This window comes from Neopsephotus bourkii, unplaced genomic scaffold (genome assembly GCF_033783945.1).
Source record: "Neopsephotus bourkii isolate Nb327-2 ecotype Australia unplaced genomic scaffold, CSIRO-AGI_Nbou_v1 NB_689, whole genome shotgun sequence".
NCBI classification, from domain to species: domain Eukaryota; kingdom Metazoa; phylum Chordata; class Aves; order Psittaciformes; family Psittacidae; genus Neopsephotus; species Neopsephotus bourkii.
Window position 1 is genome coordinate 98,809 of NW_026901188.1, and position 202,659 is coordinate 301,467.

The window sequence follows — 202,659 nt, forward strand, 5'->3', positions numbered from 1 at the left end:
GATGCTGGAGGTGGGAGGTGGTGCCCGGACCCACAGCCGGGGATGCTGGAGGTGGGAGGTGGTACCCGGACCCACAGCCGGGGATGCTGGAGGTGGGAGGTGATACCCGGACCCGCAGCCGGGGATGCTGGAGGTGGGAGGTGGTGCCCGGACCCACAGCCGGGGATGCTGGAGGTGGGAGGTGGTACCCGGACCCGCAGCCGGGGATGCTGGAGGTGGGAGGTGGTACCCGGACCCACAGCCGGGGATGCTGGAGGTGGTACCCGAACCTGCAGCCGGTGCTCGCCCTTCCCTGGGTCACCCCCAAACACCCAGCACGGTGTCAGGCTGCACACTGCGGGGCTGCAGTACCCACAGGAGGGGGATTTGGGTCCCTGGGGCTCCCCAAACCCTCCCCTCCTCGTGTGGAGCCGCCGTGGAGGGGAGAAGGGGTTTGGCTCTGCCCTGTGGCCGTAGGGATGGGGGGCAAAGCCCCTTGGCATGAGGGGCTGGCGCTGCTTGCACCCAGGGGCTGGGCTGGGGGGGGAAAGGGCAGAGCCCAAAGCAGGTACATGAGCAGGGGAGAGCAAATGCTGTTTCCAAGCTAATTTCTGTGAAATTATGAGGTAGGAAGCTGTTTTCAGGAAGTTTTGTCTGGTTTGGGGTTGTTTTTTTATTTTTAAATAAAATCATTGTCTTGGCCGGGATTTCCTTCCTCTCCATCACCCTCGGCCCCTGTCCCCTCGCTGCGGTGGGTGGGTGGGGGGCTGTGCAGGCTGGGAGCACGCTTTCGGATGCAGGAGAGGGATTCTCCATCAGGGACTGTAGCGATAGGACAAGGGGTGATGGGTTCAGACTGAAACGGGCAGCTCAGGTTGGGTGTAAGGCAGAAGCTCTTCCCTGTGAGGGTGCTGAGGCGCTGGCACAGGGTGCCCAGGGAAGCTGTGGCTGCCCCATCCCTGGCAGTGCTCAAGGCCAGGCTGGACACAGGGGCTTGGAGCAAGCTGCTCCAGTGGAAGGGGTTGGGGTTGGAGCTTTAAGGTCCTTTGCGCCCAAACCCGGCTGTGGGTCTAGGGTACGATCCTGTGCCCCTCGCAGTCCCCGCTGCTGTTCACAGGCAGCACCCAGGAGGGCTCAGGGCATCCTCCAGGAGCGCGGAGCTTGCGTGGGGTCAGTGGGGGGGGGGTCCAAGGCTCCCTTTGCACGGGTGGGATGGGGCAGGGGCGGGGGGGGGCACGGGGGGGGACCGGGGCTCGCTGAGGGCCCCCTTTGCGGTGCCGTGGGGAGGAGGCGGCAGCGCCGCGCTGGTGGTGCCCGGCGCACGCCCGGGCTTGCAGCAGGCTCCGAGCCTCCGCCCCACGCCTCGGCCCCACCCAGGCAGCTGCGTGCGCCCCACACATTGCATGGGGGGCTCGGGGTGCCCCGGGGGGGGGGAGCCGTGAGCTGCCCCGCTTGCTGCCGTGCGTGGATGGGAGGTACCTGCCCCGTCTGCTGGAGCGCCTGTTCCTGCCATAGACGTGCCTGGCACCACGCAGCGCCTGGGGGCTCCTTCTGCTCCTCAGCTGGGTGTCCCTGGGATGTGACCATTGCGTCCTTGCTGTCCTCCACCGTCACTGGGAGAGCTGAGCCCCGGTCTCCCCCAGCTGCATCCCCAGGGCTCTGAGCATCAGCCGAGCCGTGGGGTGAGGATGGAGGGGGTGGCTCAGCAACCTGTTTGCCATCAAACACTGCGCTTTGAGGGATTTTGTTCCAGATTTGGTACTTGTGGCTGCAGGGAGGGGACAGCCTCGGGGGGCAGCAGATTCTCCTCCCCACACTGCTGGTTTCTGCAGCACTTTGTTGTGGGTCGGGAGCTGCCCGACCTGTGGCCTGCGCCCTGATCCCTAAAGCCGCCTTTCCTTAGGCACAGCTTTTCCAGCAGCTTTCCAGCGGGAAAGCCACCGGCATCAGGGCAGGCACCAGGATCTGCTGCTGGTGATGCTGGGAGGGACTGGTGCCCCCAGCACCATCCCCACTGGGGACACTGGTCCAGCCCCACTGGGGTCTGGTCGGGGCAGCCCAGGGTTTTGGTTCTGTGGCAGTGGTTGAGCTGTGGGGACCATGGGGAGCCCCAGGGGACAGTGGGGTGCGGGCAGGTCCCCAGCGCTGGGTGAGGTGGTGGCCGGTGGCTCACCCCATCCCAAAGGGGATGCTGTGGTGACACTGGGGCTTGTTGAGGATGGTGGAGGCAAACACCAGCCGCAAGCAGCCTTGCTATGGGGCTGCCCTGGCGGTGGGGTGGCTGGAGGGGAGCACAGGAGCTTCCCCACACCTCCAGGCTGAGAACGGGCTGTGACAGCAGTGGCCAGGTCCTGGCATCCTCCTGCCCTGTGCTGGGCTTTGCCGGGGTCACCTCTCCACAGCACTGGGTGCAGTGTGGAGCCTGGCTGGAAGCAATGGCCCCCAAACTGGTTTGGCCCGTTCCAAACGCTCCCTCTCTGCTTATCTGGCTTCAAAGGGCTCCTACTGCATCCCACGCACACAAACATCTCCCTGTGATCCCCCCGGGGAGCCCCCTGCATCCCAAAATCTGCCCCCCCCCCAGCTTTGCCTCCCCTCCATCTCCTTTGGGCAGCCCCAAACCCCTCCTGTTGTACCCATGGGTACCCCATAGCTCGAGGGGGTGAGGTGGGAAGGACACGTCCCACGGCCACGGCAGTGGGTTCTAACGGTGACTGTTTGGAACGTTACAAAGCCGGATGCGATGTGGCTCCAGGGATGGGGCCGTGGGACCCCGGGGCACCCCGCAGCCCCCCGGCCGTGCCGGGGCTCACAGTGGAGCCGCAGCAGCCCCAGGAGCTCACACTTGGCTGCGAGGGGAGCGGGTTTGGAGGCTCATGCAAAACACCCGCATGTGAAGAGCAGACTGGTTGGGTAGGTCCCGGGGCGGGCCCGCGCTCAGCCCCACGCCCGCTGCCCCGGCCCCACTGCAGACGGCATCGCCCACCCTGCACCGGCACCCGCGGTAGCACCCAGGGGTGCCGCTGCCGCCCGGGACGATGCTGCAGGGCAACGGCGCTCCGGGGCCACCCAGCAAGGTACGTGCGGGCCGGTGCCCAGCGCGGCTCCCTCGGACACCGGTGCCCCCAGTTCCCCGGATGGGCAGGGCCGGGACCCCCGCTCCGCTCCGCTCTGCCCGGAGGCTTTGCCCCTGCTCTCCTCCTGCCTCCGTTTCCCCCGCGCCCGTCCGCGGCGGCGCCTCCCTGCCCGAAGCGGCACCGGGGACCCGGGTGTGGGACGGGTGGCACCGGCGTGCGGGTGCCCGGGGATGAGGCGCACCCAGGGCCCGGGGTGGCCCCGGGGATGTGGCTCTGTCACCTGCAAAGGGAGGGGTAGGGGAGCCTCCAGGCTTGGGGACCAGTGACCGCTTTAGGGATCCCCAGCCCGAGGTAATTTCACCCTGTGTCACCCCCACTGTGGGTGGGTCCCCTCGGGAACCCCCGCTTTTTCCTTCAAATGTGAGACTTTCTGTGCCGATTTGCTACTTCTGAAGCATCCCAGCGCATTCCTGCTCCCATCCGATGCTTTGCTCTATTACCAAACCGCTTTACAAGGCGAGCGCTGCCTCAGCCCCCTCATAACCCCCATTCCCAGCAGCAGCAGCAGGGCAGTGTCACACCGGTGGGATGGGGGCTCGGAAGGGAGGCGGATCCTGGGGGAATGGGGCTGCCAGCGGGCTCAGGGCCACCCCGGCCCCGCTTTGTCCCCGGGGCTGGAGGGGCTCCGGGCCGCCCCCGAGCCCCCCGGGGCTGGCAGGGGCTGGGCGGGCAGGCAGCGGCTTGCAGGGAGCGATCCGCCCTCCCCGCCTGCTCCCGGGGGGATCCCGTGATTCAGCCGGAGCGTTGGGAGCGTCCCGCTGAGCTCTGCCAAGCGCGGGCACCCGCCGACGCTCCCGTGGGGAGGGAAAAGGGGGGGGGGCCTTGGGGTGATCCCTGTACCCACAACGGGTCCGGTGGGACCCATCAGTGGTGGTGTCACCCCACTGGCCCCTGGGCACCACGCGATGGTGGCACCGGGGTCTGCGGGGTTTGGGGAGGGAAGCAAAGCGGGGTCCATCACCCCGAAACAAAGCCGGGTCGGGCACAGGGGCTCGGAGCAAGCGGCTCCAGTGGAAGCGGTCCCTGCCCGTGCCGTTGGAGCTGGAGGTGCTTTCAGGTCCCTCCAACCCCAACGTGACTCTGATTGCAAACCGCGCACCGCAGCTCCCGCCTCCCCACCCCGGCACCCGCCGCTGCTCCTGCTGACGGCGGCACATTCCTTAGGGCCAGCCGCCCTCCTCACCCTCCCAGCGGAGCTCAGCACCGCCCCGCCGCTGTCACTGCCCCGCCGCAAGCCGGGCCCGGAACGCTGGGGCCGGGCGGGTTCGGGCGCTGACGCCAGGAGCTGAGCCGCGGCCGCGGTGCCACGCTCGGCTTCAAAGAGGCAGCGCCAGCTCCTGAGCCCGGGCTCTGCGCTGGGGCCAACAGCAGGGGCAGAGCCCCAGGGCCGCGCATGGCAGAGAACGGGCGCAGCTCGGTTCAGGAGTGAGCGGCTCAAGAGGGGCTCAGCGGCTGTCGGGGGCGATGGGCGCTGGTGCCGTGGGGGTCCCGGGAGCTGCTCACGGCACTGGGGGGGGTTCGAGGTGTCCCTGGAGGCCGAGGCGGGTGGGGTGAGGTTAATGAGTACCTGTGGTGGCAGCGGCTGAGTCACCGCGTTCGGTTCCGCCGGCGCTGAGCCGCCCCTTCTCGCTTCTGCAGTCATTGGTAGCGCGGTGCTTTAATTCCCGGCTGATTTGAAAAGCAAAGCAGGGAGGGCCCGGCCCGTAATTACCGCCAATGAGCCCCTGCTCGGCCCTATGGAGGGCCAGCCCCCCCCGCCCCGCCGAAGGGGTTTGCTGGTGGGGGGCAGCCCCGGGACTGGGGTCAGTGGGGGCTCTCCTAGGGGGTGGCTCGGGACCTGGGGCTCTCTGGGGAGGCTGCCTGGGGCTCGCTGGTGGGGCCAGGGGGGGCCCAGGGCTCTCCTGGGAGGTTACCTGGAGCCCTGGGTTCATTGGAAGGATGTTGTGGCTCTCTAGGGGTCAACAGGGAGATTACCTGGGATCCCGGGGCAGGGGGGAGCCATGTGCGGTCTGGGGATTGCCAGAGGGGCAATCTGGGGGCCTGGGGTTCTCTGTAGTGTCCCCGTGTAGCTCTGGGGCTCTCCTGTGAGCTCTTCTAGGGGCCTTGAGCTCACAGGAGGCACAAAGGGGGTCTCTGAGGGGTCACTGGTGGGGCTCTTTGGGGTCTGGTGGGTCTGGCTCTCACCGCTGCAGCATAACCCCCCCAGACCCCCCGAGGGCAGCCTGCTCCCTCGAGCCCGTGTCCCCGAGAGGTCACCGCGGGTGCTGGCACCGGTGTCACCGGTGTCACCGGTGCTGGTGTCACTGGCGCTGATGTCACCGGTGTCACTGGTGCTGATGTCACCGGTGTCACCGGTGCTGGCGGCGCTGGGGCCGGGTGCGTTCCCTCCCTCCCGGGCGGGGCGGCGCGGGGCAGGGCGGGCCGGGCTGAGGGAGCCGCCGCCGCTCACCTGCACAGGGCGGCCGCTCGCCTCGGCCTCCGCACCCCCGCCGCCGCCGCCGCCATGCAGGAGACCAACGCGTTCCTGCTCTCGGCCCTGCAGCCCGAGGCCGGGGTGTGCTCGCTGGCGCTGCCGTCGGACCGGCAGCTGGACGGCAGGAGCCGGGAGACGGCCGAGGCCCAGCGGCTGCGCAGCGCCCGCGTGCAGGAGCAGGTCCGCATCCGCATGATGCTGAGGGGCCCCGCGCCCGACCACGGCGACGGCACCAGAGGTGGGAGAACCCCCCCGTGTCCCGTCCCCCCCATCCGGGCACACGCGTCCGGTCGCGCGTCGGGAGCCCATCGGCCAACCCCGGCCTTGGGTTCACACCTCGGAGCGGGGTTTTGGGGGTGCCCCCACCCGGATGAGCCCCCACCGCACCCCCGGCACTGGGGAAGGGGCTGCACGGCCCCACTGCGGGCCCCACTCAGGGGTCGTGCCCCAGCTTCCCCCCTGCCCCGGGGAGGGTTTGCACTGGGGGGGTCCCGCGCCCCGCTTGGGTCGGGGGGGGGGGGGGTTCTGCTTGTCCCGGCAGCTCCCTGCCCGTCCCCGCCAGCCTTTGAGCTGCGCCTCTGGCCGGGCTCCAAGCTCCTCCATTAACGTCTGCTCCCGGCCTCCGCCCTGCGCTGGGCCCGCACCGGTGCTGGGGTTCACCGGGCCCCGGTCCGCGGTGCTGGGGGCCTCGGTGGTGGGGGGAGACGTGAGACCCCTCTCGGCACCCCCAGGGCTGCCCCGTGGCGGCTGTGAGTCACGGTCCCATCCCTGCCGGCGCTGGCAATGGCCCCGTGCCCGCCAGCGGCCCTGCGGCGGTGGTGAAGGGTGCGGTGGGGCTGGTCCCGGCTGGGATCCCGTCCCCGTGGTGGGATCCCGTCCCATGGTGTGACCCCATCCCCATGGTGTGACCCCATCCCCATGGTGTGACCCCATCCCACAGTGGGATCCCGTCCCCAGGGTGGCGGAGCCGGGACTGGCTTTGAGGGTGCCTGGGTTGTTGATCCGGCTACGGCTGAGCCGCCATGTCCCCGCCAAGGTGGCAATTACTCCCTTTGCCGTTGGGGCAGGATGAAAGGCAGGAGGCTGGCACTGCCCCTGGTCAGCAGGCAGGCAAAGGCAGTGTCCTCCTGCTCCCTTATCCCCTATGGCTCCCGACGCAGGTCCCTCTGGGATGAGTTGTGGGATCTCTGGTCCCCAGGACCAACCCTGTGGCTGATCCCCCCCATCTCCATCCCATAGGCAGTCAGTATGGCACAGCCCTGCGCTCCTCCTTCAGCTCCCGCTCGCAGAGCAATGGTGTGGACCCCAAAGCCTCGGTATGTACCGGGGGGTTCATCCCCTCACGCTGCCCATCCCTGCGGCAGCTGGGAACGCCAGAGAGGCCCAGCCTGGCTGTGGTTTTGGCTGTGCCAGGGGAGACTCTGGGCTCCGTGCTCCCCTCTCCCGGTGGTGGGGATGGAGGGGCAGGCTCAGGGCTCCCTTAACCCCCTGCTCGCCGCCGCAGCTCTATCAGCCGCTGACCAAGAAGGACTTCGGCACGCTGAAGGGCAGCGCCTGGTCCTCGCGCTCGGCCGTGGACCTCACCCCGCACAAGCGGATGGCGACCGTCAGCAACGGGGGCCTGGCCAAGGGCCGCGGCTACGGCTACGCCATGTCCCAGGCGGGCACCGGCTCCCCGCGGCCCAGCTCCTTCCACGAGCGCAGCTACCGCGCACGGCAGAACCTGGACACGCTGTCCCTGCGCTCGCTGCGCCTGGCCGAGGGGCCGCTGCCGCCCCACGCCGTGGCTGACGACCGCTACAGCGTCCTCTCGGAGCAGCTGGACTCCGTGGGCCACCGCCCGCTGTACCGGGGCCAGGGCAGCGGCGGCTTCAGCCGCTCCTACACCTTCGAGCGGCAGCTGAGCGGCGGCTCCACCGCCAAGGCGGCCTCGGAGTGGCTGGAGGGCAGCGAGGTGCCGCAGAGCCGCACCATCCGCGCCCCCGCCATGCGCACGCTGCAGCGCTTCCAGAGCAACAACCGCTCCCGGCTCAGCACCGGCTCCTTCGGCAGCATCCCCGCGGGCCCGCAGCCGGGGGGCGGCTCCTACCTGGGGCTGGTGGAGCACAGCTCCCGCGCCCCCTCCGTGCGCAGCCTGGCCGAGTCCAGCCACCACCTGCAGGATCAGCGCGGGATGGAGATGTACAACGGGCACGGCACCCTGCTCAGCCACCAGTCGGGGGGGTGAGTGACAGCGGGGGTGCCCTCCTTGTCCCCACCGAGGCTGGGCGAGGGCAAACCCTTCTGTCTATTGCCTGGTGCTGCCTTGCCGCGAGGGATGCGGGAGAAGGGGTGAGATGGAGGTAAATGCCCCATCCCTGGCAGTGCTGGAGGCCAGGTTGGACACAGGGGCTTGGAGCAAGCTGCTCCAGTGGAAGCGGTTGGAGCTGGAGGAGCCTTAAGGTCCCTTCCAACCCAAAGCATTCTGTGATTCTATGGTGGGAATAAGTTGACCCCATAGTGATGGAGCATGGCACGGGCTGTCCCCAAGCATGTCCTTTGTGTGGGTTTAGCTTCTCTCAGACACATGCTGAGACACCAAGGTAGGAAGATGCTCACTAAGCTGGGTCTGGAGTCTCATGCCCAAGAGCGTGGTGGATTGATGGGTCTCCTCCGAGGTGCAGGTGTGGAGGACCCTTGTGGTTTGCTCTGCTGGGCTCTCCTCACCTGCCCATGGTTCCAGGTTTGATGACATCGACCTGCCCTCGGCAGTGAAGTACCTGATAGCCACGGACCCCAACCTGCAGGTGCTGGGCGCTGCCTACCTCCAGCACAAGTGCTACAGCGACAGCAACGCCAAGAAGCAGGTGAGCACCGGGGGGCAGGACAAGGGGGTGCCCCGGCCCCTTTGCATGGTGCAGGACCCAAGGGAGCCCCATCCCCTGCTGTCCCCTGCAGGCCCGCAGCCTCCAGGCCATGCCCAAGCTGGTGAAGCTGTTCAACAGCCCCAACCAGGAGGTGCAGCGCCACGCCACGGGCGCCATGCGCAACCTCATCTACGACAACGCCGAGAACAAGCTGGCGCTGGTGGAGGAGAACGGCATCTACGAGCTGATGCGGACGCTGCGGGAGCCCGACGATGAGCTGCGCAAGAACGTCACAGGTTGGGGAGCACGGCAGGGGCTCCTCCGGGGGGTGGCACCCATCCCATAGGGATGCTGGGGGTGACAGCTTCGTGCCATCGTTACCCACCCTGTCCCGTGGTGGCTCCTGCCTGGGGGTGTTGATGTGAGCCCCCCGCGGTGGATGCGCTCCCGTCATGAGGATCCCTCTCTGCGCAGGGATCCTCTGGAACCTCTCCTCCAGTGACAACCTGAAGGACCGCCTGGCCCGGGACACACTGGAGCAGCTCACGGACCTGGTGCTGGTCCCGCTCTCGGGGCTGGGGGGCTCGGGTGTCATCCAGCAGAACCCCTCGGAGGCCGAGATCTTCTACAACTCCACCGGCTTCCTCAGGTACCTGCTGGGGCGGCTCCGGTCCTCGCACCGTGGGGACAGGTTTGGGTGGAGCAGGAGGCACCACGCATGCTGGGCACGTAGGGAGCAAGGCCTCCAGGGCCCCTTCCTGGGTCCCCATCCCTTGCAGCACTCGTGCATCAAGGCAAAGCCTGCTCAGCCCCATGGGACAGGTATCAGCTGCCCTCCCCACGGTGGTCCTAGGGGCACAAAGGGGTGGCCATGGGGGACCCCCTTCTTGCTGTGATGAGCCCATGTTCCCCATGCAGGAACCTCAGCTCTGCCAGCCAGCAGACCCGGCAGAAGATGCGTGAGTGCCATGGGCTGGTGGATTCCATGATCCATTACGTGAACAGCTCCCTGGAAGTGGGCAAGTCAGAGGACAAGGTGAGCCCCAGGAGCTGGGCGCTGGGAGGCTTTGGGTGCCTTCAGATGTGGTGCTGCTCCCCGTCTCCTTGCAGCCTGGCCATCACGGTGCAAAGGCCCATCTTGATGGGATGGTGGGAAAACCAGCCCGGCTCCATCTGGGCTTACTGGGCAGCGCTGGTGTCATTGGTGTGACTCTGATGGAGCCCCACGGGGATGTGCCATTAGAGATGCCCCGTCAGGTGGCACAAGGACTCACACCCCCGTGTCCCATCTCCCCCACCCAGAGCGTGGAGAACGCGGTCTGCGTCCTGCGCAACCTCTCCTACCGCCTGTACGACGAGATGCCCCCGTCCTCGCTGCAGCGCCTGGAGGGCCACCGGCGGAACACCAGCAGCACGGTGACGGGGGAGCTGGTGGGCTGCTTCAGCCCCCAGAGCAAGAAGGCGCGAGAGGTCAGCGCCGGGGGGGTGGTGGGACCGTGTCCCGGGGCTGGGGTGGCAGCGGGATGCGGGCGGCAGCGCGGTGATGCTGGGTGGAGGTGGATGCGGCCGCAGCGCGGCGATGCTGGGTGGAGGTGGATGTGGCCGCAGCGCGGTGATGCTGGGCAGGGGTGGATGCGGGGCGGAGGTGGACGCGGGGCGGAGGTGGATGCGGGCGGAGGTGGACGCCGGCCTCGGTCCAGGGCTGGGACACGCAGATGAGCTCAGCGCCGGTGATTCAGGAGCGTGGTGTGAATCAGGGCGCTGAGCCCCTGCTCCGCCGTGCCACGGGTGTGACAGAGCCAGCACGGGCTGCCCAATGCCTGAGGCTGGGCACGGGGGGAGAGGGGAGAGCAGCAGCAGCGAGGGGTGCATCCCGGCGGCTCCAACAGCACCCTCCCCGCAGCACTACCTGAATGCGGACATCGTCACCTTCACGGAGGTCTCCAAGGACCCCAAGGGCATGGAGTGGCTCTGGAACCCGCAGATCGTGGGCATCTACAACCGGCTGCTGCAGCGCTGCGAGCTCAACAAGCACACCACGGAGGCGGCCTCGGGCGCGCTGCAGAACATCACCGCTGGGGACCGCAGGGTGAGGGCGCGGGGGGAACGGCCCCGGGGGATGCCACGCCTGGCCTGAGTGTCCCCGTCACCGCACCAGTCACAGGGCTGGGGTGCACCTTCATGTGGGCTGGTACCGGTCTTTCCTGGGTGGGGAACGTGTCCATCGCACCACTCACCACCCAGGCATGGTAACCCGACCTGGCCCTGTTGAGCAAGAGGAGGAGGAGGAGGAGGAGGGGGCAATGGGAGTCCCGCTGGGTCCCGTTGGCGTCTCTGAGCAGTGTGTGCCCCGCAGTGGGCGGGCGTGCTGAGCCGCCTGGCCCTGGAGCAGGAGCGCATCCTGAACCCGGTCCTGGACCGCGTCCGCACCGCCGACCACCACCAGCTGCGCTCCCTGACCGGGCTCATCCGCAACCTGTCCCGCCACGCCCGCAACAAGGACGAGATGTGTGAGTGTGGGGAGGAGCCCGGCGCCCGCCCTTCGCCCTCTTCCTCCTCGCTCTGTCCTCCAGTTACCTCCAGCCCCGTCCCAGCACCCTCCTGCCCGCTGCATCCCTGCTCTCATGCGTGTGGAGGCCGCTCCATCCCCAGCACCAAACACCCTCCATACCCTGTGCTCTGCCTCCAACCCCTCCATCCCGTCGGCTTTGTCCTCATCCCCCAGCTCCAATCCCGGCTGCCCAGGGAGAGGCTTGAAGCATCCCTGGTGCTGGTCCCTCCGTCCCCTCCCTGCACCCCGAGGCTGCCGCGTGTCCCCGGTGCAGCCGCCGGCCCTGACGCACTGCCCTTGCCGCAGCCACCAAGGTGGTCAGCCACTTGATCGAGAAGCTGCCGGGCAGCGTCGGGGACAAGGCTCCTCCGGCCGATGTCATCGTGAACATCATCGCCGTGCTCAACAACCTGGTGGTGGAGAGCCCCATGGCCGCCCGCGACATCGTCTACTTCGATGGCCTCAGGAAGCTCTTCTACATCAAGAAGAGAAGGGACAGGTGGGGGCTCCTCTCTGCTCTGCTCAGGCCCTGCTCTGCCCCTGCTCCCCTGGTCCCTTCCCAAGGCTTGGTGTTGGGATGCCCCAGAGCAGCTCAGAGTGGCCTCATGGCCTCCTTCAACCCCTTGGCCGCATCCTCTGGACCCCCCCCATGGGCTGGGATGCAGCCACCTTCTCACATCTGGGTGCTCCTCACCACTCACTGCTTGCCTCCCTGTACTCTGCTGGGCTCCAGCCTTTATTCTTCTGCCCCTTCTCACCAGTGTTGAGTCTTCATCCCCTAGGGCCCTCCTGGGGTGGGATCCTTGGGGTGATGGGCACTACCCTGTGTGCACTGGTACCCAAAGCTCATTGCACCCTGTCCCTGGCCAGCTCGGACAACGAGAAGTCCTCCCGAGCAGCAGCCAGCCTCCTGGGCAACATGTGGCAATACAACAAGCTCCACCGGGACTTCAAGATGGTGCGTACCAGCCCCGGTGTCCCATCCCACTGGTGGGATCCTGAGGGAGTCAAGGCCGTGGGCTTCACCCTGAAAAGCCACAACCCAAAGACTTGGAACAGTCTCACAGTGCCCAAAGGGGCTGTGGGAAACCTGGAGAGGGGCTTGGGACAAGGGCCTGTAGGGACAGGGCAAGGGGAATGGCTTGAACCTGCCCGAGGGGAGACTGAGCTGAGCTCTTAGGCAGAAGCTCTTCCCTGTGAGGGTGCTGAGGCGCTGGCACAGGGTGCCCAGAGAAGCTGTGGCTGCCCCATCCCTGGCAGTGCTCAAGGCCAGGTTGGACACAGGGGCTTGGAGCAAGCTGCTCCAGTGGAAGGGGTCCCTGCTCGTGCAGGGGTTGAAGCTGGATGGGCTTTAAGGTCCCTTCCACCCCAAAGTGCTCTGGGGTTCTGTAATACGTGAAATGCTTTCAGGTGCACAACGGGCCCCAGCTCCGTGTTTCCCCCTCCTGAAGGGGGGGCTGTCCCCAGAGCATCCTCCCCGTGGTGGTACCTGCCCTGATGGGGTTGATGCCGTGGCACAGCAGCTCCGTGCACATGCTCCCGGCCCCATCGAGGTGCGGGCAGGGTGCCCTGGGCAGGGGGTGACCGTGTCCGTGTGTCCTTGCAGAAGGGGTACCGGAAGGAGGACTTCCTCGGCCTGTGAGGACACCGGGACCGCGCTGCCCTCGGCTGCCTCCTCGGCTGCTCCCCACCGGACCCCGCTCCATAGCGTAGACCCCACCGCATCCCCCGTGCCCGCACCGGGTCCCTTCCCCGCATGGGGACGTTCGTCCTCGCTCCTGCCCAGCCCTAACCCCAGCCCCTGCTTTGGGCCCTGCTGCGGGGCCCCGCTGGGAGCACAGTTAGCGAGGGGCTGCCCCATGGCTCCCAGGGCTGCTCAGACCTGGGGTCCCTACAGGCTCCGGGGGGGGGCTGGCTGCACAGCAGAGCTTGGCTCATGGCTCAGTGGGAGCTGGAGGCTTTGGGGAGCTCCTGCAGGGAGGTGGGGAGGGGGCTTTCAGGACCTTCCATTCCCAAGTCACCGTGCTGCAGGGGCTGCTGTGGGGCGCGCTATGGGGTGCGCTATGGGGTGCACAGGCTCTGCCCTGGCTGGGGGGGGACGGGGCTTTGCGTGGCTCAAAGGATGCTCAGGGAGGCCTGAGCCGGCTTCCCAGGTGTTGGGGGGTGCATTGGTGGCTGTAAGGAGCTGGGAAGCTCTGTTGGTGTGATGGGGTGCCAAGTCCCCCCTTTGCAGGGATGGGCTGGGGAGTGACTGAGGCTGCCCATGCCCTCTGCCAGGAGCCCCATAGGGACTGGCTGCTCCTCGGTGGCTGCTCTGGGCTGGGCCTGGCCCGTGCTGCATGAGCAGGATTTGGGTAGGGCCAGGTCGTGTTTGCTGGGTGGCATCTCCCTGCGGGGTGGGGAGATGCTCTGGGTGCCCTGGGTGCTCTCTGGGTGTGCTGGGTGCTCTCTGGGTGCCCTGGGTGTGCTGGGTGCCCTGTGGGTGCTGTGGGTGCCTGGCATAGGCAGGGGGGTGCCAGGTCAAAGCTCTCCCTGTCAGGGGTGTGGGTGCCTGTGGGGTGGCTTCGCTCTGTCTGTGGGTGTGGGGCTGGGGGGACCCTGCTGTGCTTGGGGTGCTGTGGCCCCCCTTTGGGACACCAGGTAGAGAGGGGAGGCTGGGGGGAGCGGGTGGCACAGCCGGCGTTGGTGTCACCCATCTGTGCGTGGCACCCACATGGCCCAGGCCGGGTGTCTCAGTGCCTTTGTCCTCCCCATTCTCATGTACAAACACCCTGAGCCCTGCGTGTCCCCAAATAAAGCCTTGAACGCTGCCCATTGCTGTGCCCCCCCCCCCGATGTAAGCCCCACTGCCCATGGGGTGCTGCTGTGGGTTGGTACAATGGGGACAGGACGTGGCTCAGGAATGGGACCAGCACCACCGGCCATGGTGGGGCCAGACCCACTGCTGGCACCCGCATCCCTCAGGTGGATGGGACCCACTCTGTGCAGCAGCGTTTTATTGCCATGGGTTTTTCCATGGGAGAGAGGGTGCCACGGCCACCCTCATCAGACCGTTCCCTTGGGACTGGAGCATGTTTCCTCTCAGAGCATCCCCATCCCAGTGCTGGTCCAGCAGGCAGAACCCCCCCCCGCTGCACACGGTGAAGGAGGGGGCCCCAGCTCCCAAAGGCGCCCAGGCACCACGGGCTGCGGAGCCCCTTGGTGATGGTTTCCCACCGTGGACAAGGATCCTTTGCCTGCTGTGACCGTGGCTGCGGTGCCTGGCAGAGCCCGGGCTGCCCCCGCCGCGCTGGGTCCGTGCAGCTCAGATGTCCTCCTCCGTCACCAGGCAGTAGAAATCCGTGCGGGCGCCGTAGTTGCGGGAGCCCAGGTCCGAGACGTCGATCTCTGCTCTCTGCCCATCCCGGAGCTGCGCCTGCCCCGTGCCAGCGGCAGGCACCGGCGCGGCCAGGCGGGGAGGGGGGGGGCTCCTGAGCACGCACTCCCGGAGGCCTGGAGATGGGGGGAGAGGGGTTCGGGTGGGGAGGGGGCTGAGCCTCTCGGGAGGGTGAAGCAAAGCCCAAAGGGGACCTGCAGCGCACGTCTGCCCCCCCCCGGGCGATCCAGGGGACAAGGGCTGTACCCAGGTCCCCATCCGGGTGCAGGTCTTCGCCGCTGTCCAGGTAGCTGCTGTGCAGGATCAGCATGGGGTCCTTGTCCTCCTGCAGCTGGGTCTGCGGGTCCCCCACGGGCCCCTGGAAGGAGACCCTGCGGGGCAGGGCCAGGCACAGCTCCTTCCAGAAGTCGGACGAGGGGGTCTGTGTGGGGCAGGGGGAGATGAGCAGCGCTGGGAGCGCCACGAGCCCAGCCCAGCCCCATGCAGGGCTCTGTGGGGCTCAGCTCGCTCTTCGCAGCACCGGGAGCTGAGCCAAGGCCAGGGCTGTGCTGGTGGAGAAACCGGCCCGACCGGCTGGAACGCTCCCAGCCTGGCCCTGGAATGGCCGGAGCAGCCAGAGGGCAGCTTCACCCCGAGAGCCGAGGCTTTACCCTGGTGCCTTGGCTGGGGCAGACCCCGGGGGGCTCCTGCGCTGGGCGTGGGGACCCAGCAGCAGCTCGGGGCTGGTTTGGTTGGGTTTTCGCTCTCTAACAGCGAGTGCCCCAACCTGCCCTTGAGGAGCAGCAAAGCGCAGGGAGCAGCCCCGGAGCGCTGCGGGGAGGCTGACACAAGCCGGGCTGCTGGGATGGATGGCAGCGGGGGGGCTGCTGGGACCGGTCCTGCTCGGCTCTCACCATGGAGCCCGCTCGCCACAGCAGCAGGGTGACGGCACCGCGGTGCTGCTTGAGCAGGGTGATGGCGGGGTGCTGGATCTCCCGGTACTGGCTCTCGAAGATGATGAAGATGGGTTTCTTGGAAAGCTCCAGCAGCCTCCAGAGCCCTTCCCTGGGAGACAACGCTGTGCCAGAGCCCAGCGCCCGCCGGCTCCTCTGCCCCGGGCGCAGGCAGGACCCGCTCCTACCTGAAGCTGCTGTTGCACCAGTCCTGCTCCAGGTACGCGGCGGAGAGCACCACGATGAGGCGCCGGCACCGGCTCACGTTCATGATGAGGTCGGCCGATGGCTCTGCGGGGACAGGGGGGTCAGGGCCCGGGGTGCTGCCGGGGGCCTGGCCCGGCCCCGCATGGGGCTGCTCCCACCTGCATTGGGCAGGATGGTTTGCTCGTCCAGGAAGAGCTTGTATCCGTAGCGGGTCTCCAGCTGCGGCTTCACGATGAAGTGGACGAACTTGCGGTCATCGGGGGCGGTGGCGTGGGACACGTAGGCATCGTAGAGCTTCCCGTCTGCGGGGGGCACGGAGGCAGGGCATGAGGCTGGGGGGGTCCCCAAGGGGCACCATCCCGGTGCCCTGCCCGGGGGCTCACCGTTGATCTCCAGCTCTCCATAGCGGTTCCGGTACCAGAGGAGCACGTTCAGGCGGCAGTGCACGTAGAGCCCAGCGGCCAGCATGAGGAGCACCAGGACCAGGAGGGCTGCCAGCACCGCGGGTACGTGCCCTGCCACCTCTGCGAGCACAGGAAGGGCACGGTGAGCTGAGGACTGGGGCCGGATGTAGGGGTTTGGGGTAGGGCACCCCCAAGTGCTGCCCTGCAGAGGTAGCAGTGCCCCACCACCCACCTCGATGGTCCCCATGGGGCTGCTGCTCCTGCCCGTGGCAAGTGGGACCTCCGTGGAGGTGTCCTTTTGTCCCATCGTGTCCCTACCTGCTCTCCGCAGGGTGAAGGTGGCCGTGGCATTGCTGACCCAGCAGGCAAACACCCCGAAGTCGCCGTCATGTGTGAGGTTGAGCTGCAGGACGCTGCTGAGGAGCTGCTCCGAGGCATTCGGGGCAAACCTGTGGGGAGATGGGGCCGTAGTGGGTTGGGCTGTGCGGTGACCACCCCGACAGACACAGACACACAGACACACACACAGACACAGACACAGACCCACATACACACAGACACAGACACAGACCCACATACACACAGACACAGACACAGACCCCCAAGGGGTGCTGCTTACCAGGCCGTGTCCTGGCTGCTGCCGTTGCCCAGCCACTGCCCGTCCTTGCTCCAGGCGGGGCTGTGCTGGCAGCGCCCGGTACCCGCCCAGCGCACGGTGCAGTTCAGCGCCACGCGGGCGCCCAGCGCCAGCTCCAGCGTCTCGTTGGTGGCGGGGACCAGGACCTCGGGGGGGAGGCTGCAGGGGTCTGGGGGCACACGGGGGGAGCGGTGCTAACAAAGCCAGGGCAGGGAGCGGGACCCCATGGAGGCTCCCGTCCTGCACCCACCTGCCATGGTGAGCCTGGGCGCCGCGCCGGGAGCTGCCGCATCACCGGCACCTGGAGGGCCCCGCGCCGCCGGCTCTTCCGGGGTCAGAGTCCATCCGGCACCGGGGCCCTGAACGGGTCAGACACGGCCCCGTGAGCGCCGGTGCCTGCGGCCGGGCAGCACAGGGAGAGCCCCGGGGGTCCCCATGGGTGCGGGTCGGGGGCAGCGGGAGCCGGAGCCGGAGCCGTGTCCCGGCCGTGGCTCCTCGGTCACGGTGCCAGCTCCCTGCAGCCCCACAGCCAGGCAGGGGGTTAATGACCAACCAGGACCTTAAAGCGTGGCTTCGGCTCAAGGCAGAGGCCAGGGAGGGGACAGGAGCCACAGCTGTGGTTCAGCCATGGGGCGAGGTGTCCCCATGGGTGTGTTTGGGGGCTCAGTGGGACCCTGTTCATGGCACCAGTGCCCTGCCTTGGCTGCAGTGCTGCTTCAGCCTGTGTGCCCATTGAAACTGCTAACTGAGCAGTGCGGTGCTTTGATTTAATTAAGGCTTATGGGGGACCTCAGAGCAGCTCCAGTGCCTAAAGGGGCTGCAGGAAACCTGGAGAGGGGCTTGGGACAAGGGCCTGTAGGGACAGGCCAAGGGGAATGGCTTGAACCTGCCCGAGGGGAGACTGAGCTGAGCTCTTAGGCAGAAGCTCTTCCCTGTGAGGGTGCTGAGGCGCTGGCACAGGGTGCCCAGAGAAGCTGTGGCTGCCCCATCCCTGGCAGTGCTCAAGGCCAGGTTGGACACAGGGGCTTGGAGCAAGCTGCTCCAGTGGAAGGGGTCCCTGCCCTGGCAGGGGTTGGAGCTGGGTGAGATTTAAGCTCCCTTCAACCCAAACCGTTCTGGGTCTCTAATTTACAGGATCAGGCTCCCCACCCTGTGAGCTCCTGGTGTTGAGCTCAGCGGGTGCAGCTCTCTCCTCGCATCAGGAGGCTCAGCGGGTGCTGCCCTGCGGCCATGCCTGGGGCCGGGCACAGCAACACAAGGTGCAGGCAGGAGCACGAGGACGATGCCCAGGGACCGGGGGAACCGGCCCCCCGCTGGTATCACTCACTCAGCGGCAGCATCGCTGCAGGAGCCCGCGGGAGGGGGCCCAGGGAGGACACGGGTAAATCACAGCAGTGCGATGGGGCACGGCAGCAATGGGGGAAGCAGGGCCCGGCAGTGGGGCCGGGCTCCTCCATCCCTGGACACCTGCAGGAGCACCGGGAGCAGGCACTGGGTGCGCTCTGGGATCGAGGACGTGATGGTGCTGGGGGGCTCTGCAGGACTGTGAACACGTCCCAAGGAGCAGGAGGAGCAGGGACCAACACCCCCCGGCTCTCCTGCCCCACAGCCTCCTCCAGCCCTGTTCCAAACTGGTTCAGGCAGCAGTGGGGCTGGGGAGGCCCTGGGGGAGCTGAATGCTGCTGGCGTGGCCGGGGAAGGGGGTCTGCAGCAGTGCTGTGAACCACGGCTCATTGCTTCCCTCTGGCACAGCAGCGCTGGTGCCAGGCGTGGGGTGAAGCTGGGTCAAGGTCCAAGAGGGACGGTTATAACGTGTTCAGCTTGAGCTGAAGCGGTTCATTCCTGCAGTTCAGCTGGGTTGCACCAGGGATGGAAGAACAGGGGCCAGAGAGGAGCCGGCCCACCCAGTCTTTCCATGGGGAAGGGGGTGGGAGATGCTCCACCAGGGAGCCCAGGGCCTTTCCCTGCCTGGTGGGGATGATCCAGCTCTGCTTGGTGCTGCCTGGCTGGGGCACTTGTAGTCCCAGACTGGTTTGTGTTGGAAGGGACCTTAGAGCTCATCCAGTTCCTTTAGGCACTGGAACACTGACGGGCAGAAGGAAGCCCCAACAAGACGCAGCCTGGCCAGAGAGCTCAAGGACGCCCTGAACACCCATCTGGGGCAAGAAACGTCAATGGGTCCCCAAGGGTGGCCGGTGTCAGGGCTGCGACCGGAGGGAGGAGCGGAGGTTAACGGGCAGCAGCAGGCTCCCAAGGGCTGGGGGCAGCCGGCTCTGCTCCAAGCACAGCAGAGGTCGGCAATGGCTGGGCTGCAGCGTGTCCTCAAAGCACGGCCAAGGGAACACGAGGCAAGGAGCAAGCGGGAGAGGCAAGGGAGCAGCAGGGCTGGTGGGGAGAGGGCAAAGCCCCGCTCTGGGGACGTGGACACGGAAGGGGAAGCAGAGGAGAGGCTCCATTTACCTTCAGTGATCCCGTGCGGGGCCGCAGCTCCTGCCCGCGCTGCCCCCGTGCCGCTCCCTGCTGGCTCCTTTCTCGTTCCTCTCCTTTGGGATCGCTTTATGTGCTCCCCGTGCCAGCCCCTGCCCCGTGCCCCGCGCTGGCCCCAATGGCAGGGCTGCGGCGGGGCTCGGTCCCTCCTCCCCTGCTCCACCTCCGGCTCACCTGAACCTGCGGTGATCGCGGCCCGGCTCGGCTGCAGGGGAGGCGGAAAGAGGGAGCAGGGAGGGGGAAGGAGCGCACCCGGGATCCCGCAGTGCTCCCAGCGAGCTCAGGGGGGTGCTGGGGCAAGAGGGAGCCCGCAGCCGGCACCGCCAGCACCGGTAACACCGGATCTGCAGCCGCGGGTTGTAGCGGAGTGTGCGGGGGTGAAGGCGTCTGACACGGGGAGAGCCGGGGGCAGAGCCGGTGTCTGGGGCTCTGGATTCTGAGCACTGCAAGCTCGGTGCTCTCTGGCTTCATGAGGGTGAGTTACTGATGGAGGGAGGGGGAAAGGCGGGGCCCATGGGGATACTGAGGGCTTCTGCTTCCTTCCTTCTCCTTGGTGGTGTTAAAAGCCTCTTGGACAGGTGAAAGCAGGGCTGGGGCTGCTCTGATCGTGGGGAACTGGAGCCAGCCAAGAGGCCGTGATCACTGGTGATGATAACCGAGATGGGAGCAGCCCTGAGGAGAAGGACTTGGGCTGTTGGGTGAGGAGCAGCTCCCCATGACCTGGCTTCAGTGAGCGCTTGAGCGCAGAGCCCCCCCTGTGCTGCCTGCACCCCCAGAGCGTGAGCGGCAGCTACGGGAGGGGATCCTGCCCCTCTGCTGCGGGAAGGGGCGACCTGAGAGCAGCTCCAGTGCCTAAAGGGGCTGCAGGGAACCTGGAGAGGGGCTTGGGACAAGGGCCTGTAGGGACAGGCCAAGGGGAATGGCTTGAACCTGCCCGAGGGGAGACTGAGCTGAGCTCTTAGGCAGAAGCTCTTCCCTGTGAGGGTGCTGAGGCGCTGGCACAGGGTGCCCAGAGAAGCTGTGGCTGCCCCATCCCTGGCAGTGCTCAAGGCCAGGTTGGACACAGGGGCTTGGAGCAAGCTGCTCCAGTGGAAGGGGTCCCTGCCCTGGCAGGGGTTGGAGCTGGAGGAGCTTTAAGCTCCCTTCCAGCACAGAGCAGGCTGGGGATCTGGGATTCTGTGTTGGGAGCCTTTGCACGCCCCAGACACAGACTGCACGGGCTGCACGGGCTTTGTGCATAGCAACGGCACAACAGCAGCCTCCGCTGGTGAAGGAAACACCAACGTGCCCCACAGCCGTGCCCCCACAGCCGTGCCCCACAGCCGTGCCCCACGGCCGTGCCGCCCCCGTCTCTGGGCCCAGAACAGGGGCTCTTCTCCCCCCGGGAGGCCCCAGATGCAGCGGGAGGAGGCGGCGGGGATGGTTTGGGCTCCCAGCAGCTTCCTCAGCTCCCCCGGAGGCTGCGGTGCGGGAGCAGCCGCGGGAGGGGCCCCTGCGGCCTTCCCCCGCCCTAACGCGGGCCACAGCGGTTCTGCCTCCGCTGTGCACAGGGAAGGGAATGAACGCTCCGGAGCAGCGGTGATTCCGGGAAGGAGGAGCTGGAGCCCGCTCCCACCCGTGCCCTGACTGCCCGGGTCCCATCGCCCATGGCCACTTCCGCCCACCCCGCGCCGCCGCCAATGCGATGGTTGCACGGCAACAGCCCGCCGGAAGCGCGCCCGCGCGGTGCACGCTGGGAGTTGTAGTCCCGCCTCCTCTGAGCGCCCTCTGTGGCTGCAGCCGCGGCACTACCGCTCCCAGCGTGCCCCGCGCCAAGCCAACATGGCGGCGATCTGAGGGGTGTAACGGGGACCGTGGGGCTGGATAACGGCGGTGGTGGGGGCAGTGCGGCTCCGGGGTCCCCCCCATCACCGGGGGGAGGCTTCCGTGCTGGGGTGGAGGCGAGTCTGGATGGGGCCCGCTGCCCTGGTGAAGTGAACGTGTCTATATGCGGGTACAGAGGTGCGGGTTACAGGTAGGTCTGCGGGCCCGTTCACTTGGCAAAACGCCCCCGGTGCCCAGGCCTTGCTGGGGCTTGTGTGGGACATGGGTGCTGTTGGCCTTGTCTGGGGGCAGGGTACTGGGAGCATCCCGTTGGAGCGCTGGTGCTGTGGGAATGGCCCCTTCGTCCGTGCCCCCAGCCAGGAGCCGCCTGCGTGGCCAGGGCCGCTCGGGTGTCCGCAGGTCAGGCTGCAGGAGCGGTGTAAGCGGGTCTGTGGGATCATCACAAGGAGCAAGCCCAAGCCCTGCGGAGGAGAGGGTTTGGCAGCAGAGTGGGAGCTGGTGGGGCCGTGCTTGTCCATGAGAGCTCCTCGTGTGGGTGAGTTACAGTCGAGGAGTGGGGGTGGTTTTGGTGGCAGGACTGAAATGAGGGCTGGGAGCGGGGCTGGGGTCAGTTCCCTGTCACATCCCAAGCAGGTTTCCATGCCCTTGGGAGTGAAGGTTTGAGGCCAAGCTAACGCCGGTGCCTTTCTCTGCAGTTCTCAGGCACGTCACTGCTGGGAGAGCCACGAGGAGAGTCCCAGCTCTGCACCTGAACCCTGCATTGAACCCTCCTGAGCTGAGGCTGTGTCCTGCAGCCCCTGTCCTGCCACCTCCTGCATTGCTGCAGCACAGGATGCTCCCTCTGAGCTCCCTGGGTGAGAATCACAGCGTGAGCTCACTAACAGCCAGGTCCTGATGCATGTGACAGCTTGAAGCTAATGACATGGAAGCTCTTTAGAGCTGCCAGGTGACTGTGTTCCAGGGCCACTGATACGAAGCCAGGGTTTGCTTCCAAGTCCCACAGATGAGAATACTGCTGCAGGATGAGGAGCTGCGTAGTGATGACCCTGAGTCACAATCCCTGCTCCTCTCTTGGGGCTGCTGAGGACTCTTAATTACAGGACAAGGCAAATCAGCCCTAATGGAGTGCTTGTTCCTGACCTCTGGTGCTGATGTTTGCTTGTCTGTGTCTTCCTGAGCTCGCAGGTGGATGTCACTGCTGTTACGTGTGCACACGCACACAGAGCCACACTGTGGCACCCACGTTTCATTCAGTTTATCCCAGTATTCCCCTCTGGCACAGCAGGCACCTCTTGGCGTTTTATAGAGGAGGGGATGGAGGGGTGGAGCTCGGGGTTAAAAACCAATTACGGTTTCCAGTTCTGGTTAAGAAAGAAGACTAAAGCTTTGAGAGGCTTCAGTGGATTTGTCCTCCAGTTTACAAGGACCGTAAGGCACCTGGAAATGGAGCTGGGGTTACCCAGCCCGTGCTGCTGCTTCCCCTTAAACTGGAATTAGGGACATTTAAGAGGAAAGCTTTTCCCCCAGACGCTTGCAAACCCAGTGTAGTGAGGCTGTGCAGGCCTGACCTGAGGGGAGGGCAATCTTATGTGCATCAAAGGGCTGTTCCTGGGCTCACAACGAGTGAAGTCACATATCTGAGGGCACGTTATCGTTCCTGGGCAGCTCTTTTATCATTCCTGGGCAGCAGTAAGCAGAGACTTTGTTCCTTAAGCACAGGTGCCTGGAGTCAGGAAGTGAGTTGCTGAAGGCAGAGCTGGCAGAGAGCAAGGCTGGAGGCTGGGAATGCACATGGGTGAGACAGGCTGCAGTGCTGCTGTGCCACGGGTCCAGCCTGGCTCTAACCCCTGCTCCCTGCTGCAGACAGCAGTGCTGTTGGGCTCAGGCTGGCAGGTCGTGGTTTGGAGCAGGAGAGCCCTCAAAAGCCCTGCCTGTGCAGCTCGGTGTTTCTGTCACCCCACACATTCAACAAGCGGTTTCCCACTGTGCATGGCCACAGCACCAACTTCTCTTAAGCCTCTGCCCAGGCAGCACCCACACTATGGGGTCACCCACAGCTATGGGTAGCCCTGGGAAGCTTCAGCTCCAGCATCTTTGATTGTCCCCATGAAGACAGAAGCAGTTTTGGGGGTGGTTTCTGTGGGTGGCAGAGGGGGGTGGGATGGGCCCAGTGTGAGCACAGCCGAAGCCCTGGCTGCTGTCTCCACATGGGTGTTAGCTTTATTTCCTGCTTTGGTCGTGGTCGTGGAGCCAGGAGCAGCTGTGGGGTGCTTGGGGCAGGCGCAGGGGCTCGGCTGAGCCCGGAGCAGAGCTCAGTCAGGGGAACAGCTCTGGTTTTCCAGCATCCAGGAAACCAGGGGTTGGAGCTGCAGCCTCGTGGCGGCCCTGCCGAGAGGAGCATGGTGCTGGCTGTGGTGAAGGAGGAAGGACTCGAGTGTCTCGGGGGTGCAAGAGCCAGAGGGCACCGGAGGCAGAGAAAACAGGGTCCAAAGTGCAAAAGAAGAGCTGGAGAGGGAGCGTGGAGCCAGGTAAATGCCCTTCCTGTGCCGCACGTTGGGGCAGTGTCGATGAGGAAGCCCAACAGCACTCGCTGGCAGCTGCCAGATGCTGCCCCGTGGATGGTCCCAGCTTCCTGGCTCTGCCACGAGTGCCTTCCTCCTTGTGGAGGCAGAAATCATCCTGCTCCTGCCAAGTCCCCATCACATTGTCCCTTCCCAGCTCAGGTCCACCGGGACGCACGGCCCATTGTGCTGCTGCGGTGGCTCCTCCGCACCCACGGCGCTGCCTGGCCAGGAGGGGGCTCCGTCCGCGTTTCTCCTCAGGGAGCAGAGGCTACACCTCGGTGGAGTACTCCATCATGCTGGGGGGAAAGGAGGGAGTTGTTGTGGACTGGGAAGCAATGGGGGTTGTGGGAACAGGCTGTTTGCCCAGAATAAATGGAGAAGGAGTGACCCGCCTGCTTGTGGGAAATGCCTGCAGCAAGGGGAACCAGGGACTGAAGGCTGAACAGTGGGAGCCTGGTGCTCCCTGAGCACTCAGCTCTGCTTGTGCCTGCCCTTGGTGGTGGTAGCAGGGACCTGGTGACCATGAGCAGGGGGGGACAGCAGCACCAGGGCGGCCCAGCCTGTGGCTCTCGGCTGCATCAGTTCTGTTTCCAACTGAAGGGCTTCACGTGGGGTTTTTAAAGTTTAAATGGAAAATTTGGGCAAAATTCTGTCTTGTTTTAACTTCGAGCTTCCCTTTTTCTGAAGGAAAAGCCCAAATGAAGCAGCCCCTTCCTCTGGTGAGCATTAAATGGTGAGCACTTATCATAGGACTCATTTCATGGCTTTTTCCGTGCTGGCTATCAGCCATGAGCTCATAGAATCATAGTATCAACCAGGTTGGAAAAGACCTTTAAGATCATCTGGTCCAACCCTTACCCCAGCATCTCTGTTACTGACTGATAATTTTAGCAACTGTTCACATCCATTGCTGGAAAGTTATTTTATGGCAGTGGTTACTAAAAACGGTGGCAGCAGAGTCACATTTCACTGGCCTTGAGTGCCTAAAACCAGGCAACTGAGCTGGTGAGTGGAGCCACGGGCACGGAGATGGATTCTCACCTGTGAGTAATGCACCTCATCTTAAAAAGAGCCTGTTCTGTAGCTGAGGCTGGGCTGGGAGCTGGGGAGAAGCCACCCTGATGGTGATGGAGCTGCCCCACCGTGCCCCTGAGGTGAGTGACCCCCTGCTGTGGGGCTCTGGAGCTGACCTCCTGCTGGAGGCTGGGCCCTGTGTGCACCGTGGGCATCACCCACCTGAGCTCCTTGCGGAGGTCGCTGTGTTTCCTGCCCAGGAACGTGTTCTTGACGGAGAGGGGGACGTCGGGGATGTACCAGGCTGCAATGAGCTTCACGCACAGAGCCACGTGCTGCGCAGAGCAAGGGGCACTGAGGAGCTCCATGGGCCCAGCCCCATGCTGCGCAGAGCAAGGGGCACTGAGGAGCTCCATGGGCCCAGCCCCATGCTGCACAGAGCAAGGGGCACTGAGGAGCTCCATGGGCCCAGCCCCATGCTGCACAGAGCAAGGGGCACTGAGGAGCTCCATGGGCCCAGCCCCATGCTGCACAGAGCAAGGGGCACTGAGGAGCTCCCCGGGCCCAGCCCCATGCTGCACAGAGCAAGGGGCACTGAGGAGCTCCATGGGCCCAGCCCCATGCTGCACAGAGCAAGGAGCACTGAGGAGCTCCATGGGCCCAGCCCCATGCTGCACAGAGCAAGGGGCACTGAGGAGCTCCCCATCCCCATCCCCATCCCCTGTCACCATCCTCCCATTCACCCCAGCCTCCCCCCCGGGTGCTCACCTCAAAGAGGATGAGGAAGGCGAGCCGGGCCGCGAAGATGTGCCAGAACTGCACCGTGTAGCTGTAGTCATCGGCGTGCCGGTAGTCCCGGTACCTGCAGCACAGCCCCGTGGGTGCCCTGCACCCTGCCTCGGTTCCCCCATGGCAGCCCTGTTCCCGGCTCCAGGCTGGGTGCCCCGGTGAGGGGCTCGGGAATGGCGCTGGGCTGCAGTTACCTGCACTCTGTGATGTTGGTGCTGACAAAGCCTGGTGGCATCGGGGGCAGCTTCGAGTAGAGCTCGAAGTCCTGGACGCGGAAGGTGGACAGGCTGTGGTTGATGTAACCGGTGGAGCAGCTGTGGGGGGACACGGGGGCTGTGGTGAGCCCCAACCCACAGCCTCTGGGTCTTCTCCAGCACCCAGGGCTCTCTGAGTGCTGCAGAGCCTGTCTGGCTGCAGCTCTCCTCTCTGTGGGCTCCCTGCTGTGGGGGTTCTCGGGTGGCTGGTAGTGTGGTTGAGCACAGGTTGTAGCCTCCCGCTCTGGGGGAGCCAGCACCCATCTGGGGCTCCCCCTCCCCTCCTTGGCTGCCCGTTTTCACGAAGCCCGGGGAAATCAATGGCTCTGAGGCTTCTGTCCAGTGTGGTGGCCTTGGCCAGTGAGTAAAGGCTTGGAGGACAGAGGAGAGGGTAGGAGAGGGCACATGCAGGCACCCAGTCCTTACGTGGTGCTCTTCCCAGTTCACCCACCAGAGGGATGCTGTGAGCAAGGGGCTGGTTGGGATGCTGAGGAAGGTGCCATCAGGGAAACCCTCCCCTGCTCCCTTTCCCCCCATCCTGGTGTGGGGAAAGGCTCAAGTGCCTCCTACCCCTGTGTTGGTGGCACTGAGGGAGGCAGGGATGCTGCAGGCAGGGATGCAGCAGGCAGGGATGCAGCAGGCAGGGATGCTGCAGGCAGGGATGCAGCAGGCAGGGCCGCAGCAGGCAGGGCTGCAGCAGGCAGGGCTGCAGCAGGCAGGGCCGCAGCAGGCAGGGATGCAGCAGGCAGGGATGCAGCAGGCAGGGATGCAGCAGGCAGGGCCGCAGCAGGCAGGGTTGCTGCAGGCAGGGTTGCTGCAGGCAGGGATGCAGCAGGCAGGGCCGCAGCAGGCAGGGACGCTGCAGGCAGGGCTGCAGCAGGCAGGGCTGCAGCAGGCAGGGCCGCAGCAGGCAGGGCTGCAGCAGGCAGGGATGCTGCAGGCAGGGCTGATGGACAGCACTCACTCCATGCCAGTGCTGTTCTCGGTCACGCAGGGGCTGTAGGTGTACTTGTAGACCAGCACGGGGATGAAGTCGGAGGTGATGGCGATCACCAGCCCGTTCCCGATGACAGCCAGGATGCCGATGGCCTCCAGGACCAGCAGCCAGATTCCTGCGGGAGAGGAGCGCTCAGCGAGGCCCTGGGAGAGCTCAGCCCCTGTTCAAGGTCTGCAGGGGGAGGGCAAGGGGAGATGGGTTCAGACTGAAACAGGGGAGGTTCAGGTTGGGGATAAGGCAGAAGCTCTTCCTGTGAGGGTGCTGAGGCGCTGGCACAGGGTGCCCAGGGAAGCTGTGGCTGCCCCATCCCTGGCAGTGCTCAAGGCCAGGTTGGACACAGGGGCTTGGAGCAAGCTGCTCCAGTGGAAGGGGTTGGGATTGGAGCTGGAGGAGCTTTAAGGTCCCTTGCACCCAACCCAGGCTGGGATTGTGTGGTTCTGAGTGGTGCCAGTCCCTGGCCAAGGGATGCTCCGGGGCCTCATGCTGGGGAAAAGGCTTTGCCCTGGCACCATTGGCACCAGCAGTGGTGCAGGAAGGAGGGGGCTCCTTGTGCCCTGCCTCACCGATGTCGTTGGCCTTCCTGGGCACCATGCGCCGGTGCAGCCGCATCATCTTGATGGCGTCCAGGTGGATCTCGAGGAGGTTGTTGCAGAAGGCCAGCAGCGGGGCGAGGGGGAAGGCGGCGACGAAGATGGTGGTGAAGCTGTACTGGATCACTGTGAGGGGCAATGGGTGCTGGTGGGCAGCCACCACACCAGAGACATCCCATAGGGTTTGTCCTGCCTGGCGGCTTGGGCCAGAGGGGCTTTGCAGGGGTGAAATGGGGATATAGACCTGTGCTGCGGACCCCACCTCCCGCAGGGCTGTTGGAGAGGGGGATCTGGGGGGGTCCCACAGAGCACAGCTTGAGCTTGGGCTCACAGCCACTCCCCTGGCACTGCAGGAGAGCAGGGTCCAAGGCCAGGCCATTGCCTGCTCTCTTGTGGGGATGATCTTGGTGAGCCAATGGATGGAGCTCATCTCGGAGCTCTCCCTTGTCTATGCTGGGGCTCCTCATCACCAGGCTCTCTCAGGCAAGGGGGGGATGTGGCTCTGCACCCACACCCCTCCTCCTGGAGCCCCTGCTCCACGTACCCATCTCCAGGAACTCATCAAACAGGCTGAAGATGTTGACCTCGTTGAGCTCGTAGTTGCTCAGCCACTGCCTCTTGCAGGGGTCCTCGGCCTCCTCTTCCTCCCCTAACATCAGCCTCCTCCTCTTGGGGCGCCGCAGCCGCTTCCTGCGTAGCCGGTGCCGTATCCAGCTGCAAGGGGGAGAGCTCTGTGCTGCCTGCAGCACGGCGGGGCTGCAGGGGCAGGAGGCAGCGTTACTGCAGGGGGGAGCACAGGGAGCAGTGCATGGGCTCACGGGTTCAGGTACTCCATCACGTTGCTGATGGTCTGCTTGAGCAGCATGATGATGGCCATCTGGATGAAGAGGTCGGTGATGCAGCCGCTGGGGTGGCACTGAGAAGGGGAGAGGAGAGGAGAGGAGGGAGAGGGAGAGGGAGGAGGGAGAGGGGAGAGGGGAAGAGGGAGAGGAGAGGGAGAGGAGAGGAGAGGAGAGGAGAGGAGAGGAGAGGAGAGGAGAGGAGAGGAGAGGAGAGGAGAGGAGAGGAGAGGGGCTGTGTCTGCGGGCTCCGGCCAGGGCAGGAGCCGAGCTCCCCATAGCCTCGCAGGGCAGTGGGGCAGGAGCTGTGCTGAGGCTCAGAGCATCACCTCCTCCAGCCTCCACTTGCCAGCGATGCGCACGTAGTTCCCTGGGTGCCCGTTGATCCTGGGCAAGGAAGGAACAGCAACGTCTGTTGATGGGGACATCATCCCTGGGCCCCGATGGAGACATGAGGGGCTGCCCGCACCCCCATGCCCGCTCTGGCCCTTCTGAGGTCCGCCATGGGGTCCTCTGCAGCGCCGGCCGCACTCACCGCCCCAGGAAGAAGGCGATGTAGATGAGCGAGGAGAAGTTGGTGAAGAACTGGAAGGTGAAGATCTTCACGGTGAAGGTGCTCTCCCGCTGGGAGAAGCTCCGGGGTTTCTCTGCGTTAGGGAGCAAAGCGAAGGGACTTGGTCACAGCGTGGGGGGACCTTGTCCTGGCTGCCCCATGGGTGCCACAAAGCTCTTTGAGCCCCGTGTGGAGCCTTCCCTGCCCTTCAGCCGAGCCCTGTGGGGGAGCTGAGCCCGGCTCCATCGGGCCATGACTGGGGGAGAAGGGGCCCTCAGCTTGGAGGGCACCGCATGGAGCGCTCCTGCAGCAGCGGTGGCTTCTGCTCCTGCTGGCTCTTGGCCCCATGTGGCCATGGGTTAGGGTTAGGGTTAGGGTTAGCACAATGTGGCCATGGGTTAGGGTTAGGGTTAGGGTTAGCACAATGTGGCCATGGGTTAGGGTTAGGGTTAGGGTTAGCACAATGTGGCCATGGGTTAGGGTTAGGGTTAGGGTTAGCAGAATGTGGCCATGGGTTAGGGTTAGGGTTAGGGTTAGCACAATGTGGGCATGGGTTAGGATTAGGATTAGGGTTAGCACAGTGTGGGTATGGGTTAGGGTTAGGGTTAGGGTTGACACAATGTGGCCATGGGTTAGGGTTAGGGTTAGGGTTAGGGTTAGGGTGAGCACAATGTGGCCATGGGTTAGAGTTAGGGTTAGGGTTAGCACAATGTGGCCATGGGTTAGGATTAGGGTTAGGGTTTGGGTTGACACGATGTGGCCATGGGTTAGGGTTAGGATTAGGGTTAGTACAATGTGGCCATGGGTTAGGGTTAGGGTTAGGGTTAGCGCAACGTGGCCATGGGTTAGGGTTAGGGTTAGGGTTAGCACAATGTGGCCATCGGTTAGGGTTAGGATCAGCACAATGTGGCCATGCGTTAAGGTTAGGGTTAGTGTTAGCATGATGTGGCCATAGGACAGTCCCCTGCAGCACATGGGCTGCTGGCCCCAGATGGGTGCCCAGGGGATGCTTTGGGATGGAGGAAGAGAAGCGCACAGGACCCTGGCTGCATGCGGGGCCCGAGGGATGCTGTGGAGCCTTACCCAGGTCACAGAGGAAGAGCGCCACGTGCCTGTTGACCTGCGGGACACGGGAGTGTTGATGGTGGAAGAGCGGGGAGCAGCGCCCTGCCCGCGTCCCGCTCCGCACCTTGCTCATGATGACGATGGTGACGTAGTGCAGCACGGCCCCCGTCACCACGGCCACCGTGTTGGCCTGCTCGCGCAGGAACTCGGAGCTGCTCTGCGTGAACAGCGCCGTTGCCACCACCCGGTAGATGACGAGGGCGTGCGCGATGCCGACCAGCACCGCGATCTGTGCAGACAGAACGTGTGCCAGCCCAGCGGGCACCACCAGTGTCTGAGCCCCACCAGCCCCCTGAGCTCCATCAGCCCCCTGAGCATCACCAGCGTCTGAGCTCCATCAGCCCCCTGAGCTCCATCAGCCCCCTGAGCATCACCAGCGTCTGAGCTCCATCAGCCCCCTGAGCTCCATCAACCCCCTGAGCATCACCAGCCCCCTGAGCCCCATCAGCCCCCTGAGCATCACCAGTGTCTGAGCTCCACCAGCCCCATGAGCACCACCAGGGCCTGAGCTCCATCAGCCCCCTGAGCATCACCAGCCCTTCAACCCTGGTTTCCCCCTTCACAGAGCTCGTCTGGACATGGCCTCAAATTGTACCTATATCATGAAATGGTTTGTGTTGGAAGGGACCTGAAAGCTCCTCCAGCTCCAACCCCAACCCCTCCCACTGGAGCAGCTTGCTCCAAGCCCCTGTGTCCAGCCTGGCCTTGAGCACTGCCAGGGATGGGGCAGCCACAGCTCCTCTGGGCACCCTGTGCCAGGGCCAGCCATAGGGCACTGTGAGGTGCTGCTCTTGCGGCAGAGTGGGGAGGGAAGGAGGAAAGCCCCCGTGCCCTAAAGCCAGGTCCGCTGTGCCCTGGCACGTACCATCACCAGAACCAGGAGGAGGATGATGGTGCTGCGCAAGTAGGAGTGCTGGTACTGCCGGGGCTCGTGCTGCAGGTTATTGATGAGCTCCAGGGCCAGCTCCTCCTGCAACACAGAGCCAGGACAGAGCATGGGGATGGAGCCCACAGAGCAGAGCCAGGAGCTGGGATGTGCAGGGGTGGCTGTGGGATGAGGACAGGGGTGGGCAGCGGGCGCCCAGCCCAGGCAGTGAGGCCAGAACTGGGTGAGTTCAAGCCCTTGTGTGGGGATGGGGCTGCCGTCTGCTCAGCCCCCTGCAGGGCTCCCTCTGCCAGGGCTGCCTGATGTTGGCTTTGCTGTTTGTGTCTCCATTGGATGCTCACATCTACAGGGGATGGAGCTGTGCAAAGGGGTCCCTGGGATGGGGCTTTGCCATAGCCCCAGCTGGAGCATCCTCACCTCCTCCTCATCCCAGCGGTACAGCTCCCAGTCGGTGACCACTCTGGCTCTCTGCCGCTTCCACAGCTCCAGGAACACGGTGGCTGTGGGGCAAGGAGGGAGCGCGGTGACACTGGGGTGGCTCTGGAGTCACCCCTCTGCGGGGCGGCCATCGTGTTACCCCCCAGCGGGACCTGGACACGTGGCACCGTGTGGGGATGGGGATGGGGATGGGGATGGAGGTGGGTGAGATGTCACCAGCCCCAGCGTCTGCAGGCACTGGCCATGAACCCGGTGAGCCCTTTGCATGGTGCCAAGCACACACGCCTGGGTTCATGGACAATACCCCTCGAGTGGACCAGGCCACGGTGGTGTTCAGGCTTCATAGCCTGAGCTGCGCCCCTGTAAGCCCCTTTCCACCCCCTTGTCATGGGGAGTAACCTCCCTGAGCTCACCCCTGTGTAAAGCAGCCCGCAGCAGCACACAGAGCATGGCTGTGCAGGTGCAGAGCCAGTGCCTACACCTGCAGTGCTGCAGTGAAGCAAAGGAGCTGGGTAGCTGAGGGGGTGATGGATGCTCTCTGGGGTCCCTTCCAACCCCAACCGCTCTGGTTCTATGAGGCGCTGGGACCACACCAGCCCGGAGCGCAGCTGAGAGCTGATGGAGCAGCGTGGGGAGGGTCTGCTGGCCCCTCCTCCGGCAGCTGCCCCATAGCGCCCGCCCATGGAGCCTTATAAGGGCCAGGAGGGGGCTGCTGGGGCTGTGGGGAAGGAAGGGGGCAGAGCTTTGAGGTAAGGGGTGCGGGGGAGCTGGAGGGGGGGGGTTTGTGCCTTGCCTGGCCTGGAACGGCCCTGGAAGTGGATGGGGAAGCTGCTGCGTGGGGAAGCTGCATTGGAGCCCCCTTTCCCCCCCCAGGCCACATGAGGCTGCTCCTGCTGCTGCTGGCACCGAGTCACAGACACCTACCCCAGATGGCCATGAACATGGCGAACAGGACTGTCCCCTCGTTGTCGATCATGTGGGTGACCTGGAGGGGAGCAGGGAGCGTGGTGATGGGTGCAGGGGCACCTCGGGGCTGGGGGGGGCTCTCGCCGCCCGGATGCCCTTGGGGCAGGCAGAGATGCTGCAGGAGGGTGATCTGCAGGAAGGGGGTGGACGGTGGGGCTCTGTTGGTGATGGGGACCGTGACCTCCCTGCTCCTCCTCCTCAGTACGGGGGTTACTGGGGGTTTCCTATGTGTTGTGGTCGGTTTGTTGGGGTGGGTTTAGTTTCCAGTGGTTCGGGGCAGCACAAGCTGGGAGCGTTTCCCATCCTGTGCCATGAGCCTGGCTCGGGGAGGGAAAGGAATGGAAGGGAAGGAAAAAGAAGGGAAAGGAAAAGAGAAAGGAGAAAGAAGAGAGGAGAGGGAAAGGGGAAGGGGAAGGGGAAGGGGAAGGGGAAGGGGAAGGGGAAGGGGAAGGGGAAGGGGAAAGGAAAGGAAAGGAAAGGAAAGGAAAGGAAAGGAAAGGAAAGGAAAGGAAAGGAAAGGAAAGGAAAGGAAAGGAAAGGAAAGGAAAGGAAAGGGGCTCCCTGCCTCGGGAAGGAAGGGGCTGGCTCGGGAAGGAAGGGGCTGCCTCGGGAAGGGGCCGCGTACCCTGGCGTAGGTGCAGGTGTCGGAGAGGCGCCAGAAGGGGCACTGCTGGTCGCAGAGCGGGCACATGATGGTGTCCGTGGCCTCGCAGATCTCCTTGCTGCAGAGAGAGGAAGGGGCAGAGGGGAGCAGAGGGCACGCGAGCCCCGCGGGGTGCGCCCGGCGTTCCCGAGGCCTTACCTCACCTGGCTGGAGTTGAACACCGTGATCCCCGCCACGAACACCAGGAGCCCGGCGGCGGCGGCGATGCCCAGCAGGAACGTGTACCAGCCCAGCCAGGCGAAGTACAGGGCTACCTTCTCCCCGAAGTACCACCTGCGGGGACAGCGGCACCCAGGGATGCTCAGAGCCCCGAGGGATGCTCAGAGCCCCGAGGGATGCTCAGAGCCCCGAGGGATGCTCACAGCCCTATGGGATGCTCAGAGCCCCAAGGGATGCCCCATGGGATGCTCACATCCCCATAGGATGCTGGGCACCGCGGGATGCTCAGAGCCCAGAAGGATGCTCACAGCCCCATGGGATGCTCAGAGCCCCATGGGATGCCCCATGGGATGCTCACATCCCCATAGGATGCTGGGCACCACGGGATGCTCAGAGCCCCAAGGGATGCTCACAGCCCTATGGGATGCCTCATGGGTTGCTCACATCCCCATAGGATGCTGGGCCCCACAGGATGCTCACAGCCCAGTGATGCTCACGGCCCCATGGGATGCTCACAGCCCCATGGGTGAGGGTCCAGGTGTGGTGATGCCTGTGCTTGGGGCTTGGGATGGGGAGAGCCAGCCCGGCTGGAGAGGAGCTTCAGGATGCAAGGGGGCTGGAACTGGATGATCTTTAGGTCCTTTCCAACCCAGACTATTCTATGATTCTATGCAGCATTCCCAGGGGATTTCAGAGCTGAGGGTCTCCTGGTGGCTTTTTCTTTCCCTTTTGCTTTCTTTTTTGCCCCCCCCCCCCTCCTTAATGTGCCGCAGGGGAGCTGCTCTCACTGATGTGAATGGGATATGGTCCCATGGGTGCTGCTCCTGCCTCTCCATGCAGGAGGGAAGGGGAGCTGCCTGTGGGAGCGGTGTGTGCCAGGTCAGGGAGGTGGGGATGGGGAGGGCCCAAGCTGCCATCAGTGCCTGCAGAGCAGCTCTGGGGGTGCGGGGGCTGCGGGGGGTGGTGGCTCAGCCCCCTGCGATGCTTCCCCTGCCTCCTGGAGGCAGCACCGCGGTAGCTCTGGTGCGGGCTGGGATGGGCGAGGAGGGCGGCAGCTCCCGAGGGCTCGGCCTCCCCTCCCCTGTTCACTGCCCCCAGCGCTCAGAGCCGGTGCTGAGCCCGTCCCTCCCTTGCCCAGCCCTTGACAGCGCGGGGTGCGAGGGTGCCTCTGCCCCGTTCCCCCTTGAGCCGTGCTCCTCCCGCAGTGTGAACGCGGTGCCCGCGGCCCCAGGTTCAGCCTCTGATGCTCTGCTCCCGCCTCACCTTCCCTTTGACTGCGGTTGGAAACCACAGGGGCTCGTTAAAGCCTTGTGTCTGCGGGGCTGTGTGGTGCTGCAGGAGGAGCAGATGGAGCTGGGGCCATAGGGATGGCCCCTGGCAAAGAGCTCTCAGGCTTCAGAAGGAGCCCGGTGCTTGAGGGGGGAGCCAGGCTCAAGGTACTGATGTGAAGGGAGACAGGAGCCTGGCAAAGGGCATAAAGCTCCCGGGTTTCAGGTGGGCCCTTGGGCTGAGGGCGGTTCTGTGCCCCTGCTGCTGCCTTACCTGATCTTCTCGATGGGCTGGCGGCAGAAGAGAACTCTCCAGCGAGCCCATTTCTCCTTCAGGAATTCGCTCAGCTCTCCTTTCTGGGGGGCAGAGAGCTTGGTCGGACACAGGAACATGGGGAGAGCCTCGGTACCCGGACAAGGGATGGGGCAAGAGGAACCGGCCTCAAGCTGCACCAGGGCAGGTTCAGATGGAGCTGAGGAACAATTCCTGCCCCAGAGGGTGCTCAGGCATTGGAACAGGCTGCCCAGGGCAGGGCTGCAGGCACCGGCCCTGCAAGTGCTCACAAACCCTATAGCCGAGGCCTCGGTGCCATGGGTTAGGGGTGGCCCTGGGCAGTGCTGTCACTGGTTGGACTGGATGAGCTGGAAGGGCTTTCCCAGCCCGGTTGGTTCCATGGCTCTGTGATGCCCAGGCTGCCCCTGCGAGCTCTGTTGTGCCCTCATCCGGATGCAGCCCTGGCTGACCCAAAGGTCCCCCCCTCCCGTTCTTGCTCCTGCACCCCCGTGGCCGTGCCCCATCACCGTGTGCTCGCCCTCACCTCGTGCAGGGGAAACGCGGCCTCGAAAACCTTCTTCTTGATCAGGTCCTGCAGCTTCTCTGGAGGCAGAGCGGGGGGGGGTCAGTGGGGGTCCGCTCTGCTCCGCTCTGCTCTACCCTGCTGTGCCCTGCTGTGCCCTGCTCTGCTCTGCTCTGCCAGGCAGGAGCACCCCGGGCCTCGGGGCAGCAGACGGGGAGCCTGGGGGAGCCTGGGGCAGGCTGGGATCAGAGGGATCAGCGCTAATCCCTGCGGATGTGCTGCTGTGCCACGGGCGGGGCTGGGCTGGGAGCGAGCCAAGGAGGGCTCAGAGCCAGAGAGACAGCGCCCGAGAGCCTGCTTGTACTGGGGTGGATGCTCAGAGCCAGCATCCCTAGAGCCTGCTTGTACTGGGGTGGATGCTCAGAGCCAGCATCCCTAGAGCCTGCTTGTACTGGGGTGGATGCTCAGAGCCAGCATCCCTAGAGCCTGCTTGTACTGGGGTGGATGCTCAGAGCCAGCATCCCTAGAGCCTGCTTGTACTGGGGTGCATGCTCAGAGCCAGCATCCCTAGAGCCTGCTTGTACTGGGGTGGATGCTCAGAGCCAGCATCCCTAGAGCCTGCTTGTACTGGGGGGATGCTCAGAGCCAGCATCCCTAGAGCCTGCTTGTACTGGGGTGGATGCTCAGAGCCAGCATCCCTAGAGCCTGCTTGTACTGGGGTGGATGCTCAGAGCCAGCATCCCTAGAGCCTGCTTGTACTGGGATGCTCAGAGCCAGCATCCCTAGAGCCTGCTTGTACTGGGGTGGATGCTCAGAGCCAGCATCCCTAGAGCCTGCTTGTACTGGGGTGGATGCTCAGAGCCAGCATCCCTAGAGCCTGCTTGTACTGGGGTGGATGCTCAGAGCCAGCATCCCTAGAGCCTGCTTGTACTGGGGAGGATGCTCAGAGCCAGCATCCCTAGAGCCTGCTTGTACTGGGGTGCATGCTCAGAGCCAGCATCCCTGGAACCTGCTTGTACTGGGGTGGATGCTCAGAGCCAGCATCCCTAGAGCCTGCTTGTACTGGGGTGGATGCTCAGAGCCAGCATCCCTAGAGCCTGCTTGTACTGGGGAGGATGCTCAGAGCCAGCATCCCTAGAGCCTGCTTGTACTGGGGAGGATGCTCAGAGCCAGCATCCCTAGAGCCTGCTTGTACTGGGGAGGATGCTCAGAGCCAGCACCCTGAGTGCTCATGCTGGGGTGCCAGGGAGGGACCAGCTCCCCTGGGGATACCAGGAGCAGTGATGGGCTCGGGCAGAGGGAGTAGGGGCTGCAGCTGGGTCCTGCACTCCCCATGTCCCAGCCTCCGGATGCAGCACCAGTTCTGTGTCTGAGCTGTGCCCCGGCTTTGTCCCCCCTCTGCATCCCCCCAGTGCCTGTGCCCACCATGGGGCAGGAGCCTTGTGCAGGTCCCTCCGAGCACCATCCCTCCGGCCCCATTCCCTTACCGAGCTCGGGCGTCACCGTGTTGTGCAGGATGAAGTTCACGATCCGTATCCTGAGCAGGGAGGGAGTGTGTTAAAGGCTGCTCTGGGGATAGGGGCACCTGTGGGGCCTGGAAAGCCAGGGAGGGATGGGAGAAGGTGGGCACTGAAACCCAGGGGAGGAAGCAGGGAAGCAATGGGAATCCGGCTGCTGGGCACTGGCGGCTTTGGCTGTGGGGTGTGGAGGTGCCTTTGTGGAGCATGGAAAGCCAGGCCCTGCTGAAGGGGGATGCTGCTGTGGGGAGAGGGGAGCACAGGGTGCTGGCGGTGAGCATCCAGCTCTGCCCCCACCTCGTGGTCACGGCTACATCGTGGTGGGCATCGGGGCTGTGCTGGCGGCTGTCGGGGTTCCTCAGGAGCCACTGGTACTGCCGGAAGAGGAGCCTCGGGGCACGGACTCCATAGAAGAGCTTCTGGTCCTCGATTTTCTAATGGGGGGGAGAGAAGGGATGGGAGGAAACTGCAGGGATGGGAGGAAACTGCAGGGATGGGGCAGAGCTGGGATGGGGCAGAGCAGGGATGGGGCAGAGCAGGGAATGGGGCAGAGCTGGGATGGGGCAGAGCAGGGATGGGGCAGAGCAGGGAATGGGGCAGAGCAGGGATGGGGCAGAGCAGGGAATGGGGCAGAGCAGGGGATGGGGCAGAGCAGGGATGGGGCAGAGCAGGGATGGGGCAGAGCAGGGATGGGGCAGAGCAGGGAATGGGGCAGAGCTGGGATGGGGCAGAGCAGGGATGGGGCAGAGCAGGGAATGGGGCAGAGCAGGGATGGGGCAGAGCAGGGAATGGGGCAGAGCAGGGGATGGGGCAGAGCAGGGAATGGGGCAGAGCAGGGGATGGGGCAGAGCAGGGATGGGGCAGGGCAGGGATGGGGCAGGGCAGGGAATGGGGCAGAGCAGGGAATGGGGCAGAGCAGGGAATGGGGCAGAGCAGGGATGGGGCAGAGCAGGGAATGGGGCAGAGCAGGGATGGGGCAGAGCAGGGAATGGGGCAGAGCAGGGAATGGGGCAGAGCAGGGAATGGGGCAGAGCAGGGAATGGGGCAGAGCAGGGAATGGGGCAGAGCAGGGAATGGGGCAGAGCAGGGAATGGGGCAGAGCTGCACGGCCCCCTTGAGCAAGCGGTTCATTTCCCAGCACTGATGGCTCAATGGTTTGGGTCTCTCCCATCTCCTGGGATGCAGGAGCCCAAAGCAGGCTTGGATCCTGGGTACCACGGCGGTGCCAAGTGCCTGTTCCTCACCTTGATGGTGAACCCCTTCTTGCTCAGCTCATCCAGGAACTTCTTCCTCTTGATCTCCCTCTCGCTGCCCACTTCATGGATGTCGCTCACCAGGACAAAATCCCACTTCTCTTCATCCTGCCCATAGAAACCAGCAGGGAATGAACGCGGTGGCAAGAGGAGAGCGCTCCCTGCTCCAGGCTCTCAGGGGTTTGGGGCTGGATCATGGCTCTGTGGTGCCCTAGGATGGGGAATGAGCAGAATGGGGATGGGGAAAGGGAGGCAGCTGCTGCCTTGGCACTGCCCCTCTCCCCTCTGGGCTGTGCTGAGCTCTGGGTGCAGAGGGAGCAGAACTCACCGGGGAGGGGGCAGATTCCGCATCTTCCACAGGGAAATCCCTCCAGGGGGTCAGCAGGATCTCATCCTGGGGAGAGAAAACAGCGGGGGCTTCAGCCGGCTCCGTGGCCGGGTGCGGAGCAAACCTCTCCCTGCGGATGCGTGTGGGACAACTGAGATGATGAAGGGAGTGGAGCATCTCCCTTATGAGGACAGACTGAGGGAGCTGGGTCTCTATAGTTTGGAGAAGAGGAGACTGAGGGGTGACCTTATTAGTGTATATAAATATATAAAGGGGGAGTGTCCCGAGGATGGAGCCAGGCTCTTCTCAGTGGCAAACAATGATAGGACAAGGGGCAATGGGTACAAACTGGAACACAAGAGGTTCCACTTAAACTCCTTCTCAGTGAGGTGACAGAACACTGGACCAGGCTGCCCAGGGAGGTTGTGGGGTCTCCTTCTCTGGAGACATTCAAAACCCGCCTGGACACGTTCCTGTGTAACCTTATCTGGGTGTTCCTGCTCCGCAGGGGGATTGGACTGGATGAGCTTCTGAGGTCCCTTCCAATCTCTACCATACTGGGATACTGGGATACTGGGATACTGGGATACTGTGACATCGGGATGCACAGAGCAGAGACTGCTGCGGGCATCGGGACCAGGCTGTGGTGCCTCAAAAGAGAGCCTGGGCAGCTGCAACTGCATCCCAGCATCAGCCGGGGGCCCACCGGCTGCTGCCCTGCGGGTGCCCGCGGGGAGGGTGAGAGCAGGATTATCTGGAGCCTTCTCCATACGCTCCTGTCTCCAGTGTGGGGTGCTCCTGAGCCGAATCCAGCTCTGTATTAGGGATGCTGGATGAGTGCGCAGCCTCCTCTTGGACTCATCGCGTCCCATGTCTTACATGTCTTACTGGGGCTGTCAGGGAACCGAATGGGAGACACCCTCCCTGTGCTCTGGACCCTGCTCCTCCTTGTTTCCCCCAATGTACCTAAAGAGTGTCAGCGCTTGGCCCCTCTGTCCCTGCTGCAGTGGCTTTCAGAGACCTTTACCGGGGTGCTCCTGTCAGCCAGGGCACTGTTGGGGTGTTGGTGTGAGGGGGAAGGGATGGTGGGACATCACACACTCAGCTGTGATGAAGGGATGCTGAATGGGACAGACCCTTCAGGCTGCAGCAGAGCAGGAGGAAACGAATCCTTGGGAAGTGCCATGGATGCCTCTGTCTATGGCCAAGGGGCAGCGGGGAGGGTGAGCTGTTGGTGCTTGGTCTGCCTGGGCACCTCCTGTGGGCTACGGGCCCCAGAGAAAGGGGTGAACACGGATGCTCCCCCTCACTGCTCCAGGCTCAGGCACCGCAGTGGTGCCTCTCGGGGGGGCACGGAGCAAAGTGCCCGCTGTGATTTCCCATCCCTCTGCTGAGGGATGCTGCACTGAGCACCCTGGGGTGGCACGGGGCCGGTGGGCACCCAGAGTTGGGGTACATCAGCTTCGGACCACTTTGTCCCTGTCCTCAGCGCCTGGCTCCCCTGGTGTGACCTCATCGTGCCCGGTTCTGCAACCACAGCTGCCACTTGGGCAAGAGGGGATGGGTCCAACCGGCCCCTCAATGGATGTGCAGGAGTGCGTCAGGCTCCGGATCCCAGTGACTGCAGTGGGGTTGGTAAGGACACGCTCCGTGGATCATGCTGGGAACAGGGCAATGGATCCTGCCCTAAACCCAGCATTGTGCGGGCGGGGTTTGCAATCCTCCCGCTGTGGCCGCACGGATGCGCGGCTGCTCCGGAGGGCACGGGGCTGCCAGGGGAAGGGGGTACCCCCGGTATCAGTGCGGCCGCCGTGACCTGAACCGGGGCCGGGCAGACGAGTTCATCCGGCTGCAGGCTCTGGTGCAACCGTGCCCTGATGTAAGATCTGGCTCCAGAGCTTTCGCTGGGGAGCGAGGCCGTGGGAGCAGCAGAGCCCGGGATGAGGGGAGGGCTGAAACGTGCCCGCACATGAGGATCCAGGACCAGGCGTCACCCGGAGCAAAGGAGCCACAGGGGACAGCAGAGAGGAGGTCGGAAGGGGCTGCTCTCCCCCAGAGGGGCTGTGCAACAGGAACCAGAGCTCCCCACTGCTAAAGGCACCCGATTTGGGTCAGGATGGGGGCAGTGGGGGGGTTAAAGCGCATCCTCTGCCCTGCCAAAGCCCTAAGCGGGTTTTGGGGTTGGGGTACTTGGGCTTTGGCTTGGGTTGGTCTCCCCGGGTGGGTAAACCCATGGTGGGTGCAGCAGCTCCATGTCCCTGGCTCCGAGCCCCTATCTGGGCACAGTGGAGCAGATGGGAGCCTCACTGGGCTCTGCCCCATTGCTGCAGCTCTGATGCTGGTGCTGATCTATCCCATTGCTGCCTGACTGGTCCCTGTCCCCTCATCCTGCCTGGATTCCCTGCTGGGGCTGCAGTGCGGGGGGAACCCACCCGTTGGGAGCAAGGGTTTTAAGGTGTTCTAATGCGTTCTAATGCCACTGGGGTCCCCTCGGCACCGCTGCCCTGCTGCTGCTGACCCCAGCAGCTCAAGATGGGGTGCATGGGCCTGCTGGTATCAGCTTCTCTTTCAGGTGACCCCCAGCTCCACCATCTACAGCACGGTTCCCTGCTTCGGAGCTGAAGCATCCTGACCAGTGCATCCCTTTTCTGGGGAGCAGCGGATGGGATTGCCAAGGTAGGCTCACAATGGGATGTATCCAGCCATGGGGCTTTGTGCAGCCAGGCTGGGCTATTGGAACCTTATCCCTGCATCCCTGATGGAGCTGCCAGCCCCTGCTTGTGCCTCGGGATCTTCCCTGAGGGCACTGGGGCTGAACCTGCAGAGCATCCCCAGAGCATCCTCCTCCATCAGCACTCCCAGCCGTAACCTGCTGGTCCCTGACCTGGTGCAGCCAGCTCCTGCCCTGCGTCCCCACCTTCCTGCAGTACCAATCCCTGATTTCTAATCCCAGCAGGGACCTGGTGCACTCTGATTTTCCAGTCAAACCCCAAGGATCACAGAATCAAGGAATGGTTCGGGTTGGAACGGAGCTTAAGATCATCCAGTTCCAACCCCCTTCCATGGGCAGGGACACCTCACACTAAACCATGGCACCCAAGGCTTCATCCAACCTGGCCTTGAACACTGCCAGGGATGGAGCATTCACAACCTCCCTGGGCACCCATTCCAGTGCCTCAGCACCCTCACAGGAAAGAATTTCCTCCTTAGATCCAATCTAAACTTCCCCTGTTTCAGTTCGAACCTGTTACCCCTTGTCCTGTCACTGCAGTCCCTAATGAAGAGTCCATCCCAAGCATTGGGATGCTGCTCAGGCCACCCATGTACAGATCTGTAGGTGATGTCAGGCTAGCAGGACCTGGCACCCCTCTGTGTTCCCACAGTGATGGGATTTAGTGCCTGGTGCACAGGGCTGGAATTGGGCAGGAACCTGTGGGTTGTTTCCTGGTTAGCACAGGCCACCCCCAGTGCCCAGCTCTGAGGGGTAACCGCTAAACCCTGCATCAGTGCAGGGGGGATGTGCAGACCCTGGTGATGGGAGAGCAGCATCAGAGCAGGTTGGCTTCATCACAAGGCAAAGCAGCTTTGAGCCGTGGCTGCTTGTGCAGGAGCCCAGCCTGCTCTGGGGCTGGATGTGGCTTGGAGGCAGCTGAATCCAGCAGCAGGGGTCGGGGTCCCTCATTCCCCCGCATCCATTCACTTCCCATCCCAGGGATCAGGACCCTGCCTGGTGATGGCTTCACTCCACAGCACAGGGCAGGCGGGTTGGTTCAATGTGCAGGCAGGGCCACCCCTGCTTGGAGCTGCTGGATAAACCCTGGACTCTAATCCCTGTTATCACTGAGGATGGGGCCTTTCCCTCTTTCCTGCCCTGGGGCTGGAGCTGTGTTGTGCAAAGGTGCGGGAGAAGCAGCGGGCGCAAGGAGAAGCAGGGATGTCAGTGTTAAAGAGGGTTTCCCTGTCCCACAGCAGGCTTCTCCCCTGCTCTACCAGGGGGTCCTTGTCCCCATGGTAGAGACCAGGTACCCCCTGCCCTGTGGGGGGTTATCGGATGGAGGGAAAGGGGGGCAGGCACTCCTGGGCTGGAATGCACTCACCTGAGTGAGTAACTCAGGCAGTGCACCTGGGTGGCATCTCCTCTCCTTGTTTGATTTCCTAACCGGGGACCAGGGAGGGTTTGGGTGGTTCCTGTCTCCCACACCGGGCTGATCAGATCCCTCTTGTCTCAGGATGCGCATTGTGATCGCTTCCAGCTTTACCTCATCGTTCCCAAGAAACGCCTCAGTCCCATGGAGCGGGTCACTGACACACGCGGGCACCCAGGAGCTGACGCACCCTTGAGCCTCCCTGCCTTTCTGAACAGGAGAAGCCCTCACCTTGCCTTTCCAAGCTAAAGAAACCTCATCTCCGCTCTCCCCTTGCTTTACTTGAGGTGCCCCTGAAGCCTCTGCGGCCGTCACCTCGCAGCTCTAAGCGCCTCTTCCTGGTTTCATCCAAGCTAAAGACCCGGTCCCGGTGCAAACCATCCTCTGGCACCTCTGTGCTCTGGTGCCAGCACTCGGGGCCATGGCTGACCCTGCGGCACTCGGGGGTTGTGTGGGGCTTGGTCCCCGTGTACCGGGGGTGGCAGAGCTGGCGCCGCGCACCCGTACCCCCGGGACGGTGGCAATGAGGCCGCTCCAGGGAAGGGGATCGGGGGCTCTGCAGGGCTCAGGGCGCTCCTGGGGCCGAAAGCGGCTGCGCGGCAGAGCCCGAGCGCGCTGTGCCCCGTGTGCCCGGGCTGCTGCGAACCCCCCGAGGAGCGGGTCCCGCGTCCTACCTGCATGGCGGAGCGGGGCCGAGCGGAGCCGAGCGGAGCCGAGCGGGGCCGAGCGGAGCCTCCCTCCCCGCCCCGGGGAGCGCCGCAGGGTCCCGCGGAGCCGCCGCTCCCTGCCCGGCTCTCACCTGGAGCCCGCAGGGATTCGGCTTCCGCGTGCGGCTGCGGCTGCGGGTGCGGGTGCGGGTGCCCGGCCCCGGGCGGGAGCAGGAGGAGGAGGAGGAGGAGGAGGAGGAGGCGCGGAGCTGCCCGAGCCCGAGCAGCGCCGAGCCCGGGACCGCCCCGCGCGGAGCCGCTTCCCCTCGCCCTGGCACCGCCGCCACCCCCCGGGCCCCGTCCGTGCTGCGGCCGGGGCAGCGCCGGGCTCGGGGGGCGCTGGAGGAGCCCGAGGCTCTGCGGGCGCTGAAGGCTCCTGACGAGGTGCGGGAACCTCGGGGCAGAAACCGAAGCGGAGCCTGGGGGCGGCCGGGCCACGGGGGAGCGGCACCGGCCTCGGGAGCCGATGGGATGGGGCCAGGGCAAGAGGCAGAGCCTGGGCTCCAGGTAAGGGAGGAGGCGGCTCCGAGGCTCTTCCACCTGAGCGCAGCTCCCTCCCTCCCTCCCTGCCTGCCCTGGACCGTGCCCGGTTTGCTCCGCACCGCTTCGGTTTCCTCCTGTGAACCTCGGAGGAAATGCGGCTTCCTGGAGGGACTGAGCAGAGAGCAAGGAGCCCTTCCTCGCACCTCTGCGGCTGGCAAAGCCCGTGCTGGAAGCCCTGTGCTGTTTGTCCCCACGTGTAACAGCTTTACGGGGGCCTCAGGGTCTGGTGTCGTTGATGACAGGAACATCTGGAAGCGTTTTATAGCCCTCGAGAACCGGAATCTCCTCCCGCTGGAGAGGGAAGCATCAAAGCGTGCTCTGGCCGCTCCGCTCCTCAGAGCCCTCCTGCTCCTCCACACGCTGGCACTGCAGGTAGGTGGGAGGTACTGGGGGACCTCTGCTTCCCTGATGCTGTTTGCGCTGGGATGCTGGGGCAGCCACCGGGTGCTTTGTGCACAAAGGCTTGGTCCACGTGGAGCCGTCTGTGGCTCGGAGCAGGGCAGGGCTGTTTACACAAAGGGTGAGGGAAAGGTGCTGTGTGTAAGCCGCGGCTGGCAGGAGTCCCTGTTGCTGCGGGGTCCTCTTAGGTAAAGGCAGCCCTGGAGGGCAACCCGGCTGCGATTCCATCGGGAAGGGCAGCGCCTCCCGAAGGGTGCTCCCCGTCGGGCCAGCACCGCTGTGGCTTTGCCAAGGGCCTTGACCAGGCTCTGAACCAGGCCTGTGAGTTTAAAATAGGGATGAAGGAAGCTGTTTGCCAGGGTCCTGCTGTGGGTAAGGAAACGGAGCAGGGGAAGGAGCGGGCAGACCTTGAGCATCCCAAAGGAGGCCTGCAGGGCTGGCCGGGCCAGGAAACTGCCTTTACCCCTGGTGTGGGAGCACGTGTGTGCCTGCCCTGGGTACCTATCCCTGTGTGCCCAGGGATGGAGCAGAGCCTCGAGGCATCGATCCTGCTTTCCTCGTGTCCCGGCAGAGACCTTTGCCCCATGGGCGCTGCCGGGTGAGGCAGGATGGGGTGAGCCGTGGGATGTCCGTGTGCTGCTGCTTCCTCCTGCGGCTCTGCAGCGCCAGCCTGGGGGACCCAGCACCTCTCGCATGGGCCAGGAGGTGAATGTGGGCATCGGGCAGTGGTCCCCAGAGCTCGTGGGCTTTGTGGGGCAGTGGGGAAGGTGAGTTTGTGCCTGCAGGGGGCTGTGTCCAGGTATTGAACCCTGCAGCATCTCTCACGGTGCTTCAGAGATCATAGAATCAACTCCATTGGAAAAGCCCTTCCAGCTCACCCAGTCCAACCCTTCCCCAGCACAGCCCAGGCCACCCCCAACCCATGGCACCGAGGCCTCGTCTCCGCTGGGTGTGAGCACTTGCAGGGCCGGTGCCTGCAGCCCTGCCCTGGGCAGCCTGTTCCAATGCCTGAGCACCCTCTGGGGCAGGAATTGTTCCTCAGCTCCACCTAACCCTGCCCTGGTGCAGCTTGAGGCCGGTTCCTCTTGTCCCATCCCTTGTTCCTTGGGCACAGAGCCCACCCTGGAGCAGACAGTTTGTGTTTCCCTTTGTTTAGGAGGAATCTGGCTCTGTCTTGGCAAGATTCATCTCCTCTGCACTAGGGCAGCAATCAGACCAATGGGGTTCCTCTGTTGGTGCTTTCCTTCCCAAGCAGCCCCCCCGCAATGTGCTGCCTCAGCAATCACTGCTTTGGGGCACTGGTGCGGAGGACACAGCTTGGAAACCGGGCTCAGGGAGGGAGGTGTTGTATCTTCCACTTTACTGGTGGGAAATCGGCTTAGTCATGAAGCGTGGAGCTGTGATGCACCCATTGCAACCACAACCCCTTTGTAAGCAGCTGGAACCATTGAAGGTATCGCCCTGCTCTGCTGCTGCACCCATGGTGGGTTCCCAACCTAATCCATTGTGGCATTGCATTGGCCTGATAGACCCCTACCTCTTTGGGCCGTGGTGACTGCACCGGGTGAGCTGGTGCCAGTTCCTGCCCCAGTAACCCCAGCTGGGTGCAGGGATGTGATTTCGTGGTGGTGTTCATCTGCATCCCTCCTGACTGATGCCTTCTGACAGCAGCTCCTCCTCTGGGTGCCCAGAGCTCACTGCGTGCCAACACCCAGGGGTAGGATGGTGATAAAACATTTATTTGCTCTGTTCAGTTCCCAGCATCTTGGGTTTTCCTTTGTCCTTTGCAGAAGAGTTTAACGGTGTTGCCTTCCCCTGTGCATAGAGGGGTGTGAAAGCAGACTGACCCTTCAGGAGCGAGGGTTCAGATGTTTGTCAGCACCAAACCGCAGCTCCCATTGTTGGGGCTGTGTCCCTGAGCCGCCTTTGTGTCCCTCACGAACTGGTTTGGAGCAGAGGTTCAGGGATGCTGTTGCCCCAGTGAAGGTAGGAGCTGGCTGGGAGCCCAGCACTGGAGATGCCCTTGGCCACCACAGGACTTTGCAGTTCAGTTTGTGAGCGAGTGTACGAAGTGGTGGGGAAAACAGAAACATTTCTACTTTGTCTTTCCCTCCTCATTTGGAAGGCATCGGTCAAAAGCAGCTACAAGTGTCTGGGGAAACCTGCTGAATGCACTGGGAGAGAGATGAGCGTAAGGCTTGACTCCTGCCTGCAAGGGGCAAGGAGAGGGAAGGGAAGCCTCAAGCAGAAGGCAGTGATGCTGAGCCAGCGTCTGAAGCCTGACTGATGCTTGCTGAGCCTGGCAGGCTCCTGGACTGATCCGGTAGAGTCTGCTCGCCAGGAGACCGTAAAAAGCCCATTGGGGAGCAGCAGCAATGAGCAAGCTGCTTGGGGAGGCTCTGGCAGGGGCAGCGCTGCGCCCGCACCCGCCGCTCCCTGCCCGGGGCGCTGCTGCCATCGTGTGGCCATGGCCGGTAAGTGCAGGCACGGGAACGGTGCCCCGCTCCTCGCCGTGTTTCTCTCCCTGCTCCTGCAGGAAAGGGGCTCCAGGGATGCTGGAGGGGAGCCCTTCATCAGGAACTCAGCAGCCTGTAGCGATGGGACAAAGGGTGATGGGGTCAAACTGACACAGGGGAAGTAAGCTCTGCTCCACGTCGGAGATCCCGCTGGAGGGGATGAGGTGTTACATGAATTGGTGGGGGACACAGGAGCAGCGCAATGCCCTGGGATGTACCTGGAGAAGCAGCTCCAGCCCTGCCGGACAAACCGTTGCCAGCAAAGCACCCTCGCGTTAGTTTTGCAAAGGAGAAAGTGGTCAAATGCTCGATGTCCATCACAGAAAGCAGCAGGATCTGGGGAAACCACGGCCTCAGGATGGGGCTGACGGGAAAGCGGAGTCTGGAGCAGCTGGAAGCCACACAACAGCCTGTGAAGAGCACTCACCCCTAAGTAATTCAAGGAGTGTGTAGGATGGAGCCATTTACTTTAAAGGGTGCTTTTGGGTTGCTTCTGCCAGAAGATGCAGGATTTACCAGTGAACATCGCTGCGGTGCTGCTTCAGCGCCAGTGCCAGGTCTGTGTGCCCATGGCCCCACGCTGCCTTTCACGGCTGAAAGGAGGGTTCCGTGTTCATTCCCCCCCTCCCTTCCTGCTTTCCTGGTGAGAGGAAGCAGGATTTTGTGCTTCCTTGGCGAATTCCTGACGCCTCCAACAGCGGCGTTTCCAGGTTCCTCAAGCTCGGCTGCGCTCACCAGAGACCACGCTGGGAGCTCGGGGCAGTGGAATGGACACCTCAGGTTGTCAGCACACCTGAATGCACCGGGAATCTCAACCCCATCGGGACTGCTTCCGTCCTCCCCCCTGTTTTGTGCTGTCAGAGCAGTTCCTGAGCCTCCATCTCGCTGGCCATGACGGGGATGAGCAAGTCCTGAGGTGAGTTCATGCATTGATGGAGCTGCTGGAGCGAGGCCAGAGGAGGCCACGGAGCTGCTGCGAGGGCTGGAGCAGCTCTGCTCTGGAGCCAGGCTGAGAGAGCTGGGCTGGGGCAGCCTGGAGAAGAGAAGGCTCCTGAAGGGGAGACCTGAGAGCAGCTCCAGTGCCTAAAGGGGCTGCAGGGAACCTGGAGAGGGGCTTGGGACAAGGGCCTGTAGGGCCAGGCCAAGGGGAATGGCTTGAACCTGCCCGAGGGGAGACTGAGCTGAGCTCTTAGGCAGAAGCTCTTCCCTGTGAGGGTGCTGAGGCGCTGGCACAGGGTGCCCAGAGAAGCTGTGGCTGCCCCATCCCTGGCAGTGCTCAAGGCCAGGTTGGACACAGGGGCTTGGAGCAAGCTGCTCCAGTGGAAGGGGTCCCTGCCCTGGCAGGGGCTGGAGCTGGAGGAGCTTTAGGGTCCCTTCCATCACACACCACTCCCTCATTCCCCCTCTCAGGACGCGCTGTGCACGTCGCAGGCCCCGCACCTCCGCCGGGAGCTGGCAGCCGGCGGGCGATAGGACCCGGCGGCGCCCTAGGGGCGGAGCATCCACGGGTAAGGGGTGGTTGCCGCGGCAACAGGAGACGCCCCGCCTGAGCCCGCCCTCCCGCGGGAGCGCTCTGCGCCTGCGCGGGGTCGCACGGGAGCGTGCCCCGCCCCGCCCGCCGCCGCCAGCCCCGGGGCCGCCATGAGGCGCGGCGAGCGGCGCGGGCCCGGGCCGGGCCCCGGCAAGGCCGCGCTGGAGGAACAGAGCCCGCAGCACAACGGCCCCGGGCCTGGGCCCACCCCCACTCCCAGCCCCGGCCTCGGGCCCGGCCCCCGCCGCAGCACCGAGTCCGAGGTCTTCGACGACGGCACCAACACGTTCTTCTGGTGAGAGCCGCCCCCCGCCGTGGCACGGCCCCGCTCCCCTCAGCCCCTCCGCGCCGCGGGCGGGGTGCGGGGGGGTCACCGGTACCGGGCGCGCGTTGTCCGCAGGTGCCCTGGCTCCTGCGCTGGGCCCGCGCTGTGCCAGGGGTCGCGCCGGGGCCCCGGGGGTGCTCCTCGGTGCTTAACGGCGGTGCTGGACCGAGCGTGGCCGCGGCACCGCCGTCCTGGCCGGGAGCCCTCCAGCAGCGCCCCCGAGCGGGTTCTCTCCTTAGCGGGTGCTTTGGGGGGGGCTCTCCGGCGCCGTAGGAGCCCCCGCGCTGTGCAGAGCCCTCCGTGCTCCATCCCTGTTGTCTTATGGGCACCGTCCCTCACTGCAAGAGAGACCTTGAGGTGCTGGAGCAGGGCCAGAGCAGGGCAATGGAGCTGGTGCAGGGCCTGGAGCCCAAGTGTGATGGGGAAGGGCTGAGGGACCTGGAGGGTTCAGATGGAGAAGAGAAGGCTCAGGGGGGACCTGATGGCTGCCTCCAACTGCCTGACAGGAGGATGGAGCCAGGAGGGGCTGGGCTCTGCTCCCAAGGAACAAGGGATGGGACAAGAGGAACCGGCCTCAAGCTGCACCAGGGCAGGTTTAGATGGAGCTGAGGAACAATTCCTGCCCCAGAGGGTGCTCAGGCATTGGAACAGGCTGCCCAGGGCAGGGCTGCAGGCACCGGCCCTGCAAGTGCTCACACCCCGTGGAGACGAGGCCTCGGTGCCATGGGTTAGGGGTGGCCTTGGCAGTGCTGGGGTAGGGGTTGGACTGGATGAGCTTGAAGCTCTTTTCCAACCTGGTTAATTCTGTAATCATTTATATGGGCTCCACTTTCTTCCCCTTCCCTCAGCCTTGGAAGAAGCCTTTTTCTGCCCAGTTCTTCCCTGTAGCCCTGCAGAGAGCTCAGCCTGTGCTAAAGCCCTGCAGGTCAGGGGTTCTCTATGGTCCTGGGCATGCTCCCTGCAGAAGCCATGACTGTTTGTTAGGCCAGGGGTAAAACAGTGCTTTGTTAAACTCGATCCTCCAGGAGGGGATGTGCTCGTACCTGGGAAAGCGCTTGTAAACCCCATCTTTGCTGGAGCTGTTGCAGAAATGCCCTTCAGCACACGTGTGTTTGCATGCAGAGGCTTCCTGTGCGGGTTAACCTCCCGTCCTCCCTGCCTGAGGCAGCCAGGCTGTCACTGAGGTCCCTTGTTGGAACATGAGCTGAGGGCGATGTGATTTGGCTCCAGTCTGACATTAAGGAGCAGCAGGGGGAGGGTGCTTGGCTCTCTCCCTGCCTGTCTGGGCACAAGTGGAGCAGAGGGTGTTGATGTGGATGAAGCTGCTGGTTCTGGTGATATTTCTGCTAGTGCAAACTGCAGAGGAGCACTGGGATGCTGCTGGGTCGCAGGGGGGCCTCTGCACAAGCCTGAGCTACGGAGGTGCCGCCAAGGACATCCTTGTCTTGAGGGCAGAGGAGCTTTCTTGGAGCACCCGGTAGCGTTGGCACATGTAGGCTGCTGAGTGCCTGGATCCTGCTGAGCCTGCGGAGTGGAGCCTCCTTATAAATGGAAAATGGGTAAAACGCTCCTTTTCTTCCTGCCTGCCTGAGGCGGCTCTTGCCTGGCGTCTTGTGGTGCCTTAAACACCGATGCTGGGTTTATTCTCTGCCCTCCCTCCTGTTGTGGGGCCGTCTGCCCCCGTGCAGCTCTGTCCTCAGAGGCTGTATGCGAGGCTCATTTGCCCCCATGAGCAGCTCTTCTGCAGGTCAGGTGCTCCGAGGAGCTTCCCCTTTGCCAGCTCGTCCCTTGCTGAGGGCAGTGAGGACGCGGCTGTTTGCAGCTTGGCCCATAGCTCACCTGGCTGCTTGCTTTCCCCCAGCAGTGCGAGTCCCTCGGGCTGCAGCAGCAGCTCAAAGCTTCTCAGAGGCTCCAGGCTTCTCCTGCTCTTCCTTTAGCCCCGTGCCCAAGAGCCCTGAGGGTGTGAGGGACTCCTTGGTCGGGACTCGGTTCTGAAGGGGCTGAGAATGGAGCTTACGCAGCCTAAGGAATTATCCCTGTGACCCTGGGGTTGCTCCTGTGCTGTGTGTGCAGAGGTGCTCATGGAAAACAGCAATGGAAGGGAGTAGGTGCCCTCTGTCTCTGAAGTGTGGAAAGTGTCTTTTCCCCCTGAAGTTCAGAAGCTGGGATAAGGTTTCCCACGTAGCTCAGTTTGGCACATTCAAGAGCCCGGGACTTGTAGACGCTGTCAGGAATCGTTCCAGAAGTGGTTCAGTTGGCAAAGGGAATTCTGCTGCTGTCAGTGCAGTCCCTGGGAAAAGTGGTGCTTCAGGTCCCTGCTCCATGTAACTCCTGCTAAAACTTGGAATGGCAAGTTATGTGCTATGTAACATCTGCATCTGTAATACCTAAACTTGGAGTGGCAAGTTACGTGCTATGTAATACCTGCATCTATAATACCTAAACTTGGAGTGGCAAGCTATGTGCTATATAATATCTACATCTATAACACATAAACTTGGAATGACAAGTTACGTGCTATGTAATATCTGTATCTATAAACATAAACTTGGAATGACAAGTTACGTGCTATATAATATCTACATCTATAACACATAAACTTGGAATGACAAGTTATGTTCTATAAAATATCTACATATATAATGCATAAACTTGGAATAATTTCTGTGCTGTATAATATCTATCTATATAATGCATAAACTTGGAATGACAAGTTACATGCTATATAGTTCATATTCAGTGTCAATCACTTGAAGCTGGGCAGGCCTGTGTTTGAGTTTCTAGGTGGGACAGCAGTCAGTGTGTCCTGACAGCTCTTGTGTCTCTGGGAAAGGCACCAGGCAGGAGCATTATGGAGCACATTGGTGGTTTCTGTATCTTTATCCCTGAACTCATTTCCAAGCATCTGTCCCAGCTATCAGGAGCTGGGAATGCCAGGCCTGCCTGGCAGGCTGTGCTCGGGGCAGTTCCCTGTTGTTTCCAGTACCTTTGATTGTTTCTTGCCTGTCTGCTTCCAGAATCAGCTTCTGAGCACAAACAAAGGGGCTCTTTGTGGCCGAGATGTTGACTCAGTTTTTGTATGGGGTGAGCACAGTGGATCCGATGTTTTTCCTGAGCTAGCATGGGGAAGGCCCTGGGTTGGTTGGGTTGGGTTGGGTTGTTAAATGCTGCCCCCCCCAGAGCACTCCACAGCATCCCTGTGGCTTTGCTTCTGTAACCCACACAAGAGTGGGTGCTGATGTGTTACGGGAGCAAACGTTCCTCCCCTCCCAGCAGCCAGTGAGAGGCAGCAGGAGGCAGGGGGGGTCTGGGATGTTCCAGCCTTGGGGTGCCCATTGGGGATCACCCGGTTCGGCATTGCGAGTGCTTCCCTCCTAACAGCTGGGTGCCTTTCAGAGCCTGTCTTTAACCCAAGCGGTGCAGCAAGGCATCCAGCCTTGAGTTAGAGGTGTTGGGATCTTCATCACCACCTTAGGATGCGACTGGGCCTTAGTTGCTTTTGCTAAGCTATACTTTGAATGTAATTCCCTTTCGTGTCCTCCGCTGGTTATTAATGTGTCCTGTCTCTGCATTGCCATCATGTGGCTGTGGTGTTGGCCATGAGGTTCTAGTGTGACAGCAGAGACCTGTGCAGCTCAGGGAGTTGAAGTTAAAAAGGGAGATAAGGAAAAGCCCCGGGAAGTGGTGGTGGGAGGCTCTCCATGGGCTGATGCAGCTTTGTAGGGGTTCCTTCTGCCTGGTTGCTGCAAGAAGCATGGAACATGGAGCAGGGGAAAGGGTCTCTGCCTGGGGGCTTTGGTTTATTTGGGCTTGTGAGAAACCCTTCCCGATGGCCAGCGCAGGGGCGCTCCGTTGGGAATGAGGATCCGTGCGTGCAGGGCAGCCGGGTTTGGAAACACAGCACTGGGAATCCCAGGGTGCTGAGGGTTGGGGGGGCCTTGAGGTTCAGGGGGACCGGAGGTGTCCAAGGTGGCGGAGGCTGGGTTGGCTGCAGCCCTTCCAAGGCACCATTCCCCATGCTCATGGGAAGCATCCGGTGCCTTTCCCACCACAGAGGCTCTGCTCTGTTTGCTGGTGCGTTCCTCAGCATCCAACCTGGCAGAGCCCCCCTGGCTGAGGTGCATGGGGCCAGGGCCCCGCTGTGTCCCCCCCGTGCTGTGCTCAGGAGGGAATGGAGCTGGTGCAGGGCCTGGAGCCCAAGTGTGATGGGGAAGGGCTGAGGGACCTGGGGGGTTCAGATGGAGAAGAGAAGGCTCAGGGGGGACCTGATGGCTGCCTCCAACTGCCTGACAGGAGGATGGAGCCAGGAGGGGCTGGGCTCTGCTCCCAAGGAACAAGGGATGGGACAAGAGGAACCGGCCTCAAGCTGCACCAGGGCAGGGTTAGATGGAGCTGAGGAACAATTCCTGCCCCAGAGGGTGCTCAGCCATTGGAACAGGCTGCCCAGGGCAGGGCTGCGGGCACCGGCCCTGCAAGTGCTCACACCCCGTGGAGACGAGGCCTCGGTGCCGTGGGTTAGGGGTGGCCTTGGCAGTGCTGGGCAATGGTTGGACCTGTTGGTTTTAAAGCTGTTTTCCATCCTGGTTGGTTCTGTGATCCTGTATCGGTGTCTTTTCTGTACACGCTCCAGTTTTTAAGGAGAACATGGGAAGATGGGGTGGGATTCAGTGCGAGGGGCTGGGGGGCAAAGGCAGGCCCCACTACCAGAAGCAATGCAAGGGGTGAACTGAGAGGCTTGGCACGGCAGGAGTGTGCAGGATTGGTTTCACCGGGGGACATCGCTTCCCTTGGGATGCTGGTGGTGGTGACAGGGAAACCTGCGTTATTTCACTTGGATGCCCAGGGTTTGAAGGAGGAGAGAGCCAGAGGGGGGGTGTAGAAGGACAGGGAAATGCTGGTGCAGGAAACTGCTCAGTGTCCCAGCTCTGCTGGTCTGGGATTTGTTGTGGATTCCATTCCCCCTTCCTGGCCTTGTCTCTTTTCCGATGCCCGTGCTTGCGGGCACTGCTCTCCCAGGGTTTGGACAGAAACCCCTCCAGTTCCAGCTGGAGCCTGCACCCTCCTGCTCCTGGTGCTCTGCCCAAGCTGTGACCAGTTCCAAGGGGAAGATCCCTGCTCTGCTTGCCCTGGCTCTGTTGAGGCTCCAGGCTGGGAGGACACAACCCTTCCTGCTGGTTCCTGCAGTGCGGGGCTGTGCTCAGTGTGTGCTGTTCACTGCTGGGTTAGAACCAATCCTTCCTGCAGTGCTGGGCTGTGCTCAGTGTGTGCTGTTCACTGCTGGGTTAGAACCAATCCTTCCTGCAGTGCGGGGCTGTGCTCAGTGTGTGCTGTTCACTGCTGGGTTAGAACCAATCCTTCCTGCAGTGCAGGGCTGTGCTCAGTGTGTGCTGTTCACTGCTGGGTTAGAACCAATCCTTCCTGCAGTGCTGGGCTGTGCTCAGTGTGTGCTGTTCACTGCTGGGTTATTGCAGGTGTGTGGGGACAGAACCAATCCTTCCTGCAGTGCTGGGCTGTGCTCAGTGTGTGCTGTTCACTGCTGGGTTATTGCAAGTGTATGGAGACAGAACCAATCCCTCCTGCAGGTTCATTCCTCCCGGCTTCCCTCGTGTTTCTGTTGGCCTCTGTGGCTGCTGGAGCTGCTTCCCTTCTTGCCCTGTTCCAGGTGATGTGGAGTTCTGCTTTCCCCCTCAGCTGCGGAGGATACCCTGTGTACCTGTGCTTACTTGCCCTTTGCCTCCCCTCCCCTTCTCCCTTTGTTCCTGTGGCAGGTAGGGTGTGTGATGCTCTGCTGCCTCTGGCAGCTCTCATCACTGTCACACTTGCAGTTTCCTGGTTGGAGCTGCCAACGTGCTCTTCCCACAAAGCAAACTGATGGAGATGCGCTGTCATTGTGGCTTCTGGGCTTCATGCTAGCCTGAAAGGACATTTGCACCAGAGGGACCTGGAGCTGTTGGAGCGAGGCCAGAGGAGGCCATGGAGCTGCTGCGAGGGCTGGAGCAGCTCTGCTCTGGAGCCAGGCTGAGAGAGCTGGGCTGGGGCAGCCTGGAGAAGAGAAGGCTCCTGAAGGGGAGACCTGAGAGCAGCTCCAGTGCCTAAAGGGGCTGCAGGGAACCTGGAGAGGGGCTTGGGACAAGGGCCTGTAGGGACAGGGCAAGGGGAATGGCTTGAACCTGCCCAAGGGGAGACTGAGCTGAGGTCTCGGTCCCTTCCAACACAAAGTGCTCTGATTCTGTGAGTAACCACATTGAACACTTGATGCCAGAGAATCTGGCTTCAGTTGGAGGTGAGAACTGAGCTGAAAGGAACATGAGGAGATGCAGAACCTGTTGTTCCCCGTGCAACAGAGGAGCCTCCTGGGTTCCAGGCTGATGGTTGCAGCACCAGTAATAAAGGAAAACAGCACCCATGACGTGCTCCAACACTGACCGCATGCCTTGCTGCCAACGCCCCACAAGGGTGGATGGAGGCAGGCCATCGTTGCTCTACGAGGCAGGTTTCTAGATGTGTTTGAGTGAGGACTTGCTCAGAACTGAAGTTGTGGCAATTTACACGATGCTGAATGCATTGAAAAAGTCATTGACTCCATCTGGGTGCTCAGGAGGTGAAATGATCCGGGGGAAGTCACTGTTTCTGGGTTTGGTTTAGTAGCCTCTTAGATACTGGTTTCAAGAAAGTTAAAATAAACCACGTCAAATACAGTGCAGAGCCTTGCATTTAACATGAGCTTTTTTTTTTCTGATCAGCATACAGGGCGGGGAGAAATTTGATGAAATTCAACAAGGGCAAGGGTAGAGTCTGGCATCTGGGGAAGAACAACCCCATGTACCAGTACAGGCTGGGGACTGACCTGCTGGGAAGTAGCGAAGGGGAAAGGGACCTGGGGGTGCTGGTGGATAGGAGGATGACCATGAGCCAGCAATGTGCCCTTGTGGCCAAGAAGGCAAATGGCATCCTGGGGTGCATTAGAAAGGGGGTGGTTAGCAGGTCAAGAGAGGTTCTCCCTCTCTATTCTGCCTTGGTGAGGACGCATCTGGAATACTGCATCCAGTTCTGGGCCCCTCAGTTCAAGAAGGACAGGGAACTGCTTGAAAGAGTCCAGCGCAGAGCCACAGAGATGATGAAGGGAGTGGAACATCTCCCTTATGAGGAGAGGCTGAAGGAGCTGGGTCTCTATAGTTTGGAGAAGAGGAGACTGAGGGGTGACCTCATCAGTGTTCACAAATATGTAACGGGTGGGTGCCAGGATGATGGAGCTAGGCTTTTTTCAGTGATATCCAGTGATAGGACAAGGGGCAATGGGTGTAAACTGGAGCATAGGAGGTTCCACGTTAACATCAGGAAGAACTTCTTTACTGTGAGAGTGCCAGAGCACTGGAACAGGTTGCCCAGGGGGGTTGTGGAGTCTCCCACATTGGAGATATTCAAGGCCCGCCTGGACAAGTTCCTGTGTGATGTACTCTGGGTCACCCTGCTCTTGCAGGGGGGTTGGACCAGATGATCTCTTGAGGTCCCTTCCAACCCTTGGGATTCTGTATTACATACATGTGTAAATGCAATGGGCAAGGGCCTGCTCTGATGCAGGTGAATCCGAGCATCCCCTCCGGCCCCTGGTGCGGTGCCCCCGTTGAGAGGCTGGGGTTCAGACCTTCAGCTCCCGCAGGTTTCAAAACAGGCTCCTCATCACGTGGCTCTGGTGAATGTGAAGTATGTGAAGTGTGAATCACCTGCGCTTCAGCATCCGGGGCGGCTGGGCCAGGGCAGGATGCATCCGTCCAGCAGGAAGCTTGTCCTCTGAAGCCGCCTTGGGGTTTGGAGCCTTTTGGACACGTTGACTCTTTCCTCACTTTGGGAATACTCGGAGGTCCTCTTGCTCTCCCTCTGGAGCTGGTTAGTGTGAGCCCTGGGGACTGCCAGGCAGGAGAGTGTTAAACACCCAGCACCTTCCCAGCAGTGACAGAAGAGGATTGCATCTGCTTATGAGGTATTGCATGTGTCTTCCAGTGGGATTAAAAGGATGCTGTGAGCAGTGGCTGTGCTTGGGATTAGGCAGAAAATGTAGCTCACAGTAGTGCTTACCTTCACTTTCAGAGCAGTTCTAGGCAGGTTACTGGGGGTGGTGTTTGAAGCTAGGTCAGTGGGCTGCTTGGCAGTCCTCGGTGAGCTCTGGTTTATCGAGCAGTGTACATGTACAAACCTGGGTCTTTTGGTATAAAATGGAAATGTAATGCTAGCTTTCAGTCCAATAGAATATAAAAAGAAAACTGAAATAGAACCAGTACGTACAAGTGTCCATCACAGTCGTTTTCATTCAGTTTTTCGGGTCTCTAAGCTTGATGCTTGATACTTGTGTTGCTTGTATAAAGAGATGTTGTGTAGACCTTTAAAACAGACTTGTGTCTGTATGGTTTGATCTTAAATGCCCATTTAAGACTTCCCATGCTTCTGAGCTGAGGTCAGAGAAGTTTTCCACTCAACAATAAATGGCTTCTCATTAGGGAAGGGGTGTTCGCCTTGAAATCAAAGAGCAGAGTGGGAACTGTGTGTGTTGTAGTCAGTAGGTGCATGTGTGTGGTGTCAGCTGGCTGCAGTGCGTTCCCCTCTTCACTCCTGGTCTGACTGTGGGTACTTGGCTCCTTTCCTTTCCCACCCAAATCAGTGGGAGCTTCCCTCGGATGGGGGAGTGAGCTTGTGGCTGCACACACAGCGGCAGCATGCTGTACCAGTGTGCTACAGCATCCGGATGCAGGCTTTAACAGCCTGGATCAGCAGCCACCAAGCTTTGCTGGGGAGCTTGGCTGGCACGGCAGAGCTGGTTCAGCAGAAACCCCTTGTGCAGGGATAGCTGCATGTGGTTCTGAGGGCACCAACCTCTGGTTCTGTGGGCACCCACTTCTAGCCATGAGGCTGTAGCTGCCCTTCAGCTCCAAGCTGGGATGAAACCACAAGCTACAGGAAATAAGGCATCTAGGGGCAGCTTTGCAATTCTTCCAATTGCAGCTGGTCTCATTCAGAAAAGGGGGGTTAATGGCTAGTTTTCCTTGTAAGGCACAATCCCCATAGCTGGGGTGAATTCCCTTCTGTTCCATTGTTCGTCTGCTGCAGTTTTCATTACCTGGCCTGAAGGAGCGGGGCAGCAGCACTGCCAGGTCCATACCTGACAAAGCAGGAGAGGGACCTGGTGGGTTTGGATCTCTGTTAGCACAGGTGCTGCTGGGCTTTCCAAGCTGCTGTTGGTCCCTTGGCAAGTGTCTGCCCATGTCCTCCTTAACTCCAGGCTCAAGGGGAACATGAGCAAGACCTGTCCTTGCGCAGGCTCCTGTCAGTGCGAGTGCACAATGGGCTGGGAACTAAATTGAGTGCCATTGTAAACCCTGCTTTCTGTGCTGTGCAATCCCTAAAACAGCTTTAGTGCTGTGGAGCCCTGTGTGTGTGCTGGACTGGCTGAGGCTTCACTGACGGATGGAACTTCTGCTCTCTGATGCCAATTTTCTCTCCTCTGCATTGTAGGAGAGCTCATACCTTAACAGTCCTCTTCATCCTCACGTGTGCGCTGGGCTACGTGACCCTGCTTGAAGAAACACCTCAAGACACAGCCTACAACACAAAGAGGTAAATGCTTGAGAAGGGCTTCCTAGGAGGTGTTTTACATGAGGGCAGCTGCATGAACAGCTCACTGTACCTTGGGCATAAGCCACCTCAGGTGACCTTTGCATTAAGCTGTTTCAAGGGCTGAACCTTAGTGACAACCAAGTGTAAGTCTAAGCTCCTCTGCTGCTGCTCCGTGAGCTTCATCCCTAATCAGGTCAGTGTCACTGACTCCCATAGCAGTGAGTGGCCAGGTTGGGCATGGCTTGAAGCAGCCTGCTCTAGTGGAAGGTGCCCTACCCTAATGTGGTTGAATTTCTCCTCTTTTTAAAGGAATACAGCAGGGAACCCAAAGTGGGAAGAAAAGTGGTCTTCTCAAAAGCTAAGTGTATCCTAAAGATGAGGGGGATGCTTACAGACTGCAAAGCATCCTTGCTGTCAGCATGGAAGTCATTCTGGTTTCTACTGGTCTGGTTTCTTAACTACAACACTCTGTTAACTACAACCCTTGCTATTGAAGGGTTCCTTCCTATTTTTCACATTTTCTGAAGTGACTCAGATTGCAGCATTCATTGTCGTGGAGATGCAGGAATTGGGCTATTTCCTGAGATAACCTCGCTTGTTGCTCTGCCATTTACACAATAGATGTGGCACATGTAACTCACACACGTGTGCTGAGCTGAGGGTTTGTGTTTTCACTTGAGGGCGTGGAATGGAACAAGTTGAACGCTGTGTGTGCCCTGTCTGGAGCTGGGAAAGCTGCTGCAAGGCTTTGGGGGGCACAAATGGCATCTTAGTCCCAGTGAGCCCAGGGAGCGGATGGAGCTGTGACATTCCCTGCGGTGGCAGCTCAAGTAAAGAAGGGGAAAAGCTGGAAGAGAAGTGATGACACATCGGTGGGCAGTAATACAGATCCGAGGTGACTCAGTGGAGTATCTTACTGTTGGGATTAGAGCCTTTGCTGCTTTAATAGAAACAAACCAGAGAAGATTAAGCAGCAGATTAACCTTACTTTCATGAAATACAAGTTGCTTTCTGCATATTCAGTGGAGGGAATAATGTGCCCTGTTGTTAAAATCCATTTAACAGCACCATACCAGGCAGTAGCAGTGAGTGTCTCTCTCCAGGTTCTGGAGAGGGGCTTGGGACAAGGGCCTGTAGGGCCAGGCCAAGGGGAATGGCTTGAACCTGCCCGAGGGGAGACTGAGCTGAGCTCTTAGGCAGAAGCTCTTCCCTGTGAGGGTGCTGAGGCGCTGGCACAGGGTGCCCAGAGAAGCTGTGGCTGCCCCATCCCTGGCAGTGCTCAAGGCCAGGTTGGACACAGGGGCTTGGAGCAAGCTGCTCCAGTGGAAGGGGTCCCTGCCCGTGGCAGGGGTTGGAGCTGGAGGAGCTTTAAGGTCCCTTCCAACACAAACCAGGCTGGGATCCTATTGTATGATCCTATGCATGTTCTTTGATGCCTTCTTCAGTGCTGGCTGTGGAATGCTGCCTGCAGTATCTAGATGCAAAACTACTTGAAAAGCAGCATCCTGAGAACTGGTTATGCTCTTCCAAATGTTGTTTTTTGTTGTTGGTTTTGAAGGCTGCATCTGTTTCCACTCAGGCTTCACCCTTGTGCTGCTGCCACAGCCACCCAAGCTGCATGGTGGCTTCAGAGGCAGCAGTTAACTGCCAAATCATTGCTTCTTCCAAGCTGAGATCAGTGCAGACACAACACAAGTCCTGTGGGCCTTTCCTAAGCTCTGCCTTGGCCCTGATTTACAGAGGGGATGGCAGAGTCTGTGTTGTTCACACGCTCTTTACACTCGGTTTTCAGTGAACTCCTTTCTGATCTCCATTGAGTCTCTTTTCAAAGGGCTTTGAGGTAGGGGCTAAGCCAAGTTTAGCACCATCAAGTGTAAAGGATTCCAGCTCACCTCGTGTCCCAGCCATTCTCCTCTTTAGCATCTGGGTGCGTGCTGCTCTTACATCTCATTGTTCCTGACCTATTTTATGTGGCTCTTTAAGTGTGTATTTGGACAAGAAGAGGCACTTCAGAGCAGGAGTAAGATGGTCACAGCATGCAGGAGTAGATCCATATCCCCAGCTTGCACAGGTTGTTGCCTGTGGCTTCCATGGCTTAAAATCCCTTCTCCTAGCCTGTGATCTCGCTCAGTCTTCACGGAGAGCTGTCGTGTGGTTTGATCTAAACCCTTGGCCAGCATGAGGCTGTCTCCGTGTGCAGATATTTCATGGTGATGCTGTCCTTAATGAACAGCAGTGGGTTTGTTACCAGTGAGCAGGGTCTGTAGCTGTCATGCTCTTTTATTTCCAAGCTCTGCACAATGACAGTGGAGCAGTGTCCTGGCCTTGAGTGTGCACTCTAAATACATGGTCACAAAGGCTTGAACCTCCTTTGAGCTCTTGCTGGGAGGTGCCCAAATGCCTGTGAACTGCATTAGGTGCTTAGAGCAGAGCGTTTCCTTGGGGTAAATACACAATTGCTTTGCTAGCTGCTGTTGCTGTGGCTCCTGGGCTCACTGAAGCAGTAAGGAGTGAGCTGAGGTCCCAGCTTCTCCCCTATAAGGTCTCTTCCTCCATTCTCTTCAGGAAGGAACTGAGGGCAGGGTGGGTGATGGGATTTGTGCAACAGCTCAGCAGCAGAAATGATGGACAAGGAACAAATCGGAGCATGAACCTCTGAGGTCATGGGGTGTGGTGTCTACAGGCAGGATTCATACGTGTATCTGTTCACATGCTGCCATTTGGTGCCATTTCCCTCCCTGCAGCGTGTCAGGGCAAGGGAAGGAGGGTTAGGTTTGTATGGTAGGGTTTATAGATTTGTCCCAGCTGTGAATCCAGTCTGAGTTCACTGGGATCATGCCCAGAGGCGTTGGTGGGATCGTGTGGTGCGTGCAGTCAGGTTCCCTCTCTTGCAGAGGCTCTTGGGAATTCACTTCATAGCCAGAGACGTTGCATCAAAGCCTGTCTCATCAGTGAGGCTTCTTACTCACACAGCTCTGCAGCATTCAGAGCAGCCTTGGAAGAGCCCAGCCCCTCTGACAGCCACCCTTCAGCACCCAGGAGGAGCTGACAGGATTGAGCTCCAGCTCTGAGGGCAGCCAAGTGCATGTTCAGCCTCCCCCTGTGCATAGAGTGGCTGTGGGACAAACCCCCATCTCCCTGATACCTTGAACGCTGTGCAGAGGTTCTGGGGGAAAGGGCTCATATTTTTCCATATAGAACCACATCCAGGTTTAAAGAGTCCTGTGTGCAGTGGGTTGTGCATTGAATTTCGAACCATGAAACGCTCTCTTCTAAGGTGCCCTTTCACACTGGTTTTGGTAAGAGCAGCTCCCTGCTCAGCCCTGGTAATGGATCGAGGGCTATTTGGGAGCTGATGCCCTCCAGCTCCTGTTGCTGAACACCCACCGAGATGACAAGGTGAGGTGGTTGTTCACACACCTCCTGTGCAGCTCGTGGTACCACTGGGGAATGGCACCAGCCGTGCTGCTGCCCTGCAGCAGTGGGAGCTGCCGCATGAAACACCATGAACAAAGGGCAATAGAGAGATGCTCATAGACAGGATCCATTGTCTTGTGCCTCTGTATCGACCCCTACACCAACACAGACAACAGCTTCTGTGTGCTGCTGCAACCCTTGCTGTGCTCTTCTCTTCTTTGGTTCAGTGCTAAAGTGAGTTTTGTAGCACACTTTGCTGTTTAGTGTCTTCCAAAACAGGAGGCCACAAGGGTGATCAGGGCCTGGAGCACCTCCACTATGGAGACAGGCTGAGAACACTGGGGCTGTTCAGCCTGGAGAAGAGAAGCTGCATGGAGACCTCAGAGCAGCTTCCAGTGTCTGAAGGGGACTGCAAGGATGCTGGAGAGGGAGGGACTCTCCATTAGGGACTGGAGTGACAGGAAAAGGGGTGATGGGTTCAAATGGAAACAGGGGACGCTCAGGTTGGGTGTAAGGCAGAAGCTCTTCCCTGTGAGGGTGCTGAGGCGCTGGCACAGGGTGCCCAGAGAAGCTGTGGCTGCCCCATCCCTGGCAGTGCTCAAGGCCAGGTTGGACACAGGGGCTTGGAGCAAGCTGCTCCAGGGGAAGGGGTCCCTGCCCATGGCAGGGGTTGGGACTGGATGATCTTAAGCTCCTTTCCAGCCCAAACCAGTCCATGATTCCCAGTGTGCTGCTCCAGAAGATCCGTTTGCCGTGGCCATCGGGCTGCTTGCAGGGGATCCCAGAGGATCTCTTACCTCCCCTCACACTAACCCAGCAGGCCAAGCTGCTGGGCAGGCTTCGAAAGAGCTGTGTGAGGAGGCAGCTGAGGGATGCTGAGGGGAGAACATGGGTGAACTCCTCCAGCTGGGCCTGCAGCTGATCCCAGCAGAGCTGCTGTTGGCCTCAGTGGGTGTCAGGAAAGGGAACTGAATTAAGTTCCTAGGGTGGTTTAGATTCAGGTCATCTCCAGCTTTGGGGCAGTTACCCTTGCAAGGACTAAAGCAGTGATCCTGGCTGTCCTGGTTCATGCAGTGGTTGTGAGCAGACACGTGTAGTTGCAGGACACAGAATGCAGATGTTTCTGTGGACGTGTACATTTGTACTAGCAGTGTGTCTAAATACAGGCTCAAGATGCAGAATGTTCTCATTCTTGAGATCAGCTGAAAGCCGTCAGCAGCTTCAGCTCTGAGCCTCCTGATGGGCTCTTCACTCATTCAGTAGGTAATTCTGTCGTGCTCCCAGTGTCAGGAAGCGAGCTGAAGAGCTGATACAACTGCAAGGTAAATCCTGGTTTTGCATTCAGGAAGCACAGACGTTGGCACTCAGAGGTGAATGTCACAGAATGGTGTTCATAAATCCCTTTGGTTTCTCTTTGGGTAGGAGTTTGTGAACTGTGTCAATAGGAGTTCCTGGTGTGTGACAGCTCCTCAAGGAAAGACATGTTCTTGGGTATTTTATTTTCTTTTTATTTTAGAATCATAGAATCATAGAACAGTCAGGATTGGAAAGGAGCTTAAGATCATCCAGTTCCAACCCCCTGCCATGGGCAGGGACACCTCACACTAAACCATGGCACCCAAGGCTCTGTCCAACCTGGCCTTGAACACTGCCAGGGATGGAGCATTCACAACCTCCCTGGGCACCCATTCCAGTGCCTCACCACCCTCACAGGAAAGAACTTCTTCCTTAGATCCAATCTAAACTTCCCCTGTTTCAGTTTGAACCCATTACCCCTTGTCCTGTCACTGCAGTCCCTAATGAAGAGTCCCTCCCCAGCATCCCTATAGGCCCCCTTCAGACACTGGAAGCTGCTCTGAGGTCTCCACGCAGCTTCTCTTCTCCAGGCTGAATTTTATTGGGTATTTTATTTTCTCTGGCTCCTGCAAATGGAGCCCTTTTATTTGCAGCCCAGGGTTGCAGCACCGGCTGCAGACAGCCCCTTTTGTGGGGTGGGAGGTATTGCTCAGTGTCATCTCTTCAGCCGGCTCTTAACAGGGTAATGTGAGGAAGCAGGAAAGGTCTATTGGGAGTTCAGATGCAGTGGAAAGCATTTTTGGATCGCTTTGCACTGTTGCATCCATTAGGACTAAAGGAGCATGCCCAAGTTGAGACCATGGGCTTGAGGGAAAACAGGAGCCTCTGGAAAAGAAAAGGGATTGGGTGCATGGGAGGTGTTTAAAATCTCAGTTACCTAAAATCTGAGGAGATGTTTAAGTTGATGTCAGGTACATTGAGATGATGCCACCTGACTGGTACCTCAGTACAGGTCTGGTCCTCATGCTGAACGATGGGGTCCTGAGGGTGAGGGCGTTTGGATGTGAGTGTTCTCATTTCTTATTTGCAAAGGAAAGCTGCATTGAAAACCATGCTGCGTGTAATGAGTGCGTTTCAAATCCTGGGTCTTGACTGCTGCGTGCTGGTTTGATTGGTCTGGATCTCCTGCTGGAGCCTTCTGTGCCCTAAAAGTTCAGTTCCACACCGGCTGAATCTTACACGTGGGCTGCTGCATCCCTTGTGAAAGCCACTGGGACAGGAGTTGGTTTCTCATGGAATCACAGGATGATTTGGGTTGGAAGGGACTTAAAGCTCATCCAGTTCCAACAGCTTCTCCTGTTCTGCCTAAGAGCTCAGCTCAGTCTCCCCTCGGGCAGGTTCAAGCCATTCCCTTTGGGCCCTTGTCCCAAGCCCCTCTCCAGGTTCCCTGCAGCCCCTTTAGGCACTGGAGCTGCTCTCAGGTCTCCCCTTCAGGAGCCTTCTCTTCTCCAGGCTGCCCCAGCCCAGCTCTCTCAGCCTGTCCAGCTCTAACCAAGCCTTTCCTCAGCTCTCAGCCGGATCAGTCCCTTCCCCATCTCACTCTGGTCACACACAGAGATGGTGCCTCCTGGAAGGGACAGGATCAGGACAGTCCTTAAGCAGGACTTAACTGTGCAGGTCTGGCCTGAGGGTGCTTGGGATGCAGCTCTGGGTCTTCAGTGTCCTTGGGCTCATGGTCTGATAATGCTTTTTGGTTCTTTAATGTCTCGCTCACCTTCTGTTAGGCTCCATGTAAAGTCCCAGCTCTTGACCAGCAGCAGTGTTTGGGCTGATCTGCTCCTCCTTGTCTTTGCTTGAGTATGGAAATGTTTTGGAGTGGTGATGTTCATTTGCAATTGCACCGAAGCTCTCTTGGTGCAGCTCTCAAGCTTAGAGTGTCTCCCTGCTAAATTGTAAGTGTGTATCTGCCAGAATGGGCATAAAGCTTCTCAAAGGGGAAGCATTTGACATCCGTGCATCTCGTGCTGACCTGCAGGCCAAGGCTCATTGTGTGCATCAAGGCACTGCTCCTTCTGCTTCCTTTGGGCTGGAGGAGTTCTTGGCCAGATCAGGCTTTTCCCCTGGCTTGATGGCTAGGAGGAAGTGACAGCAACACGCAAGGGAATGGAAGCTGGTGGGGAGTGAACTTTGGGGTTTGAGACAGGCTGACAAGCAAATTGCTGCTTGAAAGTACAGGAATTTATACCTGTTTCCCTGAAACATAATCTCCAAAAGGCATCTCTTTATGAGGGACATGGTTGGTAATTAGGAAACAGAGACCAGACATACTTTCCATCAAAGAGTATCATTTCCAGTGTCATTAGAAGGTGCAGCAACGTGAGCAGCTTGTTCTGTTTCTCCCTTGCAGAGGTATCGTTGCCAGTATCTTGGTTTTCCTGTGTTTTGGAGTGACGCAAGCTAAAGATGGACCATTTTCAAGACCTCACCCAGGTAATTCACCTTGCTGGAGTCACGTATTTCTGGTAAATGGCATGGTTTATGGTGCACATAAATGTTTGTTCCTTGTAGAGAAGGTAAGTAGTAATTTAAATAGTAAGAGAGGTTCGTTACTACACACTTACCTCCTAGCTTCCACCCCGCCTCCAAACAGCATGCAGAGCATCCTGTGCTTCCAGGCTGCGTGTCCACTGGGTATTTCTTGTTGGATCTCCCTGCTCTGGCTTCCTGTTGGGAGTAAAAAGCTTTGTGTGAGCTGCCACATTCTTGGAACCTGAACTTCCCCTGTTTACCCCTCATTTCTGCACTGGGACTGCACGTCTGACCATGCATCCGCTCGCTGGAGCACTGCACTCCCTTTGCCTATGCCCATTATCCCCTGTTTATCCCTCATTTCTGCACTAGGACTGCACGTCTGACCATGCATCCGCTCGCTGGAGCACTGCACTCCCTTTGCCTATGCCCATTATCCCCGTTTATCCCTCATTTCTGCACTGGGACTGCACGTCTCACCATGCATCCGCTCGCTGGAGCACTGCACTCCCTTTGCCTATGCATTATTTTTATCCCTCATTTCTGCACTGGGACTGCACGTCTGACCATGCATCCTCTCGCTGGAGCACTGCACTCCCTTTGCCTATGCCCATTATCCCCTGTTTATCCCTCATTTCTGCACTGGGACTGCACGTCTGACCATGCATCCGCTCGCTGGAGCACTGCACTCCCTTTGCCTATGCCCATTATCCCCTGTTTATCCCTCATTTCTGCACTGGGACTGCACGTCTGACCATGCATCCGCTCGCTGGAGCACTGCACTCCCTTTGCCTATGCCCATTATCCCCTGTTTACCCCTCATTTCTGCACCGGGACTGCACGTCTGACCATGCATCCGCTCGCTGGAGCACTGCACTCCCTTTGCCTATGCCCATTATCCCCTGTTTATCCCTCATTTCTGCACTGGGACTGCACGTCTGACCATGCATCCTCTCGCTGGAGCACTGCACTCCCTTTGCCTATGCCCATTATCCCCTGTTTATCCCTCATTTCTGCACCGGGACTGCACGTCTGACCATGCATCCGCTCGCTGGAGCACTGCACTCCCTTTGCCTATGCCCATTATCCCCTGTTTATCCCTCATTTCTGCACTGGGACTGCACGTCTGACCATGCATCCTCTCGCTGGAGCACTGCACTCCCTTTGCCTATGCCCATTATCCCCTGTTTATCCCTCATTTCTGCACTGGGACTGCACGTCTGACCATGCATCCTCTCGCTGGAGCACTGCACTCCCTTTGCCTATGCCCATTATCCCCTGTTTATCCCTCATTTCTGCACTGGGACTGCACATCTGACCATGCATCCGCCCACTGGAGCACTGCACTCCCTTTGCCTGTGCCCATTATCCACAATAGCTGATGGAGCAGAGGCACCTGATTGTGATTGTAAAGGTTTCTAGTAAGGCTGTAGGTCCTGAAAGCATTTGAAAGCACAGCACAAAGCCTCTTCCCTGTAGGGTTATATCAGGTGAATATGAACTTGTTAAAGTATCTTTGATCTTTAGCTTATTTTTAGCTGTGAATCACTGAGAAAGAATTACGGGCATTTATATAGACTCACACCATATTCCTGAAAGCATTAGGCTGTCCTATAGTCAGATAAAGCTGTAAGTACTTCCTATGCCAAACATTTAACCTCCCAGTTATGGAATGCTATTCCTTATGAGAAACAGCAGGTATGTTAAAAGCCTCAGTTCTAGAGCAATGCCCACAGCACACCTCTGGTTGATTCACAGGTTGGCATTCCTAAGGTCTTTTAAATAGCAGGTTTTAGTCTTTCCCTTCTGTTACAGTTAATTGTGGTTCCTCCTGTAAGACCAATTGCTGCTTTTAAGGACATGGGTGGTATTTGGGTGCTTTCAGTGTCGAACATCCATCCAGTGATTGTGTCTGGGATGGAAGTCAGGTTTGCTCCCTAGAAGAAAGCAGTGCAAACTGGAAGGGGATGGTCCACAGATGTCTGCAGCCAACTTCTAGCCTAGGCTGAGCCACCTCTGCATGTTCCTGTCTCAGAAACAGCAGGTGCTGGTCTGGATTGGAGTCTGTCTCAGCAGATGTGAACCCTCCATTTGGTTCAATCACATATTGAGCCACCTCAGACACTGAGTGCATTGAGGAGAGCAGCATCATTGTGCATCCTCTGCAGGCCTTGAGGCCCAGCCTCAGCTCTCCACTTACAGAGAGTGCCTTGGGAAGCTCCCATGAGGCAGCCCAGTGGTGCTGTTCCAGGAGACAGATCTCATCCCAAAGGAACTGCGGCGCAGGCCGTCCGTGCGTGCTGCTTCCATTTATAGGGCAGGAGGAAGCCTTGGGGTCAGGCAGGGCGCAGTGATCACGTACGGCCACTTCAGGTCTCTTGCGTGAGCTCCTCAGGCTGGATCCCAGTAGCTGGGTTTGATGCAGTGCTGCTGGCAGGTGGTTTTAGAGCCCTGTTATTCCACATATGTGTATCCCTTATGACCAGCTCAGGGTTGCTTTATATTGTTGGCAGGGTTTTGTGCTTCACATTGCTCTGTTTGAACAGCTCCTCTTCCTTAGTGCTTATCCACCTGGTTTATTTATACCCAGCTCGCCTACACCAACACCATTGGTCTTGTTAAGGAGACAAAGTTTGCTGAAGCAACAAGTTCTGCTTTCAGTCTCCCCCTTCAATATAAGCCTGCTTTCCCCGTGATCTTTTGCTAGTCCTGCCCTTTGTGTGGTTTAGTTTGAGTTTTCTTCTTTAAATGGCTGTCTGTGTGTAGGATACTGCAGATGTGAGAGCACTGGTGTTTTGTGATGGGTGTTAAAGCTTCCCACTGTCTGGCAGTACTTTGGTGGCTGTCCTTATGCTGTGTGTGCTTTCTTCATGGCTGTGTTACACTGACAGAGTGAGTGGCAGGTAACCCACTGCTCCAGCTGATGAGCTAACATGGGAAGTTACTGGCTCCTAAGCATGAAACTGTATTAGAGCTCTGCTATTACTCCAGTCCTTTGAGATCATCTGATTTTCTTCTTGCTGCCCCAAGGGGTGAATCTGAAGCTCTACTTGAGGGTCCATCTATTGGTGGTTGGACACCTGAGTCTGGGGAGCGTAATGCATCACAGATACAGTCAGCATCAGCATGCTGGCTTTTCAGTGTTGGCAAACAAAAGATACCTTCATCCTTACTGTCACATCCTCTCACGGAGCCTGGAACACGCCATAGGCTGGTGCTGTAGGAGTTCAGTGTCACCTTGTTGTTAACTTATCATTGCCACATGCTAATTAGAAATAAGTTTTCCATGACAATTAATGCCAGAAATAGCTTCTAATATTCCCCCCTTGTGCCAGCAGTTAGTTTGATTTAATACATGATGCTACATTCTTATTCATGGTGTTGTGTACTTGTACACCAAGGGGGACCAGTGTAAAACAGAACCTGGTTTGAGGCAGCATCAGAGCAGTGACCAGTTCCAATTGAGGAGTTTGTGGTGATGGGTTCACTTAAGGGGAAGCCAATATTAGAGGTATGCCAAAAATAACCCTGCAGCGAAAGCTGAGGCCAGTCCAGGAAGCGAGAGGACACGATGTTTGTACAGCTTGGAAAACAGCTTGCTCTGCTGTACGTGGACAGATCCAAAGCAGCCTCCAACCCTCGGGGTGCTTGTGGCACACGGGGAGAGCACAAGAAATGCTCCTCAGATCTTATCTTTATGATGAGGCGTTGCTGAGCGTGCCCAGCAGCTGCAGATGTGCGGTGCCAGAGCCCTCTGCATGGAGGGGGAAGCTCAGGTAAGGCTTTGGGCTTTCCTGCTCTGTCACAACGTCTGCCACGCTGCTGGCTCTGAGGGGTGTAGAACCTGTCGTGCAAGGCTTTGTAGGTCAGCAGAACAGCGTTTCCAAGGCCCACAGTCCAAAGGTGGTGTTTGAAGGAAGCAAAGCTCAGTCCTGTGGGAGAAACGTGTTAATGACAGGTCAGTTCTGGCTTGAACACAGGGCTTCGTCTTGGAGGTGCACAGTCATTAGGGGGGAGGATAGCAGACCCCTCATTGACCACAGACCACCTCACAGCGTTCGGGTTCCTAACACCTGACCCCTAAGAGAATCAGAATCATAGAACAGTTTGGGTTGGAAAGGACCTTAAGATCATCCAGTTCCAACCCCCTGCCATGGGCAGGGACACCTCACACTAACCCATGGCACCCAAGGCTCTGTCCAACCTGGCCTTGAACACTGCCAGGGATGGAGCATTCACAACCTCCCTGGGCACCCATTCCAGTGCCTCAGCACCCTCACAGGAAAGAATTTCCTCCTTAGATCCAATCTAAACTCCCCCTGTTTCAGTTTGATTGGGGTGCACAGGTAAGAAACAGCAGTTGTGATGTGTGGACCTGCAGTAACAGCCCTCAGAGCTGCCGATGTGCAGAGCTCTGAGCCTGCCCTCCAGCCCCAGCAGCCCGGTTGCCTCTTTCTTCCCTGGCAGGGTGGGATGGACCATGTGGATGGAATGAGTCCAGCAGCTTGGCTGGGCAAAGGTGCCACCTTCACAGGCTTCAGTCTCTGCTGAAGGTGGGGTCAGAGCCAGGCTCAGAGAGGCTTCTCTCTAAACTGTGCTGGGATGCTTCGGGTGGGATTTCCCCCCTGCCTGAGGCTGAGATGGGCAGAGAGCACACTTGTGTCAGGGGCCGGTTGCTTCTGGGCTCTGAGCTGATGGACAGTGTTTGCAAGCCTGGAGTTTATGTTCTTGCTTTATTTCTGCCATTTTGATGCTTTTAAATGAGCATCCCCAGGTTCCCATGGAGTTAAGAGGGATAAATGCCCACATCAGGCCTCAAGGTTCTTGGGTTTTCCACTGTTCGTGCAGGTGGAGCAGCTTCTGTCTCCACTCAACCCTATTAACCACTGGCTTTTGATCCCTCTTTGCCCCCATCCAATCCTGCTGTAAAGGGATGGAACCATGGAAGGAGAGCTCTGGTTTATAAGCATAAACAGGAAGCACCTAGAGGAAAGTCTATTAAAGTCATTCCAGAGTGATTACTATGGGATGTTACCGAGGGAGTTAAATCCCCACTTGGAATGAGGCAGGTTCTGCTGAGTTACCTGTGTGAGTTCTCAGAGGGGGTCAGTTACTGATGCTGGAGGGCTCTGTCTGTGCACGGGTTGAGCAGCTTCCTCTTGGAATCATGGAATCAACCAGGTTGGGAAAGCCCTTCCAGCTCATCCAGTCCAACCCCTACCCCAGCACTGCCAAGGCCACCCCTAACCCATGGCACCGAGGCCTCGTCTCCACGGGGTGTGAGCACTTGCTGGGCCGGTGCCCGCAGCCCTGCCCTGGGCAGCCTGTTCCAATGCCTGAGCACCCTCTGGGGCAGGAATTGTTCCTCAGCTCCATCTAACCCTGCCCTGGTGCAGCTTGAGGCCGGTTCCTCTTGTCCCATCCCTTGTTCCTTGGGAGCAGAGCCCAGCCCCTCCTGGCTCCATCCTCCTGTCAGGCAGTTGGAGGCAGCCATCAGGTCCCCCCTGAGCCTTCTCTTCTCCATCTGAACACCCCAGGTCCCTCAGCCCTTCCCCATCACACTTGGGCTCCAGGCCCTGCACCAGCTCCATTGCCCTGCTCTGGCCCTGCTCCAGCACCTCAAGGTCTCTCCTGTAGTGAGGGGGCCAGAGCTGAACACAGGCCTGAAGGTGCAGCCCCACCAGTGCAGAGGCTCTTGGATTACAGTTAACCAAACGCTGGATGGGATCTTGGAACCCAGAGCTCACTTTATGGAACAGAGACCAAACCCGTCCATGGGAGCAGGGTGAACTGGGACCAGCACAGCCAGAGGAGAGCTGCTGAGGAGCTGAGCTGGGAGTGTACAAATCCTGTAAGGTGTGAGGTGCTTCAGTGTGACGAGATCTTGAGAGGGTGAGAAAGGGCCGCGTGCTCTGCAGCAGCTGAGGTTACCTGGTGCTTCTCTTGTCATGAAGAGTTTCAGATGGGCTCGCAGGTCTTGCTCTGGCAATCGGTACCTTTTGGGGTGCTTTTTTATTCCTTCCCATTGCAAGTTAAGGTATTTGGTATTTTGCAGTGCTTTCTGTGCTTGAGGAAACCAGCACCTTGTCTCCAGGGGAAAAGATGGGCTTGCAAACGCAGCAGTTCCTGCTGCTGGTCTTGGTCCCATCTGGTTTAGCATCTCTTGGGCAGATTGGCTGTGATAGGGCTGGAAAAACCCAGGTTGGACGTGTCAGGGTGAGTGAGAAAGGAGCTCAGTTCCAGAAGGATGTGGTTCCCTCCCAGAGCCTGCTGGAAAGCACTGCAGGTGGCACAAATGGTTCCTCCTGATCCCTCAGGGTTTGGTTCATTGTACTGAAGTGTTCTTATGGATCCTGCTCCAGTCTCCCACATCCAGCTCACTGCCTGAGCTGCTCTGGCAAACGCAGGTAGCAGCCTGTGTGGCTGTTAAAGGGCCTTTTCTGGGAAGGGTGCTGAGCACATCACTGGGGTGCTGGGCTCTACTTGCTTGCTGGGAGCATCCCTCTTCACGTGGAGCTGTGCTGTGGTAACTGAGTACCTGCTGTTTGCTGACATCCCCTTTGTGTCTCTCTGTAGCTTACTGGAGGTTTTGGCTGTGTGTCAGCGTTGTCTATGAGCTCTTCCTCATCTTTATCCTCTTCCAGGTAAGTGACCCAGACCTCTATTACAACCAGTGTAACGTGGATATAAAATCCATCAGGATTCTCACTGCCTGAATCAGATGTTCTTCACTTCTGTGAAACCAAAGCATGGTGCTACTGAGAGACACTTCCAGGTTGAGGGAAAATGATAATGCAAGAGTGTTTCACCTTGTCTAACCCCCAGTTAGGCTCAGCCTGCGCTGGGTGCTTTGAATGGTTGGGGCTTTTCACCAGGAGCCAGACTTGGTGCACCGTTTGTGTAGTGGCAGCGAGCTGAGGGTGAGGTTTTGCTCCTGGCACTTCCAAGGTGTTTTTAACCATATTCTTGTCCTTTGGTAAAGGAGGATCTTCTCCAGGCTTTTGCACTTGTGAGGCCTCTCAGGAATGCAGCAGTGGAAGTGTTGAGATAAGCAGTAGCAGGGAACCAGGCACTGGTAACACATCTCTTGTGTTCCTGTGTGTGGGCACCCCACTGCAGACTGAGTTGGAGTGCCAAGAGCTTCAGATTTCAGAGACTCAGAATCCCAGCCTGTTTGGGTTGGAAAGGACCTCAAAGCTCCTCCAGCTCCAACCCCAACCCCTTCCACTGGAGCAGCTTGCTCCAAGCCCCTGTATCCAACCTGGCCTTGAGCACTGCCAGGGATGGGGCAGCCACAGCTTCTCTGGGCACCCTGTGCCAGCGCCTCAGCACCCTCACAGGGAAGAGCTTCTGCCTAAGAGCTCAGCTCAGTCTCCCCTCGGGCAGGTTCAAGCCATTCCCCTTGGCCTGGCCCTACAGGCCCTTGTCCCAAGCCCCTCTCCAGGTTCCCTGCAGCCCTTAAGTTGTTCCTGCTTCACAGCACGCTGTTTTTCCCAAGCTCCTTATAAATGATGCTCTGGCCAAGCTGCAGCCACACTGGGTACATTCTTACACCCATTGTTATGGGGAGTCCCTATGTAGCTGTGAGTTCTGGTGGCAGAGCCTGGGGCTGCTTTGCTCCCCTGGGCAGTGTGTTGGGTCTCCAGGCCTTCAGTGGTTCAGGGCACACTGACTGTGGCTCAGCTCTACTAAAAATACATCCCTACTTTGCACACAGGTTTAAATAAGGTTAAAACGATGCTGAGTCTGTGACTAAACTTCCTTAAGAGCAAATACAGGCTCCTTTGGAGCTGAAGCTTGTCTCAACGTGACCTTAGTGGTTTTAGTCTGTCATTTCACTGTTATTGCCATTAACTCCTTTTGCCTTGCCCTGCCTTTACTGTTGCTGGTCGCTCACAGGCATCATCCCATTGGTCCTGCTGTGAAACACTGAGCCAGCAGCTGGGAATTGCTGACTCAGCAAATGGCTCTGAGTGCCTAAAGAATGAGTTCAAGTTCTGGTCACTGCTTAGAACTGATGTTTTGGGAACTTCTTGCTCCCAGTTTGCTTCCAGTTCATTCCCTGGGCTGCAGTGGGGCCCTGTTTGAAGTGGTTCTTTATTCAGTGAGTTGTGCCATGGGTTACAGCACAGCCCTGGCTGCTGCTTCCTCACCCTTTCCAAGCTGGAGCAGGGGAGAGGGAGGGCAGAGGGGCAGAGGGGAGGATGAGCTGTGTGCCAGCTCGAGAGTGAAGCCTTTGGGAGGGAAGGGGCTCAGCAAACAGGGTTATGGGGCTCTGAGTTTTCCCCTTTGGGAAACATGAAGTCCATTCAGTGATCAGTTTTAACTCCAGGAGGCCCTGGGGTTGGGTGTGTTTGCTCTGTGATGCTCTGAGGCCTGGGGGGACTTCAGTCCTTGTTCTGAAACAAATGCATAAAGAAACCCAGCACCCATCTGAAGAGACAGCATTGACCTTAGTTAACTTTATCCTTTCCTGTGCATGAATGCTCACTAAGAGGGAAACGTGGTCCTTATGTTCCTCTTGCAGACAGTCCAGGACGGGCGGCAGTTCATGAAGTACATTGACCCACATTTGGGTGTTCCTTTGCCAGAAAGGGACTATGGTGGCAACTGCCTCGTCTATGATCCTGGCAATGAAACGGATCCGTTTCACAACATCTGGGTAAGAGACAGAGAAAGCTGCTGCTGAGTCTGACTTTTCTGGTAAAGATTGCTTAAGTGAGCCCTGCAGGGTGCAGTTGGGAGTCTGTGTGAGTGCTGAATCATACAGCAAGTCATAACTGATCCTAGCTGCTTTGTTTCTCTTTGCTTGACCTTTCCTGTCAACCAGATGGGGATGTGTCTCTTTGTATCCTCACTCCATTGCCCAGGAGAGAGGTTGAACTGTTTAACAGCCCTTCTTTCTCAGGTTACTGATGCCAACCCTTTCCCCAGGAGTGTGGCTGTAGTTGAGTGCTTCAAGAGCCTTCTGCTCAGTCACCTTGGGCCACAAGGTCCAAACGTTGCATCACAGTGGTTTGTGTTGGAAGGGACCTTAAAGATCCTCTTGTTCCACCCCTCTGCCATGGGCAGGGACACCTTGCCCTGGAGCAGGTTGCTCAAGCAACTGAAGTTGCCCTTTTCTGACTACCAGAAGCCACCAGGTTGTTGGGTGTTGCTGGCAAAGAGAAGACTTGAAATTCAAGGGTAAAGGAGTAAGGGTTATTTACAGCTCCCTGGTGACGTGGAGCTGTTGGTGCTTGTGCAGTGAGGAGCACAGAGTCCTTTGGGTCTGCTGTGCAGGTCTGCAGTGCATCTGGAATGGGAATAACTGACAGTTACAGCTGCCCTTTCCCAGTCCTGCACCAAAGCGAGGAGGGAGAAGGGCACTCTTTGCCCAGGGGTTTATGGGGGCAGGACTGGTAAGACTGAAGAAGCTTTACTGGGTACAAGATGTGTATGGGGGAGAAATGCATGTTCTTGTTCTGGCTGGTCCCCTTGGAAGGCAAGGAGCTTGACATTTAGCATTTACCAAAAAGGTAACCTCTGCTTTATCAATACAGTCCTAATTCCAGTTTCTGCCCCTAAAATTGTTGACTTTGCATTGGAAATGGCTTCTTTGTTCACTATGCTTGAGAACAAACAAACTCATGACATACATCTGTATTTAGATATGAAACAATTGAAGTTTATTGCTGCTTAAAGTCTTAAGGTGTGATTGTTGTAGTGCAGAGTGACCCACGCTCTCTTCTTGGTTTATAGGACAAACTGGATGGATTTGTCCCTGCTCACTTCTTTGGCTGGTACCTGAAGGTAAGAATGGGCTTTCTGTTCCATTTCTGTTGTGGTGCTGTTCTGCTTTTGAAGCTTCACTGCTTCTGTTTGGGTGATGCCAGCCTTTGTGAGCAATTACACCAGCAGTCATCTGTGAACTCGAGTGTGTGTGTACTACATGAAAAGCTGTTTCATTTCCTTCCCCTCCTGACCATGCTGGGTCACCTCATTCTTTCCAAGCAGCATTACGTTGCTTTACAACAGGCTGAGGTGATGGGGATGTCCTAGGACTGCAACACAGCTGAATCCTTATGCTGAATGTGGGTGAAGATGCTGTTCTTCATTGCTCACCCTCACAAGCTGGGAGCTGGTGTAACACAGACCCGGTGTCCCAGCCCAGGGCTTCTTTGGTCTGTGTTAAGCAGGCTCTGAAAAGCCTGGTTTGAGCAGCATTGGGATGATGCTACCAGTGGTAATCACATCCAGTGATTCCATTTGTTTCACTGGTTTCCTTCCTACTGAATAACACAGTCCCAGCTTGGGGGGACCTCAAGCATCATCTGGTCTGACATTCTAGCCAAGCATGACCTGGACTGGATGTCCCTGCACCCCATGCATCTGATCCTCTCTTACTTGCCTTTGTTCTTCCATGTAATGGTGTTGGATGCCATCACCTACACTCCTCAGTGCCTGCCTTGTCCATTAGCCATACTTGACAAGCTTGGAGGCCTGTGAACATTTGGCTTGAGTGGCCTATCACATCATAAAACCAAGGTTGCCAGGAGTTTCCTGATCCTTTCCTGGATGCTGGAGGCAAGATACTCAGTCATAGAAATGACTGCTAAGCAAAGCACACTGTGTTCTGAGTCCAGAGGTTTTGAAACTGGAGAAAAACATAGTAAGGCACTGTTGTAAACCTAAATCTGAGCAGTGTCCTTGCAGGATTACTGGAGTTCTCCTGTATTTAGGTTTCTAAAGGGTGTTACTGTAAGTGGTGTCTGGTTCTGCTCAGGCTGAAGTGCAAGGACTCGTTTTTGTAATGGATTTTACTGGTGTGTAACTGCTGTGGGTGTTTGAAAGTCACTTTTCTGCCCGCACAGACGCTGATGATTCGGGACTGGTGGATGTGTATGATCATCAGTGTGATGTTCGAGTTCCTGGAGTACAGCCTGGAGCACCAGCTTCCAAACTTCAGTGAATGTTGGTGGGATCACGTACGTACTGCACAGATCACCATGCATTTGCCTGCATGGAAGTTGTCTTTTGAAGGGACGGGGCAGGAAGTGAGGAGCACTAAATCCTCTCATGTGCTTGTACCCAAAGATGTGCATGGGGCTGCTGCAGCTCAGGAGCATTGGTGCTTCTCCCTGCTGAGTGTGTAGTATGTTTGTCACTGTATTCTGTAGGGTTTCAACCCCTTGCATATGGTCAAATACTTGGTTTGGTTCATTTTGCACCAGGGGAAGACTCTAAAGCTTTTCCAACCTTTTGGTGGTGGTAAAGCCATAAAATCTGAGATTAAGAGAAAGGTCAAACTCTGTGTATAACACTTCTGATAGTGATGTTTCTTGCCTCTTAAACCCCCCCCAAACCAGACTCGGTGCAGCTTGTGTCCAGCTCATGCTTGTGTGCAAACCCACCTGCACTGTTTGACACCAGTGAATATTGCTGTGGTTGACCCAGTGTGTCATTGTAACAGTACATATTGCTGTCACTGTGTAATTAGAGCAGTGTAACAGTAAATATTGCTGTGTTTGGGGTGGCTGGAGTGGGTTAGGAAAAGGTCCTTAGAGACAAGCATTTGGCTTCTCTGAGGAGCTGCCTGCTCTCTGCAGGGATGGTCGGAGCGTTCTCCTCCTCGGATGCTGCTGCCTGTGGGTAGTTTTCAAGCCAGAGGGGATGCTGTGATCTGCTTTCTCTATGGCAAAGCCAAGCTCTGCAGCCTGAAGTGGCACACTTGGGTTTTCTGTGCTCCTCTGAGACAGAGCAGTTACCAGAGGGAAGGGAATGACCCAGTCAGAGCACAGAGCGATGGCTCTCCTGTTATCTCAGCCTTCATTTACTCTCACAGTGCAAGCTCTCTCCCAAGCCTGGGATGGTTATTTGCTACATGATCGTATTATAAGAATAAAAGCATTATGTATAACGACACCAAGTAAAGCTCTTTTGCCATCCAAACCACTTACGAAATGAAGGCTCTGTGCTCCTCCTCCTTGAGTGCAGAGAACAGTCAGTTTATTTCGGCTCAAGAGCTCCATCTCCAGAATTAATGCCTGGCATGGGGAGAAATGCCTTGTTTAGTTTCACATCTTGAGCCTGGAGGCAGCCTGGAGCATGAAGACTGTGGAAAGCTGTTGGGCACAGTAAAATCCATTCTGTAAGAACATGGTCAGGTACATGTTTTGCTGTGTTTCTGAAGCTCTCACTTAAGGGTGGAGTTGAGCTCATAGTAAGGAGGACGAGGTCTGTTCTGTAGCAGAACAGATACAGTGAAAGAGAACCTGCAGCCATCACCTGCACAACACTTGTGCTTGGTTTGAGATCCCTCCTCTGGGATGCTCAGTCCTCAAGACTGAGGGTCTATCTGCATGGATGGGTACCTACAGTACCTTCCCTTCTCCAAGCTTTAGTGTTTCTTCTCCAGCATCCCTGTCCTCCTTTCAGTGGATAATGGATGTGATGCTGTGTAATGGATTAGGATTTTACTGTGGGTTTTCTCTCCTTTCAGTGGATAATGGATGTGATGCTGTGTAATGGATTAGGATTTTACTGTGGGTTTTCTCTCCTTTCAGTGGATAATGGATGTGATCCTGTGTAATGGATTAGGAATTTACTGTGGGATGAAGACTCTGTCTTGGCTTTCTTTGAAAACCTACAAATGGCAAGGACTTTGGAACATTCCTACATACAAGTAAGTTGGTGTTGAAGGTACCTGCACAAGCAGTAGCACAGCACAAAGCCTGGGCCCATGCTAAAGACTGTGGTCACAGAGGGGTTGTTCTGTTAGGCTGATGAGAATGAAAGAATCGGGGTGTGTTGGGGTGACTCCAGTATCTTGTTACTGTTGGAAGGTTGGTTGTGTGATACTGAATTGGCATGGGAAGTTGGTGGCAATAGAGCTGTCATGAGCATTGTCCACTGTGTAGGAATGAAGGCTGGTGGAAATGAGCTGATTTAATACAAGAGTTAAAGGAGAAGCAGGAGTCTGAGTCAGGATCATGCCCTTTCATTCACAGCTCGGGTTTCTTCTTGTGCAAATGGTGCATTCCTGAGTAGTCAGAACTTTGGAGTAACTGGGACACTGAAAACGTTTAATAGATCCCTTGTAGTCCTGTACCAGTAAGGTTGTACCAGTATGACCAGTACAGCTTTTCTATAGTGTCTGCTGAGCAAAGCAGGACTGAGGAACTGCTTGCTGCAGTGGGTGAGGTGTATTAAGGCTGATAGTCCAAAACCAGGCTTCTCTCTGACTCGGGATGTCCCTCTCACTAAGCGGTAGTTTGGATGGAGGAAATGGAGGTGTTTTGTACGCTTGGGCTGGTGTCTCAAGGGGAGGTGTCAGGGGCTGGCTCGTGGGCTGTTTCTTCAATGTGCTCTGCTCTTTTCCAGGGGTAAAATGAAGAGAATTGTCTTCCAGTTCACCCCCTACAGCTGGGTGAAGTTCGAGTGGAAGCCGGCATCCAGCCTGCGCCGCTGGCTGGCGGTATGCGGCATCATCTTTGTCGTAAGGAAACTTCTTTGTCTTTCCTCTATCATCTGACTCCATGTTCTGTAGCACTCGAGGCACTGTACAGAGGTAACTCAGGTGAGACTCAGCATGGTGGTGTTCCTTCAGCTGAGGCTAGAAAGGACCACTCCCAACCCCTGCAGAAGAGGCTCCTGTTTCCATGGCTCTGGTGCCATTGGTTGATGAATTCATTGCACAAATACCTGCCCTCACTTGCTGAACAGTGTTGATCTGCAGGGTGAGCAGTATAAACTGATCTACACATGGTTCACAAGTAACTGCTGCACCAGAAACATTGGCTTTGGGTGGAAGGGGCTGGTTCTGTGGGTCTGAAGCAGGTACATGTGCTCTTACAGCTGGAGAGGGCTATCACCAGAGCCTTGGACTTCTGTTAGCTCTGAGCATCTCCTGGAGCACACAGGTTTGGGTAATACTGTTACACAGACTTAAATAATCCAGTTATCCCAGATTTTCCTTTCTTCATGTTTCACTGAACATGTAGCATGCGATGGTGTTCACAGGATCCAGCTTGACCAGTTCAAGTAAACCAGCTCCCCATTTAGACAACAGGGGAAGCTGGGCTCTCCAGCAGTCCCAGCAAACTGACACTCTGCCTCCTTCTGAACTGGTGTTAGGGAATGCACCATGGAATTCCTAACTCCCCTTTTGCAGCCACATGACACTGACAGGGAGGATAAACTTGGCCATTTAAGTGCTTTCCCCCACTCCTGTCTGTTCTCAGCTGGGGGACTTTGGCTTTAGTGCTGGCCATGGGATGCCACTTGGCTCTGCTCTGAGCCACTCAAAGTTAGTTCAGCACCTGTAAGTTTAACCAACCTTGTGACACTTCCAGTGGTTCCAGTGACAGTGGGCATTAACAGGTTCTGTATCAGTGCTGTGATACGGGGTAACAGTTGCTAGAACATCAGGCCTTTAAGCACCTTGAAATCTGGCGGTGGTTCAGTTTGGGGTGAAGTTCCCTATTCCTGTTTGCTGAGTGGGACCCATCAGCCAGCTTGGCAACCACCACCCCGCTTACAACAGCACTGCCTGTTACACTGGTGGTGTACTCAGAGCTGGGGTGCTTTGGGAGGTCTGTAGGTACATGAGCAGCACCAGCCAGGCTGTGAGCCCATCAGTGACACAGGCTCACATCACTGAACACACGTTTGCATCACCCGAGTTCCACCAGCTAAGCATTGCTAGGCTGATGTGGTACAGCAGCCTTGCTGAGGGGCCCACAGCTCATGGGAGAAGTGCAGTAAACGTGCCTGTGTAAATAGATGTTCCCTGGAAAGTTACTTTGCACCTGATGAAGCTGGGGATTAGGTGCTGGAGCAGCTTTTGCAGCCGAGAGATTCCATTGCATTTGTACCAGTCTTTGACACAATAATGTTTCCTTTAGCAAAGCCTGCTGGAGCCGACAGTTCAGAAGCAGCTTCAGGTATTGGCTCACTCTTTTGGCAGATCCAATGCTCAGTGCCATTTGTTACCATTTCTTTGGAAGTGAGAGACGTGTGTCTGCTTGCTCGCTAACCACGCTGCCAGGCAGATCACTCCTGAACATCTTGCTATAGAGGTATAAGCCATTCTCCTAAGTTGACTTTGGCAGTGACATGTAAGAAAGCAAGCACCCCAAGGTGTGCAGCGTCCACCTCTTGTTCCTGTGAGGCTCCCCAGCCAGATTCTATATGATAATGAAAGGAGAAGCTGTTGCTTTTGGGGTTTGCTATCTGCAGGCATTCCAACTCCCAGTTAACCTGTGCAGCATTAGGGCAGTGCTTGCCATGGTTTCTGCTGTGTGGTTTTAACACCTCTTCCAACACACAGAAAATACTGAAACCCAACTGGTGCTCACTGCTGCAGCTGCTGATGGTGCCCTCAGCAATACTGAGTGGGACTTTGTGTGACAGAGGAATGGTGGGGGGCTCCTGCAGGGGGAGAGGAGATTCCAGCCTTTATTCAGTGAAGTCTCCCCAATGTAATTAAAATGTCCTTTTTCTCAGTTTTTATTGGCAGAGCTCAACACCTTTTACTTGAAGTTTGTCCTTTGGATGCCACCAGAGCACTACTTGGTCCTGTTGCGGCTTGTCTTCTTTGTCAATGTGGGAGGTGTGGCCATGAGGGAGATCTACGACTTCATGGATGACCCGTAAGCCACTCCTCTTGTATATACCATGTGCAGCTTCACTGCTTTGAATTTGCTTCAGCTTCTTGGCATCCATCTCAGGGCAGTAGTTCAGCTCGGCAGGGACAAAGAGACCTAATCCCAAAGCATCTGCCTTGTGTTCTTTTGGGTTGGAGGCGGCATTCTCCCTACCCCTGGTTAGGGAGCGGCTGTTGTCAAGGGCATTCTGTGGGCACTGGTTTTAGGGGCAGTTTTTATTAACTCTTTAGGCAATGTAATGTGTGAATTAGCTGGAGTGCCACTGGCTGATGGGCAGAGGGGTCCTGAGCTCCACTCTCAGACTGAGAGCCAGGAGCTGCAGTCCTTGGATGTACCTTATAAGGGCAATAGGGCCCAGACTAAAACCCAAACGTGCTTCTTAAAGGTGCTTCTTTCTTGAGCTGTCTTCCAGATGGCCCCTGCTCCTCTGGAGCTCTCGTGGCTCCTCTTGCAGATCAGAGGACCCCCTGTAGCAAAGTGGATTGGAGGTGAAGTGCACCCACAGAGAGCAGTGCATGTACTTTCAGACTGTTCCTACTTGAGCATCATATTTGTCCTTGCTGCTTTTGTTTCTGCAGACTATGTAAGGCCTGAGAAAGCTTTGTTCGTTTAAGTTTTAGTGGTGATGGCTCAAGCTGCCTGAGCCCACATCTGAAGTGTAAGGCAACATCTGGCTTCAGGGGATGTTCATTGTCTGTCACTGACCAACGCAAAAGTGTCTGTGTTCAGAATTTAGGGTTCCAACACTCTCGGAAGATCAGTTTCCCTTGCAAGGCTTTGACTCCTAGAGCGGGGAAGAAGGGTCAAGCCACATTGCTTAGTCGGATTCAGGACATTCAGCAGTGGCAGGCTGCTGCTTGGTGTTGGACCTACTGGTGTGGGACGTGCCTCCAACTCAAAGGTAAGAAGAGGTCTCTGCCTCACTGCTGAGCTCCTCTCCTTAGAACCATTCACAATCTTCTGGTCCTTGTGCTGGGGTTGGAAAAACTCCTTTTCTTCTGCTAAAGACTGAAATGTAGGAGAATCATCAGTGCCCAGAGTGTCAGTGCTGGTTCAGTCTGTGCCATTCCTTCAGTGAGCTGGAGGAGCTCACCCAGCAGAGACTCATCCTCAGCTCCATGTCTTCATCCTTGCCACCACCACCACCTACTGCTCTGTTCCTTGGTGGAAAGGTGACTTCCCCCCTCTCTGCTGAGGGCCATGGCTCTGCTTGATGCACATCAGAGCTGACCTCATCGGCCTGTTCATGCCCATGGCAGAGCCCAGCATCTGGTCTTTCCTCACATCATCTCTGTGAAGGCTTTTGCAACTGGGCTTGGATCCCTGCGTGCATTTCAGGTCATGCAAAATGATCAGTCCCTGTTTTACCAGCTGCACAGGGTGTATTTTCACTTGCACATCATTTTGAACCCAGGAACTGTTGTGGATTCCCCCTGTGGTGCTGTAGGGAGAAGCTGCAGGGGAGAGCAGGCTGCACCGGGGGCTCCCAGCTAACAGCACATCAGAAACCTTCCCAACCTTTCCCTTCCAGAAACTTGCTCAACTTCTTAACAGACGAGGGTTGGAATATTCCACTGATGTTCCTTGTCAGAAACATGGCTCATTGCCTGCTTTGGCAGTGATGAGATTGTCTGAGACGAACCCATATTAGCTCTCTGCAGCCAACCTTGCAGTGTTCAGTCTAGACAGTGGTGCAGTTCAAATAGGAAGATTCCCATTTTTCTTATTCCTATCTGCAGGCAGCTCTGGGGCTTTGCTTGGAGGAACTTGCTCTGAGCATGGTGACAGTAAAGTACCCAGCATTCACATAGCCCAGGAAGAGGGGTGGTCTTGAAGCTGTTCTCCAGGCCTTACATAGCGCACTGCTGTCGTGGTGGACATGCTGCCTTCCAGTCCTTGAGTGTGTGAATGTTCCTGACCAGAAGCATCTTGATGCAGAGGAGCCTGTAGCATTTCACTTGTCACATATTCCTGTTTCTAGTCTTCAGGTCACCTGCGAGGAGCCTGCATCCAGGCCATGGGGTTTGATCTCATTCATCACCTAAAAAAAGGACTTTCCTGTAAAATCTGTCATGAGCAGAAGGGCAGGAACGCAACTGGGCAGCACAGCCCTCCTGCTGGGGTTACCTCTCATCTTCTGGCAGTGTGCTGTCATGAGCTAGTGCAAGAAGGCAAAGGCACAGGAGGAAGCAGATCAGTGAAGCAGAAGCTGGCCTGGTCCTGTGAACAGCTTGAGCTCACAGCAGAGATGGGCTGTTTCTGTCTCTCTACTAGAGCTGCTTTCTGCCCATTTAATCTGTCACAGCAGAGGAACCACCTGGAGCAGTTTCTGAAGCCCTTTCAGCTAGGCAGGGTATGCTTTAAAAAGGAATCATCCACCTGCATCAGCAACAGCCCGCACTTGATGTACTGCATCGTGGATGTTCCAGTGTGTTTGGGCAGGTTGGTGTGGTTTGAACTCACACACTGGTGTCAAACATGACCCGGGCCTCATGCTGAAGATGCTGTGTGTTTGGTGTGCTTGACTTGCAATGACCCCCCTGCATTCAGGGGAGGGGAGAGAAGCTCTCTTTGCTCTCCATGCTTAGATCCCTTCCCACATACTGCAGTCCAGGGGGATGCAGTGGGGCAGATGTGTCTGAGCAACAGGAAGATGCCTGCTAAAGGAAGGATACTCTGCCAGTGGAGGCAGGGATTTGTTAGGGGGCTTCTCTTCCATCCACTGCACGGTGGAACCAGCCAGAAGACCTGGCCCAAAGAGCTTTTGTGGCTGCTGAATATGGGTGTTTGCTCAGGCAGGAGGCTGCACATCGCAGCAGGCACAGGCTGGAATGTCCCACTGCTGCAATGCCCTGCAAGTACTGCAGAGGTCAGCTTGGCCTCGCCTCTCCGCAGCCCAACAGGGGGATCTTGCATCACTTTGCTCCCATCTCCTCTCTCCTGCCCCAGTGGTTCTGCCACTTCACACTGAAGTCTTCCTGGGTGCATTTCACTTCACATCTTGTGCTGTGGTAGGAGGGGGGTAACACAGTCAGATGGGCAAGAGACAGGACCTGGTAGGCAAATGTGCTTCAGAACGTGCTGTGGTTAAGTGAGGGCAATGCCCTCTATGGGATAGATGTCCCTGTGATTAAAGCAGGGACAGGTACAGCAAAGGCAGACTAAGGAACAACAGAAGGTAAAAGAAAGCCCCCTTTAAGCTGAGTTGGTGGCTGCTTTGCATGGTTTATGTGTGCATCTTCAGAGGCACAACGTGCAGTTGAGGTGGCAGCTTTAGGGCTACCAGGAGGGTGCAACCCAGTGGTGCTTTGTGGGGATTTTAAGTAGAAGATCCAGTCCAGAGGCTGTTGAAAGCAGTCACTGGTGTGTGTGCTCGCTGGTGGTGGTGGGTGAGGGTGTTGCTTTTCTCACGTTCTGTGTTCCTTGATCCAAATGTGTTGGATTTCAGGAACAATTAAATCACACAATTGAAGGAAAGAGAAGGAGAACAACACATACAACTGCTAGCAGGATTTCAGGCACAATTAAATCACACCTTTGAAGGAAAGAGAACAACATGTACATCTGCTAGCAGCTCTCCCTTGGTTCCTTACTCCAGGGGGAATGAAGTCCCAGTTTAGACTCAGAAGATGGGTGATGGAACAGCAATGATTTAGGCTGTTGGATGCACATCTGCATGCACCCGTGGTGCTGCTGTGGGCAGGGTTTCACTGCAACCCAATGCATAAGGCAGGGCTTGTTGTGTTGCTCACACAGCACCCTGGTGGATTGTTCACATGGGAATCATCTGGGCCTTCAGCTGTAAGAATGTCAGCTCCAGAGAGGATGTGGGCAGCAAGGGTCCAGCTGGTGGAGATCCTGCCCCTTACCCAGGCTTACAGCAAAAGGCTTTGAGGGTAGCTGGGTCTCCTGGAGGCAGGTGATGGGTATTTGGGTTCAGGTATTTCCCATGCAGGCAGAGGGGGCCCAGAAGATGGTTCACTGCCAATCCCTGCTCCTGCAGTAGATGTCCATCCCTGCCTCTGGATAGATGGCTGGGTTCTAGTGCTGTTGAATTTCTGGCTTTGCTGATGGATGGGTCCTTCACTGGGCTGCTCCATGGCCCCATCAGTGTCTGCTTTTGCTTAGAAACAAGCCCTGGGGATTAAATATTAATCATGCTTTTGGCCCAAGGTTGTGTTGTCCTGGAACTGAAATGCAGTCCTGGTGCCTTCAGGATCTTGCCTGCTTGTTGCTGAGCTCGCCTGCTTTAACATCCCTTTGGAGATGATCAGAGACAGCTCCCTGAGGGCCTGCTTGGGAAGAGCAAGTGGCAGAATGGGACAGCACAGGGGTTAGGTGTGGTTCTGTGGATGTGACGATGTTGGTAGAGGAAATGCAGGAGCAGAGCTCCTGTTTCACACCTCAGCTCATCGCAAGCTGCGCAGATACGGATGTTTTACCACTACCCTCAAAATGGGGCTAGTTCCCTGCATCCTACGGTGATGACTTTTAACTGGTTAGAGCCTCTGAGAGGGAATTCAGTAGCACTCATGCCAGTGAAAGTCATGAGCCTGGAGAGCCTCAGTGCCTGGGTAAGCCAGGCTGGGCCTTGAGAGCTGTGCAAAGCTGCATGCTGTTATTACCCAGCTGGTTTGTATCTGTCTCTCTGAGTCCTCCCTCTCACAGCCCTGGCTGGTGTCTGTGTGTGCTCCTCATGCAGGAAGGTCCACAAGAAGCTGGGCCAGCAGGCATGGCTGGTGGCTGCCATCACTGCCACGGAGTTCCTCATCGTCGTCAAGTACGATCCCTACACGCTCACGCTCTCTCTCCCCTTCTACATCACCCAGTGCTGGATCCTGGGGATCATCCTGGTGCTCACCTGGACAGCCTGGAGGTTCTTCATTCGGTGAGTGGAGCTTGAGGTGCCACACTCAGCCCTGACCTGGGGCTTAGGGGGGAAATTGGCTTGGTTTGCCTGTGCTTAGAGCACACTAAGAGGTTCCACAGCTTCATTGCATGAGCAGTTTGCTGTGTGCTCGATTGTCTGAGCTGCCCCAGCGTCAGGGACAAGTGAGCCCAGTTAAATGTGTTTGGTTTGGATGCTGCTCTGCAAGTAAGGGACAAGCAGCTGCATGAGGCTGAAATAATCATAGAATCATAGACTGGTTTGTGTTGGAAGGGACCTTAAAGCTCCTCCAGCTCCAACCCCTGCCAGGGCAGGGACCCCTTCCACTGGAGCAGCTTGCTCCAAGCCCCTGTGTCCAACCTGGCCTTGAGCACTGCCAGGGATGGGGCAGCCACAGCTTCTCTGGGCACCCTGTGCCAGCGCCTCAGCACCCTCACAGGGAAGAGCTTCTGCCTAAGAGCTCAGCTCAGTCTCCCCTCGGGCAGGTTCAAGCCATTCCCTTGTCCCAAGCCCCTCTCCAGGTTCCCTGCAGCCCCTTTAGGCACTGGAGCTGCTCTCAGGTCTCCCCTTCCCACAGCAGAGGGGCAGGATCCCCTTCTTGAGCTGCTGCTCCCACTCTGGGGGTGCACCCAGCACACGGGGGGGTTCTGGGCTCAATCACTCACAGAAGCCAAGGCATGGATCCCTTCTCCCAGCCCCTCAGGAGCTGTGGGGGTGCCCCAGTGGTTGCTCTTATGGAGCACGCTGTGATGTTCCCCTCTGCAGAGTGGCAGTGGCCAGGCTCCCAGCAGCAAGCACACGCTGCAGGTGATGCATCAATGCCATCAGCACCTGTGGAAGTCTCCAGGCCACAGACTCAAGCAGGTTACATTATCCAAGGGTGCTTGCACCCAGGGCAGCCCTCTTGGCTTTGCTGTGTATGAAGGAGTTTATTCACATCCCTGGTTCATGTTTGGTTTCTTTGCAGTGACATCACCCTGCGGTACAAGGAGATCAGGAGACAGAAGCAGGAGCACAAACATGAGAAGGACAGATGCTTGAGCAATGGTGATGGACACTCAGCAGTGCTGGAGGAACCAAATGGGAACAAACTGAGGGAGAGGAAGCTCTGAGCCATGGACAGAGGGCTGAGAGGAACCCGTAGTGCTCAAGCTGGCCTGGGGGACAGTTTCAACCTTATCCTACCTAACTTGTCCTTGTCATTGTTAGCTTTCCAAGGTGTGAAATCCTCTGGGGGAAGAGATGTCGCTTGGGCATGCATACCCACCCTTTCCCCTCGTGTGCACCTGGTCAGAGAGGGGGAAAGCCTGTGTAGAGGGAAGTGAGAACCAGCATCACTGCATCGAGACGGGATCTTCATCCTGGCGCGTTTTCCATCTTCCTTGCCGAGCAGGTTTGGAGACGAGGGCTTGCCAACAGTGTGAAGGGAACGTAGCTGACGTAGCCAGTCCAACTATGAGATTTCCAGGGGATGCTTGGGCATTAGGAACACTTGCTTGGAGTGTGCAGATTCCAGGCACGGGGAACGAGCTGGTTTTTAATGCTGAAACTACCTTGAGCTGTGCAGTGAGGTTGTGGCAAGTGTCCGGCCGGCCTGCAGTGACACGGGCACAGGCTGCAGGACCTGCACAGTGTCACACTCTCTGCTGCTGTTACAGCCCCGCAGCACAGGGGCCATTGCCTTTCTCTGAACTGACTTCCAGCATCCTGGACCAGGCTCCGGGAGGTTTGTGCTGTATCCCAGCGCTGGGGAGGCAGACGGCTTCTCCTCAGTGCTTTTGGTTTAACTTATCTTTTAGTCTGGGTCGTCTCTTAAAGGGGAGGGAGGGGTAAGTAAAGGGCAGCCTGCCTTTCCTGCACATGGACTGTAACTTATTACAAGCAGACCCGGGGAGTGGTTACTCCATCACTCGTAGCTGTTGGCCTTATTCTCGGCTCTTTTCCTTTGTTCTCAAGAGGGTTTCCTCCCTGGTCCGTGCTGGATGGGGCACCTGGGGCTCTGCACCCTCCAGAGCTGCCCCGTTCCCCCTGAGCCAGCTCCAGACCGAGCAGCCCCTGGCTGAGCCCTCCCTGCTGTCACACAGGAGCACATCCAAGCCCGCTGTGGTCCCCCCGTGCAGCAGCAGAGGTCTGCAGGCCAGGCCAGGCCAGGCAGCATGCCCGCTGTGACTCAGCACCTGGAGAACACACTGGAAACCTGGCCTGTGCTTCAGGGGGGTTTGGGTCCTTGTTCCAGGATGTGAAGTGCTGCATTAGCATCAGTTCTGTCACCTCTGCTCAGCACCTTTGCCTCGTGTCCAAGGCACTGATGTAACCGCATCACCAATGCCATGATCTAACGTGGCTGTCAAGGGATGTTCTTCAGGGAGAACATGACAGGGGCACCACCACCAGAGCTGGGACTGCAGCCCCACACCTGGAGAGGCAGGAGAGCTGCAGAGCTGCTGCGTCCACAGCTCTGGTGTGCTTTGGGCTCGTGTGTGAGTGACAGCCAAGATCCAGGTTTCTCCCATGTTACAGTGACCCAGACCCTTCCCACCCATGGGGAACAGCTCAGCACTGGGGCAGGCTCAGCTGAGGGAGGTTTGGTTGCAGCGGGGGGTGGTCAGTAGGTCGAGAGAGGTTCTCCTTCCCCTCTACTCTGCCCTGGTGAGACCCCATCTGGAATATTGGGTCCAGTTCTGGGCCCCTCAGTTCAAGGACAGGGACCTGCTGGAGAGAGTCCAGCGCAGGGCAACTGAGATGATGAAGGGAGTGGAGCATCTCCCTTATGAGGAGAGACTGAGGGAGCTGGGTCTCTATAGTTTGGAGAAGAGGAGACTGAGGGGTGACCTTATTAGTGTATATAAATATATAAAGGGGGAGTGTCCCGAGGATGGAGCCAGGCTCTTCTCAGTGGCAAACAATGATAGGACAAGGGGCAATGGGTACAAACTGGAACACAAGAGGTTCCACTTAAACTCCTTCTCAGTGAGGTGACAGAACACTGGACCAGGCTGCCCAGGGAGGTTGTGGAGTCTCCTTCTCTGGAGCCATTCAAAACCCGCCTGGACACGTTCCTGTGTAACCTTATCTGGGTGTTCCTGCTCTGCAGGGGGATTGGACTGGATGAGCTTCTGAGGTCCCTTCCAATCTCTAACATACTGGGATACTGGGATACTGTGAAGAGCTCCGCGGGTGCAGCAGAGCTGATGGGGCAGGGCTGAGGGTGACCAAGGCGGGAGGAAGCATCAGGCTCCTTCCTGGATCCGTGCAGTGTGTGTGGGTAGCTGTGCAGCGGCTGCTCGTGGGTGCTGCTGTGGGGTAGTGACGAGCACCATGTACTGTGTGTGGTGGTGCTGATGGGGCTGGGAAGGGGCAGGGATGCGCGGGGCAGGGATCTGTTTCCTTCCATCCCTTTGCTCCAGGCCGTGCCTGGCTGCGGTCCCTCCTCCGGCTGCATTGCGCTGTGCAGCCTCAGCCGAGCGGGCTCAGGTCCCTGTATGTGCCCTGCTCTGCCCATCTCTGCACGCTGGTAACGGGCAGAGCTGGGGGGATCCCTCCCCGTTCCTCCTCCTGCGGAAGGCCCCCTGCGGTGAGGAGCACCCGTGGTTGGGGTGTGCCTGTGCTCAGGGATGGGCGCTGCGGGTGCTCGCTGCTCCTGGTGATGTTCTGGGGCTTTGACCCCCTGGTCCCTCAACCTCCGGCTCCGTTGGTTGCATCTCAGCATCTGCTCCATTGGTGAGGGTGCACCCCGGTTGCTGAGGGTGCCTGCCCCTCTAATAAAGCGATGGTTGGATGCTGCTGTGTTCGTTGGTGCAACGGCTCTGCTGGTCTCATCCTGCTGTAGCTGGGCCTGAGGGTCCGAGTTCCAGCTGAAGAGCAGCCCCATTGGCATCGGCCCCATGGATGCTCGAGGTAATGAACTCTTGCAGGTGCTTTCTGCTTGGAGCAAGCTCCCAGGGATGCTTCAAGGTTCCTGGGTTTGGTGTCCCTCAAGGCCACTTGTGTGGAGCACTGGGTGTAAGGCGGGATTTTAGGGGCTGGCTCACGGTTGTCCCTCATTGGGTAACTTGGGGGGGGGGAATCTGCCTGCACCCCTGTACCTGTCCCTGCTTGCTGCAGTGGTGCTCCGCAGCCAGTGCCCCCTGGCCGTGCACATGCCTTCAGTGACTGCGGATGTGTCCTCCCGGATGCAGAGCTCAGGGGAAGCAGCTGCTTTGGAGCATCTGAGGTTTGTAATTACCTTTAATTGTATGTTAGTAATTAGCTAGAATTGTATGTTAGTAATTAGCCTTGATTATATGTTAGCAATTAGCTTTAATTGCCCCAGAGACCACTCGGGGGGTACCTGCCTGCAGGGCTGCAGTGAGCAGTTGGATGTGAGCATGAGGCTGAAGCGATGGGAGCCCGGAGGTGACCCCACAGCGAGGCTGGGGCTGCCCCACAGGGACCCAGCGCCTGATCCCTGCTGTGGATGGGGCTTGGGAGCGGGCAGGGAGCCGGGGCCTGCGCACCCCCGCAGACAGGGCTGGGTTGGAGCCCCGAGCCCTGGGGGGGCCTCCCCTCCTCCTGCTGCCCTCAGAGCCTGGGCTGGTTTCTGCATGAACGGCCCCTTCTCGCCCTGCTGCTGGCGCTGGGGAGCAGGGGTGGGTGCTGGGGGTCCTGGGGCCGCTCCGAGCCCCGGGCCGCGGGGGCTGCTCCGTTTCCTCCAGGCCAAGCGAGCCTCTCCCTGCTTGGGACCCCTCCTTGCCCCCTGCGCCCGTGGCCTGGGGCGGTTGGGAGAGGGCAGCGCTGGGGGGCGGCAGCAGGGGCGGGCTCAGTCCCTGCCCCGGAGCAGGCACCGCGGCGGGCGCGGGGCTCCCTCCCGGTCCCCCGGTGCCAAAGGGCTCCCGGTGCCTGGGGGAGGCTCCGTGCTCCGAGCGGGGAGCTCGGGGGTGCTCATCGCGACCAGAACTTGCCCTGGGAGCCCCGAGTGCCCCTGCAGGGAGCGGGGATGGGGGCTGGAGGCGGCTGCAGCTCCCGTCCCGTCCCGTCCCTGCCCGGGAAGCCCAGCGCGGGCGGCTGCGGGGGGAGAGGGGAGGGAGCGGGGCTCGGCTGCTGGGGGTGATCCCGACCCCGACTGGCGCCGCCTGGGGTCCTGAGGGAAGGAAACAGCGATTGGGGGGCACGGGGTAAGGAGGAGCTGCGGGGGGAACCCGGGGTGGTGACGGATCGGGGGCTCCCCGTGCAGCAGGAGCCGGGCTTGGGGCCGCAGGATGCTGATGCATGAAGGCAGAGCAGGGCTTGGGGAGCCCCAAACCCAAGCCGGAGGTGTCAGGGCAGGAGGTGTCAGGGCAGAAGCTGTCCCCGCTTCACCCGGCCCAGCACCCGACCCCCCCCCCAAATGCCCCTTTTTGCCCCCAAAGGAGCGAGGAGCGGGGCCGCGGGTGGCTGGAGCCGAGGGGGGGTTCAGCCCTGGGGGGTGCGGTACCGTGGTGCCCCCTGAACCCCCCTGCAGCCCCCCCCAGAGCCGGTCCCGGTGGGGGATGACGCTGAGACCGCCCTGCTCATTACACTGGTGAGCGGGAGCTGCGCCCCGCCCCCGGCGCGGGGGGGCAGAGCCGAGCCGGGCAACCCATTGCATCCCAGCGCATCCCATCGCAAACCATCGCATCCCGCATCGCCCGCAGCATCCCAGCGCATCCCAGCGCATCCCATCGCATCCCAGCGCATCCCATCGCAAACCATCGCATCCCGCATCGCCCATCACCCGCAGCATCCCATCGCATCGCCCACAGCATCCCAGCGCACCCCAGCGCATCCCAGCGCATCCCGCATCACCCGCAGCATCCCATCCTATTGCATCGCATCCCGGCCCCAGCGGAGAGGGGTCTCCGCGTACAGGAACCGCCGAACCACCCCCCCACCCTCCCCAGGAGCCGGGACCGGGCCCGGTGCCGCGGCCGCGGATGCTGGAGGTGCGGGGGGGTCCCGGTCCCGGTCCCCGCTCTCCTCCGAGCCCCGAGGATCGTTTTCCAGCCCGCGGTGACCCCACTTGCTCAGGTAACGCTCAGCGGCGGAGGGATCCGGGGGCCGGGGTGGGAATGGGGCGGGATCGGGGCACCGGGAGCGGGTCCAGGGCAGCGGGGAGCGAGTTTGGGGCCGAGCCCAAATCTCCGTCTTTGGTCGAGTTGTGGCTGCGGGTCCGTTTTCCCGGTGACAACCGCGGCAGCAGCTCCCTGGACCCCGCTGCTCTGATGGAGGCCGGGCAGGATGGGGATGGGAGGGTGGAAAAGCCGCGCTCGGAGCCGGGACGCGAGCAGCGGGGCTGGAGGGGAGGATGCTGCTGCTGGAGCCCATGAGGATGCTGCTGCTGGAGCCCATGAGGATGCTGCTGGAGCGCCGAGCTCACCCCTGAGCTGAGTTCAGCCCGGTCTCAGCCTCCAGCAAACCCGGGCATGGGGGCCTGGGGGAGGAGGAAGAGGATGAAAGCGGGGATCAGCGCTGAGCTTTGGGACTTGGGATGTGAGGCTCCAGGGCTGCGGCAGGCTCCGGAGCTCTCTGTGTGGGGCTGTACCCGTGGTGGTCCAGGAGCTCCGGGACCAGCAGCCGGGGTTCTGGATGAGCTGTTTTGGCCTCGGATGGTCCCGATGCCACAGGGACACCCCCCCCCCCCCCCGATGTCTGCGGGGGGGGTCACCCCTTCCCAGGGGGGAACACGCGGTTCTGTTGCCGTTTCTCCCCCCCAACCCCCGGAGCTCGTTTATCGTCCCCTCAAGCAGGAAAAGGCCCCCAGCTCTGCAGCAGCTCAGCAGGACAGGGGGATGCTGCGGGTGAAGGCTCTGCCGAGCCGCGAACCCCTCGGGTTTGGGTTCCTAGGCAGGGGTCTGAACGGCGCGGCTGGGATGGAGCATCCCGGTGCAGCACTCGCAGGGACGGAGCATCCCGGTGCAGCGCTGGCAGGGATGGAGCATCCAACCCGGTGCAGCGCTCGCAGGGATGGAGCATCCCGGTGCGGTACTCACAGGGGATGGAGCATCCCGGTGAAGCACCCGCAGGGATGGAGCATCCCGGTGCAGCGCTCACAGGGATGGAGCACCCCGGTGCAGCACTCACAGGGACGGAGCATCCATCCCGGTGCAGCGCTCGCGGGGATGGAGCATCCCGGTGCGGTACTCACAGGGACAGAGCATCCATCCCGGTGCAGTGCTCACAGGGACGGAGCATCCATCCCGGTGCAGTGCTCACAGGGACAGAGCATCCATCCCGGTGCAGTGCTCACAGGGATGGAGCATCCATCCCGGTGCAGTGCTCACAGGGACAGAGCATCCATCCCGGTGCAGTGCTCACAGGGACAGAGCATCCATCCCGGTGCAGTGCTCACAGGGACAGAGCATCCATCCCGGTGCAGTACTCACAGGGACAGAGCATCCATCCCGGTGCAGTGCTCACAGGGACGGAGCATCCATCCCGGTGCAGTGCTCACAGGGACGGAGCATCCATCCCGGTGCGGTACTCACAGGGACGGAGCATCCATCCCGGTGCAGTGCTCACAGGGACAGAGCATCCATCCCGGTGCAGCGCTCACAGGGACAGAGCATCCATCCCGGTGCGGTACTCACAGGGACGGAGCATCCATCCCGGTGCAGCGCTCGCAGGGACGGAGCATCCCGGTGCAGTGCTCACAGGGACAGAGCATCCATCCCGGTGCAGCACTCGCAGGGACAGAGCATCCATCCCGGTGCAGCGCCCTCAGGGAATCCCTCAGTTGGCACAAACCGCAGTAAATCCCCTCCCTCGGGGCGCGGAAGCGCCGGTGCCGGGAGCAGCGGGTTCAGTGCCTGAGCTCCCGCCTGCGGGTGGTGCCTCGGGAACGCGCTGAGCGGCTGCGGGGAGCTCCTGAGGAAGGGGTGTTTGGGGGAAAAAGCTTTGAAAGCAACGGGAAACTGGGAATTCTTTCCCATTCGGAGATCCTTTCCCATTCCCAAAAGGAACTGGGAGGAAATGGCGGGGTTTCCAGGGGAGGGTTTGTCCTGCAGGGAAAGTTGGTCCTGGAAAACTTCCGTATTTTCATTTCCCCGGGAAGCAGGGCCAGGATTGGAGCCTCCTGCATGGGCACGCGGGGGTGCGGGGCATACAGGAGGCTGTTTGGGGTCAATCTGTGTAGTGTAGCGCTGCTGGGATGGCAGTGTGGGGCTCCGGGCATACAAGAGGCTGTTTGGGGTGAACCTCTGTAGTGTAGCGCTGCTGGGATGGCAGTGTGGGGCTCCGGGCATACAGGAGGCTGTTTGGGGTGAATCTCTGTAGTGTAGCGCTGCTGGGATGGCAGTGTGGGGCTCCGGGCATACAAGAGGCTGTTTGGGGTGAATCTCTGTAGTGTAGCGCTGCTGGGATGGCAGTGTGGGGCTCCGGGCATACAGGAGGCTGTTTGGGGTCAATCTCTGTAGTGTAGCGCTGCTGGGATGGCAGTGTGGGGCTCCGGGCATACAGGAGGCTGTTTGGGGTCAATCTCTGTAGTGTAGCGCTGCTGGGATGGCAGTGTGGGGCTCCGGGCATACAGGAGGCTGTTTGGGGTCAATCTCTGTAGTGTAGCGCTGCTGGGATGGCAGTGTGGGGCTCCGGGCATACAAGAGGCTGTTTGGGGTCAATCTCTGTAGTGTAGCGCTGCTGGGATGGCAGTGTGGGGCTCCGGGCATACAGGAGGCTGTTTGGGGTCAATCTCTGTAGTGTAGCGCTGCTGGGATGGCAGTGTGGGGCTCCGGGCATACAGGAGGCTGTTTGGGGTCAATCTCTGTAGTGTAGCGCTGCTGGGATGGCAGTGTGGGGCTCCGGGCATACAAGAGGCTGTTTGGGGTCAATCTCTGTAGTGTAGCGCTGCTGGGATGGCAGTGTGGGGCTCCGGGCATACAGGAGGCTGTTTGGGGTCAATCTCTGTAGTGTAGCGCTGCTGGGATGGCAGTGTGGGGCTCCGGGCATACAGGAGGCTGTTTGGGGTCAATCTCTGTAGTGTAGCGCTGCTGGGATGGCAGTGTGGGGCTCCGGGCATACAGGAGGCTGTTTGGGGTGAATCTCTGTAGTGTAGCGCTGCTGGGATGGCAGTGTGGGGCTCCGGGCATACAGGAGGCTGTTTGGGGTCAATCTCTGTAGTGTAGGCTGCTGGGATGGCAGTGTGGGGCTCCGGGCATACAGGAGGCTGTTTGGGGTGAATCTCTGTAGTGTAGCGCTGCTGGGATGGCAGTGTGGGGCTCCGGGCATACAGGAGGCTGTTTGGGGTGAATCTCTGTAGTGTAGGCTGCTGGGATGGCAGTGTGGGGCTCCGGGCATACAAGAGGCTGTTTGGGGTCAATCTCTGTAGTGTAGCGCTGCTGGGATGGCAGTGTGGGGCTCCGGGCATACAGGAGGCTGTTTGGGGTCAATCTCTGTAGTGTAGGCTGCTGGGATGGCAGTGTGGGGCTCCGGGCATACAAGAGGCTGTTTGGGGTCAATCTCTGTAGTGTAGGCTGCTGGGATGGCAGTGTGGGGCTCCGGGCATACAAGAGGCTGTTTGGGGTCAATCTCTGTAGTGTAGCGCTGCTGGGATGGCAGTGTGGGGCTCCGGGCATACAGGAGGCTGTTTGGGGTCAATCTCTGTAGTGTAGGCTGCTGGGATGGCAGTGTGGGGCTCCGGGCATACAAGAGGCTGTTTGGGGTCAATCTCTGTAGTGTAGCGCTGCTGGGATGGCAGTGTGGGGCTCCGGGCATACAGGAGGCTGTTTGGGGTCAATCTCTGTAGTGTAGGCTGCTGGGATGGCAGTGTGGGGCTCCGGGCATACAGGAGGCTGTTTGGGGTCAATCTCTGTAGTGTAGCGCTGCTGGGATGGCAGTGTGGGGCTCCGGGCATACAGGAGGCTGTTTGGGGTGAATCTCGGTAGTGTAGCGCTGCTGGGATGGCAGTGTGGGGCTCCGGGCATACAAGAGGCTGTTTGGGGTCAATCTCTGTAGTGTAGCGCTGCTGGGATGGCAGTGTGGGGCTCCGGGCATACACGAGGCTGTTTGGGGTCAATCTCGGTAGTGTAGCACTGCTGGGATGGCAGTGTGGGACTCCGGTGCTGAACGAGCTCAGTCCATGCATGACACGAGTTCAGCACGTTCTCAGCCCAGAGCTTGCCGGGGGTTTGTCCATTGCACACGGGGTTAGGGCTGAGGACAGAGGCTGGGGCTGAAATGGGCATCTCCAGCCCTGCTGGTGTTTGGGGGGTGATGGGACTCCATTTAGGAGACCCTCTTCTCCTGCTGTTATCCCTGCCCTTCCAGAGGGTGCCCCCAGCTGCACCAGGGCAGTGTGGCTGATGTTTTGCACTATAGCACACTGCAGCTTCCACCTTTCCCTGTTAAAATCCAACCTGGGATGGGTTGGGGGGGTGTTCATCACCCCCACAGTGCCTTGAGGACCCGAGCTCAGCTGGGAGATGGGACCCAGGTACCAGTGAGTGTCCACGGGAGGCCAATCCTGAGCGAGGGGTGGGCTTCTGGCTGTGAGAGCTCTGGAGGGGGCTTGGGGGGATGATGGGGATTTGGGGTTCAAGTGAGGTCCCTGGGCTTGGGGATCCAGGATCACGGTCTGTGGAATCATGGCATCAGCAGACCATGGTCCATGACCTCCTGGCACAGATGCTGGGAAACCAGGGGATGCTGGCTGGGATCCTGTTGGATTTAGTTGTTGGGTGTTTGTGGGGACCCCAGCCCCCCTTTGCACAGTGGACAGGGCCTGGATAAATCCCCTGTGGCACCGGGCTCTCTGGAATGAGCACAGTATCCCAGTATGTTAGAGATTGGAAGGGACCTCAAAAGCTCATCCAGTCCAATCCCCCCTATGGAGCAGGAGCACCTAGGTAAGGTTACACAGGAGCAGCTTCCTCTCGTTTAGGATGGCGCTCACGTCGGGCTCACCTGGGAAAAGCCCTTCAGGGAGGAAGGCAATGGAGCTTCCCGCTGCAGGAACTGATGCCTGGCGAGCGGCATCCCCTGCATGGGGAGCAGGGAACGGTTTGAAAGCGCTCCTGGAGGAGAAACATCTCAGAGGGAGCGATGGGAAGCGCTGCCCATTAAACACTCCCAGGGCAGATCGTGAGGCTCCTGTCGGGGTTTCCGGCCCTTCCTCGCCTCCTCCGTCAGTGACCGAGATGCTTCAGCGCACGTTTGCCCCGCGCCTGGAAGGGCAGCAGGGCAGGGGGTGATGGAGGGGCAGCAGCTCTGGAGCGCAGCCCCCGAAGGCCGCAGCTTCCTCCCTTTCCCCTTCTCCTGACCGGTTTTCCCGTCTGTTTCAGGCTGTCCCGGCCCGAGGGAGCGCTCGCCATGGACCAGGGGCACGTCAGCAGCCACCGCCTGAGCGGTGAGTACCAGAGCCAGCCCCGGAGCTGCTCCCGAGGGTTCCCATCCTGCTCCCTGCGGGAGGAGCCTTTCGCTGTGCACGCACTGGGGGTCGGTTTCCTAATACAAGGGTAAAACCCTCCCACCCCCCACCCCCCCTCGGCTTTCCAGCAGGGAGCAGGGACAAGTGGGAAGCGGGATTCCAGCTGAGCTGGGATCTGTTATCCAGAAGCAGGAGCCGTTAAAGGGTTCTTTAGCCCCGGGTTTTGCCCCTTCCTATGGGAGGAGCGCGGGATGCTCCGTGTGCGGGAGTGCCCTGGGGAGCCGCATCGCTGCTTCCCCAGCGTCCTGAGCCGGGTGCAGACCGCAAGGGGTTGGGGCGGAGGAGCTGGACCCAGCTCCTGTGTTGAGGCTTTAACCCTGAGACCCCTCCGGGCTGCTCGGGACCCTCCGGCAGGGGCCGGGTCTGGGGCCGGGGCCGGGTCCCTCCGGGAGCGCGTTCGCCGGCTCCTGCCCAGGTGCGGAAGCGCCGCGGGTCCTGCGCTCGGCTCCGGGGGTTCCGTGGCTCGGGCGCTGCGCACCCCGGCGGGAGGGGCCCGCTCCTCTGTGCTGGGCTGGGTGAGCGCGGCCCCGGGCTGCGGGAGCTGGCGCAATGCAGCAGGAGCGCAGCCGAGCAGCGCTGCCGCCGCCAGCCCCGGTGCCGCCGGGGGTTCCCTGCTCCTCGCCGCTGGGGCTCCCTTCAGGGGTTCCCTGGAAGCCGCAGCCCGCGGGTCCCAGCGGAGCGGGGTCTCCCTGCGCTGGCCGGGGGGGGGGGGGTGCAGATGTGCGCTGTGCGCATCTGTGCGGGAAAGGGCCCGGTGCGCGGGGCTGGCGCAGCCATTCCCTGGCTCCCTCCTCCCCTGGGGACAGAACGCGGGTGCTTCACTGCCCCTCGAGCAGAGCGAGCACGGGGCTGCCCTTGGCCCCCAGCCCTGCTCCCTGCCGCCGTTTGCCGCCCGCCGAAGCGGGGCAGTGCGGTTTATGCCGCGCTCTTCGGCCGATCCCGTGCTCCCGGCTCCGAGCTGAGCCCCAGGCGCGGAAGCCGCCGGTGATGGAGCCTGCCCCGGCTCACGGAGCCTCCCGCCCGCCCGCAGTGACCGCGAGCCCCCCGCGCTGGGAGATCGGGATCTACGCGGCCGGCGCCGTGGTGCTGCTGGGGGTGGCCGCGCTCAACCTCTGGAAGCTCTGGCGCTCCGGGACCTACCCCGCACCTTCCCCCTTCCCCAACTACGACTACCGGTACCTGGAGCAGAAGTACGGGGCTGCGCACCCGGACACCAAGCACAAGGTAAAGGGGTGGAAACCGTCCCTGGCCTCCTCCCGCGGTGCCCACGGAGCTGCTGCAGGGGCAGAGCCACCCCCAACATCCTCGGTGCTGCTGGGGAGTGCGGGGGGGACGGCGTGGAGCTGGGACACGGGGCTTGGGAGCTGCAGGGTTCGCTGCAGCAGCAGCCTGGGGCCAGGCAGAGGCTGTCAGGAACCGGAGAGGTGGCAGCGGATCCCCGCTGTCCCCCGGCGTCGTGGGGAGGGATGGGGCTGAGGTTCCTGGTTTTCATGGGATCCCAGAGCAGGTTGGGTTGGGGGGGCCCCTAAAACTCATCCAATTCCAACCATTGTCCCTACAGGCCCTTGCCCCAAGCCCCTCTCCAGGCTCCCTGCAGCCCCTTTAGGCACTGGAGCTGCTCTCAGGTCTCCCCTTCAGGAGCCTTCTCTTGTCCAGGCTGCCCCAGCCCAGCTCTCTCAGCCTGGCTCCAGAGCAGAGCTGCTCCAGCAGCTCCAGGTCCCTCCAGTGCTCCTGCCCCAGAGCAGGATGCAGGATGCAGAGCACAGCAAAGGGGGCATCACCTCTAATTCCCTGTCCCTGTTGCAGCGAGGGGTGGCTCTGGGGGCACAGAGGGTGCTGGAGAAGACATCACCCAGCCGCAAGAGCAGCCTGAGGGCAGATGACACCTTGGAGAGCATCAACGAGCTGGGGAGCCTGGAGCTGATGAGCAGGGACCTGGGCCTGGCCGCCTACGGCCCGCTGAGGAAATCCATCTCCGCTGACTCGCTGAGCTCCATCTCGTCCATCGGGAACAACTTCGGGCAGGACTTCACGGTGGGGCAGGTGGAGGTGTCCATGGAGTACGACGCGAAGGCGGCCGCGCTGCACGTGACGCTGCTGCAGGGCAAGGACCTGCTGGAGAAGGAGGACGCTCGCTTCGAGTCCTGCTTCATGCGCATCAGCCTCCTCCCGGCCGAGCAGATCGTCGGCATCTCCCGGGTGAGCCCCGCTGCAGGGAACCCCCATTGCACGGAGCCCCCATTGCAGGGAGCCCCCATTGCAGGGAGCCCCCATTGCACGGAACCCCCATTGCACGGAACCCCCACTGCACAGAGCCCCCATTGCACAGAATCCCCATTGCACGGAGCCCCCATTGCACGGAGCCCCCATTGCACGGAACCCCCATTGCACGGAACCCCCACTGCACAGAGCCCCCATTGCACGGAACCCCCACTGCACAGAGCCCCCATTGCACGGAACCCGCATTGCACGGAATCCCCATTGCACGGAGCCCCCATTGCACTGAACCCCCATTGCACAGAGCCCCCATTGCACGGAATCCCCATTGCGCGGAGCCCCCATTGCACGGAACCCCCATTGCACGGAGCCCCCATTGCACGGGGCCCCCATTGCACAGAGCCCCCATTGCACGGAGCCCCCATTGCACGGAACCCCCATTGCACGGAGCCCCCATTGCACACGGTGCCTGGGCTCAGCATCCCTTGGCTGAGCTCCCCTGGGCAGTGATGGGGCCTTGGGAGTTGTAAAACAGCTTGGGTTGGAAGGGACCTGAAAGCTCCTCCAGCCCCAACCCCTGCCAGGGCAGGGACCCCTTCCACTGGAGCAGCTTGCTCCAAGCCCCTGTGTCCAACCTGGCCTTGAGCACTGCCAGGGATGGGGCAGCCACAGCTTCTCTGGGCACCCTGTGCCAGCGCCTCAGCACCCTCACAGGGAAGAGCTTCTGCCTAAGAGCTCAGCTCAGTCTCCCCTCGGGCAGGTTCAAGCCATTCCCCTTGGCCTGGCCCTACAGGCCCTTAGGAAGAGCCCCTGGGGCTGGCAGTGCTGGAGCCCCGCTCAGGGCTGTTCCACATCCCATGGTTCAGGGGGATCCCGGCTGTGTTTGTGCATCACAGACCCGGCAGAGGCAGAGCTCCTCTTGGGATGATGCCTTTGCTGTCCCTTTGTGGCTTATGGCGAGTTTTCCCCCTTGGCTTTCCCTGCTCCAGGTCTGGGGATGCTGCAGGAGCAGTTTGGGAGGGATATGGAGGGCGGCAGCGCATTGGACACATGGTGCTGTGCCACGTCCACGCATGCACGTGTGCCGTGTGCTCTGTCACCCTGACACAGCCTCCTCATCCCTCCATGGCACTTCCCTGCCCACATGGGATGTGGCAGCTGAAGATCCATGCGGCTGCACTGGAGGGGCCAGACTGGGGCACTGTGGGGTGAAACCTCCCTTTTGAGATGCCCCAAAGCCGGAGCTGCATTTCCCTTTGAGCTCAGCATGGCCCCGCTGCCTCTGCAGTGCTCACAGCGCCCTATAACAGCGTCTCCCCAGCCAAGGATCAGGCTCTTTATTTGTGCTCTGAGATATTCATTATTTAGCATCATTATTTATAATTCACCAGCACCATTTACCCTCTTCTGCTGCCCCGAGGCCACCCATAAACACACATCTGGTGCCTTCCCTTAATGCTTTGCAGTGCCTGTGGTCATTTAATAGCAGCTGATGCTCCTGTGGTACCTCTGAGCAGGGAGCCCACAGCACAGCCTCTGCTGCAAGCAGGGAGCGTGAAGCTGCTCTTCCCATTGAGGCGCTTTAACCCCTGGGATGATGGAGGTTGGTGGTACCCGATGGGAGCGCAGGGACTCCTGTGCTAGGAGCTGGGGATGGAGGCACCTCAGGGACTGCTTCACGTCCTTCATCCCGGGATGGAGCGGGTCTAGGGGACACACAGACACGAGGCAGTCCTTAGGGTGAGATGAACCAGCTCTTCATGGAACCCCAGCCTGGTTTGTGTTGAAGGGACCTTAAACTCATCCAGTTCCAAATCCCTGCCCAAGATCTCATCTAACTTCTGCCTAAGAGCTCCCCTCAGGCAGGTTCAAGCCATTCCCCTTGGCCTGTCCCTACAGGCCCTTGTCCCAAGCCCCTCTCCAGGTTCCCTGCATCCCCTTTAGGCCCTGGAGCTGCTCTCAGGTCTCCTCGTGTCCAGGCTGCCCCAGCCCAGCTCTCCCAGCCTGGCTCTGCAGGAGGAGGTGATGGCTGCTGGAGCCCCATGGGTTCAGGGCTGAGCCCTTCCCCACCGCAGCCCCGGCTCTGGATGTGGTGGGAGCTGGTCCCCTGCTCCATGACTCCCCCTTTTAGGACAAGCCTTGGTCTGTGGCTGGGGCCTCGCTGCTGAGTGAAACAGAGCTGGAGGGGGTGAAACCCAGCCCCTAGGGACAGGATCTTGGAGCTGTCCCCCTGCAGTGCTTGAGGGCAGGCAGTGACCAGCACCCTGCAGGATGTGGCCACGGGGAGCTGCTGTGGGCAGGTGGAAAATCCCCCTCATCCCATGGAGGATGGGACCAGCTCCCTTGGGTGGGGATGCACTGCAGGGATGCTGGGGAGGGACTCTTCATTAGGGACTGCAGTGACAGGACAAGGGGTAATGGGTTCAAACTGAAACAGGGGAAGTTTAGATTGGATCTAAGGAGGAAATTCTTTCCTGTGAGGGTGCTGAGGCACTGGAATGGGCTGCCCAGGGAGGTTGTGAATGCTCCATCCCTGGCAGTGTTCAAGGCCAGGTTGGACAGAGCCTTGGGTGCCATGGTTTAGTGTGAGGTGTCCGGGCCCATGGCAGGGGTTGGAACTGGGCGGTGCTCAGGTCCTTTCCACCCCGAACCGTTCTGTGATCCCCTGATTCTGTCACCCAGAGCCACGCACCCCTTGGCTGTTCCCGTGGCAGAAAGGGGGGATCCTGGGCTGGGCCCCCTCCCCGGCGCTGTCTGAAGGCGCCCCCAATGCCCCCGCACAGATCCAGCGCGGCGCCGGCGCCGTGGCCTTCGAGGAGCGGTTCTCGGTGCCGCTGGAGCCCGCGGCGCTGGAGGAGCAGAGCCTGCGCTTCACCGCCTTCGGCATGGACGGGGCCGAGCGCAGCGTGAGCACCGGCGGGGCCGAGCTCAAGCTCTGCGACCTGGACCTGGCGGCGCGGCCCTTCAGCGCCTGGCTCTACCTGCAGGACACGGACAGGGTGAGCAGGGCTGGGCCTGCCCCCAGCGGGGCTGCCAGGGATCTACTCCCTGCGGGGCTGGGTCCGGGGGGGGATGCTGTGTCCATGGGGTCAGTGGTGATGGGATGCTGGGTCCATGGGGTCAGTGGTGATGGGATGCTGGGTCCCTGGGGTCAGTGGTGATGGGATGCTGGGTCCATGGGGTCAGTGGTGATGGGATGCTGGGTCCATGGGGTCAGTGGTGATGGGATGCTGGGTCCATGGGGTCAGTGGTGATGGGATGCTGGGTCCATGGGGTCAGTGGTGATGGGATGCTGTGTCCATGGGGTCAGTGGTGATGGGATGCTGTGTCCCTGGGGTCAGTGGTGATGGGATGCTGTGTCCATGGGGTCAATGCTGATGGGATGCTGTGTCCCTGGGGTCAATGCTCATGGGATGCTGTGTCCCTGGGGTCAATGCTCATGGGATGCTGTGTCCCTGGGGTCAATGCTCATGGGATGCTGTGTCCCTGGGGTCAATGCTCATGGGATGCTGTGTCCATGGGATGCTGTGTCTGCAGGCGGTGGACACGGTGGGGGAAATCCTGCTGTCCCTGAGCTACCTGCCCACTGCTGAGCGCCTCACCGTGGTGGTGGTGAAAGCCAAGAACCTCGTGTGGACCAACGGCAAAGTGACCGCAGGTGAGCGCCGGTGCCGGCGGTGCGGGGTCCCTTGGTGCTGGGTGCGCTGGAGGGGGCCTCTCATCTGTGCCCATAGAGCCATGGAGCGGTTTGGGCTGAAGGGACCTTTGAAGCTCATCCGGTCTGGCCCCATCTTCAGCTGGAGCAACCCCTCCAGTGTGCCCCTGGGTGCTTGCAGGGATGGGGCATGTGCCAGCTCTCGGGGCACCCTGTGCCAGTGCCTCAGCACCCCTACAATGGGGTGAAACAGGGGGACCCCACCTGCCCGTCCCTCTGTGAGTGCAGTCGGGCTGGGAGAGGGGAGCAAGGCCCCAGTGACCAGGAGAAGCAAACAGCACCGCTCCAGCCCTTCTCTAGTGGGGTTCTGGACACGGCCCCACCGTTGGGGCCAGGCTGCCCCAAGGCCATCAGGGCTTCAGTGTCCGATGCCCAACCCATGCATTGCACCATTGCAGCACAGTGGGGTTTGTTGGAGGGGCTCCTGGGGAGGACAGGCCCCAGGAAGGTCTGCAATGGCACGGGGCGAGCTCACGGTGCCGCTGGCTCCCTTCTCTCCCCATGGCAGACCCCTTTGTCAAGGTGTACCTGCTGCAGGACGGGAGGAAGATCAGCAAGAAGAAGACGGCAGTGAAGAGGGATGACCCCAACCCCGTGTTCAACGAGGCCATGATCTTCTCCGTGCCGGCCATCGTGCTGCAGGTCCGTCCCCATCGCCCATTGGGGGCCCATTGCTCCCCACAGCCCCCCGCTAGGGAGGGACTCATGGGGTGTGTGGGGTCCGGGGGATGAGTACGTGCAGGTGTGGTTTGGGGGTGCACACATGGGGTAAAGGGGGGATGTGTGCATAGGGGTGGGAGGTGTGGGATATGGCTGCTGCATGGGGTGGATGGGGTTTGGGGTATAGGGAGGTGTAGATGTATGGGATGAGGTTGTGTGCGTGGATGGGGGCACATAGGGGTTATGGGGGATGTGTCAGAATGGGGGGGTACAGGGGGATGTGTGTGGGGAGAAGAGTGTGTAGTGGTCAGGTGTGGTGTGGGTATGAATGGGTGGGGGTACAGGGGATGGGGGAGCGGGGGGTGTAGCTATAGGGGGGTGTTTATGGGGTGGGTGCAGGGGATGGGTGTATGTTGGGGTGTAGCTATTGGGGGGTGTTTATGGGGTGGGGTGCAGGGGATGGGTGTATGTTGGGGTGTAGCTATAGGGGGGTGTTTATGGGGTGGGTGCAGGGGATGGGTGTATGTTGGGGTGTAGCTATAGGGGGGTGTTTATGGGGTGGGTGCAGGGGATGGGTGTATGTTGGGGTGAGCTATAGGGGGTGTTTATGGGGTGGGTGCAGGGGATGGGTGTATGTTGGGGTGTAGCTATTGGGGGGTGTTTATGGGGTGGGTGCAGGGGATGGGTGTATGTTGGGGTGTAGCTATAGGGGGTGTTTATGGGGTGGGTGCAGGGGATGGGTGTATGTTGGGGTGTAGCTATAGGGGGTGTTTATGGGGTGGGGGTGCAGGGGATGGGTGTATGTTGGGGTGTAGCTATAGGGGGTGTTTATGGGGTGGGTGCAGGGGATGGGTGTATGTTGGGGTGTAGCTATAGGGGGGTGTTTATGGGGTGGGGTACAGGGATGGGTGTATGTTGGGGTGTAGCTATAGGGGGGTGTTTATGGGGTGGGTGCAGGGGATGGGTGTATGGTGGGGTGTAGCTATAGGGGGGTGTTTATGGGGTGGGTGTCAGGGGATGGGTGTATGTTGGGGTGTAGCTATAGGGGGGTGTTTATGGGGTGGGTCAGGGGATGGGTGTATGGTGGGGTGTAGCTATAGGGGGTGTTTATGGGGTGGGTACAGGGGATGGGTGTATGTTGGGGTGTAGCTATAGGGGTGTTTATGGGGTGGGTGCAGGGGATGGGTGATGTGGGGTGTAGCTATAGGGGGGTGTTTATGGGGTGGGTACAGGGGATGGGTGTATGGTGGGGTGTAGCTATAGGGGGGTGTTTATGGGGTGGGTGCAGGGGATGGGTGTATGTTGGGGTGTAGCTATAGGGGGTGTTTATGGGGTGGGTGCAGGGGATGGGTGTATGTTGGGGTGTAGCTATAGGGGGTGTTTATGGGGTGGGTGCAGGGGATGGGTGTATGTTGGGGTGTAGCTATAGGGGGTGTTTATGGGGTGGGTGCAGGGGATGGGTGTATGTTGGGGTGTAGCTATAGGGGGTGTTTATGGGGTGGGTGCAGGGGATGGGTGTATGTTGGGGTGTAGCTATAGGGGGGTGTTTATGGGGTGGGTGCAGGGGGTTTGTGCCTATGTGTTAGCACTGGGGGCACCTTCGGGTGTGGGTCTGGGGTGACCGAACGAGGGTGAAGCCCTGGGGCTGCTGTGTCCCCCCCAGGAGCTGTCGCTGCGGGTGACGGTGGCCGAGTGCGGCGAGGACGGCCGCGCCGACAACACGGGCCACGTCCTCATCGGCCCCGCGGCCAGCGGCATGGGCACCACGCACTGGAACCAGATGCTGGCCACGCTCCGGAGGCCCGTGTCCATGTGGCACCCGCTCCGCAGGAACTAAGGCTGAAGGGGGGGGCCCCTGCGCCCCGGGACAGCGGCACAGGGCTGGGGGGGGCCCGGAGGCAGCGGGGCTGCAGCCGCGCAGGGGATGCGCAGCGCTGGGAGGAGCGGAGCATCCGCTCCGCACGCACTGGAGGCTGGAGCCGCTGCATCCCCCCCGCCGGGGTGAGCTCGCCCGTGCCAAGGGCTGAGGATGGACTCGCTGGGAACGGAGCCTGCATCCGCATGGAGCAAACCCAGCACCAGCTCCCAGAGCATCCCGGGGCACCGGAGGTGGCCTCAGATGGACCCTGAGGGCTGCTGGGGATGGGGTGGGCTTCTGGGGAGGGGGTTTGGTGGGATGGGGGCAATGGAGAGAGGGGGAAGATAAAGAGCTGGCATGGTGTGGTTCCAATGGGTGCTGTGGTTGCACTGGGTCACTGTGGTTCCAATGGGTGCTGTGGTTGCACTGGGTCACTGTGGTTCCAATGGGTGCTGTGGTTGCACTGGGTCAGTTTGGTTCCAATGGGTGCTGTGGTTACACTGGGTCAGTGTGGTTCCAATGGGTGCTGTGGTTGCACTGGGTCAGTGTGGTTCCAGTGGGTGCTGTGGTTGCACTGGGTCAGTGTGGTTCCAGTGGGTGCTGTGGTTGCACTGGGTCAGTGTGGTTCCAATGGGTGCTGTGGTTGCACTGGGTCAGTGTGGTTCCAATGGGTGCTGTGGTTGCACTGGGTCAGTGTGGTTCCAATGGGTGCTGTGGTTGCACTGGGTCAGTGTGGTTCCAATGGGTGCTGTGGTTGCACTGGGTCACTGTGGTTCCAATGGGTGCTGTGGTTGCACTGGGTCAGTGTGGTTCCAATGGGTGCTGTGGTTGCACTGGGTCAGTGTGGTTCCAATGGGTGCTGTGGTTGCACTGGGTCAGTGTGGTTCCAATGGGTGCTGTGGTTGCACTGGGTCAGTGTGGTTCCAGTGGGTGCTGTGGTTGCACTGGGTCAGTGTGGTTCCAGTGGGTGCTGTGGTTGCACTGGGGGGAGTGTGGCTTTTCTGGGCTGTTTCCGAGGGATTTTGGTGCCAAAACGTTGCCAATGAGGATGGAGAGGAGAGATGACAGCAGACAAAGGCCATCAGTGCAGGCGGGGCCTTCCTCCATCTCAAGCACTGAGCCCCTGCCCTGGGGCTGGACTTGGCTGGGGGGGTTCAACCTCCTGGGTTGAAGGAGACCTCTCGGGGATGAGCCATCATTTGGGGGCAGCTTTTCCCACCCCTGCCCCTTTCCCAGGGACTCCAACCCTCAGGGCTGCTCCCAGCACCGAACCCCTGCGCTTTTAACACAAATCTCACGACTGGGAGGTGTTTTTGTGGCTCCAGTCCTGGATCCCACCTGGACTTGCTCATCCCAGAGCTCGCTCCCTTCACCCCGTGTCTGCGTGCAGACAGGAACAGCCTGGCCCCGGAACATCCCAGTATGTTAGAGATTGGAAGGGACCTCAGAAGCTCATCCAGTCCAATCCCCCTGCAGAGCAGGAACACCCAGATAAGGTTACACAGGAACGTGTCCAGGCAGGTTTTGAATGGCTCCAGAGAAGGAGACCCCACAACCTCCCTGGGCAGCCTGGTCCAGTGTTCTGTCACCTCACTGAGAAGAAGTTTAAGTGGAACCTCTTGTGTTCCAGTTTGTACCCATTGCCCCTTGTCCTATCATTGTTTGCCACTGGGAAGAGCCTGGCTCCATCCTCGGGACACTCCCCCTTTATATATTTATATACACTAATAAGGTCACCCCTCAGTCTCCTCCAAACTATAGAGACCCAGCTCCCTCAGTCTCTCCTCATAAGGGAGATGCTCCACTCCCTTCATCATCTCAGTTGCCCTGCGCTGGACTCTCTCCAGCAGGTCCCTGTCCTTCTGGAACTGAGGGGCCCAGAACTGGACCTAAGGCAGACACAGGAGATCCCAATCTCACCAGTTTCAAGCCCAGCTCCCGTTTGAGGGGAGAGGAACAGCCCGGCTCCTGCCCCGGGTGATGTCTGCGGTGTTGAGGAGCCGGTGTCCACGCTGTTTCCCAGAGGGAGGGCTCTGATGGAGCCCCCCATGGCCGGGGATGCTCGGGGATGCTCGGGGCCCTCATCCCTTGCTCGCTCCCCTGCAGCACCCAGCAGGGAGCGGGGCCGGGGGGGGGGCTCGGGGCTCTTTGCTCCCCGGGAAGGGGGGAGCGCGGTCGGAGGGGGTTGAATGCTCCGAGCAGGGACAAAGCGGGCGCTTGAGCTGCGCACCCGGGTTCAGGCAGCGGCTCCCCCCCTGCTCCCTGCCCTGCACTGCGGGACGAGGCTGCGGTTCCCGCTGCGCTCCCTCCCCGCAGGCCCCGCTCTGCCCCTCCCGTTCCTCTGCTCCAGCCCCACAGCCCCGTGCCCCATCGCTGCCAGCGGGGCTGGGGCCGTCCTGCAGCGGCCAGCACCGGGATGGGGGTGCCCAGGGCAGGGGCTGACAGGGAGCGGGTTGGGGGATGAGGTTTGAAGGGAGCAGGGTTCGGGGTCTGGACGTGGTTCTGAGCCCGTGCCAGCAGCGGGGCCCTGGGGGGCAATGTAGGGACTGTAGTGACAGGACAAGGGGTAATGGGTTCAAAGTGAAACAGGGGAAGTTTAGATTGGATCTAAGGAGGAAATTCTTTCCTGTGAGGGTGCTGAGGCACTGGAATGGGTGCCCAGGGAGGTTGTGAATGCTCCATCCCTGGCAGTGCTCAAGGCCAGGCTGGACGGAGCCTTGGGTGCCATGGTTTAGTGTGAGGTGTCCCTGCCCATGGCAAGGGTTGGAACTGGATGATCTTGAGCTCCTTTCCAACCCTATTCTGTGATTCTATGATTCTGTGAATTTGCCCCTGAGCTGCTCCTCTCCCCTTCGGGAAGGGACAGGGAAGCGCTCGCTGTGCTGCAGCCCCTGCTGAGCACCGGGCAGGGTGAGCTCAGGGCCCTGAGCCCGTGCCGCAGTCACTGCTCGGAGGCGCGGGTGCTGCTCAGCCCCGTGGATGCGAGTGTGGCCTGGGGCCTTCTGTGCCCTCCTCTCCGGCCCTTCCTCTGTGGGGGCATCCCAGCTCCTCCTCCCTCATCCCCGGGCCTGCCTGGGCCACCCTGGGGACAAGTGGCTGCACTCAGGTGCTGATGGAGCCTGTGCCGTGCACTGGTACCTGCTCAGAGCCATCGAGAGGCGACAGGGCAGGGGCTGCTGCATGGATGGAGAGGTGAGGATCAACAGGCAGAAAACATGGGAGATGGATCAGCTTTGGGGGACAGGACCAGGGAGCAGACAGGGACAGGGGAAGCCGAACGTGAGGCTCCCTCCTGCCTGCAGGGCTGGACCTGCCTTTGCCACTGGGGAGCTTCCCTCGGGCTTCCCAAGGAGCTTGGCAGGAAGGGAAGGGCAGGGCAAGAATCTGCATCTCCTGTGATGTGTGGGGGGGGAGCAGCAGGCAGGGAGGAGGCAGAGACCCCCCCCGGGCAGTGCTGTGGGAGCAGGCGGGGGCAGCAGCTCTCCCCCAGGGTGCTTTGGAGCAGCTCCCAATGGCAATGGCAGGGCCAGGACTTGAGGCCTCTCCATAAGCACAGAGCCCCAGAGCAGGACTGAGCCTGGCACAAGCCACTTCCCCCAGGGATGCAGGCCTGGCTGCTCTGTGGGCACACCAGGGTCCCTCTGACAGTGACAATCCCCCCCCAGGGCCAGAGGATTGCTGGGCTGGGGCAGTGGAGCTGCAGCATCCTCTCTCTTGTCCCGTTCCTTCCCTGGCTCCTCTCACTCCCTGCAGGAGAGACCCACGTGGGGCTTTCAGCTCCCCTCATATTCCTGCTCCCTGGCATTTCTCTTCTTACTGCAGCAGCAGAACCACCACAGGTTGCTTTAGGTGTTTCGTATCCATCTTTACTTTAGAGGCACTCTCCAGCCTCTCCCTGTGCATCCATCCCTCTGTCAAGGATAACCAGGACAGAGCTGCTCGCCTTCCTCCGGCTCAGCTCTGTGCTCCAGGGAGACCCAGCGACCCTTTATTGAGGCACAATGGCTCCAGGCTCTGTCAGCCCCCAGAACCGAGCTCCACCTTCCCCCTGAAGCTTCAGCAGCATCTTTGGCCTTCACAGCCTGGCCCCTGACCTCAAGCCTTGGAGGAGGCTGCTGAGCTCCATCACTTCTCCTTGTCCCTCCTCTTGCTCCTCCTCTGGCTCGTGAGCTCGCTGAGCTTCTTGTCCAGGCGCTGCTGGAGCTGGGCTCTCTTGGCTGGATCCAGGGAATTGTCTTTGGAGCCGCTCCCGGGACACAGGAGCCCTTCCCTGCTGCTGCGCTGCCGCGCCTGCGCCTTGGCCTTGTCCCCACAGCCGTGAACCTGGGGGGGAACAGACCCCGGTGGGGAACAGGGCGTGCGATCCCCCACGTGGGAATGGGGTGGGTTCAGTCCCAGGGCCTGCGGTGCCGTTGCTTTGCACCCCTCCAAAACCATCCCCTGTTTATTGCCAGCTCCTCTAGCAGAGAGCAAGAATGGAAAGGGGACATTTCCCTATCTGGAATGTGCAGTGGGAAAACAATCCCCTTGGACAGTGCCTCCTCCAGGGGCAGCCTCAGGATCTGCCTTGGGTCTCACACGAGAGCCAGCATAAACCAGAGCTCCTGATCCTGCTCTCTGCTAACACAGAGACTTGAGGGGGAAAGGAGTGAAACAGGACAAGGGACTCGGGGAAGGAGAAGAGGCCTCTTCAGCCATTCTCTGCTGCTCAGTGTGAGCAATCTGTGCTCTGCCGGGGAACTGAGAAGCTTCATGACCCTGACTCTGTGCAGGCAAACCTTCACCAAACTCAGGCTGGGCTGAAGCCAAAGGCCCTGCTCAAAGCACCCTGAGTCACCTCCACCAGGTAGGATCCCAGCCCGTCCTGCTGTGACAGAGGGAGATGGCTCAGTGCGAGGTGTCCCTGCCCATGGCAGGGGGTTGAACTGGAGGATCTGAAGCTCCTTTCCAACCCTGACTGTTCTGTGATTCCATGACAGACCTCCCTGCCCATGCAGCAGGCTGTCCCATAGCTCCTGGCCAGGATGGGGATTGCTGAGCCCATTGCCCAACCTAAAGCAGTTGGAGCTAGGAGACCCGCCAGACCAACCTTAAAGCAGGCAGTAACCCCACCTCAGCAGGGGCTGGAGCACAGGCATCGGCCAGGGGGATCTGCTCTGCTCTGCTGTGCTGCATGGAGGGGGCTTCAGCAGCTCAAGGGGAACATGAGTCATAGAATCCCAGAGTGGTTTGGGTTGAAGGGACCTTAAAGCTCCTCCAGCTCCAACCTCTGCAAGGGCAGGGACCCCTTCCACTGGAGCAGCTTGCTCCAAGCCCCTGTGTCCAACCTGGCCTTGAGCACTGCCAGGGATGGGGCAGCCACAGCTTCTCTGGGCACCCTGTGCCAGCGCCTCAGCACCCTCACAGGGAAGAGCTTCTGCCTAAGAGCTCAGCTCAGTCTCCCCTCGGGCAGGTTCAAGCCATTCCCCTTGCCCTGTCCCTACAGGCCCTTGTCCCAAGCCCCTCTCCATGTTCCCTGTGGGACCATTCAGGTATCTTTCTTCTGAAGAGGGACCAGAAGCTCCAGCCCCTCTGTGATGGCTCCAGGCATGGCTGGAGCCCCCCTCGGGCCAGGCAGGGGTAGGAGCTCTCAGGCCATTTCACATTGAAGCCTGATAACATCTGGAGAAGAAGCTGAACATTAAAAGCAACACAAACTCCTTGAGAGGACTTCACCCTCCCAACGGCTTCCCAGTGGAGCCCTCATTGCCATTCAGCAGGGAGAGGCGGTTCTGCAGGGAACAGATTTATACCCACACTGGATTGTGAATGACCATAAATACAGAGATTCCCTGCCATGGCAACAGATAGTGCCTGACAGGGGGAGCAGCTGCGGGGAGGATTTACAGGTCAGCTGCTAAACGTTGCTAAGCTCTGTGCAGTGAAGAGCTGTGCCCGAGGGATGCAGGATGAGGACGATGGGCACAGGAGCCTGCAGCTCAATGGACAATCATCACCTCTCAGCTCGTGTCCCCGTCACAGCCACGTCAGCTCTGCCCACAGGACTCAGACCCTGCGGCCAGCTGGCAGTGAGCATCACGCTGCCAAGCCTGGAGGCTTGAACTGTCTGCCTGCCTCTGCACCCAAACAGAAAGCTGAAGCCTGACATCACTTTAACCTCAGTTTCCTTCCTTCCTTCCCAGACCTGGGAGGAAGGGGCTCTCAAGCAGCTATGGGTGAACAGCAGGAAGCTGCTGGTTTAGTGGCCTTCACACTCCCACGTTGATTGCCCAGGGAGGCTGTGACTGCTCCATCCCTGGCAGTGTTCAAGGCCAGGCTGGATGAGGCCTTGGGTGAGATGGGTTAGAGTGAGGTGTCCCTGCCCATGGCAGGGGGTTGGAGCTTGATGATCTTGAGGTCCTTTCCAACCTGAACTATTCTATGATTCTATGCAGGGGGTTACAGGGCTGCTGAGACCCCTGCTCAAGAGTCCTCCACTGCAAGAAAGCAGAGCAGAGGAGGCAGAGGGACTCCTGGCACTCAGGTATGGATGGGAGCTAGAGCTGAGTCTGGTGTGGAGCAGCTCAGCTCCAAGCCAGCACAGCACTTAAGGGAATGCCTAACTGCTGCTCTGTGTGGCTCCAGCCTTGTCCCCAGGCTGCAGAGGGAATCAGCCGAGAACTGGGAATGGTGTCTGGGCTCCCTCCAGTCAGTGCCTCAGGCTCACACCTCTGTCTCTCCTCTCTGCCTTGCTTTATCTGCACAGCCCGAGTGTAAATCACAGAATCACAGGATGGTCTGGGCTGGAAAGGGTCTTTAGATCACCCAGTTCCACCCCCTGCCAGGGCATGGTGCAGGAGGGCACAAAGCAGAGGGAAGCAGCAGCAGCTCTCAGGAGGCAGAGCCCAGAGCCCAGCATCCCCCAGCCCTTCCTCCTGCATCTCCAGGGCTCTGCCAGAGCCGCTGCTTCCAGTGCTGCCAGGGCCCCCTGCCTGGGTGCGGGTGCTCCCACATCACCCCCCTGCAGCCCCGGTACCTCGGGGACGTGGTGGCTGAGGCAGAAGCGGCGGCGGCAGTGGTGGCAGAGCTGGCCCAGGGTGGTGATGCTGGCTGTGCAGCGGGGCAAGGCACACGTGTTGTCAGCCTTCACGGCAGCAGAGAGCAGGGCATCCACGTCTTCCTCTGCTTCTGCTGCTTTGCCTGGGGAGCAGAGAGCGCAGTGACCCACCTGCACAGACCTGAGCCACCCCAGGCACCCATCCCTGCAGCCTGGGCTGCACAGCAGCACCGTGAGCCCGGGGTCACTGCCAGCAGGGACCGGGATTTCAGGCATGAGCTCAGGGCTCCCTCCTGCAGGGTGCCTGGGTGCCCCCCTCTGCTAGAAGGGAAGAGGAAGGGATGTGTCTGGCAGGAGGAATGGCAGCTCCTGGCTGCTCTCTGCCTCTGTGTTTAGGAGGCAGCCACATCCTTCACTGTGGGCCAGACTCCTCTTAGTTCCTCTCCCTCCATTTGGGAGCCTCCAATTCCCTGAGCCTGGGCAAAGGGTCCCCAGTGTTTTTCCTTTGATCTAAGAGATGTGTAACAGCCCCTTCCACAGATGCTGCAGCCAAGTGATGCGTGTTCCTGCCAGTCCTCCCACCTCTGCAGTGACAAGCATCAGAGTGCTTTCCAAGAGCCACATCCCACCCTCCATGCACCCAGACAAACCCCAAGGCCTGGAGGCAAAACCACGAGGGTTAAGCAGCACGATCCATTCAAGTAAGCCCATTCATTGTGCTGGTTATGAACACAGTGACCTACCTCTGCCTTCACCTTTGTCTTTCTTCCTGCTGCTGGCCCTCTTCTCCTGGGCCTTCCTCGCTGCCTCCTCCCGCCTGGCTTTCTCCCTCTGAACTCTCTCGAGGTGCAGGGCTTTCAGGTCCACTTTCCCCGTGCCCTGGCTGCTCCCTCCTGGCTCAGCAGGGGCAGGGCTTTCACTGCTGGGGTGCTGTGGCTGAGGAAGGGGATGCTGTGGCTGAGGAGGGGGATGCTGTGGCTGAGGAAGGGGATGCTGTGGCTGAGGAGGGGGATGCTGTGGCTGAGGAAGGGGATGCTGTGGCTGAGGAAGGGGATGCTGTGGCTGAGGAAGGGGATGCTGTGGCTGAGGAGAGGGATGCTGTGGCTGAGGAAGGGGATGCTGTGGCTGAGGAAGGGGATGCTGTGGCTGAGGACGGGGATGCTGTGGCGAAGGGGATGCTGTGGCTGAGGAGGGGATGCTGTGGCTGAGGAAGGGGATGCTGTGGCTGAGGAGGGGGATGCTGTGGCTGAGGAGGGGGATGCTGTGGCTGAGGAGGGGGATGCTGTGGCTGAGGAGGGGGATGCTGTGGCTGAGGAGGGGGATGCTGCTCCCCGGGGCAGGCAGCTGCAGGCAGCACAGGCTCTGTGGGCTCCTTCCTGCGGATGCTGATGAACCGGTCCCTGCCCTCCCCGGAGCTCCGGTGCTGCAGCCCCAGCTCCTCGGCCATCTGATGAACCAGCATCCGGCTGTGGGCACTGAGGGACGGGGGGAAGTCCAGCTGCACCTCGCTGCTCTCCAGGAAGGCTCCCAGCGCAGCCCTCAGGCTCTCCGCACCCCCTCTTGCCTCGGGGCTCTCCCTGCCCTGCCCGCTGGTGCCCGGGGGGGCCGCGCTGCTCCATGCTCCTGCCTGTGGCCGCGCTGCTCCGGCTGCTGCTGCCCTGCGCCTCCCCTCCGGCCGTGCCCGCGGTGCGGGGCTGGCTCCCGCAGGCAGCTGTGCCCGAGGCTGCCGCTGGCTCTGGCTCTGGGGCTCGAGGTCGCCGAGGTACTCGAAGGCCGAGCGCACGTCCCCGTGCTGGCTGGCGTGGGCCAGCAGGCGCTGCAGGCAGGGCTGCCTGCCCACCGTGCCCGTGTCACACAGCAGGGCCACGTGGCGCCGGGCGCGCGTCACCGCCACGTTCAGCCGCCGCTCCTCGGCCAGGAACCCCAGCTCACCTGCGGGGAACAGGGACCGGGGCCCTCAGCACCCAAGGGATGATCTGGAGCCAGTGCTTACCGGAGCTCCCACCCTTGCCTTCATTCTCTGCCCCATTTGGGGTGCATGGAGGATGATGGCACACAGAGAGGAGAGGAGAGATGCTCTCCTGCGGGGCACACACCACCGGGTCTGGCTGGGACCCAGCAGCAAATGCCATATGGAGCAATGGGGGAAGGCTCACTTTGCAATACACAGGAGCTGCAGGTAAACCCCCCTGTCCTATACCTATACCTATACCTATACCTATACCTATACCTATACCTATACCTATACCTGCATTAGCAGGGGTAATGGGTTCAAACTTAAACAGGGGAAGCTCAGGTGAGCTCTTAGGCAGAAGCTCTTCCCTGTGAGGGTGCTGAGGCGCTGGCACAGGGTGCCCAGAGAAGCTGTGGCTGCCCCATCCCTGGCAGTGCTCAAGGCCAGGTTGGACACAGGGGCTTGGAGCAAGCTGCTCCAGTGGAAGGGGTCCCTGCCCTGGCAGGGGTGGGATTGGGTGATTTTAAGGTCCCTTCCAACCCAAGCCATCCTATGATTCCATGCACAGCCCCCCCGTGTCTCCAGGCTCTTGGTGGTTTAGGTAACAGCTACTGAGGCAGCTCTGCAGGGTTTGCTTCTGGAGGAAAAGCAGCGAGAGCTGGCGAATGCCCACATGAGTCAGGGAGGCTCAGCCAAGTGAGAGGGGTCCCGTGGGCAGCTGCTGAGTTCCAGCCCTGGGGATACAGAGCAGAAGCAGCTCAGGTCTCTGCTGGCAGTGACCAGCCTGGCTCTGGTTCTGCCCTGCCTTGCTGTGCCTGGGCAGCGCAGTTGGTGCTGCCTTTGAGGAGCAGGGGCTCAGGGATCCCCTCTGGGCTCTGCAGCTTAGGGAGTGTCTGTGGTTTTCAGTCCCTCTGGTGTGGTTTTGCCTGTTGAGGGGCAAGTCCAGCTCCTCCGATGGGGCAAGGGGGCTTCCCACTGGGTTAGGAATGGCTGCTCCAGGTCCCTGGCCTGCTCTGAACTGAGAAATGCAGCTGCAAAAGGGTCTGGCTTTCTCCCAAGGGCACCAACACCACCTCCTGTGCCCTGTGCAAAGCAGAGCCGTGCCCAGACACCCCGAGAAGCTGCCTCATGCTCCCAGGGACGCCAGTGGTTCCTGCCCCACAGCTGAGCCTTGCCTGCGGGCTGTGCAGGGGAAGGGGTTGGGGACACCCACCTTCACGGGGACACCAGCTCCTCCAAGCAAAGGCGACGTGAGTCACTCCCAAACAGGACCTATTCTTAGTCCTGCCCCACCCCCGTTCTCCCCCAGCGCTGCTTTCCTGGCTCCAGGCTTTCTAAAAACACCACAACCACCTCCTCCTTCCATGCATGCTTTCCTCTTTCTTTTCCTCCCAGACATCAGCACTCCCAGCCCGTACCCACTGCTTCATCTCCAGCAGCAAAGGCAGGGAGTGCAGCAAGGGATGTGTGCCTCTGCAGGGGGAAAGGGCAGTGATCATGGACAGGACAGAGGTGGCTCATGAGGGGTCCCCCGAGCTGCCCCAGAACCCTTCAGCACCCCCAAAGGAGCCTCCTGGCCCCAGGGCAGCAGCTTTCCCTGCTCTCCCCTCTGGCTGCAGCTGCTGACAGGGAAGAACTTGATTTTCTGCTCTGGATTTTGCTCCCCACAGCAGCTTGCTCTGTGCAGGACCTGCAGTGCCAGCTCCCCCTTGCTTTCCTTAGGGAACTGACCCAGAAGAGGCTCCAAGCCCAAGAAATCGCCTCCCAGGTCTTCACCCTTCGTGGGACACGCTTAGCACTGCAGTGAGCATGGTGCCAACTGTCCTGCCATGCTTAGCATCCTCTTTAAATCACTTCTGAGGCCCCAACAGGCTGGAAACCTCCAGGCTAAGCCCTGGCCTCCTCTCCCTGCTGCCTCCCATGGAGCCTTCCCCTGCAACTCTGACAGCTGAGATGTTCCTTTGTAAAACCCCAGAGGCTGAAGGGAAGGCTCCTGCAGTGAATCAGTTCAGAGCAAAGTGCCAGACTGTCAGCACTGCAATTAAACCCCTTGGCAACGTGACGAGAGACCTCTCAGCAAACACAGTTCCCCCTTCAGTCCCATTCCCCATGGGGTAACTCCAGCAGGGAGCCTCACCTTTCCTGTTGGATCTCACGAAGGACAGGATCACTGCCTCCTTCTCTCTTCCTTGGAAACCATCGACTGATTTGATTTCTAGCTCTGGGTAGCTGTGGCCAAGGTGCTCTCTCAGCATGTCCACCTGAAAAACAGGCCATGGGGGTCTTTGAAAGGAAAGCACAGAGTGAAAGGGACTAAAACGGAGCTGTTTTGGTGACGTCCCTTCCTCTCAACCCCCAAGGATGAGCTCTCACATCTCCCAGAGGTAAAGTGCTGACTCCTGAGGCTGGAAGTGGAAAACACCCAACTAAAACCTCTTCCCTCCATGGCCTCAAGCTGCTTCAGTGTGCATACCCTGGCCTCAGATGCTGATTATACAGTTTGGTTCTGCTGACTTCCCCCTCCATCGCTCTGAGGCTGTTCTGGTGTCACTGCTGGAGCTGTCAGGGTTTGAATGCAGCTCCATGTGCCTGCTCCACGTGCATGCAGCAAGAGAGAGGAGATGCAGGAGAGGGGCAGCTCACCTGCAGGTTGTAGGGGGCTATCACAGCGATGTCTTTTGCCTTCACACCAGCTTCCAGCAAGGCTCGGATGTGCAGACCAGCCAGCTGCACCTCCCCTAGGGCAGAAGCAGAGGGGTTGGTGAGGGGAACAGGCTGCTGGGCAGGGGCTGAAGCTGCCAGCTTGGATAAGGCTCAGGGCAACTTCCCCATCTCCCCTTAAACAGCGAGGAAAGGCCAAGGGACCTCCTGCCTGCAGCATTCCCAACCTGGCTTGCTTGGCTCGATGGAGCTCCACAACCTCATTCCCAGGGCTGCGCTGTGCTTGCTTCCTGCCTTTCACACACACCAGCTCCCTCAAGGTAAGAGCTTTCTGAGCAGCACTTGGCTTTTCCTGGCTAATCCAGGCAATGGATTATTCTCCCTTTGAAGTAAGACCCTAGACCCTGCCATAAACTCAGTTCTTCGCTGCAACTGAACCCTCCACCTTCCCTTTCATTCTGCTTTTCAAGTCCCTGCACTTCCAAACCCCTGTGACCACATCAACGCGCTCCATCCTCAGACCCGTGTGCTCAGACTCCCCATGGGCTGTTTGGGATGGGGCTGCTTCAGAGGGATCTGATGAGGACAAGGTACATACAGCTGTGAACTGTTCCACTGGTTCACTGGCTGGACTGGTTTCACCCTCTGTTTTACAGTAAAACACAGGTATAAACCCCAAGACTCTGCACTGTGCTGCTCCAAAAGGCTGCCTCCAGGGTTGGGAGACGGGCATTGAATCCCCTGCTCAAAATCTATGAGTGATCTCTGACAAGTCTTTTTGGCTCTCCAAGAGCCTTTCCCTGGATTTGGCGTATGGAAAACAAGAGCCACGGCAATGCTGGTGGCATTTCAAACAAAAAAATCCCAAAATATATTTAAAGTGGTAAAACTGTGCTTGGGTTTTACAGTCCCTTTTCCCATCTTGCCAGAGAGGGACTTGAAAGCCTCAGCATCTGCTGCTGGCATCAGATCTGCACCAGTGAACAGAGGAAAACAAATGAGTCCTGGAGCAGCAGCCCCGATGGTAGAAAAGCTCTTTGGCCACATGAAAGTGATGGCAGAGAAGCCTCAGCACTGGGACAAGTGCATCAGAAGCCAGGCAGGGGTGGCTGCAGTAAGTGGGCTGTCAGATGAAGCACCACGTTTTGGACAGCCCCTGCTGCAGAATGGCTGTGGAGCAAGAACTTTCACTCCATCTCCATCATGAAGTCAAAACCAGCAGGAAACTCAGTGCCTTCAGAATACTCCTGGAGAAGAGCCATCCAGGGCTTCATGAAGGGAGCACATCCACAGTCTTCCCAGAACAGACTCATGATCTGCCTTATGTTATTTGTGTAAAGCATCTGTCACAGGGATCCTCCACCCTATCCCAGTCCACAGCATGGAGAAATGTCTCTGCAAGGGAACAAGGCAGCCAGTGTGGCCACCCACAAGCTGGACACTGTCACTGTGATCCTGTGCCCACTCTGCTCTGGCTCAGAGTCCTTTGAGATTGAGGATTTGTGGAGGAAATGGTCTCTTGTGCAAGGCTCCCTGGGGATCCCACCTTCCCTGCTACCTGCTCCAGAGGGGACATCTCTGGGATGTGGATCACCAAGCCCATGGGAAGCTGAGGGCCAACAACATATTCCAAACAAGGGTACCTGGATTCCCCTTGGACTGTTCATCTTCCAGTTCCAGCTCAAACAGGCCGCAGCCAGCAGTGTCTATAAGCAGGAAGGGAGTTGTGGTCTCCTCTGTGGAGGTGACGCCCGGCAGGTCCCTGCACAAGATATGGGGGAAAGGGCCAGTGACCAACACGGTATTACACCCCAGGGATCATGAGCTGCGGTGTCCTCACTCCTCCCAACAACACTGCGAGGACAGGGGGAAAACAGACGGACCTTGCTTCTGAGGGCTGAGGCTGCAGGGCAGCAGGGCTGTTGGATGGGGTGAAAAGGCAGAAGATTGGCTCTGGAGGTGGTGAAGAATGACAGAAACTGAGCACTGAGGTCCCTCTATCCTGCTCCACCAAGCTCTGGTCCCTTTGCATTTGCAGTGATGCTGCTGAAGACCATGGTGCATACAGCAGGAGCCAGTGGAGTCACAGGACCAGAGGCCAGGAGGAATGGCAACCCCACCACAGGGAAGGACAAACCCTGCATGCAATGGATGAAAACCCCATCTCTGCTCATGAGGCAGGGCAGGGCAGTGACTCACTTGAGCAAGTGCTGGGCCACGGTGGGGTGCGCAGTGAGGAGGCCGCCGTAGAGCTCGGAGGAAGCCCAGTGCATGATGGCCTCGTGCATGCGGTACTGCACCGTCAGCATCCTCACCACCTTCTGCCCATACCCCTCGATGAGCCGCTCCATCAGGCTGAGGGCAAGGCCCTTGGCAGCAGCCCTGCAAGGGAAAAGCAAGTCAGAGGTGAGGATCTGCTGCTCCGAGGTACAGATTGAACTCGCTTTGGGCTACAGACTCCATCAGGCAGAGCTGCAGCTGGGAGGGAACATGGTGCTGATGCACAGCTGGCAGGAAACCCCTGGTGTTCTTTAACAACAACTATCCCGAGGTGTTCCTTGTAATGACACACAATAAAGTGCGGGGGAGGCAGCAAACCCCCAGCAAGCCTGAACAAGAAATGCCCTTCCATGCTCTAACAGCAGGGTTTCCTCTGCAGGGATCTACATGAAGTTATAGCTTGAATTAACAATGAGCTATTCAGCTGCTCGCAAACCTTTCACCTGATAACAAATTTCCTATTATTTTACCACTCAATTATTCCTACAATCAAGGATTTCTTGGCCAAAACAGAATCATAAGAGCACTGAGCAGAAGGGGTTTAAGTAGCAATTGCTATAGAGAAGTTGGGAAAGGTTGGACAGACTCACACATCTGATGCTCAGGAGAACCTAGTTTAAAGTACCTAAAGTAAAGCCAGGAGAGCTGAACTGACCAGAATAAGGCCAGAGCTCCCAGTATTTGCTGCTAATCTGGTTTCACCTTGCTTCACATGCAGGAAGAGAAGAGGCTGCACTCTGTTCAGATGCACCCTCCTGGTGATGGGGGTCCAGGGCAGAACCCAGCGAGGACGCGGCCCCGCTCTCTGCACAGGTAAGGTTTCCTCCTCCAGCCCTTGAAGAAACGCTGCACATTGCAGCAATGGCTGTAGCCAAGTGGAACAGAGTATTCCAGAGGCTTTGGTGCCCAGTGTGCTGTGAAATACCCTCTGTGTGCTGGGTGGGAGCAGCCAGCCTGCCTGTGCATGTCAGAAGCCTCATTACCAGGGGAACAAGAGGGAGGGATGGAGCGGTGCTCACAGTCATGCTGCATCTTTTCTCATTCATCCTCTGGGTTTCTGGTCTCCCCCCTCAGAGGCAGAAGGAGACGTTGCTGTGGCTCTGATCTCTGCTGTGCACCACTGAGTTTGGACAGTACAGTCTGGATAAGGATGTCACTGTGTTTTCCTACCCCATTAAGCTCTTGGATGGCAAAACCAGACTGAGGCTGTTGTGGCCATGCAAAGGATCAGCTGGGCCTCCCTATTCTGCTGTAGTTTTAAGAGGTTTCACACACAGGTTAAGTGAGGCTGTGCAGAATTCCCCTTTCTCTCTGAATAGTGGGGATTTTGTTTAATCCTTACAAGCAGGATGGAGGAGGGTGGCTTGTTCTTACCAGCTGTGGGGGCTACCAAAGAAATCCAGGGCCTGACACTTGCTCTGCAGTGACCAAGTGAGAGCAAATCCATTTGAATCTGATGGGCAAATCAGTAAACTTCTGAGCATGGAGGACTCACACATGGATGTGGGATGTGGACATCCAGACCTGCTGCTGACTAACAATGGCAAAATACTCCTGTGCCTGGCTAAGAAAGTAGTTGAGAGCCAGAGGCCTGAGAAGTGTCTCAGCTGCCTCAGAGTGCAAGAACAAAGGAATAAATCAAAGCCCCGATGTGGAGACAAATTAATGAGGATGTCAGAAAAGGATGGAGTGAGGAAGGCAATGAAAACAAGGAAACAAATGTTCCTGTCAGAGCAGAGAGTGTCCTGGCATTGAGATGTCCCTGGGAGTGAGCCAGAACCCAGCAGGAGGCTCGGAGCTGATGTTCATGAGCTCTGGAGCAGCAGGACTGGTACTCACCATCACTGGGAGCTCTTTCAGAAGAAAGCCACCCAGCAAGGACAAGGTGCAGTGAATGTACTGTGTGTGTGTGTGTGGAATGCCCTCTGCAGCCTGAGCTAACTTCAGTATGGCAAACAGCAACAAAGAGGAGCAGCCTCCAGACTGCACCAGAACTCCCCTGGCCTCAAGAGGATACAAACTTGATGATAATCACAGAATCCCAGCCTGGTTTGGGTTGAAGGGACCTTAAAGCTCCTCCAGCCCCAACCCCTGCCAGGCCAGGGACCCCTTCCACTGGAGCAGCTCGCTCCAAGCCCCTGTGTCCAACCTGGCCTTGAGCACTGCCAGGGATGGGGCAGCCACAGCTTCTCTGGGCACCCTGTGCCAGCGCCTCAGCACCCTCACAGGGAAGAGCTTCTGCCTAAGAGCTCAGCTCAGTCTCCCCTCGGGCAGGTTCAAGCCATTCCCCTTGGCCTGGCCCTACAGGCCCTTGGCCAAAGCCCCTCTCTATCTCAATCAGCCCTAGGAGACGCCACAGGTTTCCCATATGATGATGGGGAGAGTGATCCTTCTGTCCTCTTCATGCTGTTCATTCAGATCAGAGCAGAACATACACCACCCCTAACACAAAAGGGTATCAGTTGGAGTCTCCCAGTGCTAACCTAACCTACTTCAGTAACAAACACAGAATGCTGGGTTTCCTCTGGTCCCTCCTGTGTGGCTTCTCTGGCAGCCTCTGCTCTGGTTGAGTTCATCTGATGCTTTCCCCTAAGGGCAGGGACAAACTCAGGTCTCACCTCTGTTGTCTGGTTTTACAGAGCTGGACATCTCCCAGGCTCCCACTGGGCTGGATTTGCTTCCCACCAGCTGGCAGGTTTCAGAGTTACTCAGGGATGTAACTGAGGATCAGCTGGTGCAGGGAGCAGCATTGCAGCACCTTTGCCTTTCAGGCTAGAACAGAGGCTTGCTGCAGAGAGGCAGCACTGGAGGCACAGCCCATCATCCTCTGAGCTGGCTGAAGGCAGGTTGGCTTTTTGCACTTCATCTTCCAGAGGGCAGCTACCTGTGGGGCAGAGCTCTGGTGCCCAGTGCCTGGGTCATGGACCTGCCAATGCCCCAAGCAGTAATGCTGTTGAGTGAAGCAAGCTTTTCAGGTGACAATCCATTGTCAGGCCCAGACACAACTCTGTGAGCACTGACTTACAGATACACCCTGCTCTGTTCTGGTTTGAATCTGTTGTTAATCCTTCAACACCCCTAAGGTTTCTCATGCAGAGGTGGTTACCCCACATGAGATGGGAGCTGCCCTCACCACTGCCTGCCCTGCAGCTGCTGAGGCTGAAGAGTCCAAGGTCTGGCTCCTTGCCCCCCTCTCCCTTAGTTTTACCCAGAGCAGTGCTTTCTAGAGGTGGGATTTTAAAACCCTGGGAAGAACCCACGCAAAGTGACAGCAAAACTGTCAGGCTCCTTTTAAACTCTTCCACTGGGAATAGTTTTGGTATCTGACTCCAGACTGAATCATTCCTATGTGGTGTAAGCACAGGAGGCTCCAGCCCTGACCTGCTTCTCCCTACCCTAGGCTAACAATGCTGCCCCTCAGCACAGAGCACAGCCTCTCCTCAGCTCCCTTGGCTGGCCATCTGCCTTCTGCATGGGGGTAATGCTATTTATCCCCAGTTTTCAGACGGGAAAACCCAGGCAGGGTCACAGCCTGCAACCTCCCTGTAAATACAGGTGAGAGTCGAGGGCAGGGGGGTCTGGCCAGGCTTTGTGCAGCCCAGTCACCCCAGCAGGCAGGGCAGGAGTGTGCCCATCACCTGCAAGCAACGTGTGCATCTCAGAGCAGCAGAATGAGAAGATGACACAGCACCCTCGTATCTGCACCATCTCTTACCTCTGCTGGGAGCTGCTGCCTCCCTGGGGTTTCATTTCCTTCTTCAGGATTCAAGAGAGACAACAGATATGTATCTATCAACTTGCTATTCTTTGGAAGCAGGAGAGAAGGTTATGAAGTGAGCCCTGTTTGCTCTGCACGATGATGGCTCAGTAATGTCAGATCTCAGGTTAGATGAACATGTGCAGTTTATAGCCTGAACTACCCAAGGGCTCCCCAGTAATACTTGGAGTACCCCCTTGAAGCACAGGCAATTTACAGCAGCCACAGACTAATTGTACTTGGTAGGTGTAGGTATGGGGAGGTTGGCTAATTGCTGTGCTGTGTGGTGATACAGCACCTCGCTGAGCCAGCTCCAACAGTAACAACACATTAAATAAATCCAGGTGGAACCACAGCAGCAGATTTAATAAAGGGAAGAGAAGACTTGGATTGAAGTGGAATGAGCTGGAATCCACTGTGCAGAGCCTGCAGCAGCAGAGCAGGGAGCCAGGTCACAGTTCCTGCCAGGAACAAGGGGGCTTTGTGCAGGAAACCAGATCATCCTTCTTAAACCCAACCATTTTGAAGTGTAGGTACCAATCCTAGCCACTGAAACTGGAATTCACGTGTGGTTTGCTCACCTTTGCTGGTTACCATTCCACTAGTTTGATGTAACTGCTTTAAGGTGGGTTTTGAACAGGTTTTCCAACCACTCTCAGTATTGGTTTGCATCACACAGAAAATGAGAATTCAGGTAAGTGCTGCTAAGTGGAACTGAGAAGGTGCCTCTGCTGCTGACAGGTCTCTCAGGAGCAACATCTGTCAAAACATACTCAATCTTGAGTAATCCAGTAGTGCAGTGCAAGCACTGCTCACTATAGAGAAAACCAGAGCAAACAACACAGTGCTAAAGAAGCACAGCAGTGTTCCATAGAATCCAGGACTGGTTTGGGTTGAAGGGACTTCAAAGCTCATCCAGTTCCAACCCCCTGCTCCTACAAAACTCAAGACTCCTGCAGGCCAGGTCTCTGCTCCCACATGGATGAGAGCCTTACAGAGACCTTTGAGACTTCCCAGCAGCTCCAGAGGCTGGCTCCCAATTGCTCTCCCTGTCTGCACACTCAGACCCCTGCACGCCCTGGAGCTGCTGCCCTGCAGGCACTCAGCAGCACAAAAGGTCACTCCAGCACCATGGAACTACACACACTTTGCTCCCAGGTGACCAGTCAGCAGCAGGTAGAGCAACCAGTGTCATCTCCTGACCCTGCTTAGATGGAGCCATGTTAAACTTGGAGCAGTGCTCATCAGTAAAGCAGGTTGGATGTAACGGGCAGCTTGACTCAACCCAGCTCATGGGGATCCCAGTAAAGAACCCACACTAACAAAATGTCTTCACATTTGAGGCATTCAGAAGCATTTGGCTGCATAAACAAGAGGAGGGCCCAGGACCATGAACTGCTCCTTACTTGTGGGAGATGATGGTGGGGGGAAGCTGTTTGTGGTCCCCGGCCAGGATGCACTTGGGAGCCTTCAGCAGAGGTACCCAGCAGCTGGCTTCCAGCGCCTGAGCACACTCATCTATCACCACGAGGTCAAAGTGGTTGTCGGGAAGCAGCTTCAGGGGGCCCTCAGAGGAAGCACCTATGAAAGGAGAAGGGGCAGCTCAGCAGGGAAGCACAGAGAGGACAAACCAAACTGCAGTTTTGTGACAGAGGGAGGCAGGTAAAATCATGTGTCTTTGCACAGATTTAGGATTTCAGCCCTGCAATCCGTTCATCTATGTCAGGATCGGTTTTACCAATTCCTGTTTGTCCTTTTTAGCCCTGGCATCTGGGCCAGGGAGCTTCCAAGTATCTTTGCAAACAACAGGAACCAGATGACAAACAGAAAATACTTGAATCCTGCACCCAGAGCAGGAGCAGAGCAGCAGCACTGACGGACACCCACTTCCCTGCTGCCCTCTCAAGCAAACAGCTTCTCACCAACCCAAAGGGTGATGGATGTGAGCTCCGCCTTGCCTGAGACACTAAGGGACAGCCAAGAGGGGGAGATCAGTTGAGACCCAGCTCCTCTGCCCTGCAGACCCCACTCTGGCCTTCCCTGAGGCAGCAGAAGGGGCAGCACAGGAGGCTCTAATCACACAGCCACAGCCTGGGCTGGTTTTACATCCATCTGTAGTGTCAATCAACCACCCTCACACACATCCTACTGTAACCCAGGCAGGAACCCACAGTGACCCCCACATTGAGCAGAACTGTGCATTTCAGAGGCCTCAAACAGATCCCTGCAACTCATAAGCAAAAGGGAGGCAAAGGGGCAGAGGAGGGTGAAGAACCCAGCCAAGGAGAGTGTTTCACAGCCTTCACCAGGATGGCTCTGCAAAGCTCCTGTGCTCTGAAGGCAGCACTGACGGGGGCTTGCTGTGCCTCTGGAAATCCTGCTGCTCCCCAGCTCTGCATCAGTTAGCATGGTACAGCCTGACAACTGAGACACTGTTCTCCTTTATAACCCTTTTAGCCAGCTTCTATGAATCCATCGGGGTTACAAGGGGCATTCAATCTGAACTCGGCCTCTGCACTCCTGGCACGCTGAAGGTGGAAGGAAAAGAAGCAGCAGAAGGTTCTCTCTGCCTCAGAAAGATTGTATCAGTGCAGCAGCTCTGCAGATGTGTCCCTGCCCTTACAGCCTGACTGGAGTTTACTGAGCTCCCAGTAACTAAAGGGCACTGCTGTCCCTGTGTGTTGCCATGAGTAAATCCTCTCTCAGCTGAACGCAGCAACAGAGCAGAGCAGAGCCTGGATAACAAATCCCATCAAACTGCGTGGATTCAGACAAATACCAGGAGTGCTTCAGTGAGGAGAACACCAGATCCAGGCCCCTTCTTTGCCCACTGCCTTTCCCTGAAGCAGAACCGCACAGAGCTCCAGCAAGGCCCATGATCCCAGGGGAAAATCACACCTGAGCCACACAGCATCAGCACAGAACAGCACTTTTACTGGAGCAAGGAACCCTCCCCCTGTCCCTAAACCCCACAGCCCTTGGGTGACTTCCAGGGCTAAGCAAACACACCGAGGCTGAGGCCGGGCTATGGGAACACGTGTTGTACTGGATCAGTCATGGGGATTAGCCAAGCAGGAAAGCAATTCCACGTGCCTTGTGAAATCAATAAGCAGATTGCACACCTCCAATAGCACTTGTTTACTCACTGGAAGCTCAGCTCCTGCTCACAGCTAACAAAGATGGGCCATGCTGGCTCCCACCAAAGGCCTTTCCAGACCTGGAGTCTTTGCTGAGCAACAGCATCATGTGCCAGAGCATGAGCAGGGAGATGCCCAGTGTGGAGGAGTTGGGGAGCTTGCAGCAAACTGAACTCCCAGGAGCCTGGGGCAGGAAGCCTGAGCCCCCCTGTATCCTGGCAGGATGCTGCATCTCAGGGCATGTGCTTTATGTCAGTCCTGGCAAAACACTGCAAAGAAAAGAGGATCTTATACCTGTATTGGTAGCAAGGACAACGCTGGCGTGGGTGAGGGCTGCAGCCATGGCTGTCTCTTCTCGCTGCTTCAGCTCCTTTCTCAGGGTCTTGATCTCGCTGAGAAAGTGGCTCCGCTCCCCCTTGTCTTGAGCTTTCTTGCTTTTTGCCTAGAAAATGGAAAAATCAAGCTAAAACAAAGTGTTCCCGATCCTAGGGCTATGGACAGCTTAACCACAGAGCCTGGATGCACACGGCTTCTGTGTCCACTGGGATACACTGGCTCCTCAGCAGCAGCCCCAGGAAATCTCAGTTTCTCTCCCCTCTCCCTCCCCCAAAGCCCCTTCCACAGTCAGTGGTGCTTGAAGCATACAGAGTATTTGTCTATGTAAAGGATGAACTGTATCAGTACGAGTAACACGTGAATATTGCTGCTCCTCAGCCCAGGGGCATCAGGAGCAACAGCATCCCCCAGGGGCCAGCCAGGCTTGGGCTGTGCTGAAACTCCTCTGCTGCACATTCTGATAGTCCCCAACTGTGAACATGAACCTCCCTGTCCTCACATCCTCTGCTCAGCCCCTCCTGCTCTGCCCTGTACCTGCCTGTGCCCCAAGGGAGGAGGTCAGATGCTTCAGTCCATCTCACAGCTGTCTATGCACTGGTCAAAGCACCTGGGTATGGAGCAGGGAGTGTGTGTAATGGTGACTGGGCTTTAATGGGTCTTGTGCCTTTGCTGGGTGAGGAACTGGGATTTCCTACCTCATTGTGCTCTGTTGCTTGGGGGGAAGCAGGGACCAAGAGACCTTCAAGCAGGACTCCCCAAGCTGAGTGCACCCTGTCCAGCCAAAGCAGAGCTCTGCCTTGTTAAAAGGCTGTATCTGAGTTGCTGTCAGTGATGCAGAGCAGCATCTAGACAGGCTCGGGGCTTTTTCTGGCAAAGCCTATTAAATGTATCTAACACATTAAATCATCACCACTGGTTGCCAGAGCTTCCCCAGCCACAGATCAGCAGCTATGGGACACCAGCCAAGGCCTCAGTCAGTGCAGCCACCTTGAGAAGCTACCACATTCCCAGATGGAAGTGGGGATGTTTCCTTGGAGGAAGGCCTGGTCACTTCAGAAAGCTCAAAAGGTTGCAGACAGAAGCTTCTATGTGCAGCCAAACCAAGATCTGATGGTTCCTATAGTATACTCTATGGGTGGATTCTCCAGTGTCTAACACCCATATTGCAGCCTTTTCCATAGGGAAGACGTTCCTGTGCCTCACTCCTCCACTCTGCCACGTGTTTTGGTTAAACTTGTAGGTATTTAATACCTATGAAACCTCTACGTGTCTGTCAAGCATAGTCAGAATTGGCTGACGGGCTCAGAAGCTACAGGGGAGGATCACAGACAGATACCCAGACAAAGCAATCACACAGGCATCTTCTGCTTAGCTTGATCCATAAGGACAGGTCCTGATAGCCACTGAGCTGAAGGGACAAAGCAGATTAGCATCGACTGCTTCACTGCTAGGACAGGGGAGGATGAGAGAGCAGAAGTGATGGTGCCAGCAGGGCCAAGTTCAGTGTCTGCTCTGCAGAACAGATCTGCTCAGTGAATCAAGAGCAGCTGCCCGCTGGTGACATTGAGGTGCACTCACTGGAGTGATTCCCAGCTCTGGGGGCCCAGGCTGGGGTAACAGAGCACTGCCAGGCCCAGTGAGCCCCAGGGACAGGGCCCGGATCCCACTTGCTCCCCATGAGGGCTCTGTGGGTCCCAGCAGGCTCTGATTGCCCTGAGCTGCCTCGTTTGGACCCCACCCAACCACTCCTTAGGCTGGGAGCTCTATTTAAGGCCAGAGCCTGGGCTGGGTCTGAGCTATAGGGTTTATACCTTGACCCCATTGTCCTTCCTGGGCTGACTGCCCCATTGCTGCTGGACCTGCTCAGCGTGGCCCTTGTTGGTGCAAAGAAGTATCCAGAAGCTGATGTCCTGGAAAGCTCGAAGCCTGAACAGGTAAGGGAATGAGACACAAAGGGGTAGATAATGTTCATTCATATTGCTAGTTCTCATGCAGCTGTGGGTAGTGGTGAAGGAGAGGAATGAGATGACAAAGTGGAGTGGATAAAGGAAGATGCTGTTATAAGGGTGAGTAGGGGATACTGCATGGGAGAAGATGAGGGAAGGATGGGCCAGGACCTGAGAGGTGAGCTCCCTGCAGCCCAGAGAGATGCTGATGATTCAGGTGTATCTTCTGTGAAAGCCCTGACCACGGGCAGCTCAAAGCACTGCCCTACAAGCTGAACTGCAGCAGTGTGCTCTTGGGGTTTGGTGTTCAGGGTGGAATGAGCCTTGGCAGCCAGTTGCTATACCCCATCACCATGGACCCCTTGCTGTAGGGAGGGAGTAGATCAGACTGTAGTGCTGAAGGCTCTGCTTTCTCCCTAATTTCACTTCTACTATGGAAAATCAACAGTGGAAAAAACCCCAACCTCCTCCCACCTTCCAAAGTGCTTCCAAGGAGAGGAAAGGGAACATTAACCACTAGTGAGAAAAAGACTTAGTGCAGAGCTGGGACCACAACTGGGTCTCCATCCCAGCAGTAAGTGCACCCTGCAGGAACCAGCCCCAGGTGCCCTCTCCTGCCCTCACACCATGTGCAAGCACCACTCATCTGCCAAGGGATGCCCCAGCAACAGAACCTGAGTGATGCAAAACCACAGCAGGGAAAAATGCTGCTGCTGCTGAGGGTGGCTGCAGAGCAAGGCTCATGGAGCTGAAAGCTGTGTTTGCTCTGCATCAGTTAAAGCAACCGTGCAGTCCCAGGGCAGTGAGCTCAGGCAGGTACCACACCCCCTGTGAGCAGGGATATCGAGGTGCCCTCCTGCATCTCTGATGGAGACGGGACCTTTCTTGAGCTGGATACATCTGCAAAGTGGCTTCTGGATAATGCTGCCACCAGAAGAGGGAGGGGAAAATTTCTCTGGTATCAAAACTTGTGTCAAGTGCAAGAGCTACTTTGAAAATTGAGTTTAGGAGAATTAGGCTGGGAAAGAAGAAATTAAGGATGCATTTTTACAGCGTAATGTGCTTTCTATTTGAGGTGGCTGAGAGTGGGAGGGAGCATCAGGACAGCAGACTCCTTGTGAGGAAGTGAATTAATGATGTGAGTGTTTCTCTCTGGTGAAGAGGATGGCATGAACAATGCCAGACAGATCAGCTGGGGAGCAGGCACTGCAGCAGCTCCCCCACAGGGGAGTGATGATGCTTTCTAATCATAGAATTCCAGAGTGGTTTGGGCTGGAAGGGACCTAAAGCTCATCCAGGGCAGGGACACGTTCCACTAGAGCAGGCTGCTCCAAGCCCCATCCAACCTGCCTTGAACACTGCCAGGGATGGGGGGGAGAGATCCCTGAACATTGCCAGGGATGTTTTGCTGCTCTGATGGGGAATGCAGCTGGGATGAGTCTGCCCCAGCTTCCTCAGCAGCTGAAGATGAGCACTGGTGGCAGGTGACTGAGGAGGCTCAGGCCACCCCAGCAGAGGTTCTCTGTGAGACACCTCCTCAGGCTGGAAGCCTTCCCTATGTCTAAGGCTGCCAGGCTTGCACCCAGCTCCTTTACCCAAAACCAGTTTAAATGCCTTCTAATGAGAGTAAGTGGGATTTATCCAGGCCACATGTACCTCCAACTGCCAGTCCCTGCACTCGGCTGGTTTCTGTCCTCTCCCTGAAGTGGCCTTTCTGCTGCTGACCGACCACAGCAAGGCTCATGCCCACCAGTATTTCATCCCTACCTGTACCAGTAAGATCCAAGCGAGGTGCATCACTGGGCTCACAAACACCGGGTTTGGTGCCAAGGGCTCATGTCAGGACTTGTCACTGGGACTTGCCTCTAGCCACCAATGTTTGGGCAACCCAGAGGACCTGGATGTTCTTGCAAGACAATCCCTACAGCCGAGAAGAGGCAGGGCTCCTCCTCAGTCTGAGACTCAGTAGCTTCCCTGGTTGTGCTAATGTGGAGAGCTGGCACCCAGGTAACCCCACGGGCGTGTGGCAGGGACACGTACCCAGGCCTGGTCGATGTCCTTCCTGATATCTGCCACGATCTGGGCAGTGTCAGCCCGAGCCAGGACCGCATCCAGGCAGTGGCGCTGGATGGGCTCCAGCAGGCGAGCGGGGTGCCCCAGCCGCAGGATGCGCACGCTGTGCCCGGCCAGCCTCTCCACCAGGTTATCCACTGCAACGTTGGAGGGGGCACAGCACAGGACCTGCAATGGGACACACCAGGAGCTTGTCACTGCCAGGAAGTGGCACCCAAGAAGCAAGACCCCCAGCAGAGAGAGGGAGACCAACACATCCTTTGGAGCAACCCACTGACACCTCTGCATCCTCCACACATCAAAGGCATTTCTCACCTTGCTTGGAAGCAAGTGCAGGGTCTTCAATAAACAGCAAACCTGAGCTTTGGAGCTTCTATTTGCACCTCATTTCAGCTGCCAGGGGAAACTGCCTGGTCCCCCCAAGCCAAGCCAGGCTCTGCAGTGGAGCACAGCTACAACTGGATCTGCTCCATCTGGAGATGAGCTGGATCTGCAATGAGTTTGCAAAAGAAACCACCTCTATACTCACTTTCAGGCCTTGCTGTACTGCCTGCAGGATGATCTCTACCAGTGTTGTGGTCTTTCCTGTGCCAGGTGGTCCATGGATGATGGCCAGTTCCCTCTGTGCCAGGGAGAAGGAGACAGCCTCCCTCTGTGATGCATCCAGAGAGTTGTTGTAAAGCTGCAGAGGCTCTGGGGAGACAGCAGAAGGAGTCACTTGGACCTCAGCCCTCACCTGGCTGCTTGCTGAGAAGCACAAATCCATGAATACAAGTGAGATCTCGGGAGATGGCCCAAATCAATCTGATACTGGGAATAACCATCCTGGGGTGAAGGGGAGCTGTGTCCTGCCCAGGTGGCTGAAAGAGCCCAGGCTGCAAGTGAGGCTTGTCATGCTTTCAAACATGCTCTCACCCTGTGTTCCTCCTCTCCTGTCTTGCAGGAGGAGCATCCAGTTGAGAACACAGCCAGTCTGCACTGGATGGCTTCAGCATTTAGCAGCGTTTACTTGCTATAACATACAGTGATAGAATCCCAGAGTGGTTTGGGTGGAAGGGACCTTAAAGCTCCTCCAGCTCCAACCCCTGCCAGGGCAGGGACCCCTTCCACTGGAGCAGCTTGCTCCAAGCCCCTGTGTCCAACCTGGCCTTGAGCACTGCCAGGGATGGGGCAGCCACAGCTTCTCTGGGCACCCTGTGCCAGCGCCTCAGCACCCTCACAGGGAAGAGCTTCTGCCTAAGAGCTCAGCTCAGGCTCCCCTCGGGCAGGTTCAAGCCATTCCCCTTGGCCTGGCCCTACAGGCCCTTGCCCCAAGCCCCTCTCCAAGCATCAAACGTGTGGGATCTCCGGGGTGTGGAGGTGTCCTGGGGTTGTTTCAGAGGGGAGGCAGCACACTGAGTAACCCCACAATGAAAAGAGGGGAGGAAGTAGTTGATCTTGCAAACAAATCTCTGCCATTCCCATTAAGAAGCCCAAGATAGCACTGGTGAATAAAGCAGCTGGAAAACATACAGCATCTGTGGGCAGAAAGGAGCAGCCCTGTATTGTTCAGTGACTGAAGAGGGAGGCAGGAAGAAGATACAAAGCAGCAACAGGAATGGTGAAAACTCAGATTAGTTTGAGTTATAGTGACTGGAAAGGAAAAGGGGAAAGAATCTGCAAAGTGCATTACAGGGAATGGGTTTCACTGCAGGGATGGAATTGTCACAAGCTGCCTTTTATCTCCCAGATTTATCTAATTTCAACCCATATTTCTTCCCACCCCCCCTAATCTCCTTGTTCATTATGGGAGTTAATTACAGCAGAGCTGGTGACTCATTGCACTGAGGTGACTGGAAATCATGTTCCCACTGAAGGCTTATGTAAGGCACATCTCTGGGCAGCATTCCCTGTGGGCATCATGTGTTTCAGCACTATCTCTGCATTAAGGGCCTGATGAAGAGCAGGGAAGCTGTTCCTGGGCTTGGGCAGGTTAAACTGTGTAACCTCTGGTGCTGGCTGTTGGAGCAGCAGAGCTGAATGAGGGCTCTGGGGTAAACAGCACTTGGGAGGAAAAGAGGAGTAGTGATGCTTTGGCTTTACGTAGCTGTGGAGTCAGTGTGCTAATGACTAAGAGCAGGAAGCACCCCATGGGCTGGGGAAGAAAGAATAGCTTAAAAACTGCAAGGCATTTCCCACAACAGGGAACAGCCGGGACGTAGGAGTCATTGATGCTTCCTTGCTCCAGGCATGAGCTCAGAAACACCCTCTCCCCTGATCACCACACGCTGCTGAGCGTGGGCAGGCTGGGAAAGGGGCCTCTTCCCAGGGCTGGGCATGGCAGTGGGGAAGAGGAGGAGGGCAGAGCCCTGGAAGGGACGATGCTGTGCCATGGAAACACTGCTCCATCCACCAGCTGGGCTCGACGCGGGCTCTCCTGAACAAATGCAGTTTATCCACCCTGCAGGGCTGGCCCAGGAGATGCCCAAGAGCCATCGGTGTAGGATTTGCACTGGTGCTCCCAGAAAGTGCCCATTAACCCAGCTCCAGCCCTGTGGCACCACAGAATCCCAGAGTGGTTTGGGCTGCAGGGACCTTAAAGCTCTTCCAGTTCCAACCCCACCTTCCACTGGAGCAGCTTGCTCCAAGCCCTGTCCATCTGCTGCTGCCCCAGAGCTGGATCAGGGATGCAGGGGGGGTCTCCCCTTCACACAGCAGAGGGGCAGGGTCCCCTCCCTGAGCTGCTGCTCACGCTCTGGGGGTGCACCCAGCACATGGGGGGGTTCTGGGCTCAAGCGCTCACTGAAGCCAGGTCATGGGGAGCTGCTCACCCCACAGCCCATTGCTTGTTCTAGACCTGAGCTCCAGGAGGGAGCTGGTGGCTACCACTGCTCTGCACAGGGTTGTGCCTGCAATAGGGCATGTTCTTTTGGAAAGCAAAGCGATTGTGCCCACTGGCTTGGGCTTTGCACAGTGACAGAGCAGGGCTGGCCTCTGCTGGCAAGTGAAGCCTCTGTACATCAGCACAGCACAGAGGTGCTGGGCTCCCCACAGTACCTGCTCTCAGGAGGGAAGGACTGTTTGGGGGAGGTTGCTGGTGTGAAAGCTTCAAATGCTCCCGGGCCACAAGTGCAGGTTAAAGTGAAGAGCCAAGCAAAGCATTTCTTATGGGTCAGCACCTGTATTGTGCTTCCTGGAGTGTCTGATGAGCAGAAATCCTGGTCAGGTCAGAGTTTACCTTTAGGAAGTTCATTCTCCCACTTGGTCCCTTTCTGGAGGCAGCAAGGTAAGGCTGGAAGTGCTTTGTGGTGGGGACCAGCCCCACTATCAGCTGCACTTCCCATTCATATAGGTGAGCCCTTCTGATGCTTCTTTTGACTACTCCATCGGTTGCTCTCCCCCAGCACATCTGGTGTTCTGTCCAACGATATATATTCTGAGTTGCATTTCTAAGCATTTTAAATAGACTTGGGCTTTGCTGTGCACCTCATGCACAGTCCCAGCAGCTCAGGAGGAGGGAGCAAAAGCCTGGCCTTGCTCAGCCATGAGCCCACACTCCTGGCCAGAGCCAGAGGGGCACCCTGAGCATCCTGCAGTAGGGCTGGAACTGGATGAGTTTTAAGCTCCCTTCCAACCCAAATCATTCCAGGACTCTATGATTCTACTTTCCCAAAGGCTGGATGTAGAGAGTATCTTTAGGGCACACACAAGTACAGTGATACGAGCCCTGTGGCCTATCTGGTAAATAGCTTTTAGTTCCTTATCTTTTTGCTGCACTGTGATCCTCTCAGGATGGGATCGCAGCTCCTTGGTTATCTTGGCAGAGCAGGCTGCCAAGTGTGCTGCTGGAGGAGCTATATTAAGTCTGTGTCAGCCCAGGAGGGGGCCTAAATCCAGTCACAGGCTGATGAGGTTGACAAGGAGTCAGACAAAGCCAAGAGAAACATGGGTTTGAGAAGTTAGTGGCTGCTGGTGTGTGACCACTGCATGGTATCGGCTGAGCAGAGGGAACATCAGCATGAGCAGGAGAGTAATAACGGCAAAACCACTTTAGTGCCCTTTTCCCCACCTCCTGATGACCGGCAGAGCTGCTCTGCTGTGCTGACCTGCACACAGCTGCTTCCCAGTGTCAGGAAAAGCCGGCTCACAACCTGGTGTGAATCCTCCCAGCAGTGATGAGCACAGGCACAGTTCCCACTGGAGCACGTTTTCTGCAAGTGGGCTTGTGTAAGATGGTGGGCAGTAATGGGGGGACAGTCACAGAACCCTGGAGTGGTTTGGGCTGGAAGGGACCTTAAAGCTGCTCCAGCTCCAACCCCTGCCAGGGCAGGGACCCCTTCCACTGGAGCAGCTTGCTCCAAGCCCCTGTGTCCAACCTGGCCTTGAGCACTGCCAGGGATGGGGCAGCCACAGCTTCTCTGGGCACCCTGTGCCAGCGCCTCAGCACCCTCACAGGGAAGAGCTTCTGCCTAAGAGCTCAGCTCAGTCTCCCCTCGGGCAGGTTCAAGCCATTCCCCTTGGCCTGGCTCTACAGGCCCTTGGCCAAAGCCCCTCTCTAAGTTTCCTGCAGCCCCTTTAGGCACTGGAAGGCTGTTATAAGGTATTACAAACACTGCATCCTGGAAAGGCATTCACAGAGATGTGTCTAGTCAGACAGTTTTAGGAGATGTAGAGAGCTTATGAACTCTGAGACTCCTGCCAGGTTAGTTTGAAATCAGGGAATGGATAGGATGAGACAGATATAGGGAAGCATCTCCCTAAGAAACCAGGCAAAAAGATGCTTGCTCATGAAAGAGGCCCTGTGCCATGGAGGAGCAGCAGCCTGAAATGCTGTGAGGTTTCTCTGTCCTTCTGTGTGCTTCTGGGAAGTACTTGTTGTCTTCTGCAGACAGTCCACACGTGTGGGTCTGTGCTCTGCAGACACATCCCTGTGTCCTACAGCGACTGGCCACCTGAGGAACTGCATGGGCTGTCATGTAAGCACAAGACACAGGATTTACCCAGGCAGCTGCTGTGTGCTCCCCTTCAACTCAGTGGAGGGTGGCAGTTCAGGGCTGCCTGCAGGACCCAACTAAAGTCATTACTATTTAATTCCTGGCTGGTGTGACACCTTTCTAGCTGGGAGAGAAGAGCTGTGAGGTGAGAAGGTAAATGGAAGGTCCTTCCTCCCTGCCAGAGTGTTTTGCTGTTCTCAGGTGATACGCTGCCTTCTCATATTGCATCTCCTCTGTCTGTCTGATGTGGTTGAATGTCTCTATCAGTGTTCTCTCAGAGCTGGGGAGATCTGGAGTTCATCTCTGCTTACTCTGGCACAGCTGAGTAATGTGAGACCTTTTCTTTGTTAGAGGCAGCTCTGCTACACGAGGGAATAAGCGAAGTTGAAGCTAAGAAAGTTAGTTCATTAAAATTTAAGCCTTGTATCTAATTTAAAACCCTGAGTGCACCAACGTCCCAGGCAGCCAAAGGCTAAGAGGTCTGACTTGGATTAAGCTCAGTGCTTGTTACTGTGGAGCTATGACTTGCACTAATCTGAACTCCTTGTCCTTGGTGTACAGATCAGAAGCCCACCTGAGGGGTACTGCAGGGGATGGGAGTTGTGAGAGGCAACCAACCACTCACAGTGATCACAGTGAGAAGCTGCAGCAGCAAGTGCAGTGCCAGGAGCTGTGTTGGGCAGGAAACAGTGCAGCCCTGGCCAGCAAGGAGGTGGGCAGGGATGGGTGGTGGCACCCGTGGCATGATGCTGACCCCAGCTCTCTGTGTGGCTCAGATACAGAAGTGCTGCCCAGTCCCTCTGCCTTCACCCCTTGCCTCTGGCAGCCCCAAGGATACTTCCCTTCTGTCAAGGGATAACATTCCTTAGCTGTTGCTGAGCACTTGGATATTCTGCTCATCAGAAGCTTTGGCTCCCCTGTGGTTGCTCGCAAAGGGAAAGCTCTGTAATTCCATCCTTCATTTTTCCATAGATTCCCATAAAAAGATATCTGAGTAAAAGGGATTCTACTTATAAACCATTTCTTGACAGCTGTTGGTAAAACCTGCAGTATAAAACCAACAGTAAAACCAACTCAACAGCTGTGAGGTTTTAAGTATCTGATGAAACCAGAGCAGCCTGCACAGCTCCAACCTGGCTGAATGCAATAAGGCTGTAAAAACACAAGTGTTCCCATGCTGTTCCCAGCTGCAGCAGTTCCAGTCACTTAATTCCCATGAAGGCAGAGTTATGGGATTTTCAATATGGAAGCATCACTGGCAGTTTTTGATCCCTGAAGTTTATGGATGGGATTGAGGCAGGAAGCAAATGAAAAATGCCTCATAAACTAAATTGAATCTCAGACTCACGAATGTGTGCAAATTCCCCATCACAAATCCTGCCTGGTTTATGCCAGAATCCAGCTTTACTTGGTACACTGAGAAGGGTGAGCATTAGTCTCTCTCCCAGTGATGATAAGGGTCTTTACATGAGCAGTGTGTCCAGTTGCCTGTAAATCAGGATGAAAAGTAACTGTTTAATGGTGGCAGTTACACCACTTACTACTTGCATTCAATACCTGGGTATTATTAATGGAGCACAATAAGCTGCATGTTTTGTGTGGATAAAAACCTCACAAAGATCAGAGGTGTGTTGCTCTGGGCAGTTTCACAGAATAGGTGTTGACTTGAGAGGCCCTGAGCACCATTCTTAGCTGGGCAGCCTTAGAGACAGGCCTTGGAGGACTGGAAGAGGAGTGGAGACAGCACCATCACCACTTAGGGCGCTCACTGGCTCTTTGCCTCTGTCAGATGTGACATCTGAAAAGGTAAGAATCCTTTTAACTAGGCAGAGACAGAGCACAGAGCCCTTATTATAGGAAGGTGGAAGGGGGGAACTTCAGGCTTTACTGACTGCTCTGGAAAGTGACATTTCCCCGCACACACTCTGCACAACTTCCTGTATCTTTGCTTACAACTAGTACGAGAGCAGCACCACCACTGCTCTCACCAGTCCATCCCAAAGGGCTCTCCACCTCCCTAACTCCCAGCTTCATACACCAAGGCAGACCAAAACCAGTAGCAGCCTCAGGGCATGTACTTGCCTGTGAAGGTCCAGGGGCTCTGAGGGAGCAGAACACTCCTCTAAAAAGATCAGTGCAGCCCTGCCATTGGTCTGGTAGGAAATCTTGTAACAAAGAACTTACTTGTTTCACTGAATGCTCTGGGTTCAGCAGAAAAGAAGAGCACATCGATAAGGTCAGAGGCTGGACCTCCCCGGTACTGCTTCAGTGTGTTTAAAGCTCTGTCAAAGGAAAGAACAGCCATGTTACACCACAGCATGAGCTCTGGAGGTTCCTGGGCACCTCAGGGCCCAGGGACAGAAGACTGGGCACAGACTCTGCTCCTTCAAAGCTGGAAATGTTACACTCCAACAGACTAATCCTACTTAATGGCTGCCTCCTGCAAACCTCACATGTCCCTTATGCTGGGCAGGCTTCCACTTGCTCCTGTTCCTCCAGTCTGATGCAGTCAAACCCTGTGCTGAGGCTTTTTAGCACAGAGCTATTTGCTTTTGCCAGGGTGGAAAAGGCCCTACAGAGAATCCACTTAGTACCACAGGTGATGCAAGATGGGGCCACAGGTGTGGGATAAGGGGTGGGAGAGGAATAGGGAAGAGCAGGACCAAACCAGCCAGCAGGCAGATAAATTTAGGCTGTTTTGATGCTGTAGCATAACATATCCCATTGAGTTACTACAGTATGGGTTCTCCTAGCAGTGAGCAGAAAGAAAGGCACAGCCAAAAGGTGGATACCTCTCCTAAGTGTAGATGCTATAGGAGCAGGAGGAACAGAAAGGCAAGGAGACAAGCCCAGCCTACTGAATTAAACTGAGACCTGTCTCACAAGAGCTTTTCCAGGGTAAACCCAGCATTTTTCAGTTGGCTTCTGCTGCCCTGGGCCTTACTTTTTGAGCCTGTTGTAGGTGACATCATTGGCCAGCTTGAGCAGGCGGTAGGAGCGCTCGTGGTCCAGGCTCAGCGTGTCCTGAGAGTCCTCAAAGGCGACTGTCACTGCTCTGGGGGTGACACGTGTCACGATGCCCGTGCAGAGCGCGTCACCCTGGCTGGCTGCATCGTACAGGCCGGCGATGTCCCCTGCAGGGTGAGTGTGAAGAGAGCAAGAACCAGGGTAAACGTTGTGAGAAGAGGCTTTGTTTGGGGAGCAACCAAACACGGCCCAAAATGCAGGAAATGTGGCACCTTGCGAAGGCAAAGGAAAATCCACTTGCCATCTTGCTGTTAAAGCCCAAGTGACCAAAGCTCCTCACCTACCACAGGAACACTTCGGCTTGGACAAAGGATGCTGTGAAATCATTAATGACAAGAGACCAGCGCCTCTGTTTCATTCACTGAGCAGAAGGAAACCAGCACTTCAGTCACCAGCACTACTTCCTGGTGTCTGTACATACGTGTCTGTAGCCAAGGAAGAGGCTGGTTTTCTCTACACCCGTTCTGTAGCCATAACATTTTCTCCCTCCCTTTATGGCATCAATTGTTCAGTCTTTACAAATACCATGTTAGGAAGATGGTGCTGAGGCGCTGGCACAGGGTGCCCAGAGAAGCTGTGGCTGCCCCATCCCTGGCAGTGCTCAAGGCCAGGTTGGACACAGGGGCTTGGAGCAAGCTGCTCCAGTGGAAGGGGTCCCTGCCCTGGCAGGGGTTGGAGCTGGAGGAGCTTTAAGGTCCCTTCCAACACCAACCATTCTATGATTCTATGTTGGTCACCTCTCACTTTACCTATTTTGCCGTGACAGGATTATCACTCACCAGGCCCGAAGCTGTTAGAGGGCAGCTCAGCATCCGGGTCATGTTTCCTAGGCTGGAAGGTCACAAGCAGGCGCCCATAGAGGCCGGTTCTCTGGCTGGCAGCGTGGAGCTTCAGCAGGCAGACGCCCCTGCGCTGCAGCTCCTTCAGGGGGACGCTTTCCTGCCATGCCCTGGCGAGCAAACACAGGCATGAAACCATCAGCTGGACTGAAGCCGAGATTCAGAGCTCCAGGTGACAGGAAAAGCCAGAGGGGGACATGGAAAAGAAGGGGAAAGACAATGGTAAAAGAGGCATCAGCTTATTGAAGAGTTGGCTTAAGCTATAACCTTGTGGTGATGTAACTACACTGGCTTCTATGGGCTTATTTGGGGCAGCAGGGTGATGCTCACAGAGCCTGCAGAAGGGGTAATGTTTGTTCGTGGTAGTTTCCTCTCCTGTCTGGCTGTGGAGAGAAAGGAGCTGCCCAGGAGAGAATAACCAGAGCCTTCTATAGATGTAAGCAGTAAAATGGAAGCTCTGCCATTGTTCACATGAAGCTGTGCTGACCTCCACCCAACCCTAATGGGTGGCTGCCCAGCCTTGCAGCCTGGAGGTGACCATGGCACAAAGTGCCAGCAGCAGCTCTGCACAGCGCAGCAGCTCTGTTTGCCCCAGTCTCACCTGGGGGCAGAGGGAGTGTCTTTGGTTTTGGTATAGATCAAAACAGAAAGGGAAATCCCTTTAGCAGGTTTACTCTCCTTTATCCCCAGCTTGCCTGGCGTCCTGTGCAGACCAGGCTGCAGGGAGCTGAGGCTGCAGGAACTTCAGGTCTGGAATGAGCTCGTCCTGGCGCCGGGCCCTTGGGGTTGGGCAGGGGCAGGCCTCACTGGCACCACAAGCGGGATGTCTGTGCCCCCAGCATGAGCACACATAACCCAGAGGCACCTGGAGGCACCCCTGCCCTCCCTGGCACTATGAACCCATGCGGCAGGCGGGACCTGGGGTCAGTTTGAGCCCTGGGCAAAGCTGGATGGAGGCTGCAGGGTCCAGCAGCCCCAAGGCAGAGCAGGGGACTCCCAGAGCGTTGCTGGAGAGAGCTCGGGTGCTGTGGGTGACAGCAGGCCCTGAAGGGTAAGGCACGGCGGGATCCCCACCGGGGTGACTCCAGCAGGGCTCCCCATGGGTCACAGCGTGTGCTTCCTATTGGGAAGTGCTCTGGAGTGAGGGCTGCAGTATCTCCTATCGGCGACAGCCCGGTAAGCTGGGCTTCCTCTTGGGGCGTGCTGGTTACACAGGGGTACGGCAGCATCTCCTATAGGGGACAGCGGGTTTCCCACAGGAGACCCCATAGGAGTGAGTCAGCAGCTCCCTTAAGGGGGGTCTGAGGATATAAAAGGGAATGGCTTGAACCTGCCCGAGGGGAGACTGAGCTGAGCTCTTAGGCAGAAGCTCTTCCCTGTGAGGGTGCTGAGGCGCTGGCACAGGGTGCCCAGAGAAGCTGGGGCTGCCCCATCCCTGGCAGTGCTCAAGGCCAGGTTGGACACAGGGGCTTGGAGCAAGCTGCTCCAGTGGAAGGGGTCCCTGCCTGTGGCAGGGGTTGGAGCTGGAGGAGCTTTAAGGTCGCTTCCACCCAGCCCGTTCGGTGTTCCCGTGTCTGCCGGCCTCCCGCAGGTGACCGCCGGGCCCGGGGCTCCACGCGGTTCCCACCACACCCGCTCCAGGCCGGTGCCTCGGGACTGCCGCGGGGCCCGGGGAACCGGCGCGGCCCCCGCCCGCTCCGCGGTACCTGCTCTGGGCGAGCTCTGCCTCCCGCTCCTCCCGCAGCAGCTCCAGGTGCCGCTCCGCAGCCTCGGCCGCCATGGGCCCGCTCCATGACCCCCGCTCCTCCGCTTCCGCTTCCGCCGGGGTCACCGCGATGGCGGCGGCGGTGGCGGCCGGGGCCCGGCGGCGGGCGGCGGGTGAGGAGAGACGGGACGGGACGGGGCAGGGCGAAGGGAGGCGGCCGGGCGGGCGTCACCGCCGGCGGCTGGAGCACGGCGGCCTCCCCGCGGCCCCTGAGGCCGGGCCCATGCACGCCAGGGCCCCGCCGGGGAGCCCCGGGGGAGGCTGCAGGGGCGCGGGAGGAGAGCTCGGGTCGGTCCCGGCTCAGCCCCGGGGCAGCGGGAAGCCGCGGAGGGGCGGTAACGAAAGTGGATTAACTTGGGAGGCTCCGTTCTGGCCCGATCCGGACCTGTAAGGAAAGCCCTGGGGAAGGGGTGTGCGGATCCCGATCCAGAGTCTCCTCCGTCCCCCCCCGCTGGGCCTGGGGGCCTGGGTGGGCCTGGGGGCCTGACTGGGCTCGGTGCTGTTCGGTTGCTGGGTTTGGGTTCTCGATGAAGCGTGGCTCCTGCAAGGGGGGTGCTGGAGCCCGTTTGGCTTTGGGAGGTCCGGTTAGTGCCTGGGTCCGTCATGGTTTGGGTGGGGGGGGAGAAGGGAATGGGCCTGCAGAGAAGCTGAGCGCAGTCTGTCTGTTATTGAGCACATTGCTCCAGGAAGGGGGTTGTTATCGCTGAGATAACGTGCGTGGGTCTCAGCATCCCAGAGTCCCAAAGTGCTTTGTGTTGGAAGGGACCTTAAAGCTCCTCCAGTTTCACAGGCAGGGCTCCCTTCCACTGGAGCAGCTTGCTCCAAGCCCCTGTGTCCAACCTGGCCTTGAGCACTGCCAGGGATGGGGCAGCCACAGCTTCTCTGGGCACCCTGTGCCAGCGCCTCAGCACCCTCACAGGAAAGAGCTTCTGCCTAAGAGCTCAGCTCAGTCTCCCCTCGGGCAGGTTCAAGCCATTCCCCTTGGCCTGGCCCTACAGGCCCTTGTCCCAAGCCCCTCTCCAGGTTTCCTGCAGCCCCTTTAGGACTGGAGCTGCTCTCAGATCTCCCCTTCCCACAGCAGAGGGGCAGGATCCCCTCCCGGAGCTGCTGCTCACGCTCTGGGGCTGCAGCCCAGCACACGGGGGGGGTTCTGGGCTCAAGCGCTCACTGAAGCTGGGTCCTGGGAGCTGCTCCTCACCCAACAGCCCAAGTCCTTCTCAGGCTCCATCCCATGTCCCCCAGCCTGTGTTTGTGCTGGGGATTGCCCCGACCCAAGGGGCAGGACTTTGCCCTTGGCCTTGTTGAACCTCATGAGGTTTGTGCTTGATAGATCCCTGAGCGTGTGTTTTCAGCCCTTCATCTCTCTCTTCTAATTCACAGTATGTGGGTCCTGCTCCTTGCCCAAACTCCTGAAACCACTCTCAAAGTGCAGCAGAAGTTGCAGGAAGCCCCTCATTCCTGGAAGGTGTGTGCATTGGATGGAAGCACAGGTTCACTGGTGTGGGGAACGCTACCACATGTGCACAGAGCTCTGAAAAGCATGGATACCTTTAATTCCCACCTCCATTGGTACCTGTTTAGCTGTGTAGCTCCTCCACTCCTGTCTGGAAGGAAGAGGCACCTTTGGGATGGTGAAACCCCAAGCACAGGAGTGTTAACCCCACATCTGCTGACCCTGCCCTGCTCTTCCATTGCCCACATTCCCCTTGGCATGGGGGTGCCTGCTGGGAGCTGCAGGCCCTGGCAGTGCACTTTGTCTTCCCCCTTGCTTTTCGGAGTGGGAGCTTTGCAAGGCTTGCAGGAGGTGCTGGGAACCACCTGGGAAATGCTGTTCAATGGCTCCCCTCCCCTTTGGGGGGGCCCAGAGGCTGGAAGGGATCCTTCAAGCAGCATCAGTTAATGCTTGGAGTTAGGAGAGTGCTTCCCAGTGTTCCTTCAGGTCACTGCAGTGCCTTTTGGTCACGCTGTTGCCAAAGAGGGGGACGCTCTGCCTGTATCCCTGTTAAACTGGTGCATCGAGTGGAAGTGTCACCCTAAAGAAGTGTGTGTGTGCAGCAGGAGGCCTTTGCCCTGCTCTCTTGCAGTGCTGCACACAACTGATGGGTTCTTTTTCTTACTGTGTGTCTTATTTTGCTGCCCCCTTTATCTTTGTCATGATAGGACTGAAGGAAGCTTTCACAGGTACAAGAGTGGTGCCAACACACTGGGACACCTCGGTATCGCTGTGTTCTGCCCCAACAGGGACTAAAACCCAGCAGCTGCTGCTTGGTTTTAACTCTGTTTCCCTCTCTCCCATTCAGCCTTCCTGCTTTCCTCTGCGGTCCGGCACCAGAGTTCCCAGAGCTCCTCACCACAGCAAGGGTAATGTCAATGATTTCCTACTTTGCTTTTTGCCCCATTGAATGCTGCCCTGCCTTGGTGGGTGGGAGGGCAGCTTGGTTTGCCTTTGGAAGGGGGTTGGCTGTCCCCTTTGTCAGGCTGTTGCTTCCCAGTGAGCTTTGGACCCTGCCTCCCTTCAGTCCCCTTTGCCAGAGGGATGCTTCTGTTGAGCTGTGAAATTAAGCTGCTGAGTTTAGGTCCTCTGCTGAGAAGGGGGCTGCAGTGTGGGCTCAGCCCATAGCAGACAGCAGGGAAGCCACTGGAGCCAGGACACTGCTGCAGGAAGGGCTTCAGTTGATGCTCATCGTTCTAGGTGCAGGTAATCTGCTCCTCAGGGTCACCTCTGCCTGCAGCCTCTGACAGCGGACAAGCAGGTACGTGCTCTGCAGTCCCTGTCCCCTGGGGTGACAGGAGACTTGAGCTCCGTTTGTGCCAGCCCTTTGAGAGCTGCTCCCTGGTGTCTGTTCGGTTCCTGCTGCTGGGATGGCACCACAGGGTGAGCTGTGAGCTGTGCTCTGTGCTCTGTGCTCTGTGCTCTGTGCTCTGTGCTCTGTGCTGCTGCTGCTGCTCCTGTGACCAGGAGGGGACACTGCAGCAACGCCGTACTGCAGAGAGCAGTGGGAGAGATGTGCTGCTCCTGCACGAGCTGTGCTGGTTCCCGTGCTGGTTCCCAGTGAGCTGTGCTGGTTCCTGTGCTGGTGCCCAGTGAGCTGTGCTGGTTCCCAGTGAGGTGTGCTGGTTCCCGTGCTGGTTCCCAGTGAGGTGTGCTGGTTCCTGTGCTGGTTCCCAGTGAGCTGTGCTGGTTCCTGTGCTGGTTCCCAGTGAGGTGTGCTGGTTCCTGTGCTGGTTCCCAGTGAGCTGTGCTGGTTCCTGTGCTGGTTCCTGTGCTGGTTCCCAGTGAGGTGTGCTGGTTCCCAGTGAGCTGTGCTGGTTCCCGTGCTGGTTCCCAGCGAGGTATGCTGGTTTCCATGCTGGTTCCTGTGCTGGTTCCCAGTGAGCTGTGCTGGTTCCTGCTGCACTGCTGAAGGCTGGTGGGATGGCCCCTTCCCGCTGCTCCTCACTGTAGGAGCACAGCTTGGATCTCTGCCCCGTGGCAGTCACTGAACTCCACAACAGCCCCTTGGTGCTCATGGCTGTGCACTTGCTCTCAAGTGCTTTGGATTTCTGTTGCAGTAAAGCCCTCTGAGAGGTGCTGCTGGGCATGCCAGAGGAAACGGATGGCACACACCTGCTGCTGGCTTCCCTGTGCCTCTGTCACTGCCATGTTCACGTTCTTCCCTGGGTATTTTAGGCAGCTTGCACATCCTGTGTTATTTATAGGAAGTGTGGCTCTCAGCACGCTGGAAACTCTGAACTTCCCCTGTGTGGTGGGGACGGTGTTCACTGAGCAGCACCTTTGTCCCCACGTGTCAGGAAATGATACACGTCTGGTCATCTGAATGTCCCTCCTCTTTAAATCTAAGGTTATTTTGTGGCATCATAGATTCTTGGTTATAAGGAACTATAATCTGATACCCTTTGGTTATGTGTCTCTGTGAGCAAAGCATTTGGTACCTCAGGGTGATCTCTGAGTGCTGCAGAGGTGCAGACTGCTGCCTCTGGTCCTCCTGGTTGCTTCTTGTCCTGGAGATCATAGAATCAGAGAATCGTTAGGGTTGGAAAGGACCTTAAGATCATCCAGTTCCAACCCCCTGCCATGGGCAGGGACACCTTGCTCTAAACCATATTACCCAAGGCCTCATCCAACCTGGCCTTGAACACTGCCAGGGATGGAGCATTCACAACCTCCCTGGGCACCCATTCCAGTGCCTCAGCACCCTCACAGGAAAGAATTTCCTCCTTAGATCCAATCTAAACTTCCCCTGTTTCAGTTTGAACCCATTACCCCTTGTCCTGTCACTGCAGTCCCTAATGAAGAGTCCATCCCCAGCATCCCTATAGGCCCCCTTCAGACACTGGAAGCTGCTCTGAGGTCTCCACGCAGCCTTCTCTTCTCCAGGCTGAACAGCCCCAACTTTCTCAGCCTATCTCCATACAGGAGCTGCTCCAGCCCCTGAGCATCCTCGTGGCCTCCTCTGGACTTGTTCCAACAGTTCCATGTCCTTTTTATGTTGAGGACACCAGAACTGCACACAATGCTCCAGGGGAGGTCTCACGAGAGCAGAATAAAGGGGCAGGAAGCAGAATAAAGGGGCAGGAATGGAGATCCTGAACACCAGCTCATTACAAGCCAGTGGTATTGGGATTTTTCATCTCAGCCTCATGCTGTGAGCTTCACAAAGTGTTTCCTTTCTGAATTAACACCCTGGGGCACATTGGAGCATGTTAGTTGTTGTTTTAAATGGGGCTCTTACGATTTACTGTTGTCTGTCAAGGAAGGCAGAGTGTGCAAGTGAATGGATGCCTTGGGATTGACTGCACAGGGCTTGAGGCAGCCAGGAACTGGTTCAGTTTGAGGCAGAGGATCCTTCCCAGTGATAACCTTAAGGGAAGCATGAGAGCAGATGAAACCTGTTGCTGGATGCTAGCTGAAACACCCCTGCCAGCTTTCAGTGTCTGCTGTGGGCAGCTTGCCTTCAAGCCCTGCTTTGTGCACTATACTGGAGGGGTTGCATGTTGTGACAGCCACGATCTGTTCCCAGTAAGCAAGAGAGCAACATGTAAGTAAAGGAGGTGGAGCAGGCATCAGGTGTCTCCTGCACAGAGGCTGTCATTCAGACACTGGTGGGGTTTGAGCTGTGTTGCTCCTGTGTTGTATCAGTGCTGAACGTGCCTGTGATGCTCAGGAGTCCCCTGGGCTGGTCCCCAGGGAGGTCTTCAGGGACTGATGCAGTGTTTTGAAATGGAGAAGCTCCTGTCCCAGGAGGACAGGAAAAGAGCTGTTATTAAAGCAGTTCTGCCACAACAGCCAGAGCTGCCCTTCCAAGAAGAACAAGGGTTTAATTTGCACCTTTTAGCAAAGTATCTTGGGGCTCAAAGTCATCCTGAGGAGTGATGCTTGTGCTTGGATGAGGGATGTGGGATGGTGCATGTTCCCTGCTGTGGTCAGCCTGGACAGATAGGTGTGGGGCTGAGAAGTCCTGTTAGTGCCTCTGCTGGTCCCTCCCTGGTGTGGGGCTGTCACAGACAGATGTGGTAATGGCACAGGAGAGGCTTTGGGGCTCAGTGTGTGTGGTGGTAGCTGCTGAATGCTCTGGGGGTGGGAGACGCCGTTACTGCTGCCATTTAGGGAATGCAGCTGTAAGTGACAAAGGAAGAGCAGCCTCAGAACTCTCCGTAAAGAACCCAGCTGTGATCTTCAGACCCTCTCTAAACTCTCTATTTAACAGAGAAGAGCTTCACAGAATAGAGGAAAAAAGGATGCTGTGAGTCATTGAAGCATAGCTGGGGCTGCTTTCGGGATGCTCATTTCCTCCTTCCCGGTCAAAGGCATGTTCCTGCCTCCGGATGCTCTGCACCACCGGGAGCTGCAGGGTTTTGTGCCTGGGCTGAAGTGCTTTGAGGAGCATTGCCCTACTCAGCCTCTCCACTGCAGGGGAGGTAACTCGTAGCTATACCTGGGAAAGCTTCACTAGAGCCTTTGATCTAAATCAGAGCTGTAAGCGAAGCTTAAGGTGGGTCTGTTTGCACTGAGCTGGTGACAGATTCCATCCTGGAATGTCACGGTGGTCGCTGAGCTTGATCCCCCCCAGCACATCCAGCTGGAGATGGGTGTGCAGCGCAGGAACAAGGGATAACAGTCTGCAGGAAGCATTTTCAGTTAACTTTCAGTTTCTTCCTTAGGTTTCAACTATTTCAGTAATGTCCTGAAGTGGGAAGGAGGAAAAAAGGGGGGAAAAAGTTAAATCCATTCTCCAGCTGAAATCTGCTGTCAGGATGGGAGTAAAGCAAAGCAAGCACTGAGGCATTCATCCCTGTTTGTTAGTTAGAGCCTGCTGCAGTTCATGCTGGACCCAAGTGATGTTAAGCCCTGGGAGCAGGGACTCTGTGGTCGAGCATTTGCAGGTTGAACGCAGGAATGAGAGCAAGTGTTTCCTGCCTGGTTCTGAAGAGGCTTCTGCTGTGGGCTACAGCAGTTCTTGTCCTGCTGAGTGCTTTTGCCTGGTGCTGGGAGGAAGGTGTGGGGATTTTGCCTTAGCCAGGGTCCTCCATTGGATCCTAGGAGGTAACATGGCTTTTGCCTTGCCTGCCACCCCTGTCCATAGCACCCAAGGCTGGAACAGGAAAGCTCTCCTTGCTCATGAGCTGCTGCAGGGGGAAACGTGATCCCTGGGGAGCTGCCTCTGGCCCAAGAAGACCTTGGGCAGGGTCTTTCATCCTGACAAGTCCTTGTCTCCTGTACAACTTCTGCTCCCCCAGGGGAAAACCTCTTTTTGTTCCATCTCCATCTTCTGTCACCCTTCTCCCTCTCTTCATGCTATACATCTCTTGACAATACCTGTTTGCTACAAGTGAGTTTTACCTTATCATTCACAGGCTTGTTGCCAAAACCTCTCTGTCTTCACCCCCATGGCCCGAAGTGAAACTCCCAGATCCAGTAGAAGAAGCAAAGTATCATGCAGGTAAAGGTCTCACATTCCCAAGTGCAGACTAGCACACCAGTATTGCCACTGGTGGCCTCATTGAGTGTGAATGTCTTCAATGGTTGGAGCTGGTTTCTATTCATGGTTTTGTCTCATTTCTCACATGTGTTAGTGTCACTGGCCCTGTGCTCCAGCAGCTGGTGTTGGAGAGTTGGGTTGAAGATGAGGCCTTCTTAGCTGATGACAGCTTGTAGCATTCCCAGAGGAACGTGGTGTGACGTGCTGCTCTCCAAAGCATGCACCAAGCCTTTTGGACAAGAGAAACCATTTATTCTTCCTTTAATGGATAAATGGAAAAGCTGCAGGCAGCATCAGCAGTTGGATGGTGGGCACAGAGGGGGCTGGTGTATTTTAGTGCATCAACCAGAACACGGGTGCCAGCAGAAGCAGTTGGATGGTGGGCACAGGGCAGAGCTGCAGAGGTGGGACATAAGGCAGCGAGCAGCTGGGCAGTGACATAACGTTAGTGAACGTGATGTTAGAGTCATAGAATCAGGGCATGGTTTGGGCTGGAAAGGACCTTAAGATCATTCAGTTTGAACCCCCTGCCATAGGCAGGGATGCCTCACTCCAGACCATGTCACCCAAGGCTCTGTCCAACCTGGCCTTGAGCACTGCCAGGGCTGGGGCATTTAGCACTGCTGTGGGCAACCTGTGCAGGGCCTCACTGCTCTCACAGGGAAGAGCTGCTTCCTTATACCCAGTGTGTGTTGTCCCCACATCCAGTAAAGGTGGAATGCAGCTGGTGGTGGTCCTGAAGGGAGCACAGGGAGCAGACAGCAGCAGCCAGTGAAGTGCCTGCGGCTGTTTAGCAGCCATCCTCCTTGCTTAGCCTCACCAGGACGTGTCAGCGCTCCCCTTGTAAGGAGACACAGCATCCCCTGGCAGTGGGGTGTGAACAGCAGACACAGAGAGGGTTCATGTGCCCATATTGGCCAGGTGGGGCCCTGTCATGGTGCCAGGGCTGGTGGTGGGCAGCCAGCACATGTGGTTGTGTCTCAGCACTGAGCAGCAATGAGCCCCAGAGGGTGAATTCCTTCCCAGCTGCTGGGGGTGGCAATGGGCAGTTGTGTGCTCCACACGGGCACTGAGCTCGGGTGTTCAGGAGCTGGCAGTGTTCCTGCCTCACCTTAGCCTTGGGGAGGGCTGTGGGAGGAACCTGACTGCTTGGCTTTAGATGGGGGAAGTAAAGGAGAGGGGCTTGTTTGCAAGGACAGCGTGAGAGGAGAGCTGCTGGGCTGTGTCCACCCTGTGCAGCATCCCACCCCCTGGCTGAAGTGTGCTCATAACCAAGGGATGCACAGTGGAGACATCCTCCTGCTCCAGGTCTCCTCTCTGCCTCCTTTCCATCCTGCTCTTTATCTCCTTTGTGCTCCTGGGATTGCTCAAGTGACAAATGAGTGTCCCTGAGCACGCTTTGACCCAGTGGTGAACCGTGAACTGCTCAGTTTGGTTCACTGGAGCCCTGTGGTGAACAGGGTCCCATGGTCCTTGATTAATTCCAATGGGATCCCTGGGGCTGCTGCGATTTCTGTGCCTTGTAGCCTCCTGCTGCTCATGAGCTTGCATCGTTGTCTCCTGGCTGTGCTCATCCAGAGCAGACAGCACTGAGAGCATCTGAATCCTGCCTTCTGTTTCCCTGTTGGCTGTGGAAGCAGCCGTGGGTATCTCAGGAAGGGTCACTCCACATGGTGCCAAGACACAAATGTGCTGGCAACTAAATGGGGACATCACTTGATGTTCCCTGTCACTGGAGGGGTTTGGAAGAGGGATCAACCACTTGAGAGCCCCAGTACAGTGAAGAAAACCTTTTCTGGTTACAAAAGCTGAGAAAGATGGAATTGGACAAGGCGATACCCGGTCAGAGCATCACCCTGCAGGGCTTTGCTAAGAGTCTGAAATGTTGCCCCCAGGACAGTGATAGGCCCAGGTCAGCAGAGCTGGAGGAATGGTTTGTACCCGTTGTGCAGGTGAAGGCACAGCAGGGAGAAGGGGTTGTGGGTCTTCTCTGGACTCCATGGAATGGATTGCTGTGAATCAAGAGCACACGTGGGACAGTTCCAGTGATGCAGAGCTGAACTCTCCATCACAGTGGGGGCTGCAGCAACTGCTGCCCTGCTGATCACTTCTGTCCTTACCTCTGCCTTCAGTGGTTTGTATCTGCTGGGCTGGAGCTGGGCACTGGGGTGTTCCTGGGAGGGCTGGCTTGGTCTGACTGCATTCCTGTCTGTCCCAAATGGATGTTGTTCTCTTTATGTTCCAAGAAAAAATGATTCAGCTGCTTTTGATGACAATGAGGAAAATACAAGTTTTCCAGTTATAGAGAAGTTGCAGCTCCTGCCCAGCTCTAGAGAGTTGAGAACTGCTGCTCTGTGGCTGGGAATGGCACTTGTTAAGCAATACCTTTTGATATTCCCATAAAAGTTGGGTTTGGCTGCACTGCACTGGAAGCTGATGACAGTAAATGGAGCTTGTTCATGTCCAGACCCTGGTCCTGGGGTTTGTACCTGCTCTGCAGATAGATGGGAAAGGGTTTTCTGGGAAGGAGGGGGGGAAGGTTTCTCTTGGCTGTGCTGCAGGTCCCTGTTTCCAGGCCAGGCCTCGTTAGCAAGCTGGAGCTCTCTCCTGTGTGCTTTGCCAAGCTCTCCTGATGTTCCTGCATGCCTTACATGGTTTTCAGAGCTCTGGGCCTTCTGCATATGGCTTGGGAGTGGAGAGGAGCTGCCCTCCAAGTGCAGGATGCACAGGAAAGGGCTCTTTTCAGGAATGCTTTATGTCAGAATACAGTGTGGTTGAGGATGCTCGAGAATTACGGAATCCCAGAGTGGTTTGGGTTGAAGGGACCTTAAAGCTCCTCCAGCTCCAACCCCTGCCACAGGCAGGGACCCCTTCCACTGGAGCAGCTTGCTCCAAGCCCCTGTGTCCAACCTGGCCTTGAGCACTGCCAGGGATGGGGCAGCCACAGCTTCTCTGGGCACCCTGTGCCAGCGCCTCAGCACCCTCACAGGGAAGAGCTTCTGCCTAAGAGCTCAGCTCAGGCTCCCCTCGGGCAGGTTCAAGCCATTCCCCTTGGCCAAGGTCCCGAGAGAAGGGGGGCTGAGCAGTCAGCAGTGTAGATGGGCTGCCCAGTGTATTACTGGGTGCTGGGTGTTCAATGGTGTGTGGGTTTGCCACCTAAATACAAACAGCTCCTTAAGCTCATGGAAGGGAGCTGGTGCGCTGTAGGAAGCAGCATTGCTATTGATCGTCACATGAGGATTCCAGTGGAAGGGAGAGCCCTGCAGCTGAATGAGCTCTGAAGAGCCCTTGCTGAGGTCTCTGATCCCCCTCCCTGCTCCCTGCCCACAGAGGTGGTCCGGAGGGTGAACGGGCTGATCGCAGCGGGGCACTACGGGCGCCTCTTCGCCGTCGTGCACTTCGCCAGCAAGCAGTGGAAGGTGACCAGTGAGGACCTGATCATGATGGACAACGTGCTGGAGGCGGAGTGTGGAGACCGGATCCGCATGGAAAAGGTGATGTGCCTGGGGGTGAGGTGTTGTGCATGGGGCCAGGGCAGGCTCCTGCAGCATCCCCTGAGGCAGAACCCAGGGCCAGCCCTCCTGTAGAGCTCCTGTTGGATGTCTCTCTGCTCCAGCCGTTTGCTTTGCCTCAGTTCCTGTTAGTGAGGCTGTTGCTGTGGTTTCTGTGGAGCAGGGCTGGAATGGATCCTGCCAGACTCTTAGGAGACAGCTTTTCCCTGCACTGACTTCATCCAAACCCAGAAGGTGGCACTTGTTGTTTCTAGAGAGGCAGCTGAAGCCTCGAGGCTCCCAGCACCCAAAACACTGCAGAGCTCCCAGAGGGACCGGCCCTGCTCGCTGCTGAGCGAGATCCTTATCACACTGAGTGTGCTGGGTGGAGGGAGAGGGGTGGTGCATGGAGGGGAGAGCTGCCAAGAGGCAGTTCAGTGTCTTCACCCGTGTTAACTGGTAGGAACTTGTGAGGCTCATTAATTCAACTCGCAGCTGAAAGATTATGAAGTTGGCTTCACCTTAATGTCAGTTGTTATGATGGTTGGAGCCAAGCAGAGCTGGGCACTGTCTACTCATGCACTCCTCTGAGGTCCAGTCCGGGGCAGCTTTCTGGGCTGTGTCCTGCATCCTTGTATGCAATAGAGAGGAGCAATCTGCATGGAGTAGCCAGCTAGGAATACACGGGAGTGAAGGGGAAAAACCTGCCCTACCAGCATAATCCTTTGGGGATTTCATTGGCATGGATCTGCCTAAACCAGGAGTCAGAACATTTCATAACCGTTTCTGTGTTGCTTGTAGCTGCTGCCATCAGCCAGGGTGGGGAAGGAGGCAGCCTGCAAGGAATGCTGCCTCTTCTCACTGTATCCTCTCTGGTACCCTGCCTGGTCCTTCAGAGAGGCAAGTGGCTGAATGTGCTGAGCCTCTGCTCCCTGGTGTGGTGAATCCCCCGAGACAGTCATTTCCTTACTGCCCATCTTGAGGTCTCCTGGAGGAGCACGAGGAATGTGTTTCCCTACTGGGTTTACGTAACAATCGCTATAAAACTCCAATGATTTTTAGGAGCTGCCACTCATTCAGGTCCCACACAAGGCACATTATTCTTCTTCCCTTTTGGTCTCTTTTACCACTGGTGGCGAGCCAGAACAGGAAGGTTCAGTGTGTTCTGATCACTGTGCAAGATACTCTACAGCAGGCTTTGGTGGGATGAGCCCTCTGGAAGGCTGTTTAATGAGTGTGTCTTGCCTCTTTGCTGCCTTTCCCACATCCCAAGTGTCAGGTTGCAATGTGCAAAGCCCTCGTTTGAAGCAGTTCGACTCCTTTATGGTGCCTGTAGGCTTGGAAGGTGCTGTCTGGGTGTCTGCTGGCACCATGAGCAGTGATAGATGCCTGCTTTGTTTTCCATAGGTTCTGCTGGTTGGTGCTGACGACTTCACCCTGATCGGAAGGCCGCTCCTGGGGTAAGCTGTCTCATGTGAGCATTATCCACAAGACAATTCTTACACTGAATTGTAGCTTCGGGGCTCCTGCGGTTCCTGAGGCTGAGGAGAGGCCTGGATTTATCAGCACAAGGGTTTTCACAGCCCTGTGGCCTTTGAAAGAACACCGGTAAACCATTGCCACAGTGCCAGGGTAGAGCAGCAGTGCCCATCCCTAAGGTAACTGCAGGGTATTCACCTCTGCTGGGTTGGACCTTGCCCTCATGGTGTAACCCTTGCACAAACGGGTAGTAAATCTGCTCCTCAACAGCTTTACTCCCTCACTCTAATTCTGGTGATAGTCATCTTGGAATAACCCAGAAACTCTTTCCCAGCCCTTAATCCCTTAATTTGACTTGGGTTTTTCAACCCATTTCCTTGTCTTAACCCAGCAGGCTTTAATCTTAGTTTCAGAGTTCTCCCAGTCGCACAGTCTAGCAGAGCTGGGGAGGAGTTCACCCCTTGGCACCATCTCCATCCCAGTGCTGTAGGAGTTGCTCTACAACCTGGCAGGACACTTGGTTCCTCAGCCTTGTCTTCACCTAAAGGAAGTGGTGTGTGGACCGGGTGTTACTGCTCAGCTCTGGCACTGGCCAGAGCCCAAGCCATGAACTGGTGTCCCCAGGACAAGAGGTTTTGGTGGTAAAACACAAGATGAGGGGGGTTGCAGGTGCTCCCAGTATCTGGCAGCCCTGGCTGTGCTCTGGTTGCAGGCTGAGCCACACGGTTAGGATCCAGCCTGAACTGCAGCAGCTTTGGCAGAGGATGGTCAGATGCTGAGGAACTCCGCATCTGAGAACTACTTCTTGATGGTTGCAGGTCAGATCAGGAAGAACTTGTACATCTGAACTATGTCCTGGTGGCTTGTAGCTTCAGGTTAGAAATGGCACATGGTTTCAGACTGGTTTCACTTGTGAGTGCTTTATGGGGTACTTAAGGGTCAGTTGTCATGTGTTTGTACAGTGGGTAACGGGGCTTCAGTTGCACTGGTGGTTCCTGCCGTGGTTCCTGTGCTAAGCAGGGTTTTGAGGGCTGCCAGTCCTTTTAGTGGTGCTGCAAATAGATCTGGGATAGCAGACCATGAGGAGTCTTTGGGTTATTGCCAGATCCTGCACTTGTGGAAGGTTCGAGGAAGGGGAATCTCATTATTAGGACTGGAAATGCTGTCGTTGCAGGAATGCAAGAGCCCAAGCTCTTAGGCTGGGCTGTGCCATGGCAGGCAGTTCAGGAGCACCATCCTTCACAGCATCCCAGTATCCCAGTATGTTAGAGATTGGAAGGGACCTCAAAAGCTCATCCAGTCCAGTCCCCCTGCAGAGCAGGAACACCCAGATAAGGTTACACAGGAACGTGTCCAGGTGGGTTTTGAATGTCTCCAGAGAAGGAGACTCCACAACCTCCCTGGGCAGCCTGGTCCAGTGTTCTGTCACCTCACTGAGAAGAAGTTTAAGTGGAACCTCTTGTGTTCCAGTTTGTACCCATTGCCCCTTGTCCTATTGCCCCTTGTCCTATCCTTCACCCAGCTCCCTTAACCAGTGGCTTTGGGGTGGTTCTTCACAGCTCTCCATCAGTGTGCTGGCCTTGGCACGTGGCCTGAGACCTGGGCGCTGTGGGGCAGGAGGAAAAGCAGCTGCGTGGCTCCTGCAGGTGCTCTGTGTGTGCACCGTGCTGTCAGATCCTTGGAGCAGACCAACCGCCCATCTGGCAGCCTTAGCTGGAGCTCCAGGACCTTTGGCAGAGGAAGAGCAGCGGGAGGAGGAGGAGGAGGAGGAGGCTGCTGGGGAGGTGCCATCCTCCCCCTGAGCTCCCTGGTACAGGCTGAGGAGGGGTCAGCAGGGCCCAGGCAATGTGGGCTGCAGTTCTTTCAGCCCATCCCCAGTTGTGCCTGAACCAGAGACCCCCTGGAGGGGAGGTCAGAGGTTGGATGTGAACAGAGGGAGTTGCTTCAGGGGGTTTCAAGGTGTCCCCATCACCCGTGGCTGCTTGCACCAGGTCTGTGTGAGACAGATCCCAGCCCTGCTCCCGGCTCAGCCTCGCAGGTGGGCAGGAACTTGTCCTGCTTTGGACACGTGGCCACGGCTTCATTTGCTGTCGCAGTCGGATGCCTCCCAGCATCCCACTTCTGAAGGCTTCAGAAGCCCAGCAGTGCAGCAGAGCCCAGCTGTGAGGCAGAGGCTGCTCGGGGAAGCTGGGGCTGGAATGTGCTGAGGTTTGTGTCTGTGCAGGGACTCACTGCCCAAGCCGTGGGCACAAGGGGCACTCGTACCTTGTGGAGCTGGGAACTCAACTGTGCCCTTGAGAGCTGTAATCAGAAGTGAGCACAGCCTCGGGCAGGTGGGCATTTGAGGCCATTGAGCCCCCTTACCTGCTCTGGACCTGAGGGAAACGAATGGTGCCTCTGTGAGATGGGGCTTGGAGCAAGCTGCTCTAGGGGAAGGTGTCCCTGCCTGTGGCAGGAGCTGGAGCTGGATGGGCTTTAGGGTCCCTTCCAGCCCAAACCAGGCTGGGATTTAGCTTATTCCTAGACCAAGTGCAGCTGATGGAGGGTTTTCCTCTGGGTGTGCCTTGCTCTTTCTCCTGCTACCTGCCCATGCAGGGCCTTCGGTGGAAATGCCAAAGGGCCCTGGACCTGTTCCTTTCTGCAGGGAGTGAGCTGTCAGCTGCAGTTATTGCCCTTTGGGGCTGGATCTTTTTCACTGCTTAATGACAGCAGCTTTGAGCCAACTGCAGTCTGTGAGGTTTGGGTGCGAATGTTTCGTGCCTCCTGCTAAAACCTGGTGGCTGTGCTTTGTCATGGAACGTTCTGCTGCTGCAGGCCCGGGCCCGGCTCTGTCAGGCTCTGGGAAATGTGTGACCCCCCTTTGTTTTTATGGGCATTCCACTCATACCAAAACCATTTGATAAAGATTTGCTTGTTCCTTGGGCTCTGTTTTGCTGAGAACTTTTCTGTTTGGATGCACTTCAGCAGCGAGCTGGTTCCTGCTGTGCTTCAGCCCCTCCACCAGCAGGTCCTGGGGCCTTGTCCAGCAGGAAGGAGCTCACCAGGGCCCCTTGGCCTTGAGCTTTGACTTGCAGCGTGAAGCCGTGCTCGGGTACTCAGCTGCATCAGGGATACCCTTAAAGGTTTGCTCTAAGGCACATCAGCGTGGACATGGGGGGGCCTTGTCTGCAGGTGTGGGTCAGTGTTGCTCTGTGGCTGGCGGCCTGGGGCAGCTCAGTGTCAGGCACAGCGTGGCTGTGCTGCTGCAGAGCCTGGCTCCTGTGAGAGCAGACCTCTGTGACCGAGTCCCTTCTGGCCTGGCTGCTGCCCTCTTGTCCCATGTGATCCATTCGGGAGCTCTGACGTGCCCTTAGAGCCCGAGCCTGGAGCGGAGCTTCCCCTTCAGCGGCAGGAGTCAGGCACGGAAGGAATGGACACAGGAAGTGCCCCTGCCTGGCAGGGGGCTGGAACGGGGTCATCTTTGAAGGTCCCTCTCAACCCAAACCACTCTGTGGATCTATGGCAATGGAGCTCCCTCATTCGGGGTAAAGCAGGGCCAGCCCTGGGGTGCAGCTCAGTCTCTGCTGTGTGTCCTCACATACACACTCACTGTGTATCTCAGTGGTGCTGGATGTGGATGATGGCATGTCCTGGGGTGCTGGATGTGGATGGTGGCATGTCCTGGGGTGCTGGATGTGGATGATGGCATGTCCTGGGGTGCTGCATGTGGATGGTGGCATGTCCTGGGGTGCTGGATGTGGATGATGGCATGTCACGGGGTGCTGGATGTGGATGGTGGCATGTCCTGGGGTGCTGGATGTGGATGGTGGCATGTCCTGGGGTGCTGGATGTGGATGATGGCATGTCCTGGGGTGCTGGATGTGGATGATGGCATGTCCTGGGGTGCTGGATGTGGATGATGGCATGTCATGGGGTGCTGGATGTGGATGATGGCATGTCCTGGGGTGCTGGATGTGGATGGTGGCATGTCCTGGGGTGCTGGATGTGGATGATGGCATGTCCTGGGGTGCTGGATGTGGATGATGGCATGTCCTGGGGTGCTGGATGTGGATGGTGGCATGTCCTGGGGTGCTGGATGTGGATGATGGCATGTCCTGGGGTGCTGGATGTGGATGATGGCATGTCCTGGGGTGCTGGATGTGGATGATGGCATGTCCTGGGGTGCTGGATGTGGATGGTGGCATGTCCTGGGGTGCTGGATGTGGATGATGGCATGTCCTGGGGTGCTGGATGTGGATGATGGCATGTCCTGGGGTGCTGGATGTGGATGGTGGCATGTCATGGGGTGCTGGATGTGGATGATGGCATGTCCTGGGGTGCTGGATGTGGATGGTGGCATGTCCTGGGGTGCTGGATGTGGATGATGGCATGTCCTGGGGTGCTGGATGTGGATGGTGGCATGTCCTGGGGTGCTGGATGTGGCACGTCAGGGTCACCCAGGCATTATCTCGTGTCTGTTTCCTTCTGGGCTGCTCACTAACCGCAGATCCATCCCTGTCCTCTGCCTGCCCTCCCCTCCCTGAACGGTTCCATCTGAAGCACAGCACAGCCAGAGGAGATGCTGCGGGTCTGGGGGCCTCCTGCTGACCCTGCTGGGCTGTGCCCTCCCCTCCCCTCCCCTCTGTCCCCTGTATGTGCAGGCTGAGTGCTTGTCAGGGAAGTGTTCTTGCAGTGGCTCCTCTCATGCTGATGAGTTCCTATTGGTGCTCTGCAGGGATGCTGCATGAACAGGGATGCTGCAGGGATGCTGCATGAACGCGTCTCTTCCTCCTCCCTTGGGGCCTTGCTTAAAACCAGCTTGCAAAGCTTTAGCCTGGCTCCTGTCTGGAAGCAGTTCCATCCCAAAGGGGAGCTGCTGTGCAGGCAGGTCGGGGTCCTCCAGCCACCTCCGTTCCCAGCTCTGGTGTTCCTCAAGGAGCAGTTGGGAATCCCAGTGCTCTCCTTCATCCTCCTCTGGTGGCTGGGCAGGGTCCCTGGGTGGGCAGGAGCAGTGTGTGTGTGTGTGTGTGTGTCCATAAGGTGATGGGCAGGGACCAGTTCCTCTGTGATCGTACCCGTGAAGCACTACAGGCTGCTTCCTCCTCATCCCCATCCTGGGGGAGGGAGGACGTTCGCTTGCTGAGTTTCCTTGTGTCAAATGGGGTGTATTAAACAATGTGGGTGATGGAGTGCTCCTGGTGCCCAGCCTGAGCTCCCCCAGGAGCCGGTGCCTGGCTCCTGCTCTGCTTTGGGGTGCACAAGGGGTTCGGAGCAGGAGAGCGGGCGGGAGGAGAGGACTTGGTGCTGCAGGCAGTGAGCTGTGCCTCGGTCTGTCAGCAATGGACACTGCCAGGGCTCGCTAGGGCAGCAAGCAGAGGAGGCTCTGTCAGCTGTGCCTGATGCTTTATAGGAGGAGGAGGCTCTGTCAGCTGTGCCTGATGCTTTATAGGAGGAGGAAGGGTTTCTGTGCTGACCAGCACAGAAGGTGCCCCAGGTGCGTTCAGCCTGCACCGCAGGCAGGGTTGGATGCACCAGGTACCAGGTGCAGGTGCCAGGGGCACTTCTCTGCTGAAACAGAGCAAGTTCCTGCAGGTTCCTGTTCCTGCTGCCTCCGTGGCTGCTTCTGATGTCAGCCCTGCCGGGGGAGCCTGGCACTGCCTCATCCACCCACAGGACCCTGGGGTGTCCGGGCTTGCAGCATGAAGCCAGGAACCTGGCAGGGTTCCCGTTGCAGCTGCTGTGGATGGGGGGCTCTGACCCAGGGACCTGCTCCCGCATGGCAGGAGCCTGCCAGGCCGTGCAAGGGGTGCTCTGAAATGTGCTTTCAGGAAGGAGCTGGTGCGGGTGGAGGCCACAGTGATCGAGAAGACGGAGTCGTGGCCGAAAATCAACATGCGCTTCCGGAAGAAGCGCAACTACCAAAGGACCCAAAGTAAGAGCACAGGGCAGGGGGCACAGGGCATGGGGAGCAGGTCATGGGGCATAGGGCATGGGGCACAGGGCATGGAGCACAGGGCATGGGGCATAGGGCATGGGGCACAGGGCAGGGGCACAGGGCATGGGGAACAGGGTATGGGGCACAGGGCAGGGGCACAGGGCATGGGGCATAGAGCATGGGGAGCAGGGCATGGGGCACAGGGCATGGAGAACAGAACATGGGGCACAGGGCATGGGGCACAGGGCATGGAGAACAGGGCATGGAGAACAGGGCATGGTGAACAAGGCATGGGGCACAGAGAACAGGGCATGGGGTACAGGGCATGGAGCAGGGCATGGGGCACAGGGCATCGGGCACAGGGCATGGAGAACAGGGCATGGAGCACAGGGCATGGGGGACAGGGCATGGAGAACAGGGCATGGAGGACAGGGCATGTGGCACAGGACATGGGGAACAGGGCATGGAGGACAGGGCATGGGGAACAGGGCATGGAGAACAGGGCATGGGGTACAGGGCATGGGGAGCAGGGCATGGGGCACAGGGCATGGGGCACAGGACATGGAGAACAGGGCATGGGGAACAGGGCATGGAGAACAGGGCATGGAGAACAGGGCATGGGGTACAGGGCATGGGGAGCAGGGCATGGGGCACAGGGCATGGGGAACAGGGCATGGGGCACAGGGCATGGGGCACAGGGCATGGAGAACAGGGCATGGGGAACAGGGCAGGGGGAACAGGGCAGGGGGAACAGGGCATGGGGCACAGGGCATGAGGAACAGGGCATGGGGCACAGGGCATGGGGCACAGAGGATGGAGCACAGGGCACAGGCCTTGCTTCCCTGCTGGTTTGTGCCTGGACCTGGGAGGGGGGAATGCCCTGACCCAGGGATGGTGCCTGGGGAAGGGAACTTGGTTCACCTTCCACTGGAGCAGCTTGCTCCAAGCCCCTGTGTCCAACCTGGCCTTGAGCACTGCCAGGGATGGGGCAGCCACAGCTTCTCTGGGCACCCTGTGCCAGCGCCTCAGCACCCTCCCAGGGAAGAGCTTCTGCCTAAGAGCTCAGCTCAGTCTCCCCTCGGGCAGGTTCAAGCCATTCCCCTTGGCCTGGCCCTACAGGCCCTTGTCCCAAGCCCCTCTCCAGGTTCCCTGCAGCCCCTTTAGGCACTGGAGCTGCTCTCAGGTCTCCCCTTCAGGAGCCTTCTCTTCTCCAGGCTGCCCCAGCCCAGCTCTCCCAGCCTGGCTCCAGAGCAGAGCTGCTCCAGCCCTCGCAGCAGCTCCGTGGCTTCCTCTGGGCTCACTTGGCAGCATCACTGTGACCACCAAGGGTCTGTCCCCTCTCACGTGTGACTGAGAGCAAAGCTGGGCCCATTCTGTATGAAACAGCTCCTGAACCCGTGCTAAGCTGGACACGGTCCCACCTTCTGAGGGCTCTGCGGTGTGATTGTGCTCTCACCTCACCTCTTCCCTTTCTCTTCCAGTCATTGTGAACCCACAGACCGTCCTCCGGATCAACACCATCGAAGTCTTCCCCTGCTTGTCGTGATGGGCCGATGGGTGACGTGGGGCTCAGCCCTGTTCCTGCTTTCAGTGTATATGGGAATAAAACTGCCCTGTCATTGGGAGGCTCTGGGCTTGTTGCTCTTGTCAGAGATGGAATTCTCTGTGCCTTTGAAACCAGCAATGAAACACGGTTTAAAGCATTGCTTCAGCCTTCACGGTGCTTATTTGCCAGGAGCTGTAGGCAAGGTAAGATCCATGACTGCTGTTGAGCTGCTCCATCTCACCCAGGCACTCCCCCCGTGCCTGTGCCTGCCCGGCTCCGGGTCCTTCAGGAGCCCCGGCTCTCAGCTGGGTTTTAAGCATCCCCTGGGCTCCGTGGCTGGGGAAGAGAGGAGCCATCAGCCCCCTGCTCCCGGAGGCGAGGCTCCGAGCCTGCAGCACAGACTCTGCCTCTCCAGTGGCTCCATTCCGAGAGCCCATTGCATGCTCACAGGGTCTGTGAGTGCGCTCCAGGCTGGCCCTGGGTCTGGGTGGCCCATCTGCCCCCTGGCAACCCTCCCCACACTGCGCCCACATCAGTGTGCATTGCTGGGGTGGCTTCAGAACTCATCTGGGTTCTGTCCCCTGCCCCTTTCCTCTCCTGCCAAAAGCCCTGCTCCCCGTTGGTGTTATCCTTGGGGGAGCGTGGCCTCAGGGCATGTCCTGGGGGAGCGTGGCCCTCAGGCAGCAGGGCCTGGAGGCAGCACTGGAACGGGATGGCTGCAGGATCCCAAATCCCCTCCCAGGTCTGGGAAGTGGTGCACGTCCTTGAGGATCAGCAGCAGGAGATGGAGCTGAGGAGCTTCCCCTTAGAGGTGAGCCTGTGACAGCCACACGCGGTGTGAGTGTGACACCATCAGAACAAGGTGCCAGGGGCTCAGGGGTGCTTCAGGCTTCACACGCTTGGTGCTTGACCTGCTGAGAGCATCTCCATGGCCAGAAAAAGGCAGCATCGGGAAGTGCTGGGTTTGGTTTGCAACTGGTGTGATACCAAATCAGCGCAGGGCATTCGGGGTGTGCTCAGGCGCTGCACTGGGACGGGGGGACGGGGCTGGTGCTGACATCTTCTGCAGGGGGATTTACCCGAAAAGGCTTTTGCCATTCCAGGTGGAAGCAGAAATCCCTTGATCCTTCTGCACAGGGAAGTCACAAGTCTCCCTTTGGCTCCAATCCCTTGATCCTTCTGCACAGGGAAGTCACAAGTCTCCCTATGGCTCCAATCCCTTGATCCTTCTGCACAGGGAAGTCACAAGTCTCCCTATGGCTCCAATCCCTTGATTTTGGGGGTGTTTTGGTAATCCCTTGATCCTTCTGCACAGGGAAGTCACAAGTCTCCCTTTGGCTCCAATCCCTTGATCCTTCTGCAGAGGGAAGTCACAAGTCTCCCTTTGGCTCCAATCCCTTAATCCTTCTGCAGAGGGAAGTCACAGGTCTCCCTTTGGCTCCAATCCCTTAATCCTTCTGCACAGGGAAGTCACAAGTCTCCCTTTGGCCTCACGTGTCGGGGTGGCTGATGGGGATCCCCTCTCTGGCTGCTGGTTCTGCCCCACTTAAATACATAGGAACAGGACTTTCTCAACAGAGAGGCACTGGTTTTCTCCCCAGGCCCTGCTTCGGAGCTGAGGTTCATCCCCTAGGACAAACCATCTCGCTGGGCAGACGTCAGGTCCTGGTCTATGAGAGGTGCTTTGCGCTGGGTCTGGAGGTTCAGCATCCACACGGGTCAGACAGGAGCCACCCTGGGTGTCTGTCCCCATGGCATCCCCCGGTGCTGTCTGATGCGGTGTAAATTGGGCTCCACTGCCCAAGGGAGAGCAGGAGCGGATGGAGCCGGATTCCAGCGCCTGCTCCCTGCCCCGGCCACAAGGGCTCTGGATGTTGTGGGTTCTCCGGGTGCTGCCAGCCCCAGCCCCAGCCCCAACCCTGCACTCTCCTATGGGATGAGGGGCTCTCAGCGCCAGCATTCCCTGCAGCAGGACCGGCTTGTCTCCTGGCGGGCAGAGCTGAGGAGGGGCTTGTCCAGGGGCCCCACATCGCTTCCATGCCCCCTGTTTCCATCACAGAACCTGGGAGCAGCAGACCCCTGGATCCCGGGGTGCGGAGCCCAGGGCACCCCTGTCCCGCTCCTGTTCCCTTTCCAGCAGAGCCGGGGGTGTTTGGTCGATCCCTCCCCACGGGCACGGCATGGCAGAGCAGGATGTGCTCCTGCACAGTGATCCGTGAGGGCCAGCCCGGCCACGTCCTCATCCCTCACCCCTTGCAGGGCAATGGACCGTGGTGGTGCCTTAACTCATTGTGGCCTTTAATTCATCTCAGGGCCAGGCTGGATGGGGCTTGGAGCAAGCTGCTCCAGTGGAAGGGGTCCCTGCCCATAGCAGGCTGGAGCTGGAGGAGCTTTAAGCTCCCTTCATCCCAAACCAGGCTGGGATTCTTGTGCAGTTCTTTTTCCCTTCCCCCAAGAGGCTTCAGGAGCTGGTTTGGATGCGGGTTTCAACCATCTAAAGGCTGACGCTGCTCTCCTAAACGGGAGGCAGCGATCCTGGCACCACGGGTGCGAAGTCTGCAGCTTCAGGGTGCTGGGATTTGGGTTCCGCATCCCCGTGAGCGCACTCAGAACCAGGAGACCATCGCTGAGGTTGCAGGGGACCGGCCTGTGCTGATGGTCCTGCGGGGCAGCTCCCTGCAGCGCAGCCCCAGAGCTCTGGCTGGGGGAGTTTTAACCCCCCCATGGCGAGGTTCTCGTCCTCGCCTTCAGGAGCCTTCTGTGCTCCGTTCCTCGCGGTTGGAGCTCCCCGCGGTGAGCAGCGGGGTCTGTGCAGCCCAGCGGAGCTCAACAGACGCGGGGAGTGCCGGGGCCCTCGCTCCGGCGAACCGGGAGGGCTGAAACCCCCCCTTGGGACCCGGCTGCGGTCCCTGCAGCCGCTCCGCGCTCACCGGGAGCTGCCGCCGTCCACCGGGATGAGGGCACAGCAGCTCCAGCGCTTCCCAGGCCGCGGTGCTCGGGCTCCGGGGTGGGAGGGAGCCGCTCTGCACCCGCCCCGTGCTGTGCCCTCATCCCCATCGGCTTCGCGAAGGCGTCTTCGGGCTCTAAGGTGGAGCCGGACCCGTTGGCAGTGAAAGCGCTGCAGCAGGGCCGGGGCGGAGCAGCAGGGTAAGAGCCGGCCCCGTGTCCTGCCCCGGGGTCCGAGTCTCTCTTGCCCTGTAAAGTAGCCCCGTTGTGAGGAAGAGGAAGGGAAGGGAAGGGAAGGTCCCCATGGGGCCGCGCTGAGGCCACCCGGAGCAGGCAGCAGGCAGCCAGACCCAGTGCAAGCTGCTCCCATCTGGTTCCTCAATCCCTATTTATAGAACATGGAGAAGCGGCCGGGATCGGGATCTGTGTCCCCGCTGGAGCCATGGCAGGGGCTGATGTCAGTGGGGTGAGGAAGGAGAAGCCCTGAAGGCCGAGAGCAGCTCTCAATCGTGTGATGGCTCTGCTATAGCAACCCAAAGGGTGTGCACTGGGGGCAGAGTGACTTCAGCTGTATCCCTGGAGAGCATTCCCTGGTGGCCCCATCCAGCATGAACTCCCAAGAGACCTGCCGCCGTGGGGTCTTGTCTTAATGGGAGCAACGTCTGCATGGTCATTAATGGGTGATGGCTAAATGTGACACACGGGTTGGAAAGGGGGATCAGCCCTTCGAGGGGATGCTCAGGAGATGAACTAAACGCTGTGGGACCAAAGCTTTGGAATACCACGATCCTTTGTGAGAACAGGGTGCAGGCTCCAAAGCCAGGTTGAGATTGGGTTGGTTTCCATCAGCGCCCTGCACCTTCAGGTCCTCTAATGGAGAGGAAAGGGACCAGCTTTCATTTTAGCTTCCCTGTGCAAAGAATGAACCAAGCATCCCGCTTCCCTCTCAGGAGCAGCGAAGCTGAGCTTGTTTTGGGAGCTCTCAAACCAGCCGATGATCCCCTAGGGATCCAGCCTGGACCGCGGAGCAGGCCTCCTGTGATGCGAGGCTGCACCTGAGCTGATTTGGTTCTTTGCTTTAGGGCAGCGTTTCCCTTCTGCTGGGTTTGCATTTGCAGGGCCGTGATTCATGGGTGCCTTTGGCCTCTTTCCCGGTGCAGGCTCCACATCTCCAGACCCCGGCAAGCAGGGAATGGCCTGACCACAGCTGTGTCAACAGGAACCGGTACCTACCTCACCTCTTCCCCCGGCACCGCCGCAGGGGCCTGGTTACACTGGAGGGGGCTGATTCAGCGACTGCAGGTGATAAAGTTGTGTCTCCATCACCCCCCTTCCACTGGAGCAGCTTGCTCCAAGCCCCTGTGTCCAACCTGGCCTTGAGCACTGCCAGGGATGGGGCAGCCACAGCTTCTCTGGGCACCCTGTGCCAGCGCCTCAGCACCCTCACAGGGAAGAGCTTCTGCCTAAGAGCTCAGCTCAGTCTCCCCTCGGGCAGGTTCAAGCCATTCCCCTTATCCATTCCATGATGAGTGTACCCAAAACCAGTATTAAAGAGGAGCAGGCGAGACAGAACTTGACTGCAGACATCTCATTTCCTTAGGAAATCAGGCTAAAAATAGGACAGGAACATAACGGAGCCTTCTTTCTCCTGTCACTCCCCAGCTGGGAATCAGCTTGTGTCCTGAAAGCGGAGTTTATTGCTCTTATTCCTGCTTCTGGGCTCCAGATGCTGCCAGGCGTGGACGTGCCTCCCATCAGCACTGGGAACACGATGCTAAGCGGCTGATGCGCAGGAGGACCCGCGCTGGGGATGGAGCGGGAGCTTCCCATGTCCCATTGGAGATGGCGGCCCTGTGGGTGCTGCCTGCGTGCTCAGGTCTCCTGCAGGCACGCACCGCAGGAACATCCGACACATGATATGGTCCATAAATACTTCTGGGCTCCTGTTACCCTGAGCTCCGTGCAGGGCCGCACGCATGCGCTGTGCCCTGCTGTGAGCCGGGGCACCAGAGGTGGTCACCCAGAGCTCCCCGTGCCAGGGATGGGTAAAGCCCTTGGAAAAGGGGCCGCATCCCGAGGGCAGGCACTGCCTGTGCCGTACCCCTGTGCTGGTACGGGTCTGTGCTGCTGGGTTCGCAGTGCTGGTGCCATCCACGCTGCACAGGCAGGCTCCATCCTGTTGGGATGTTCCAGGTCTTTTCTCCTGTTTCCAGCAGGATGTCAGTGCCAGCACGCACCCGTTACACGTTACCTGCATGCACACGTGTGTGTACACATGGACACAGCCCTGTGCTCCTGGGGGAGGCCTTGCACTGGTGTTTAACAGCCCCCCAGTGCTGCTGCCCCAAAGCACATGTAAAGCTGTGAGGTCTGAGCGCTTGGATATCACAGAGTCATGGAATCAGCCTGGCTGGGAAAGCCCTTCCAGCTCATCCAGTCCAACCCCTACCCCAGCACTGCCCAGGCCACCCCTAACCCATGGCACCGAGGCCTCGTCTCCACGGGGTGTGAGCACTTGCAGGGCCGGTGCCTGCAGCCCTGCCCTGGGCAGCCTGTTCCAATGCCTGAGCACCCTCTGGGGCAGGAACTGTTCCTCAGCTCCATCTAACCCTGCCCTGGTGCAGCTTGAGGCCGGTTCCTCTTGTCCCATCCCTTGTTCCTTGGGAGCAGAGCCCAGCCCCTCCTGGCTCCATCCTCCTGTCAGGCAGTTGGAGGCAGCCATCAGGTCCCCCCTGAGCCTTCTCTTCTCCACACTGAACCCCCCAGGTCCCTCAGCCCTTCCCCATCACACTTGGGCTCCAGGCCCTGCACCAGCTCCGTTCCCTGCTCTGGCCCCGCTCCAGCCCCTCAGGGTCTCTCTCACAATGAGGGGTTCAGCCGCTGGTTTGGGCAGAGCCGGGGTTCGCTCCTTGCCTCCTGCTGGGGGATGCTCGGAGCGCGCGGAGCCGCTGGGCTGGGTTTGGGGCCGCGCTGTGCCCGGAGCACGGAGCGAGGGAAGGGCTGGGGCCGAGCCAGCTCCGGCTCGTCCTCATTAACGCCCCTCGCACACGGGAGCGACTTCGCGCAGGCCGGGGGGGGCAGTCCCGGGCCGTGCTCCCCCCTTGGGGCGCTGGTTTGGGGCCGCTCCGCTCTTCCCTCCCTGCCCCGCTCGGGGCAGCAGCTCCTGGGGCTGGGGCTGGGGCTGGCGGAGGGGCAGGGGCCGGAGGCGGCAACCGGAGCTGTTTGCGTGCGGGGAAACTGAGGCACGGAGCCCGCCCCGCCCCATCGCGGGCTGGAGGAGGAGGAGGAGGAGGAGGAGGAGGCGGCGCTGGGCAGGAGCCCGGCCCTCGGGGCGGAGCCGCCGGAGCGGGGAGCGCCGGAGCGGGGAGCGCGGAGCCCCGGCCCCGGGATGAGCTTCCCGCGGCCCCTCCGCCGCTCCGTGAGCCTCAGCCCGGCCCGGAGCCTGCGCCTCGTCGTGCTGGGGCAGAGCGCAGTGGGCAAGACAGGTAGGGAGGGGTCCCCGGCATCCCCCCGGTGTCGCACCCGCAACCCCCGGTACCCCCCCGGTATGCCCCCGGAAACCCCTTCCTATCCCCCGGCACCCCCCGGTGTCCCCTCCGCTTTCCCCTGCCCCAGGTTTCACCCCCGGGGTCGAGCCCCCGGCGCAGTACGGTTGCCCCGGGTTGGGGATGGGGGGGTGATCCCCGTGGACCCGGTTCGGTTTAAGGGGAGCCGGGATCCCGCGGGCTCTGCAGCGGGGCTCGTCCCGGGGCTCGCAGGAGCAGAGCTCAGGCTTGGGGTTGCGGCGGTGCTTTGAGTCCGGTGCCCGCTTGCAGCGAGGGGAGGTTTGCGGAGCCTCCTGGAGCAGCGCTGGCTTTAGGTTCCCTTTAGGAAAACTGCCTTTCCCCGCGCTTTGCTCGGTGCTCCCACCTGTGGGGATTGGGATGCTGAGCAGGGAGCACCTGAGCTCCCTCCTTCACCCCCCTCCCGCCCTTCCCAATCCTCCATCCATGTAGTGAAGCGTCCAATGCTCCCGTTCTGGGCAGCATCCAGCGCTCCAGGAGCAGGGATGAGAGGCGCTGGTCACCGAGGGGGGAAAAGTGGTGTCCGTGTGGGTCCACGTTGTCTCCATTGCAGCGGGGCAGGGGAGCAGGGATGCCCGCAGAGCCTGGGGACACGGCTGTGTCCTTGCGCAGGGCAATGTCCCGCGGGCTGCCCGCTCCATAGAGGAATAACCACGGCAGCGGTGGCACCTCGGCCTGGCTCGTGGCCAGCGGCCCTGGCTGCTGGTGCTGTTGTGTTTCCATATACAGTAACCGGCGAGCTTCCCGGCCGGAGCCGCTGGAAAACCAGGATTCCCTGAGTGCATCACAGGAGGAGACTCCCGGGTCTGGGTAAGAGCCTGGCACTGGGAGCGCGGTCCGGCTCCAGGGGTACCCAGAGCACGGGGGTGTCCCTGCACTGTGGCCTCAGTGTCCCTGCGAGCAGAGGGAGAGCAGAGTGCTCCAGCTCATCCCCTCCAGCCTGAATCCATGGATCCCGCCGGGAGCTGTGGGTCCCTCCTGCAGGCACACGAGAGCTGCTGTGCTTCCTCCATAGGATAGGGTTGGATCATGCCGAGGGTCTTCCATGGCTCCCGGTGGTCGGGTGTCTGTGGGGCTGCCCTGCAGTGCCTCTGCGCCCTCAGCAGTGTGGGTTTTGCTGTCCCTTGGGGCTGTGGTGGTGACACAGACCATGAGACCGGGGCAGAGGGAGGGAATCGATACCCGACTCGTGCAGGGAAGAGCCTGGAGCATGCCAGGAACCGGGAGCAGCCCCTTGGAATGGCAGGAACACGATCCCCTGCAGCACTGGCACGGGTCTCTGTCCCCTTGGGTGCCGTCCTGCACATCCTCCCCTGCAAAGGGACACTGTGGCATCCCCCTTGGGTGCTGTGCCCAAGGGCTGGGTCCTCCTGTCTCTGAGCCCCTGCACCCACTGGAGCTGGGGACCAGGACACCTCTGGCTGGGGAGCATGGGCTGCAGGAGGCAGGGGGAGGAAGGGATGCGACACGTGGGGATCCCCTGTTTCGGGGAGGGGTGAAGGTGGGTTCCATCCGAACCCACCCCTGAGCCACCAAGCTCCTGGTCCTGGCAGGGTGGAGTGAACCCAGTGCCAGAGCATCCCCTGGGTGAGGTGTTCACATCCATCCCTTGGGAAGCAGAATCCAGGCTGGGAAAGCTGAGGGAGCCAAGAGGGGTGAGAATCAAAAGAGGAATTAACATCTGGAGAGGTGCAAAAGGGGGGAGGGACGGACACACAACAACGACCCCAAACCCTCGATTCTCAGCAAAACAGTTGGATTTTGGAGCAATTTGGAAATCTTTGTATTTCCCTCCAAATCTTGGGATCCTCCGAGTGGGTTTGGGTGCAGCCCCATGGCCAAGCCCCATCGGTAGTTTAAAGACTTGGTCTGGGTGTAAATCACCTGCAGAGGCTGCAGTTACCTCCACCAGTGTGAACTGTGCCGTGCCTCCGAGGAAAGCTCTGCTTTGGGAACAGCAGCAGGAGCTGAACTGATGCTGGTCCAAACGGAATATGAGCTTCACCTTCCAGCTCTGGGGTCACCAAGAAGAGCCCTTTCTGAGGTTACTTTGTTCAAGATGGAGGGGGAAAGGCCCTGGATAAGGCTCATGGATGTGCCGATGTCTCTGCCCGCACCCGCGCCTCCGGCTGGCAGCTCCGCTCCTGTTCTTGTGCTCCAGCCAGCTTTTAATCAATGTAATTGGCTCCTCTTCCTGCACAGCACCGTGTGCCCCAGGCCTGGTGCATGACACAGGGTCAGGGGCATCTGGAGCCCCTGATGTCAGTGGGGTGAGGAAGGAGAGGCCCTGAAGGCCGAGAGCAGCTCTCAATCGTGTGATGGCTCTGCTATAGCAACCCAAAGGGTGCGCGCGGGGGGCATCGTGACTTCAGCTGTATCCCTGGAGATACAGCTGTACCCCTCTTCTCGCACAGCACCGTGTGCCCCAGGCCCGGTGCATGACACAGAGTCAGGGGCTTCAGGAGCCCGAGCCTGGCTTCCCTCGTGCTGCCCCTGCTGATGCGCTCACCTCCTTGAAGCTGCTGACAGGAGCCTCCTGCGGGATCCTCGCTCACCTCCATGGAGCCCTTGTGGTAGCTGACACGTACCGATGCTTGTTCCATCAGATCCCAGGCTTGGGACCCAGGGGCGGCTTGGAAGGAGAAGGGATGGTGAATGCCCCCGGCAGGAGATGCTGGGGCTGGAGGAGCCAACAGCCCGGCTCTGGTTGGAGCCCCTGTTCCTGGGAGGAACACACAGATCCTGCCTGGCTTGGTGTGGGGGAGGATGTGGGGGACATAGGAACGGCTTGAACCTGCCCGAGGGGAGACTGAGCTGAGCTCTTAGGCAGAAGCTCTTCCCTGTGAGGGTGCTGAGGCGCTGGCACAGGGTGCCCAGAGAAGCTGTGGCTGCCCCATCCCTGGCAGTGCTCAAGGCCAGGTTGGACACAGGGGCTTGGAGCAAGCTGCTCCAGTGGAAGGGGTCCCTGCCCTGGCAGGGGTTGGAGCTGGAGGAGATTTAAGCTCCCTCGCGTTGTTGTTTTTTGCTGTTCCCACTCATTTTCCACCAATTTCTCTCTCTGCTCCCATCACCTTCCCAAGCCTCTTCCAGCCTCTCCACTGCCTTTCACTCCCTGCACAGCCTGTTCCTTACCATCAATAACCCCGCTAATGACCCATTACCGTCATCAACACCTTCAAGGGCTCCATCAGCTGTGCTCCCCGCAGCCGCCCAGCCACGGGGTTCTCTGCCTGCATCTGGGTGTGTTTTCCCAGCAGCAGCATTGACCAGATGTGATGTACAGGTTGGATGAGGCTTTGGGTGCCATGGTTTAGTGCGAGGTGTCCCTGCCTATGGCAGGGGGTTGGAACTCGATGATCTTAAGCTCCTTTCCAACCCTGACTGTTCTATGGTTCTATGGTTCTGTGTACACGAGGCCACACAGAGGGCTTTGCATCGCACCAGCACATCCACAGCATCAGCTCATGGATCAGCCCCCAGCCCCCCGGGAACCCCTTTGGATTACTTCAGACCCCGAGGTCCAAGCGTGACAATGGGGTTTGTGGCCTCTCCCTTTCCAAAGGCAGAGCGAGGTGTTCCTGAAGCCACCTCCGAGAGGGTGCTTGTGCTGCTGCCTGTTCTCCCCAGCGGGCATCTCCCTTCCTGCTGTGCAGGGAAGAGCTGAGAGCCAGAGCCAGCTCGCTCGGTCTGCAGGGCTGGAGAGCTGCTTCTGGGGATGCTCCTGGTCCTTTCCTGGTCCACCCTGCCGCATCCTAAAGGCAATTCCCTGCAGAAAGATATTCCAAACGGTGGGGGTCATAGAATCAACCAGGTTGGAGAAGACCTGTAAGATCATCCCGTCAGCTGTGGATGGTGAAGGTGAGCAGATGAGTAAGCCCTTGGCTTGGCTGGGGAGGCCTTCCCCCGCAGAAGGGCTGTCAGGAGATGCAGTTGGCCTCTTCCCCAAACCAGTCTGCTCTCCTCCAGTGCTTCCCTGGGGCAGACTGGACCCTGCATCGCCTCCTTTGAGGTGTTCTGGTGTGCGCAGTGTTTGAGCCTCCCGTTGGGATCGCTCCGTTCCTGTTTGAGCTCCGTGGCCCAGAGCTGGCTCCTGCAGCACTGCCCTCATGGGGCTGCTCCTGAATCATCCCTGGGCAGCCGATGCTCCCAAAGCATCCGACCCAGAGCTTCCCTTTGGTCCAGGCCGAGCTGTGAACCCACATCCCCATCCGGCCCCTTGGTCTCTGCCAGTTCACCACTGCCGTCATTATCCGTGCTGGTCGGGGTGACCCATTCCAGGCAGGGTCTGTGCTTTGTGCCCTCGCTCTGTTGTTCCTTGCCTTTGCTGTTGTTCCTCCTTCCCTGGGACAGCCCAGGAGTGACCGTGTGCCCTCTGCAGGTCCAAGCTGTGGGATTCCTTTCCCAGGAAAGTTCTCTCTCCATCAGCCCCTGGTGTGCCCTTGGGTACCACATTCTCTGCTGCTGCTGAACTGATGCAGCCAAGCACCACCTCGGGGCCTCTCCGGGCTCTCCCCTTCATCCCGAGCATCAGCACGGCCTCCCCACAGCTCTCCCTTGGCTGCTCCGTGGCGCGCTCGAGGCTTGTGAAAAGTCAGGTTAAAATGTGTCAGCTTTGCTGTTTTCCTGCATCTTCCCATGGGATGCTGCTGGGCCCTGCCTGGAATGACGCTGGGAACAGCTTGCTACCACCTCACCTGCTCTGCCCGTCTTCATGAGCATCAGTGTCCCCTCATCAGCCCCCTGTGCCACCCGGCCTGCTGGCATGGGCCCTGCAATGGTCCTGCTGCAGGGCTGGGAGGCTTCCGCATGCTCCAGAGCAGGAGATGGGATAAACCCAGCACGAGCCAGGGCAGGGACAGGCGCGGGTTTGTGTCCCTTTGGCCACATTGGGGACCTCTATCCGAGCCTGGTGCTCTGTGAGCAGCAGTGATGGGAACTCTCCAGCTGCCTCCCTGCCCCGCTCAGCCCAGCAGGGATTCCAGCACCTTCACTGCTTGGCAAACCTTTGCTTTCCCCCCTGCTCCCAGTTCCTGACCGTTTGCCAGCTGAGCCTCAGCCCTGTCGCTGGTCCTCGCACCCCATGGAGACCGTGCACCATGGCCAAGGAGCCTCTGGTTTTGGTCTGCAGCCCCAGAGGTCCTGCCCATCCCCAACAAGCGCTTGCTCGAGACCTGAGCTCTGTGTCCTTCGGCCTGCAGCGAGGGCTGAGCTGCAGCACCCACGGAGGAGAAGCCACTGCCACTTTGATGGAGCTGTTGGGCAAGCCTCCAGCCCTGCAGACCTCCAGCAGCCTGGCATTAGGGTGTAATTTGGGCTTCACAGCTCCAGTCTCTGGTGCAGGGATGTGGTAATTGGATAAAGGGGTTCAATTGCCCCCACTGTGTGCGGCTGCTCCTGCCATCCCTCGCCCCTGCAAGGAGGAAAAGCGGGGCCAAATGATTCAATCCCTGCGTTGATGCTGTGCCAGCAGATGGAAGATGGTGCCTGCCCCATCCCTGGTCAGGTTGGACACAGGGGCTTGGAGCAAGCTGCTCCAGTGGAAGCGGTCCCTGCCCGTGGCAGGGGTTGGGACTGGAGGGGCTTTAAGGTCCCTTCATCCCAAACCAGCCTGGGACCCTGTGCCTTTCATAGCAGGGGTTATTTCATCCCCTGCATGCCGAGAGCTGCCGGGATGCTCCTTGCAAGGATGAAACAATGGCCCCAGCTCGTGCCCAGCATCCCTGTGCCGGGAACCTGAATTCCTGAGCGCAGACATGGCAGGAAGCTGCTGTGCACCGGGATGGGCTGCTCCTTGCTCGGCTCCTCCTGGTGCCAGGCACCTTCCCAGGGCTGGGTTTGGCAGCACATGGCTGGGGCGAGGGGCACCTCTGGGCCCCTCCAGCTTTGGCTTTCTGCTGAGCCCCATGGGATCTGGTGCCAGCACCTCCCGTGCTCCCTGCTGTGAGCCTGGGCTGGCTTAGACCAACAGTGCTCAAGTCCATGGGACCCATGCAGGCAGTTACAGCACCAGCACCAGCAGAGCCTGACCCAGCACCGGCGTGCCCTGTGTCGAGCTCATCGGTGAGGGCATCACTCACCCAGCATAAACCAGCACGTGCATAAATCAGTGCAGGACGAGGCAGGAGGTGCAGGTTATGACCCCCCATGCAGGTGGTTGCTGCTGACAGCGAGCAGGCAGCTGAGAGCAGAGGTCTCTTCCTCTGCCTGGAGCATCCCATCTTGTACTGGGCTTTGGGCCTCCATGCAAACGTTTGCAGCATCGCCGCTGGGGAGGCTGCTCCTGGTGCCCCCCTGGATCCTTTCCATGGGGCCGGGGCAGGTCTTTGCTGCATCCCTCACCCCGACCGCTGCTGGCTCTCTGCAGGCTGACCATCACTGCTCTGTTGTGTCTCCTACAGCGCTGACCGTCAGGTTCATCACCAGGAGGTTCATTGGAGACTACGACCCAACCCTGGGTAGGTGAAGCCTTTCTCTTGTTGCTGCTGCCACTGGTGAGCCCGGGGACCCTGATGCACCCAGCTCCTGCAGAGCCAACCCTGCTCCCGAGCTCACCGTGTTCCCTGGCTCCTGCAGCCCCTTTTCCTTCCCTGTTGGTTTTGTTAAGGTAAAAACCCGCTGGGTTTACCTGCCTGTCCTTGGCCCTGCCTGTCCTTGGCCCTGCCTGTCCTTGGGCCCTGCCTGTCCTTGGCCCTGCCTGTCCTTGGGTTTGCAGCTGGGTTTGAGGTTTTGGGGTCCTGAAGCCACATCCCCACTGAATGGCCCCAAAGTGCCTGCTCGGGGGCTGTGCATCCTCCTGCCACCACCAGGGTGGGAGCTGGGGGGGATTCCCTGTTCCAACCCAGCTGGTTCCCAGGGAGCCTGAGGGATGGGGCTGGTTTGAAGCCCAGCCCCTCAGCCACTGCCCTGTGTGTTCCCTCCCCTGTTCACTTGATGCCAGAGCCATGCTTTTCCCTGGAGCACAGCTTGTTCTTCCTCTCTGCCTCCTGTTGTGCTCGCTCCATGCGACGGGAGGAACCACAGAGCCCACACGTGCGTGTTCCTGGTGCTGCTTGTGTCAGAGGGGAGGGAAGGGGCCTGTTTATCCCATAGGGCAGATGGGTTCCTGCCCTGTCGTGCCTGGCGCACGGGCACAGTGTGACCGGGCTGCTCCATCTGCCCGAGCACAGCGCCCTGTGAGCATGTGGTTGCCAAGCAGAGGGATGGTGCTTTCACTGCTGATGATGTTAGTGGAGCTCAAAGGGGTTTTGTGCTCCAGGGCTGCCCAGATGCCACCAGCAGCCACTTTCATTGCTTGGTTACAAAGGAGCTGCTGCTTGGGAGCAGGAGCTCAGTGCTGGATGGGAAAAAGGGCTGGTGAGGAGCATGAATCCTCTATGGAGAGGGCTTGGGACAAGGGCCTGTAGGGCCAGGCCAAGGGGAATGGCTTGAACCTGCCCGAGGGGAGCCTGAGCTGAGCTCTTAGGCAGAAGCTCTTCCCTGTGAGGGTGCTGAGGCGCTGGCACAGGGTGCCCAGAGAAGCTGTGGCTGCCCCATCCCTGGCAGTGCTCAAGGCCAGGTTGGACACAGGGGCTTGGAGCAAGCTGCTGCAGTGGAAGGGGTCCCTGCCCTGGCAGGGGGTGGAGCTGGAGGAGCTTTAAGGTCCCTTCAACCCAAACCAGGCTGGGATTCTGGAATTCTGTGAAAACAAACCCAGCTTCTCACCCTCTGCTGCTGATCTCCTCCCTTGCAGGAGCATCGCTCCATGGCCCCTTTCTGCTCCAACACTGAGCTCACTGTAACCCCTTTATTGCCAGCAAGGCAAGGTCCAGCTGGGCGCTGGCTGGGGCTCTGGACCCAGGGGAGATGCTGAGCTCAGTGCCATGGGCACAGGGTGGCCCTTCCCAGGCATGGGGACAGGCTGAGGACCAGCTCAGGGCGTGCTCTCAACAGCGGCCACAGGGGCTGGGGGCTGCAGCAAGCGCAAATCAACTTCTCCAGCCCAGGTTCTCATTTCCTACTGGGGGCTCCTCTCAGAGGCTTCTCTCTGTGTCCTGCTCCAGAGATGATTTACAGACACGTGGCTCTCATTGATGGGGAGATGGTGCACTTCGAGATCCTCGACACGGCGGGACAGGTGAGCTCCTGCTGCTCCTCACACCCTCAGCCTGCTGCAGCCAGATGGGCCTGCCCCAGCCCTGCAGTGCTCAAGGCCAGGTTGGACACAGGGGCTTGGGGCAAGCTGCTCCAGGGGAAGGGGTCCCTGCCCGTGGATGAGCTTTAAGGTCCCTCCCAGCATAAACCAGGCTGGGGTTCCATGGGTTTATCTTGGAAAAAGGATGCTTCAGAGAATTCATGTCTCTAGCATCAATCCCAGTGTGTCTTCACATCAATGTTTTCCCATTCCCATTACTGATTGAAGGAGACACCAAGCACTGGGATTGCAGCAGGGGAGAGCCCTGTGCTGGCTTCCCATGTAGCAGCATCCCTGCCTCTGGGCACCTGCTTTAACAGCACCAACTCTCCCTATCCCATATCAGGATGGGGCTGACCACTGTCCCCAACTTTCACTTTGCTCCCCCGATCAGATCCAGATCCAGCCCTAGGTCACCCATGTGCTCTGCACATCGCTGCTGTGTGCAAGCCATGGCCAGAAGCCTTCAGGATGGTGCTGACCCCTGGAAGGTTCCTGGTCCCCATCCGGCAGTGTTGGTGCAGGGAGGTGTTGGGTGTTAACAGGAGCTTGTGTGCCTGGCAGGAGGAGGACTCGCTGCACATAGAGGAGAAGATCAAGTGGGGCGATGGCTTCGCCGTGGTCTACTCGGTGACGGACAGATGCAGCTTCGACGAGGTGATGCGGCTCTGCTTCCTCATCAACCACATCCACTCGAGCCCCCGGCGCAGCGGCGCGGGCGAGCAGCCGCCCGTCGTCATCGTGGCCAACAAGAAGGACCTGCAGTTCGACCGCATGGTGTCCACCGAGGACGGCCAGAACCTCTCCAAGGCCTTGAAGCTGCCTTTCTACGAGATCTCCACCCGGGACAGCTACGAGGAGCCCGTGGCCGTGTTCAACGCCCTCTACCAGGAGCTCATGAGGCAGGGGCACTTCTCCCCGGGCTCCTTCAAGAGGAGGACGGTGTCGAAGCTGATGGAGAAGATCCCAAAGATGCAGGCGAGCTCCAGCTCGCACCCAGCGGGACGCAGCCTCAGCTTCAACTCCTTCAGGGACTACATCCCCGAGTGAGCGGACACAGGGACAGGTCTTATCCTGCTGCTTCAGCCCCAGGGGCAGCTCGTGGGGCTGTGCCGGCTGCAGGAGGAAGGGTTAGAGATGGGGCACCGGGGTTCAGCAGCCTTTGGAAGCCTGTTTGCACAGACAGGCTTCGTGCCAGCAGGGACGATGTTCTCCACCCACCCATCTGTGGTCCCTCGTCCTCCCCCTGCCCGGCTGAAGTCAGCACTGGTTCGTGGTGGCTTCAGCGGTGCTGGGCCAGCCTCGGGAGGCTCAGCAGTGTTTCAGCAGGGATCGGACCCTGCACAGACACCTCTGCGGGTTTCCCCTCTCCCCTGACAAAGCTGGGTCTGTCTGTGCCCTGCAGCGTGCACCACAGCACTGGGGTGGCCCCAGCTCCAGGGCAGCCATTGGGCACCCCTGCCTTGGGATCATGGGGGGAAAGATCCCCCGGATGCTCAAAACCTTTCCCTTGCCCACGTCCCCCTCCATGCCCAGGCTCACTGCACCGGTCAGTGGGTGCTGGGGGGAAAGCCACATCCTCATGGTCCCCACAAGGAGCCCATTCTCCCCCTGCAGCCACCAGCATCCATCTGTCCAAGCCCAGCACTATGTTCCCATCCCCATTCTCCCTTGGGCTGTGACCTGAAGCCACTGCAGAGGGGCAGAACCCCCAGGCCCGTGCCTATGGAGGAGCTCCTCCATCCCCACTGCCCATGGGCTGTCCCCAGGGGCATGTTTAAAAGCAAACCAGGGATTTGGGGAGGGGGGGGAAGCCTCTACATCCCTGGCTGATCTGAAACCCAGTTCTCAGTGGCTCAGGCTCCTTCACTGCCCCTGTAAGTGCAGTCCCTGCCCAGGGCAGATGCTGCTGCTCCATCTCCAGCTGGAGCCATCACATCCCCGGTGCTTTGCTGGGTGCTGCCTTTGAGCCTGCCCCTGTTTTCCACCTCCATCTCCACGCCACCCAGGCAGCCCTCCTGCGAGGGGAGGCACATGGAACACACTGGATTGCTGATGCACATTGGAACCCTAGGCTGGGATCACGCTTCTGCATCCGAGAGGAGCAGTGTTCCCAGAGCAGCTTCTCCTGTTCCTGCCTTTGCCCTGCACCTCTCTGTGCTGTGAGCAAACCCATGGGTGCCCATTTGAACCCTGGATGCAGGGAGCTGAAAATGATGCTCCATGCAGGGACCCCCTTTTCTGCTGAATTGCCCCATTCCCACAGGGAAAACCACCTTGGGCTGGGAATTTGTCTGCTCAGAGCCAGGGCAGTAAAGGTGGAGGGAGCAGGGCTTGCAGACAGCAGCATCTTCTCCTTTCTCTCCCTCCATCCCACCCAATGCCCAGCGCTGCCATGCAGGGTGCATGTGCAGGATGACCTGGGGGGTTACACCGTGTCCCCCATAGTGACCTGTCACACCCCTGCTGCTGCCCCTCTGACAATAAAAGCCATGTTGGCAACTGCCAGCGATGCCTCGGGCCTGCCAGTGCAGGGCAGGGGGGTTTTGTTGTGCTCTGTCCCTTTCGGGGTTAAGGGTGCAGGGAGGGGAAACGCAACCTTTATATTAGGGCCAGGCATCTCTGTTGTCATCTCTGTGCCTCCTATGGAGCCAGGCTGAGAGAGCTGGGCTGGAGCAGCCTGGAGAAGAGAAGGGGAGACCTGAGAGCAGCTCCAGTGCCTAAAGGGGTGCAGGGAACCTGGAGAGGGGCTTGGGACAAGGGCCTGTAGGGCCAGGCCAAGGGGAATGGCTTGAACCTGCCCGAGGGGAGACTGAGCTGAGCTCTTAGGCAGAAGCTCTTCCCTGTGAGGGTGCTGAGGCGCTGGCACAGGGTGCCCAGAGAAGCTGTGGCTGCCCCATCCCTGGCAGTGCTCAAGGCCAGGTTGGACACAGGGGCTTGGAGCAAGCTGCTCCAGTGGAAGGGGTCCCTGCCCTGGCAGGGGGTGGAGTTGGAGGAGCTTTAGGGTCCCTTCCAACCCAACCCAGGCTGGGATTGTGCTCTGAGTAGTTTATACCAAGTAACACAGGTTTCTGCATGCCCAGCACCGCACTGGGCTGGAGCTCCAGGCTGCCAGGAAATCCATTGCCTTGGACAAGCCTTGGGAACATCAGGGATTTAAGCAACATCCTTGAGGACACCAAAACCTCCGTGGCTTGGCAAAAGGCTGGAGCAGACATTCAGCATCCCAATGGGGTTTAATCCTCTTGAGCCAGGCTGTTATCACAGCCCCACGCTGCTGGGTTTGGGGGCAGAGGCTCTGGCTGCTGCAGCAGCGTTCAGCTCGCTTGGAGATGCCATAAACCCTTGAAATGAACCCAGACGAGAGCCCCGCCAGCCCTGGCTTCCCCTTGGACAGATCCCTGAGGATTCAATGCCCCGAATCGTGCTCCTGTGGTGAGCAAACAGCAGCCGCGGCGGCACCTCCCACTGCTGGCGCCCAGGGCTTCCAGTAGTGCTGGGAAGGAGCAGTTCTAAACCGGCCCCTTGGCCTCAGCCCTCCACAGGGTTCGTTTCACCCCACGGGAGGGCTGTGGGTACGTGAACGGAGGTGGGATTCAAGGGAACCCTGGCAGAGCGAGCCCCGGGCACGCCTCTGGGAGCTGTGAGAGGGGCAGGGGGCTCCGTGCGGTTTCAGAGCGGGGAGCGGAGGGGGGATGCGGGGCTCCCAGGCTGGGATGCTCCGGAGGAAGCCCCAGGCCCACGGCTCAGCTGGGACGTGCGGGAGGAGCCTGGCGCTGCGGCGGGCACTGAGGGAGATGGCAGCGGTTTGTGTCGGAAGGGACCTGAAAGCCCCCCCAGCTCCAAGCCCTCCCCGGGCAGGGACCGCTCCCACTGGAGCAGGGGGCTCCAAGCCCCGGTGTCCAGCCCGGCCTGGAGCCCGATGGACGGGAGCGGGGCAGCCGCGGGGAGCAGCATCCTCCCGCTCCCTGTCCCCAGCTCGCTCCGGCGCTGGGTCTATCCCCTAAGGAATGAAGGGAGGGTTCCCAGCCAGAAGCTCCGGGTGGCCGCTGCTGCTTCCAAGCGCAGCCCCTCGCGGGGTGGGAGGCAGCTTGGCCCCTGCTCACCGCTGGAATTAGGCAGGAGCCTCTTTGGGATCAAGGCTCAGCTGCATCCAGAGAGGCCGAGGGGCGGCTCAGGCTGCTCAGCGCTAATCGCTGACTGCTGGGAGCCTGCAGCGGTCTCCCGGGGCGGTTCCCCACTCCGGTATAAAGCTTGGCCCTGAGGGGAGGGGGGAAGATCCGGTCACCACTGAGGGTGATGAATGGGGACGCCCCCATGAATCCTAAATGCTCGTGGTGGGAGTTCTGCAGGGCTCATGCAGAGAGGAGGAGGAGGAAGAGGAAGGTCTCGGTCTCTGCCTTCCCTGTAGCTTTGGAGGCTCAGGGAGGTGGGTTAAAGCAGGTCCCTGGAGAGAAAGTGCTCCGAGCTCTGTCCTTGGATGTCTTGCAGCCCCTTGGAGGTGTTTGGTTCTGTGGGGCTGCAGCCTTCCCCTGTCTGAGAAGGGCAGTGCCACTAAGGTAATATTTAAGGGGATTTGGGGTGGAGGCCAGGGCTGTGTGGTTTGGTTTGCCCTGGAGACCTCTAATAAACCCCCATGCTTACGGAGGACCAGACTTCAAGGCTGCCTAATGCCCCATGCAGGAAGGAGAGACTGGTGGAGCTGGGTACCCTGTACTGATCCTCTGGACGGGTGCTCCTGTGTGCGAATGGAAATGGCACTCCTCTGGGGACATGTGGGTGCCCAGGAGGTTGTCCTGCACCCAGGGACCATCAGCACTTCAATGTCTGCGCTGTGATGGCTCAGCCCCATGGGGGGAAGCTGGAGAGTTTTGGTCTCCTCATCCCAAAGGCATCTCCAGGGCAGTGACTTGATTTGGCAAGGGTGCAGGCTGCAAATGTGCTTCCCAGATTGCTGGGAAGCCTGGAAGAGACAAGTGAGCCAGAAACATCCTTTCCCCACAGCTCCCTGGCCTGCTGCTCACCACCAGCAGCTCCCTGGTGTGCTGAGCATCCCTGTTATCCCCCTTAACCCTGTCTGTGCATGCCTGTGCAGGAAAAGCCATGATGTGCATGATGTGTGAACTGAGATTGGTGCCTGTGGCTTTAGCTTCTCCCTTTGGTGCACCTGGGTTGAGGCCTCCCGAGTGACAAGGGGCAGGAGCTCTTTGCACTCATGCTCAAGTCCTCTTGGTACCTGCTGCTCTGCTTACATATCCTATGTGGGTTTGGGATCTTACCATTAAGGCCACTGCAGGGCTGGGACTCCAGCAGCCAAAGCCTTGCTCAGAAAGATAGACCTGTGCTTTGATGGGGATGGTAAAGCTGGATTCGGCAGGAGAGGGGATCACCTCTTAGCAAGGTGCACAGAGAAAGCCTAAGAGGTGGGGTGGAGCTGCAACCTTTATCATCAACCTTGTGCCTTTAGTGTGTGTATCTGTATGTCAAACAGAGGGTTTGGGCTTTCTGAGGGCTTTTCCTGGAGGAGCAGTGTGTGGATCTGGCCTCACTGCAGCCCCAGACCCATTGGGGGGTGATGGGGAAAGCAGAGCTGCTGGCAGCATCTTCCAGGCAGGGCCTGCTTTTAGACCCCCAAACCAAGCACAACCTCTCCCCTAACCCAGAGCTATTCACTGGGCTCACGGAGCTTGTCTGGGTGATGCAGTGCTCCCTCCTGTTAAGGTGCCCATGTTGGGTGCCTGGGGGCTGCTGGGTCTGGGGGTGCCGGAGGGCAAGAGCCCAATCCAGGTGGTTTTCCTTGGCACAGCAGCTCCTCGATCCCAAATCATCAGTTCCAGGGCAGTCTCCTGCAGTGAGTGCAGGGGCTCAGTCCCCGTCACCTCCTCACCCCCCCGGTGTTCCCTAAATGTCAGGGTTTGCCTGGGGTGAAAGCAGGGACAAGGGGGCTGGTTCCTGGTGCAGGGGACACGATGGGGTTGGGAAGGGACAATGCCTGAGCGGCTCTTTCCAACCGCTGTTGCTATTTCTGTGCCTGCGCTCTCAATGCGAGCCCCACTGCTCGTTTATTGCTGTTATAAATAGCCGTGGAGCTGCCTGGGAGCTCATGGAAATCCAGGAACGCTTCCAGGGGGAATCTGGGGCTGAGATCTAGGGGCTTTGGAGCTACATCCCCCTCTTTCATCCTTGCTTTTAAGCTATTCAATAGCTTAGCTCTAACAAGGAGCACCAGGCTCTGCAAGGCAAAGGGAGTTTTAGCACAGCCGAAGGCTTTTGCTGGCCCTGAAAGGAAGAGCTGGGAACTGCAACGGGGAGAAAAGCAAGAGGAAAACCCCTCGGCAGCGCAGCAGCTGCCTTCTTCCTGGGTTTCAGTTTTAAGTCATCACCTCCAGGTCCGCCAGCAGCAGATGGACCAGGGGCAGGGACCACAGTGGAGGTGAGGGCAGGAGGAGCGTGCACAGGGTAACAGGGTTGGAAGGGAGCTTAAAGCTCCTCCAGCTCCAACCCCTGCCAGGGCAGGGACCCCTTCCACTGGAGCAGCTTGCTCCAAGCCCCTGTGTCCAACCTGGCCTCGAGCACTGCCAGGGATGGGGCAGCCACAGCTCCTCTGGCATCCCTGCTGCCAAGCCCTGGGCCGTCTGCTTTGGCTCACCCTGTATCTGCTGGCCTGGGTACACAATGGGGTTCGGGTGCAGGCTTTTAAGGTAACGTAGGATCCATCCCCACTGCAAGAGCTTGGCCAGAGCCTGGGGGATGAGGCTGCTCCCTCAGGGAAGATCAAGGAGAGACGCCAAGTCCTGGAGGCTCTTTGCTGCTCCAAGTTTCCTTTGTTCTGGGCCAAGCACACATCTTTCTTCCTGTCTTTTGCTTTCTTCTCCTTTCCCTCTTTCTAATGATAATATTTAAACTCATCCAAACCGGGCTCCCCAGTGCAGCCTGGCCCCACCACTGGGGCGCTCTGCCTGCCCTCACTGGGGCTTTGAGGCTGTAGGAAAGCACTGATGCTGAGGACTGGTCCTCCCCCAGTGCAGCCCCTGCTCCTCGCCTCGCATGCATGGAGGATCCCTGTGGATGCTGGTGCTCTGCTTTTCCAGGCAGCCTGAAAGGTAAGGACAGGGTTTGTTTTCAAAGGATGTGGTATGTGAAGTGCGGGGATAACGCAAAGGCAGCCGTTCCTATGGGCTGCTCAGCCTAAATCGCAGTGGGAATAAGCCTTACTCCCTGTTTTCTGGGTGTTTTGCCACAGTTTTGCTTCCTGAGCTCTGCTTATTGATGCGGATGGGTTAAATGTATTCCCAAGCACCCACTGTACCCCTTCCCTGGCACCAGCAGCTTATGGGAGCTGCATCCACCTACCTGAGCCAAAGCCCTTGAGGTCTGGGATCGAAGCCCTTTGGAGGTGGCTTGGACATTCCCATGGGATGTAAATGGGAGCCTCGGGGTCTTGTCAGAGCTGCAGAGTCAGGAAGGGGGAAAAGATTCCCTACTTTGCAGCGGAGGAGACTCAGAGCTGCAATAAACCCTCAGCAAGGAGAGGGGCTCTCGGCTTGCTGGGGACGCCGTGAACCACCCCAAATGTGTTTTCCTGCTGGCGCTGGTCAAGGAGAGGTGGTTTTCCTTGGCGCTGCGAGGAAGATGAGGTGGGGCTTTGGGCTGTCCATGGGAGCCGGGTCGTGCTGTGAGTTAGGAGGGGCAGGACCATCGGCAGCGCCATTCCTGCCCTCCAAAGGGTGGGTGGGAAGGGGCTCAGCCCCAAATCCCCCAGTGCCTCTTTGCAGAGCCGGGGGGGGGGGGGTGTTTATTGGGGTGCTGGGATCTGCAGCAGGATTCTCCCTGGAGCAAGGAAGATTTGAGCTGCTTTTAAAGAAAAGCTCTCATGAAACCCCACTGTTTCCCTGGGATCCCAGCCGGGAATCCCCCCCCAGCCCCTGCAGCAGCAGCCACCGCGCTCCCCATCCCTGGGCTCTCTAATCCCAGCCTGGAGCGGGTCACGGCCCCTCTGCCGTCCCGTGGATGTGATTTAAGGTGTTCCATGTGACAGAGCTTTGCCTTCAGCTGCTGCCAGCACCCCCCTCGCTCGCCCCTGGCCTGCTCTGGGTGAGGAATGGGGAGCACGGAGCCCTGAGCTGCTCTCATGGGGTCCTGGGGCTGCTGCCGCATCCCCTGCCCTGGACACGCAGGGAGGAGCACAGCCCCATCCCAAAGAGCACCCTGGTCTCTACCTGCTTTAACCATGGTGCAGATGGGTTTATAAACCCCATGAGGAGGCAGATGCCTCACTGGTGCCTTGGCATTTCGGGTTTATGCTGCAGCTGAACAGCTCCGAGCCCCCAGGGGGTTTTATTAACTTCTTGCAGGCTGTGGGGTGTGTGGGTCCCACAGCCCTGCCCAGGACATCCCTGCTGGACAAGCACCCTTCTTCCTTCTCCTGTAACTGTCTTCCCTCTATTTTAACTGCTTTTAAATAACCCTGGAGGATCCCATGAGAATCGTGTCCCCTTTTCTTTTGCACCTCACACCCAGCCCTGTCTCCATCCCCTGTAGCTTTGCCATAACCCTTCCTAACCTAGCTTGAAGGAGCCCTTTCCCAGGTGATCCCAGTCCCGGTTTGGATGGACATCATTGTCCCTTTCTCATCTCCAAGCTTGCAGTAAAGCCTCATCCTTCCTCCTTATCCCGGATCCAGCCTTTTCTCCCTGCCCTGGAACCCCTGCCAGTGGCTGGGAGATGCTCGTCTCGATATGATCAACCCATTTTCCCCTTCATTCCATACTGGATATTGCTCCAGCCAAGACCACACATTAATCCCGTGGGAAAGGCCCCTCCAGGGGCTTACCTGGGCTACAGACAAGAATTGTCCCTGTGGATCTGGCTGTCCTGAGGCCTCCCCAAAGAGCAGCATCCCCAGGGTGAGTGGTGGGTTTTGTCTTGAGCTTCAGGGCTTGGGGGTGTCGGGGTTTTACCTGGTCCAGAATGGGGAAACTCTTGGAAATCTCAGCCTGGGGTTGGCGGCCAGCAGATTGCAATATTCCATGTAAAATCCAGGTAAAATTCCCTGATCACCCCCAGGCGGGGGAGGAGTGGTGGGGCGAGGGTGAGGGACATGGAAACATGGGTGGAAAGCTCAGATTTCCAGTGTTTTCTGCACTGGTGGGGATTGAAACAGCCCCAGGCACCTGCTTGGCTCTGCAAGGGGGCTCTGCTTTGGGTGCAAGCAGCACCCTGTCCTGCAGCCCTGGAGGTGATGGGGTGGGGGGGACAGACACAACGGCTCATTTGGGGTGGGAAAACAGTGAAAAATCCCACAGATGTAATAGTAACAACAATCAGAACACAATGCAGGGCAGGGGGGCTGGGTGCTGCCTCTCATGTGTGGATTCTCAGGTGTGTAGGAAGGGCTCAGCTGCAGCCACCTCAGTAACTTGGCCAAAACTCCCTTTAGCACTACTCCCCTATAAAGAAATGCTTCTGAACAGGACAGTTTTGAGGTCCTGCCTGTTTCCCATGCCGGTGTTTGGGATCCTGCTGCCCGCAGGGAGCGAGGGAGCGCACCGGGTCTCGTCTTGGGTAACGCTGCTGGGTCAGTTCGGATCAAGTTGCCTCAGTGAAGGTGTCTGACGTGGCCAGGAGGAAAAACTACCCTGGGAGAGAGGAGAGGAGAGGATCCTGACAGCGGGAAAAGAGCCGGAGCAGGAGCGCTCGGGCACCGAGGAGCACTTGGGGGCTGCTGAAGCATCTTCTGGTCTGCATTGAGGTAAAGGAGAAGCAGCTCCTTCACTGGGAGATGGGGCTGTGTGATGGGAGGGGCTGAGCTGGGGGAAGCAGCAGCAGCTGGGGCAGCTGGTATGCAGCAGGGGGCAGCAGGGTGGGATGTAGAAGGTATCCCACCTTGTGATGCCATCACTGTGGTGGTCCCCTGCCCGGGCTGGAGCACTGGGTGCCTGTTCCTTTGAGTGAGGGCTGTGCCCATGGGTATCTTTTCTCCCTGCTCTGTCCATCATCGAACCCCAGCCTGGTTTGAGTTGGCAGGGATTTAAAGCTCCTCCAGCTCCAACCCCTGCCAGGGCAGGGACCCCTTCCACTGGAGCAGCTTGCTCCAAGCCCCTGTGTCCAACCTGGCCTTGAGCACTGCCAGGGATGGGGCACCAAATACCAAATCAGATGAGATGGAAGGAGGCTGGTGTTGCATCCCCCTCTTTCCCCAACCACCCCTGCAGTCCATCTCCTGCACCCCCAAGCTATTTACTGCCTCTCTGCACACCACGAGGTGAAGCCACACTGCAGGGACAAGCCAGACCCCAAAGGGCCATGGAGGCTCAAGCGCTGTCGTGTCTCCCCTCTGCTGCTGCCCCAGGCTCTCTGCCACCCGTGCTCTCCTCCAGCTCCCCTCTGGCATCGCTGAGCAGATGCTGCTGATCATGCCAAGGGGCTGAGCTGACACCGGCACCGGGTCTTGTGCTTGAACCGCATCCACAGCCAGCACTGAGCCTAGCAGCAGGGTTTGCTGTGCAGCAGAGCACATAGCGGGGCTGCAAAGAGAGTTCGCCCACCTTTGGGCTGCTGCAAGGGAAGAGTCGGGGCTTTGTTTCTCTTTAAACATTCCTTTGGATCAAAAAACAAGAGGTTTTGGTGCACTCCAAGGGGTTTCTCTCTTGTGCTGCCGCAGGAGGCGGGAGGAAGAGGAGCCGGAGCATCCCCTGTGAGCGCACCATGCCGCTGTCCCGCCGCACCGGCCAGATGCCCGAAGCCACCTGGACGCTGGGCTTCAGGGAGATGACGGAGCCCTGGAAAGGCGCCGTGGGCTGCCTCGGCGTCGCCGTGTTCTTCGCCATGACCATCGGCATCATCTCGTGGCAGGCGCTGGAGCAGCCGCCGGAGGAGTGGGTGCTGCGGGGCCGGCGGGGGGGGCTGCTCTGGGAGCGCCGGCGCGGGGCTCTGCTGCTGCGGGCGCTGCCGGCGGGGCGCGCCGTGGCCGCGGTGGCGGTGCGGGGGGTGCCGGCCGCCGAGCCCCCGCCGCCCCGGGACCGCTGCTGGCACGATGGTGCCCAGTTCTGCTACGCGTGGGAGGAGGATGCTGAGCTCCGGCTGAACCTCGAGCCCCCGCCGGCCCCCGGCACCGAGTGCTACAGCGTCCAATGGACCCCGCTGCGCCCCGACGTGATGCTGAAGGTAATGGGGACCCTGGGGACCTCAGAGCAGCTCCAGTGTCTGAAGGGGGCTACAGGGGTGCTGGAGAGGGGCTCTTCATCAGGGACTGGAGCGATGGGACAAGGGGTGATGGGGTCAGACTGAAACAGGGGAAGTACAGGTGAGATATAATGGAGGTCTTCCCTGTGAGGGTGCTGAGGTGTTGGCACAGGGTGCACAGGGAAGTGGTAAATGCTCCATCCCTGGCAGTGTTCAAGGCCAGGTTGGACACAGGGGCTTGGGTGACAGGGTCTAGTGTGAGGTGCCCCTGCCCATAGCAGGGGGTTGGAAGTGAATGATCTCAAGGTCATTTCCAACCCAAACCATTCTGTCATTCTATGACCCCGTGTGCTGCTCTGAACTGTGGCCTTTGGGGTAAAATGAGCCCAAATGCAGGGGCACTGCCCTGAACACCCCATTTCCCACCACGGTTGTGGGTCACACCATGGCTGGGGCTCCCCATCTTCCAATCCTCACTGATTCCGGGTGGGGAAAGCATTCTGGAAGCCTCGTGCCTTGGTGCCGCTGCCTCCCAGGGCTGTGCTGGTAACCCTGGGATGGGAGCTCCGTGTTTATGGAGACTGAGTAAACACCAGTGAGGCTCACAATGCTGGCGAGGGCCATGAGGAGCGCAGGGAGGTCTCCTCCGACCACAGCACAACGCGGCTGCTGCACATATTTAGGGGCTCCTTCTCTTCCCGTACCCTGCCCGCTTTGCTCACCCATTAAATGAAAGCAGATGCCAAAAGCGAGCCAAAACCCCATTGGACCGAGGTGCCCTCAGGAGCAGTGAGGGAGCGGATGGGATCCTGTGGGGATGGGGCAGTTTGTGCCTTTAGCTGTTGATGCTGGTTTGAGCTGTGGGAGGTGTTGCCTGAACGCAGCCGCTGTGGTGGGGCTGGGTTTCCTTTGCTGCCGTCACTTTGGGGTGCTGGAGAGGACGAGCAAGGCAGAACAGGGCTTTTCCCCACGTGTTATGGAAGCCAACCCGCAGACCACTGCAAACCACAGGGCAGTGAAAGGGAAGAGTTAAGAAGGGCCCTTTCCCCCTCCCTTTCCCAGCCCGTGTAACCTGCTCCGCTGACACCCGGCACTGCTACCCCGAGCCTCCTGGCTTTCCACTTTAATAATTCACATCTCCTCTCCTCACCCCTTGGTGAGGTTCAACCTCCCGCTGCCCCCATGGCAGAGCCGAGCTCGGGGGCTCCAGGCTGGGCTGAATGAGCATGGGTTGTGTTGAGCTGGGTCCTCCTCTGCCCGCCCCAACCCCCTCTGCATTCCCAAATCCCCATGGGAAGTCATGCGGGATGCTGAGTCCTGCTGATCCCGGCTTTGGCAGAAAGAGGGCGGTTTTGGAGGCTTTGAAGTGAAAACTGATGGTTTCTAAAAGGAGTCGGGTTGATGATAGGGACCTCATTGGGACTGGGAGCTCTGGGGGATGGCTCTTTGCTCCGTCCTGTCAGCCCTATGGGAAGTGCTCCAAATACACCCCTACTGATGTAGTCTTATTGAGGGAATACAGTCATTGTTAGTGCCATTATACTCCCATAACACCAGGGAAATGCTTCTTGTCACCAGCCCAAAGGGAAGAGGGAGGCTTTGCCTTGGGAGAGAGCAGAAAACCCACAAGGTACCCCAGGGACGCTGCAGTGCTATAGAGGTGAATGGCAGGGTTGGAACTGGATGAGCTTTAAGGCTCCTCCCATCCCAACCCATGCTGTGATTCCATGAATTTCAGCGGTAATTTGGTACCTGGAAGCACAGCTCTTGTTCCTGGGGAAGAAAAACTTAACCCCAGGTGTGCTCTACCCCGAGCACCCACTGCTTTTCGGGTCAAACACCTGAATCTCATGGACTTGGGATTTTTCCTCCTGGGAAAAACCCCATCCCACGACCGCTCTGGAATAACTTGCAGGGGTTTTGCCTCTCAAATGCCACTATTCCCATGTTCATCCTCACCCCGAGGTGCTTCTCAGCCCCCGATGACTCTCTCTTGGCTGCAGGATTGCTTCTCCATGGCCAACATCTCCTGGTACGGAGGGGTGAGCCTCCATGCCCAGCGCTGGCCGCTCAATGGAGCCCAAAGCCAGGCACAGCCCTTTGTCAGTGGAGGCTTCAGCAAGAATCCCGTGGGATACGGGCCTGTTCTGGAGAGATACTTCTTGGGCTCCACAGGTAACTGCTTCCTTCCCCATCCAGCTTCCTCTTCCTTCAATCCCTGTGCTTCTCCATCCTCTCCTCATCTATAAAGCAGCTGGTTTAGCAGCAGGGTTGATGCCTCGGAGGTTAAACTACCCTTCCAATGCAATGCCAGTTGGCAGCGTGACGCAATGGATGGATCCCACCTTGCCTCATCCCTATGGAAAAGGCCATGGTACTAAACCTCAGTGCCTGAGAGCATGGGGTTGGCTCAGCTCACCCCAGGGGAGTCCCTGCTCTTGGTTTGTCTTCATTTTTTGGATCTGTTTAAGCAGAGATCTGTGTCCATTGCCAGCTCCTCCAGCACCCCTTGGGTGGCTTCCTCCTGAGCTCCCAGGTCCTGACACTGCTCTGGGATGCTGGGTGAGAGCTTAGGGGCTGTTGTCACTTTGGGGTGGATATTTGGATTATTCTGCAGCACTCCAGACTTCAGCCATTGCCCCTAATTAATCAATTGATCTGCAACTGCCCTGCAGTGATGAAGCTGAAGCTGCTGCCTAAGCTGAATGCAGAGCAAAAAGGCAGGAAACGGAGTAAATCCAGCCCCCGAAAGGCATTTTGGCTCAAAGGGAATAGCGAAAGCAGGGAGCAGGGCTTTGCCTGCGTGGCTGGGATCAGTCCAGGAGGTGCTGGTACCAGTTAGGCTCTGCCCTGTGCATCCCCATCCCTGTGCCCACCAGTGCAAGAACGGAGGCCTGCACCCCCTGAGGCACCGCCTGCTCTGCTCTCCCCCAGGCGTGACGGTGACGGTGCCTCCCGACATGCCCGTGCTCCTCTCACTGGAGAGCAACCGGCATTTCTGCCTGGCATCGCCGGCGGGCAGAGCTGCCGAGCCCCTGCACTACACCCTCTGTGCCAGCACCGACATCGCGGCTGCACACCGGCACGTGGGCACCCAGCTCAGCGCGCAGGAGCGGGCGCTGCCGGATACAGCCCTCCTGGGGTAAGGCATTCCCATGGCAGGGACCCCTTCCACTGGAGCAGCTTGCTCCAAGCCCCTGTGTCCAACCTGGCCTTGAGCACTGCCAGGGATGGGGCAGCCACAGCTTCTCTGGGCACCCTGTGCCAGCGCCTCAGCACCCTCATGGTGAAGCATCTCACGCTGGCACAAGGTGCAGCCACCAGCTCTTCCCACCGCACAGGTCTCCCGTCTGGAGGTATTCTGGCCCAGAGGGTTCAGCTGCCAAAATAAAACGAGGTTTGAGGTCACTGGCGAGGAGGCTGAAGCGGCATCATCTTCAGGAGGGGGTCCTGCTCCTGGGGGAGCACTGCACTGCCATCCTCGCGGCTGCGGTATGTCCCGTCCTGCTGGCCTTTGGGACTGGGAGGCAAATGGAGTGCTGCCATGAGCCCTGCTCTCAGAACATACGTTAGATCTTAATTTCATGGAATCCCAGAGAGGTTTGGGTTGAAAAAGCCCTTAAAGCTCCTCCAGTTCCAACCCCAACCCCTTCCACTGGAGCAGCTTGCTCCAAGCCCCTGTGTCCAACCTGCCCTTGAGCACTGCCAGGGATGGGGCAGCCACAGCTTCTCTGGGCACCCTGTGCCAGCGCCTCAGCACCCTCACAGGGAAGAGCTTCTGCCTAAGAGCTCAGCTCAGTCTCCCCTCGGGCAGGTTCAAGCCATTCCCCTTGGCCTGTCCCTACAGGCCCTTGTCCCAAGCCCCTCTCCAGGTTCCCTGCAGCCCCTTTAGGCACTGGAGCTGCTCTCAGGTCTCCCCTTCAGGAGCCTTCTCTTCTCCAGGCTGCCCCAGCCCAGCTCTCTCAGCCTGGCTCCAGAGCAGAGCTGCTCCAGCCCTCGCAGCAGCTCCATGGCCTCCTCTGGACTTGCTCCAACTGCTCCATGTCCCTCTTGTGCTGCTGCCCCAGGGCTGCCTTCTCTGATCCCTCTGTGTACAATGCCAGCACACCCATTCCATGGGCTGGGGCTGAGCCATGCGGGTGCTGGCACCAGGGGCTGGTGCTTGGTGTCTTTGCCACTCTGACAAAACCCCTTTTCCTGCCTGTCCCTCCCAGCAGGACCATGCACCCTCAGAGCGGAGGAAGAGGCAGGACCCGAGCCGTGCCTGGGACCCTTCCATGCTGGCCCCGCTGCAGCTCGCTGTGACGCTGTCCCCATACACCAGCATCTCCTCCCCGCTGTTCCTGCGCACGCTGCGGGATGGCCACGCAGGGACCTACTGGCTGAGCCTGCAGCCCCACATCGGGGACAGCCCGGTACGAGGCCCTCCTCCAGCCCTGAGCCTGCTCCTCAACCCAACCCTGCTTTAAACCTGAATAAACACCCTCACTAGGGCGACAACCTGATCCTCCTGCGCTGGGGACCAGCCCAGTGCTGTAGAGCAGTGCCCGGGGCAGCAACTTTTCTGTTTCTTAAGGAAGTAGCTCTCAAATTCCCACTTCCAAAAGATATTTCTAACAGTTGCTGGTGCTCAGAACATCCCAATTCCCCTGTTTTTTGCAGTCATTTTAATGATCTGCCTCTTTTCCATCAGCCCAAAGGTGGTTTTGGGTTGGTTGACAAAGGGTTTACTCCTTCATACACGGCACTGTGATGGTGCAGGCTGTGGTGGGGTGGGATGGGGACACAGCAGCCACCTCCAGCCTTGCAGCCTGGGCTGGCAGGGTACTCTCTGGCTCTGACAGGAATCTTCTTGTCTCCTGCAGATCCCGCTGCTGACCACATGGAAGGGGCAGCTTTGTGTCCGCCTCAACGTCACCAGCGAGGAGGCACTGAGCTGGTACCTGGCACGTGCCCGGCGCCTGCGGCACGCACTGGGTACCACGTACCTGGTGTTTGAGGGTGCTGAGGGCAATGCCTTCCTGGAGCAAGCTGTGCCCCCTCCCGCCGAGCTGGAGGGAGACCGGTACACCGGGCTGTTGGCAGAGGCACTGGCAACACTGGGAAACGGCACCGTCATCAGTGCCGGTGCCAGGTGGGTACCACTGGGATGATGCTTTGCTGGAGCTGATGGATGTGGGAACTGCTTGGGAGATGCTGGAGGTGATGTGCCCTTGGGGTGCTCAGCACCCAGGGAGGCAGAGTGCAGGTGGTGTAGGGTAATGGGTAGAATCATGGAATCAATCGGGTTTCAAAGCAGGTTTAAGACCATCAAGTCCAACCATTACCTCAGGACTGCCAAGACCACCACTAACCCATGTCACTGGGGGCCTCATCTACATGGTAGGAAGGGGTTGCTCTTCTCTTTCTCTCTCTTTTGGAGCATGTTAACATTGTTTTTAATGTCTTAGAGGATAAAAGTGTTTAAATGCACTGATGCCTGATGCAATAAAGATGCATCTTGTGACCTATGGCCATTCAAGCTCCAGGCTGCTGCCAATCCTGCAGAAGGGAGGGGGTGAACCCTGCAGTCTTGGCCAAATCCCTGCATTGGAATTGCTTTGGTGTCAAACATCTGCAGTTCTCTGACTTCCCATGCTTGTGTAGCACATAACAGGGTTAATGTATTAATAAGCATTTGTAACACCCCTCGAGGCCCTTTGGTTCGAGGCACTGAGAAGCATTACTTGTCTTTTTACCCATCATGATTATGCCTGGCAGATGCAAAAGGCTGTTGGGCTGTTTGCAACGTGCTTATTTCCTGTGGGGATGAGGCATTGATGGTAAATTGCATAAGAAGGCAACTTCAGAATCATTCCTTTTTGAAGAACAAGCAACGTTTCACATGCTGAGGTGGTGACAGGCTCTCCCGCAGCCACCTGCCAAACCACAGTGGTGGGAACGGCGCCTTTCCTGACCATCTTCTACTCCATCCAGGATCATATCTTTCCTGGGGAGCAGCATCCGTAGCAGAAGTCTTCTATAAACCACCCCATCAGCCTTAACTCCTCCTAAGATGAAAGTGTCCCTGGAGATCGCTGGGGAGCCAGCGTGTATCTGAAGGGGGGGTATAGGGATGCTGGGGATGGACTCTTCATTAGGGACTGCAGTGACAGGACAAGGGGTAATGGGTTCAAACTGAAACAGGGGAAGTTTAGATTGGATCTAAGGAAGAAGTTCTTTCCTGTGAGGGTGGTGAGGCACTGGAATGGGTGCCCAGGGAGGTTGTGAATGCTCCATCCCTGGCAGTGTTCAAGGCCAGGTTGGACGAGGCCTTGGGTGCCATGGTTTAGTGTGAGGTGTCCCTGCCCATGGCAGGGGGTTGGAACTGGATGATCTTAAGGTCTTTTCCAACCCAAACCATTCTATGATTCCATGATTCTAAGTTAGTGGGGGGACAAGGAGGAAACCAAACTCCAGGAACAAGAAGTCTTAGGCCAAATCCCCCCTTTGGTTAGATCAGCTCCTGACCATTTTCAAACTAAAGCTCATTGTGAAGGTCCATGTTTGACCCTTTTTGGCCACCAGAAACAGTCTCCTTCACTGGGCTGCTTGCTGACATGAGCCTCTCCTCCCCTGCAGGTAAACCCAAGGCATAGAAATGCTCTTGGATGGGAAAGAAGAGCACTGGGGTGGCAGTGATTTCGCCCCAGTAGAGATGCCAAGTGGCTGAAGAAACCCTCATCTCCTGTGGGCCCTCTCTAACACCAGCTCTGTGCTTGTGCCCCTCAGGTCCAGTCACCTCCCTCTCTTCATCCAGATGAGCCCCCTGCACTCAGACTGGAGCCATGCTGGGCTGAAGGGGATTATTCCCTCTGTGCTGCACTACAGCCTCCTGGGCTACAACTTCTTCATCCCCGATGCAGTAGGTACGTAGGTCAGCATCTCTTTCCTGCAGACACCTCTGTGGGACCTGAGGTGGGAGGGGTGCAGCTGTGGCTCAGGTGTGCTGCACTGAGGCGTGAAGCACTTGGCTCTCCATACCCCGTGTTCTGGCTGCATTGGGGTGAATGCTACCAGGGAATCCACTGAGGGATTGAAGGCCAACAGGCAGTAGAAGTGAGCAGGCAGGTCTCTGGGGATGCCCTTTGCAGAGCTCCTCACCCATAGGCTGAGGGCAGCTCCCTGCCCCTTGCAGCTTCCCTGGAGCTCAGCCCCAGCAGCAGAAGCCAAGAGGGAGCCTGCAGCCAGGGAAGTGTGTGCCCAGGCCGCTGGATGGGAAGCGGATGCTCCTGAAACCCCAGCAGCCGCGCTCCAAGGCTGTGTTCGGGCTCCAGAGCGCGATGCTCGAGGCATCCTTCAACAAAAACATCCTAAAAGGCCAGAAACGACCCTTTCATGGGAGCCCAGCAGCTCGCTTTGCCCCTCCTCTTGGAGGTGACCGTGTTGTTCGTGTTCAAAACGCACCACAAACACGTGAGGTGTCGGAGCCAGGGGGCAGAGCTGCAGAGAGCCCTGGTAAAGGGGTCAGGGAGCAATCCTCCAACTGGGCCCCTGGTTTTAGGCAGTTTTCCTTAGAAAGCAAGGCCTGGGCAGTCGCAGCACGGAGATGCTGAACCCGCTGCTGTGCGGTCCATGGGGCTGCGGCACCTCAGCCCGGGAGCTGCAGCAGCACCAGGGGCTGCTCGGGATGCCAGGAGCCCCTGGAGGGAATGGGGCTCTGTGGGGGGTTTGGCTGAGCCCTTGGCTCGCTTCTATGTGGCATTTCTACACAAGCTGAGCCAGCTTTTTGGAGCGAGGATGCTCCAGCTCCAAAGGCTCCATCTCCCTTTCCCTGTCCCTTCCCATCCTCTCCTGCCCTTCCTAAGCCCCTCCACAGTGTTTCAGAGGGCAACTGCAATCCCCTTCCACTGCATGTTTCTGACAATACTCTGCTTCTCCACTGCTGTGCACTATGGAATTGAAGGGACCCGAATCACAGGAGTACTCTCCCGTGATGCTTTGTCTTTGCACACCATCGTGGCAGGAAAACCCAGCACCTCCCCAACACTTCTCTCTGCAGGAATAGAATCCCTTTTTGTATGTTCGGATTAAATGTAGAAACTCCTGAGACATCTGGTCCTAAAACGGCCAAAGATCATAAAGTGAGTGCTTTGGGATGAAAGGACCTTAAAGCTCCTCCAGCTCCAACCCCTGTTACGGGAAGGGACCCCTTCCACTGGAGCAGCTTGCTCCAAGCCCCTGTGTCCACCCTGGCCTTCACAGGGATGCCTGATATTTGCTGCTGGTGCTCAAGGAAGGAAACCATGGACGGGGGGAACTCGGCTCCTCTTGCAGTGGGGTAACTTGTCCTGCCCACATGGAGAACCCATTGATTGAGGCGCCCCTGAGTGCCTTCACTGAGTCCTTTGTCCCCGCAGGAGGGAGCCTGGCCGGTGCCAGCGCAGGGGACACGGAGCTCTACGTGAGGTGGCTGCAGATTGTGACGTTCCTCCCCGTGATGGCCTTCAGCAGCCCGCCCTGGCTGTGCTGCGACGCCGGGGTACGTACCCCATGCCCCACGAGGAGGATGCGCTGTCACTGGTGTGCCGGGCACCCCCACAGGCCGTTAATGTCCCTATACTGGGGAAAGCTGAGGCTAAAACTCCCTGTCCTGCTCTTGCTGCCCACAAAGTCCTGCTCAGGCACATTGCTGCGTGTTCTCAGCAGGGGTTTTGCTGCAAAATCCATGTTTTTGTGGGTTTCTGCTTCACTGCTCTGTGCAACCACGGGGACAGTGTCCACAGTGTCTGCAGAAATGACACCAAGCAGCACGTGTGTGTGTCCCTCCCTTTGCTCCTGGGATGGTTTAATGACAGCTTGACCAAATACTGCATATCTACAGCAGAGCGAAGCGCACAGATTCCCATTCAAGATCTTTGTAAACAGCCGGAGACATTTTCATAGAACCCCAGCCTGGTTTGGGTTGAAGGGGCCTTAAATCTCCTCCAGCTCCAACCCCTGCCAGGGCAGGGACCCCTTCCACTGGAGCAGCTTGCTCCAAGCCCCTGTGTCCAACCTGGCCTTGAGCACTGCCAGGGATGGGGCAGCCACAGCTTCTCTGGGCACCCTGTGCCTTCCTTTATATCTAGCCTAAATCTCCTGTTTCGGTCTGAACCCATCACCCCTTGTCCCATCGCTCCAGCCCCTGATGAAGAGTCCCTCTCCAGCATCCTTGTAGCCCCCTTCAGGCACTGGAAGCTGCTCTGAGGTCTCCATGCAGCTTTTCTTCTCCAGGCTGCACAGCCCCAGTGTTCTCAGCCTGGCTCCATACAGGAGCTGCTCCAGTCCCTGAGCATCCTTGTGGCCTCCTCTGGACTTGCTCCAACAGCTCCATGTCCTTCTGATGCTGAGGACACCAGAACACAGCAGATTCTTGCCTTGCTCTAGTGGGTTAAGCTGCTCACAGGTTTCTCTTTCCTCCCCCATGCTGCAGGTCCTGAACCTCACCCGCCGCTGCATCCAGAGGCACCGGGACTTCGTTGTGCCGCTGCTCATCAAGTACAGCTCGGAATGGCTCAGCTCGGGATATCCCATCTTCCGGCCCGCCTGGTGGCTCAGCCCCACGGATCCAGCTGCTTTCACTATCGAGGATGAGTTCCTCATTGGAGATGAGGTAGGGAACGGGGGGCTGAATGCTCTCCCAGGGTAAATAAGGTGCCCCTGGCCCTCGCCATCCCTCTCTTTGCATCCTGCCTGAGTACAGCACTGGGGTAGAGATGGCGGGCAGCCATAGGGCTGGTGGGACCCTGTGGCTCCTTCAGCTTTGCAATTTATTCAGATTGGGTCACTGACAAGGCTTCTTTCCTTTAGGCTTTTATATTCTCCCATCCTTTCTGCTGGAAGACACCCCCTGATTGTCAGCAGTTCTTTCCCCCCTCTTTTCAGGCTGTCCATCCCATTACTTGAAGCTACAGCATGGTTGTTTCATGCTGTAAATGCTCCCTGCAAGTCTGGTGTGCTCGCACTGTGGTCATGTAGCAGGAGTCTGTCCCTGCAGGTGTGTCCATCCCACTGCTGCTCCTGAAGTGCTCCTTTAGATGCTCTGATAGTTGATGTGGTCTCTGCTGCTTCATATCAAAAAGGGCTTGGAAAAGGAACTCAGGCCTTCTGGAAAAGACTTTCCTTAAAGGAAACTGTGCCTCATCCTCCCATGGTTGTAAGCAGCCTCCGGTTTGGGCAATGGCATCACTTTAGCTTTGTCCCTCCTGCTTTGCCTGGGTGCAGGATCCCAACAGCTCAAGGCTTTGGCAGTTCCTACCTGGGTTTTTTAGTCCATTAAAAGCATACTCTTCAGTTCATGCTACTGAATTCATTTTGCAGCAACACATTGGGCTGTCTTTACATGGGAATGCTGCTAATCATAGGGATATCGCCTCCATAGAATAAGTATCCTCATCCCAAAGCAAAGCCCAGTAGGCATTTGTTCCTTGTTTTAATAGGAAAGCAGCTTGTGCTGCAGAGGTACCTTTCGAGGCTCTGCTTGCAGCCTCCAACAGATGCTGCGATACCCGATTGCCACATATGAGTTTTGGGCCATAAAAGATGTGAAATCATTTATAGATTTTATTATTTATTTTTATTATTATGGAAAAATTCACTGCAGGAGATCAGCTTTTTAAGTAGGAGCAGAAAGGCCTTTACAGAGAGCTCGGAGAGAATCAACCAGCTTGGAAAAGACCTTTAAAATCATCAAGTCTGACCTACGCTGGGAAGCTTTTAGAACACAGATCTTTGGCACAAAGGAATTCTAGAGCAGCACTGTGTGATTGCAGAGGTCACAGGGGGCTGAGGCCTTGCCCCTGTGCCAGGGTTGTTTGGGCACTGATGGGGTATTAGTTTGAACTGAGCAAGCTTAAACTTAGTCCCTTCCCCTAGAATCTCTTGATTCATGGAATCATAGAATGGAATCATAGAATAGTTTGGGTTGCAAAGGACCTTAAGAGTTCCAACCCCCTGCCATGGGCAGGGACACCTCACACTAAACCATGGCACCCAAGGCTCTGTCCAACCTTGCCTTGAACACTGCCAGGGATGGAGCATTCACAACCTCCCTGGGCACCCATTCCAGTGCCTCAGCACCCTCACAGGAAAGAATTTCCTCCTTAGATCCAATCTAAACTTCCCCTGTTTCAGTTTGAACCCGTTACCCCTTGTCCTGTCACTACAGTCCCTAATGAAGAGTCCCTCCCCAGCATCCCTATAGGCCCCCTTCAGACCCTGGAAGCTGCTCTGAGGTCTCCACGCAGCTTCTCTTCTCCAGGCTGAAGAGCCCCAACTTTCTCAGCCTATCTCCATACAGGAGCTGCTCCAGCCCCTGAGCATCCTTGTGGCCTCCTCTGGACTTGTTCCAACAGTTCCATGTCCTTTTTATGTTGAGGACACCAGAACTGCACACAGTGCTCCAGGGGAGGTCTCACGAGAGCAGAGCAGAGGGGCAGGATCAGCTCCTTGGACCTGCTGCTCACGCTCCTTTGGATGCAGCCCAGGATAGGGTTGGTTTCCGGGCTCAAGCGCACACTGAAGCCGGCTCATGTTCATTTTCTCATGGACCAGCACCCCCAAGTCCTTCTCCTTGGGCTGCTCTGAATCTCTTCCCTGCCTAGCCTGGAGCTGTCTGGGATTGCTCTGACTGATGCGGTTCCGGCAGGCAGGGCAGGAGTGTGCTCGTGTTAGCTGACATTCCCCATTGAACACTGCAGGCTCAGGGAGGAAAGACAGTAAAGGGTCAGAGCAGCTTCAGGCTTCTGTCCCCTGCGAGGTGCAAAGCTTTGGCTTGGCTGAACGCTCCTGAAGTATGGTAAAATGTGGTGTCTGCTCTGTAAGGGGGTCAGGGCCGGGCTGCTGTGAGAGAGCAGGAGGTGAGGCTGGCAAGAGGCTCCCCTGGCTTCAGGTTTTAATCATTATTGCTATTATTTTCCAAGAGAGCCTGAGCCTGTGCGTGGGGAGCCCAGACGGGGAGGGTTTGATTCCAAGCTGCGGTTTGGAAGCTGCAGGAACAGAAACACGCTCCAAAACCAGCTTTGGTGCGAACTGGAGCATCATTAGCTATGAACTCCTGGGGAATACACAGTGTGGTTCTGACCTGGTACAGTCTGAGGCAGGACTAAGGGCAGGACACTGGAGTAAACCCTCTGAGCATCACCACTCAGTGCAAGCAGCTGCCGCAATGCTGATGAGCACAGCTCTGGTGCCTTGCCCATGCCAGGGGGTTGGAAGTGGGTGAGATTTAAGGTCCCTTCCAACACAAACCAGTCTGGGATCGATTCCTGATGCCTTCCTGCTTCTGAGTCACACCTGAGGTGGTTTGGGGGGGTCACCCTGGGCTGGGACAGCCCCGCTCTGAAAGCTGATTTTCAGGCTGTGATTTGTACACTCATCACTTCCAGATCTCTTGGCACGAGCAACCTGAATCAGGCCGGGCACTCTATCTGTTAAATGTGCTAGAATGCTCCATAAGCAGGTTTTAGGTCAGGTTTTTGCTGACTATGAAGGGAAATAAGCATCATCTCCCCTTGAGCAGACAGACAGCAATGCCTTTGGGTGTCTGCAAGCAGGTTTGGATGCAGTGGTGGACTGCAGTGGTCAGGGTGGTTTTGATCCTTGAGGTCTTGAAGCTGGATTTAACACTGCACAGCCACATTCCAGCATTACTCATGAGCAAACTTCACTACTGGGAAGGGAACTGGAGCAGAGCACTGCTGAATCCTTCCAGCAAAGCATGTGGAAATACCATAGCAAAGAGCCAAGCCCTGCTGGTTTGTGTCGTGCGGTGGTTTCTGGCTGCTTGTCAGTGCCATCTGCCTGGCGAAAGGGATGCTGCAGGAGATGGGAAAGCCAAGTGTGGCCGCCAAATACATTTATGAAGGCTGGGAAGGGTCCAAAAGTGTCCCCCCAAATGTTCCAAACGCCAGGACTTCTCCCTGGGATGATGCTGCTGTGTGGCTCAAGAAGCATCACTAAGGGGGGCAGGGATGAATCCCTAGCACTTACTCTTTGTTGTTGACCAAGACCTCCAAAAATAGGGTTTAAGAGGGGGATTGATCCTTGAATTCCATATCCAGTTTTCACTATTTAGCCTTTTCCCCCCCTCCTTTAATGGCCTTTCTAGAGTTTCAATCTTTTCCTATCACCTCTTTATTCCTCATCATGTGGCAGGGGGTTGGAATTAGACAAACTTTAGGTTCCCTTCCAACCCAGATCATTCTCTGATTTAGAACCCAGTTGTGCACAAACACAAATCAAAGCCTCAGTGTTCAATCAGATCTAAACTGAACCAGAGCTCTGCTCTTCCTGCAAAACCTCTTTCCGTTTCTGAAGTGATTTGTCAGGAATAGTCTCAGGATGCTGGAGACTGCTTTTCCCATAAAGCAAGGGGAGAAAGGATCCCTAAAGTCCTTTGGGACTGGATTACTTTGGCTAAGTCACTGGGAAGGAGTGAGCAGAGAGAGCACACCTCTCCTTATGCTTCTAGTCCAAACGGGGCTCACTGATTTGTGACCCAAGAGCAACTTGTTCACGCTTTTACTTTTATATACTTATTCAATGTAATCATCCCTATGCCAAGACCACTGGCTGGGATTCTGATGACCGTTTGAGGGTGCTGGGAAGCTAAATCCTTTGAGTCTCCCAAAGGAGCCTTGAGTGCATCCGTTGCTCAGGATGGTATTGATCACATTGTGTCTTTTGAGCATCACCTTTTCCTAGGGTTTAATGCTACCTCACCTCTAACCTGTAACACTCAATTAGTCTGAGAGGTGGAAAGAAATCCTCCTCCTAGATGCAGGAGAGGAAGGGTGGGAAGGGAGGTGGGACGAGAGCATTAAGTTGCCTGCAGAGCAGCCCAAAGAGAGGGGTTTTGAAATCCTTTTCAGCAGCCTGGAGCTAAAGCTCTTTTCCTATCGTTTTCCTATCTTTTTCCAATCTTTCCTATTCAGGTAGAACATGTTCGTATCTACCTGAAATACAAGTTTCTCCTTGGTTTCATACTGGGTTATATTTGGCTTCACTAAGTTGTATCAAAGAGTCAGCCTGAATCGAATCCTCCAAAGCACAGGAGGAAAGGGAAATTCCCAACTCTGCCACAGATGGCTTGGGGATGTCTCTCACCCTGACTCAGTGCCACCAATTCCTACTGCAATCCCATAGAACCTTCTCAGAAGCTGCTTTGTGGGAGCCTGAACCCACCTGCATGTGCCTCTGGACAACCCGACCTAGCTCATGGTGTCCCTGCTCACTGCAGTGGATTGGACTCAATGAGTTTTGAAGGTCCCTTCCAACCCAAACCCTTCCGTGATTCTCTGGTCTTTGCTCAGCACAGCTCAGGGAGCTTTGTGCTTACCTCTGCTGTGGCATGGATGGACACTCATCTGCAGTTAAGAGCCAGGCTTCCTGACCTCCTCTGTGGTTGCTTGTCCCTTCAGCTTTGCTTGGTGCACGTCCTGGCTGATCCTCCAAGTGCCACGTTTCCCTTTTCCTTATTCACTGCAGGTCCTGGTTGCCCCAATAACAGACAAAGGGCAGACGTGGAGGGACATCTACCTGCCCGGAGAGGGGTACCTCTGGATGGACACCACCACTGCCCGTGTGTTCGACGGAGGCACCATCCTCAGGAACTACTCTGCTGGCCTCACAGAGGTGCCGGTCTTTGTGAAGACCTCCTAACTCCAGCCTGCTGCAGCTCTGGGCCTCTCTCAGGGCAGCGCTGCCCACACGTGCTCGGCCTTCCCTGAGGCTCTTCCAGCCTATTTGCACTGTTCCAAGAACCTTTGTTACCAGTATTGTCTTAGCAGCAGTCCTTTGAATCTTTCCTTACTTGCTGATGTTCTGAGAGAGGAGATGCAGCTTTGGCACAAAGACACGCTCATGTGCAGTGCTGACCTCTGTGTTTCCAGGGCTTGCCCAGTGCCATGTTTGTGTGTGAGCTCAGGTGGGCACATCCGGCGTTTCCAGCTCCCTGGCACCACACTCAAAGATGCTGCCTTGGCCAGAGAGTGGATTTCCCAGAGCAGGAGGTAAATGAACATCAGCTTATACCCAATGGGATGCTTTGTGTTTGAAGACAAAAGCATACACAGAGACAACAGACTGTGAAAGCTCTCTTCATGTGTATGGGCATCATGTGTGTTAAGCACTACCTGCTTCTCTCAGCTGATGCTGGGTGTACGGTCCCCCACGGCAGTCTTTGGTAGCAAGAGCCTGACTGAGGATAACCAGGGAAACTGGGTGAATTCGAGGTCTATTGACAGCAGGTTTCTGTGGAAAAAAGTAAACTTGGCCAGGCAAAGAAGTGGCTCCAATTGATGTGGCCGGACAGAATCATCATCCACCTTGGAATACAATCTCTGGTACTCAGCACTGAACTCCTGTGCGCCCCAAAGAGGGCTCTTCATCATCTGAAGATGATGGTGGTGGTTCTTTTTCCTCTCAATTATTTCCTGCAGTGCAACACTGATCCAGCATGACCAGCCTTCTTCAACCCAGCAGAATCATAGAATCATAGAATGGTTAGGGTTAGAAAGGACCTTAAGATCATCAAGTTCTAACCCCCCTGCCATGGGCAGGGACACCTCACACTAAACCATATTACCCAAGGCCTCGTCCAACCTGGCCTTGAACACTGCCAGGGATGGAGCATTCACAACCTCCCTGGGCACCCATTCCAGTGCCTCAGCACCCTCACAGGAAAGAATTTCTTCCTTAAATCCAATCTAAACTCCCCTGTTTCAGTTTGAACCCATTACCCCTTGTCCTGTCACTGCAGTCCCTAATGAAGAGTCCCTCCCCAGCATCCCTATAGGCCCCCTTCAGACACTGGAAGCTGCTCTGAGGTCTCCATGCAGCTTCTCTTCTCCAGGCTGAAGAGCCCCAACTTTCTCAGCCTATCTCCATGCAGGAGCTGCTCCAGCCCCTGAGCATCCTCGTGGCCTCCTCTGGACTTGTTCCAACAGTTCCATGTCCTTTTTATGTTGAGGACACCAGAACTGCACACAATGCTCCAGGGGAGGTCTCACGAGAGCAGAGCAGAGGGGCAGGATCCCCTCCTTGGACCTGCTGGTCACGCTCCTTTGGATGCAGCCCAGGATACGGTTGCATCAAAAGGAGTGAAACCATCCCATAGGCAATCCAGACATCCCACATGCTGAATGTAGAGTTAGGGAGATGACGAGCCTCTCTCATGGCCCAAGTTATGGATTTCTGGGACATGAACATGTACATTAATGGGGTGAGTCCAAAGGCTGGTGTTTGGGGGCAGGAGGAGGTTGAGACAAGAGGGGTGGGGGGCACAAAATTACAAGATGGGATATAGAAATCT

At 58.4% G+C, this 202,659-nt stretch overlaps 9 protein-coding genes across 14 annotated transcripts; 6 read left to right on the forward strand and 3 right to left on the reverse strand.

Annotated features, from left to right (window-relative positions):
* Positions 1-5,543: 5,543 nt before the first annotated feature.
* Positions 5,544-13,040, forward strand: PKP3 (plakophilin 3). Its single transcript, XM_061353579.1, has 13 exons — positions 5,544-5,827; positions 6,829-6,905; positions 7,094-7,812; positions 8,312-8,435; positions 8,527-8,731; positions 8,910-9,084; positions 9,354-9,471; positions 9,738-9,905; positions 10,339-10,524; positions 10,792-10,945; positions 11,293-11,485; positions 11,857-11,944; positions 12,593-13,040. Exons 1-13 carry the CDS (start codon positions 5,620-5,622, stop codon positions 12,626-12,628), a joined length of 2,451 nt encoding a protein of 816 aa, XP_061209563.1. The 5' UTR covers positions 5,544-5,619; the 3' UTR covers positions 12,629-13,040.
* A 1,250-nt stretch (positions 13,041-14,290) lies between these two features.
* Positions 14,291-16,895, reverse strand: SIGIRR (single Ig and TIR domain containing). The gene is made up of 9 exons (XM_061353580.1): positions 16,793-16,895; positions 16,525-16,711; positions 16,224-16,354; positions 15,885-16,025; positions 15,660-15,803; positions 15,483-15,585; positions 15,256-15,406; positions 14,609-14,783; positions 14,291-14,478 (listed from the first exon to the last, which is right to left on the reverse strand). Exons 1-9 carry the CDS (start codon positions 16,797-16,799, stop codon positions 14,291-14,293), a joined length of 1,227 nt encoding a protein of 408 aa, XP_061209564.1. The 5' UTR covers positions 16,800-16,895.
* A 6,692-nt stretch (positions 16,896-23,587) lies between these two features.
* Positions 23,588-38,624, reverse strand: ANO9 (anoctamin 9). Its single transcript, XM_061353586.1, has 24 exons — positions 38,437-38,624; positions 37,855-38,005; positions 37,518-37,634; positions 36,571-36,707; positions 36,244-36,293; positions 34,778-34,836; positions 34,234-34,316; positions 32,671-32,805; positions 32,494-32,590; positions 31,827-31,887; positions 30,882-30,964; positions 30,444-30,548; positions 29,643-29,807; positions 29,537-29,573; positions 28,436-28,547; positions 28,230-28,287; positions 27,880-27,977; positions 27,606-27,775; positions 27,035-27,187; positions 26,439-26,586; positions 25,415-25,534; positions 25,200-25,293; positions 24,654-24,766; positions 23,588-23,713 (listed from the first exon to the last, which is right to left on the reverse strand). Exons 1-24 carry the CDS (start codon positions 38,622-38,624, stop codon positions 23,686-23,688), a joined length of 2,562 nt encoding a protein of 853 aa, XP_061209570.1. The 3' UTR covers positions 23,588-23,685.
* Positions 38,625-47,765: 9,141 nt separating this feature from the next.
* On the forward strand, positions 47,766-86,669 carry PTDSS2 (phosphatidylserine synthase 2). Of its 4 annotated transcripts, XM_061353608.1 has the most exons (13): positions 47,766-47,886; positions 47,929-47,990; positions 57,528-57,629; positions 64,750-64,832; positions 71,448-71,515; positions 73,399-73,533; positions 74,613-74,663; positions 75,725-75,838; positions 77,417-77,535; positions 78,234-78,348; positions 80,358-80,503; positions 85,221-85,406; positions 86,374-86,669. In XM_061353608.1, the coding sequence occupies exons 1-13, from the start codon at positions 47,806-47,808 to the stop codon at positions 86,516-86,518; spliced, it is 1,407 nt and encodes a 468-aa protein (XP_061209592.1). In that variant the 5' UTR covers positions 47,766-47,805; the 3' UTR covers positions 86,519-86,669. The 4 variants fall into 4 exon arrangements, with proteins under 4 accessions (XP_061209592.1, XP_061209591.1, XP_061209593.1 ...); XM_061353607.1 differs by having other exon boundaries at positions 47,775-47,990; XM_061353609.1 differs by lacking the exons at positions 47,766-47,886; positions 47,929-47,990 and adding an exon at positions 49,465-49,579.
* Positions 86,670-91,349: 4,680 nt separating this feature from the next.
* On the forward strand, positions 91,350-105,335 carry SYT12 (synaptotagmin 12). Of its 2 annotated transcripts, XM_061353583.1 has the most exons (8): positions 91,350-91,430; positions 96,674-96,738; positions 97,850-98,043; positions 98,626-99,018; positions 101,820-102,035; positions 102,574-102,694; positions 103,260-103,393; positions 105,075-105,335. In XM_061353583.1, exons 2-8 carry the CDS (start codon positions 96,702-96,704, stop codon positions 105,246-105,248), a joined length of 1,269 nt encoding a protein of 422 aa, XP_061209567.1. In that variant the 5' UTR covers positions 91,350-91,430; positions 96,674-96,701; the 3' UTR covers positions 105,249-105,335. The 2 variants fall into 2 exon arrangements, with proteins under 2 accessions (XP_061209567.1, XP_061209566.1); XM_061353582.1 differs by lacking the exons at positions 91,350-91,430; positions 96,674-96,738 and having other exon boundaries at positions 97,707-98,043.
* Positions 105,336-109,324: 3,989 nt separating this feature from the next.
* Positions 109,325-141,136, reverse strand: IGHMBP2 (immunoglobulin mu DNA binding protein 2). The gene is made up of 16 exons (XM_061353597.1): positions 140,995-141,136; positions 139,229-139,398; positions 138,367-138,556; positions 137,607-137,704; positions 130,979-131,142; positions 130,417-130,617; positions 126,389-126,536; positions 124,364-124,538; positions 119,120-119,302; positions 118,564-118,682; positions 116,903-116,997; positions 116,397-116,520; positions 113,634-114,237; positions 113,049-113,260; positions 112,285-112,448; positions 109,325-109,592 (listed from the first exon to the last, which is right to left on the reverse strand). Exons 1-16 carry the CDS (start codon positions 141,066-141,068, stop codon positions 109,395-109,397), a joined length of 2,919 nt encoding a protein of 972 aa, XP_061209581.1. The 5' UTR covers positions 141,069-141,136; the 3' UTR covers positions 109,325-109,394.
* Positions 141,115-160,542, forward strand: MRPL21 (mitochondrial ribosomal protein L21). Of its 2 annotated transcripts, none has more exons than XM_061353596.1 (7): positions 141,115-141,166; positions 143,354-143,414; positions 147,909-147,994; positions 151,364-151,527; positions 152,932-152,984; positions 158,811-158,914; positions 160,399-160,542. In XM_061353596.1, the coding sequence occupies exons 1-7, from the start codon at positions 141,124-141,126 to the stop codon at positions 160,461-160,463; spliced, it is 576 nt and encodes a 191-aa protein (XP_061209580.1). In that variant the 5' UTR covers positions 141,115-141,123; the 3' UTR covers positions 160,464-160,542. The 2 variants fall into 2 exon arrangements, with proteins under 2 accessions (XP_061209580.1, XP_061209579.1); XM_061353595.1 differs by lacking the exon at positions 141,115-141,166 and adding an exon at positions 142,420-142,543.
* Positions 160,543-166,730: 6,188 nt separating this feature from the next.
* On the forward strand, positions 166,731-176,230 carry LOC133212323 (ras-related and estrogen-regulated growth inhibitor-like). The gene is made up of 4 exons (XM_061353584.1): positions 166,731-166,894; positions 173,371-173,427; positions 175,012-175,085; positions 175,707-176,230. Exons 1-4 carry the CDS (start codon positions 166,798-166,800, stop codon positions 176,190-176,192), a joined length of 714 nt encoding a protein of 237 aa, XP_061209568.1. The 5' UTR covers positions 166,731-166,797; the 3' UTR covers positions 176,193-176,230.
* Positions 176,231-183,952: 7,722 nt separating this feature from the next.
* Positions 183,953-201,512, forward strand: LOC133212336 (SITS-binding protein-like). The gene is made up of 12 exons (XM_061353601.1): positions 183,953-184,055; positions 184,679-184,893; positions 185,806-186,308; positions 188,330-188,501; positions 189,261-189,468; positions 189,668-189,818; positions 190,544-190,741; positions 191,192-191,460; positions 193,098-193,234; positions 194,726-194,847; positions 195,781-195,960; positions 200,835-201,512. Exons 3-12 carry the CDS (start codon positions 185,850-185,852, stop codon positions 201,006-201,008), a joined length of 2,070 nt encoding a protein of 689 aa, XP_061209585.1. The 5' UTR covers positions 183,953-184,055; positions 184,679-184,893; positions 185,806-185,849; the 3' UTR covers positions 201,009-201,512.
* The last annotated feature ends 1,147 nt before the right edge of the window (positions 201,513-202,659 follow it).

What these genes read in the sequence shown, in the direction of transcription:
- PTDSS2 (XM_061353607.1), top strand. Translation starts at nt 47,806, where the DNA reads ATGAGGCGCGGCGAGCGGCGCGGGCCCGGGCCGGGCCCCGGCAAGGCC. An exon ending in ACAGCCTACAACACAAAGAG is followed by an intron (nt 57,630 to 64,749) that starts GTAAATGCTTGA and finishes TCTCCCTTGCAG; the next exon opens with AGGTATCGTTGCCAGTATCT. An exon ending in TCATCTTTATCCTCTTCCAG is followed by an intron (nt 71,516 to 73,398) that starts GTAAGTGACCCA and finishes TTCCTCTTGCAG; the next exon opens with ACAGTCCAGGACGGGCGGCA.
- IGHMBP2 (XM_061353597.1), bottom strand. Translation starts at nt 141,068, where the DNA reads ATGGCGGCCGAGGCTGCGGAGCGGCACCTGGAGCTGCTGCGGGAGGAG. An exon ending in GTGGCCCAGCACTTGCTCAA is followed by an intron (nt 118,683 to 119,119) that starts GTGAGTCACTGC and finishes TATCTTGTGCAG; the next exon opens with GGACCTGCCGGGCGTCACCT. An exon ending in GCAGCTGCCTGCCCCGGGGA is followed by an intron (nt 113,261 to 113,633) that starts GCAGCATCCCCC and finishes CCCTCCTCAGCC; the next exon opens with ACAGCATCCCCTTCCTCAGC.
- LOC133212336 (XM_061353601.1), top strand. Translation starts at nt 185,850, where the DNA reads ATGCCGCTGTCCCGCCGCACCGGCCAGATGCCCGAAGCCACCTGGACG. An exon ending in CTGCCATCCTCGCGGCTGCG is followed by an intron (nt 189,819 to 190,543) that starts GTATGTCCCGTC and finishes CCCTCCCAGCAG; the next exon opens with GACCATGCACCCTCAGAGCG. An exon ending in CCCACATCGGGGACAGCCCG is followed by an intron (nt 190,742 to 191,191) that starts GTACGAGGCCCT and finishes TGTCTCCTGCAG; the next exon opens with ATCCCGCTGCTGACCACATG.
- ANO9 (XM_061353586.1), bottom strand. Translation starts at nt 38,624, where the DNA reads ATGGAGAAGGCTCCAGATAATCCTGCTCTCACCCTCCCCGCGGGCACC. An exon ending in ACACCTGCACCTACGCCAGG is followed by an intron (nt 31,888 to 32,493) that starts GTACGCGGCCCC and finishes GCTCCCCTCCAG; the next exon opens with GTCACCCACATGATCGACAA. An exon ending in ACCGCTGGGATGAGGAGGAG is followed by an intron (nt 30,549 to 30,881) that starts GTGAGGATGCTC and finishes TCTGTGTTGCAG; the next exon opens with GAGGAGCTGGCCCTGGAGCT.
- SIGIRR (XM_061353580.1), bottom strand. An exon ending in TGGTGCAACAGCAGCTTCAG is followed by an intron (nt 15,407 to 15,482) that starts GTAGGAGCGGGT and finishes GTTGTCTCCCAG; the next exon opens with GGAAGGGCTCTGGAGGCTGC. An exon ending in TGTGGCGAGCGGGCTCCATG is followed by an intron (nt 14,784 to 15,255) that starts GTGAGAGCCGAG and finishes TGCCCCACACAG; the next exon opens with ACCCCCTCGTCCGACTTCTG.
- MRPL21 (XM_061353595.1), top strand. Translation starts at nt 142,435, where the DNA reads ATGTGGGTCCTGCTCCTTGCCCAAACTCCTGAAACCACTCTCAAAGTG. An exon ending in TGCATTGGATGGAAGCACAG is followed by an intron (nt 142,544 to 143,353) that starts GTTCACTGGTGT and finishes TCTCCCATTCAG; the next exon opens with CCTTCCTGCTTTCCTCTGCG. An exon ending in AGAAGCAAAGTATCATGCAG is followed by an intron (nt 147,995 to 151,363) that starts GTAAAGGTCTCA and finishes CCCTGCCCACAG; the next exon opens with AGGTGGTCCGGAGGGTGAAC.
- SYT12 (XM_061353582.1), top strand. Translation starts at nt 97,807, where the DNA reads ATGGAGCCTGCCCCGGCTCACGGAGCCTCCCGCCCGCCCGCAGTGACC. An exon ending in AGATCGTCGGCATCTCCCGG is followed by an intron (nt 99,019 to 101,819) that starts GTGAGCCCCGCT and finishes GCCCCCGCACAG; the next exon opens with ATCCAGCGCGGCGCCGGCGC. An exon ending in CAACGGCAAAGTGACCGCAG is followed by an intron (nt 102,695 to 103,259) that starts GTGAGCGCCGGT and finishes TCCCCATGGCAG; the next exon opens with ACCCCTTTGTCAAGGTGTAC.
- PKP3 (XM_061353579.1), top strand. Translation starts at nt 5,620, where the DNA reads ATGCAGGAGACCAACGCGTTCCTGCTCTCGGCCCTGCAGCCCGAGGCC. An exon ending in ACAGCAACGCCAAGAAGCAG is followed by an intron (nt 8,436 to 8,526) that starts GTGAGCACCGGG and finishes TGTCCCCTGCAG; the next exon opens with GCCCGCAGCCTCCAGGCCAT. An exon ending in AACTCCACCGGCTTCCTCAG is followed by an intron (nt 9,085 to 9,353) that starts GTACCTGCTGGG and finishes TTCCCCATGCAG; the next exon opens with GAACCTCAGCTCTGCCAGCC.
- LOC133212323 (XM_061353584.1), top strand. Translation starts at nt 166,798, where the DNA reads ATGAGCTTCCCGCGGCCCCTCCGCCGCTCCGTGAGCCTCAGCCCGGCC. An exon ending in GAGCGCAGTGGGCAAGACAG is followed by an intron (nt 166,895 to 173,370) that starts GTAGGGAGGGGT and finishes TGTCTCCTACAG; the next exon opens with CGCTGACCGTCAGGTTCATC. An exon ending in AGACTACGACCCAACCCTGG is followed by an intron (nt 173,428 to 175,011) that starts GTAGGTGAAGCC and finishes GTCCTGCTCCAG; the next exon opens with AGATGATTTACAGACACGTG.